This window comes from Macrosteles quadrilineatus, unplaced genomic scaffold (genome assembly GCF_028750875.1).
Source record: "Macrosteles quadrilineatus isolate MER2022 unplaced genomic scaffold, UCM_ALF_1.0 Scaffold_142__1_contigs__length_272657, whole genome shotgun sequence".
Lineage (NCBI taxonomy): Eukaryota > Metazoa > Arthropoda > Insecta > Hemiptera > Cicadellidae > Macrosteles > Macrosteles quadrilineatus.
In genome coordinates this window covers 49,143-272,658 of record NW_026542735.1, presented here as the reverse complement: position 1 = coordinate 272,658, position 223,516 = coordinate 49,143, and the positions used below count along the sequence as shown (strand labels likewise).

The 223,516-nt window shown below is 35.6% G+C and overlaps 8 protein-coding genes and 2 non-coding genes across 11 annotated transcripts; 5 read left to right on the top strand and 5 right to left on the bottom strand.

Annotated features, from left to right (window-relative positions):
• Positions 1 to 19,838: 19,838 nt before the first annotated feature.
• LOC128982159 (bridge-like lipid transfer protein family member 1) lies at positions 19,839 to 105,904 on the top strand. Its single transcript, XM_054401217.1, has 62 exons — positions 19,839 to 20,081; positions 20,993 to 21,169; positions 21,456 to 21,558; positions 23,934 to 24,113; positions 24,350 to 24,470; positions 25,298 to 25,553; positions 29,083 to 29,226; positions 29,817 to 30,015; positions 30,990 to 31,162; positions 32,931 to 33,023; positions 33,375 to 33,537; positions 34,447 to 34,534; positions 34,756 to 34,893; positions 36,871 to 37,051; positions 37,594 to 37,752; positions 38,429 to 38,560; positions 42,397 to 42,550; positions 43,908 to 44,059; positions 44,920 to 45,067; positions 45,934 to 46,178; positions 46,818 to 47,025; positions 50,087 to 50,254; positions 50,840 to 51,054; positions 51,860 to 51,995; positions 53,589 to 53,771; positions 54,616 to 54,766; positions 54,995 to 55,161; positions 55,893 to 56,121; positions 56,996 to 57,179; positions 58,370 to 58,555; positions 58,996 to 59,136; positions 59,470 to 59,584; positions 60,123 to 60,244; positions 60,497 to 60,628; positions 70,271 to 70,517; positions 71,010 to 71,221; positions 71,895 to 72,008; positions 72,727 to 73,006; positions 74,712 to 74,908; positions 75,857 to 76,089; positions 76,311 to 76,433; positions 77,281 to 77,427; positions 77,898 to 78,017; positions 78,446 to 78,628; positions 80,285 to 80,498; positions 81,010 to 81,214; positions 81,466 to 81,700; positions 81,911 to 82,020; positions 82,936 to 83,109; positions 84,354 to 84,531; positions 85,960 to 86,057; positions 86,697 to 86,847; positions 88,104 to 88,261; positions 89,050 to 89,245; positions 90,037 to 90,275; positions 90,830 to 91,117; positions 94,547 to 94,741; positions 95,639 to 95,818; positions 98,122 to 98,252; positions 99,096 to 99,340; positions 100,085 to 100,217; positions 104,398 to 105,904. Exons 1-62 carry the CDS (start codon positions 19,839 to 19,841, stop codon positions 104,479 to 104,481), a joined length of 10,656 nt encoding a protein of 3,551 aa, XP_054257192.1. The 3' UTR covers positions 104,482 to 105,904.
• Positions 97,096 to 97,169, top strand: Trnat-agu (transfer RNA threonine (anticodon AGU)). The gene has a single exon. It is a non-coding gene; the product is annotated as a tRNA-Thr (tRNA).
• A 2,395-nt stretch (positions 105,905 to 108,299) lies between the features above and the next one.
• Positions 108,300 to 128,497, top strand: LOC128982164 (salivary glue protein Sgs-4-like). 2 transcript variants are annotated; one of them, XM_054401223.1, is made up of 5 exons: positions 108,300 to 108,354; positions 116,099 to 116,221; positions 118,885 to 119,025; positions 126,267 to 126,706; positions 127,907 to 127,995. In XM_054401223.1, the coding sequence occupies exons 1-4, from the start codon at positions 108,304 to 108,306 to the stop codon at positions 126,696 to 126,698; spliced, it is 747 nt and encodes a 248-aa protein (XP_054257198.1). In that variant the 5' UTR covers positions 108,300 to 108,303; the 3' UTR covers positions 126,699 to 126,706; positions 127,907 to 127,995. The 2 variants fall into 2 exon arrangements, with proteins under 2 accessions (XP_054257198.1, XP_054257197.1); XM_054401222.1 differs by lacking the exon at positions 126,267 to 126,706 and having other exon boundaries at positions 127,907 to 128,497.
• A 4,418-nt stretch (positions 128,498 to 132,915) lies between these two features.
• Positions 132,916 to 136,774, bottom strand: LOC128982161 (uncharacterized). The gene is made up of 2 exons (XM_054401219.1): positions 136,669 to 136,774; positions 132,916 to 134,044 (listed from the first exon to the last, which is right to left on the bottom strand). The coding sequence occupies exons 1-2, from the start codon at positions 136,720 to 136,722 to the stop codon at positions 133,025 to 133,027; spliced, it is 1,074 nt and encodes a 357-aa protein (XP_054257194.1). The 5' UTR covers positions 136,723 to 136,774; the 3' UTR covers positions 132,916 to 133,024.
• A 3,354-nt stretch (positions 136,775 to 140,128) lies between these two features.
• LOC128982162 (uncharacterized) lies at positions 140,129 to 142,378 on the bottom strand. Its single transcript, XM_054401220.1, has 2 exons — positions 142,287 to 142,378; positions 140,129 to 141,032 (listed from the first exon to the last, which is right to left on the bottom strand). Exons 1-2 carry the CDS (start codon positions 142,332 to 142,334, stop codon positions 140,205 to 140,207), a joined length of 876 nt encoding a protein of 291 aa, XP_054257195.1. The 5' UTR covers positions 142,335 to 142,378; the 3' UTR covers positions 140,129 to 140,204.
• Positions 142,379 to 146,373: 3,995 nt separating this feature from the next.
• On the top strand, positions 146,374 to 148,335 carry LOC128982163 (nuclear pore complex protein Nup58-like). Its single transcript, XM_054401221.1, has 2 exons — positions 146,374 to 146,450; positions 147,272 to 148,335. Exons 1-2 carry the CDS (start codon positions 146,409 to 146,411, stop codon positions 148,217 to 148,219), a joined length of 990 nt encoding a protein of 329 aa, XP_054257196.1. The 5' UTR covers positions 146,374 to 146,408; the 3' UTR covers positions 148,220 to 148,335.
• A 17,184-nt stretch (positions 148,336 to 165,519) lies between these two features.
• On the bottom strand, positions 165,520 to 167,664 carry LOC128982158 (uncharacterized). The gene is made up of 2 exons (XM_054401216.1): positions 167,590 to 167,664; positions 165,520 to 166,596 (listed from the first exon to the last, which is right to left on the bottom strand). The coding sequence occupies exons 1-2, from the start codon at positions 167,632 to 167,634 to the stop codon at positions 165,520 to 165,522; spliced, it is 1,122 nt and encodes a 373-aa protein (XP_054257191.1). The 5' UTR covers positions 167,635 to 167,664.
• A 36,620-nt stretch (positions 167,665 to 204,284) lies between these two features.
• On the top strand, positions 204,285 to 207,714 carry LOC128982157 (sarcoplasmic reticulum histidine-rich calcium-binding protein-like). The gene is made up of 3 exons (XM_054401214.1): positions 204,285 to 205,969; positions 206,014 to 207,007; positions 207,158 to 207,714. The coding sequence occupies exons 1-3, from the start codon at positions 204,833 to 204,835 to the stop codon at positions 207,712 to 207,714; spliced, it is 2,688 nt and encodes an 895-aa protein (XP_054257189.1). The 5' UTR covers positions 204,285 to 204,832.
• Positions 207,715 to 214,051: 6,337 nt separating this feature from the next.
• LOC128982156 (basic salivary proline-rich protein 2-like) lies at positions 214,052 to 216,239 on the bottom strand. The gene is made up of 2 exons (XM_054401213.1): positions 216,123 to 216,239; positions 214,052 to 215,101 (listed from the first exon to the last, which is right to left on the bottom strand). The coding sequence occupies exons 1-2, from the start codon at positions 216,237 to 216,239 to the stop codon at positions 214,052 to 214,054; spliced, it is 1,167 nt and encodes a 388-aa protein (XP_054257188.1).
• On the bottom strand, positions 216,098 to 216,179 carry Trnas-aga (transfer RNA serine (anticodon AGA)). The gene has a single exon. It is a non-coding gene; the product is annotated as a tRNA-Ser (tRNA).
• Positions 216,240 to 223,516: the final 7,277 nt, after the last annotated feature.

Sequence of the window (223,516 nt, the reverse complement as noted above, 5' to 3'; positions counted from 1 at the left end):
ATTGGTAGTTTACTTATGTCAGCTAACAATGAACACTTTCTTGTGACTGTAAATATTCTATATTTTAAAATTTATGTTGACCATTTTGTAATTAGTTGAGAGGTCCAACGGCCTGCATACTATCTGCATTTGGTTAAATTAAATTTTAAACTTTTCGTTGTCATTGGTAGTTTACTTATGTCAGCTAACAATGAAAACTTTCTTGTGACAGTAAATATTCTATATTTAAAATTTAAGTTGACCACTTTGTAATTAGTTGAGAGGTCCAACGGCCTGCATACTATTCTGCATTTGGTTAAATTAAATTTTAAACTTTTCGTTGTCATTGGTAGTTTACTTATGTCAGCTAACAATGAAAACTTTCTTGTGACAGTAAATATTCTATATTTAAAATTTAAGTTGACCACTTTGTAATTAGTTGAGAGGTCCAACGGCCTGTATACTATTCTGCATTTGGTTAAATTAAATTTTAAACTTTTCGTTGTCATTGGTAGTTAACTTATGTCAGCTAACAATGAACACTTTCTTGTGACTGTAAATATTCTATATTTTAAAATTTAAGTTGACCATTTTGTAATTAGTTGAGAGGTCCAATGGCCTGCATACTATTCTGCATTTGGTTAAATTAAATTTAAGCTTTTGTTGTTATACCTAAACACAGACTCTTTCCTCACTACAACAGAAGGAGAGATAGAGCATGTTTGCTCCATCTCTTCTTTTGGTATTATTTTAAATGACCTTGACCTACTTACAGGACTTTGAAAATATCTTGGAAAAAATATAAAAACGGTAGTAATGGATCTTTGAATGAAGCCTTGTATATGTTTGAATCCGACCGGGCACATATTCTAGCTAGGGACCTACTATCGCTAGTTAATTTACATAAGCAGGTGCAGCGTTGTTCTACCCCCACCACTCAACCCGAGCGTATAAAAGGGCTGCGAGCAGACGGATGATTGTCAGTCTTGCACAACCGGTGAAGCTGACCGGATGGGCAAACTGGCTAAAGACGAGACCCTTAGTTTAGAGTTGGTACCACTCTAACCTAAGGTTCTTGTCACTTAGTAGTTATATTAGAAGCATGTTGATTGTAGTATTTGTTGGCTTGTAGTTAGAGGGTGTTTTGCGTATTTGTATCTTTGGTAAGGGTGTTGTATTTCTTAATTATGTGTTGTTCTATTTCAGGTATCAAAATAATAAAGTCCCTATTAGTAATTTTATTTTCAATTTGAGTTGATCATTGTATGTTACAAAGTTCTAAGTGACATTAGTAAGTTGAAAACGTTCACGACAAAACAAAAACATGAAACCAATAGTAAATTCATGACATAGAGTTCTCTTTGACATACACACATTTTTATGGGGACAGTTCGTGACTGCGCTGCTCCGGCTATTGCTAATGAGTCTTTGATCAATACCATGAGGACAGTCCTTTGGCTGCGCTGCCTCTGATCAAAAGACTGATACATTGGTCTTTAGCCAATTCAGACTTACACACAAACATGAAAATAAAACAAACACTAAGTTCCCCCACTACAACAAATGAGATAGATGACATTCACACATTTTTATGGGGACAGTTCGTTGACTGCGCTGCTCCGGCTATTGCTAAGAGTCTTTGATCAATACCATGAGGACAGTCCTTTGGCTGCGCTGCCTCTGATCAAAAAGACTGATACATTGGTCTTTAGCCAATTCAGACTTACACACAAACACGAAAATAAAACAAACACTAAGTTCCCCCACTACAACAAAAGGAGAGATGGAGCTTATTTTTGCTCCATCTCTCCTTTTGGCATTATTTTGAAATGACCTTGACCTACTTACAGACTTAGAAAGCTTCCCTTAAAATACATAACAAACACTAAGTTCCCCTATTACAACAAAAGGAGAGATGGAGCCAATTTTGCTCCATCTCTCCTTTTGGCAATATTTTTAAATGACCTTGACCTACTTACAGGACTTAGAAAGCTTCCTTACAGTACATTATTGGGAACCGAGAACAGTTCTTTTAAGTAACACCAACGGACACAAACATTTCCCCTCCAACCACAAGCTTCCCCCCTCCACCCACAAGCTTCCCCCCTCCACTTGAGTTTTGCTATAAAAGGAGGTTTGCTTCGCAGGCAATCATCATTCAATGGTCTGAAGTAGTCCTAGCTAGCTGAGTCAGCTCCAGTTACTATTCACTGTTTCATTTGCTATCATGGCTTACCTTAGAATTCCCACTAGACCCTCGAAAGTAGTTTCTTCATCTTCAAAGTCTCTTCCTCGATCTATTTTAATTTCATCACATGCGTCAGATCCAAAATCGGTTCTTCGAGAAATACTGCAGTCAGAAGGTGCAAGTCCTGGAGCAGAAGAACAATACACCTTCCGAGCCATTGGTGATCAATCTCCTCCACTGATTGAAATATTGTCTTCATCTTCATCTTCACAATCAAGTTCGTCTTGTTCATCTTCTTCGGAGTTAACCTCATCTGATTCGTCTACAAGCTCTTCCTCGTCCTCTGACTGCACTGTTGCTGATATTCTATCAACACCTACTGCTACTAGAACTGCATCTCCACCTCCAACTTCTACACCATGTATTTCTCCCTCGACAACTCCACCTTTACAATTCACTATTCCACCACCCATCATATCTCCTCTAAAAGACTCCCTACCAGCCACTTCCAAATCCTTTGACCACCTTCACACTTCTCCTTCAGATAAGTGTAAACAATTAATTGCTGACAGGAGAAGAAAATTTGCACACACCCTCTCTAAGTGTCGATATGTTTTTAAAAAGGGTGCTAGTAAGGGGGAACACTGTGAAAAGGTTTGTGTTTTGAATAGTGATATGTGCTCCATTCATTCAAAACACAATAAAACCACAGAGTCTTCCAATAAAATTAAAGAACTTCCCAAGCAATCCGGGTAGAAGGATGAAAAGGTGTACGAAATATTTCTTTGTCAGATGTGTATGGTTTAATAACATCATTATAAAACGTAACGATACAGGAGAGCATTTTTCAATTAGATTACCAAGAGATGTTGTAAACCCTGAACATCCGAAAAGAACTGACTACCTTATCCGGGATGCTAAAGGAAGATTGTCTTGGAAATCTTCAATTTCCAAGATCAAGAAGACACGGTAATTTTTTTCTTTTAACATTTTACATTACCAAAGATAACACAGTAATTCAATTTTTCCAAATTCTTAAAAAAAAAATGTGTGATCAATTTGTTTAATTCTGATACATCATGTGTAAAAACATGCTGAAGAATTAAATGAATTGTTCACACATTTTTTTTATTATCTTGCAATGACCTTGACCCACTTCTTAAACTTATAAATTTCTGCAAAATTTTAAAATAATGATAATATCAATTTCTACCACTACTAAAATTAAGGTGGTTTGTTTAATTCCACCCCCTTTACCCCACCAGTACATAAAGGTATAAAAGACGCTTGATATTGCACATGATTCATTCTTAGATTGGAGCTAGCAGAGGCAAGTTTAACTATGAATTCCCCAGCTACAATAATAATTAAAAGAAACTTAAAAACCTTCAAGAAGCTTTGCATTCAGGGGAAGTTTAGAAAAATATTTAAATCATAGTGTGACATGTCATTTTACTTTGTGGAAGGAAGAGAGAAACATCTGGAACTCAGAAGCAAACGGTTGAAACTAGAATTAACTGATGTACGATTTAATAAATAATTCGAAGGCTAGTGGAAATGTTAGAAAAGGGTATATTGTGACTGCCACTTCTACATAAAACCAGAACCGCAATAACTAAAAACAAAATGGAGTAAAGGTTAAGGGTGGGGGTAAAGGTAAAATGGTGGGGGTTTGTCTATATAACATGTTTGCTGAGGTACAATCAGTTACTTCAGATTTACCACTCTTGTACATTATGTCTCCTGTGGACAATATTTTCCCGACAACTTCTTTTTTAAAAACCTTATTGGAAAACATTGTTTTGAAGCTGGTTCAGAGGAAGAAGACATAGACTTGGAGGAAGAATCTTTATCCGAAGAAGAGTTGAATCGGATGGTGACGAAAATTTGGAAGTATTGACTGATGAAGAGTTAGATGAAGAAGATAGAAGTTTTCTACTTGTTGAAGATTCATCATCTACTGAAGAGATGGTATGCTCGAGAAACTTGTTGAGCTAAGGGAAACACCTACAACAAGTCATATAATGTTTAGTGCAATGTTTAGAAGTAGAAGACGATTGTTTGACTCTGACTCTGACTCCGATAGTGATTAATGTACAAAAAATAAAATAGTGGGAAAATGGGTGGGATGGGGGTTTGTTTTGCAAATCATAAATTTCCACAACAATAACAGTAAATTTTCTATTTCTAAATTTTTAATCTCTGAAATATTTAATTTATTTTAAATCCTGATAATCATAAAATCATAAAATACACAGTAAATCGGCTTTTTCAAAATTTTGAAAAAAATGTCTGAGCAATTTGTTTAATTCTGGTATATCATGTTTAAGAAAACATGTTGCTGGGTTAAATAAATTGTTCACACATTTTTTTATTATTTTACAATGACCTTGACCTACTTAAAGGATTTAAATAAATTCCATGGTTCAACAATAAGGAAAAATGTTACCCATTTCCCCTACTACTATAAAGTAAAGTGGGGAGTGGTCTACCCCCACCACTATATGGAGGTATAAAAGAGATTTGACATCCTGCATTAAACATTCTTATTTCTGGAACTCGCAAACGCAAGTTTAGTCAAGATGGATAAAAAAAAGATTAGACATAATGAAAGAGAAAGAAGGAGGGTGATGAAGCTAAATGAAACATTTGAGGTATTGAGAACCATACTCAAAGCTAAAAAAGGAACGTCTAAACTCCAAATTATAAATTTATCAATTGAAAGAATAAGGTTTTTAGAAAAGGAAGTTGAAGAAGCAAGAATGAGGACTGTGGGAGAAATGAAAGAAGCTAGTGCTATAATTGATAACCACGTTGAAAAATTAAAAGAAGATGATGATGAAAAAATGCTGTCGGACATGATACAATTAATGAATGGTGAAATGGAAGAGCGAATTCTGTCGGAAATGATGGATTTATTGGATAGTGAAATTGATGAAGAGTACTAACAAATAAAAAAATGGGACGTGGGTAGGTTGGGTTTGTCTTGGAAATCTTCAATTTCCAAGACTATAACACAGTAAATTGGGGCTTTTCCAAGTTTTGAACAGTAAATAACTTTTTTCCAAATTTTGAATAAAAAAATGTCTGACCAATTTATTTAGTTCTGGTATAACATGTGTAAAAACGTGTTTCAGAACTAAACGAATTGTTCACACATTTTTTTATTATCCTGCAATGACCTTGACCTACTAAACCAGAATAGTTAGTAAAAAATAAAATACCTTGTTTTTCTATAAATATGTTTGAAAGTTGAAGAATAGCCTGTATTTACGTTAGATTATAAAGCAATTGGGAAATGGGGTGATGTCATTAATTTAATAGTAGTAGTAGAGGGGAGAGAGGGGAGGGAATGGTATAAATAGGGGTGGATGTTCACACCTTTCATCAGTATGTTGCTGCTTCTTGAATAGAGAACATCTACAACATGCTACGCTGCGCCATTTGTCAAGCCGAATTCGAGGATGAAATAGATCTTGTACTACATGAAATAGTCGATCATCCTACAAATGCAGAGGAATTGGAAGGATATCAAGACTTGATTCAAGAATTGTATAAAATAGGACAAAAAGAAGAAGAAGAACCCAAACCATCTACTTCAAGAGATCGAGGAGAAGAAGAACCAAAACCATCTACTTCCATGCTACGCTGCGCCATTTGTCAAGCCACATTCGAGGATGAAATAGATCTTCTACTTCATGAAATAGTCGATCATCCTACAAATGAAGAGGAATTGGAAGGATATCAAGACTTGATTGAAGAATTAAATCAAATAGGACAAGGAGAAGAGGAAGAACCCAAACCATCAACTTCAAGACCAAGTGTTATTCATTATGCACCCAAACGCCCAACTTCACCTTCAACTGATGCATCTCCAACAAACGTGGAACTACACGCTCATGCTCTACCGGGTAAAGTGGTAACACATTTTAAAATTGACAATGCTACATTAAAACTGGAAGAATTTATGTTTAGTGCAAAAGGACTAGTAATTGAAACGCTACAAAATGAATTACAAAGATTAAATTTTATAAAGTTTGGACTATTGCTGGACACTATGTTTACCAACATGCAAAATGAAACATCGCCTAGAGGGTTTTTAACAAAAAACAGAACTATCATGTTTGGCTCAGATATTGAATTAATTGTAGATGAATGTTTTGAAGAACTTTTGACAAAATTGCAAGAACATGAAGGCAGGGGATCAGGATGGACTGTATTGAGCATATCAGGTTTGGATATAAGAGTGCATAAACATGGATATGGAATGAGAGGAAGTAGCTATATTCCTCTACCCAAGAAAATTGCTAATACTCTATCTTGCATAAATGTACAAAATGATGATACAGAATGTTTTAAATATTCAATGTTAGTAAAACATATCAAAAACAATCACCCGGAAAAGGTAGGAAGAGAATATAAAGAAGTGCAGCACAATTATAATTTTCAAGGAATGAGCTACCCTGTAAAAATCAAAGACATCACCAAGTTTGAAAAACAGAACCCAACTGCTTCTGTAAATATATATGGTTTAGATTCATCAAACAATGTATATCCTCTACGTATAAGTGCACACGAACTAAATAATCACACTGACTTGTTATTAATTACGAAAGGTGAAATATCGCACTATGTATATATTAAGAACTTTAACAAACTCGTTACTTCCCAGATTTCAAAGCATGGGGGATGTAAAACAATTTGTAAAAGATGTTTCTGTCATGTGAACAAATCTATGAGAAATGGAGGGTCTGAATGGTTGTTAGAACATAAAAGGTTATGCAATGGAAATGAAGAAGTTAAGATTAACCTACCACCAGCTGATAGAGCATTTGTACAGTTTAATAATGTAGTTCATCAATATAGAATTCCTATTGTCGTGTATGCTGATTTTGAATCTACTCTACTACCATTAGAACATCAAGAGGAGGACACATCAAGAAGAAACAAGTACCAACTACATTCACCCAACAGTTTTTGTCTACTCATCAAGTCAACACTTTCCAAAGAATATTTACAAGATTATGGACTGACAGCTGAACCAAAAGTGTATCGTGGTGAAGATGCAGCTAAACACTTTGTCGACGAGCTGTACAATATAGCTGAAAAAGTAGAGGCAATTTATACACAGGTAAAACCTATGACACCTATGTCACCCGATGAAGTTCAAGAATACGATTTATCAACATCATGTTATTTGTGCAAGAAAACATTTACAGAAGATAATCATAAAGTGCATGACCACGACCATCTGACTGGAAGCTACAGAGGTGCTGCGTGTAACGCTTGCAACTTAAACTATAAAATTCCTAACTATATTCCAATTGTAATGCACAACTTAAGCGGCTATGATGGACATTTTATAATACCTGAATTAGGAAGGGACAATGGTAAAATTGATGTATTAGCCGTAACGATGGAAAGGTTTATTAGTTTTTCAAAAAAGGTTGGTAAAATGAAACTCAGATTTCTTGACTCCTACAGATTTATGCCTTCTAGTCTTATGAAACTATCAGAAAATTTGACAAGAGAAAATTTAATAGAAACAAGTAAAATAGTAGACAACAACAAATTGGATTTAGTTCTTCGAAAAGGAGTCTTCCCCTATGATTACATCGATGGATTGCACAGATTTGACGAGACATCACTTCCTCCACCAGAAGCCTTTACCAACAAGCTGAACAATTCAGAAATATCACCAGAAGATTACCAACATGCATGCAGAGTTTGGAACGAACTTGATATGGAAACATTAGGGGATTATTCAGATTTTTATGTTAAACTCGATGTAACTCTGCTTGGTGATGTGATGGAAGAATTCAGAAACACCTGTTTGGGAGCATACGGATTAGACCCTCTTCATTCTTACACCTCTCCAGGATTAGCTTGGCAGGCGATGTTAAAAGAAACCAATTGCAAACTTCAACTTTTAACAGATATTGATATGGTGCTGATGGTTGAGTCCGGTGTCAGAGGAGGATTGACTCAAAGCGTTGTAAGACATGTTAAAGCCAACAATAAAGATCTGCCAAACTACAACCAGCAAGAGCCATCAGTTTATCTTGGGTATTTTGATGCAAACAATTTGTATGGATGGGCAATGTCCAACCCCCTTCCATACGATAACTTTAAATGGATCGACCCAGAGTCAATTGGAGATATAGTTCAAATTCCAAAACATGGTGACACAGGATATATATTAGACTGCGATTTCGAATACCCAGAACATCTACACGACCTTCACTACGATCTTCCTCTTTTACCAAAAACAGAAATTTCACCAACTGGAAAACATCCTAAATTAATGATGAATTTAAATAACAAGCAAAGATATGTAGCGCACTTTTGGACTGTACAACAAGCACTTGAATTAGGACTTCGTCTAACCAAAGTACACAGAGTTTTGGAATTTTCTCAATCTTGCTGGCTGAAACCCTACATCGATTCCAACACTACAAGAAGAGCAGCAGCAACGACAGCCTTCCAGAAGGACTTTTTTAAATTAATGAACAATGCGATATTCGGTAAAACTCTGGAAAATAAAAGGAAACACAAAAATGTAAAACTTGTAACAGATGCTAGGAAATTGGAGAAACTTGTACAGACACCTAACTTTGGATCATCAGTAATCATTAATGAAAACCTTGTTGCCGTATCAATGAAGAAAACCAGTATAAAAATGGATCGACCTTTGTATATAGGAATGTCAATATTAGATATATCGAAAACGCACATGTATGATTTTCACTACAACAAGATGGTTGCACATTATGGAAGAGAGAACATAGTTATAACTTACATGGATACAGATGCATTTATTTACAAGATAATTACTCAAGATATGTATAAAGATCTTCGCACATTTGTATATAAAGATGAATTTGATTTTTCTGACTATCCTAAAGATCATCCGAACTACGATCAAGACAGAAACAAGAAAGTATTAGGGAAATTTAAAGATGAGGCTAACGGGGTGTTACTTGAAGAAATCGTAGCACTTATATCAAAATTGTATGCTGTGAAACTACATGATGACAACATTATAAAAAAGGCAAAAGGTGTAAAGAATTTGTATTTGAAGAAAAATGTACTTTTTGAAGACTACAAGCAAGTGTTGTATGAAGATAAAGTTATAACTGCACACTTCAACACAATCAGGAGTTATAATCATCAACTGTACAGCGTGACAGAAGTTAAGAAGGCGCTCTCCTGCAACGATGACAAACGACACATCCTACCAGACCGGATCCACACACTTCCATTTGGTCACTATTCCCTTAACCCTATCGACTAATTACCTTTTCATCGTCCTACACCACTTATCCTTTCTCCTTTCCGTAAAATTGGGGGAACACAGCATTGTCCGCTGTGTTCCCCCTTTTTTACACAAGGTTTGAATGACCTTGACCTATATAAGGAGATGCAAGAAAAAATGAAAATCATTACTTTGCCAACATTGACAGTGAAAACAACATAATGGCTTTTAAAGAAAACGTTGTAAATGAGCTACACAAACCTGCAAGAGTAAACTTTCCAAGAAGAAATACAACTGTAAAAGGAATAAATGATTTGTATCAAGCAGATTTGATTGAAATGCGGCCATATAGTAAAATAAATAAAGGACATAATTATATACTTACAGTGATTAACTGTTTTACCAAAGTTGCAGATGCATTACCATTAAAGGATAAAACTGGTAAAAGCGTAACACAAGCCATGGAAATCGCTATAAAGAGAGATAAAAACAAAATGAAACATTTACAAACTGATGATGGCAAAGAATACTTTAATAAAAGTTTTTCAGAGTTAATGGAAAAATACAACATAAACCACTACTCAACCAAATCTGAAAAAAAAGCGGCTATAATTGAAAGATTTAATAGAACGTTAAAAGGAGCGATGTATAAAATGTTTTCAAACAGAGGAACCTACTTATGGATTGATATTTTACCAATGTTAATAAGTGATTACAACAACAGGTTTCACAGAACTATTGGGATGACGCCAAATGAAGTAAACAAGAAAAATGCTAAACTTGTATTAAAAAGAATAAAGCACAATACAAAACCTAAAGTTGAAATAAAGAAGCCTAGAAAATTCAATGTAAATGATAAAGTTCGAATAAGTAAGTATAAAACGATATTTACTAAAAAATATCTACCTAATTGGACAAATGAAGTATTTACCATATACAAAGTGCAACCAACTATACCAGAAACATACATATTAAAGGATAATAAAGGCAATTTGTTACAAGGTGCGTTCTACGGACATGAATTATTGAAATCTACAGTAGGTGATGTATATCTTGTTGAAAAAGTGTTACAAAGGAAAAAAGACCAAGTTAAAGTACGATGGCTAGGTTTTAACAAAACAGAAGATTCTTGGATACCTATAAAAGACCTAATTTAACGGGAACAGCTCATTGTACCATTGGATTTCGAATAAGATGGAGATTGTTCATCATAAAGATCAATTCAACATTAGTAATATTGATGATTACACTGTTGATAACGACACAATCAACACTGGCAAACATGGTAGTTTACTTCCAAACACAGTCAGATGTATTATAAGTGGTCCTTCAAACTGTGGAAAAACTAATGTCGTATTTAATTTGATTACAAATCCTAAAGGATTGAGGTTTAATAACTTATACATATTTTCAAAGTCACTACATCAGCCAAAGTATCAATTGTTGGAGAAAATCATATCGAAGGTGTCAGGTGTTAACTTTTATAAATTTAACGCCAGTGATAAAGTTTTGCAACCAAACCAAGCTAAACCATATTCAGTATTTCTATTTGATGACGTTTCATGTGAAAATCATGATACTATTAGGAACTATTTCGCCATGGGAAGACATAATAATATCGACAGCATATATATAGGACAAACATACAGTAAAATTCCAAAGCAGCTTATCAGAGATAATGCAAATGTTATAATTTTGTTCAAACAAGATGAAACCAACCTGAAACACGTATATAACGATCATGTAAATGCTGATATGTCATTTGATAAGTTTAAACAAATTTGTGGAAAAGCATGGGCAGAAAAGTATGGATTTTTGGTCATTATGAAAGAACAAGCCATAAAAGACGGACGATATAGAATAGGGTTTGATAAATACGTTCTGCTTCACTAAATATCACTATTTCAAATCAACACTTCGTACTGTAAACATGGCAAGTCAAGAAAAGCTCTTAAAAGAAATAAAATCACTTAGTGATTCTATTAGACATAAAAACAGAGCTCTGAAGTTAGGTATAAGCGAAAGAGAAAAGTTTATAGAATCAACGTTTAAACCCGTTACTGATCCTTTAAACAGATTAGTTAAGAATATTGAAAAACCTTTCGAAGGAGATGCTATTCTACCGATTTCTAAGTATGAAAAAGAATCAAGAGATTATGAACAATACAAACAATTTCAATCAACTGAAGAAAGTGGTGAAAGCGAAGAAAGTGAAGAAACAGAAGAAACAGGAGAAACAGAAGAAACTGAAGATTCAAGAGAAAAGGAAGGATTTTCCGCAGGTCAAGAAGAAGGATCTACTAATCCTACAAATTTAAGTACATTAAGCACAAACATAGCATTCAAAGGGAATTTGGGCAGAAAATATTTATTAAACATGTTACATTCAACACAGGCTAATCGAAGATATCACATTTATGGAGCTAGACTAGAAGACAATGGTATTATGATTGGAGACAGTAATTTGGATATTGATGAAAACGATAACATCCTTATTGGTAACCAAAAATATAAAGGTACAACAGGACTGTTTGAACTTATTTTTAAAAACAAACCTGGTAAATATACCAAAAAAGACCTATCAGTGTTTAAAAATATACTAAATGATACAAATGCACATAAAAAGCAGTATTCCAAAGATTTGCCCATTTATCGAAATCGATCAATAAAATACACAAGTGTCATAGCTGATCTTTTTCCAACACAAGTGAAAAAATCTCAACTTAAAAGAAGAGCTATATCTACAGCTGAATTAAATGTGTTACACAAAAGACCAAGAACCAACGAACCTACATCTTCAGGGAAAGGATTATTAAAAAGTCTATACAATACCAACATAATATATTATAATGATGTCAATAAGCTGGTTGATCGAATGAGATTATTACATGAAGCCATGGAAGCCGGTCATACCGGATTGGACAATGAATGGGTAGCTTTAATCGATGAACTACGAAATCGAAGGATTATTGCTTAATCATCGCATATAAAAGGAGGACAAGAATCGAGGGAACTCAGTTGAATCATGAGCGTGGACAAGTTTGGAAGGTATTCCAATTTTGGAGAAAAACCAAAATCCAATGGTAAAAGATATAGTTTACCATTAACAGCTGAAGGAGATTATAACATAAGCAGCAAACGATTGAAGTTTGTAAAAGATCCAGAAGATGATAATGATGCAATAAATTTGAAAACTTTAAAAAGTGAAAAATTGTTGAACCTACAACTTCAAAACGACTCTTATGATGCTAAGTCTCATAGAATAACAAATGTTGGTGAACCAATAGAAAACACCGATTCCGTCACCAAAGATTATTTACTTTCAAAACTGTCAAATACTTTACAAGTTAATAATGAAGTTTACGATGTTAAAAACAGAAGAGTTACAAACTTAGCTGATCCTGTCGATAGTCAAGATTCAGTCAATAAAGGATATTTACATTCTATAATCCCTGAAAGAAAAGAAGATAGATTCTCTTTTTATAACTTTGTTATAAATGATATAGGATACCCTAAAGAAGATTCGGATGCAGTTAACCTCAAATATGTTAAAGATAATTGTATTATTCACGATAATGAACAAATTGATTGCAAAGGTAAAATATTACATAAGGTTAAAGAAGGATTAAAACCAACAGATGCTGCCACTGTAAGTCAAATCATGTTACAAAAGAATGGAAATTGGCATGCTGAGAACAAAAAGATAACTAATGTAAAAGGTGGAGTAAATCCTGAAGATGTGGTAGTTTTTAAACAAGTTCCTGTAATAACCGATGAATATAAACATAATAATATAAAGACTACCACTTTTGATTGTAAAAACTTACCATTAGCAAATGTTCATAATGCAGTTTTACCTCACGAAGCGGTAACTTTGGATCAGATGAAAGATCATATAAAAAGCCAGTGTATAATAAAAGATGAACAAAATGAAGAAATATACACATGTAATAATAAAAGAATTACAAATCTTGAAGATCCGCAACAAATGGATAATGCTGTCAATGTAAACTATCTTGCTAGACTTTTGGGTACTGTAATGTTTGATTTTCACAATATGATACCAGCACATCCAGGACATAACAAAGTGCATCCAGATAATAGAGATCAATGGATTGATAGGGTCATTATGAAGCAATATTTTATGTCTAGCAAAACAAAGATGCTTAGAACTAAACCTGTAGAAAGATTTCACCATTAGAAAAATGTTTACAATGCAGTTTTACCTCACGAAGCGGTGACTTTGGATTAGATGAAAGATAATATAAAAAAGCAAGTGTTAATAAAAGATGAACAAAATGAAGAAGTACACACATGTAATGATACAACATATTCAAAATATAACAAAGAAGATGAAAATACAAAAAATATAATATGGATGGATAAAGGTACATAATAAGAAATCAATTCGTAAATGAAACATTCATTGTCAAACACTTGAGGAGTGAAGCCGATGTGGGTACATTCCCCTATAAATAGAGATGTCAAAGGTTAAGCACATCAGTCGTGATATAGAGAGCTTGAAGAGAGGAAGAGGATTGACATCATCAGCAGTTTCTCTATTATCTAAACCAATTGGAGCAATTGTTAACAAAACAATAGATTTACTACCAGTAGAACTGCATTTGCCTGGAGGATATCAATACTGTGGACCTGGAACAAAATTGAAAAAACGTCTGGAAAGAGGAGATTCTGGAATAAATAAACTAGATCAAGCTTGCAAACAGCACGATATAGCATATTCAAAGTTTGCAGATACAAAAAATAGATCCATAGCGGATAGAGCGCTTGCTGAAAAGGCTTGGCAAAGAGTAAAATCTAGTGACGCAAGTTTTGGTGAAAAAGCAGCAGCTTTGGCAGTAACAGCAGCAATGAAGACAAAAACTACGTTTGGAGGAGGAAAGAGGAGGAAAGGCCGAAAACGAACGGTTAAAAAGCAAGGAGGTAGTATTAAAAAGAAAAGAAGGAATAATCAAAATAAAAAAAACAAGAAACCAACAATATGGTCAATGATAAAAAAAGGAGGAGGATTATACTTAAGACCATACCGTGTGTATTAAACAAGAAAAAACAAATACTAATTCCAAACAAAGAGTTGACAAATAAAGAATTAATTATATACGCTTCTTGTATGAAAATACCATTTTTTAGAGGAGTGTTTATGAAAGATGCATTGCCCGGTAAAATATGGAAAAATGAGACTGGAATAGTTAATTTAGAAAACAGTGAAGGTCCTGGCACTCATTGGATATGTTATAAAAAACTTGATCAAATTATTTATTATTTCGATAGTTACGGTAATATGCCACCACCTAAAGAGCTTCAACGTTACTTTCGCACAGCAAAAGAAGTATTTTACAACTATAACAGAGAACAACCTGACGATACAACAATTTGCGGACACTTATGTTTAGATTTTTTAGCTAGAAGCGTTAGTCAACTTTAAGATGTCTTCCTATACGGTCTCATTGACCGGCACTTCATCAACTCTGCGCAGTATTCTATTTCCAGCTCTACGATTGCAAAAAGGAAGATTATGGGAAGCTGCATTATTGGATTTAACAACATACAATTCTATTCCAAATATTTCTGAAGGAGTCAATAACAAATTACACTATTACAAAAGCAAAAATAATTTGGGAGAATTAACACCAATGAAAGAAATTAGTTTACCGACAGGATCTTACGAAATAGACCATATTAACGAATTTATACAAAAACAAATGAAAAACGAAGAACTTAACGAACTTGTTCAAAAGGAATCAGAAAAAGAATATATAACAATAAGAGGAAATAACAATACCATGAAAGCTGAAATAACTTCTTCCTATTATATTGATTTTACTCAAAAACATTCAATTGGAGGATTATTGGGATTTTCTGAAACAACTCCAATACTAGAACCTAAAAAGACCTATTCTGGTGATAAAACTGTAACAATACTGAAAGTTAATACGATAGACATTACATGTAACATTATACAAGGATCATACAGAGATGGAGAGAATAGTCATATATTGCACACATTCTATCCGACAGTCGCCCCAGGTTTTAAGATTGTGGAAAAGCCACAAAACTTGGTGTACCTTCCCTTAAACACCAGTGTGGTTTCAGACATCGTGTTGAACATACTAGATCAAGACGGAAACCTCATAGACTTCAGAGAAGAACGTATTACGATCAGGATTCACATAAAAGCATCAACCTAAACCATGGGATTGTCATTCAAGAAGAGAGAGTTGTCGGGTAAACACCTAACTAGCTCATCATCTGCAAAAGGATTAACTACTGAAAACATTCGGTTTTTACAGGATATTGGATTAAAACTCATTGAAAATGGAAATACTGGATATAGCACAAGGACCGACATTCGACGAGACTTTATGGGAAAAGGAGTATCACACGCACAACCCCTACGCTTCGTCAAAATTGAATAATAATGATGAAATTAGAATTCCTATACAACAACAGGATATTTACACTCTTCCGTGCGAAAGTTATCTATATATTGAAGGAAGAGTAACAAAAAAAGATGGAACAGCTGGAACCACCGTTCCTTTTATCAATAATCCAATGGCATTTTTATTTGATGAAATTAGATATGAAATATCTGGAGTAACTGTGGATTCTACAAAGAAAGTAGGTTTAACAAGCACATTAAAAGGATTAGCATCTTTGACACAAAACGAGAAGAATTTGTTAAGAATTGGAGGATGGGTTGCACCCGATAACGACACAATCACCCCTGATTCTGCAGGGAACTTTGATTTCTACATACCATTGAAATTATTTCTAGGCTTTGCTGAAGATTACAGAAGAGTAATAATAAATGTGAAACAGGAATTAGTGTTATTAAGATCATCAAATGATAAGGATACTATTTGCGCAGCAACTGGAACCACTGATGCAAATTTAGACTGGAATTTAACTTTGGACAAAATCGTTTGGAGAGTACCACATGTGCGATTAAATGACGAACATAGAATAACACTGTTGAGACAACTGAAATCAGATAGAGATATTGTAATACCATTCAGAAGTTGGGAATTTCATGAATATCCAGTTTTACCTAAAACACAAAGACATACATGGACTGTAAAAACATCTACTCATTTGGAAAAAGCAAGATATGTAATATTTGCACTACAAACAAAAAAAAGGAATAATATACTAGCTAATGCCGGTCATTTCGATCATTGCAAACTAACAAATTGTAAAGTGTTTCTTAATTCACAATTTTTCCCTTACGACAACTTTAATATTTCTTTCACTAAGAAGAGGTACACTGTTTTGTATGATATGTACGCTAGATTCCAAAGTTCATACTACGGGAAAACAAACACCCCGATACTGTCTCCCGAGCAGTACGAATCAAAAGCTCCAATAATTGTAATAGATTGTTCAAAACAAAACGAATCTGTAAAGTCATCAAGTGTGGATATAAAAATAGAAATGGAGTTTGAAGAGAACGTTCCTGATGCAACATCTGCATATTGTTTAATTTTGCATGATAAAATTGTAACGTACACACCATTGACGGGATTAGTCAAAACAGTGTTGTAAATGAGTTTCACCACAACCACCAGTCGGCTATAAAAGGAGGAGCTTCGCACACCACCAATCAGTCTTTGCTCGTTCGTTGAATGGGTAACATCCTACACTACATCATGAGTAAAATGAGTTCTCCATCAGTCGTACAAAAGGATGCAGAGGAAGCAGCATTATTGGATCAAGAAAACCATCAAGAAATCGTCAATGAAATAGAAGAGTTTTTAAAGTTTCGAAAACAAGAAGACAAGGAGGACAAGGAAGAAAAAGAAGAAAAAACTAAAAAAAATGGCACTAAAAGGAAGCGGAAAGATGAAGATACAATCCCAATTAATATTTTGAAAGAAGTTTTCCTACGCATTTACTATCCTATCTCACTATGTTTGGGTAAAAGTGTAACAGCTGGACTAATGAAATCTTCGGAATATACACCTACGGTAATCTTGCAGCATGGTACAAAAATGGTTATATTTTCTGAAACGGCATGGGAATCTTTTCTAAAACATTTAAATCTAATTGAATGTTACTTAAATACTAATGTTTGCGGAAGGAAAACTAATATTCGACTTTTGGATTCTGACAATGAAATTGACATAGTAAAGAATCGTGGAACACTACAAGTACGATTTAGAGATTTAACTCAACATGAAAGTAAAATTTTACTCTCACGTGAAGAATTCTACATTTTAATGCATGCAACGTCTCCTATCTCTAGATATATGAAACAACTTGTATTCTCAAGTTCAATCATCAAAGAGTATTTAATTGATACACTGGAAAAACAACCGGAAAGCACCATATTATACGGACACGTGGATACATCTATTTTTAATAGATTGCCTCATGAAGTTGGTATGTGGAGACAGTTAAGGAACTTCGAATCAATTGATGAAGAAGCGATAGAAGCGATAGAAGCTGTTGAAGAATATGAAACTATAAACCAAGAAGAACCAGCAACCCAAGAAGTGTAATTAAAGAAAAACAGTATAAAAGAGTGACCAAGGCGCGGTGTGAATTCAGTTGAACACTATACGTGGTGGTGTGTAGATAGGGTTAAACATTATGGATATAAAACCCTGTGTAATAGAATTTCAAGCATTTCGTGATAACAAAGATGAATTTGTGATAAAAGAATTAGTGATTTTAGATTTGATTACACATGTCGTATACCCGTTTATATTTGAAGCTCCATTTTCAGTAAACCAATTGAATGACAAAGCAAGAAGAACAAACAAATGGATAACCAAACATTTTCACCATATTCAGTGGAACGAAGGATTGATAAGCTATAAGCACTTGAACAATATCATGTATCATTTTTCTAACAAGTTTTCCCATATTTATACAAGAGGATCGGAAAAAAGACAATGGATACAACAATATACATATCACGATGTTTTCGACATAAGAATGGACAAGGATCATCAAATTAATTATGGACCTATTTGTACTTTAACAGATCACTCTTATCGCACAGTAACACAATGTGCACTACAAAACGCATACCGATTAGCTAATTTTCTAGTTCTTCACTATTGGGACAAAAATAAATTCAAACAGCAACAGTGGAAGTATTACGAAGGAAATAGCAGTGGAGGGGGGAACGTGTGCTATAAATACAGTGGACAGTCTCAGGATCCTCATCAGTATTACTCCAGACATCGCAGAGGCAACATCTCACAGGGTAGTCCTAATCAAGAAAATGGCTTCACAACAGTTTCTCCAGTCTTTGGTGGATCAGTTCAACACCCAGTCCAAATCCAGCATTCTAAGTACTAAGAAATGTCACGAATTGAAGGAACACAAACACTACATCGTTCACGAGCTGAAGAAGACAGAAACTTCACATGGAGACGCAATTTTAGCATCACTGAGCGAGGCACCGTTTTCACCAGGTGATGAACCGAAATTTCAAGTTTATCTTCCAAGACGATTTGTACAGCAACTACAAAACGAAGACCTGCGAGGTATTCAACCAGGATCCCTCTATTTGGTATCACACGGAGTTTGCGGAAACAATTCCACTGAACTATCTCTACACATCACCCATCAATGTTAGTTTTAAGTTTTTTTCTGTAAATAACCATCTATGTACATATGTTTGTTAAATGTTTTTGTCATTAAAAAAAATAAATAAAAAATTAAAAGAGGAAACAACATATCAGCATATAATTAATTCTATATGCTGATATGTTGTTTCTTTTTTTAAAATTCAAACAAATGACCTTGAACTTTTTTACTATAAATAACAGGTCTTACACGCAGTTGCTCTCAGTCTTGTTTTAACAATTCACCGAGCATCATGTCACAGCGTAAATACAATTTACCTTTTGTTTACAAATCCAAATACGATTTGGATAACTATTGTTGTAATTTAAAATGTTTTAGAAAGCCTGAAAGTAAAGTTGATGGAAAAGCTTGTAAAAAATGTGAGTCTGTTGGCTATTGCAAATGTAGGTGTAAAACATATCAAGACAAGCATCAAAATTACATACACGATCTAACACAAATGGTTAACCTACTATGGAAAAATGTAGACTAACTTGTGAGAGCTGCTGACTCTTGCACTATAAATAGAAGCTCACAACACATTGCTTCTCATTCTTGTTTTAGAATTCAGTCGAGCAACATGTCACAGTGTAATTCCAATTCATCTTTTGATCACAAATCGGAATACGATTTAAAATACTATTGTTGTAATCTTAAGTGTTTCAAAACACCTGAATGTCAAGTAGATGGAATGGCTTGTAAAAAATGTGAATCTTTCTCCTATTGTCAATGTAATTGTAAAACGTATCAAGAAAAACTGAAACATCACTCACAAGACAAGGGACGTAGAATCAAAATACTTTTAAAACGGATGGAATGATGCCCTCATGTTGCTCTCCCCCACCTCTACTACTTTCCCCCACCCCTACTGCTTTAGCTCCGCCCACTTCGTCAGGGACCTGCACTTCTTTACTCGCAACAGTCACTTCGCATCCAGCTCTTCACCAGTCAACTCAACCTCTCTCGTTTACTTTGCACAAGATGGCCAACCAACAACAACGACAACAACAACAGTGGAAAAGCGATATTGAAGACTCTGACCTACACCAAGCATGCATCGAGGCAGAAGAGCAGGAGCGAAAACGAAAGGAAGAAAAACTACTTCAACTGCTAGAGGAGGAGAAAGAGATTCGACGCAAATTTGATCGTGTTTGGTGCGCTCAGCCTCGAGACGACATCGAATGGGCCGAGCACAATGCAGACATGGCAAGATGGAAAGAGCTCCATAATACAATAGAGGAGTTGAAGAAGTAAACATCCAAATACACAAGCGTCGCCGAGCTACACAAAACGGCCTTTATAAAGGCCACCAATAAACTCATTCGTTTTACACTTTAGCAGACGCTCACTCTAGATACGTACGTTCGCACATGTTTTCCTTATTAATTGTAATAGTATGTAAGTTATTGTCATTCCTCATGTTTTATACAAATAAACAATAAACAAAACAAGGAAGCTATCCTACACTATAAGTGTTGTAGGGTAGCTTCCTTTTTTAAAACACAAACAAATGACCTTGAACATCATATGATCATCCATCGTGACGTCAGCTCAAATCGAACGCCATTTCCGGATTTTTACGTCATTTCCGCCTTATGCCCTTTAAACTAATTAACTTTGTAACATCTGCTAACATCTGCCCGACAGCTGTTACGCGCGTTTCCACCAGGTCACCACTACTGACCTGGAGACTGGGAATTCTACGTGAGTTTGGTTGACAGTGAATTTGACTTGAATCTGGTACGGGCTGAGAGTTCATTCAATTCCTGTGGCTAACCTCCATTGACAATGTTCCATTGGTTCACTTTTACGTAGTGAATGAAATCTTATCAGTGACGAGTGTCTCCGCAGGCCGTAGGCTGGAGACATCAGCTCTACTCACTTGATTATTCATCATTTAACTTGCTCTACTTATCAACGACCTTGATTACTTCTTTACTCATCACACATCTAAATCTCACTTGTGTTTACAGGAGGCCTCCGCTATGCTACTGGACTCGTCAGACACCCACTCTGTATCCAGCACATCGTTCATATCTGCAGTGTCGTCACAGGAGGATCTTGCTCTAGTCAATCTACACATGCAAGTCAACAAACCCATCGTGGAGTCACCACTGCTGATGTCGAGCTACGTCAATCATCTGTCCCAGGTTAGATCAATAGATAAATAAAAAGTAAAATATTGGTATTTTGAAAAAGAGTGGAGTTCAGTTGAAATTAGAGCCCACAGGTTAATAACACATTAAAAAATCGCAAAAAATTAGGTTAAGTACAACATACAGATAACAAACCAGTTTATTTTGAAGTTTAGACTAGTAATAATTCATTGATTTGTCAAATTTCTTTTAACATTCAAAACACAAAGAAGTACAGAAAAATTAAATATAAAATGCATCAGGCTATACAATAAAATACAACTTTTATAAACTGTTACAGGTCAATTGCACCAACTGGGCTCAGTCCTCCCTACCACAGGGTTCAGATGCGTTCACTGTCCCTCTGTTCCAAAGGACCAATGAAGGAAGACTTGTCTACATTGGTGAGTGGTATTTTGTTTCTAGTTCACCTACCTTGTAAAATATAACATTATTTAACCAGCGATTATTGATTTATTACTAGGGATGGACGGGATTGAATTTTTAGTTCGGGACGGGACGGGACGGGATTTTTATTTCCTTCCCAATTTTCGGGACGGGACGGGACGGGATTTTTTTCTGTGCATAAAAAGAAAGTACTGTATTGCAGTTACCAAAAAAGACATACGAAATCAATTTTTACCATTTGTGGCACTGATCTATAAAAACCAAAAAATGGGTAACAATTTACAGGTACCTATAGTAACTTGTGACTCGCGGGTCACGGGGTGATCGTCTGTATGACTCACGGTCACGGCGAGATCGTCGTCATGACTCGCGATCACGGCGCGATCGTCGGTATGACTCGCGGTCACGACGCGATCGTCGTCATGACTCACGGTCACGGCGCGATCGTCGGTAGGACTCCGCGGTCACGGCGCGATCGTCGGTATGACTCCGCGGTCACGGGGTTATCGTCGGTATGACTCGCGGTCACGGCATGATCGTCGGTATGACTCGCGAACACGGCTCGATCGTCAGCATGACTCCGCGGTCACGGCGCTTTCGTCGCCATGACTCGCGGTCACGGCGCGATCGTCGGTATGACTCGCGGTCACAGCGCTATCGTCGGTATGACTCGCGGTCACGGCGCGAACGTCGGTATGACTCCGCGGTCACGGGGTTATCGTCGGTATGACTCGCGGTCACGGCGCGATCGTCGGTATGACTCGCGATCACGGCTCGATCGTCAGTATGACTCCGCAATCACGGCGCGATCGTCGTCATGACTCGCGGTCACGGCATGATCGTCGGTATGACTTGCGGTCACGGCGCGATCGTCGGTATGACTCGCGATCACGGCTCGATCGTCAGCATGACTCCGCGGTCACGGCGCGATCTCATGACTCGCGGTCACGGCGCGATCGTCGGTATGACTCGCGGTCACGGCGCGATCGTCGGTAGGACTCCGCGGTCACGGCGCGATCGTCGGTATGACTTCGTCTTCTGCGTTCGCGGACCTATCGCTCGCAATAACGGCGTTATCGGCACTCGCGAAGCGAAAAATCGCCGACGATCGGACCAAATCCCGTCCCGAAAAATTCCCGAGTCAAATTTAATCCCGTCCCGATAATCGGGAATATTTTTTTCCCGAAAAATTCCCGAAATTTCGGGACCCGTCCATCCCTATTTATTACCATGCGTTTTTTTATGTACCAATAAATGGCACTGGCTTATGAAACAGCTGGTCTTAGTGAGTAACAAAGCTAAAAAAGGCTTCTCACTTCATTCTACATCATTTGGGTTAAAATACGCACCTAATAATATGGTGTTAATATGGTGGTTAATATGGTGTGTCCATATTAATTGGTAATAAATAAGGATATATTATTTTCAAATAAAAAATTTGCTTCAACTGGTCGGTTATATAGATGGGATATCGACTTCAAAGTTCAAAGGTCAATGGTACTACAGTAGAGTCCCGTTAGTCCGAAATGGTTGGGACCGGACCCATTTTGGATTACTAAATATTTCGGATTAGCCTAAAAGTTTTTTTTGTTAAAAAAAATTTTTTTAAACATGTTTGCAATTTTTTTAGATTTTGCTTTACGCTAGGCACGAGCCCGGGATTGTTTTTCACATTACTTAAGCTAGAGCATTATTGCTTGATAAAATCCATTTGTGATTTGGCGGGATTGGAACCCGGGACGAAAATGAAAAATGTTAATAACAAAAATTGTGAAATATTTACTAAAATACTCTAAAAAAAGTCTATCTCGCCCGGCCGCTACAGAATACTTTGACAAGGTACAGCTAACTGTGTTAAAAGTTTAGTAAAAAAAAATTAAATTTTAGTTTATTAAAAAATTAAAAAAATATATTTTTCGGTTTCGGATTAAGCAGACTTTCGAATTACCAAAGTTCGGATTATCGGGACATTGTACTTTAATTTGTATAAAAAATCAAGATGCATGTCTCTGGCTCCCATAGCCAACTGTTTTGTTAAGATAGAAATGAGTTTTATTTTGCCTCCGTCAAATAGTCTTACAATTTAATAGAGTACTTGATGTTATACATTTTTGTGTGAAAACAAATAACATTTTCAAAGCTTGTAACTTAATTAAAACAGGCACAATACAAACATGAAAACGGTATGTAAATGTAAACTCCAGTGTATTGAGGGTTTGGTAGCAGACTCAAGTTATTAGTAATCACGGTTTTATACATATCTTGAAACAAACTGCAATTTTATTTTATTTTTATTTTGTACCAGAAGACATCTTTCTAAGAGTTTCTATAAAAGAACACAATCCTTAATTTATTCCTCACACTTCTCCAGGGAGCAAGTACACCCCAAGGTTTGAGACGTTGGTGGAAGGTTTCACATCCCTCAAGATGGTTGGGAGAGAGAAAGAAACAGCGTCTCCAGCTCCCCCCTCTACCAAGACACCGACCCACCCTTACAACTGGGAACAGGTCGACCTCATATGCAATGATACCGATGAGGCTCTAGAAGCAGGTGAGTGGCTTTGGGAAATCATGTTGTAGTCATGATTTAAGGTCCAATTGATTGAATGGTAGGATTTAAACTTAAGTCCACCAGCATGGAATTATAATGGAACAGTACTATACCAGCCGCAACTCAAGCTATGCTCTTAACGTTTCATCAATTATTTAAATGGTCTACCTTTTTACAAAGTTTTTTAACTTAAGATACATTTTTGGTTGGTCACTAACATTGCGTTTTTCCACCAGGTGTGCAAGAAGAACTGCTATCCCTGCGCAATGAGAGTGGCACAAGAACTACTCTGGTTGTCAAAATGAAAGGAGACATTGACATCATGGTTAGTCCATTGGTGCTAGAATCTCTTCAGAGGTAGGTTATCTTGTCATCTGGAAGTTTCTTTATGATTTGTTAAACAGGAATACATTTATTTTTTGTTTTGTTTGTAATTTATGAAATTCAGTTACTTATTCTTATGCAGTGAAAACACTTAAATGATTTGAATCCCGACTTAAAAAATGTAATAACATGCATTGCGCTGGTGGTTGGAATCATTGTAAGTTGTACTAAAAGGTGTATTGAGCCTAAAAAGGGGGGACGTCAGATTACTAGTAGGGATGCCAACTGGCCATGGACCTATTAGGAAACACCTTATAACCATAGGGAGGTCACAGACAAACCAATGCAGGTTCTGCGAAAACGAGATGGAAACCTTTGAACACTTATTGCTGGATTGTCCGGCGTTGGTCCAAAAAAAAAGGATGACATCTCTGGGAAGGCTGCAATTGAAACCTACAGAGATGAGGAAACTGGGCGTCTCACAGCTCCTAGGCTATGCAAGAAGCCTAGGGTTGTCAGACTGATTTGAGGGGTGCTACAATAGGTCAGCAGGCCGAAGTAGCTAGGGGTAAATGAATACCCCCCCCCCCCCCCCCCCCCGAAAAAAAAAGATGTACGCAGGGTGTGCAACCAACCTGTAAACTGGAAAAACTGGAAACTGTAAATAAATATTGTTTACTTTGAATATTCGTTTGTCAAATTTGCAGATAATCACTTTTTTTGTCATGTTATGTCAGAAAATTGTGCTTGCAGAAGTCACAAGAAATTGTATAGTAATTGAGTTAGGCTTCTGGGATTGCAAGAAATCTCCTTGGATGTTACCATGATTGTGTGAAATGCTCACCAAATTGACGTTTCAGGTTTGTAGATGTACTGACTTCAACTCTCACGTCCCTACATACACTGAGCGTTTTGAACCATCTCCACCTCAACTGTGTCTCGCGGGTCGAGGCTGCCAACGTGTTGAAGCGTGACCAGTACCTCAGTCAGCTGACTGGTGGAGGTAGTAAACGCAGCACTGCAGAGCGGACGAAGTCTGCGGACGCAGCACAGCCTCTCAACATTTACGAGGAGTGTATAGCTACGCAGGTCCAGGGCACTGTGATACTGCCTAAGGTGAGTTGAGTGTGTATTTTTGTGTATAGATTTTTAAGATTAAGTTCTAAGCCTGGAACTGTTTGACATATTACTTCAGGTTAGGCCTAGAGGGTTTTGGGATTATTACTTCAATAAAATCCATTGGTGATATGGTAGGATTTGAACCCTGTGACCTTCAGACCAAAGTTCCGTGCTTAACCACTAGACCAGCTCGCTACCCTCCAGGGATTTCTGTAACAGTTACTGTGAGGTTCCACTGTGGGAAACAGCTGTTTTGATGGTTTGTCCTGTTTCAGATCAACTTTGCCCTACTACAGGCCAGTGTGGTGGAGGAAGTGATATCATTCTCTGCTCTAGACAATCTGCGAGACTTGACCTGTGTATCTCTACTGGCCGTGTCAGTGGAGGGAGTTACTGCGAGGTTCCACTGAGGCAAACAGCTGTTTTGATGGTTTGTCCTGTTTCAGATCAACTTTGCCCTACTACAGGCCAGTGTGGTGGAGGAAGTGATATCTTTCTCTGCTCTAGACAATCTGCGAGACTTGACCTGTGTATCTCTACTGGCCGTGTCAGTGGAGGGAGTTACTGTGAGGTTCCACTGTGGCAAACAGCTGTTTTGATGGTTTGTCCTGTTTCAGATCAACTTTGCCCTACTACAGGCCAGTGTGGTGGAGGAAGTGATATCATTCTCTGCTCTAGACAATCTGCGAGACTTGACCTGTGTATCTCTACTGGCCGTGTCAGTGGAGGGAGTTACCGCTAGGTTCCACTGTGGTAAACAGCTGTTTTGATGGTTTGTCTTGTTTCAGATCAACTTTGCCCTACTACAGGCCAGTGTGGTGGAGGAAGTGATATCATTCTCTGCTCTAGACAATCTGCGAGACTTGACCTGTGTATCTCTACTGGCCGTGTCAGTGGAGGGAGTTACCGCTAGGTTCCACTGTGGCAAACAGCTGTTTTGATGGTTTGTCTTGTTTCAGATCAACTTTGCCCTACTACAGGCCAGTGTGGTGGAGGAAGTGATATCTTTCTCTGCTCTAGACAATCTGCGAGACTTGACCTGTGTATCTCTACTGGCCGTGTCAGTGGAGGGAGTTACCGCTAGGTTCCACTGTGGCAAACAGCTGTTTTGATGGTTTGTCTTGTTTCAGATCAACTTTGCCCTACTACAGGCCAGTGTGGTGGAGGAAATGATATCTTTCTCTGCTCTAGACAATCTGCGAGACTTGACCTGTGTATCTCTACTGGCCGTGTCAGTGGAGGGAGTTACCGCTAGGTTCCACTGTGGCAAACAGCTGTTTTGATGGTTTGTCCTGTTGCAGATCAACTTTGCCCTACTACAGGCCAGTGTGGTGGAGGAAGTGATATCTTTCTCTGCTCTAGACAATCTGCGAGACTTGACCTGTGTATCTCTACTGGCCGTGTCAGTGGAGGGAGTTACTGCGAGGTTCCACCATGGGAAACAGCTGTTTTGGTGTTTTGTCTTGTTTCAGATCAACTTTGCCCTACTACAGGCCAGTGTGGTGGAGGAAGTGATATCATTCTCTGCTCTAGACAATCTGCGAGACTTGACCTGTGTATCTCTACTGGCCGTGTCAGTGGAGGGAGTTACTGTGAGGTTCCACTGTGGCAAACAGCTGTTTTGATGGTTTGTCCTGTTTCAGATCAACTTTGCCCTACTACAGGCCAGTGTGGTGGAGGAAGTGATATCTTTCTCTGCTCTAGACAATCTGCGAGACTTGACCTGTGTATCTCTACTGGCTATGTCAGTGGAGGGAGTTACTGTGGAGGTTCAACCGTGGCAAACAGCTGTTTTGATGGTTTGTCCTGTTTCAGATCAACTTTGCCCTACTACAGGCCAGTGTGGTGGAGGAAGTGATATCATTCTCTGCTCTAGACAATCTGCGAGACTTGACCTGTGTATCTCTACTGGCCGTGTCTGTGGAGGGAGTTACTGTGAGGTTCCACCGTGGGAAACAGCTGTTTTGATGGTTTGTCCTGTTTCAGATCAACTTTGCCCTACTACAGGCCAGTGTGGTGGAGGAAGTGATATCTTTCTCTGCTCTAGACAATCTGCGAGACTTGACCTGTGTATCTCTACTGGCTGTGTCAGTGGAGGGAGTTACTGCGAGGTTCCACCATGGGAAACAGCTGTTTTGATGTTTTGTCTTGTTTCAGATCAACTTTGCCCTACTACAGGCCAGTGTGGTGGAGGAAGTGATATCATTCTCTGCTCTAGACAATCTGCGAGACTTGACCTGTGTATCTCTACTGGCCGTGTCTGTGGAGGGAGTTACTGTGAGGTTCCACCGTGGGAAACAGCTGTTTTGATGGTTTGTCCTGTTTCAGATCAACTTTGCCCTACTACAGGCCAGTGTGGTGGAGGAAGTGATATCATTCTCTGCTCTAGACAATCTGCGAGACTTGACCTGTGTATCTCTACTGGCCGTGTCAGTGGAGGGAGTTACTGCGAGGTTCCACTGTGGCAAACAGCTGTTTTGATGGTTTGTCTTGTTTCAGATCAACTTTGCCCTACTACAGGCCAGTGTGGTGGAGGAAGTGATATCTTTCTCTGCTCTAGACAATCTGCGAGACTTGACCTGTGTATCTCTACTGGCCGTGTCAGTGGAGGGAGTCACTGTGAGGTTCCACCGTGGGAAACAGCTGTTTTGATGGTTTGTCCTGTTGCAGATCAACTTTGCCCTACTACAGGCCAGTGTGGTGGAGGAAGTGATATCATTCTCTGCTCTAGACAATCTGCGAGACTTGACCTGTGTATCTCTACTGGCTATGTCAGTGGAGGGAGTTACTGTGGAGGTTCAACCGTGGCAAACAGCTGTTTTGATGGTTTGTCCTGTTTCAGATCAACTTTGCCCTACTACAGGCCAGTGTGGTGGAGGAAGTGATATCATTCTCTGCTCTAGACAATCTGCGAGACTTGACTTGTGTATCTCTACTGGCCGTGTCAGTGGAGGGAGTTACTGTGAGGTTCCACTGTGGCAAACAGCTGTTTTGATGGTTTGTCTTGTTTCAGATCAACTTTGCCCTACTACAGGCCAGTGTGGTGGAGGAAGTGATATCATTCTCTGCTCTAGACAATCTGCGAGACTTGACCTGTGTATCTCTACTGGCCGTGTCAGTGGAGGGAGTTACTGCGAGGTTCCACTGTGGCAAACAGCTGTTTTGATGGTTTGTCTTGTTTCAGATCAACTTTGCCCTACTACAGGCCAGTGTGGTGGAGGAAGTGATATCTTTCTCAGCTCTAGACAATCTGCGAGACTTGACCTGTGTATCTCTACTGGCCGTGTCAGTGGAGGGAGTTACTGTGAGGTTCCACTGTGGCAAACAGCTGTTTTGATGGTTTGTCTTGTTTCAGATCAACTTTGCCCTACTACAGGCCAGTGTGGTGGAGGAAGTGATATCATTCTCAGCTCTAGACAATCTGCGAGACTTGACCTGTGTATCTCTACTGGCCGTGTCAGTGGAGGGAGTTACTGTGAGGTTCCACTGTGGCAAACAGCTGTTCTGATGGTTTGTCCTGTTTCAGATCAACTTTGCCCTACTACAGGCCAGTGTGGTGGAGGAAGTGATATCATTCTCAGCTCTAGACAATCTGCGAGACTTGACCTGTGTATCTCTACTGGCTGTGTCTGTGGAGGGAGTTACTGCGAGGTTCCACTGCGGAAAACAGGTTTGTATAGTCGACATTTTACAACTTAGCAGATATTGTTGTTGAGTTAATAATAATGTCAGAGGGTGTGAAACTTGATTGAAGTACAGTCTTCCATTTGTTTGGATCAGTTAGGTTTGAACGGGTTTGAATGACCACCTAAGTATGAATTTTAACTCACTAACACTCACCAAAATTAAACTCTGCATCTCTTATACAGTACTTTAGTTAGAAAGTTTACTGATTTTAGAATAAAAGTGTGGTGTCATTCATATTCATTATCTTTTGTATTGAATGGCGATTAATCACACTTATTTAATCAAGTTATGTGTGGTTATTTTGAGATTTTCCAAATTTGGCTGGGTTTGTGTTCTATTCTTGTTTTCTTTTTAGTTCTTTCTCACCTAAGGGATGAACACTTTTTTAGTTGTAGGGAAAATTACTTGAATAACAAAGTTTTTGAGACGATTTTCTCCCCCAGGAGAGTTTTTCCAGCCTCATAACAGCGCCCTTATACCTGACCTGTTATCGGGGGAAGGAGGAGTGAATATTCTAAAGAAGTTCTCCTGAGCCATACAGATTCACCATTAATACTGAGTGTTTTGTTGTAGGCGAGGGAGGTGGTGCAGACGTTCCATAGACCTACAGTGTTGCCCAGTGGTCAGAAAAAAGGCTTGTTTGCCCGCGGAGGCAAGGCGTTCCTTCTCGGTCATCAGACGGCGGCTGTCACTGATGTGGTTACTGGAGAACCTGTGTACATTGAGACATCCGAGAAACAGCAGGAGGAGAGTGTACTGATGCTGAGAATCAGTGAGTGTTCCGTAACTTATACTCATCGATATTCAGATGAAAATTGTGTTGGTTGTATTTTGATACCAAATATTATACTACTTTTTATTTCAATTGGTAGCTTGATGAATTTGATATCCAAGGAAATGTGGAGTGTCCCAGTGTGGCAACTAAAATCTGTATTTCATCCCTTGCTTTGCTTGGTTTTTATTTAAAGAGGTTTGCATCCTCTTTTAACCTTGCATTTGCATGTCAACATTGGCCTCCGGCCTTTGCATATCAAACAAAGAAGGAGTAAGCTGGTATAGGACAAGAGTTTAAGTGTACTAATAAAATTAAGTGGCAGGTATTGGAATTCGACACCCACAATATTGCTGCCATGGATCTAAAGTCTGTCACGCTACCGACTAAGCCCTTGACTCACCCACCAAATATTATTAAAAAATATTAATTAATAAATATTTATATTATTTTACTTGTAAGTCACGTTATGAAATCTAAGATAGATGTGGGTCTCCGGACCAAACATTTTGATTAACTGATGGGTTTAAAAATCACCTGTCAGAAATGGCTACTTCTGTTAGTGCACTCTTTATTGTACTCTGGTGTAAATGGGTTGCTGAAAAATTATATTGTGGCCTTACTGCTTTCCCAGGTTGACTTTAAGTATAAATGAGACTAAGGTTTGGATGGTTTCAGTGTCAAAATATTGATAAAGTTAGGAAAACAACTTATGATTATAAGAAAATAGGGTACTTTTCTATAATACTGACCACACCAGGTTAGGTTAAGTAACCAATTTTTTTCAATAAAATATTTAGTATTTTTAATGTAGACCTATAACTTAATTTAACCTGGTGGGGTTTGCATAATGGAAAGTACTGATAATAGTGTAATTTATGAGAAATTCTTAAGCATCCTGTTTAAATTCCTAGGGTAAATTTGAAAATATTTATCATTAGTAATAGTTTAATGTAACATCTGTTTGTCCCCAGACAAGATCCACACACAGTTGCGTCGTCTGCGGAACGAGAGCACTATTCTGAAAGACGCAGTGATCACTGCTATCCCGAGTCATTGTTCTCGTGTGATGTTCACAACTTGCACTCAGGTCAACACGCCTCCGCAGTCACGCATCGTTGCTGCGGACAATTCAGACAACAACACGGTCAGTTTACTTAATATCTTACTGTATTTTGTACAGATATATACCACTGACGGGGTAGCGGATTTTTATCCCCCTGGAATTTTACTCCCTGGGCAACGTGACTTCACAAACCAGGGGGTAAAATTCCGGCCGCGAACTTTTGAGTTTTGCGACATCAGCTCGATGGATTAAACACGGAATTAAACATATATTTTCACGGTTGTGAATTTAATCAGAACACATATAATTATAAAAACTTATAGTGTACGGCCCGGATTTTTACCCCCGGAATTTTACCCCCCGGAATTTTACCCCCGGATTTTTACCTCCGGATTTTTACCCCCGGAATTTTACCCCCCAGATTTTTACCCGCGGAATTTTACCCCCGGAATTTTACCCCCTGGCCAGATATATAAATTAGTGAGAATGATTAATTATCTTCATTCTGTTTTAATTTAATAGTAAACATTTCATTATTAAGTAGCCTACTGTATATTAATTTGTTTTTTGTAACATTAACTAATCGAACAAGTTGTTAATTTTAATTTTGAGATTCTAGTATTAGGATTCGATATTTGAAGCCAACAGTTGGTTAATATGGCGTATAAACAATCAACTGAATGATAATTGTTTCAAACATTTCTTTACAAAATAAATAAATAAAGATAGGCTACTAAATAATGAAATGTTTACAATTAATTAAAAACAGAAATAAGAAAATCAATCATTCAATTTCTAAAATCGGCCAGGGGGTAAAATTCCGGGGGGTAAAATTCCGGCGACCCCCACTGACTTGAGGATTCTAGGGGTAGAGATCCCATCTATATGAACACGTGATTTTTATTAATAAAAATATTTGAGTTACTCACCAAAAGGTCGAAATTGCTAAGGTGCTAAGAGTGTGCTAAGGTAAAAATTGTATTTTCTCACTTGGTTTTCCACTCTTGAATAATTTATGTGCTATAAAATATGTAATAGTCTATTGTATTGTATGTTGGCTTTTTCATATTACCTAGTCAAAAGTCTATGTGTACGATAGAATCAGCGATCATACTTGACTGCAGCTTACTTAGTTGGTGGCATTTAAATTTGAAAAAAAGCTACTAATTTTATATAGGAATGGGATGTATACCACTTATTCTCCTTATAATCATCTTTCACTTTTTTAAATTGTTCAAATAGGTCTATTTAATGTAGTTATTGATGTGTTTAGTGGGAACTAAAGTTGTATAATCTTGTAAAAACTTTCTATTGCCAATTATCATAATTTAAGTGTAACAATAGTGTTTATGAATTTTGAATGTTAGCGATGGTGAGGACAGTCTAGTATCCGAAAAAATGTAAACCAAACTCATAGTATTGAATAAAATTATTTTCAGAAAAAACATTGTTGTAACTCGACTGAAAAATTATAAAACTAACTCAAGCTAAAAGTGCAACCCATAAAAGTGCAACCCATAAAAGTGCATTAGCAGTACAAATAATTTATGCTTCAAATTTATGATTTATGGAATAGAATTTCAGCTAAGGTAGTTTTTCTTTGAGGGCCGGTTTTAGAAGGTTCTTGGGCAATATTGCACAATTAATTTTTTTACCTTGATAATTGATACCATTGTACCAGTGTTCCCTAGTTTAACATAAAGCTAAAGCTAACACCTCAAATCCAACTGCAAATGTATTTGTAGCATTTTTGATTAGGTTAATATTTTTTGTTTATGTATTGAAATAAAATTTGAATTTTTGTTTGGTTTGTAATTTGTATGTAACCTAATTTCATTTTCTCCTACAGCACAACAGTGATGAACCTTCCCTAGTCAGCCTTCCCGAAGACAAGTTAGGCTTCATCATGTTCGAGTGTGGTCTTGAAGGTGTTTCATTCAAGGTAAAAACAGTTACTTTTGTAAAGTTTTTGTTTAATTGCTCTGAATTATTAATATATAATTGGAATTTGAATTTAATGAATTTTTGTAACTTTTATTTTAGTGCTAAGCAATACCAATATCTCTTTGTTTATTTTGCAAATAAAGTAACTTTTCCATTTCATTGATTCACCCATGGATTTTTTATTTTTTTCAGTACCCATAATGCAGTGTGTTTTTTCCAGCTGATTAAAAAAAAAAAAAAAATCTAAAATTGATGTAGAGTACAAGAATATTTTTTTGTTTAATTTAAATTTATTTATTTTTACAATTTATATACTAAACATATTGTAAATATTCTTTTTACTCTTCAGGTCGTGAAGAGGTCAAAGTTTGACAAAGAGGAGGATGAAGTGAAACCTCTTCCCGGGGAGAATGAGACAAACTACACTGACTCCGTGAGATCCAAGGAGGAGATAGAAGTGACTGTGGTTAATGAGACTGGCAAGTCTACCTCGGTCAAGGCAGACGACAAAGGTAGGGTTAGGTCATGCAACTTTGTGTAAGTAAATTTTAGTGTCCCAGCTAACACAGACAATACAGTACAGTAACAGGGACAATACAGTAGTGATAATACAGCTGCTGAAATTTATTGTTTGTTTAGTAAACTCAGAGAAGTAAGGTACAGAGGAAACATTCAATGGTACCGTAAATGGTCTAAAACTAGTGCTGGTGTCTAGGGAAAAGTCCACCCCCCTTGCCCTCATGTACTGCAACAATTACTGTGGAGGAAGAACTTGTGCGTTAGAAAATTCCGCACAGTGCTCGCTCACCCAAGCTCTTCCTTGCTCATCACAAGTATATTTCCACATTCTAGCGTACCATACTAAGAGATCCGACCACGGGTTACTTTTCAGAATGATGTATAGATTCCTTTTCTCAGTGGGGGGCTGGTGTAGCGTCAGCTGATGACGTTGTCATAGCAATGAATTATGATTTAGTCTGGTTTTTGTTTTTCTCAGGATTGAACACAAAAATTTAACTCTCTTATTAAACTACTTTTCTTTTACTTATTTGGTCGTAATTCATTTGATATACACAAACAACCACGGAAAGCAGGCGGTTGTTCCATAAGCAAGTTTTCTTTGTGGTACACTTCAGGGAAGGAATTTATTATTTTTTATTCACTTTTATACAAGCTTTTTACATTAATTTGATTGTTAAACTATTTTAAACTTTTTCTTTCTGAAGTTTGTCAAAACAATTCTCATATCATTCTTAAATTACTGCACTCAAGAAATTGTATCTTAGTTCAAATAGTTTTATTCATTCTTAATACTAGTTTACTAGTACAATAGGTAACATTCAAGACTATTAAGAATATATTTTTACAACTTGCATCACCAAAAGCGACTACGGTTTACAATTGTTTGATTATTGTTACAGCCACTTCTCATCAAGACACTCCAAGCAATGCTCCAACCAATGGAACAGACGCCAATCAACCTGAAGCATCTTCAGACCCTGCTGCAAGGTTGGTCTTTGGTATAAAATTAATATTATTTCATATTATAATCAGTTCAAGTAGTTTCACTCGAATAATAGAATAAGGAAGGCCATGTAGGATGATGCACCATTAGTAATACAAGGTCAGAATGAAGAACTCTGAACTGTACAAATTTTGCATGCCACCAAGGTGTGTCTGTATTTAAAATTATTTTTTGTTTTTTTCACATGTTTTAAATTATTTTGCAGCGCTTCCCAGACCAACATTGTTGCTCTCAGGGGGAAAGATGGAAACGCATCTTCTTGTGTTATTGAAGTGAAACAAGTTTGGTTTAACTTTGCTGCCCCTCCTCGAGCACCCATCACCCGAAAAATAGACTACACAAGGTAATTATTAAGGAACAAGGTAAATTTGATTCAATTCTTTATTACAAGGACACACTCTTTGGTACATATTTCAAGATGAAAATGAATTCAGGGCGAATGTGTTATGGAGCAAGATTATCTGTCTAGTTCTGTTACTGATTTAGACCTACTCTTTTGTATCCAGGACCATTTATTAAGAACCCAATGATCTAAAGCAGCTAGGTCCAGTCTTGAACAATCAAAAAGCTGACTTTTCGAAACGGCAACCTTTTGATTACTATGCAAGCACTTTAACCAATCAGAACCCCAGCTATTTAAAATAAATATGGAATGAGCTGTGGTATTGTGTTTTTAGCGAATTTCTCATAAAGGGAATAAGCTATTACCATAGTACTCATGGTAAGACCTGGACCCGGGACCGATTTTTTTTTTCGTTTTGAGGTCCCTAGAGGCCAAAAACACCATCCGTTCAAATTCATATATCTATCTATACTATTATAAAAAAGAGGTGGTGTCTGTGTGTATGGGAAAAGTAAACGCGAAAACTACTGGTCGGATCGGGCTGAAATTCGGCATGATGATAGCTCATATTCCCGATTAACATATAGGCATATTTTTATCCCAAAAATCCTTCCGGGCTCCGCCCCAGTGGCTCTGGAGCAAAGGTTCCCATGTTAACCTTATGAGAAATGGAATTAATGAATCTTAACAGCTGTTTCAATTAAACAAGTTGGTTCTGTTCTATGATTTTCAATAGCATTAAAGTTACAAGGATTACCAACAGGGTGCAGCACTATTATTTCTTTTACATTTATGACAACAGCTAATTTGCAACCAAAAGGTGAGTGAGCGTAGCGAACGAACTTCAACCTGGAGGCGAGTGAGCGTAGCGAACGAGCTAACCTGAAGGCAAGTGAGCGTAGCGAAAGAGCTAACCTGAAGGAAAGTGAGCACAGCGAACGAGCTCCAACCTAAAGGTGAGTGAGCGTAGCGAACGAACTTCAAAAAGAACCGAAATTTCTTAAACCATGTCCTTACTCATAACTGCTATAAGCATTTGATACTTATATGCCAACCCCGTACGAAGGACGGGTACTCTGCTAGTATATATATATATATATATATGTGTCCGTTAGCGCGATAACTCAAGCAAAAATTATCCGATTTTGATGAAATTCGGTACAAACGTGTAAACCTACGTTTATTCGAACGAGTTCGCGAACCAGCATGATCGGACCATGGGAACGGGGGTTTATGAGGGCTTTTATGGGGTAAAAATGGGTTTTTCCCATTTTTGACCCAAAAAACATAAAATTTTGCAATTTCTTTCTAAACTATTTTGTAGAGCTTAAAAAAACAAATAATTTAGTATATTGAAGCGTTATAATGCGCCTAATAGTTACGGAGAAAATTCCAAAAAATTGTAAATTTAAAATTTCCATGTTATTCTTATGGAGAATAAGTCAACTGTTGTAGTTTGCTTGTTTATGAACATATTTTGATAAAATATGGAAAATACATTAATTTCTTACTAAACTACAGTACCTTTTAACATTTTACATTTAAAAAAAAACTTTTACCCTCCCTGTTGCAGCAAACCTAAGTACTCGTTACACTAATTCTATTTAAATAGGGAACAAATGTGGAAATGTGATATTTTTAAGGAGACATTTTAGTGTAAATCCAATCAGGCAAATGGAAATTCGCTAAGTCTGCAGGTTTTCTGCGGCGGGGGTATTTTTTTCATACCTGGGGTGTCGGTACCTCAGCTAGAGACCTAAGTACTGTACAAGAAGAAGATCTGTTTTCGTAGAACTCTCATTGACCACTTTCATCACAATGAAAAAAAAATGTATAGTTGATTTTGTAACTATTCTCGTAATGGTCAATATGTAACTTTTGAACTGGGTTGAATTTTAATGTGGACGTTTATCAATTTTAAAAACATTTTAAAATGAAACTCACTTGCAAATAAAGGCATTTGTTATTTGTTTATAGGCTTGACTGGAACCTTCTGAGTACTGCTTCTCCGGCCATCAACGCATGGATGAACCCCAGCAACAGGTTTGCCATCAGAGTAGTACACATGTTGCGATGTCACTACCGTCGCAGTACTGCCATCGTCACTTGTCTGATGTCCGAGGCACTGGACATACAAGGGATACATATGCCTGTTAAGGTAAATTTGTTGTTAATTTTTTACAAAATGCTTGTTTGAAATGAACTCTTGTCTTTTGAAACACACCGATAGTATTTTCTATCTTCTTACCCAAAAATAGACAGTTGGCACATGCTAATCTGAATCAGAGCAAGATTATTGAAAATGTCTTAACTAGGCCTACCAAACGTTTTCTTAGTATTTATGCCAGTGGCATTTTGATGGTTAAGTCACAAACACATCCAAGGGAAAGCAGTGCAAACTCCAAATTGTTATGGACATGTTGGAGATTGAATCTAGACACTTCCTGAGATGCACTAAGCTAGTAACGTATTGTAGTATTTTTATTGGTTGGTTAGTGAAAATTATAGGGATCAGGCAGTTTTATTACACTCAAAATCAACCAATTGCCTGCAATTTTTCTCAAATGTCATAAACGTTCTTACAAAATGTTATTTGTTTGTTTAAGCAATTAATATAGATACCTTAGCCTCTTAAATTCTTTTTTATAAGAAACTAATACCTTTACAAATTGTATCACCCATTTTGAGATTATTTTGCAGAGTCGCTACGGCAGGTTCACTCCGCTCTCCAAGACGTTACAAGAAGACCCGTCGTGTCAGCTGTGTACAGTGCTACAGAAGTATCTGTTGCAGACGACGTCAAACATTGAGAATAACCTGAGAGAACCTGACCTGCCTCATCTGTCCACACTGAGACAGGCAAGTCAAGACTGTAATCATTGTAAACATAGTGAATGGGGCATCATTGTTAGGTTTAAAAAATTATGTTAAAAGACTCAATTTGTATAGCACTATTTCCTGGTCCGTTTAGTTGAATCTAGACTGATATTTTTCTTCTTATTTTGTTGTTCAGGTATAGTTTTGGCTTATTAATTCATTGTAGCCATTTAAACTTACATTTGCCACATTTAACCTGCTTTATACTTCAAGGAGTGTCGAATTCAGCGCACTTACGGCCCTAGGCCAAACTAACTCTAGCGGTCCCTGGCTAATAGGTGGAACTTACCCATTTTTATGGAAAACCCCTAAACATCTCCCCCAATAACGGACTGGGCCTACATCATTGTCGTAACTTGCAATTGCAGCAAATTGGAATTTACAATAAAAATATATTTTTATTCTTAGATAAATGGTTTTTGTTCAGTATGCTGTGGCTCTAGACCACGGCATAGTCGGCGTAGAGGTAAATCCAGCACTGCTTCAAGGGAAAGCAATTTAATAATTTTTCAAAAGGGATGGAGTTGGGCTAGCTTAGCTGAAAAATTTTTAGTTTCAGTTAAATTTCAAAACTGGACTGGTCTTTAGTTGCCACTGCATAAAATCCCCTTCTCAGCTAGTTTTATGAGGATCTATATTATATTATCTTTTTTTCCAGGGAGTTATTGTCTTAAGTCGTCAATGGAAGAACATTCTCTATACCCCTCTACTGCTAGAACACAACTTCAAGACTAAAAACCTACTTAGGAAACCGATGAATGTCACTTTTGCCATCCCGGATCCGGACGAGGTAAGAACCTTTGCGTCTAAGTTTTTACTTAAATATTGAAATTGAAATGAAACTAAAATAACTCTTAAATACTCAAATAATGAGTCGAAGGAATCAACAGATCAATATATTTGTCTTCAGTACAATTTTTTTTATTTTCAAAATATCCAGTTAAATATGCAATAGCAAAGCATTCACATAGGTTGCTAAATGAAAGAAATTGAATTTTATTGTTTATTTTATTGTTTCATTGCTTTAGGGAATCCAATATTGTATAATATTTTATTTTTCATCCCCATTTCTTTATAATGGTATAGACCATTTTAAGATACATTCCCAGATTTTGAAGTTTAAAAATCTAAAAGTCTTTATTATAAAAGCAAAGCGATATATTTTTGCTCTAATCTGAGAAACATATAAAGCAATATTATTATAATTATCGCAATTTTTATAATTCAATTCTTAGTCTTAGTTCAATTAGTACAACTCTTGGTGCCTTTCTGTGGAATTCAATATTTTTTAGCTCCTATAGTTCCTAGCTTTGAATATCCCTTCAAACCTTCGAACAAATGTTTCTTGGTGATATGTAATCAAATAATTTGTTACACATTGTTGTAAATATTTTAACTTGTTTTCTGCTAATTTTCTAATTGGTAATTTGATCTAACTCCTCAGTAACTTTAATAAATTTCAAAACTGTTTATATTTTGTTGCCACTGTTCCTGTATATCTTTTGTGATAAAGTAAAAACAATTTACAATAAAATGTATAGTTAAGACTAGGATATTCCCTCCCTTTGGTATTCTCAGGCTATATTAACATCCCTTTTTGGGTGCGGTTGACTAAAATAATGTTGTTTTAGAGAATTAAATAATGATTCTTACAATTCCACTCACACAAATGTACCATACACAGAAGTAGTTCTTGGAACACAATTTCTAATTGGTTTCGGTTCCGGATGCATGCTAAAGTGCTTAAAATAGTTGTAATGTCCGTAGTGTCTCAGCTTTTAAAGTATCCGTAGGCATTGAACACTTTAAACTGTATTTTATGAAGCAGCTTGTAACGGTTTAGTATTAATTATTATGCTTTCGGTGTTGATTATAAATTCCCTTGCTTGTTCACCATTCGGTTGTATTTGAAATATTTTATATGTAGTGACACTTAATGTAAAATAATTGTGCTACATTTCGCTTTTATTTTATTTGTCGATGTTTTTACACCAAATGGGTTCTTTTGGCTTTTTCTGCAAATGTTAAATATACAGATTACTATCAGTAACTCAAAGTTATTTTATTATTTTTTTTTTACTTAAAATCTTTCATATGGCAGCGACTTCTAAATCATATTTATATTTAATTTATTGTTACTTGAATTCATGGGTTTTTTCATCTGTATCTTGCTAGTTTATTTTCATTGTAAAAATTAAAAAATTACAAGTTGTTTTCATTAAATTTGTATGAAATGTTTTCCTTAAGCATATTATTTTGTTCAGGGTATATTTTTTATTTTTACCAACTATTAAAATAAATATTATAACTCATTTTATTAATTTTAATGAATGTAAACAATAAAATTTATGAAATTTGATTATCTCATTCAATAAGCTATATAGAGTTTTCTTTCATTGAGTTTTTTATGTTAAAAATAATTATATAGGAATAAATTACAATGGAAATTTTATAAAAAAGAGTACAATATTATTTATTTATTATTTATTAGTCCAAGAGACAATAATTTTTATTTCACTTGTAATGAGTTTTTTTTAAGTAAAAATGTAATTTTTAAATCTTAATTTTTTGATTACTTTAAAAAGCTGAAGCAAAAAATTGATAAGTCCAGTAGTTACAAAATAATGTGGTATGTTAATTAATAGCATGGGTAAACTTGATTTGTGGGATAAAAATGTAGATTACTGCTTGAAGTTTGGTTTTAGAAAGTAGAAGTAAACATAATTGGTTCTAATGATAAAGTTATAAAGTTAAATCATTAATTACTTTTTGAGTTCCTTGTAACTGTTTGCTCATTTAATACAAACTGCATTATGTGAAATTATTCTTGTTTATTTTATTAAAATTTTTACTAAGCCCTAAACTTACATTTTCAATTAGGCCTACTGAATTTTTCAAAAATTTGTTATAGCCAAAGTCCATCAATGTTTTTTAATTATTTTCAGTTCCATGAATCTTGAATAGTCACCTAGTACTTATATTCATTAGTTCTAGTTTTTGGTTCCAATTAAACTTTGGTACAGCGTAAAAGCACGACTGTGTTTTCTGATGAGGACGGACTCACCGTCCAATGTATATGTTGTTGTTGAGCAGGTCAACTATTCCGAGGACCACCTTTCCGCTCGGGATCTGTCAATAAACAGCGAGGATGAGATTTTCAGTAAGCATTTGTTGTCGGAGCTTATCAGGGCTTGGTATGGCTTGGGCTTGGCATTGCGCTTTTCTAACCTAACACACGGTGTGAAGTATCTGGAACTAAGCATGAAACTGCACTGCTGTTAACATTTGTATTTCCGATCAGTCAGGCCATATTGTACATAGTCTTCTTCGACATCATCTAAACATTTAGGTATATTGTTGATGTCATTTACAGGGTAAGAGTTAGGTTATGTTTGTTACAGTAGTTTACATCACAGAGTTAAAATCACCTTAATTTTATAAGTTACCAGTATTTAGGTGCTTATCATTTAAGAATTTGTATACACTTTTCAAACTAAACCTTATACTTTCGCCCACCAGTTACTGATGTGCGTAAAAAAAGCGTAAACCTAAACGGTTCTTTCTTAAAATATCCTTCATATTAGTGTCTTTAGAACACTTTTTTAGGAGAACTTGTACTCATAAATCTATTTAAATTTTCACTAAACTACAGTAATTCCCCTTTTAAATTTATGTCCAACAAAAACTTTATAAACAACAATACAGGCAAACCCGTTTCAAACACAAGTTTCCCTGAATTAATAAGTAAAAAACAACAATGATTAAAAATGTCTTAATTCATGAGGGCTTTTTAGTTAAAAACTGGTTTTAGAACAGTTTGATTCAAAACTTAAACAGAAATTCCTTAAAACTAATATTAAAACTCAAAATGTTAGCTGCTCTTAATAGACAAGTTTTAGTTCAAAGATTATAAAAAAATTGACTTAAAGACCATCGTTCGGATATAATTTAAAACGTCAATATTTCATTATTGTAATAATTTTTATACAAAAGAAACTAAATGGGGGAAAATACCTTTTAAAACTAAAAAAAACCCAATAAATAATAAAAAAATCTTAATAAACTAACAAAATAAAAAAGGTAAAAAAATCCCATAAACAAATAAAAATTATACTTGAAAACCTTCACTTTGGTGGAATGACTATAACCCCTAACTTATCTATTCTTAGCTGCCTAATTAATTCGGCAATTAGCCACAAAGTTATTTTATGTGTTAGTTTGCCTTAATTTAAAGTTGAATTTATTGAATTTAATCCTTTAGAACATAAAGTAACGAAAGTCAATTAATAAACCAATTAAAATTATTAACACAAGTAATTGTCACAATTTAGAACCGTTCAAATTAACTACTGCCCTATAAGCTATACGAAAACAGTCGAGGAGCATGTCTATGTCACTATAGAGTGCGAGACTAACTGCTGTTGGAGCAGTCACCTGTCTCGGTGGATACAGTCTCAGCCGAATTTGGTAGCTAGATAACCCCCTCTAACTGACCCGTGTACGTTGAGTTGGCGCCAAATACACAGCCGTATTCGGCAACCTTCCGCTAGGGAAACCGATTGTACCCCCAGAGACCACCACTTAGCACATGGCAGGTACAGTATGTTGAGCGGTGAGTGTGTGCAGGAGAATGTGCTAACGGACGGTGATGGCGAAGGGGAGGGGGAAGGTAGCGGTGAGGAGTGTGAAGTCACTGATGAGTGCGCCATGCTGCTTAACTCCGATGGAGGTTCCACATTGCACAAAGTCCTCAAAGCCACGGCAGCCGCACACAAACACGGTACACCTCATCTCATTTCATTTCCGTTTTTGTCGTTTTGTGGCTTTTTTTGTTTTTGTGTGTTGCTTTTTCTTAGTTTTTTAGTTTTTTTGTGTTTTTTATAGTTTAGTATTTTCTGAGGTTTGGGAGTGATTTTGGTTTTGTTAGTTTTAGTTTAAAATTTTTTTTTTCTGTGTTATTTATTTTTTAATATTTTACTAGTAAACGCAAAACTTCTTTACTATTTTTGAAAATTTGTTAAATTATTTTTGGCTTATGATTATTTTTGCTCTTGTTAGTTTGTTTCCTGATAAGTTTTTTTTTATTTTGTTATCCATGAATGAGATATTTTATTGACTACTTTTTCTATGTAAAGTTTATGTTCAATTTTAAAATTTTTATTTTTGTTTGTAAAACCGTAGGTTATTCTAAAACATATAAGTAAAGATGTATAAATATTTTTAATTTTTAAGTCTACATTAATAGCATTAATAGCTTGTGTACAGTACATAATAGCTTTATTGGTACCTACCCACGATTATTTTGAAATTACTGCATTTTATTTTATGTAGCTATTAGTAAATTGTAGTTAGTTGGGTTCTTGTTCAACTCTATCTCTTGTTTCTAAACTTTAGATTTTTTGCTATTACCATTTTGGCCATATACTGCTCTCTCGTATAAGACAACACAGTTACTGTCTTCTAAGATTGCAAAATGCTCTCGATTACCTACCACAATTTCGGCAACACCTGTGGTCATCTCCTGCAATTGTGTTTTCTTTCTTCACGATGACCTTAAAAAAGAAACAACGTAATACCGTTGAAAGATTGGATTATAAACTATAGGCTATTTGCATTTTTTCCAAATCTCCCGGTTCCTTAAAACTCTTATTTTTTCCAGTTATCAATACTCATGTTTAATTCCTAGTTTTCTAGTTTGCTGGACATCCTGGTTATTATTCCAGAACACATAGCTTTGACAAAACTTAGATTTTTTTTTAAATTTAAACAACACAACCTTTTTCCAAAAAAGGTGGTTCGGATTAGTCAGATGATTAGATTAGCGGAACTCTAGTGTATTCCCTCCTCAAGCCCCTGGCCGGATAACATTTTGCCAGATAAACCAATTATCAAAACTTTAATTTGATCTAATAACAACTTGTGATTGGTTGAAAGTAGTGTTTACCTGAGTACTGAACCCGCTAAAAATTTATATGAACAGGAAATAGATAAGAATAAGAAACTGGAAATTCCGAGGATGGATATTAGGGGTTCTACTGTAATCTAGTTTGTTATGGAGTTTAATCATGTAATATCCATATGAATGATATTTCAATTTCTACTACCCTTGCTTACATTTGTTTACCGCACTCTTCCAGCTGTGTCCCCAGCTGCCCCCGCCAGGCCTATGCCCCCCGCTGTGATGCCTGGGGCTGCTGTCGGAGGTCCCGCTGCACCTTCCCCCCACCACCTCACACCCATGGACAGCCTGGTGTTCAGCTCTCCAACGTCACCCAACTCTGTACAACAGGTGGGGATATAAGTGATGTTGTGATATCGAGTAGTAGTGAGTAATGTGTCAACACCACCAAAACTTTGGAGAAGTTTTGATTTTGAGATTCAATCGGCCAGTTTTGAGATTTTTAGTATGAAAATAAAACTGCTGACATTTTTGATTGAGCACAAATAGATAATGACCACTAAAGATTTAAATTGATCTCGTATTCAGGTCGTTATGTCAGTGTCAGGAGTATCATTTATTTCATTGGTGTTTGTAAACAGTTATGGTTTTATAGGCTTAAAAGTGAGTTAGAAATGTTGTTCATGGTATGTCAGGTTCAGGGGTGAAATTTCTTTAATTTTTAGATTTTTGTTTATATAATTATTACTTGTATATTTTTTTACCTTAATCAGACAAAATATTTTAATTTTTGAGATTTGTTTTTTAAAATTTCAGCTCTGGTTTTGACCATTATTAGTGACTAACGTGGAGTAATTGTTGGAGGTATAATTTACCTAGTACTATTGACTTTTGGTTGAGGTTGTCTTTCCGTCTGTATGGACCAGGACTAGGTAATTTGTATTAAAAAAGAACATAGTGAAATGAGCCACTCTTAGAACATATTACAGTCTAGATTTAGATATTTTCCTTTATTTACTCTAATAGTTGATGAAGTATTGCCATTGTTTAAAAACATTGTGCTCAGTTTTTGGCAAGGCGAATGAGTTTATAGATCTTTCCGAGGTGATTAAGATCCTTGGGGATAATAGATCTCCGTAAGACGAGAGTCATTTAGTACGGTATGAAAATCTATTTTTTCCGAGTGTAGTTTAGATTGATGAGAAACATTGAACTTATTAAAAAAATGATTGATTGATGTTATTTTTCAGCCGGTGGGTCGTAAGAAGTCTCTGTTACCTTCTCATCCGCCGTCCTCCTCCAGAGCCAGTATAGTGTTTCCGCTGCTGAACAACACAAATCCGTTTCTACCACATCAACATCGGCGTACGGACAGTCACGGGGGCGACAAGAATATGGGTGCGTTAGTTGTGTAACTGTGTAATTGCAGAATAATCCTTCAGAGTAGATTTTTTTGAGTAATTGTGCGGAATTTCATGATGATGTTTTATAGCAGTGATGTTGTATATTGAAGTTGACATCCCAAGTTGAGTGTGCTGCTAGTTATGGTTTATTTTTACTTCCCTCCACTTCTTTCTCTTTTACTTGTTCAAACTGCGATTGATAATGAAGCCATACAAGATGTATTTTTACAAAAAGTTTTTTTTTGTTTGACACAAGATGTTTTAGTTAGTAAAACAATGTTCTACAGCAGTAAACCCCGTTGGTAGTTGGTAGTATGAAAACAAGGCAGGAAAAATGGGTTATTTCTAGCTCTATCACGGAACTGTTCTCACACATGAATTCAGGCTTGACCCAGAGGTCGCAACTATAAAAGCCATTAGTTTTTGGAATGATTTGAACCCACCACAGGTACCGAATTCCTGTACTCTACCACTAAACCAGCTCGCACCCCAGTGATGTGAAGGGGGAAGTGACGTAAGAGATGGGATTGGTGACGTAGTTGAGCTAGGAAAACCTGAGTGGCATAATTAAAAAAATCGGGTTGATGACATAGTTATTTGACATCAATGAGATCAAGATCACTTAAATGTATTTTTAGGAAAAAAACCTATCACACACCAGGATCAACTAATCAGGTTGCTTGAAAGCTCTTTAAAATTTATTTTATTCATTAAAAACTATTTAACTATACAATACTTTCACCTTAATTAATGACGTTATTTCTTCTGTAGATTTTTTACTGACTAAGACCAGTTGTTTCATTAGTCTAAAATTATAGTAATTTTTCGCATTTGAAGTAATAAACCGACAATTTTCTTCAGTTTTCAACACCGGATACTCAGCTCTGAAGGAGGACTACAAGTCTCACTCTTCCCACCCGAGCTTATCCGGCTTGAACATGGGTGCCCCGGACAGTCAACCCTCCAACTCCAGCCTGGACCAGAATCTGTCTCCGGGTGTCCCGAAAGATGGAGAGGATCTCTACACATGGATGGCAAAACATCAGGACTTTGTTGACACTGGTGACAAGATCGAGCCCGGAGTCATCAACAAGGGCGCTTTCTGGGTTGGTACTTTCTGTTATTCTTTACAATGTTTGTAAAAGGAGAAATGGTTAATTGTGGAACTAGTGAGCTAAGTGGCACTTTTTCAAACGAGAGAAACATTTTATAGAGTTTAAAAAAGACACTTAGAATTGTTTGCTCAACAAAGTGTACTTAAAATATTAAGGTTAAAATGTTTTCTGGCTGAGCTGCATAATTTATGAAATGGTATAAGCTATGTCATTGCCAACTTCAAAACTCGGCAAACAAAATATACTCTATGTGTACATACTGTTAATCATCCTCAGAAATTAATAACTCCCTTGTTGTTAAACGAAAACATTGTTTATTATGTTTATTTAATAATTTTTCCATTGGACGTTAATTTAATCTTCACAAGGTGCCATTTCCTTTTGATTATTATTTAATTATAAACGTAGCTTAAATTTTGTACTGCCAAGTTGTCATTTAGAGTAAGGAAAAGTAGTGGGTAAGGGCAAAGTAAAATTTTCAGAAAATCAGCTGTTTTGCATACTAATCTAAGTGAACAAAATGCCACTTATGACAACTTTACACAAAAGTATTTATACACTACTGCAATCAACTTGAGTGTCCAGCTCATCCTTGTGTCATAAAGTGTGTAATATCCATACCACTCGCAGGGTGAGCCCAAGATGGAGAACGGCCGTGTGGGAGTGAGTGTGGCAAACGCCTCGTCCATGGTCAACCCAGACTATCTACTATTGGCCGCAGCAGGCTACAGTCTCTACCCGATGCATGACAACCTGCGGCTGCTCGACGCTCACCTCATCTTTGAACCTCTGTTGTCCAGCCTTGGGGTGATGCCTCAGCAGATGCTCAGCAGCGCCAGTAAGTAGCCTTTCATCTATGTGTCAGTTGTGTTGTGAATGATTGCTCGGAAAATAGTCGCAAGTAAAAAACCCTGTGACGTTTTGTGATCTGGGATCTAACCCCAGGGTGTCTACCAACCGGGAAAACCGGGAATTGTACTTAAATTTTTACTGGCCATGAAATGTACGGGAATTGTCCTTAAATGCCAGACAATGTCCTTAAATTTTTAATGGGCCATAATTTTATTGATCGCTAGTTGGTTAGGAGCACATAAAAGGTTTATCAGATGTTTGTTTACATTTCCATAATTTATTACTAGAGTAATTATGCAATAAAAATCCCATTAACAATCTCAAACCCATTAATATTTTATCACGACAATCAAGTGTCAAGTCAAGTACTTCCAAGAACTGTTGACAGCAGCTAGCTCATAAAAGTTGTATCACTTTTATTCCTTTACAACTTCTTTTTTTATTACTAGGGTAATTATTATTAGATCCCAAACCTATTTTATCGTGAAAATAATAGCTTTATAATGGCTGTTAAATTTCACTTCTTACTTGTACTTTCGGCTTGAATAAGATTCAATTTCCCGCGGCCAGTGCCTAGTGCCATAAAACTGTTTATGGTTTCATATTAAACATGTAAATAATCTACAGTCTTATTTTGTAAGTTAACCCCTTTTTTATGGACATTTTATCTTTCAATTGACAAAACCACTATCATTGTTGTTTGCATTAATGTTTTATCACTATGTAGGCCTGCTTGGTTTCAAATTATGTCATTGCATTTTCTGTATCTTTGTCTTATATTGTTGGCTATTCAGGTTTCAATGTTTTTTGTTTCCCATATATTTTTTTTAGGGATAGACGAGATTGAAATTTTAGTTCGAGACGAGACGAGACGAGATTTTTTATTTCTCATAAAATTTCGAGATGAGATCGAGACGGGATTTCCCTTCTCATACACAACGGGAAATGCACGTTCAAAATTTTTACCTGATTTTGTAACATTGTTAGATGACTGTTTAAATACAAAAATAATGATAATAGGCAAGAATATTTACAATCTTTTATTAAAAAACATCAGCATAACATTTTTTTATTAATCACGCCTAACTTATTAAAAATGCCTACGATTAGGAAACATAGTGATATCAGTTAGGATAGAGTTCAACTTATCCTAAAATAAAATAAATCATAAAATAAAAGCAATATTAATTTTTATAAAATAGTTACTTGTTTTCACTTTTTATAGTACCTAATAAAACATTCCTCACACTGCTTACACTTAACAAAACTTCTCAAATGTTATTAAAGTAATATTATTAAAATAATTAAAGTAATATTTACATTTATAGAATTAATTAAATAAGAACGCCTTCGCAAAGGAAACGCAACTACAACACGCTCCTGTATTGCGGGTATTGCATTGACTTTCTGCAGGCGTTTTTAATTTTTTTTTTTTTTTTTTTTTTTAATTCTCGTCTCGATAAAAATCTCGGCCAAAAAGAAATCTCGTCTCGTGTAACGAGATTTAAAATTTCCCGAAAATTTCCCGAAATTTCGAGACTTGACCATCCCTAATTTTTTTATTGAGTTGTATGCTTTAAGCAATCTAAAGCTTATGAACTAGAATGATGATAGTGACTTTGCTGCTATTATAACCTCATTGTTTGTTACTCAGTTTTTATAGGCCCTCCTAAATAATTAGGTTTAGGCCTGGGTATTTTGATTCTTGAAAGAGCTGTAAAATATATTAAGAAAATGTAATTGAGCCTAAGATAAACAACTAATGATTGCTATGTGTCGATATTAACTTTACAAATGAAAATACAATAATCTTACTCTTTGCTTATTGCTTATTAATAGCCACTTACCATACCTTGATTTTGTACTAATAATTGAGTAACAATATGCAGATTTTTTTTCAAAAGTAGTCGAGAACCTAACGTTGTGCCAGGGCGAATCATGCCAAATTAATCCGCCTGGATCGGATAAGCTATGTTATGAAGTTTACGTGACGGATGTAGATATTTGTCGCTATCGCAGGAGACAATGATTGCGTTTCTCTGTTACACTATAAAAGCTTTACCTAAAGTATAGGTAGGCCTATGTTTGTTTACTTTCAATAAATTTCTATTTTTTAATTTTTAACTCTATTATTATTTACTTTTATCTCTGGTACAACTACAGTGAATTAATACAGTGAGATTAATACAGTTTGACAAATCAGGAAAATTATTCGGTAGGCCTAATGACACCGACAAAGGTTACGGCAAAGTGTCCTTAAATGTACGGGAATTGTCCATGAATTTTTTATCCAGAATGTAGTAGACACCCTGAACCCCATTCTTAGGTCAAAAAATTAATTTATTGATACTAGACATTCCATGTCCATGGTCATGTTGTCAAAAGTTTTATGAATCAATGGATGTAGTTGAATTGAGCCAACAGATTGTGCTGATGTAAATTAGTACTGATTTCTGTTGAATACAGCAAATTTTTATCCAAGTCAAACTGATAAGACCAATTATCATAAGCTATATAGCGTTTTTTTGTCACATCAACTATCCCAGTGACAAACACTAGGGCAGATATATGCATTTTTAGACTTAAGTGCATTCTGTGAGTGGCTCTTTCCACTATGCTCATTTTGAATAGATTGGTCTATTGGTCCATCTAAATGTATGTCTAGTACACAAATGCAGAAAAGTTGGAAAATCAGAAAACACTGATATAGTCAAAAGCGAAACAAAAACAAAACCTCATAAAAGAGAATAATAAACACTAAAAATAGTGGGAAAGAGAACCCTATGGACACTTCTGCACAATTCGGTGGCTCAGACAAGTGTGTATGTTTAAGTTGTGTTTCTGTTATTTCAAAGCTTTGAGACAGTGAGACGCACTTGGATGCTTATTTTAACGTGAATGCATGGTGAGTGTATAATGGAGTGAGATTGTATAGCTTTGTCACTGACTAAGATCAGATGATTCATTAGTCAGGACCATTTATTGCTGTCCCTATGATCAAGGGCAGCTGGAATATCCACTTGAAATATTTTCTCATTCTTTTCCAGTAAGCGGCAACAACTCGCTGGACTCGTGGGGATCAAACCTGTCCCTCGTGGGAGGTATGGAGGCTATGAGGATTGACATTGTGGTCAGTGAGTTTGGCAAACCCCAGGACAAGAGAGGCAGACCCGGGAACAAACCCGGATCAGCTCAGGGCAAGAACAAGCCTCAAGGTATGTTTAATATGTATACATTCTAAAGTTAGAGACAAGGCAATATAAGAGGGTCAAATAAATATCTAAAGTTTCCTTTTAAATTGAACACAAATTAAATAAACTCAGAAAAATTCCTCTACCGATCATGAACAGCAAAGTTTCTCACTGATTATATTCATTCCTCAGGAATTGTTGTTTATCATTTTCATTTCAGCTGAGTGTCTCTGAAAATAAATTTTGTGGTCCTTTTTAACTCTTCTTGTTCATATACTACGGGTATTTTTCCCTGAATCTTAGATTGTTCAAACAAGTTTCACGACTATTCCATTTGACATAGTAGTGCCAATTTTAAAGGGTAAATGTCAGTTATGTATGTGTGCTCAAAGATGATTAACAAGATTCTAAAAAAGTTGTAATTTTTTAAATCCAAAAAAGGTTTCTGAAATGATTCAAGAAATTAATGAGGAAACTAAACCTCTAATAGATTACTTTTAGGAAGAGTGAAATAGGACAGTTTTTAAGGTACTAGTGATTCTTCATGTGGTTAATCTCCAAGTAGTATGCCACATTTAGGTTACGAACTAATGTTTTGACTGTTGACAGACAAGTTCTGGCTGGAGATCCCACCTGAGACTCCAGCTTTCCTGTGCGAGCGAGTAGGGGTTGAACTGGAGCTCTGCAGACTGGCAGACATGACCATCGTAGAGGACCTGAGTAGACAACGCCGCAACATGTTGTATGTGAGCCGTGGACAACTCAAGAAACACTCCAACACTGCGCTCAACGTCAGCGTGTCAGTACGTTACATCTCCCAACAGGTGAGTGAACGGTTGTGAGCGTGTATGGTTGGGTCAAAAATGTAGTCCCTAGGATCTCAAGCCAAAATTGTGGGTTGGGAAAGTATTGATTTACCAAAATATGAGTGATAGTCAAATAATGCATTTTATGCATGTTTATAATATATATGATCTCTTCCATGGCCTTAAATTGTGAACATCTTCCATGATCACAGTAAAATCATGAAAGTTTTTAGCAGTCACTGCATAATCGTGAACATCAACCTTAGACTGGGAGGAAATTGGGATTTTCTTCTGCGGCCATAGTGAAATCATGAACGTCTTTTGCAGATACAGAAAAATCTAGTAGGATTTTCCTTCATCACAGGAAAATCGACAAATCGTGAATGTCTTTTACAGTCTATGGGAATCATAAACACCTTCCGAGGTCACGATGAAATCGCGAACATCTTCTGCAGCCATGGCAAAATCTTCTTCTTGAGTCTCTTCTACAGTCTCAGCGAAATCATGAACATCTTCAATGGTGATGCCAAATTTGTTAAAATGTATTGCTTTTCTTTGGTCAAAGGTAAATCGACGATTCTCCATTTCGAATGACATTGAGTGACATCTCTTTTTCTATCGCGAAAGAAAAATCTCAGCTCGACTTGACACAAGTTAGGCCTGAAAACTATTTTTGGCCCGACCTGACTCTAAAATATCGGGGACCTGCAGACCCTTAACTGATAGTCTACTGTATTTATTTTCAAGAAATTTATATTTAGATACCAGGGTAATTCAAGTACACCCTATGTATAAAACTGTTTTTATTTTACTCTATGTGTAGGTAAACATGCCCCTGCTACGACTGCTGCACCAGATCAGCAACATGTACCAGAATGTGAAAGAGACCCAATCAGAGCTGAGAGAGCAGCAGCCCGACAACAAAGTTGTGGCTAAGACTCCCCCAGCTGTGGTATCTGGTATGTACTTCAGACTGCCTCGCTTTCAACCAAAATTGCTGTAAAATTTGGTAATTTTTATTTTAACTCTCAATGCTGCAACCAATATTTTCTCCAAGTATTTTTGTACACATTTTTTTGGTTCTATACGAACAGGCCGATGATAAGGCAGTTAGACACATGGTAAGTTAGACGACGCCGGGCGGTGCTTATCGTTGGTAATGGTAGAAAGGGGAAGGCTTTGTCGGGAAAGAACGTGTATTGCTCGGAAGTACGTATAATGGCATTGTGTTTCGGATGCAGTGATACCTTTAATTTTTGAATCATACATTTACGTAATTTTGTTATGACAAAATTATAACACTGCATAATGGATTATTACTTTTTACAAATACGATTGACAACAGTATGTTTTATCTATGACTGTACCTATTTGAACAGTGGTCGTTTTCAAATTGTGACTTAAATCTTAAATGTAAACTTAAAAGACTTTCTCTGTATTATTTGATCAGTTGTCATCATTCGATTTTTTCCTTTTTACTGTGTTTTAGGTCGTGGCTTGATTTTAACATATGCTGTGATTCCTTGTTTTGTTTACATTTACGTTGTTATTTTGTAACCATCATGACAACCCATAAGGCCAATGTTAAAATTTAAAAACTTACTTTTAAATTATATAAGCATTATCAAAACTTGAAATTGGTTACGTTTAAACTATCCAAACATTTGACAAAACAACCTTGGTAAGTTTGGCTAAAATGTGTTCAGCTGTTATTGAGTTTTAGTGTTATAAAGATTGCATTAAATAAAGTTGATCCCAAAAAGCTTTGCTTCGCTATTAAAAAAAACCAATTATTATTAGGCCTACCTTATTAAAAATAACTCTTCCACATAGGAAACATGGTGATATCAGTTAGGATACAGTTCAACTTTGAAAAATACCAAATTTATCAGCCTAAAACATCAGTCTTACTAGTTAAGTATCAAGTAACAATTGTTCAGTCTTGTGTTATTTAGAATGATTTTGGAGTGACTTGTTTTGGCTATGTTTACAGTAGTAAAACTTGTCTCACACTGCTTACATTTAACAAAAATTCTCATCATTTGCGATTTCAAAACAAAAAATTATAAAACAATTAAAGCAATATTAACATGTAAAGAATTAGTTAAATAAGAACGCCTTCGCAAAGGAAAACGCGCTCCTGTATTGCGGGTATTGCATTGAGTTTCTGCATGCGTTTTTATCGTTGTTTTTTTCTTAGTTTATTTTATAATCGTATCTCGAAAAAAAAAAACTTGATCTAAATAAAATCTCATCTCATAGAACAAGATTTAAAATTTCCTGAAAATTTCTTGAAATTTCAAGACCCATCCATCCCTACCAGTGTTTAAGGTTGGATGGGTCCAATCAATCAATACCATCAAAAAGTTACTCATTTGAGGATTGAACCGGCGACCTTTTATTTACAGGGTGAGCAATATAATACAGCTACCTGGCTAAATACTCAAGCTGTAGATTCACCTAAGTAAAAAAGAAAGGATCTCTAAGTTTAAGATTATATTTTCAATAAATGCCATACAGTCTTAATACAATATGCTATGGTGTGTTTACAGCCCTAGATGGTCCAGAGATGTCCATACCTCTGATGACCACCGTGCCTGACCTAGACAAAGGTCGTCTGCCGTTCCCCCACTCACCCAGCGAGACCAAACCTATCACGTCACCTGCGTCGTCTGTCAGGTCTCGTCACACGTCGTTTGCTGAACGGCTCCGGTCCACTGGCAGGAGCGTTAGAGGTATGTTGATTGCTTTTTTGAACATTTTCTTCTTTTAGGCTTATGCACATCAATTGTGTATGGAATAGGGTGAATATTTTGGGGGGGGGGGGGGGGGTTGTTTTACAAGAAAAATTAACTAAGTTAAATTCAGTTTACTGTACTTGTATACTGTAACGACTAAGAATATTTCTGCTGTGTATGTCTGAGATATACCTGTACTCATTTATTTATGTGCACTTTATATGTTATAATTTTATTGCTGACATGATTAAGCTTACGGAAAGTAAATAAAGATACGTCTTATAACACTTAAACTTTTAAGTGTTATAAGACGTATCTATATTTACTTTCCGTAAATTTAATAATACATACAATGCTGATCAAGAAGTTATTTATGATTAAGCTTGTCATAGTTTTTTCCTTTCTGGTTCTCTTCCTTTTTTGAGGCGTTTTTTATGACAGAATCCCTTTTAAGTTTTATTGTAAGGAACAACCAATTCCAAACCCTGGTTATATTCCTACCTAAGCTAACTGGACTATCTAGATAATTGAAGTTTTATTTTATTGGTTTCATAGGAAAGTAAGTTTAAGGCAAGTCTATCAAAAAATCTCTTCTCCCCCAGTTCCAGGGTTGAATCGGAATATTCATTTAAGTTTCTCTACATTTTTCCAACTTCCCGTTTCTATCCTTACCTCTCCTTTAATAGGAAAAAGTGTTTGCCGTTTTGTGAACAATACCATTTAATCCATTTTACCACTTCTTGATAACTATCCATTTACCATATCATCATTTTATAAATATAATTGATAATTTTGTTGTCCCAACCATATAACACTCTACTTCAAGAATGTCTTGTTCCAGGATACCTGAACCTGGGGGAGTCTGCCCCACTGGCTGCTCCAGGACTAGCAGTCAACAAGGAGGAAAGTGTCACTCCTAGGTGTTGGAAAACTGTGTACTACCTGCTGGACTTGTACGCCACCATGCCCGAGACCAAGACAATAGCACACAGGTAACTGGAAGTTCACTTTTGGTGCTGGTTAGTTTATGTTGTTTAAAAGACTACTGCGGAATCAAAGTTTTTTTTTATTTTCCCTGTCCTTAGACGCATTCATTCAGCCCTACCTAACCTTCTCTCTACCCCAAGTCATCTGCCCCTAACGTCAATCCTACCTCTTCCAAGTTCCAATCCATGGGTCCACCTTAAGTGTCCACGACTACAGTACAGTTTATTTTCCAGTCGGTTCTCCGTCGGAGGTGATGTGTCCGAAGGCTACAAAGGCAACAGGAAGTACGACATTCTGCCGGAGATCAAGTCCAATGATGACGTGGAAAGGGGGGAACATCCAGTAGCTTCTACACCGATCCCTCCACCCAACATCAACAACAGCAACCAGCGAGAGATCAGTAAGTTGTTGTTGTGTAGTACTTTGTAATTTAGTATGTTAGTATCTCATTTTCGTCGTCATCGCCAGTGACGTAACAATAAGGTGGAGCTTTGATAAGTCGGACTATTGGCTTTTGGATACCGAAGTAGACATTTCATATGGACCTGGCGTACCCAAGTTTTATATTAAATTCAAATTGAACATTCTCGAAAGAGCCACTCACCAAGGCTAAAAAAATATATTTTCCACCGAGGTTATTGGTTGGGAGGAGCGACCTGGTCTAGTGGTTAGAGTGCGGGACTTCGGTTCATGAGGTCCCGGGTTCAAATCCTGCCAAATCACAAATGGATGCTATCCAGTAATTTATTATTAAATTATTATAAGTGATAATACCGCATATATAAGTACATTACAACTTTAGTATAATATAAGTAGAAACAAAAAGTATAATACAATGCATATTATAAGTGACAACCCCTTTGTCTAGCCTGAAGTAATGTGAAAAACAATCCCTGGCTCGTGCCTAGCATCTTATGGGAAAAAAACCCTAGGTTTTTGGTACTACAATACTTGATGTACAGTGTACAATAAATTGTTTTTCCAGTTTGGTTAGGTAGTTTTTGTTTTTGTATATTACGCTGACATCTGTAGCTCAATTCACCTATGTCAGTTTCTATTCTAAATCTTGCTTAAGCTATAATAACATGAAAATGGGATTAACTTACTTTTATTATCTTTAATGTGTTGTAGGCCTGGCAGGTGAGCGGACACGTCTGGTTGTGCTGGCCGTAGCTAAGATACATCGCACCAGACTGTTGGCGACACTGAGTGGACTCAAGCTGGAAGCTGAGATCACCAATCTACACTCCTCACTCACTGTACGCAAGAAGACTCGTCCAGCCAGTCTGGAGTGTTCGCTGACAGGGCATGTAGGGAGGACCATGGTAGTGCTGCTGGAGGGAGTCGCACCTAACCAACAGTTAGTACATGATCGCTTCACAGTCATAACTTTGTTTTGGTGTGTTGCTAGTGGCTAGTGGTTAGCGTCTTTGGTTCAAGAGAGAAAGGTTTGATTTTTTATTTCCAAATATTTGGGTGTTTGAACAGTTTTTTTTTTAAATTGCAACTGGTGTTGATATTACCAAAAAGATGCTGGGTCTTGGTAGATCTATAAGAGAGAATACTCTATAAGCTCCAAAGAGACTGGGACGGTGATGTCGACCTGTAATCCAGCTACTAGGAAGTCACAAATTGTGGATATTTATAGGCATGCACTGTGGATGCGATACTCCCTGGTGTGGATTAAAATCTGCACTAGTGAGTACCCCCAGTGCTATCCTGATAAATAGACCAATTTGTTAATTACAAGGCAAAAATGTGGTTCGGATTCCAATATTATAGGTCCCTTAGTTGCCCTTAGGCTGTATGGGCTGTTAATTAATGTCGGCATTAGTCACTAACAAGACTACAAGATCGCGCCACTCATTCCTCACTCATATTTGTGTTAAAATACACACCTAGTGGCGTTCCCATCCTTAATAATTGATATAATTGATTGAAGAGCCATATCCTTAATGCTCAACCTATCAAACAGTTATTTTAAACTGTTAACATACTTGGCTAAGATTTTAAAGAAGGCTATTAGAGGCTTTGTAAAAAAATTACTTGGGCCTACAGTGAAAATTACTTGCACAGCTTACTATTCAATCTTTCGAGCTATCATTAGTGCTTTAAACTTTAACTTGTTTTGTTACATAAAGAACCGTGTCTTAAGCATTTTACTTAACACTTTTAATTTCTTCACATTCACTTCCAATCCAATACAAACTAACCTTGTGTTGGGGTCTGCCTAGGACGGTAGTGAAGGTGACGGTGGGCAAGTCTCAAGCACTCTACTCCAGTGTGACTCGCCGAGGTAGAGACAAGAACTCCGGTCTGTTGACCATCGGAGCCGTGGCCGTGGACATCCCTCAACACCCAGTGGCTCTGCATGGCATGATGACCAGAGGCAGCAAACAGCTGTCTTCCACACTACAGGTGGGATTTTATTTTTTCTCACCTTCCTAACTTTGGACGCTAGGCTCTTGCCAGGAATTGTTTACACATTTCTACAAGCTAGCCCTAGAGGCTTGCGGTTATGTCACTTTGACATTACCCATTGGTGATTGGCGGGATTTGAACTGGGGACTTTGGGGACCGAGGCCCTGCGCACTACCACTAGAACAGCTTGCTTCCCACAGGTGGGTTGGAGGCAAAACTGGTGCTGGTTCTAGGATGTTGCTGAAGAGTAAACCAGACAGTCTAAATTCACCCCCAGAATAGAAAAATGAACTTGCTATATCAGGGTGTCTACAGCTCCCAAAATTTATAATCCTAAAAAAGTCCCTGTTATATCAGCTTAGTCCCAGATGTCTCATAAACCGACAGAATTTTTCAATGTATCTCAAATTTGTATAACTGATGGTAAATGGTTGTTGAAATAATGAAGTAATAAACTGTCTAAAGCACGTGCAATAATACATTAGAGCAATGACATGGGTCTGCTTCAGGTGCTGCCACTAATATTTATCCGTAAGACTTTTTTTTCCAACGCCAGTGGCATTTAGCAAGAGATTCACAAGAGAATAAATGTTTGTGGATGTGCCGGGGATGGAACCCATCTCTCCCGCACCGAAGTCCGAGACACTAACCACTAGGCTAGCAACACAACCCTAGCCTACGATTTTGTTCCAAGGATCATCCTTGCTTTGCTTCTCATGTTCCAATCACAGGAGGTCACAGAATAAAGACCTAACCTAGAGCTCTCACTCAGCAAATAAAGGTTGTACTTAATTCTGCTAGTGTCTACACCAGAATCTATGAACGCTGTTGTCACTGGCTGGTGGTAGGAGAGAGAACTGACATCACTACACTGTTGCTATCAGCTGATCATCTATCCAAGTGAAATTTATACTTTAAAAAATCACATCGACATCAGCGCCACTGTATTGAGGTGTAGACACTAGCAGATCCAAATGCAATGTTTTTATTGGCACAGTGAGAGTTCTAGGTTAAGTCTTTATTCTGTGCCTGGACCCCTGTGGTTGGGCAAAAGCATAGATAAAAAAAGGTTGCCAATCTTTTCAAAGTTTTGGAAACTGTCTGAACTTAAGAATTGTTTACTAAAAACGAATAACGAGTAGACAAAATGTTTGACGTCATGGTTGAACTGTGAACTTGTTCTGTAGGAGCTGCGTGTGACGAGAGCGTCTAGCCGGATGTCCAGAGGTACGACGGTGGACGAGGTTGATTCTGCCCCACAACATTCTCCAGGGCATTCTCACACTGTGATGCCAGAGACTCACAGACATCACCTGACAGAGCCCAACATGCTGTTACAGCCGTTGGTCATGCAGTTCAGCGTCGTACTGCAGGTAAACCAATCTGTCTGCCCTTCTCTTGTTAAAAGCCCTTTAGGTCTAGTTTCGATGTATCAAAAAGCAACAGACTTTTCTCAGGATCAAATTAAGAAACTTTCTGATAACTAGGCAAGCTCTTAAAACCAAGCTATGCGTGGATATAAAGAGTTAATTTTTTAGATGTAGTATTAGGATCAGTTGCTGAGGGTCTATAAATCCTGCAACCTCCAAAACAGTAACAGTGGATAAGTTTTCTTCATTGACTGTACTTTTATATCCTCCGGTATTTAGACCTTTTTCTACTGCATGTTTAAACCCTCAGCAACAAGTCCAAAATGCAAATTGTATGCTGAAGCTCTAATCTAATTAGACCTTCTGGTATTTAGACTTTCAGCAACACTCCCTAATATATTGCAATTACAATATTACATCCTACTCATCTGTTGTTGTTGCAGAGTCTAAGCATCACTGCTGCTCTACTGCCATCACTACAAGCGCAGTACAAGATGGACCAAGTCACCAGTACAGGTGTCACTGGTAGCAAGGCCAAGTTTATCATAGATCTGCCGCATCACTCTCTGTCGTTCTCTACTAAAGTACAGGTAAATAACACAGTAGACAAATCAGTCAAAGCTGGTATCTTTCCAATTTTTTGTAGAGAAAGTTCTCTTCAGGACTACTAGGTAGCAACAGTAGGCCTGGAAACAACTTTATCTTCGTCTCGTGCCTTCCTTAGTTAAAAATACTGTCAGTGACAATGAACAAATATTGTCAAGTTTTGTGTCTCTTGTGCCAGATTCGACTGTTTCCCATTCAGTTAACCCTGCTATCCTCACAAAATGTCCAAGGAATTGAATTGACCAAGTATTACAATCTGGATGTAGTGTTAAGTTAAGATTGTTTTTCTCTACAACTACTCCATTACACAGGTGACAGAAGCCAATCTACCCTCAGAAGCCAGTATAGAATTGCCCAAGGTCCATGTTTCAGCGGAGTACGTACTGGACGGAGTACAACCTGCAGAAGGGCCGTTCTTTGGACAAGGTAATGTAACATTTGGATTAAGGTAATGTAATATTATTTTAACTTGTTAACTTTGTTTAGGAAAGGCTCTAGGCCAGGATTTTTTCTACAATTTAACTTGTTAACTGTAAGGGATTTGTGCTTTGCTGTCAGCCATCTAAATGCAATAGTCGCAGGGACTTCTGATTTGTACATCTATATAAAGTTTAGATTAATAGTTAAAATTATTTTTGTATTACAAAGCATAAAATGCCGTGCTTTAGTTAAGAAAATCCTACTTGTTTTATATTTATTCTTCTTACAAATATATGGATGTTGTATATTTATGTAGGGATGGACAGTATTTTATTTTTAGTTAGGGACAGTATTTTTAAAGTTAGTAAAAAGTACTTTATATCATACATACTTACACAATATATACGCATAAAACATTTTTAGTGCTCATTTTGTACCATATCTTTCCTAATATAAACATTGAGGCTTACAAATTTGTATTCTGTAGGTGAAAAATGATAATCATTGTGGCTTTTTCCTCCAACACAATAATTGGCTGTTTCAGATGGTGTAGTGTTAAGACATGGTAACTACATCAGCGCAGTGGCCGACATTGGAACTTTTGAACATTCTTTGACCACGGATCTGCTCAACCATCTGGTATTTGTGCAGAAAGTCTTCATGAAGGTTAGGATCAGTATTGCATTTTCTAGTTCACCAAATTATGTAGTTCTAACAGTAAGGAGATCTCTCCTATTCAAGGGGCTAAGCCATCCATTACCAGCTTGCCCAGTAGGGCAATAATAATCATACCGTTGGCCTTAATGCAGTGTCTACTGCATGTTCAAAGGGTTTATTCCACCCCCTGATTATAGAAGAGGTTCCAGACAGCTGTTTCGAATAAAATTATTGTTTTCCAATGGATTTTAACTTGTGCAGGAAGTGAACGAGGTGGTACAGAAGGTGTATGGAGGGGAGAAACCAGTTCCGTTGTGGTTTGAAGATTCGGACGATTCCTCCAACTCATCTACGGTGAAACAGATACTGTTTACGTTAGTCATCAGGATTAAGGTATGTAATGCTGTAATGAGTGGATAAAAGAATTTGTATGAGGAATTGATAGACAATGCGATGCAGCGTACACAAATTAAATTTAAGCAATCTATGATCAAGAGATTAGTGTGTGTAGGTGAGTTGTGATATTTGATATTGGCTCAAACCAAATAGAGGCTAAATTTTACCCAAAGTCATAATCTAAAGCCAAATGAAATTATCATTGGTATTGAAGCGTCTGTTCAAACCATTAACAATTTAAGATAATGCATTATTTGTTTGTTTATGTTTGTTTTAACAAGGTAGCAATTTATAGAGAGAATTCTAAACACTTTTGAGATAAATTGGTCCAAACCCCAAAATCTTTGTGAATACACTACGGATGAAACCTGCCCTCTCTCACTGAAGTCAGCTCTAGTAACAGACCCTTAACCTGGTTTTTTGTCTTGAAGATACAATATAATATAATAATATGACTAGGGGTGTGCGATGCAGCATATTTTTTTCGATTCGATGCATCGATGCGATTCAAAGAATTTCGATTCGAATCGATGCGATTCGATTCGATGCAGCACGGCATGATTTTCTTCAAAAATTAAATACAACATGTGTTTCTGTAATGGATCCTTTACCTTAAAAAAAGTTAAAGTAAAAAATGTACTAAATAAAATTATGAACAAGAGGATAGTTGCTGACCTAACCTCATTAATGGACACTGCTAATTTTATGGTTGGCCTAAGGAAATTCACCCTTCACTAACAATTAGAATAAGCCTATATATCAATAAAGCAATCGTTAAGTTTATTATTATTGACCTGTATTAAATAAAATAGAGTTTATTTTATGACGTACGGTAGTATTGTTACTTAGTTTTCACATTTATATTTGTTGGCTTTCAATACTTCTGGTTCATTCTTAAATCAGCACGAACCAAAAAAGTTGATTATCATTGTTTACTGTCTATTTTAGTGATGGTCGGATCCGGATATCGGACTACCGGATCCGCCGGATCTGAGCTAGAACCGACGCCCGATCGTATCCACAAAAAATCGGATCTTGGGCTGGATCCGGTTTTAATGGATCCAACTTTATTTATACTATTAACACAAAATGGACGAGTATTCGAGATTTTAAGTTTGAGTAAAGTACATTATAGAAATAAGCACGAGGTAGTTGTCCTAACCTATTTTTATAGCTGTCACGACAGAATAGGTCAAATCAAAGCAGTCGCCGGCGACTGACTGGCAATGGCAATGGTATACTGACTTGACACAGAATAGAATGACATGACCGGTAGTGATTTTGTTTTAAAGTAGGCCTACTGTTTCACAATAGAAAATTTCACTACTGAACTACGTAAGCAATAAATTTATGTTTATAAAAGTCAGAATAGAAACACTATAAAGGCAAAACAATAGACGGGATGCAGGCGTTGTGCAATGACCTTGAAATGAGCGGAATAGTAACATTGAGTAGGGGAAGGGAAGGGTGAGACCTTTGAGCTATATTTAGACTAGACTCTTGTAATGGTTAAAATATTACGAGATCAGAAAGCGAGCGTTCAGACGATTTCAAATGTCCCGCGCAAGGTCATTAGTTCTCCGAGCGGCCACGTACTGCGCTAGCGTCGCGACCCCTATAAAAGCCGCGCAGGACAGGGGACAGTCGGACTTGAGTGCTGGGCGAATAGCTAGCAACATCTCCCTTAGGTCGAGGGCGGAATAGCCCGGTAATAACCAGTGGTGGAATAACCCTGGAAGCGTCGAATACTAGGGTTAGGCTGAGGGCGGAATAGCTCTCGGACCGCGAGACGATAGGTCGAGGGCGGAATAGCCCGGTAAATACACCAGTGGTGAAATAACCCTGGTAGCGTCGAAACCTAGGTGTTAGGCCGAGGGCGGAATAGCTCTCGGATCCGCGCATATCCGTCGCGAAGCCGTAGGTCGAGGCCAGTGGTGAAATAACTCTGGTGTCGTCGAATAGTAGGTGTTAGGCTGAGGGCGACAATCGAATCGGTTAAATTGTAAGTATAATTGGTTTTAATTCTAAGAGTGAAACACGGTAAATCCATTAATTAGAAGTTTTTATTTTATTTTCGAAGTTAATATTTTTAGTTTATTTACGACCAGTGTTTCACTCACGGAATTAACGCCTAATTATTAATTTTGTTTAAATTAGGGCCTAACCCGGGCAGTAATGAATGTGTCATTCACTGAAAGCTGATGCTTTAACGACCATATCTGAGCCCATATTTTAAAACTTAACTATTATTATTACTACTAACCCTGGACTAACTCAATTAGTTTAGCTATCCGAGGCCGACAGTACAATTTTGTCCCAGGACGAAATTGCACCGTCACAAATGGCGCTGCGAACAGGGACTTGGTAATTATATAGTTATCGATCGTTAATTTTTGCCATTTTTGGCTGGCGCCCGAACGGTTTGTTTTTCAGTGAGTAAGAACGGTAAAAATCGAAAATGCGAGTTTTACAATTGTTCTTAAATATTTGGTCTTATCTTCTCTGGCCCGTATACTACGTAGTTACTCCGAGTAAAACTATTGCGGAAAAAACTCTCAGGACTACGTCGAGCACCGTGAGTAGTGCTACAAGTACGGGTGCGATATCGAAAACGACCAAATCGATCGAAACGACTAGTACTTCAACGATTACTACTACCACGAGTACTGGGGCGATATCGAAACCGACCAAACCGATTGAAACTACTACTGCGACAGACGCAATGTTAGCTTTGCCGATAACGACACAAGCTGTAGAATTAAGTTCGAAAACTCCGCCGGAAGAAGATCCTAGGACAAGTTGGATAAGGTCGTTAAATAAAGACGAGCTTAAGCGAGAGATGGATAGGTATGGGTTAGATTCGTCGGGAACAATGGACGAATTAAGACGCCGATTCTCGAAGTTTTGGAAAGAGGGAATTCCCCGAGGAAACCAGCAAACTCCAACTTATGATTCGGAAGGAGAGGCGATTTCTGTAGCGGGAAATCAGTTGTATGTTAGGCCTAGCTCGATTGATGTGCCTAGTAAAATACCAGGTCACGTGACCACGAGCGAGGTTAATAAAATTAAAGAAATTTTAGGAATGCCAGAATATGTACCGTTCGAGGAATTGTGTAAATCAATTGCAAATTTAACACGACGATCGACTACTTACGATACTAACTATCCAACACAACCAATGCAAGGCACGGGCGGAGTAACTTACAGCTCGGTGCCTATTATGAGTACGCAAACAGTTACGTCAAATATGCCTACTGTTAGCAAAATGCGACATTTGCCGGACGAATATAATACTACGCCATCAGTTTGTAGTATTGTTAGAAAATGGAATGTGAAGTTTGACGGACATAAAGATCCCATATCATTCCTCGAACGACTTGACGAGTTAATCGAAGCATACGGGATTAATGATGACGAGATACTTAAAGCACTTCCCGAATTGCTTACCGGTACTGCACTTTTGTGGTACAGAAATGGGAAAGATTTCTGGCCAACATTCGCGACGTTTAGAGACAGTTTCGCGCTACAATTTCTGCCACAGGGTTATCAGCGAAACCTTGATGAAGAGATAAGGCGGCGAACACAGGGCGAAAAGGAGCCTTTTAGGGACTTTGTAGTTGCGATAACGACGTTAATGAGAAGGAAAGGCGGGCTTTCGTTACAACAAAAGCTGGACATTATTTTTACCAATATGCGACCGGACTACAAGTTAACGATGAGGAGAGGAGAAATATTCTCTCTTGAGGAGATGATTACACAGGCGACGCATGTTGAAAGTTATATGCGTGAAAAGTCGTTATATCGTCCGCCACCGCCGCCGTCGATGGCACTGGTACCGGAAACAGCTTATCAGCCACGAAAGCAAATGGAAAAACATTTTGCCCAATCCGTCATTAATGTATCAGAAATAAATACACACGAACGCGAGAATGAAGGAATGCGGGACGAAGTAAATAAATCATTGCATCATCGAAAATACAATTTTAACCAGCGGTGGAATAACCGCATGGTTAATCAAAATAGCGATAACTACAATACACGTAGGCCGAATGCCGCGCATACCGCAAATATCGCGAGTATAGGAGAATGTAGGCAGGGGAAACAAACTGCACGACGACCGATCACATGCTGGAATTGCGATAAAATAGGGCATTTATACAGAGATTGCCGACGTCCAAAAGTTTTAAAATGTTTTAACTGTAAAACTGTGGGTATTAAAACAGTCAATTGTAGGTGCAATCTGGGAAACAAAACTCGGACTCTGGTGGTAGGAGCTCATACCCAGGTTACACAAAAACCCTCTAGTTGGAATGATTGGTTGGAGCGTATTAAAATATTTCCGACGGGTTTTGGGTCAGTCAAAGATCCCACGGACAATCGGCCGTACGTTGCGATTTCTATTTATGGAAAAAGCTATTTGGCTCTTTTGGATTCTGGGGCAGCTATGAGCCTGATTAGTTCCAAAGTGGCGAAACACTTGGTAAGTTGTGAAATTAGGCCTAAGCCAGTTTCTATTGAGACTCGATTTGCGGACGGTACTACAGCGAAACAAACTGAGCTTTTCGAGTTTGAGGCTACGATTGACGATAGGAAAAACGTTTTAAATGCAGTCCTTCTACCTTCGCTGACTAGCGATGCTGTTTTGGGAGTAGATACGCTACATAAACTAGGCTTGATCACGTACAACGTTATAACTTGTCATTTGAAACAAGATGACGAATTTCAGGTCACGAATCGTAAAGAGACTGATAACAGAGTTGCCGATGCGTTGTCACAAAACCCCGTTAAGCAGCCACCGGCTGAAGATGTACGAGTCACAATCTGTCCCATAGTCGCGCATTTCAAGCCATCGCTACAAACCTCAAAGGTTACCGAGCAACCAAACCCAGATCGTGGGTATCATACTTCGTTTGCGAAAGTAAGCAAATGTCCGTCTTCATACGACAAATATACTTCGGAATTAGGAGAACCAGAGCGTGAGGTTAAACATGCCAAACGGATACGGCGTTGTACGAAATTGTACGATGACACCCAAAAAGAACCTCCGAACTGCTTTTAGACAGGCTAACCTACGGAGAAGGGATGTGTGGTACAATGTTAGTCGGTCCGTTCTAAAGCAAACTCACGTGCTCTCGTCGAAAACCGAAGCTATTACGAGTCGATTGGTGCCGAAATATGAAGGACCCTGTTATTGTCATAGGTCGGTACAAAGTAAACCCCCCGAATGGAAATAGAAAAAAAAAGTTTTAACAACAAAAGAATATTGTTTTATTTTATACGAGAGTTTTCCTTTCAGTTATGCGAAACGATGGCACCCATTGTTGATTTCTCTGAAGTGAGAGAATTTTTTTTTCGTGCATTTTTTTTCTCACCCCGAACTAAAGAGGGGGTGTAATGGTTAAAATATTACGAGATCAGAAAGCGAGCGTTCAGACGATTTCAAATGTCCCGCGCAAGGTCATTAGTTCTCCGAGCGGCCACGTACTGCGCTAGCGTCGCGACCCCTATAAAAGCCGCGCAGGACAGGGGACAGTCGGACTTGAGTGCTGGGCGAATAGCTAGCAACATCTCCCTTAGGTCGAGGGCGGAATAGCCCGGTAATAACCAGTGGTGGAATAACCCTGGAAGCGTCGAATACTAGGGTTAGGCTGAGGGCGGAATAGCTCTCGGACCGCGAGACGATAGGTCGAGGGCGGAATAGCCCGGTAAATACACCAGTGGTGAAATAACCCTGGTAGCGTCGAAACCTAGGTGTTAGGCCGAGGGCGGAATAGCTCTCGGATCCGCGCATATCCGTCGCGAAGCCGTAGGTCGAGGCCAGTGGTGAAATAACTCTGGTGTCGTCGAATAGTAGGTGTTAGGCTGAGGGCGACAATCGAATCGGTTAAATTGTAAGTATAATTGGTTTTAATTCTAAGAGTGAAACACGGTAAATCCATTAATTAGAAGTTTTTATTTTATTTTCGAAGTTAATATTTTTAGTTTATTTACGACCAGTGTTTCACTCACGGAATTAACGCCTAATTATTAATTTTGTTTAAATTAGGGCCTAACCCGGGCAGTAATGAATGTGTCATTCACTGAAAGCTGATGCTTTAACGACCATATCTGAGCCCATATTTTAAAACTTAACTATTATTATTACTACTAACCCTGGACTAACTCAATTAGTTTAGCTATCCGAGGCCGACAGTACAATTTTGTCCCAGGACGAAATTGCACCGTCACACTCTCACCACTTCCCAAATGGCTGGGTACGGGGATTACAATAGCAGGTTTTTTCCTTGCCTGGTTTGACTTTTGTCTTTTTGTGTAGGAGATTTGAATAATCAAAAAATATAATTTGAATTGACCACAATTATTTAGCATTGATAATACAATTTGCAAGGGACCAGGAGGAAATAGAACAAAACACTAAAATTAATAGAATAACAAACAAAGTAAACAACAAATTAAATACAGAACACGGTGATTTAACACTGTCACTGTCACTCAATTTTGTTGTCTAGAAGGGTCGGTGAACTAATCAATAAATAGCCAAAACCAGTTTCCTCCCCCTCTAACCACCACCCCTCCCCCCTAAGCCGGGAGGCCCAACACTTTGTCCTTGAAACACCCTAGCCTCTGAAACAATAAACCCTTAGGTGGGCCTCTTCACACTGGGCCACCATGGTGGCGACACCGGTGGTGACACTGGTGGCCGGTCAAAATGCGCATGGACCACCAGCTCAGCCACCAGTGCAGCTGCAGCCAGCTCACAGTTGGACGTCGAAGAGGCAGGTGCTTAGCGTATATATTTTTTGAAATTGTGAAAACATAAGAAAAAAACGTATTTTTGTTCATCCGTTTTTATGAGATATAAGTACCAAAGAGACTTTTTTCATTCACTACCAAGACCTTAGAAATAACCCTGACACGTTTCACAATTACTACTTACTCAAGAATGAGTGTTTTAAGTTTTGATGAGCTTCTGGGGCGTCTGAAAAATAAAATATCTCCAGAAGAGAAACTGCTACTAACGTTGTGGAAAATTAAATAAAAACATATTTAATATACCATGTATTAATAACACTGTAATACCTTGACTCAATGTATACATTGCAATGACGAAAAGATGTAAATGAAATAGAGTACCTATACATTTTGTTATATCAATAAAATCGTTTCCCCATATTTATTACCTTAACAACTTCAAAAGATTAGTAAACTAGTATACTGAGTAATGCTCGCTGGTAGTGACTGGTGGCGCTGCCAGTCGCTCCAATGTGAATAGTCCGATAAGAAACCATGGTACGACGTGGTGGCGCCACCAGACTGGTGTCTCTGAAAATCGCAACCCCGAGCCACCGCATTTCTGGTCGCGCGGCCAGACGCGCCACCAAAGCTCAGTGTGAAGATGTCCCATTTAAATCAATGCTAATGTAACGTAGCCACCATGGTGTCGCCACTGGTGTCACCACCATGGTGGCCCAGTGTGAAGGGGGCCTTCACCTGCGTTGCTGTTTTGACAACAGGTTTATGAATGCGTTCACTATTTTTCATTTTCCAGAATTAACTATCAATTATTATTATTTGCAAGTTACAAATAGGAAACTACATGACATTATGGTACCTATTCAATGACCCATGTATAATCAAAAATTTATAATTGATTACTTATTTTGATAATAAAAAGCATTCATTACAGCACACAGCACTTATTGATATATATATACTGTATATATAATCATCAAAGTATCTGTTACTTTATACAAAATAAAATAGGTACAAAATTGTGTGGCCAGTCAAAATTTATAAACAAACATTTTATTCTATAAAATACAGATGGTAAATAGGGGTTGGTTTAAAGGAAATAAAATACAAAACAGATTAATTAATTATTTTGATAAACGATAGAAAGGTTATGGGATTGATTGAACTAAAATAACCACAGGGAATCTTAAGTAGAAAAGTCGTCAACCACAATCTGTTTAATCAGTACATCGTTAGAGAGAGAGGGGGGGGGGGGAGAGAGAGATAGCAGATAGGGGCGTTTGATAGGGAATCTGAAAAAGTAAACCAACAAGGAACAACGACGCGACAATACTCGTTTATAACCTTATTGTCAAATCTAGGTCTTTGTAAGACAAAAGAAAATCACACCGTTTTAAACTTTAACCTAATTTTATACTCTTTACAAACAAACACGTCCTACATAACGGTTCTTGATATTTATCAATGTATCTTAGCAATCGTCACTTGCTCCATTGAAACACGAACGTCGATTGGCTGACATGACAGTGCAGCGTGTCCTCTCGACCAATGAGAACTCTTGTTACATACTTTGATTTATCTTAGATGGTCAACATTTACCATTCAATATAATATTACAAAATCGACATGGACTATGCGTATGGTGTTTTTCAATCAAAACTTATGTTATAGTAGCACTTAAAACTTCACTTAAACTCTTAAACTAGGTAGATAGTACAGATATAATATGGATCTACTTTTTGGTGCAATAGGCAAGTGCAAGCCTAACCCTCTGACTTCGATGTTGTAATTGAATCGAATTTTTCTAATGATGCGTAATGCAGGGATGAAACTGAACATTTAGACAAGTTTAGGTTATTTATTTTGTTCTAAAAATAAAAATAATACATTTAAAGATCTGACTTATTGATACAGACATTTTTTAGTATAATTTCGTGTTGAGGACACTCGCGCGCCGGTTGTCTGAGACTGAATTCTGACTGTCTGACATCTTGAAATGTAGATTGTATTGTGTTGTGCAATATCATCTGCCTGCAGAGAGAACAGCTGAAAATAAACTTTAGCTGTTTTGAACTAAATAGTGTGCTAAGTTGGTTACTAAAGTTGTTAGCGTGATTACAAAACTAATAGATATCAAATAAATAAATGTTAAAATAAAATATCCATCCCTGTCGGCTGTCGGTATCGGCGGAATCGGGCGAAATCAATGTTTGGCAATCGATTCTTGATACCGATATTCCTAGTATCGGCAATGTCCGAGTATCGGTGGTAGCGATAATTGACACTTCCCTATCTAAAACTCATTTTGGAGTCCTGAATTAGTTTTAAATATGCATCGGGACGTAATCGTTGCATCGGTCTTTTCCGATGCATCGAGGCCAAATCGATGCATCGTGATTTTGATGCATGCTGAATCGAATCACGATTTGATGCATCGAATCGAATCGAAATTTCGATGCATTTTCAATGCATCGCACACCCCTAAATATGACTAATCTAGGCTAATTAGCCTTGCCTTATGAATTGTTTAACGTGATTAGTCACAGTGTTTTGACACTACTGTATCATCTTCAAGTAACGCAATACAATAACATAATTTTTTTTACTTAAATTGGAGGTGTCAATGTATCTGATAAATAAATTATATTTTTGTATTGTCTATACATGGTGATGTTTGCACCTAGTATGGTGATCCATTTTGTGATTAATGTCACTGAGGAATTATTGAAATGAGGTTAACAGCCTATATTAGTCAAACAATTCAATCAGGGGCTATACAGATACTTCATACCTTGGATTTCAAGGATTAAAATTGCCTACTACATCTTAAACAAAGTTATTTATGTGTCGTAAATCGCTTTGTATACACAATTTCATAACTTACAGAGGATTCAGCTGACTGCTACGACACCGACCAACTGCGCCGTCCGACTAGAGACTGGCGCAGTCGACTTCCAACTGTCCAACAGAGTACAGAATGTGTCCGGCGCAGCGCAGCCCAACGCTGCACTGAAGATATTCGGCAAAGCTCAGGTCGATGTGAACCTGAGTTTGGGTCAGCTGATCAAGAATGTTCTCTTTGAGGAGGCCGAACCTGAGTTTCAACAGTTTGCCTTCTTCAAGACTAGAATCGGTGAGTTTCTTGTGTATGTATGTTGGAATATTGGCCTACTGTGTGGTTACTTTCATTGGATGTTTTGTAGTTAAATTGTTTTATTGGTAAAAAAAATTTATTACTGTAACAAAATTTTTGTTGTGGATGTAATCCCTATTTTTTTATTTATGCTATCATTACCTCCCCATGGTTGTCCACGAGGCTTAAATTGGTCCAGTTTAAATTCTGTTTGTATCAATTAGCAAGTAAAGAGTAGCAATTCATTACAAATTAGCTTTCTTACAATTTAATCAGTCAAATCTCAACTCAACCTTTATTGAATTTTCTTCCCTCGCTGTGTGTTTATTCCCTCTACGTCTCAGTTATATCAACACAGGATTAACGTTAACTGCTTGGCTCTTTTACATTTTTTAAAGTCATGTTACCCTTAAAAAAAAATTTCAATAGTGTCCATCTTAAAAAAAAAAAAATTAAACAGACACAACATGTTGCAACATCTGTGGGTTTCAGGCCTTCGTAATGCGTTCCAAGGGGAGATGGTGGGTCCAGGCAGTGATGATAAAGAGGTCGTACTGATCACACTCAAGCGGCCGCTGATCTACATACAACCGATGGCTGTGGACAAGGCGATCCTGGTGTGGCTCAACTATAAGAACGCCTACGAGTACTGGGCCGAACAGAGGTCTAGTTTGAACAAAGAAGTGCTCACTGCCACCCAGCAGGTAACTTGCATCAAATGGTTAAGTCGTAGTTTACAGTGATGTCTTTATGTGCACACTGACAATTTGTGTCCAGATTATGAGAGTGTTTGGTGTTTTTGGAGGTAAAATTGCATTTGAAATACAAGATACAAGAATTGTGCAGGCTTAAATTTGTTTACAGAATCCTTGGAGCCTAGCCGTTCTATCTCATCTAACGATTACAAAACTACAAAGAAAATTTCTTATCACATAGTGTCCTAGATATTTGAATTGCAATCATTTTGGGGTTAGAAAAAATATTTTGAGATTGTAAATAGCCCTTCAGCGGCTGTTTGAAATTAACATTGCTTTTAAGGCAGGTAAATCCAAGATGACCGTTAGCCTACAAGGACTCCCTTGAAAAACCATAACAAGATTACAATGAAAATTTCTAATTACTTTGGTATTCTAACTAATTTTTGGGATGATAAATGACTCTTCAGCAGCTGTTTGAAATTAATCCAAGATGGCCACTAGCCTCCAAGAACTCATAATCTAAATCTCAGTACACTATAACCTTTTATTTATATTTGTAACACTTCTAAAGAATGCTTTTGGAAAGAGAAATTATTGTAGTCTAGTAGATTGTGTCAGATGAGTGTAGTGTGACGATTTTCTGTTTGCAGGTGTTTGAAAATATGCCTTTTGTTTACAGGTGTTTGAAAAGATGCCATTTGAGAAACTGAGCACTCCCCATCTGGGGACTTTGTTTCTTCAACTCACCGTAGAAGACATGGGAATCTGTGTTCCTCTCAACCCGTTGCCACCGGTTAGTTTTGTTTTTATTCTCTTACTCACCTTGATAATGTTATACCAATTACATAATCTTGCCTGAACTTAATTTTCTATCTATGGACCAAGTCTAATGGATGGAGTCTAAATTTTAGGATTGGTTTTGTTCTGAAGAAATATTGTTAGTCTTATGAATATAACATGTGTTAGGATTGAGTTATGAGAACAAGGCTACTAACAAAACATCTTATTTGTGCAAAATAAACAGGTGAAAATATTGTATTTCAACTATTGCCGAAAACTCATCTTGCTCTAAAATAGCTTCTAGGCATGACCTGTTATCTGCTTGTAGCAGTAACATTATATTCAAAAAATTATTAGTATCATTATCATAAACTAATGTGTATGTAGTGTATTTAAATTTTAAGATCTTCATAAAACCATCCAAACTTTATAAATAATCTTACTGGCTTATTATTAGGCCTAAAGAAAACTATCTCTTTTTCAACCACACACCTTCCTTGAAAATGCTGTCAGCGACAGTGTAATATTCTAAAGTTTTGTGTTTATTATACCAGTTTTCACACTTCTCCGTTCAGATAAATCTGTTATCCTCACTAAAAACCCTGAAACCCTAAGCTCTTGTGCTCCTTACATCCAAACAACTATCATACTAACAACTAAACAAATTTATTGTTTAGTGCTTACCAAATAATTTTGTCACTGTCACTATCAAATCCAACACTTGTCTGTAGCCCACGTGGGGTGTCGGTCGTCAGCTGTTCATGGAGAACGAGTCTTGTGCTGCTGTAGTGGTAACACTGGAGTCCACCAGTATCTCGGCCTGCAGCTCCGGCTCGCTGGTCAGCAAGGGCAGGTTCGTAGGATTGTGTCTGCGGTTCGCCGACGACTTTGAGACGTCCCTGGACGACTGGAAGCCCAACACCTCCGAGGCCGCAATGAACCTGTGTGTGGTGTCGGAGGGAACATACGAGGTGTGCAGCAGGACCATAGCGGCTCAGAAGATGGATATTGGTGAGTACGGGTAGTTTTAGCGTACTCTGATGAGTTTTAGATGTATTTTGTAGGTCTTAATATGATTTTTGACAGTTATATATAATGGCCAATAATTCAATTCGAAACATCTTTATTCGTACTTGCACAACATATGGTAGAATAAATGACATCAACATTGTATATCTAACTATCACCCAATCTCAAACATCTCACAAAAACCTTTGACGATAAAAATATACAACTTTATAAAAATAAAGTGCGTAATTTGCCTTTCATAATATTATTTATTTTTCACCTATTACTTCCTTGTTAAGAACTTTTAAGCCGGGTCAAGTTATATACGTATTAGCAGTTCAGACGATGGTACATAAATAACCATCTTACCACTATCAGTAGTTTATTACCAAGTTACTATATTATTTTGTGATGCTCGGTGTTAATATGAGACAGTTATTTTATATGATCGTTTAAAAATACCCAGAGTTCAGATAATGTAAATAATAGTATATTCTCAGTAATCTATTACCCAGGGTAATAGGTGAATTAACTAATAACATTTAACTATCCCATTGTTGATCCCATTACGTAAATAACGCCAACCTCTATAATATATATATAGATTTAAAAATTATTATAAAGTTAAAAAAACATTAGTTAGTTGTTAAAAACAACTACTTTTATTAGTTTCAGGTATGAACGGAACTCTTGAATTCAAAAAGAAAACCCTATTTCTGTATAGCTCCTACATCAATAATGATACCTGTTGGGCACAGTAAAGAGTTACGGTTGCGTCTGAATCTTTGAAGGCGTTTGAAATTAACTCTGTATTTTAATCATTAATTTAGTTTTTCCCCTCCAAAAATCAGGTACGGATAATTCTGATTTGGATAAACCAGACATTGCTGTAACTATATGTTTCTAGACTTTATGACAAAGTTGGTCAAAGTTATGAGACACATATTGTTACTATAAGGTTTTCTGTATTTTATTATTTCATAGACCATTTCATAGTTGTTAGAAAAACGTAGCGGCTTTGGTTATTTTCTTGCCAACATCTAGTGCAGAGTTTTCCTAAGTGGGGTCCGCAGCCCCCTAGGGCAAGCAATTTTTTGGGGGACCGCAAAAAAATTTTAATGACATTTATTTTTAATCACTCACACCAAAAGTGCCTATTTCTGAAAATAACAGTTTTGATTTGTTTGGTTGTTTGTTTGTTGGTTATTTATTTTGTTTACCTATTCCTTGGCCTATTATAAATAAGTCATCTTTTAAAATTATCAATTCAAAATAAAAATTAAGGGGTCATGGGGGTGGTTAATAGGGGCTGGGGGTAATTGTAGGGGGTCCGCATTACATACATAATTAATGGGGGTCCTTGAGTAGGTGAAGTTTGAAAACCCCTGATATAGTGCATCTGTGTAATTTTTTTTGTTTTATGATTATACTACACAGGTCTAGTTTTCTTCATGTTTTAAAGGGGGTTGGTCTTTAGTTGATTGGGCTTTTAATAAATTATCCTGTCTATTGAAGCAGCTGGTCTCAGTCAGTAACAAAAGTTACTAAAATACATTTCACTCAATTGAATTCTAAACTCATCCTTAACTCACAGGATGGTTGTTTCCCACTATCATTACCTTTACCAGGTTAACATATTTTCTTTGACTTATATTTAACAATCCTCACCAAAAAAACATCCATGTAAAAAAATCTGTTTTCGTTACAGAGAACGCCAAGTGGTTTCTGAACGTCCAGTGGGCTATGGAAGGAGTAGATATCCATCTTGACGTCAACATTGGCAAGCAGTTGTCAGCCCTGGGCCATACTCTGACTACACTCACCTCCGTGCAGGAGGACGATGCTGCCAACCCGAGCTACGACAGCGACGACGCAGACACTAACGACAATGCCGACAACAGTCAGGTGTGAAAACAAGACAGATATTTATTTGGTTTTTGATTCAACAGAATGTATTTTTCCTTTTAAAATTTCTATTATATTGTTTACGTCAGTGGCATTTCGTATTAAAGAAGCTCAAACATTGTTAAGGAAAACCAATCCTAACACTTCAAATGTTTTTTGATATGCCACTAAACTAGCTTATTAAACTTATCGAAATTATCACCACCATTTTTTCTTGTGCTCTGGGTTAGCTACATACTCTTTAAAGTGATGGTTCTTTTCAACTAATTTTGTATTAAAATGGCTCACAATTAATTACTGTGTGCTATTCGTACACCCAAAAGCTTTATTAGATGATCAGTCCTAGATTAACATTACAATTTTATATTTTACTTCTGGTTTATTATCAGTAATTACTTCTAGTCTCCTCCAACTATCTCTTGATGTACTTTTGATCTCCCCACAGGTTTTTTGCAAAGGGATACCCCTTTGCAAATACCCTAACAGATACCCTTTTCACTATTGGTTTTACTTATTGTTCAACTTATTGTTTTGTTTAATATCTGATTTGTTTACACTTTGTAAGTCATTTTTGTATGGTCTTATTAACATTTATCTTGCCAAGTGATTTGGAGTAGCCGAGTGATTATGCTTACATTTAGATCCAAAGGTTCGTGGTCCAACCCTGAGCAACATTATTTTTGGATCCAGATTTAATGTGTCTTTGGGCTAACAATATAATTCTATATGGTATAATAAAAGACCAGTATTAGATATTAGATTGATATAGTTCGGCCGCTTAGAAGACGACCTGCGCGCTAATGCTAAACCAATGCTGGAGGAGGTCGTTTTCTAAGCGGCCGACCTATAACAAGGTCCTTTGGATTGTAACATGATTTTGATAATTTCCTTGCAAAAATCATAAAAATGCTATCCAACAATGTTTTCTCATTCTGTCTTATGTTGCAGGAAAGCATTCTTTTGCGAAGAGGTAAGCACTTCACATGCGACAGTCTCCCAGCGTTTGCCTTGGATCCTTCGCTGGACTCTAAGAGCCGATCCAAACTGATTGAAAAGGAAATGTACGAACAAGCGAAAATCATCAACGACTTACGAGCCCTCGGTGCTTCACACGGCACCATTGAATCCGAAATGAAACGATTACGTGAACTGGAGGCTATGGTTTTCAAGGATTTCAGGAGGTATGATTTGTGTAACTTTTCCTCAATAAATATATTTTTTTTCAAAAAGATTTGGGTTTATTGAAAAAAATTGACAATGTCTATACATTTTTTATATCTATTACCAACTTGGTTCTTGCACAGTGCTTTATAACAATTGTGAATATTATCATAGGACAACTATTACATCATTTATATCAAAATACCAAACGTATGATACCTAACAATTTAATCTTTTTCAGGGACATGATTCAAAAGCTTCGAAGACAAAGTGTGAAATCTTCAAACAAAAACAAAACAACATTCAGGTCGCGATCGTTCATTGTGCCGTCGCCTACATTGGAACATCATATTGAGATTGACAGGTACTGCCTTGACATTGCTAATCTCCATTACAATCAGAGATAGTGTTGTTCTTTTTAGAAATGGACAATTAGTGATTTTTAAATTTATTTTAGTAGTGTAGCTGAAATTAAGCCTGTGTCACACTACGCTACTTTACTAGCAGCTAGCGAAATAGCAGCTACTAAGTAGCCAATGTGACATAGGCAGTAGCAGCTACTAAGAGTAGCACGCTAGTGAAATTTTACTAGCATGGAAAGTTGAACATGTCCAACTTTCCGTGCTACTAAACTGCGCTAGTGAGTCACGTGACCAACTAGCAGCTATCAAGTAGCGACTGTAGCCCAGTGTGACAGCTTCGATAGCAGACTAGCGGCTACTTGCACCACGTGCTGTCTGCCTGATTTGTTTATACTAGTTCATTTTGAATAATTTCTGAAGTAATCATGAGTGATCCGAAGTGGGGTGGGGGAGATGTGATTAATTTTTTGAACCTGTATAGAAAATATCCGTGTCTTTGGGACATAACCTCTCTTGAGCTAAACTAGTAGTAGCAGCTAGTGAATAGACGCTACCAAAATAAGTGTGACAGGAAAAGTAGCTGCTATTTCAGTAGCTGCTACTAGGTAGCTGCTAGTAAGTAGCCAAGTGTGACACAGGCTTTTACTTAAAAATTGAGTCAAGATGAGTGGTTGTGCTTAACAACTTGGTAGTGAAAACTTTGATTTTTGATGGTCTTTGAAGATGTGTACTTATGTGTTAAAACTGAATGTCAATATTCAAAAGCACCGAAAAGTAGAAAAGTTAAATACGTGAGGACAAATAAATATATTATATAAGTTGATTGTTGACATGTTATCGTGTTGATAGCCCTGATGAGACGGCTGCGGCAAGTGTTACGTCAGGCAGTTTTGACAGTTCGCCTCACTCAGGGCCGTCCAGGTCTGCGTCACTGCGGGCCTCGCGTGGTCTGGGCGCTCCCAGGGTAACATTTAGCGATGCCCACAACATCACCAGGTACTTGTATATGAATGTAAATCTTAGCATTTTTTTTGGTACGGTACAAATTTTGTTTAATTGAATAGATTTTGCTGCAACAGCAGTTATTTGGTAATTTAAGTTCGATGACTCTTTCAATAACGCTTGCTTAAATATTCTAATTAAAAAAAAAATCTTGCCTTAGCAATATTGTACTTTTGATTCTTAAACACCCTGAAATATCTTCCTCAACCCACGTATATATCTTGAATACAGTGTCTGAATGTGGGGCGCAAACTGGTCTTATAATAGAGTGCAGGACTTCAGTCCCTAAGGTTAATTAATTGATTATTTATTAACCAGACTCAAATCTTTCTAATGGCTAACGAATTGTTTATCATAGGACCCCAAATGCCTGAAACAATCTGTATACAGTTCTAAGCTAGGTTATAGAGTCCTAAGATGATAATGTAGGATGTAAAATTGTTTGATCTGTATGTGTTATTTAGACAAGCCTCGTTCCCCAGTGCGAGCTCGGAGCTGAGTCTACCCGTGGATGATTGGCCGTCAGACGGACTGAGGTCGTCTTTGTCAGCTCACAAGGGTAGTTACGACTCCACAGACGGCAGGTAAGGCTACTTACAACTTTCAACACCTTTGGAAAAAAAAATAGTATATTTCATTACAAGTACCGAAAGTGAACACGGGAGTACCAAACTTACAGTAACTAATAGGTTATAGCAAGAGCAAGACTATCTTAACTCCGTCTGAAGTTCAAAATTTGTATCAAATGATGCACATCAAAATAAATACACCTAATCACCTATATAAAACATAAAACGGAGCAAAAAAAACTATAGTGCTATTGCTATTATGATTAATTAATTGGTCTTGACGACAGCAGTAGACTCATATAGACCTTTCATTTTAGTATGCGGCGGTTGAAAGTTGTCAGGTTAGGGTTTTCTCAAAAGTGTGTGTTCCTCATGAACGTTTTATAGATTTTAAAAGTGTATACATTTCACGTCATCACTGAGTTCACCCGTGTGTTGTGCAGCACCCTGCTACTGGTAGAGCCAGAGAAGGAGCAGACGACGCAGAGTCTGTTGTTCTCTGCGCCTAGCTGTCAGAAGCCGCTGGAGCCCAACATTGACTTTGAACTGGACGTGAAGGTGTTGATAAACAGCGGCAAGTGTGTGCTGCACACCAAAGACTCGACTAGGGAGGACGAACTCAAGATGTGAGTGTTACAATGATGATTACCTGTGCGGAAAAAATTATATTCTTCAGTTTTAGATATATTTAAATTATATCAGTTTTAGGCATTTGAACCATTGACTATAATCTTACCTGAAAGCAGGCTATACAAGAACAAAAAAGTATGGCATGATTTTGAAGAATTCATAATTATCTTTGCAGCAACAGTCTTAAAATTTTGAGGACTCATGCTCTTCAGAGTAAAAGTATTCTGATTTTGAAACATCAATCAATAAACACACAGAGGAGAAGTGTCGGTGAAATTAGTTTGCGACACGAGGGTCGGTATTGGCATTGGATACTCTACTCATTGACACTTTGCGGCATTCATCACATTTAATTTGTTCATGGATTAATACTACATCTAAATCAATCTTTTTCTCTCAAAAGTGTAGTGTTTTCTCTCACATGGTCTAGTTATAAATTGTTGAGATGGGGACACCTCCTAGGTGTGTATTTTACGGGATTTCCCTTCTCATACACAACGGGAAATGCACGTTCAAAATTTTTACCTGATTTTGTAACATTGTTAGATGACTGTTTAAATACAACAATAATGAAAATAGGCAAGAATATTTACAATCTTTTATTAAAAAACATCAGCATAACATTTTTTTATTAATCACGCCTAACTTATTAAAAATGCCTACGATTAAGAAACATAGTGATATCAGTTAGGATAGAGTTCAACTTATCCCAAAATAAAATAAATCATAAAATGAAAGCAATATTAATTTTTATAAAATAGTTACTTGTTTTGACTTTTTATAGTAATAAAACATTCCTCACACTGCTTACACTTAACAAAACTTCTCAAATGTTATTAAAGTAATGTTATTAAAATAATTAAAGTAATATTTACATTTATAGAATTAATTAAATAAGAACGCCTTCGCAAAGGAAACGCAACTACAACACGCTCCTGTATTGCTGCATTGACTTTCTGCAGGCGTTTTTAATTTTTTTTTTTTTTTTTTTTTTAATTCTCGTCTCGATAAAAATCTCGGTCAAAAAGAAATCTCGTCTCGTGTAACAAGATTTAAAATTTCCCGAAATTTCGAGACTTGACCATCCCTAATTTTAATCCAAATATGAGTGAAGGATGTGTGTAGGATTTTGTGAGATGATCTGTGTAGCTTTGTTACTGACTAAGATCTGCTGTTCATCAGTTAGGATCATTTATTTAAATCCCACTGATAGAGGACAGCTGGGTTCAGTTTCAAAGCTATTAGCTTTTGTCAACATCAAACATTTGGATTACTAGGTTACCACTGTTAACAATTCAGCTACCCAGTTTATGTAGTATGATAGTGCCCACATAGTAGTAGTAGGGTCCAGAAAAAACATTCAATGTTACACTTAAGTAGTGTCTAGCACTAGTCGCTGGTGTGTCCACTACGGCAAAGCTCCCCTCGCTCTTGTGTACTACAACGTTCATGGTGGAGGAAGACCCTGTGCCCTGTGCGATAGGAATTTCTGCACAGTGCTTTCCACACAGGTTCTTCCTTGCTTGTCAGAATAATATTTCCGTCACAACATACCGGAGCTGAAAACGCACGGTCGTTCTATAAGCAAGTTTTCTCTGTACCTTACTTATCTGTGTAGTACCTATAGTCATGCTATCCTTGGACTGTTGCAGGATGAGCCGGATGAAGAAGGAGAGGAGTTGCTCTGGAGGGATGTTTGAGTTCCCAGCAGACGTGAGGGGAAGTCCCAACATGAGTCGGAGGTCGCAGAAGGAGGGTCGTCACCACACCAGTGCCAAACTGAGACATCTCGCACCAGCCAACATGAGCAGTCTGGCACAGCTGGTGGACCTCACCATCTTCCATATACCTGGGCTTGATGTTAAGGTGGGGAATAGCTTGCGTATCTGAAACAGTCAACTGTGCAACTAGTCAGCTTAGTAACACTTAAAAAAAATATATTTTGTCTATATTAAAAAAGGCATTTTGATCAAAAGTTGCAAATTTTGTTAAGGAGCCAAGTTATAAAGCGACACATTCTAAAGCCAAGTTCTAAAGCCATACATCCTATATTGCCAAGTTGTTTTTTTTCCTCTTAGAAAGCATTTAGATTTTCATTTTAGAAATGTTATGAATATAAATTATACAGAAAGTGTAGCAGTTGGTGATGGTTTGGAAAATGAGTATCTAAGTGATGGCCAAATCATGCCAAATGTTGTCAAAGGGTACAAAATATGAGTAATTTTACCTTTATCCTTATAATTGATGATACCTAACAGAATTCATAATATTTTGATTTGTAAATTATTGTTTTTCATAGGTTAGTTTATCTGGCCGAATAAATATCCACCCAGTCCGGTATTATGAATCAGGGTTGATTATTGAACACTTGTGGCAGGTTCACTATGAGTCCAAGACTCTGGTGGAGGACGAGGAGTGTGGAGGCCGCAGAGCTGCGGCTGGCACCAAAAAAGCAAGTTTGTTTGCCTGGACTACTCTCCAGAGTATCCCGGAAGAGACAATCATCTCACCCCACATCCTGGAGTTCCTGGAGCAGACTCTGGAACCAATCCCAGAGACCAAGAGTCCCTTCACATCTCCTGGTGAGTGTTGTGTCAAATCTTTGAGCTGTATTGATATATTGCCTTTTAGCGAATTTCCCATATGGGGAATAGGCTGTTACAGTAGGTCTCAGGATAAGACGTAACCCCGGGACTGACTTACATTTTCGTTTTAGGTCCCCAGAGGCCAAAAACACCATCCGTTCAAATTCATATACGTATCTGTTAGCACAATAACTTGAGAAACAAATTCTCTGATGTTAATGTGAAGTTAATTTATCTATGTTTGCCAGGCCCAGTCAACATGTTCAACATGAGGGATGACTCGGGGCCAGGGGCTTGGGTAAATGCTGCAGGTAATCAGTACGCTTACGCCTCGTTCCCCGTCGACGTCATCGTGTATTTCCACATGCAGCCGTCGACTTTCCGCTTCTCCTGCTTGCCCGTGTCCCGTGTAGAGTGTATGCTGCAACTGCCGTCGCTGGATATCGTCTTTTCCTCAAAACGAGCGGAAACTGACTCTTCAGGGTGAGTAGTTTTTTGCCAAATCTGGTTTTTACGTACCATAAGTATACCCTAATTAAATTATAATGAACTTGATGGATTTTTTATAAATTGTCTATGAAATAAAAGAGGTCTTACTGCTCTACTACCGTTTTGGAATGTGTCTTTCACCTTCTAAATCCAATGCAACCAAATGCAATGCGGATCAACATGTTATTCTTGTGTTGTTTGCAGGTTTGGGGCTGGGTCGGCCGCTCAGTCTGCCATTGGAGGACTTAGCGTGACTGGTTGTTTGGCAGACTTCTCCGTCTACATATTCCATCCTTACGGTGGAAAGAAGTCAGGTGAGTCGGGCGTAGACAGATGGTGACAGAACAAGTTATTCTGTGTATTTTTATAAATGTTTCATTTCCATTAGTGTTATCTTGCAAACTAAGCATTGTTATGGCTGTAGAAAAAAAGTCAGTAGTTATAGGCCTAAATGAGGTTGTAAATACAACGAAATCAATCTACGATGACGGCAGTGTTCTCATATTAGCACCAACTGGTTGTGTTGCTTCTAATGTTAATGGCCAAACAACTAATTCACTCGGCATTCAGATTGGATATATGAAATTTTAATGAACTACAGGGGGAAAACTAAATCTTCAAATTTTGTTTGGAAATTTATGTGTCGTAGTTTTTGTTAAAAAAGTATCTATGTGTGAACATTAAAGCTACTAGCAAGGAATATTCGTCAAACGATTACGTCAAGCCAAACCTGACAACCAAGATGAAGTGTTTGGTAGTCTTATTGTAGGCCTATATTTGTTGGGTCATATTGCAGTTACTACCGGTTCAAGATGGACACTTCACGGGGGTGTCACCCAAATGGACATTTTCACGGCCATTTTTAACTACCTAGCCTATATCTGCACTTACCCTCTATAATTGCATTAGGGGCAAACCCTCAGTCATCTGGCGATGAATATTGACATCAGATATGTTTCTTGTGGTCAAAAAACGTATCGCTGATATTATCTCTCATGCGGGGGGGATTCAATAATTTTAAAACACACAGCAAAGTGTACATGTCAGCTACAAAGCTAAAATGGTGTCATTCTTTTCACTGATAAAGACAATAAGCGGCGAGCCTCCTCATTGCGGCATATACGCGAACTACGGAGCCATACGCAAAAATGAACCTTGTAAGTTAGGCTTTATTTTTTTGACAAAAATACGTACATTTTACAGTAATATACTATTGTTTTTGTTTTCAGGTCTAAAAGAGGCGCAGTGGTCTCCCCTGGCTGACAGTGAGCGGAAAGACTCGCTCAGTGTCAACGTAGAGTTCGTCAAGTTCCATTTGTCTCGTAGTCGCAAGCTGAACATTGACAACAAGAGCTCCAAGTCTCCCGGACCAGACCAGAGCCAGGCCATCATCAGGTTCTCAAGTGAGTTCAGCTTGAAACTAATAAAATTGATAATTTGTCAAGGGTGTTGTCAGATGATGTTAATTAACGTTTGCTATTGCTGTGAACTTGGATCTTCGGTAATTAGGCTAATACTAAGTCCAGACTATGAAACAATTGGGTTGGACATAAATGGAATGCATTTCCCTGGTTGGGTCGGGTAAAATATTTTGGGCCTGAGGCTAAAATTGGGTTGCTTTGGAAAGAATTGATTTAAATTAAAATTAATTGTACAAGGGGTTTTATAGGTACATTACTCTACGTAATATTGCAGTGAAATCGTGAGCATATTGCGGCAAAATCTAGAACATCTGCGGTCACGGCGATATCATTGAGGTCTTCTGCGGACACAGCAAAATCGGGAACATCCCCTGCCCTCAAGGCAATCATTAACATCTCCCGTGGTCATGGCAAAATCTAAAACATCTTCCTCCACGGTCACGGCAATGTCGTTTACTTGTTCAGCAAACATGGCAAAACTGTGACAAGGTCTGCTGGTCCCTGATCATGGCAAAATCAAGATCTGAAACCCGCAGACCCCTACCCCTAACCTGCATCCTAGACACCGACCTAGGACTTATTTCACCCAGCCACTGAAAATGCTAAAACAAGGCAAGGGAAAACATCCAGCATTTAAGTTCATCTGAAATGTGGTTGACAATGACGACAAAAAAATTTTTGGATTGACACACCGGCTGCAAAAGCCAATTTATGAAGATAAAAAAATTTAGTTCTACTAAAATGTGTAATACAATTTTACATGTTATTATCTATATTTAAGGTAGCTTTTCGGCAAGGTTTGGGTCCTACAATATTTTTTTAGCAGGATATTTGTCTTTTAGAAAGTCAATTTCATTCCTATGGAGTGAAATTTCAGGCATTCAAAAAATACAATAGTCAGATCATAAATCCTGGATCAAACTTTAAAATAGTCATAACAATCATTAAATAATATTAGTCTATTATCTAAGCCACCTGACTGCTTTGGTCCCTCCGAAAACCAGAAAAACCCGCTTTTTATCTTTATCAAAATATTTACTGTAGTCACTGTAATGTACTAACGTAATCATAAAATTAATCTTACACACTCTATTGGAATGAAAATCTGTTTTATTTACAACCAAATAATCTTTCCAATTTGTATACAGTAAAACATCCAAGTCCTACAGTAAAATTATAAATTGTCATACCTCTTGCAACTAAAAGATTAACGTGAATGTTTACAGCTATCATAGACATCGGCTCGGCCTCCTTCAAGTACGACATGCGCAGGTTGACAGAGATCCTGGCGTTCCCCAAGGCTTGGTACAGACGCAGTATCGTGCGAAGACTGTTCCTGGGAGACTTCACCACCACTGCTGTGTACAGCGAAGAGGACAGCTCTCCTGATCAGGACATTGATGTGTGAGTTATATTTAGACATTTTATATACTCAAAACGTTCTTTTTTAATGTACATACAATACATTAGGACTGGGGTTTTGTCATTGTTTACATTATAGAAAAAATATTTGACTAAAATAGTACAGTAAAATGTATGTATTATAGCAATACAAATTTTTGTAAATTATAGGTTTGAATATTGTCTGAGTGAGTTAGCTTTACCTACCGATTTAAATTAAATATGGTTTTCAAGACAAACTACGTATCAAAAATTTTTTCGGTAAAAGGATGGTTAGTTATACAATGTCAGTCCCATATATTGTGGGCAGAGTAATTAAAATGTTGTAGTTTGCTTGTTTATGGATATATTTTCGTTGATTCATTTTTTTAAATTTCATACCTAACAATTACAATTTTACTTAAAACACATGTAGTATTACCTTCCTTGTTTTAGCAAACCTAATAGCGTGTTTAACCTAATGCTATTTGAATAGGGAATAAATCTGACATTTTTAAGGGAATTTAAGTAAAATTCCAATCAGGCAAATGGAAATTCGCTTAGTCTGCTGGTTTGCTGATACAGGGGTATTTTATTTATCAGACAGCAGATTTGAGCTAATTCCTTTAGACTTACTAATTATTTTATTAAGAATTTCACAATATTCTCTATCTTAATGCATCTTCATAGATGAATTAGTAAACGATCACAAAACTCTAAACAATAACGATAGCACTTATCAATCAAAGTGATTTACAATGACGCAATATTAGCATTGTTGCGGTGGACAAGACTATACGCACTGAGGTGGAAGATAGCTTTGTCGACAGCATAGCATTGTTTTAGCCTATTGCAAAGTACTGTAGTTGGTAAGTTTGCCATATCCCAGCTGACTTTACCGTACCCCAGCTGACTTTACCGTACCCCAGGTGACTTTACCGTACTCAGGTGACTTCACCGTACTCAGGTGACTTCACCGTACCCCAGGTGACTTTACCGTACCCCAGGTGACTTTACCGTACCCCAGGTGACTTTACCGTACTCAGGTGACTTCACCGTACCCCAGGTGACAGACTTAAACATCACGAAACAACATCTTTACCGTACCCCAGCTGACTTTACTGTACTCCAGGTGACTTTGCCGCACTCCAGCTGACTTTGCCGTACCCCAGCTGATTTTACTGTACCCCAGGTGACTTTACCGTACTCCAGCTGACTTTACCATACCCCAGCTGACCTAATTATAACCCAGGTGACTTTACAGTTACCCCAGCTGACTTTACTGTACCCCGGCTGTTAGTACCATACTCCAGGTGACTTTACCGCTTTCCTGGTGACTTTGCTGGTCCCTTTCTGTTAACGACTTTCTGATCTAAAAATAGAACAAAAAGAAGCTGCTTACTAAAGCCATTTTACTGTGGCGAAAATGTAATTACATTAATGCTGTTTCAGTGAGATCAGTGAGAGCAGTCCCATGCTTGGTCCCAACAGAGAAAAACTACGACTCAACCTGGAGTCAGACCTGGCAAGACATGCTCGCCTTAGATCTGGTAAATGTTTAATTACTTTCTTTATTACCTGGTGATTCAGAAGTTAAGTATGGTATTTAGTTGACATTATATGGGATTGCTTAAAATGTTTTGCCAGTCTGGTTGGTATTCAAAGTGCTTTTTGATTTAGATTAGGCAGTAAAAAGAAATAAGATGGTTGTCCGGAAATCAAGGTCTCAAACTAGCTCCAATCGCAGCCAAATGAGCTTGTTCAAATTTTACATCAGCCTTGTGTGCTTTACTTACTCTCACTACTATTCTAGCCAGACCGGGGAGAGCGAGCTAGTCTAGTAGTAGAGTGCGGGACTTTGGTTCCTGAGATCCCGGGTTCAAATCCTACCAATCACCATAGGAGTTTATCTAATTGATAATGCCGCAATCCTCTTGGTTTATTCTGATGTAATGTGTTATGGACAAAAAAAATTACTAAACATTTTTTAAACGTCCAAATGAGAGTAATTTGACTTTTTTAATACAATTTATTAATACAGGGTGTCCACACAAAAATTAGTACAACGTCGTGCATTACCCATACTGTCACTTCTGCTACTACTGTTAGCTTAGGTATAACATTGTACTTATCTCTTGTGGACACCCTGTATATTTGAAAATCTGTTCCTAATGATGTTCCACGTTCAGATCACAACAAGAGAGGGTCCAGTTCAGGCAGTCCGAGCCCTACAGAGACTAAGACCAGCACTTCTACCTGGGAAACTTTGGTGTTGTTTGCGGTCAACTTCAAGAGGCTCAACGTGCACATGAACATGGGCAACGTTATGGGGAATGTCATGTGAGTGTCGTAGCAATGTCAGGCAGTAAAGTATGTCGGTAAAGTAGTCATCTGGAATTCATATTGTCTAAGCTCAAACTTCTTTTAGGATTTTTAAAAAAGTGAGTTCAGCTAGCATAACTTAGAAAATTGTATTAATACAAGAAATTAGTGCAGCTAATAATAGTTTTAGTAGGCTAAACCTAACACAAAATGGGTTAGACAGTGTCAGTGTAAACATATTTACCCACAACTGTTTCTAAACTAGCCTTTTGAATTCAATTTTTTTAAATAGAAAAGGTTCACTTTACCGCATTACTTTACACTTTACAGCAGTAGTATGGTAAAATAATTGACCAATGGAGTTCAATGGTTCAAAGAAAAGGAGTATCGAATGCCAACTTATCAGCTGGTAATTACCTATACAATGGTTGATCTACCGACTTCTGCCATAAATTCACACATTCTTTGGTTAACACGCTCAGCACGGCAGGCATTCCAACAGGCGCTTGCCAATGGCGGCGAGGCCTAGGCGAAGCCTCGGCGCCACTACATCAATTGATATAGTCCAATAGGAGCGCTCGTGGCATGACTACATCAATTGATGTAGTCAGCACTGAACGTGTTAACTAAATGATTTGCTAACTAACCTGAAAAGTAATTGAAAGAGTATAGGTAATGAAGTTGTACAAACTATTGAAAAACGGTCGTAGGTAGTAGTATAAGCAACTTGCGTAATTAGCCTTTACGATACTCGTTGAAGTTTTTAAGGCACTTGCCAAAGCTTGTGGCTTAAATTTCCGTGTTGTAATGACTATCTTTACATGATGATCGTTGTGTAAACTACTATTAAGTATTAACAAGTTACCATTAAGTGTCTTTTAGTAAGTTTAGAAGCTGTGTTGCATAGATTTTTAATAATTACACCTTTTCACTGCATAGAAGAAGTCGCTGTTCCTGATTTAAACATTGCATTCACAAAATGATTTATATTTTGTATTCATCGTTATATTTCTATTCACTGTGACATGTGACTTGTTAACAATTCTAACAATCACGCTAGGTTACTATAGATTTGATTAGATATTTTTATATCTGTTGTTTTTAATGTGGTCTAACATGAATATAACTGCTCAGTGTCTTGTAATCTTGAAGTCTACTGTATTCTTATGAAACTTGAAACTTGGTTTGTTGTATAACAATTGAGTAAATTCTTTCAGCGTATAGTTTGTGATAGTGACACATTGATTATTACCTTTTACCTTTTTTACATGTAGGTGGCTGACTAAGAACTTCAGGTCAGAAGGGCGGCTGTCCATCGGTAGCACAGGACATAAGAACATGTTCATTGGTCTGGGTCTGGGCGGCTCAAGTCTGGAGGCCAAGGGTGGCATTGTGGGCGGCACCATTGAGCTCAGCAAAATAGATACATTCAGTGAGTGTTAACAGACATAGTCCTGGCAGTGATTTTTAATAATAAGATTTAAATTAAATAAAATATGTAGTCTGCTCTTTGAATAATTATGGTATGGTTACTCGATTTGCACTTTTACGTTACCACTGAAGGAAGATGAACTATTTTGAAATTTAAGAGTACAAAAATGGTTGGTTAAAAGATTGGACGAACCCTTAAATCGATTTTTTGCAATTTAATACTTGCTTGTTAGACCTCAGTCCTATCTTTGACTAATTTTTCTCAAGGAAAGGCTCTAGGCCAGAATTTTGAATAGTATAATATATAGTCAAAGATAATATGAAGGATAGCAGCTAGCTTACCTTGAAGAAGTACAGGTAGGCCATAGACCATACACTGAACACACAATATTTTGTTCCCTGAGGGACTTTGTCAAGTTTAGCAGGGGGGAAGAGAGTTTACAAAAAGTCATATTTGTAAACGGACAAAATATTGTGTGTTTAATCTCTCTTATGTATTTTTTTTGGCCTACCTGTACTTCTTCAAGGTAAGATAGCTGCTATCCTTATCCTACAACTCGAAATTGTGCCTTTTATAACGTTATTTTTACACTGAAACTGGCTCTAGCTTGTAATGAATAGGATGTCTGCTTCTACAGTCTAAGTTAGTTGAAAAGTCTCTCTCTGTGATAGGAGTTTTCTCGGAACATGTGATATTCCATTAATCTACTGTAACATTTTGTAGTTAACATTTAAACTATGTGACAATATGAGGTTATGGTTGTTTCATGAATTTCACCTCGGTTACAGTTTTGATCAAGGAGGACCCTGGCACAGAGCCTGACCACACTGTGGGACTGAACCTGTTTGCTCTGGAGCTGCGGCTGGACTACATGGGTACCGGAGTGTTGATGTGTAGAGTCAGTTCACTGGTAGTGTCACTACGGGACGAGTGGAAGATGACGAGTCGCAAGTCCAGCATCGATGCCTTCAATCCAACCCGCAGGTATGTGAAGTGATATTGGAATCATTAGAGTTAGGGATGAATGGGAGTTTTGGGAAAATATATTCCCAAACTTTTGGCTGGGATTAAATTACTTAATGATGACTCTGTGATAGTGAGAGGTGTTTATGATGGCACCGTGATAGCAGAAGATGATGATGTCTGCAAGATCACAGGAAATGTTCGAATTGGCATCACAAATGTTCACATTAGAGTTAGAATGAAGACAAGAGTTGGGTGATCGCGAAAAATGTTCATGATGGCGCTGCGAACACAGGGGGCAACAATAATGTCTCTTGTGGCAGCAGGAGATGTTTACCATTTAGTCATGATCAGGGAAGATGTTTACGATTTTGCAGTGACCGGGGAAGGTGTTAATGATTTGTACGTGATGAAAGAACTATTTTCCATAAATCAAATCAAATTAAGTTGCTATTATGCTGTTAAAGTTCTTATAAAGTGTTAAGTATAGAATTATTGTGACAAGATTTATCCAGATAATTAAACATAGTGATATTAGAATCAATTAGATGTTTTAGACAGGTACTTAAATAGTTTAGATCAAATCCGAATAGTTTTTTGGGTCAGTAGTGAAGTAGCTCTGTGTTTTAGATTGGCTAAGTTAATTTTTACGACTCAGTTATCTAGAGATGTCATATAACCTGCATCTGGTTTGGTAATAAAGTGAAAAGTCATATTAAGTCTATCAAGGTACCAAGGTTAAGTTTTTTCTCAAGTTATCTGGAAAAACTCCTCTAAGCGTATTATTAACCAACCGTACATACCTTCGGCAGGCCAGCAATGATCTTCATGCACGGAGACATGGGTTGGGACCAGCTGCAACTGATGATCTCGAAATCCACAACTGTGGACCTGCTCAAGATGTACTACAAACTAGACGAGTTCTTTTCTCAACAGTTCAAGAGCAGCAAACGAGTGTTCTCCGCGCTCGGCAGCTCAGCGTCCGGCAACAACGGCAGCTTCCGCAAACGGCTGCATTCGAGGAGCAAGAAGAACGGTGAGAGACTGCCAGGTATGTGGCTGAAACAAGTGTAAATTAGTTTAACCTCAATGCTTGTTACTGTAGATCATCTTGTCTCTTAAAAGGTCTCTTAAGGTCTTGTGCATTTAAAGGTAGTTAAGTATCTATGTAGTGTTAGTCAAAGTAATGGTAAACACAGTGATGTGGTCTTGAACAAAGTCTGTTTTATCAGCTGAACATGCTATCATTGAGCTATTGTGTTTAGTTTTGCAGTGCTTTAATATATGTGTGACTTATAGTTTTCTGCGCTTTCCAAGGGCTATGAACACAGGATAGTTAAGAGGTTCTTTAGAATTTACTGAAAAAGTAATAGAATTACCATTACCAGTAGAACTTTTGGAGGTAGGCTACTATAGAAAAACAGTTCATGGTATCACTTTTGATTGAAGGAAATTATGTTGTTAACTGGAGCTCTATGAAAATAACTACACCCATTAACACTAACCCACATTATCCTGTTTTGTTTCTATTGAACTTTTAAGTGTGTAGAATTTGTAAGTGTGACTACAATCTTCACTATGTTTTACCAACCCCATATGTTCTAGAGAGTATGAGCGGCGCAGGCAGTGCGTGGGCTCCGCAGGACGCTCGACATCACCGGCACTGGCAGCGTGTGTTGGCGCAAGTGGCTGGTCTGCACCTGTCTACCGTGCGGCAGCCGCTGCCTCCGTCTGGCACCGTGCTGGGCGGCACCATGGAGCTGCACGGACACAACATCTCTCTGGCGTGCTTCCACGGAATAAACTTTAGGTCCAAGTCCTGGGCGTTGTTTTCACTCAAAGAGCCGTGCATCTCGTTCGCCACTGAGGCCCAGGAAGTCTACACCAATGAGAGTAAGACATCAGCTAAAGTTAAAGAAATATTAGAGGTTAAAAATTTGTATTTAATAAGTATTTGTATACCTTATACCTTTGTAGGTTCATTTTTTTGGAACCTTGATGTTGGGTCTTCTATGAGAATGTAAACTTGGTAAAACAGGGAATGAGTTGGTCTACTGGTAGAACGAGAGACATTAGTCCGCCAAGTCCCGGGTTCAAATCCTTCCAATCAGTAATGGATTTTTTTCTAAATAATGATGCCGTAACCCTCTAGGCCTAGCTTAGCTGAAGTGATGTGGAAAACAGTTAGAGCCAAGCATCCTAGGATATAAAGGGGGACATAAAAAAAAGTATATACCTAGGTAAAATATGAAAGAAAAGCTTTTTGGTGAGATGGTTTGAGTTTTGTTAATTGTGTGTATTCTAGAATTTTTCTCTTACAACTCGGGTTAGGCCTACAATTCTAGTTTACGTTTTATTTTTTGAAAACCAGTGTTACTATTAGTAAAAAATTACAAAAAATATTTAATTTCCATCTCTTTTTATTTTTAACAATATTCATAGTTTATAAAATACATCATGAAAGTATGAAAAAAATTTATTTTTCTTTTAAACAGTTGACACGTCAAAAAGTGTAAAGTTTTGTAATGAAATGCATCTTTGTTGCTTTTTAAAAGTATCTTTTTCTTTTAAGAACACTCCCCTTTTAAAATAAGTAAATACAAATTTTGTAGTTTAATAATTCATCCCAAACTGCAGTACTAAAAATTTACAGGTAAATATTATTTTAATTTCAGATATAAATTCACCATTGTTATTGTAATTTTCAATGAGTTGTAATACTAATTTCAAAACACTTATTAACCTCATTTAAATCAATGTTATATTTTTTGTAAGTAAATATTGGCCCAATTTTACATTTTCTTAACAAAGTACACCAAATAAGATTTGACTAAAAATTTAGTTCTGATTGTAAACCGTGAATGCTAAACAATCAATAGTGAATTCAATTTGTTTTCTCTTTAAAAGTAACTACAAATTCTGACCTTGGGTATTGCTGAACTTCTAATCAAACAGCTGGTCACAGTGCTGAGTGTAGGTCTCAGTTACTCAGCAGCTGACCCGGTCTAAACTGGGTCAGCAATCCCACAACAATGTGTGTAAACAGCTGATGTTTGCCACATCGGCTTCTGAGTAGCGGAAATTGTTGTAACATAGTTGTATGCTTTATCTAAATTTCATTGATAGAAATTGAGGTCGCTTCAGAGTTAGGTTTTATGTGAAAGGCAGTTGTGAATGTTTGTTGATGAATAAGTTGATGGGTGTAATTGAGGAGTAGTGTGATGAATAAAATAAATAATGCTAGCTAATATTGATACATTATAGATAGTATTCTACCTTGAAGAATCTATCCCATTGCTGTGATACACATTTATTTTGTTGATTAAAAAATAACAAAAGAGGTTAAATTGAGCAAATGACTAACTACCGGTACCTTATAAAACTTTATCAGGTGAACTTTTAGTTTACCAAAATAAACTTTATCAGCAAAATGACACATATTTTCTCCCATTAGCTCATTAACAACCCTTATACTGTAATGAGTAAGCAGCAGGAGTATTAATGGGGAAAATCAATAAATCATAAAAGTTTCAATCACTTTTGAACAGTAATGTTAACAGCATTGGGTGTTTACCATTTCTTTTAGTGTTAAAAAGACCTTAATGTACAAATTTTCATGTAATCCGACTGTTCTGTTATTTTATGTGTACCAAATTTACCAGAGTTCCAAATTTCATCACAACCAGAGTAGTTTTGTGTGAGTTATTGAGCTAATGGAGATATATATATATATATTGGAATTTGAATGGTTGGTGTTTTTAGCCTCCTCTGGGGACATCAAAACAATAAAGGAACAATAGTAACAAATACTAATCAGTCTCGGATCATGGTCTTAAAAAAAAAAAACCTACGATAATAGCTTATTAAGATATGGGAAATTCGCCAAAATAAAATGAAGGTCTGATAGTATCCAGTTTGTAAATTGCTAAATTTAACTTGTTGTTCAAAAGTAAAAAAAAATGTTGGTTACTGGTTACTCCATAAAGATGGGTTATCTAGAGCTGTCTAACTGTAGTCTGCAGTATCCAAAGTTTTGCAAACTTGGGTTCCACTAAACATGTACATAGTTTTAACTTTTAACCACAGAACCCTCATGCCATTGTTATTTATTTATACCTCTGTGAGTGGCCCAGGTGGCAAAATACAACCACAAACCTTGTAGCTTTAATTGTTACATCGTACGTTGCCGTTGTCATTTGAACTACTTGCAGATATTAAGACAGGGATATGGGATGTGGGTCCCGCATGATAATCAGAGTACTAGAGTTGTTGTAGTAATTTTAGAATTTTTAAATTTACAAATAAAAAGAAAATGTACTTTGTTAAATTTTAGTTTTAACTTTTGGCTCTTTTTCTCAATAACCAAGAGTTTCTCAAACTCGACACCCTCCCCGATCCATTTTGCTGAGTCTAGGACTATAGTAATATACTTGTTGTAAATATTTCACTAATTTTATCCTTAACGTTGACAGATTAAATCACAAAAATAGATACTTAAAATGGTTTAAAATACCTGCATATAGTAATCCTTTGTTGCTGATTTAGGCAACTAGTTTCGGTTCTTGTTTAGAACCATCTTCAGGCCTCAAGGTGTCAAGTGATCACTTCATTCGAAGGTCGTTAACAGAGTTCAATAAATAAAACATATACAAAACACGATACACGGAACGGACACACATTACAAAAAACACGAAAAACACGATCGTGACCCGGTCACGATCGTTTGTCAATGTCCCTTCGTGTTTTTCGTGTTTTTTGTAATGTGTGTCCGTTCCGTGTATCGTGTTTTGTATATGTTTTATTTATTGAACTCTGTTAACGACCTTCGAATGAAGTGATCACTTGACACCTTGAGGCCTGAAGATGGTTCTAAACAAGAACCGAAACTAGTTGCCTAAATCAGCAACAAAGGATTACTATATGCAGGTATTTTAAACCATTTTAAGTATAATACAGTAATCCGGAGGCTAAACAACTATTTTTAAAACAAAAATAGAGATTACTTTTCTCCTAAATTGATTTTTTTTAAAGTACCAAACTAATACTCAGTTGTTTATGAAGGGTCTTAGGTCAGGATTTTGACTTGTAGAATAAAGATGATAGTAGCCAGCTTACCTTGAAGGAGTATAGTGAGGCCATAGAAGATAGAAAAGAGACACTGAACACACAATATTTTGTTGTTGATTATTGTGTGCACAGTGTATATTCTGTATGTTATCTGGCCTACCTGTACTTCTTCTAGGTAAGCTAGCTGCTATCCTCCTTATTCTATAAATCAAACTAGTACTCAGACATACTTATTAAATTTACTGTTTGTTGCAGAAACCGAGGCACTAGACGTACACATTGTACAGACGCTGACGTTCAGCCTAGGTCTGACCGGGGAACAGCCTCATGCTCCAGAACACCACAGTATGGCTACGGTGTGTAAAGTGTCCCGCAACATGCTGTTCCCACCGCAGTTCCGCACACTGCAGGAGTGGTTCCATTACGCGTTCTCCTGCAGCGAGATTGACGGTAATTGCCTTCTGCGGTTGCCTCACAGCTGCTTGAAACATGTGCAGACGTTTTTTTCCTTGTGGTTGATATCCTGAAAAATTATGACTACAAGGAAAGTAGTTTTATATCAGAGGTTGGTGGCCTCTTTTAACCTTGCATATGTACGTCATAGGTACCAAGTGTTCCTGTGTAACGTAGCTGGCAAAGCAAGGGAGGTTGTAGGGTGATTCGGTACAATAAAAGAGTGAACTGTACTGATAAAATTTAGTGGCATGTGCTGGACCTGAACCGACAGCATCACTGCTATGAATCCGTAGTCACTGACTCACCAAAACTGTAGCTTAAAGTGTAGAATAGTCAATTGCACATTGCTGTCAGTTATTTTTTTAGGTAGAAGAAAGAAAGAGATGTAATTTCTTGCTTAAACACAAGGTTAAGCAAACACAGATAGTGATTTAAAAATTTAAGTTTAAATTATTCAAAAGGGGGCAAAAAGCTCTAAATATTATTTATTTTTTCAAATGAGTGTCCCAAAAGGTAAAGGTTCTAACAATTTTGATTGAATGTTTGATTATTTTGTTACAGTCATTTTTCACTTTGAAATAGCTGTAAGATAAGAATACAATTAAATAGTTATAAAAATTTATCTTGATTTTTTTTTTCTCTGTAAAACCCCATAAGTTACCTCTTTCGGTAAATCACTGTAATTGCTTTAATTATTTCTTTTTATAAAATTCGTATGCATGTATCCATTTTTGTTTAGTTAATAAATTAATGATTGCATGATTGAATGATTGATAGGGTGTTCAATTTTAATGTCAAGCTAATGGGAGATAGTCTTTGTAATCTTGTTGATACCCTTAATGTAGTTCATGTTGATTGCTTTATGTTTATTTTTATATCGTTGTGTTACAGAGATAGACAGGTTCCCCAGTGTGGAGCGTGAGAGAGCCGAGAGCGAGGGAGGTACAGTCCGCTCTAGAACACCCAAGCAGGACAATAACCACACCAGGGAGGTCATCTTTGCACTTCCTTCACTGCAGCTGCACCTCAAGACGGAGCATTGGCAGGCGGCTCTCACGCCAGAGCCTTCCGGTGAGAAAGGCCATATTGTCATTAAGACATTAGGGTCTACAGGATTGATATTTTTGGATCGGGTTGGGCCAACAGTTGATCTGAGGAGTGGGTTTAGACTGGGAATAATTTTCGCCAAGCTCAGGTTTGGGTCGAGCCAGGGCGAGCTTTAATTTTCGCGATTGCAGAAAGGGCCTGCGAAGATGCACAGTTCAAAATTGACAATTTCTTCAAGATCTTGCGTGATCAATTGCCGTGATTGTAGGCAATGATGATGATGTCGTGACCAAGAAAGACGAATATGATTTTATTGTGACCAAGGAAGATGTTGACGATTTTGGCGTGATCATGGAGAATTTTTCACGTCACTTATAAGTCTTGCCTGGAGACCCTTATTAGTAGGTCTTTTTGCACATAAAGTCTTTCTGTGGTACTGCAGAAACTGCTCTTTTGAGGGGCTTAAGTTGTTTATTATCCTCAGGGGGAAAATATTCAGCTGCATAGAAACTGTGCATATTTCTAAATAGATTAATTCCTTTTTCTCTTCTTTTGCAAAAGGAAAAAAAAGGTAAAAAATAATTATTCTTGAAAGAATTTTGTGGAAATAAATTAATAGAAGTAAAGTATATATACTGGAAGAGAGAATTGGAAAATGCCAAGTGCTTGTTGCCTTCTAAAATGTCAATACTGTACAAAGTTTATATTTCTTGGTTTGGTTATATTCTGTGAAATTAAGAAATAAATTGCTCCAAAAGGTTTTTTTATAATTAAAAATTGTTATTAGATACATAATTTGCTAATGTGAAACATAAATTTCACAAATTATACACAGTTTAGTATATTTTGATAGAAATTTGACTTCAGTTATTATATTATCAGGAAATACTAATTATTTCACTAACTAACTTCTTAAATAAATTAAACCATAATTTAATATAAAAATCATAATAATCAATGTGTGTAATAATTTAGCAGCATAAAAAAATTATCCTTTGTCATTTTTTTATGTTATAACCAGAGTAGTAAACACATTTTTGTAATTTTTAAACCCAAAATAAACCTGTTACAGTTTTATATACATAGTAGACGTATATTGTTGAATTATAATTAATTATTTGATAATAATATAAATATACCACATTATATACTTTTTGTTACACTAGCAAACATACATTTCATTTTTCAAAAGCTCTCAAATGTTTAAACCCATTAGACTACTGAATGTGGTTAAATCTGTATTGATAAGATAAGAAGCTCAACATCTGCCAGATATTGTTTGGCACTAGTCACTGGATGTCGGCGCCGTGGCTTAGTTGGTTAAAGCGCCTGTCTAGTAAACAGGAGATCGTGAGTTCGAATCTCGCCGGTGCCTGACTTTTTTTATCACTTCACTCAATCAATGTTATTGTTTGTGTGCATTTAGTTGATTTAATTAAGGTCGATGTAATCTCTACATGTAGTAATTGAATAAATTACTGGACAAGGTATAAATTTAAAACCTACTAGGCTTACTGGAAAGTAATATTTATTGTTATTCGGTATGGAAATATTTTTATAATGTTTAAATATTTTTTTGCTTAAATGTTTTTAGAGTGAAAGTGGTTATGCTTGACTTAATACAAAGTGTTGATGTCTTCAACTGTTAATTTCTTCCAAAAATAGGTTACTTTAGATTTGTTGGAAAGCTGTGAATGTTTAGTTTATTTACTACTTATGTTTAGTTTGTTGTATTGATTAAAAAGTCCAGCCGGAAAAAATCTATTTAATTTCATATCTTATTTAATTGTTACAAGGAGGATGTGTCAAATAATCAATTCCACCAAGGCATGTTAACGAGAGTTAGTCAAGTTGAACTACACTCTTAGTAGGCAGACATAATTATGTTTAATTGTTTTAATTCACGGCTGGTCTGATTAGAGCCTGGTACCTTTGGCTTGAAGGTCTGTGGTTCAAATCCTGCCAATCACCAATGTATTTTAGCAATGTTAATGCCAAGTGTTAAGTCCACCTTAAGATGTAGTTTTATCTATTTAAATAAATTATAGGTTTCATAAGCAAAATTAAAAATGTTGTGTAAGTTATTACAGAACATATTTGGTAAATAAGTAACATAATTTTAATGAAATTAATTAAATGAAATGAAATGAATGTAATGAAATCGAGAGGTTGGAACTGGGAGCTTAAAGTATTTTGTTTTTCTTGAAATCTAACAATAAGAAATTAACTTATACATCAGGTTTGCAGCGAGGTTGAAGGCATTTTGAGCTGCATATTATTAATCTTACCATTGATTGATACAGTTCAAATTTATATGTTTGTTGCAGACGATAAACCAATGGTGGAATGCAGTTTCGTGACAGAGTTTGAGGACCACATTTTCGTCACTGTTGATGCCGAAGCATTCTTCTTCCTACATGATCTCATAACTTCGTACATCAGAGAAAAAGACAGAGTGGTTAGTGCTAGAATGTTAAGAGTACTTTGAATAGAAATGTTGACATTTACGGTGGGGCAAGATCAGGTCATGGGAACAAGGTATGGAGTTTTGAAATTTCTAAACATTGGTTTTTCCAAATGTTTACCCTTGAAATGTGGGAATACTCAATTTGCATTGCAACCATCGTGTAGAGCTCAAAAAAACAAATATTGAAGTGTTGTTGTACATAAAGGTAACGGAGAAGATTCTAAAACACTGTTCATTTAAAATTCCTAGGTTTGCTTGTTTATGGAAATATTTCGATACAATTTTGCATAAATATTTATTTCATTGTATACTATTAACATTTGTAAAAAAAATTTTCTATTATTTTCTCCGTAGCAGCAAACCTAAGTTTTAATTCAATTAAATGTTATATAAATGGGGAATGAATAATGTCTTGTTTATGAAAATATTTTAGTTTCCAACCAGACAGATTGAAATTGGCTTAGTCTGCAGGTTTTCTGCGGCGGCGTTATTTTGTTAGACAGCATCATAAATTTTTAGCCCAGTGGCAAATAGTCTAAGTCTAGATCCAATAATGATCTTACTTAGAATGAAAACAGTGATTTTCAGATTTGAAGGCTATCACTATAACCACTTTGCTTCCCAGACAATTAAATCTTCTTATTTTTATGTTTAACATATCATGTGTTTTTATGTTATGTTTATGTCACGAATTATGTTATTTATGTGTGTATAAATATGTTTCCCATTGAGAAGGCTTAGCCGTAAGCCTACTTTTCTTAAAAAACACAATATTAAACCTATTCTGGCTTAAAGCCCATTTTTGAGAATACCTAATTGCTGTTATATTCACAGCAGATGGGATACCCTGGTGCTCGTGCTCAGAGTCCTGAGTTGGCCGAGAGACAGTCGAGACGCAGTGAGAGCCGAGAGGTAGGGACGAGCGAAGGAGCAGCCGGAGACGGACGCGCTACACCTACACCTGGCCCCTCCGACGAGGAGAAGAAGCAGAAGAGTTTTGAACACGCGGAAGTCACAGGGTACACCAAGGACTGGCGCGATTACCACTGCAAGACCTGGCATCTGGAACCTACTGTCAGGTAGTCTGAGGATGAAGTAAATCCATACAATCAAATTTTGGTATTTGCAAGACTGCGTCGTTGGATTAGCGAAAATATCAATGTTTTTGGAGGGCTTCGCAATACTACATCTTTGGGGTTAGAATTTGCTATTGTTCACCAAGATTGTTGCAAAGCATTCAAAACAACGACTATTTTTTTTTAATTCAACCACGTCATCTTTCTACGACCAAGAGTGTTTCTTCCCATCTAGTGTCATCAACAAAATAACCAATTTCATATAAAACTTTGTTAAATTGTTGAATATGGGCGAATACAGTTGAAAAACTAGAATTAATGGACATACAAGTTAAATTAGCTGGTTGCCAGTCTTAAGATCTATTTTTTTTTAATTTTCATTTATTAAAAAACTGTGGTGTGATACCGTGGTACATCATTTGTATATTTTTGATTCTTTTTAAGGAAACTATCCAAACACTAATCTTGTTCCTTTCTTTGGTAAACCTTTTGTTAGATAGTATCATTTAACCCAAACAAAAAAATGACCCGATGAAAAGTTATATCTTGGCCCAGAATCCGCTCTGAATCCAACCGGCAATAGTTACAGTTGATTCGATACAATTGTCTTCTAACTGTTTCAGGCAGTTACTGGTTTCCAGCAAATCTCTTTGCTGTCTTTTAGACTTGTGATCGACATTGTCAATGGTTCTTATAACTAACATTAAAGTATGGTTCAAATTATTTGATTTGATTCGATTGGTACAGATTGCTGTCATGGGGTGGCAAGAGTATAGAGCCGTACGGAGTAGACTACATTCTGCAGAAGCTGGGATTCTCTCACGCTCGCACCACCATACCTAAGTGGATGCAACGAGGGTTTATGGATCCCCTTGATAAGGTAACTCATGTAATGTTACCAGTGCGTTGTCCTGCTACTGGAAATGTCACATAGAAGTGTTGTTTTGCGTTTGCATTGCACACCATCGAGCAAATTTATTTATAATTGTTTACTTAATTCTTTTAGCAACAAGTTAGATATGGATTTACACTGCCTGAACAAAAGTGCCAATTAAAATTTTACTAAGCTGTTAATGTATATTAGTTGAATGATGTTAGTTTGGGTGAGTTGGTGGCTTGAGGGTAGCGCTAGGGACTTTGGGTCCAAGGCAGAGATGAAGTTCGGATCCTGGTACCGCTACTATTCATCAGTACAGTTCACCCCTGTACTGTACTTTAGCAGTGTATTTCATCCGGGAAGACGTAAAATAAATCAATGGGACTGGACCCTTATTTCTATCACCCATTTGGAAAGAGGTAAAACTTGTTTCACACTTAAAAAGTCCATCTTTTAATGAAACAGTTTAGTCAGTTAGTAGTCTGACTTATAATCCATTGACAATGGTGTACAGGAAAAGCCCGGGAGCTTTGGCAACTGGCGATTAGACCAGTATTGGTCTAAAGGTCTGGAAAAAATAGAGCACAAAAACACTAATAACTACGTGGAACCTGTTGTACGTGGCTTGTTGGCGTACTATATCCTATCCTCTCAAAAATTAGCAGTATTTGCAATAACGATTGATATTACGAGACATTCAGTAATCCAGTATCACCATGTCCTGAATGTGCCACGTGTGGATTTGCTACTGCATTTGTATGACAGTGATGTTTATGGGCCTGATACCTGCCACTAAGTTGTATCAGTACACTCTTGCACTGTACCGATTCACCCTATCGCTGTTTACCACTGGTCTCATGCTCAACCATGTGGTCATGTGTATGTGGATGGGCCAACCTCTTTCTAACTAAAATTATTTTCACACCAAATTTATATTAACGTGCAACTACCAACAAAGTCAAAGTCAAAAGTCAAAGTATTTATTTGCACATAACATTTATGGGTTACAGCAGGTAACATCAAACTGGTGCATCGTCATTAGATTTCTAAAAAGAAACAATACAACTAACTATGACACAAATAAACGTCTAAATATTTAACAAATTCTTCAACACTATATACACTTAATTCTAGGAGGAGTCGCTTCAAATAAGACTTATATCTAATTAAATCTAGCTGCTTTACATGGTTCGGTAATTTATTGTACATTCTTTTACCCAGCTCAAAAGTTGAATTAATTGTCCTTTGATAGTTACATTGGTCAGTTCTTAAATAATTGTTTTGCCTAGTAAAGTAGTTATGAACAGAGCTATTAGTTTGAAACTGTTTTAAATTAGTTCTAATGTACATTAAGCAATCCAATATAAACAAAGAGGGAACAGTCATTACTTTAAGTTTCTTAAAAAGTGGTTTGCAATGGGTCCTACGATTAACATTGAACATGATTCTTAAGGCTCTCTTCTGAAGCCGCAATAATTTTATTGTATTACTGTCATAACCCCATGACACTATACCATATGACAGGTGGCTTTGTATATGTGCAAAATACACAGCAGCCAAAACATCAATATTAACAATTAACTTAAGTCTTCTAATCATAAAGATTGCTTTAGCTACCTTATTGCACAAAGATTTAATGTGTTCATCCCACTTAACATTAGTCTGTAAAGTAATACCTAAAAACTTAACACTTGACATTTCATCAGAGGAATTTCCAAAACTGAAATTTAGGCTTTGTGTCTTCTCTTTGTTTAAGCATAAAATGTTGGCTGCAGCCCAGTCTTCAATTAAATTATTAGACTTGAGTAGTAACTGATCATTTAAGAGACCACTATTACTATTACAGCTGATTTGTATGGCCAGGTCGTCTGCATACATATAAGGTATCACATATTCATTGGAAATGGCAGCAGGTAGGTCATTAACATAAATTATAAAAATAGTAGGACCTAATATCGAGCCCTGAGGCACACCTGTAGACACTGGCAAATATGGTGAAAAACAGCCATTAAATAAGACAGACTGGTACCTCTGTGACAAATAAGACTTAATCAGATTCAACGAGACTGTGTCAAACCCATAAAAACCAAGCTTTTGCATAAGTACTGTGTGATCTACAGTGTCAAATGCTTTTGACATATCGTAAAAACTACTACATACCTTTTTTCTAGCATCTAATGCCGATAAACAATCTCTAGTGAAGTTGACAATTGCTGTACTTGTTCCCCTATTAGACCTAAAGCCACACTGACTATCAGAAAACAGTAATTTATTTTCAAAAAATATTTTAATTTGATTATTTAACAAAATTTCAAAAACTTTAGACAAAACTGGAATTATTGATATAGGACGGTAGCTTTCATATTTTACTTTTGAGCCTTTTTTAAAAATAGGAATAACTTTCACTAATTTTAAACAATGTGGAACAACACCCTCATCAATACAAAGATTAAACAGGTATGAAAGTATTTCAGCAATGTATGGTGCCGCTAATTTCATGATCTGAGAATTAATAAAATATACATCCAAGCTTAAGCTATCGCTTAAAGAATAGATTGCTCTGAACACTTGTTCAACGGACACATTATTGAATGTAAAAGACTTGTGTACGTTGTTGAAAGGACTCAGTTTATTTAAATAATGTTGAACACTTTCATTGGCCTTTGGAACTCTTTGAACAATTGATTTTACATTATCAACAAAGCAGTTATTGAACATGGTGCAATTTAAGCTTAGTGATTCCTTATCAACAGAAGGCCTCTCATTTTTGTTCAGACCCTCGTTTACAATAGACCAGATGGCCCTAGGTTTATTATTGGCATTTTTTACCCTACTACAGTTATAGGCTAGTTTAGCTTGTTTCACTGCTTTTTTGTATTCAGATTTTAGCCTGTTATACTGAACATTGTACATTGCACACCCAGTATTCTTAAATTTACTGTGCATAGACAGACACTCTTCTTTAAGTAAATGCAGACTAGCATTATACCATTTAAACTTTTTAGGCCTGTTCTTGTCTGTTTTTTTATGCTGAAGCGGAAAAGCAACTTCAACCGTACTCATAAATACTTCCATAAAGAATTCAAACTTATGCTCAATACCATCTAATCTGTACAAAGATAACCAATTAACTTTACTCAATAAGCATGTAAAATAAGCCACATTTAAATCATATACTGGTCTGGTTATTTTGATATTTCTGTTATCATGTCGTTTTGTTTTACTACTTGCAGAGACTTCAAATTTACTACCAAAAATTAAAGCATGATGGTCAGAAACAACCATCGGTACCACCAAGGCTAAATTGATCCTTTCAGAAAGCACAGATACTGATATATTATCAATACATGTGCCATCCTTACCACCACGAGTACTAGGCCTGGTGACCTCAAATATTGTATTTTTTAAATTGAAACTTAACAATAAATTCTCGACAACATATTTTTTGACACTACCCAACAAAGTATTAACATTGTAGTCAGAGCATAAAATTATTGAGGCATTAGTCTTATTTCTACCACTTAAAAGATTAAATACATTATACATACATTCTATAAAAAGTTCAAAATTTTTGTTATCAGGTACTCTATAAATTTCTAAACATATAACATTAACATCTTTGATGAAAACTGCAGCAACCTCACAGACATTTTTGATTGATAAATCCACGAGAAAGGTTAGTTCTTCACACTTAAAGTGTGATTTGACAAATATTGCTGTGCCACCCCTCTCCTCTGATTGTCTTACATAAGCACTTTTTAATACAAATCCAGGGATAGTCATATCTGATAAATGATTGTGACTTCCAACCCAATGTTCACAAATACACAGGGCACTTAAATCAAAACTGTCATCTAAGCTTATGATTTCATCAACTTTACCAATGCCTGTGAGGCCTTGCACGTTCCAGTGAGCTACATTAAATACTATAACATCCTCATTTTTATTTACAATAGAAGGATTAATAAAACTAGGCTTACTTGACACATCTAGTGATTCTGACAGACAAATATCTATGGGTTCATCTGCGCTCGTAGATGGTGATGGACTTGATTGGGTTGTTCCAGACGGGTCGAGTTTTCCGACAGATACTCAGTTCCTGGAGGAGGCGGTTGCTCTTCCACTCCCTGCAGGCATCCTCTACATTTAACATTGTGATTTTTTAATACGTTGTATGTTTCAGGTGTTGGCTATTCTAGTCCTGAGGATGGTGCAGATTGTCAGGGAAGATCCCAAGATTGCGGAACACATGAGGCAACGCAGATAATCAGTTTATACTAAACATTCCTTTGTGCAGGTGTCGTTACCTTTAGTCCATTAGTAACTGAGTACACTTCAGGTTGGTTTGAGAGTTTTAAAGTGATCACTATATATTCAGTCACAGTTTTAGTTTTTGAATTGAGTTAGTATATTGCCAAAAAGGTTTTAACAGTTTTATTAAGTTTTCTATTTTCAAATTTCAAAATTTACGTGTTGTATGTTTAAGAATTTTAATTTTTAAGTGTACCTGAATTACATGCATCACGTTAGGTTAAATTTAAATTGTGAATAGAAAGTTTAATTAAAATTTAATTTTGAGTTCTTTTAGATTGGAAAATAAATATGACTGAAATTAGGCCATTTGGATTAGCTCAAGTAATTGAGACTTTTAGTTAAGAGTTTGGAATGTTAGGACGTGATAAGTTAGACATCATATTTTCAGAGTCGCTGAACCCCTGATTTTAGTGATTTAGTAATACACCCTCCGATATTGATACTGTACAGCCCTTAATATAGGAATTAGACGTGTCTAAACATTAAGACCTTTGTATTTATTTTATTTATTGCCATTTTAACCATATGCCTTTTGATTTAGTCATCCTTATAGTATGAGCTTTTGTATGGTTCTAAATGGTCTGCTTGTTGGCTAATTTAAAAAAAAACATGGTTTTTGGATCAATAGTAGAAAAACATTCTGTGATTTAAGAGGCAGTCTATAAAAACTTTATTTAGTGAAGTCAAACAAGAATTTTCTAATAAGTTATTGCATAGTAGGAAAAAGTTAGGTGAGGATACAATAAAGTCAGATTTTGTACATATCTTTAACAAAAATCTATTTAAAAATTAATTTGAAATGTTTGATTTGATTCACAAAAATCTTAATATATGAAACTACTTTATCCATAACAGTTTAGTTTTGAATTTAGTTTTGAAGTAAGAAAGAGAAAAGACATTGTGATAGGTTTGAAGGTTTGACGTAAAAAAATCAATTAAAAAAAAACAGCAGCTGTGGGAGGGTTGATTTAATTTGTAACTTTAAAATTATCGACTTCTGGACCCTTTCCAAGCATTTATGACTGTTGAGTTTTTATATGTCTTTATGAAATTAGTTTGACATAGTTGTTGTTCCATATTGTTTAGTTTTGTGGGCTACATATTTGGTTAGAGCCAATAACAATTGAATGCTAAACATTTAAGGCCAGCTTTGAATGTCTATTACAAGTATTATTGTTACTGCTCAAATTTAATATTGTTTAATATGTTGATGTGTATATTTTACCCAAAATGCTTGTATACTCTAGTCAGCATGCTATATTTTGTTAACATGGGCTCATGTTTTATTGCTATACTTTTAAAGCTAAATGATTGTTTATAATTTAATTGTTTATATCGATTCTAAGTAATAAATCTATTTATTTTAAATAAAGGAAGTGACTCGTTTGAATAATTCCAAAACCTTTCTGGTCTATAACTAGTTTTAGTAACTCGGAAACGTTATCTTTTACGAGAAGTTTTTTTTAAAGGAATTTGAATTGCTGTCATTTTAGATATCAACTATACTCCGTTCACTAAATTTTTTTGGTTTGAGGGGAAGCAATTCCATCCCCTCCACTTTATCTGAACTATTAAACAACAACCAACAGCTGATCAACTGATGTATACATTAAGCTAAAAAGGTGGGGGGGAACCTAGGAAACCTTCCCTTTAAACCACCTAAATTTTGTGAACAAACTTTAGACATCAATGAGATTTAAGTACCGTAATCTTAACAAAAGGGTTAAACTAACAATTTTAGTAATCTACAGCGATTAAAGAATATACTACCTTTGTTTAGTGTTCCCTGACCTTTTTCACTGGCGAACCACTTCACAAGACAAATATATTTTTTGTACCAATTGGTAATGTAGATTTAATCATTAGGAACGGACGGTTCCAAAAAAGAGGAAATATATGCTCCTAGCCTTCAGGAGGGTTTAAATTAAGTTTAAGATTTTAATGGGACTGAATTTGTTTGAACTGACAGCAGTTTTGTCCTGATTACAAGACGTGACGATAATTAATGTATGTCCCTGACACCTTTGGAGACGTGCACGATTATGCCGCTATTGCAGGAATAGATTGTTGTTGCAAAATCATAGCAACAATGTCTTCAGTTCATCTGGTGCAATGACAAGGGCCTCCAATGACAAGATTACCTGGTGACAAACTGTTCTGGTGTCAAAGTGATCCTTTTCCCCCTTCCACTTATTGGCTGGTCCTTTATCCCTGGATGACCTGGCCACGTTATACCCTGTGGTGCCACAAAAAGTGTGTCAGTACGGTTGATTCTTGTGCTGCAACAGCTCACACCTTCCTTTGCTTACTACATTTCAGATACAAGCCTATGTTGATATGCTATAATGGATCATGGAATTTAGCAAGATTTGACAAATCCATCCTTACTTATTGTAGTTAAGTTAAATGATCCTGACTAATCAAACAGCTGATCTTTAACAAAGCTAGATCATCTCACTCCATTCTACCTTTTCCTACAGTGACCCCACAAATTGGGCTTCCTTGCACTGATTATAGTACAGAAAGCTGCTAATTGCTGCACTTACTTTGCCGCACACTTTTTACTTTTTGGCACACCAGTATTCCAACCAAACAACACAAAACAGCGTGCTTTTATTGGGCACGTAATATGTGTACGCTTGAAAATAAGTTGGCAACACTTAAAGATATTACTTACTACGATCAGCTGGTGCAGATTTTCCCAATTTGTTCAATGTTTGGATTTAACCTAACCTAAAAACGTGTTGTACAGTGTTTGAAAGGCTAACTTTTTATTTGCTTTAAAGTAACTGTAGGAAAAATATAATGAGTAACACGAGTGCAAACTGCCTTTGTTGCACTTGAGAAACTTGCCACACTCGCCTACATTGCGTAAACATTTCTCTCGTGTGCATCAAAGTGCCACTTCACCCACTAGTTACACAAATAACTATTGACTAGTGATGGAACCATCCGTATGCCAATGCTGTCGCCAGTTTTTAAGTCAAAATGGACGAAGTCAGCCACCGACAGATTGTACTGATGTAAATTACTAATTTCTAGGGAATATTTAGGCTTATTAACCAAGGAAAACAGATAGTACAACTCATAAATCTAACCTAAAGCATCTTTTATGTCTTGCCAACGTTCTCAGTAACAAAAATTAGGAATTTTAGACTGTGTGGCTCACAGAACTAAGTAAGCTCTTTTTAATAAGAAAGTGGCTACAGCTGGTTTATATAGATAGGATGTCTACTTCAGAATCCAAAAGTCACTGATTCTACACTCACCTTGCATTCATATTCGCTTAAAAAAACCTACCTAAAGTGTGTGTCACTGTCTCAAATAACTCCTAATTAATTGATTATTTATCATTGAACCTGCAAAACTAAGGTTTTTTCAGCTATATCATTATATTAGAACATAGAAAAACTACTTGTATCAAACTCAACAACCTTTTAATCCACAATGAGTTTTGTTACATATACATTACCTTCGTCCTTTGACTCTACTGCGACCTTTTAAATACTGTTACTTCACAGCTTATCTTCCTGTTTTGAGCTATTTTAGAAACAATGTATGAGATAAGCATCTGCAATTATCAACACTGTTATCACTGGAGGTTCGTCCTTGCAATGTTGTCGAGTACTTAGTGTCAGTTACATATTGTTTTGATAACACACATTCATTGTATGATCCAAGTGATAAATTATCTAGGCGCCCATGATATTTTGAAGGTATGCGTAGGTTACTTTAACGCTCAACATGAACATTTCCTAGAGACCCCTGGGACGCCATGAGGTCCATGCTGTTTCTTCTCTTGACGTCAACGTTGGTCGGAACTTTGGTATGTTGATTCTGAGATTACGTGTATTCGTAGTTAAGTGAATGTTTGGTTTGTTAGTAGAATTTTTGTGATTTTTTCTGTCGTTGAAATTGAGTGTATTTTTTGTTAGTGGTTATCTTATTTGTTGATTGACTGTGTGTTATGTACCAACAATGATGTTATAGCCAATTTACATTAACCAGCTGATATGTTTATTTTTTTTTATATTATGATCTTCAACTAAAGATTTATGTTGCATTTACACCGCAGCTTTCGACAGATCAACATATGTTCAAAGCATCTTACAACAAACAAATGTTGTCAACAAAAATGTTAAACTTTTTTCGCTAACTATAAACGTGATTATGTTAAAAATTATGTATACAACTGCCAACATTTCTGTTACAAACACTAAAACAAACTATTTCTTGTATATCCTATGCCTGAGTTTTTACACTTTTTGTAAGGGAACAGAACTCTAGTCTCGTTGCTATCAAACTTCGACCTTTTGTTAGATAGCATCATTAATTCATAGCCCAATGACAAATGACAATTTGGAAACACTTTGACAAAACTAACCTTATTGGTATTGTAAACTTTTATTCAAACACATATTGTAAACTCTAGTGTATATGCGGCAAGAGTGAGCATAATACACAAAAAGTGTAAGAAAAGTCCATGTAGCCCTAACTTGGCTTGTCTAAATAATTAATAAATAAGTTTTTTTTTTTCATTTCATAAGTTTTTTAAATGATACATATTAACAATGAAAATATTTTTTTTCACTTTGAAGGAAAATCTAACAGTTTATCCATTGACTAACAGCTTTGACTAGACACTAGCACATTCTGTGACTGGCTCACACAACTACGTTCTTTTTTATTTTAAAAAAAAATGGCTACAGCTGGTATATATAGATCGGAAGTCTACTTCAGTATCCAATAGTCAATGCTAACAGTCAAAGGTTTAACTAACTCAAGATCAGTTGCAATATCAATGATTATTGGGCCTTTAATAAATTGTTCTGAATATATAAACAGCAAGTAAGAGAGCTACACATTAAGGTCATCTTACCACAATCTATACTAAGATTATTGGAGTATGTCACTCTCTTAATAGGTGAATGAGTAATTGATTTTTCGTAGTGAACAAATTAAACTCCATTTCATCAACAAGGGATCTTTCAATTCACAAAAGTGAGCAATGGTGGTAGATTGTATTCCAGCACATAAAGACTTGTCCCTAAGGAGTTAGAGCTTCAATTTAGAACTAAATTTAAGATCCAAACATCATTTACAAAAAATTCTTTTACTAATAAATGTTGGTAGGTCTTTTAAACTTATGGAGATGGTAGGCTTAGTGACCATCTACTGATTTCAGAGATTACAAAAATTTGAACTATACAGTTAGCATAACAGTTATTTTCAACCATTGAGATGGGCACACCACCTATGTGCATATTTAAACCCAAATGTGAGCGAAGGAGAGTGTAGAATGGAGTTTGAAGATCTGTGTAGCTTTGTTACTGACTAAGATCAGCTGTTTCATTAGCCAGGATCATTAATTTAAAACCCAATGATCAGGAACAGATATTTTCAAATGATTAACTATAAGTAAACAAATATGAAATCAATACTAATGGAAAGGTTTCCCTTGCATAGCTACAAACAATTACATTTACAATTTACAAATATAACATTTGTATAATGATGTTGTAAGTCACTATGTTCTCCAATTAAGAACTTGTATCTATTAATGACCCTTTTATTTATATCAAAACATTTGTTTCCATTACAGTGTTATATATATATTTATAAATCACTCAATACTTTTTAAGATATGCTAACAGTTCTAAGGTTTTGACAAATGTGCCTTTTTCAAAACTGTTTACTCGTTTTTGATGTTAAAAATATTTGTCATTGACTATTAAATACAGTAAATTCAATCAAAAGGTTCATAATCCGATAGATACAAGCCATCTTTATTTCTTCGAGTCAAATTCCTTTCAGTTTTAAACCAGTTCCTGACTTTTCCTGTTAGATCCTTCAGAGATAAAGCGCTAAGTTCATAACCCATTGTTCTGTACGACTTCCTAAGTAAACTCATAAACAGAACGTGACTAACCAACTTTTGTTAGGTAACATGATATTCTACAGATTAAATTACCACAAGCTGCATGTCAAAGTAGATGGATAGAGATAGAGATAGTAGTTGTAATACTCTCAGTTTAGTTAGCTAAAATCTACTTTGTCAAAATGGAAAATGTTTGGCTTAATGTGTGTTGTTTGGGTGCCGTTACAAAAATGTTAATGTAATTTTTGTAAGCACTTGGAACAGGAAGTATACACATAGATAGGGAATGGGGGAAGGTAGGATTTAGGAGGAAGGAATGGATATTTTAGGTAAGTTAGTCATGTATCCATTTCTTCCTCGTTCCATCCTTCTTAATTTACAATGTGTATTTTCTTTAATTGACCATTATAATATTCTAGTTGGTAACACAATCAGTGGCTAGTGTAGATTCCAGAGATTAAAAAAGATATGTATCATTTATTCCTATTTTGTTTTATACAAGTATAATTTTAAGCTTATGCAAATTGAATCTTTTCTACAAATGGTCTGGAAGTGCTAAGATGAAAACATGTAGAACCTTTGTTTTCAAACACTTAATTTTGAAATTGATTTGGTCACATGAATTGTTGTTTCTTTATTAATTTTTATTTGATTCCTTATCCATTCTATACTAGCTGTACCCGCGGGCTTTGCCCCGTTTAACTTCATAAGTATTCGCATGGCTCATTCACGTCCTGGTTGAAGTTCGTTCGCTACGCTCACTCACCTTTAGGTTGGAGCTCGTTCGCTGTGCTCACTTGCCTTCAGGTTAGCTCGTTTGCTACGCTAACTCGCCTCCAGGTTGAAGTTCGTTCGCTACGCTCACTCACCTGTTGGTTGGAAATTAGCTGTTGTCATAAATAAAAAAAAAAAAAATAATAGTGCTGCACCCTGTAGGTAATCCTTGTAACTTTTATGCTATTGAACATCATAGAACAGAACCAACTTGTTTAATTGAAACAGCTGTTAAGATTCATTAATTCCTTTTAAATATGAAAAACCATAAGGTTAACATGGGGAACTATAGAGCCACTGGGCCGGAGCCCGATAAAGGATTTTTGGGATAATAATATGCTTTAATGTTAATCGGGAATGTGAGCTATCATCATGCCAAATTTCAGCCCAATCAGTCCAGTAGTTTATGCGTGATTGAGCAACACACACACAAACACACACACAAACTCACAAACTTTCAGATTTATAATATTAGTAAGATCTATTGTTTGGAAATTGTATCTATTAGAATATATTATAACTTCTCCAACATTTTATTAACAGTTTCAATTATTACATTTTACCGTCTGCTATAAAGTTGTACAATTATTTTAACTCTTCTATGAAATTTAATATACTGGTACATTGCCTTTTCCTATTTATAGGAACTGGTTAGAAAAAATTGAATCTAAATCATGAATGTGACCTGTTAATACAAGTATTTTACCCAGTTAACGTAAACTCTTAAGTAATTTATCGCCTCAAAAATATCAAAGGTAACATGGAGCTTTAATCCAAACATACGCAAGCAGAAACAACAAAGATAAACATGAATATGATTTTAATTAAGTACAATTTCAAAGAACAAAACCTCTTTCTATAACAAAACAATTATAATTTTAGGAAATCATTTGTAATTGGAGAACTAGTTATTGAATTTCTCAATTATTTTTTATTTCGTCAAGAGTAATCCAAAAGAGAATTTTCAAATCTTATTTGAAAGCGAACTCAGACAGTAAGTTCCGCTGTTGTTGTTTAATCATTGTTGTACTTCCGTCTGAAGAATGTGCTACTGCAGCACAATAAAGAATGTTAACTAGAACACTGGAACTACACTGTTGCCATGTTGAGAATCTGGTTTCAAAACATTCTGATTGAACAAGCTTTATCTCACACTTAAAAATAATATTACATTTTTTTAGTATATTTGGGGAAATGATTCTTAATTTGATAATCAATGTTAACATATAGATGCAATTATATGTAAGATGCGCTGTGTGTTAAAAAAAATTGCTATTTATCATGATTTTATCATTAGATAAATTATTTATCTAAAAAATTTTACGTTAAATCAATGAAAGTAGAGTACTTTTATTTCATAGTAAACAAACATGGTTATAGATAAATAAATCTTTATTGTCACATTACGTTTACATAGCAGTGCTATAAATCAGGTACAATTTTAAATATACAAATACCTTAAAACTAAGGATTTATGAAAGAATAAGATAACCAAAAACAGTAAAAATAAAAAAACAAATTCATTATTACACATCCTGATCAGTTAAGAACTCGTCCATACCATAATGGGGGTTTCTTAAAAGAAAATTAGCAAAGCTGCTTTTGAAGTGCTTAAAAGACTGTATGTTTTAGAATTCTTGAGACAGTTTGTTAACAGTTTTTGCCCATGTATGTCGGAGGTTTTTCCACTAATGAAGGATGATGTGGCGAATATCGAAAATTAAACCCAGTGAGATGAATAAAATCATCTTCATCGACTAAATTTATTCCCAGTTAGTATAAAATAAATACTACAGTACCACTTGTAAGATAGCATTCAATGTAAGATAGTGGTCAATGAAGTCAATATAAACAAAAACATTTTGACATACTGTACTGATGAAAAAGTAAATGAACAACCAAACCTGTGCATTCTGAGACATTCTAAGATTCAGTTAAAAAGTTAAACGTTTTGCAACATGATATGGAGTTTAGTACTTTTTATGTCCCCCCTTCACATCTTAGATTCTACCCTGAAACCGTTTTCACACTACTTCAGACTAGATCTAAGAGTGTCACATTATTATCTCTTACATCAAATCCATTCGATTGTCAGGATTTTAACCCAAGACCATGGGGATCAAAGTCCTATACCCTACCATTAGACCAGCTTGATCCTCCATTAGGAATGTAGCATTAATCGCTAGTTAATGGCAAGATGACTAAGTTATCTGTTGTAGCTTTTTTACTGACAACACTAGCTATTTCCTTATTCAATCTGTTATCATGTTAAGTTTTGTGGAGGAAGCCTTTTTATACAAACACAGCTAACATGGCCCAAGAGACACATATTTTGAGTGAATTTCCCATATAGGGAATAAGCTATTACCTAGACCCGGGACCTATTTGATTGAACCAGCCTGATCGGACTATGAGAACAGGGTTTTTGGGGGTTTCATGAGGTAAAATTTTGCTTTCCCATTTTTGACCCTCTAAACATAAAATTTTGCAATTTATTTCAAAACCATTGGTGTAGAGCTTGAAGATAAATTATTTAGCAAACAGAAGCATTGTACAATCAATGGTTGAAGGAAACCAAGGTTTTTACTATTACAGAAGTAGGAAAACGAATCATGACTGACTCAACATAATGAAAGGAAAACACAAAAGTTAAGTCAAGAAAGGTCTTGGACAAGCATTTTATAGATTTAAATTCAATGCAGCTACGAGTTAAAATTAATGAGTATTACCTTGTTCAGTGGATAAATTAAAAAAAACTCAAAGCCACACTATGGGAATCTCTTAGCCTATAGTGTATGTAGGTAAAGTTTAACAGCTGATCTGAGCTATTAGCAAGTTCACCTAGTAATCTGCAGTTCGTCTACTTAATCCTAAGAAATGTTAAGTACAGTATACTCTTTCATAGAATTAAACTATCTTCAACTGTCTTTGAGCATTGCACTTAATCATTAAATCAGATCTCATAATCATAAACAAAGCTTTTGTGTAATTCACTCCATCAATCTTCATTATAAACTAAGCACCCTGCTGTGTCTTACCAAATATAGTAATAAGAAGAATAGGAAATATTTATTTCCATTGATCTTTATAAAAGAAATAGGACATATTATTTGTTGTACATAGTTACAAGGTTATTCAGTGTTTACAGTACAATACATCTAAAATTTAAATAACCACTTACATGAAAATAAAAGCTTTATTTCTACTTATTCTTCAAAATCTAATATTTATTTCACAACTTAAATAATCATCAATTTTGTAAAAGGGATTTTAACAATCCAGTCATACAGTTTATTTTTTTTAATAATGTAAGATTTTGCTTCTTCAGTCAGCTTATTAAAAAACTTTATACTATTTTATGTGAATGTTTGTTTTGTGCTAATCTGAGCTGCAATACATCTATTTTATCCTACCTCTTATAAAGTGGTTGTGTATGTCTTTTCTGAAAGAAAATTGATCTAAGTTTGACTTTGTATATTTATTATGGTTGGTATCCTGAAATTGATGAAAATAGGTTTACAGTGTGTAACTGAGCATTCCCCAGCAATGCTTCGAACCGCCTTTTTTTGGAGTAAAAGGATGTCATTAATATGTGGAGAGTGGCTCCACAAAATAAGACCATATAGTATGACCATAAAACCATAAAACATTAAAAAACATGTATTATGCTAATGTCCATTCGCATTTATCCTATGGTTTGTGCCTTTATGGTTGAACTACAATAGCAAATTTGGATAGGATACTTAAACTTCAAAAAATAGCAATAAGAATAATTTTGAAATTAGAACACAACGAAACAACCAAAAACAAATTCAAAGAACTGAAAATTTTAACGGTATATGGCCAATTCATTTACGACACAATTATTCTAGCAAAAAACTGCTTGAGCACCTCTGAGACAAATTATCACCCATACAACACTCGGCATAAAAAATTCCTTATTTCAAGTAAACACAAATTAAAATTCTATGAAAAAAAACCATTCTATATAGGATTAAAATTTTTCAAGCATCTTCCTAATGAAATCAGAAATGAACAAAGCAGGAAGAATTTCATGAGAAAACTGAAACTTTATTTAGTAGAGAAAGTGTTCTATTCCCTGGAAGAGTATTTTTCCACCTCCCCTCTTAGCGTTAGTAATTAATTCAGTTTTGATTATTTTCATTTCCTGGTTCTTGGTTTTTAATGTACATAATGATCCAAGATATGCAAATTTGTAAATTATTAATTTAAGATAGATTTAAGTTAGTTGACGCCATTCAATGTACAAAACTGTACTTTATGAATAAAGCATATTTGATTTGATTTGACGTACCAAAGGGGTTGATTTGATTTGGTGTACATATTCAGTTTGATTATGTGTGATTGGAAGAGTCCGAAATACGCTAATCTTAAATATTTTTGACTAACAAAATCTTTAAGTTTCCACAGCAAGTACCTCACTCTTTAAATTTTGTTACAAACAGATTGTATGTGTGATGACCAATTTAATTTTGAATCCAAATTAAATCCTAAGAGTTTAACTGATTAAAATTTTACCTCTGCTTTGAGATTTATTTTAATTGTGATTTATCAGAATTACAAGATAGTCTGTTTGCAGAAAACCAATCATATGCTCTCAGTTCAGCCTCTTGACTAGTTTTATTCGCTTTTCAAACATTAGGTATCAGCCACTTTTTTCATTAAACCAATTTATTACTTATAAGTATCAATAATGATGATTCTCGGTTTATGCTTTGGAGTTAAGCTTTATGAAAACAAAATTCCCCAGAAACAAATTTGCATACCATATAACTTTATGTGTATTAGGTTTATACTCAATGGTATTACTGTTATTATGGTAAACCTTTGCCTGAGATGTAGCAATAAAACAAAACTTTTCAAGGTTTTTTGTAATTAATTTACATTATTTTTTCAGTTGGCTCAGTACCCGTATCAGTATGGAATGTCCAGACAAGTCACATTTCCTGCGTCTTACGCAATGCCATCCTGCCAGACACCTTGCCAGACACCCTGCCAATGTTGTCCAACCTCTCGTGTGGTAGGTATTAACAGTTTGACAACAACAAATTATATATTGTTGGATAAAAGTTTTAAATTCAAATTTATTGTTCCTTCTTTTTGTGCTTGTAAAAATGGTTGGATACTAAGTTTTGCTTATTCTGCTTAAGGATTTGTGGTTTAAATTAGTGATGTGTCAAAACCAAATCTCAGATCACAAAAGCATCAAAACCTTGGAAAAGTTTCACTTTCAAGATTCAATCAGAGAGTTTCAAGATTCAAAGTTTCGAAATTGAAGATTTTGGCAGTGTTGTTTTTAACTGATGACATTTTTGGGCATCATTGTTGTTGTTTATAACACCGTCTACACACAAGCTGCTAGCAATAGAGCAAACAGATAACCATTCTGAATTGCAAAAGATATCTTGACTAATTCTGGAACAACATACAAGTGCAATACGGATTCTTGAAGTTTATCATTAACATTACATCAGAGTCGGGAGTCAATTTTTTTCTGTTTTGATTGCATAGTAAAAATTTTATTATTACCTGTATTTTTTTACTTTGATCAGGTAATTAAAGGTTTTACATAAGTGTTTAAAGGTCCGAGTTTTGGGATTTGATTTGCTAGGTTTATGTTTCTGTTTTGAGATTCAAAATTTCTGATTTTGACCATCAATAGTTTAAATGTTAATGTTCTTATGAATAATAAGAATAATTTATTGTCAGTAGACACAATAATGTGTAGTGTACATATTCAAAACTAAAATAAGATGTCTCGATGAGTAAATAGGATAACAGTTAAACAAATGTTAGTCAGCTTTATATGGCAAGTACATTTTTGTAAGAGTTTTGTGTAAAGGTTTATCACACAGGTTGACAATTTAGTTTCTGCTTAAGTGTTTAGGTTGTTTTTTCTCAATATGTTTTCCTTTACACAAGAGGTAAATATATTCACAACAGATTAATTATACACCTATGTAGATTTATGGAACAATTTTTATAAAGATTTTAAGGTATTTTTCTGTCACATTCCAGACTGTTTGCTTATCCGTTAGTTTTATTTCTAAATGGTAAAGCAACGATGGTAAAATTGAGCATAAAAGACAAAATATTTAGTAAACATATGTGTTCTTGTGTGACTGAAATAGACTTCAGATTTCACTACAAGATGAGAAGTAAACTACTTGAACTACACAAAGTCAACTACGTTATAGTTCGGCCGCTTAGAAAGCGACCTCCTCCAGCATTGGTTTAGCATTAGCGCGCAGGTCGTTTTCTAAGCGGCCGAACTATAGTCAGCTGTTGCATAAAGAAATAAGAAGCCACAGACAAGTATGGCACTACTTCTCTTGTTACTGAAATTGCAATCAGTGAAAAGAAGGGATTTATATGGATAGGAGAAATACATTGGAACAGAACTCTATTGTACCCATGAAGAAATGTATCAAATTTTTCTGTATTTATTCATTGTTGGGAAGCCATTGAATATTGAATATTGGGGCCAGCAAATTGAAAGACAGTTTTGGAGATACCAACCATCCTAAAACATCACAAACCACTAAACTTTACTGTTTTACTCCTTCCTTATCCATATCAGGTATTCAATGTAACTACAGTATATCAAAGTAATAAGAAAACATGTATAGAAATAAGGAAATGTTTTTATCAACTTCACAAGGATTTCTAGGACAGTCTATACACAACCTTCATGAAAATAAACATGATGCTTCCAATTCCCTTTATGTTGATAACAACTATATCCAATAACACTTGGACGTAGATTTAGTATAATTTTCAGCTTACACAGTGTCCTGTTACCAATGACTCAAAAGTTTGAGAAACCATCATTTCTCCCCTATCCCGTTAGATAGAGATTTTTTCATACTTTGCACTTCAATCACTTTGCAACCTCACAATTCAATCACTGTCTCAAGAAAAGTTATGAACAAGCTGCCAGCCCCGTCGTGCAATAATGTGTACCACCTTCTGCAAACTCATGCATACACATGTCAACTATACTCCGTTCACAAAATTTAGACAATTTTAAGGGAAAAATGCTATCACCTAAACTTGATTCTACCTTTAAAATAATAGCTCTAAAGCTGAGACGTCAATCAGCCGCAAAATATATATTAAGCAAATAAGTAGTGGGGGATCTTTCCTCAAATCGCCTAAATTTTTTGAACCGACTATAGCAACAGTAGTCGATAGGGATTGACCCACTTCCTACAGAATCTTAGTAATAGAAAAATGTTATCTTAGCGGGAGCGTTTATTTCTTATAAGACGTTTTCAAATCCTATGTAGAGACTAATCGCCCCATAAAAGTGTGTAGCTAAAGGGTGCGGCAGAAAGAACTCCCCTATTAGGAAAGCTAATAAAAACAAAACCAAGTAAGATATGACATTTTTATTGCTATTAACCAAAAACACACATTATGCCATTTAAAAAAATATAAAATTATAGTGCTTTAAATAAAATGTCGTTTTAATAATCGACAATTTAAAATTATAGAATAGTAGTTTGTAGAATAGTAGCGAATGAAGTAAGGCACAACGTATTAGACTTGAAAAAGCTAGATTGGCTGGCACAGTATCTAATGGAGACCTTAATTCCCGGAACAACCCTTGTATGATTTCTCATAGCATTCGTACAGATCCAAATTTTCCTCCAAATGATTCAGTGTACTAATCTGTTCCAGAGCGTAGTTCCCTACAACTACTGTCCCCCGCACTACTTGCAGCAGAACATCGTGCCACCGCCATGCCCCGTCTACCAGCCAACCCCCATCTACGTGCCGATACCACCCCCGCCGAAGGACTGCTCGTGTGCCCACACCACGGTAAGAATAACCTCAATTCTATTTTGCAAAATTTTTTTACAGCTGCCCTAAACCCTCTTCAAAATGTACGATTGATGGATATGGAGACTTATTACTTCAAGGTGTGTATATTATTACATAATTTAGTGATTAAAGTATTTAAGGCTGTATAGTCTTAACCGATTTCAAACATTAACTTGTATTTTTTTATTACAAACATTTTGATCAGTAGAACCTAATCTTTTCAATGTTATGACAATATTATTGATGAGTACAACAGCTGGTCAAATCACTACATTTTCTCAATCATGTGGTTTGTGTGGATGACATATTTTCACTGACTTAAGTTATTCTGATAGACATAAATGCATTATATTGGAGGAACATCGAAGTAACTTGTATAGAATAAGAGAACTGAAATTATATACTCATACACTTATGGTCGTTGATTGTTAAGTGTTTTTGAATATGATGTGACAATATTAGTTTTATTCTTAGCCATAATGGTGCCTTTTTCCTAGAGATACCAGTTTCTTCTTGAAAGGGATTTTTAAAAGTTGTCTTGACCTTTCCATTAAATGAGGTGTAAATGAACAAAGAAACAACAAAAGTGAACACATGTAATGATCAGTCTTGACAATTTAATGATAGACAACAACAAACCGTTGTATGAAACAACTACAGCCATTGATTCCTTGCATATACCAATTGGGATATCGAAGTTAATGTGAATTTTTGTATAGTTAGATTAACACCTAACATCCTACTTTCGGTCGCATACTACTGGTAGTCTTCCAATGACTTCTTGAAAATGTAAAATCAAATAGTTTATCGATGAAAGATTTGTAGTGATGAATATTTTACTGAATATTTATAGTAAAAGATTTTAAGGAAACAAATCACTAGGTTAAAATCATTGAGCAGAGTAGACTTCCCATCCAATGTACAAATTAGAAGCCAAGAAAATAGATTAAGTTCAGGACCATCTTACCAGAGAGTATTTCATTGGGTTGAATCATTGACTATTGGATACTGAAGTAGACATCCCACCTATATGAACCAACTGTCGCCAAATCTTTACTAAAAAAGAGTTAGTTGTGTGAGCCAGTCACAGAATGTGCTAGTGTCTAAAATAAAATGTTCTACCTTATTTTTTGTTGCTGACCAAGGATGGCTCATAAAATTTGCTACAGCTTACAATAAGTAATTCTATTAGTTTGTATAGGTAAAAAGGTTTATGTATCGAGATAAGCACAATCTGTCGGTGGCTCACATCGACTACGACGATTTTGATAAAAAATCTTATGACAAATTTAACATGGGGATGGAATGTCTATAGTTCGGCCGCTTAGAAAGCGACCTCCTCCAGCATTGGTTTAGCATTAGCGCGCAGGTTGTTTTCTAAGCGGCTAACTATAGTTGTTGCATTAGTCAAAGGTTGAATATTAATTTTAAAAATCCATGCCAACAGCTGATTGATTTATCACTTGACACTAGTTATTTGTGCAACTAGTGAGAAAAGTGAGCAATTGACTCACTCGAGAGAAATCCTTACTCACGAGCCGTAGGCGAGTGAGGAATGTTTTCTCGAGTGAGGCAATTGTACTTTGAACTCGAGTTGCACATTATACTTTTCCTACAGTTACCATAAAACAAATAAATTTGTGAAGAAACATAACCTATTTTTACACAGAAGTGAACTTTTAATATAACATTTAATGTGAAGTGACAAATACAACAGTACAACAGCTGACCAGGTGATTTACAGCCAGTGCTGCCAACGTATTTCGCGCGCATACGACGTTGCCTGCATGTTACGCGCTCACTATTTCGTGCCTTCACGCTGCAAATCTGGAGTGAGACAAAGTAATTAGAGTGAGACAATGTTAACATTGTCTCACTGATGAACGAATTGGCCACTTTGCTTTCTCAAATCAGTGAGAGAACATGTACATTGTTAGGTAACTGTAGGAAAAGAATATTGTCATTAGTTGATAGACCATCTCAATAGATTGCACCACATTTTTTGCTTCAAATGTTCACATTGGCTGTTAAGCCAACTCTGTGTATAGTCAATGGTTAAATACACCAATAGATCTGATTAAACGTTGGGTATAAGTACAATACTTATCACCTAAGGCATCATCAAAAATATTTATCTTTAACACTTCTTTAGGTTATAAGAAACAACAAAGCTAAAAAACAAACTATTTCAAGGGGTTTGAGGGTGATTTAAAATTTGTGAACATCAAAGAACAATTTTCTATTTAAATGTAGCTTGTTGATTTTCTCGTAACCTTGACCTATTTTTTTCAACACTTATCAGATTCTGATATCTTGTTCATGTAGGAGAGAATTGAAGGTTTCAATATTAATTTAAGTACAGTAGACTCCCTCTTATCCGGACACCTTTTAACCGGACATCGGTTTAACCGGACTACACTCGGGGGAAATGACATCTCTTTAACCGGAAAATTTTTATCATCACATTGGTTTAACCAGACTAGAAGTGGGCAGTACTGAAACGACTGTTCTCGTGGGAAAGATTTGAGATTAGTGATCACGTGTCTTAATACAATGCTCTCCTAAATTTAAGTCAAATATCACAGTAAACGAGTTCAAATATCAAAGTTTAACGAGTTTTTGGGGACGTCGGCTTAACCGGAAAACCCGTTATCCGGGACTGGCCTCGGTCCCGAGGAGTCCGGATAAGAGGGAGTCTACTGTACCATATATAATGAAATTTACCCTCCATGTCCACTGTAGATGTTCTCTTTTTGCTTTAACATAAATAAATAATGTATTTTTTTAGTTTTATGCAGATTTTTTGTTTCTGTTTAATTATTGCTGAACGAGTTTCCAATGATTGTTGTAGTCATGATTAAACTTAAACAATACATAGAGCTGTATTTTTTAGAATGCTTCATACACTGTACTTATATAGTTCAGCCACCTAAGTCTAAAAAGCAGCCTCCTCTAGCATTGGTTAGCATTAGCCACTTTCTAAGCGGCGAACTGTAGTAATTGTGTTTTCTTTCAGTTTTGATAGAACTTTGATGACATTTTCAAAGTAAAGTATCTTTAGTTTTAGTTTTAATTTTTAAAATAATTTAAATACAGTGATACTGTATATAATATGATAAATTGATAAAATTCAATTTAAATGATAAATCTGGTTACAATGTTGAAATTATAATAGATTGTTTACTTCTGATAGTGTATTTAAAGTCAAAGCTTAGATACTAGTAAACAACTTTAGATTCTAGCAGTGTATTTAGTTAACCTTTTTATAATAAAGTTAGGCTTTGGGTTTCATAAGACATAAAAATAAATAGTATGCATATGGCAATAAGCTAAACATCATTAGTCAAATTAGTTGATGTACTGTAAGGTTATCAACATGTTTATCTTAGAGTTTATGGTAAAGGAGTAAGTCCCTTTGATCAAAATGATTATAAATGGTACTCCAATGTTAATTAAGTACATGAAAACTGTGTGTTATTGTCTTTGAATACTTAAAAGCCTTGAATAAACTTTCTTTTTATCCCAGAATATATTTAAATACTATCCAATAAACTTTCTTTTTATCTCAGAAAATATTTAAATATTACTCCTGCGCTGATAATATTGATCCACTGGTAATGACTTCATTAAACCTCTTAAAATTGTTGACAATGTATTTAGAAAGAATTGCCACATACATACATAGAAAGTTGTTATTTGCAGTGGTTTCGGATCGGATGCAGGTGAAAAATAATTTTAATATTCTATTACATATTATTGTTTATTTTTTGTAATTTAAAATTGTGATCGATTAAAGGCTAATATGTGGTTATCTAACTTGTTTATTTTTCATATTTTATATAAGTTACTTGAATTAAATACTTTTGAAGATCTATTCAAATACTGTAAATGGATTTTTAATGGTAATCCTCATTAATTTCCTTTTGAATTATTACGGCATTTTCAAAGAAGTTATCCTTTTGATTACTTTGAAAATACAATGTGATAAAACAATTGTTCTCATAAAATATGTTTTTCATGCAGGTCTTAATTTAAATCAACCTTAAAATCAGGCAGCAAGTTCACATTAATAACAAAAAACCTAGTAAGTTTTACATTTGTTAAAAGTGAACCTGTTGAAATAAAACTGTTTTCTTACATATTTTTCTAATATCACTTGAATTAATAGATTACAATAGACCTTTGAAAACAAAAGAAGGTAGACTTAACCTAGTTGTAAATCGTTGATGCTAACGCTAACACAATAGCAAACTCTCTTGACCTAGTTAAAACAGACTGAATACAAAGTGTACAAAACAAACTGCAAATTATGACAGCTAAACAGTTTGTTGATCTCAAACGCCACACTGTTCACTACGCTATAACCTTAAGTCTATTTCTACCAGAATTCTAGTTTGTTTTTCAAATTATTTTGGATCTAGATTCATAATTTTACTGCTATAACTTTGAGTGATGGTTGAATTTCAAACTACAACCCCATCGTAATGTATTATACTGTTATACTGTTAACCAGAAAGTGCTTTATGTAAACATTTCTGAATGTTATGAAATGATTACAGCATTCTTGTTTCTATACTCAATTCTACGTTTATAAGTAGTCCGATAAGCCATGTATTTCAAACGGCAGTTTCAACAACTCTAGCTGTCCTAAAAACTCTACATTAAAATTTAATTTTGTTTCACAATATGTTTTAAATATTTAAATGTTGACTACATTAGATTAAAAATCCAAACCATAAGTCAAAACACCAATGTATGAAATGTACAAGGTTACTAATTACTGTATAATAATTTTAATTGCACCACTATTTCCCATAAGACATGTACTGCAGGGTGAATATGGAATTGAGTTTAGAAAGCATTAACAACAAACAATGACCAATCGATTGTAGGCCTACCATTCTCGAATAATGTATGATTAAAGTTTCCTGTCTCTCTAGTCTTTAATTTTAAGGATGTAAACTAAAATCACAAGGTAATCTACGATTTTGGGAGCAAGCTAGTCTATAATCAAATAGTAGAGCGCAGGAGGCCCCAGGTCCAAACCCCGCCAAAATTACACATGAGTTTTAATTTTATCTAAGTGATAATGCCGCAACCCCTAGGTCTAGCCTGAAGTAATGTGAAAAACGATCTCAAGCCAGAGCCTAGGATCTTAGGACATTAGGACACGTTCCTAAGTTCCTAACGGACATAGTGATAGTATTGTAATTTTTTTCTTTAAAGAGTCCTTTCAAAAAGTGCTTCATGAAACATGATAGATAAGCTACTGTGTCTTATTGTTTTTAAAAGAAGTAAAATGGATGTGCTTAGAAACTATCAATAGCACAGTTGAATTTTCATAAAACATTTCAATGAAAGTGTTTTGAGCTGTTTTACTACAAATGTTACTTAGTGCCAATAATTTTAATTCTAACATTGTCAAACACTGTGTTTTCTTTCCATGATCAAGATAGATTTTATATAAAACTATATGAAAGTACAAATTTAAAAAAATTGCCATTAAGTGTTTTTGCTTTGGATCAAATTGTAATCACGGTTACTTAGGATAGAATAACTGTACGTGACATAAGTAGCTCTGCTAACTTCATAGATTGGACCGAAATGGAGTGTTTTGATTGGCTGTTGTACTCATCATTTTAGAGACTTTAGTATAAATCAACTGGAGCGCAAAAGACAAATGCTCATTTTGATCTTGTATATATCACCATTTATTCTAGGTGGCCGTGAATCGATATTTAACCTTTGATAGCTTGTAGCTTGTTCAGTTTTAGATTGAAAATGAATGTAGTATATTTGATTCACCGACAAAGTGTGCTATCACTTATATCTGTTGTATACACCAATTTTTTAACCAAATAAAAGCAAAAGTACAACTTACTTTAAATCATGCCATCTATGTCAATTTGAATGTACCCATAGACTAACAAAGATAATATAATTTTGAGATAGGCAGATTTTGTGCTTCTTGAACAATCACCTGTTTTATATACCAGTAGTTCATTGTGTAACTATTTTTGGCGTAATATACAGGGTATTTCAGTAAAGCTAGCGGGCTATGCAGATGCAGAGTCTACATGCAAAAATTAGTCTAAAATGCTGAATAACTTTTTTTCGGCTTAGTTTAGCCGTAATCTGCCATTTTGTATTTTTTGGAAAATTATTAATATCTCAAAACCCAATGGAGATATATTTATGAAACTTGGTATAAACTTTGTCTAAAGGTATAAACATTCTCCAAAAATATCTTTGATCAGGCTTATCAAATTCCAGAATGGCGACCATTTAAAATGTTTAAAGTAAAGTACCATGAAAACCAGCCGTAAAAACAAAATTTTAAATGGCCGCCATTTCAAAACTTGATGAGCCTGATCAAAGATATGTTTGGAGAAGGTTTATATTTGTAGACTTGAAGTTTATACCAAGTTACATAAAAATATCCCCAAGGGTTTTTGAGTAATTAATTATTATAAAAAAAAACACAAAATTTTGTATTACGGCTAAACTAAGCCGAAATAAAGAAAAGTTATTCTACATTTTCAACTTATTTTTGCATGTAGAATCTGATTCTGCATAGCCCGCTACGCTTTACTGAAACACCCTGTATAACTGTGATGGGTTTTTCAATTTTTTTTCTAAATTTTCCATATTTTCTATTTTAATAACAATTAGTGACAGCTGGTCTATATAGATGAGATGTCTACTTCGGTATTCAATATTCTATCTATATTGTTATCATTAACCAAATATTTTGTTGCTATACAAAGAGGAAATACCCCCACAACTTTTTTTGTGTGCCATAGTTCACATTGAAGACATAAAAAAATGACACAAAATATTTCCTCTCTTGAAGAACATTGTCCAGGACAACCCTCTTTTTTTATAAATAACTATCTTTAACTGTCTACATTTAAAAAAATTTCTCCAGGGGATAAAATATTGTGTTTTTGTGTCTTTTTGTCTTTAACGTGTACCGTCTGGACTTTTTCTCTAGTAAGTTAGCTGCTATCCCCTTTCTTCTAAAAATTAGAGTCCTGAAAAGTGTGAGCTTACATTCTTGTTTATTCTTTGCTCGGAACAAAATATAGGCCTACTCTATGTGCTAAAACTTCTCCCTAAAATTACCATAAAAAATACTTTGATATTTACTTCGAAAATTATCATAAAACTGCCATACAATCTAACAACTTTGTGTACCAAATATGTCTTGTGTTTGATACAAAGTTGTTGTTGTGAAGGTAACGACACCAACGACGTCCAACGCAACTCACCCGCCATCCGGACACCCGCCCATCTGTGTACAAACTGTATACGTCGCCAAGAACGACGACGATGACAAGAAAGAAGAGAAAAAGAAGTGCAGTTGTAAAAAGAAAAATTGCGAGCATGAACATGATCACGATCACGATCACGAGTGGGAAGATCGAAGGTTGGAAGAACGAAGGTTGGAAGCCAGAAGGAGAGCTTATATTAGAGAGCAACAGAGGAGGGCTTTGATTAGATACCTTCTCGACCCGTCCACCCGAGAGATTGACCCAGGGTTTGGATTTGGATTTGACCCGAGCTTTGGAGGTGGAACTTCAGGCAGGCTGTCAAGTTTAGGCTGCGCTGGATGTCCCAATAATAGGCCTAGTCCAAAAACGATAATCATCCGACAAGGGGATTTGTGAGCTTGAATGTAATTATTAAAGTATTAGTGGATAAGTGATTGAATTGATTTACTCAAGTAGGTTAAAATATAGTTTTGTTCTCACTGAAATCAAATTGTCAATTTTACTGTTTATGAACATGTACATGGATTTAGAAGCTTGTCAGAACATTATGATAGTAACTAATTTAAGTTCAATTTTTTTTATATGATTCTCTTAGTTTATATCTAAACGTTTGAAGAAAAAATCTTAGTTAACAACCAGTCTTTACATTGATTTTTATTTAAATATTCTCATTGCTGGTATTTTTAAAGTCCCCTGGAACCAAATTATTTTTGCCCATTGACAAAACATTTCAAACTATGTTAACAATTTAAGATTGATTTAGTGTCAAGTGTTGTAAATACGATCCGTGTGTTTCCACATGAAAATGGTTTTTAAAATGTACTGATCATAAAATGTTAAAATGTGTCACATTAAGAACTTTTTCTAGTTGCTATCTTTCAAAACCCAAAAATCTTCCCACGAATTTTTCCACAGAAGAATTCCACATGATATTAAACTTGAGAAATGGTACTGAGAAAAAATTCCTAAATAAAGTGTTTTTGTCATACCGTAATTAATGTATCGTAATTAGTTAATGAGAGGAAACTAATCAAGACTTTTGTTTCAATGAATGGACACAGACAAATGTCTCCTCCCTTATTTACAAATCTAAACAAAGCTCCTTTTGCTACTTATCAATTATATCACCTAATGAAGTCTTTATTTTATGAACGATGCTAATGAATAGTAAATCCATTCATCCACTTACCCCGTTTTTATTTCTAAAAAACTACTTTATACATAAAAGGATTTGTTATCACAAGTGAGCTATGGTGTACCATACAATTTTATTTGAGAAAAAATGTTATATACTAAGATATAGGCTATGTTTGGAAAATTTTATTTGTAAGCATTACAAAATAATTAAACTGGGAAATAATTTTCCAAAGCCCTGTTAAAACCAGTAAAAAAATGTTCACCACATTATTTACTGATTAAATATATTCAGCATGAATTAAAGAAATAGGGTTGTCCATTTCAATACCAACTACTCGTTTGAAGAAGAAATAAAACATGAAAAACAAACATCCTCTCTTTGCCCTAATGTTTTCCACTTACAGTTACATCTACAATTATCAAATTTATATTGTTACTATTTTGTAAAAGTTGTTGTTGTTGCGAAGGGACATCAGCAGTATCCTGAACCAGGACATCACCCAACAACCCGACCTCACCCGAACCACCCGTCTATACCCGGACTCAGCGATGCAGAGAGTAAAAAGTTACTCCCCCACTTGGCTAACCCCGGAAACCACCCGTGTGTCGTCCAGTCGGTCATCGTCGGGGGGAAGAAGGATCAGGAAAACGAGAAGGAGAAGGGGGAGAAAGACAAAGGCAAGGAATGCAAGAAGAAGAAAGAATGGAAGAAGAAGTGTTCCGAAGAAGTAGAAGATGACGACCATGAAGACTGTTATAGAAAGAGAAGACATAGACGTATGAGGAAGAATCGTCGCCGGTCCTACTCAGAATACGATCCGTTGGAGTATGAGGATTATTACGATTATGTACGTCGTTGTAGCCAGTGCAACGGCGGCGGGGGAGCTGATGTTATCATAACGAGTGGAGACCCTCTCAACCGCTTTCTTTAAAAATTAGGCCTAATTTACTCGGGGAAAATGTTTTAGAAGAAGACTGCTCTCAAAAATGCAATATAATATAATCTCTTAGTCTTGTAACCAAATCAAATGTTTAACTGATTGGTACATGCTGTCTAAATGTCCTAAGTACTTAATAACTTTTGTAGTTTTAAAACTTTGAGTTTTATTGTACACATGTAGAAATAAAAATGTGTGGATTTTGTATGACTTTGTGTTTTTCATTGAGAACCATTTCATTTTTACTATATAAATTGGTGCTGAGTATTATTAATTACTTATCTAGCAGAAGGATTTTGACTAAATTTTGGAATAAGGGACTTCTAGCCCTAAAAACCTGATTGGCGACAGGCACTACATGAAAATTTTTATTTCACTACACAACTCAATTGAAAATTTAAAACTTTAACATTGGCCTTATGGGTTGCTAAGTTATTATCTTGGTTGAACAAAATAACAAGGAAAAAGTAAACAAAATACTTGTGTTGTAACATGTGTTTATAACAACACATCCACAGTAATACTAAACTACAAAATAGAGTACAAAGGTAAAAATATCAGTTGTACTATTGAGCAAAAGGTTACATTTTTTACATAGAATATTAATCAATAGGGGAAAATAGAGCAGGTGTGGATGAGTGTTCCGTTCCGTGTTGGTGACGTTTAAGTTCACAGGTGTCATAGAGCATAGAATAACAACTTTTATTCTCTACTCTGTGACTGGCGTCAACTCGTTTCACTCTTATTTAAAGGTAGATTTTACAATGCTCCCTTTTTTATAGTTTATATAATTTAGACAGCTGTATTTAGGAAAATTTCCATCATGACCATTGAAATTTCACCAAAACTTAAATAATAAAAGCCAAAATTAGTTGTACATAAATCGAGAATTTCCTTTATATTGGTTTTACAATCCAAATAACTATACCAAGTCATAGCTTGGTCCCCAGGTGCTTAAAGATTGATAATGCACACTTGTGGGGGAAAAAGTAGCTATCATAATTTATTTTACGTTTGTATAGCCTTAGTTGATTTATTAGATACTGGAATCTCACCAGAAAACTTAATTGCATACTGTACAGGGTATGTATTCATTATTGGTAATTATTCTACAATACAAACTCTTTGAGCTTGTGAAAACCCATGTTGAGTCTTATACACAGTAAATTCCCAATATAAATAAACTCAAACTGTGTAGAAAACAATGCTAAAACAGCTGATCAAAAATGATATAAGAGAAGCAGGGCTTTAATACTTTTTAATACTTTTTCAATGAAAAGGAGCATATGATCTTGTTTTGTCCCTAAACACTGAAACTCTGTAGTTGTATTTTTGGTTGCATGAAAAATACCCTATATTATTCTTCAACCCAATATATTGTCAGCAGAGCCCATAGAGATCATAAATCCAAAAATTGTTGGCATAACTAGTACCATTGACTACACCTCTAGTCAATGCTAATACTTAGAATCAAATTTCAATGTCAATGGAAGTTCATTTTTCAGCAATGCCATTTTATGAAGCACTTATCTATTGATACAGCTTGGTTACTGAATAGATTTCCCTTATATTTATAAATGTCTTTAATTGAAATTCTATCAACAAATCTATCAAAGCTTTAACATTAGAAATTATGAGTTAGGACAGAAATTACAGTTAGTTGTGGTAGCCCCCTTGTATCAGTCACCCTTGTACTGTAACTCACTCACTCCTTGCTCTGCTCTGCTGGTTACAATCTACAAACAGCTATGTATGATGTGGACAGGCTGGTAAAAGAAGACACCACACTCATAAAAATTACCTGTCAATGCATTAACACTCAATACCATTGCCATTGGATACTGTATTAGACCCTCCCTCTACGTATGGACCAGCTAGACCAGAATATGCAGACTTTTTAACCAAGTTAAACTGGTAGGATATTTTATGTCACGTTAACCAGCCAAAATATAGAAAATAGAATTTTATACACTAGCAATCTGTGACTGGTTCACATAACTATGTTCTTTCTTAAAAAAAAGTTGGCAACAGCTAATCATAGTGGTGTAGTCGTAAAATTTCGAGTGTGGTAACACTCACCATCATCCAAGAACTGACTAAATTTTAGGATTTTTATACTTATAGGATTATTGAAAAAAGCAGGGTGGGACTTCCATTCCTGCATTCCCAATCGACTAAACCTGCAGCTAGTCGATGGAGTGATGTCTACTTCGGAATACAAAAGTCAATGAAACTATACAGTAATGATTATGTACAATAGTGGAGAACTAGAGTACCCGTGTGGCTCAATGAGCCGCATAGTATGAAACATAACTCCGAGGAAAACGTTATGCTTAAATTCGAGTAATTCTAGTTACATCTTAGAGTAAAATTTTGAGAAATCAGCTGTTTTGTAAGCTAGTTGAACAATTCAAGTGTTAAAAAAAATTGTTATGCAACTGACTGAAGACCAAAAACTACAAATAGCTTGTAACTTGTGCTGGTGTTAAACATCAATTTCTTTATTATACTAGGATTGCTTTCACAACATCAGTGAAAGCCAGTTGAGCAGAGCAATCATGTTTAATGGTTTTAAATAAAGCAATAAGTGAAAAAAATGTTTTTAGATATAATACAAAATACACATGTTGCCACACTCTGCACTGCTAGCCTTAATTACTACTACCTTCACCACTTCCTACGTCATGGACCTGTTTCCCTCCCTTCCCATCGCATTTTAGGATTGCAGATACATTAATCTAACTGCCACAAACGGTTCCCACACTCGGCACCTTTAGCCTTTACTACTTCCTTCACCCCTTCCTAGAGCATTTTAAGATTGCAGATACATTAATCTAACTGCCACAGATGGTTCCCACACACCACACTGCCAGCCTTTACTCCCTTCTACACCACTTCCAACGTTGTGGACCTGTTTCCCTCCCTTCCCATCGCATTTTAGGATTGCAGATATATTAATCTAACTGCCACAGACAGGTCTCACACTCCGGACTGTTCACCTTTACTACTTCCTTCACCACTTCCTACATACATATATCCTTCCTACACCATTTTAGGATTGCAGGTACATTAATGAAACTTCCACAGACGGTTCCCACACTCAGCACTTCTTGCCTTTACTACTTCCTTCACCACTTCCTACTTCTTGGACCTGTTTCCCCTCCCTTCCCATAACATTTTAGTAGTGCAGATTCATTAATGTATAACTGCCACAAACGTTTCCCACACTCCGCACTTCTCGCCCTTACTACTTCCTTCACAAATCGTCGTTGACCTTTTTAAGTTTGCCATTTATGAGATGGATCCATGAATGTGATTCACAGAAGAATTGTTTAAGATAAAATGTTGTTTGTTATAACCTTATTTAGCTACGTAAATCAAATCTGTTAAATACTGTACATAAGAAAGTATGCTTTATCCATGACTGTACCTATACGATCACGTTTCCAAATTGCGACTTAAACGTAAACCTAAGACATTCTCTGTATTCATGGTGGAAGGAATATACATAATCGTGCTACTCCCGTCATATGCTGACGTCACTCAGATTGCAAACACCATTTTACTATTTAGAAAAATTATGAAAACAATAACAATCAAATCAAAACAAATATATACTTATATGGCAATACAATCAGCTGATTTTTTGATTGCAATCTGGGTGACGTCAGCATATCATGGGAATAGCACACCTATGTATTTTCCGTCCACCATGCTCTGAACTATTTGATCAGTTATCATCATCCAGATTTTTTTTCCTTTGTACTGTGTTTAGGCCGTGGCTTGACTTTAACATATGCTATAATTCTTTATTTTGTTTAAATTTACGTCGTTATTTTGTAACCATCATGGCAACCCATAATGCCAATGTTAAAATTTAAAATCTTTGAGTTACTTTAAAATAATATAATCATTATCAAAAATTTAAATTGTTTATGTAAAAACCATCCATACATTTAACAAAACAACCTTGGTAAGTTTGGCTAAAATATGTTCAGCCGTTATTGAGATTAAGTTATATAAAGATTGCATTGAAGTTGATCCCAAAGAGCTTCGCTTCGCTCCGCTCAATTATACTGTAGTATTTTTATTTTATAGTAGTATGGATCATGCTTACCGGAAACTAAAAAGTTGACTTATTATAAAATATAAATATAGTATCTTTTATGTTCCTATCGACTACTACAATTTGAAAACTAATGTAGACAATAGAATTTCAATAATAGCTCACTTGTTAGTATGCTTTCTTTAATCAATTTAAGTAAAAAAATTAAAACTGTGCATTTGACTGATTTAAGGAATTAATAGTGGATGCTATTTCTAGCTATCACATTATTAACATGCCATTTCTATTAAAGTGAGCCGTTAATTTTCAAAACCTACTTCTAAGTACTGTGTTGAAATTATAATCTTTTCAAACTGGTTGTAAGTTATTTCTTCTTCAAGATTGTATTTGTATTAAACTGGTTGTATTTGATTATTTTGTTAATTTAAGGTGGGTGGATGATAAAGCTAGGAGAGTGAAAAGAGGATAACAGTTTTGAGAGAGGAACACGTAATATTTATTGTGACCAAGAGTGATTCTTTTGTTACAATGAAATATCAAATTTCATTTTCATCGTGTGATCGTGTTGCAACTGTTTTGACTTAGTGTCCGCAGCAACCGGTGTATCCACCACAGGCGGGGGCACCGTAGTAACCACCGTCAACGTAGGCGGGGGCAGCAGCGTAGCCAGCGTAGGCGGGGGCAGCAGCGTAGCCAGCGTAGGCGGGGGCAGCAGCGTAGGCGGGGGCAGCGGCGTAGACATCAGCGTAGTCACCAGCATAGGCACCGTAGGCGGGGGCAGCAGCGTAAGCAGCGTAGTCACCGTAGGCGGGGGCAGCAGCAGCGTAGGCACCGTAGGCGGGGGCAGAGTAGCCAGTAGCCTTCAGGCACTTGTAGGGAGGAAGCTGAACGCAGGACTTCTTGATCTCAGGCTGGATCACGGTCTTGGCTCCGGTCTTGGTGATGGATCCCTGGTAGTCCTGGCAGACGGTGCTGGTCAAGGGGGTCTCGATGACCTTGTTCTGGGTGCACACCTTCTTGGCGCAGGCAGTCTTCTGGGCGACGGTGGTCAACAGGTTGCTTTGGGCCTTGACGGTCTTCTTGCACAGAGGAGCGCTGGTGCAGGTGGTCTCGACGATGGGGATCTGGATGATGTACTCGCTGGTGGTGCAGGTCTTCTTGCACAGAGGGGTCTGCTGGGTAACGATGTCGGTGGTGGGGACCTTGACGGTGGTGATCTGGTCAGCGCACTGCTGGGAGACGGAGGTGGCGGGGATCACCTTACGGTCGACGGCGACGGAGTTGTAGCACTTCTTGGAGTAGGTGGGGACGGAGTATTGGTAGGGGACGGTGACGGCCTTGTTGACAACGGTGTTCTTCTCGACGACGGGTCCAGCGCAACATCCCTCCGCGTAGGCAGGGTAGGCAGCACCGTAACCGGCAGCACCGTAGCCAGCATCGTAACCGGCAAGACCGGCAAGACCGTAGCCAGCACCGTAGACAGCACCGTAGTTGGCACCGTAACCGGCAAGACCGTAGGCGGCATCACCGTAGTAGCCATCGTAGGCAGCAGGGCCTCCAATGATGCCACCGTCGTAGCAACCGCAGGAAGCGGAGGACACCTGCAAAAGAGTTTCACGTTAATTTGATTTCATTATTACAGACAATAAATCACAACTACACAAATGTGGTTGATATTATTTCCCCCAAAAGCTTTACCCGAAAACCAAGAGTGTCAATGTGGAAAGGAATGTTTCAACATGCTACTGTAGAATGATGTTCCCTTAATGGATATAACATTGACCCAAGATGTTTTATTATTTATTTTATAACTGCAAAAAGGTTCTTGGCCCAACACAACTCAAGTGTATTATCAAAATTTTGTCTACATAATTTTTGTATTGTATGTATATTCTTTTCATAATCTATAAGTATAAAAGAGGATGTTTGTGTACTTGTTTGGCAGTGATAAACTCAGACACCGCTGAACCGATTGCCACGAAACTTGGTACATACGTGTAGAATTTCATGGAATAGGTTTATACACCATCAATTTCGTGATCCGTCCAATCGGCTCCGCCCCAGTGGCTCTGGAGTTTCCCATGATAACCTTATGAGAAATGGAATTAATGAATCTTAACAGCTGTTTCAATTAAACAAGTTGGTTCTGTTCTATGATGTTCAATACCATTAAAGTTACAAGGATTACTAACAGGGTGCAGCACTATTATTTCTTTTACATTTATGACAACAGCTAATTTGCAACTAAAAGGTGAGTGAGCGTAGCGAACGAACTTCAAACTGGAGGCGAGTTAGCGTAGCAAACAAGCTAACCTGAAGGCAAGTGAGCGTAGCGAACGAGCTAACCTGAAGGCAAGTGAGCGCAGCGAACGAGCTCCAACCTAAAGGTGAGTGAGCGTAGCGAACGAGCTCCAACCTAAAGGTGAGTGAGCTTAGCGAACAAATTTCAACCAGGACGTGATTGAGCCATGCGAACAAGATCATCTTGAAATTTAAACGTAACGTTACTTAAATTATAAATAGTCAAAGCCAAGACAACGTCTGCCGGGTTCAGCTAGTACCTTTTAAAAGTATACATGTCAGATAACAGTATTTAGTATTTTTAACTGCAAACTCTTAACCAATACTTATTGCAATTAGATTCACCATAACCACCACCACCATGTGTTCACCATGTGTTTGTTATCATGATCATCATTTGAGATGGGGACGCCACCTATGTGCGTCCCAAATATGAGTCAATGTTTAGTGTAGAATGGATGCCTTGTAGCTTTGTTAAGCTGACTAAGACCAACTGTGCCATTAGTAAGGATCATTTATTAAAAACCAGATGATCAAGAACAGCTGTTAGTTTGTTGCAAAGTAATTTGTGCAGTTTTGTATAATCAGGTACCCTGATACCTAAGTGGAAGACATTGTCTGTGGTATTCTACTAATCAATTTAACAATTAACTACTATATGTAGTCAATGCTACTAAAAGATAATGGTTTGGATCAAATAGGTCATAACTAACATTGAGGTTCCAGGCACTACAACAGTTTACTACAACTTGACACATTTTACAAACATCAGCAAGGAGTTATTGGAATAAGCATCAAACAATCAATTGTAGTTGTCAAAACATTTGGAATCTCACTGAATGGTCATCAGTTGAATTGCTACAATGTCCGTTTATTGATAAACTATATTATAGGTTGAATTATAAATTTAAATGTTAAAATAGGAGATATATAAAAATTAAGGGATTTGTTTGAAGTCAAATTGTTCTCATGCACTAACAATAATTTGAAGCTACATTCCCGTAAGTGTACCAAATATATTTTATATTTGAGCAATATTTTTTTTATATTTATTCATAGATTAATGTCCAACAAAAATTGACTTTTTCATATTGTTTAATATATGTGAATTCAGAGGACCACCACAACCAGGGTTTGAAGACTTTCTCATTATAAAACAAAATTTACTTTATGAATCACATTCTGGTTATAAAAAAAAAAAAAAAAATAGGGGTTGTCATTCAAATTAAAAACTGGACCATTTATTTTATACTGCTTAAAATTGTTACTACCGTAATAGCCCAGCCTGAAGAGTTTTACGCGTGGTTAGCTATTTTTACGATATTTTTAATTATTGGAACAAGAATATTTTCATTTATTCACATAAAAAATTATATTCAAAAAGTAAATTATTGTATCACTTTTTTAATACCAAGCATTTCATATTTTGTTAAGTGTGAAAAAGTGTATACTGTACACTAGTACATACTTTTCAATACAAAAATAACATCATAGCAGTGTAATTTAAAAGCACAGTTTGCATTTTCATACATATGTTTATACTCATTGCTCTACGTTCATACTCTATGTAAACATCTTTAACCTACCCAAAAAAAATTACCTGGGCAAAGGCGAGGGCCACTATGATCAATCGGATATTGCAGCCAGTGGCAGTGTTATATGTTTATACTATATGAAATACATCTTCCTCTATGGCCTAACCTAAAAGTATTTACCCAGGCAAAGGCGAGGGTCACTTCTTTCTATCAATCGGATGTTGTAGCCAGTGGCAGTGCTATATGTTTATACTATATGAAATACATCTTCCTCTATGGCCTAACCTAAAATATTTACCCGGACAAAGGCGAGGGCCAGCGTTCAATCAGATAATGTTTATACTATATGAAATACATCTTCCTCTATGGCCTAACCTAAAAGTATTTACCTGGGCGAAGGCGATGGCCACAGCGACCACAGCGATAGAACGGATGAGGGCCATGTTGAGTGAGGTTGGCAGATGATACAAGGGATGAGCATGGAGAGTATATATACCCGCGCAATCAAATGTTGATTGCTGTCCGGCTGATAGGGCAGGTACCGTCAAGGATGTTCGCACCGATCAAACGGCGATAGGCCGATAACTCATCTCGCAATCACTAGCGCAACTAAGTAGTAGCAAATCATTTACCGATTATTGATACGTATCGATTATTGGGGTTGTTTTGATTAGATCAGTGTTAAAAAAAATGTTAAAACCACTTTTCCTTGTACATGAAATAAACCGTTGGTTATATTGGACGTATAAAATATCTTTGACAAAATACCGAGTTAGTATTCACCTTTAAGATTGAAGGTCGTTGGTTCAAATCCAGTCAGAGACCATTTCTCATAGGTCAATAAATTGATGATGCTTTCTAACAAAAATGACTGTTTCCTTTGAAGAAAAAATACTGATGTCGTATATAAATTACAAATGAACAAACACCTACAACATACATACATCCAATTCTACGCTCCAATCATCATCATGTCTAATATAGGGCCATGCTAATTAATGGGTATTTAATCCACAATCAATATGTGTTGGCTTTGAAATTATGGGTCCAGCCAAATATGTTAAAAATAATTTGACTTCTTTGGTGCTTTGAGACTAAATTAAAGGTGGGTAAATTAAAGGAATTAACCCTTGGTGTAGGGGCCTACTTAATTTACATCTACGCTTGACAAATATACGATATTGTTCATAGTTTAAATAAATGACAGAATGTAACTCGTCGATTTCTTCTATGCACTCGAATTAATTCTACTTAATATTACGAATGGGATATTTGTTTCCCTTTTGTAATCTTGTCCCTTTTAGTTGAGACGTTTTAATAATTCAATAAGTTTACTTACAATTATACATTGAAATGTTGAAAAAGTTACTTTACATAACACTTACTGTAGTCTCGTCTTGCTCTGATTTTAAACATGCCACATTTAATGTCTTTGTAGACGAATTTTGTTTCGGGATCATAACACAAAGTGAGCAATTTCTAATTTCAACTCAATGTAAATTGAATAATCAGTCCTAGCACGATACTAGTGTAGTACCTAGAAACTGTTTAGTTTTAAAAGTGTGTACAGTATAAAAAATTGCCAAATAACTAATACAGTAGTGTAATTACAATTAAATAGCCATGTTATATTGACAAATCTATTCAAGAAAACGTCCCTCAACGAATATTAATTTAGTTTTTGTTGTTACTCGTTTTTCATTTAGTTCCTACGTTCAAAAAAAAGGTTATTGATTTGTGTGATAAGTTATATGTACATATCAATAACATTAAAAATTCATTACAAACATTCAAAATATTGTCAAATTCTTTTGTGAGAATCTACTAGTTAAAGAATGGATTGTTCACCAAGTGTTATATAAAACATAGTTATCTAGTAAAACTAATTTTGTATTCGATTAAATATTTGGGTATCAGTTACCAGACATCAGCTACTAAATCAGTATACAATTTCCATTGACGTAGCTTAATATTTCCTAACCAGATAATTTTTTCACTTAAATTGTATTCTTGAACGCATAACATGTCTTTTCGATTTTCAGTCCAGGATTAAAAATTTAAGACTGTTAATACTACTTAGAGAAGATTACAGTACCTTTTTATAAACTTAAGGACAGTAAAATAGATTGCAATTAGCAATCTATAGTTTTGTCTACTAGGTCTCATTATGGGGAGACCTCGAATATTGGGAAAGACCAAATTATTCTATATCGACTCCAATCAACAATTTACGAGTGAATTATGAGAAAAATTTATTTGGATATTCGTAGCATCTTTATAACGAGTAACAAAATTATCTATTAGTTAACACTGGGGTTATATTTTTAACTATATATAGTAGAAACACGTATAATAAGTTCATTCATGAACAGTGTTCAAGAAAAAAACTCTAAGTAAATTTGAGCATAGGATATTTTCGTGTGACTGGCATAGAGGACTTAGATTTGCTTGATTATGAATATTTCATGCTGTCGTTCCAATACGATGACCTTATTTACTAAATATTGGTTGAAAATGTAAACCCATATTGTGGAAATGTTATTGATTTTACACTAACTTTTCCAGAATATTTTTAAACCATATCATAAATAACACGACCGTAGACAGTACTTGGTTACTAACGCGAATCTAGTAAAGTACATTACTATTTAAGTATAAGTAGTTTTTACTCATCCTACTTGAGCAGATTCAATGTCAAAACATAAAATCGATAAATATATCATTAATATATAGCATAAATGTACGTTAGTTGCGTTGAAGTCGATATAAAATATTGAATAACATACAATATTTATTTATGTTATTCATTTTTGCAGTGAGTACTTCACTTGATAAAAAATAAAATCGGTTACTTTAATGTATTGCACTAAGCAAATGTTATCTGAATTTCAACTCTTTAACTCACACAGATAAAACAAATAATCTTCTGTTAATTAATGTCGTTTAATTTAAAGAGAAATTATTCTACTTTAAAATTCTTTAGACTCTATGTTCTTTGAACAAAAACTATTCCACAAGCAATATGACTGAGTTAGTCTTTTGTTTGAAATTATCAGATAACTAGATTATGTACTCGGTTTTGTCATAACAATCTAGTCTAACTCGAGCTATCTTTGTTAGACTGTCTGGAATTTAAAAATAGTCACCAAGTCGCTTTGTGAGCGAACGTAGCGAGAGATTAAAATTGTTAGGTTGATTCAAATGCCGGTTTTCCTTATGGTGAGAGGGGCACGGTTTTTGTTTAAGAGTTTGTAAAAGTGTTTGTAAGAGCATGAGCGTTGACAAAGCAAGAGTTTTCATTTTATAGTTCGTACAAAAAAAGGCGAAGATGAATTTCATTTTAGCTTTAGTTTGGCGTAAACATATGGATACAGGACGAAGAGAAATTAAATTTTGTAATTCTTTTGTTGTTATTTTTCTTTTTTTATCCTAGTTTCTACTGTACATTGATTGAGTCATGTTCCCTAATGTTACTTACAATTCAGAAAAATCCAAGTATTCGATAGTTGATAGTTAAATAAGCCTCTTAACATTGCCAGAGTGTTATTGCTTACCACGTGAAATCAATGTAACAGTTATGGAGCTTAAAACAATTATAAATAAGTCTTGTTTCTGTTATACATGATCAATTTCAAGATGGATAAGTCACTAAGACCATAATATGATTGGATGGTGTATAATAAGGTAAGACACCTTGGGTGGCTTTGTTACTTTTTAACAATAATCAGCTGTAATCAGCTGACAATTGTTAGAATAGCTGATAATTGTAATCAGCTGTTTCATTAGACAGGATTTAAAGCCATAAGACTAAATTAGGAGACACAAGGAAACTGTAAAGTAAAAGAGGTGTTTACATCAACAATTAATTTATATTTTTCAAAAATAATTCCCAAAATTTGGTTCAGTCTTGTGAAATGATTGTTACTTAGCAGCCGCAACCGCAGGGAGCAGCAGCGGGGTAGACAGCGTCGGCGTAGGCACCGTCGTAGGCACCGGAGTAGTAGGAAGCGCCGGGGTAGTAAGAGTCGGCGGCGTAAGAGGCACCGGGGTAGTAAGAATCGGCGGGGTAAGAAGCGCCGGGGTAGTAAGAAGCAGCGGGGTAGGCGGCGTCAGCGTAGGCACCGTAGGCGGGGGCAGAGTAGCCAGTGGGCTTCAGGCACTTGTAGGGAGGAAGCTGAACGCAGGACTTCTTGATCTCAGGCTGGATAACGGTCTTGCAACCAGTCTTGCAGATAGATCCCTGGTAGTCCTGGCAGACAGTGCTGGTCAAGGGGGTCTCGATGACCTTGTTCTGGGTGCAAACCTGCTTGGCGCAGGAAGTCTTTCTGGCGCAAGTGGTCAAAAGGTTGTCCTGGGTCTTGACGGTCTTCTTGCACAGAGGAGTGCTGGTGCAGGTGGTCTCGACGATGGGGATCTGGATGATGTACTCGCTGGTGGTGCAGGTCTTCTTGCACAGAGGGGTCTGCTGGACCTCGATGTCAGTAGTGGGGACCTTGACGATAGTTTGGGAGGTCTCGCAGACGGGGCAAGTCTCGTAGGTGGAAGGGATGACTTTCTTGTCGACACCGGCGGGCTGCTGGTAGCACTTCTTGGAGTAGGTGGGGACCTGGTAGGTGTAGGGGACGTTGACGGCCTTGTTGACGACGGTGTTCTTCTCGACGACGGGGCCGGGGCAGCAGCCCACGGTGTAGGCGGGTTCGCAGCTGGGGACGGGGTCGCAGCCACAGCCGTCGTAGTAGTGAGCGGCGGCGGCCTGCAAAAACAATACTTCGTCAAAACAAAGATCATTGAAATTTTAAAGAATTCAACTACATCACGGGTTTTCTGTTCACGTTACGAACTAATACTAGAACTGTGCTGCTTCGGTCTCAACTTACAGCTCCATTTAAAATCACATTTTCCTATTGTTACTGAGTCAAGTATTGTACCAGTAGCCAAGTCGTTTTATGTTACAAATAAACTCTTCTTTATGCTGAATGTAGTGATATTTTCGCTTCTCCATCTCATCGGCGAGTAATAACTCAAGGAAACGTAGTAGTTGTGAATTGACGCTTATTTAATATTTTAATCAATTTATTCAGTTTTACATTGCTAACTCTAATAAGTTGCTTTATTTCCAACATACCTAATAGTTTCCAGAATAGAAGGCTAATGACCTAAGCTGGTAACTCATAAACTCCGAAACACTTCTCCAAGTCGTAATTCAATGGGGTTTTAATAGTTTAATTATTTTATGACGTTTTAATTTGAAACATGGTTTGTTTCCAACCCTTTTTATCCATTGGAGATCAAAAATATATTTTATTCAAAAATACTAATTTTGGGGCGTTCTTATACATCATAATACAAATCTTGGTCTCATTTTGGGTATCTAAGAGTTATATTTGTGTATAAAAAATCAGCTTCACTGTTTGAAAATTTCAAAAAGTAATGAATAATCAAATTACAGTATCCTACATAATTCAAACCAAAGCCATTGTGTTTAAGGGGGTTTTCAATTCAAGAAATATGCATTCAAAGATCAAAACATGGATTAACTACTTATTTAAATAATTTAATGAAAATTACTCTTTACGTTGGTATATTTTAACAATAATGTCACGAATTTCCGTCTCAGTATTGTCCAAGCATAATTGTGTGTCTAACCCGGATGAGGCAACAGTTCGGCGTAGTGGCAATATTTGCTGTTTCTGCTCAATTCAAGGTTATAGGGTCACCAATATGCTTGCCAAGCAGGAAACCGATATATGAACGAAGATCAAAATCGTCTCGACTAAACATAACTTTTACTTTAATGTTGATATTTTCAACGAAACCAAAAAGTACTCGTCAAAAATTTAAATACAGTTATGTTCCCTAAAGGGGATGAACGATTTGGAATTTTGAACTTTGAAATGTTTTAAGTTAAAAATGGATAGCGAAATAAAATGTTGAAACGTCAAATGAGTGTGAAAACTTTAAACATCTGTAATATTTCAAACTTTCCCGAACTCAAAATGGCGCTTACCTGGATGGCGACGGCGACGAAGAGGGCGACGAATCCGTTGGAGACCATTTTGGACTGTTGGGAGTGAATGTGATTTTCCCGGCAAAAAGTGAGTATTTATAAGGGAATGAATGAACCCGCGGCCTCCCTGATGCCAGTGATAGAGCAGACCCAAGGTCGGAATCCGCCTTGCGGGCGTTCATCTTTGCTACAATTGTCTTCGTGACTTTTTTTAAATAAATTCCCTCTCCTTATTTTCCGTATAGAAATTTCCCCAAAGGATTTTATCGGGGATAGTTTTTTCCCATTGGAAAATTTCCATCTCATCCCACCATCGTTGTAATTTTTGCTTTTTTGAATTTTATTTTTTAACAATTTATTTTATTTTTTTATCAATTTTTGGGCGTTGACCTGCCCCAATGCTTGGTACAGAGTGTATGAACCCTAGAATGTCGGTATCGAAGCTGAGGTTGAGCGTGACCGATAGCCGATCTTCCCTATCTGAAGGTGAACAGGTGGGTGACATTGATGTGCGATTTTGATTGCAAACGTACGATTATGTAATTGGACGATGGACGTGTAAACGGTCAAGAATAGTACGAAGAGTAAATTTGTGGTTAAGCCAATGGAGTTTTGGATTTTTAACCAAAATTATTTCGTCTTAGTAATTTTTTGAGTTATCGATAAATTTATGGGTGAAATTTAGATTTCTAAGAATTATTTAAAATAGCTATGATTCATTTAGATTCGAAAATGGAATCTTTACATTTTTGTAGAGGGCAATCCAAACACGTATTCAATAAAATCGACCTTGACTAAAAGTAGCATGAATAGCCGAAATCACTTCGACTTTTATCATTTCAGGATTGAACTAGCCACCTTGTAATCTGAAATGTTCATAGTTCAATAATGTATGGATGGAGATTGAACGCATACGATCACGAAATGAACACAAGAGCATCGTACGTTCAAACGACAATACCTATGATAAAGAAGTAGAATTTATTAAAATACATTGTTCTACCAATTCACAACGTCAGATTAAATAGCAAAACGAATCGTGAAGTGAAAGAAGTAAAGTGGGCATGAAAATTCATATTTAATAATTTTAAATATCAATATTATTTTGAATGCATTTGAGAAATCAATTAACTGTAATCTATAACTCACCTGAGTTAAAAAAATAAACTAGTCTACGAAATACTATCATTTAGAGAATAGAAGAGTAATTTCACAGAGTTTTGCTGTATTTTGGTTTGAATTATCATAAAACTATAATTATAGTACTTATTAAATCCCTCGCGTGATTAAAATCGACTTAATACAGTCTAGAAGAAAAGTGTTTGAGGGATTCTTCGAGGAAGGCAACTTGGTAGACTTCGTTCTTTTCACGTAGACTCACACCTAACTCATGGGTCTAAAATGTAAAGCAATTCTATATACTTAATACAATAAGGATTTTCTCTGTAACATCCTTTTCCAACCGTCCTTCTTAACTGATTTTTACGTATGAAGGGTTATTTAAAAAAATATTATCTAGCGGATGGACAAATGGTAACAAAAGAGGTAGGCCTAATTTAATTTTGTTTTTCGCTAACCTAGCGTTTGATTTATTTCTTGAATTCGCTTTCAAATATTCAGGGATGCTGATAAACTTCCTTTATAACTGGTTGTATATTCATTTTATGAACAGAAAGTGATCTATTTTATCCCTTATACTGTATTAGTGTGATTTAATTTATAAAGAACTTTAAAAGAGAAGACCAACTTACTTTCAAAACCCTACATAAAGTTGAAGTCAATAGATCCAAAATAATCTAACAACATACCGTAGTGTAGCAATAAAATGAATCACTTGATAGTGATATTTCGTAATATAAAGATGTTTTATGCTAATTCTTCAATTTCAGCCAATCATCTTTACCTATAACCTACTTAAATTCCAAAGTAGATCATGAGCAAAGATCTACCAAGAATCTTACTACTTATCTTAAACTAAACATAGCCTTCTTACTAAATAACTCAATGTACACGATGTAAATAAAGAACAATTACCCCTTTCAAGTAAAATAAACCAACAGATATTAATTGTATTGAGCAGCTGTTTCATACAATTATTTAAACTAGAGGTCGTCCAGTGGTCGAAAACTCGACCAAAATATGTAATGTACAGTCTTCTTCATTTTCACCACACACTGTAAATAAATAAAACATGTGATTGGAATTTCTTCCATTTGATTTGATTTTATATTATATTTATATTTCATTGTTATTTCATCGCCAGCATAGCAACCCATAAGGCCCATGTTTTTTTTTTTAATTTAAATGATTTTGTGTGCTTATTTTAATTTATAAATGGATTCTGCACATCTACAGGAAAATAGCTTTCTAACAATATGCGTAGATTTTTCCTGCGATGTACATGAGCTGAGAAAAAAGGTTTTAAACAAAAATGCTTGCCTTAATATATAGATTGTATAAACTTCGAAAGCATGTAAGGCGCATACCTTTGGAAATCGGCCTTTGGGGCAGGCCCTTTAAGAAATTTGTTCATACCAATACTTTTCTGGAAATCCCCTCACTCTGAACTTCATTTTGATGTGCCATAATCCTGTATTTTTATTTGGTTGATGGCCTTAAATAATTGCTGCAAATTTTGACTTTATCACACTAATAATATTATAGAGTATTAGGATCATATATTTATATGTAAGTCGTGGCTGTATTTGTATGCTATTAGCATACTATTCAACATACTCCCTTTAACATGTGCTACCCCATTAAACTAGCTGAGAACAATTAACGTATGTTTGCTTGCTCTTTTATACTATAAAGAGCAATATGGTGTTATTCACATAAGAGAAAAACATTTAATCAACAAAAGCACACTTCAACTTGAAACTACCAAGGACACGAAAATACGAAAAAATAGGGTTTCGATTTTCCAATAGGATGAAAATATCCTTTGGAGTTGGTATTGATATTTAATTGGTAAAAACAATTCAATGCAAAAATCGTAACAGACTAATTAATATTGACTAGGGCCAGGTTAATGTACAAAATTCGAGTGATATTGCCCAAGAACATTATTTTGCAAAAATTTAAATATTTAGAAAATTAACCTTGTTCAGTTTAACAGTAATCTTATAAACCTTTTTACATTTAAATAGAAATCATCTCTTTACAATATTCGTAAGATTTGTGATTTTAACAAAAAACTAATAACACAACAGTTTGGCCATGACCATTAGTGTTTTTGTGAACTGCCATATTTAAAGCTATCTTTCTTTGGAACATTGCTTTAACTCAATATAATAGGTATAAGCAGTGAACATACTTTACTACGATACATTCGAAAAAGATTTCCTGGGATCTTTGCAGTGGACATAATTTAATAAGATACATTGGAGAAAGATTTCCTGGTATCTTTCCAGTGAACATAATTTAATAAGATACATTGGAGAAAGATTTCCTGGGATCTTTCCAGCTACATAAAATATCTATATGCTTATAGTTTCAATTATGTACAGATCAAAATAAAATCCTTCAGTCTCACTCTGCACAGTAATTAAAAGTATTTTTACATGTTATGTCTTAAAAATACGCTATCCATAAAAGGTATAAAGGGAAAATACGGCAACACTATATATGGCTAAGGGCATGTTTCAGCATAATTTTTCTCATAATTATTCAAATAGTTTTTTCACCTTTTAAAGGATTATTATTTTTGTTGTGATTGTGCACAAGAAAACCCATATAAATCCCGTAAACCTTTCCTATCTAGGTATTTTTACACCGCCGAAAATTATATACTAAATTTTTTCACACTTTATTCGTGATCCAAAAACAAATCGGGACCAAAATCAATAATTTTTTGCAAGGTATATTGATCACAGGTAACTTATAACGTTTTACTAAGATTCAAGTGATATTTTTTCACGATCTCGTACACGGACACGGCACGGAGGCATGTTTATCCCAGTATCAGGTGTGTTTGGACAACACGGCATACAATGTTCTGCTATCAGCTGGATCGACCTAGACGTGAGATGTGCTCGAATTCGAGCGATAGAGGAGATAAGAGCCGGTATATAGTGTCCGGCGAAGGGTTGAGGGACACATTGATCCCCAGTCCAACACAAGATGGCTTTTGTCGCTGCTCTCGCTTTGGCTCTCCTCGTCCAGGTAAATTGAAAATATCTATTATGTTCAATACATGATTTCTACTTAACCTTTAAGCAAAGGAAATCAATTGGTAGGGTTGTTTGTTTGAATAGGTCATGATTTGTCTAAGAATTGGGGGTTGTGTAAATGGGGAGGGGGGGGGGTTTGTTGTTCATTGTAAGAAGTTATATTGTGTTAGTCGTGCATTTTTGTTATTTTCCCTAAATTACACTTGTAGTTTAGTTAATTCCTATTACTGAAGTTAATTCAATAGGCGAAACATAAAATAATGTACCAATTATAGTTCCAGCATATAAAGTCGTTAGTAAACACCAAAAGTCGATAGTGTTCAGATATATTGGTGTTTGGTAAAATCTTGTTTGGTCTTGTAATATAATTTTTCATACGATAATATTTTATACATTAACTTTTTCTGTATGTATAGAAAATGAGGAAAAGTATAGCTAAATATTATTTAGGTGATTGTTTTCATCCAACGTATAATCGAGGTTGGTCATTGATTGGTTTTGAATACGCAATTTTTAATTTAATAGTGCATATTTTTTCTAATAGACTTTAACGAATTAATCTATGGATTCATTAGTAAAGTAAACTATGACATAACTTCGAATCTGATCCGAGTGCTTATTAAACTTTATTTTACTTGCTAACTCCACCATCGTGCTCTACAAATTGTCTTCGTAGCAATAGTTTTCTCCAAAGTATAGTTCAATGGTTCGTACTATTTCCTCTACTGTATTACTTGTGCCAAATTTTTCACGTAAGTAGACCAGCTCCTGTAAGGGTTTGTTGAGATGACTAACGTATGTGTTGAATTGCAGGCCGCTGTTGCCGCCCCCAGCTGCGGCTGCGGACCCTACCCCGCTGCCTACGCCGCCGCCCCCGCCGTCTATGACGCCCCCGCCGTCTACGACGCCCCCGCTCTGGTTGGAGCTTACCCCGCTGGACTCGACTGCGGATGCGCTGGTGCTGGCTACTACGGTAACTACGCCCCCGACGCTGCCCTCTACGCTGGAGCCACCTACCCCACCTACGCTGGTTACGCCGGTGCCTACCCCGCCCCCGCCCTCGCCGGTGCCTACGGTGCTGACTACGTCGCCCCCGCCGTCGCTGCCCCCGCCGTCCCCGTGAACGCCCCCACCGTTGTCGGTACCTCTGCTGGTCCCTCCACCGCCTACACCACCGGCCCCGTCTGCCAGACTTCCACCTTCGCCACCCCCGTCAAGTCCTCCACCAGCGCCGTCTCCGGTCCCGTCTCTCAGTCTACCTCCATTGTCGAGGGCTACTGTAGCACTGCCTGCGCCGCTACCCGCGCCAAGTGCGGTGGTACCACCAAGAACGTCTCCTTCAAGACCCCCAAGATCATCAACAAGGGATCCAGCACCAAGTCTGTTGTCACTATTGCCGGTAAGACCATCACCCTCCGTGACACCAAGGCTGGTCAGCCCATCGTCAGCTCCCAGACCGTCCCCGCTCCCGCTTCCTACGCCGCCGCCCCCGCTGTGTCCTACGCCGCCGCCCCCGCTGTGTCCTACGCCGCTGCCCCCGCTCTGTCCTACGCCGCCGCCCCCGCCTACGCTCCTTCCGCTATCTACGGCGCTGCCCCCGCTTACTACGGTGCCGCTGCCTACGACGGTGTCTACGGTGACTACACTGGTGCCTACGCTCCTGGCTGCGGTGCCTACGGTGGTTACGTCGCTGACGCTTCCGTCTACCCCGCCTACCCCGCCACCCCCGTCATCGGTGGTGCCTGCGGTTGCGCTTGCTAAGTGCTGAAGAATCAAAGTGCAATGTCAAAAAAATCACAATTTTGTACAACTCCAAGAGTCATCTTGAAAGAAGTCAAAGATTTCAGAAATAAAATGCCAAATTTTACTGCCAGAAATATGATTTATTAATTATAACCAACCCTACAACTCCAAACATAATTGCCATTTCAGTTGTCAAAATGAAATTAAGATTCTAACAGATAAGTATCCACATAAGTTGTTTCATAACCAGTGCTGTATCTGGAAGTTAAACTGTATTTGAGAACAATTTTTTTTTTCAAGGAAAAAAGTGTGATTACCTGTGATTGATGAATATAGTCTCAAAAGTAACACTTAATGTGCAAAAATATTTAAAATTCAATTTTCTAAAGAGTTTTAGAATCAAACTAACAGCTATTTAAACAAATAAAAGTCTAAGGGAAAATTCAACAATTAATCACATGGTAACACTAATAGAAAAATTACAAAAATGTGAAGGATTTAAATTTGATAAAAGAGTTAAAATCTATAACGCACACTTACAAAAGAGTCAAAATAAGAAAACAAGAGATTCAATATTATATCTGATATCTCAGAACCTGTTAGAAAGGTGTCGATAATCATACCTCGTTTTTTTAGTAACAGTAATTTTAATAAATGGTACTGTACATACAATTGTATACAACAAGAAAACATTATTGCATTTGCAATGTGTTATATGTGCTACAACAGTAGTAGAGTTTTTTTTAATCTACTCAACAGAACAAATTTAAATTTATTAACCTAAATTCATTGCAAAGTATTGACAAAATGTGACTTATCATTTTTAACCCTAGTACTGTATCAGTTTTGTGGGGTGTCTTGGATTATTTCGTTTAAAATTCTTATATATATTTATAAGTTAAAATTTCTCTTAGCATATAAATAAGGGACCATTCTATCGTTAGGCTAACCATCGCGAATTTAACTTGGTTAAAGTACACAGCTTTTGTCTATTGACTGAAGTTAAACTGTTCGGTTTAGTATCCGTAAATCAATTTATAGCTTGTTACTTTTTTCAACTTTTACGTTAACACAATGTCAGTATGTTTTCTTGTCTGAAATCGGTAAATAGTATGTTTCGCAAGCTAAATCAGTATTGGCGAACTCTAGTTAATGATTAACATTTCTTCTCTTGAAATTAAGGGCATAGCTTTGTATGAGTAACTATCTTCTATCTATATAGAGTTTATTTTTTTTAACTAGAAGTGGATTATTGTTGACAATGAACTCTAGTGTGATTATGTTCCCTGTAGCAGCAAACCTAGGTACTCGATAAACTTGTTATTTAAATAGATGTATAGGAAAATCAAAGCAGGAAAATGGAAATTCGCTTGGTCTGATGGTTAGCAGTGGTGGAAGTATTTAATTATTTATAAGAGTTTTCTATTGGTAAATGTGTTACACTTCAGGTATCGGAGTGCGGATGACAACAGTGAAATAATTGACCAAAAGGAAGCAAAAATATTTCATCACTAGGGCGTAAAGTGACTCTTTTCGGCCTTTTTTCACAACCGGGGGAAAGCCAAGGTTAGAAAATGAGCTAGGGTTGAAATGGTACATTTCACTACTATAGTCATTTTTCTTCGCTATTTTTATATAATTTCATATATTATGATGATTGTGTTAGTGTACATTATATTATCGAAATGACGAACTATTGACAAGAATGCGGGAACCGGAGTTTTGCCAACGGGTGTCAGGTAGATGGGGGGATGCCTTCGGCCACCTCTTGGAGCGGAGATTTGCCAACGGTGGTGGGAGAAAGAGTGTGAGGGAGGGAGGGAGAGCGATTGTCAGGGTTGTCTACGCTTGGCAGTTATGCGCTTGTCGCAGTGGGTTAGGTTAGGTTAGGTTAGGTTAGGTTAGGTTAGGTTAGGTTAGGTTAGGTTAGGTTAGGTTAGGTTAGGTTAGGTTAGGTTAGGTTAGGTTAAAAATTCAATACATTTCCTTTCACAGTCAGAGGTGCATAACTCCATTACTTTGAATACAGTCAGCATCCTGCCTGGTTTGTCCACCCCTAGTGGAAGCCACTCTCACGGTCACGTGTAATCGCTCTCGCTCAACCCACAACCGTTGGCAAAACTCCGCAGTATGTGGAATTCATGGAGGGGGACCCTTTCTACCTGATACCCGTTGGCAAAACTCCTACACTCCAAGAATGCAATAAGCCACAATTAATTGATTAAATCAATGTATACAATAAAATGTTAAATTAAATGTTAAATCAATATAAAATCAATGTGATTTTATACTTGCGATTGCTTAAAATCGAAGTTTACAACAGCTGACTTTTACTCCCTAAAGGGACCTGGAAATCATGTATTAAAACGGCTGTTTTGCTGCAGTATGACGAAAAATTAGTTTTAAACAATTTAAAAATCCAAGTGGTATGAAAATTACCTACTAATATTATAGATGAGAAAGTTTGGATGCATGTATGTATGGATGTTTATGACAAGTAAACGCGAAAAATACTGGTCGCATTGGTCTGAAATTTCGTGTGATGATAGCTCACATTCCCGATTAACATATAGGCATAATGTTACCTCAAAACCCCTTTCAGGCTCCGCCCCAGTGGCTCTGGAGTTTCCGATGTTAACCGTACAGGTATTCACATTTTAAAGGAATTTAAAATTTTTGTCAGCTGATTCGGCCAAACAAGTTTGTTCCATGTCATTTAATAGCATTAAAACGTTATAAGGTTTACCAACAGGGTGCAGCACTATTATATTTGTTGAAACTATGATAACAGCTAATTTGAAGTAAGCAGCATCAAAAAGCTGTGATACACAATGAGAACTGTCAAAGTAGGATTGTTTACCGTAATGATTCTGTTCTGGCTATGGTAGAAGTGTAGTACTATACTGTATATACTATACTATACCTGCATACCGTAAATATAAAGAACCAAATTCTCTCAAGCCTTATTCCTCTCCCCTTATTATCCTCTCCCCATTGCAAACGCAAATCTAGAGTATAACTGCAATAAGCATTTTATACTTATACGCCAACCCCGTACGAAGAACGGGTACTCTGCTAGTCTGAGATAAATTAGCCATGAGTCTCAAGTAGAATTAAGATATGATACTTAAGATCCCATGAAACCTAAGGTTTAACATCTCATCTGACATAACAAAACATCTGATCTCTTATAACATTATTTAACCCACTTAGTCTAGATCGCGGTCTTGTAGTGTCAATAGCCTGTATATTTTGCTGAAGCGGAGGATAAACTGTTTACACATTCAGCGATGTTGCCTAACAACATTTTGACAACAATATTCATCCTGGACCAATAATCCGTTTGTGACAAGTCTGGTGACGTCAGAGATTATGTCGACTATAAAAATGTATTTTACCATACAACATATTCTACAGTGTGTATTTACAATAAATTTTCCATCCACGTCACTCAGCCAAATTTGAGAATAGTTCTGACTGTGCATGGGTGCTTTGTTAAAAGTTTTTTCCTTATTTTTAAGCTGCCTAAAATATTTCAACTGAATATAACTTTGATATAACAATTTTGTACAAATAGTGCTTGTCTTCTGGTGTTGCACAGGGTGTAAATAAATTCCCGCACAGGTTACTTTCTGAACGATAACAGATAAATCAATAAGGTTTTGGTTCATTAACATAAAACCTAAAAATCTCCTTTGAAGGAACTATCAGTTTTCTGTAATACTGAGACGTTCCGCAAGGAGTCAGAAGGTATTTTAGAAGGTATATCAAATTAAAGGTATTTTACTAGCAGAATACAATGCCTCAAATTTGAACTCAAAGGACAACCGAGTCGAAAATGGCAGCCATTCAAAGATTTCTTGAATCTGCTATTTCGAATCTTTTGAACGTCTTTAATTTTTTACACAGTTGTTCTTTTGAGCACGAATTCGTAGCATTGTAATCTACAAATAAAGACCTTTAATTTGGTGTACATGATGACCTATGATTACGTTTACGATTTTCTTCCGATTCCTAGTGGCTGCCCCCTGAGGAGGTAGCGTATAATAGCATTGCAAATTCAATTCATCTTTAATCCACTGTAATTTTTTGACTCGGTTGTCCGGTTGAGTTCAAATTTGCGGCGTTGTATTCTGTTAGCAAATGCCTTTAATTTATTCAGCATTGCCTCCAGGACTGATTTAAGACAGTATAAAATAGGTTTACGTACCTTACGTCGTCAATCCTTGAATAGTCTTACAAGCGACTAGTTTCGAAACTGGCGTTTCATTTTCAAGCTTTGTCGTCTAACATAAAATTATTGGAACATGATTTTGACGACATCGTGTGGAACATTTTGACGACGGCATCATGTTCCAATAATTTTATGTTAGACGACAAAACTTGGAAATGCTTGGAAACTTGGAACTTGGGAAGCTTGGAATCTAGTCGCTTGTAAGACTATTCAAGAATTGACGACGTAAAAAAAAAAACTAAAACTAAAAAACTAAAAACTAAAAAAAAACTAACTAGGTTGAAAACCTATTTTATACTGCCTTTAATTTGATGTCCATATCATGCTATGCCCCTACTTAAGGTTTCCTTCTGACTCCTTGTGGGGTGTTCCCATGAACATACAGTAATTACTGAACTAGCAACTAAATGGTGTGAGATGATCTGTGTAGCTTTGTTACTGACTAAGATCAGCTGTTTCATTAGCCAGGATCATTTATTTAAAGCCCTGGCTAATGAAACAGCTGATCTTAGTCAGTAACAAAGCTACACAGATCATCTCACACCATTCTACACTCATCCTTCACTCATATTTGGGTTAAAATACACACCTAAGTGGCGTCCCCATCTTAAAGATTGATAATTGACAATTGATAATTGATAAATGAGTGACGACTAGAGTGTTAATTGTGCAAATAATAAATAATCCATTATTAGTGCTTACATTAACAAAGCAACCAAAGATCAAATTTTAGACTTACCAAGCAATTCCCTTTTGTGTATGCCTGACCAGAGAAGTAATGAAGAACAGAGTTGTATTTTAATGAACTATCATCAATCAATTGAGATGAGTGTATATATTTACCCTAATATGAGTGAAGGATGAGTGTAGAATGTTGGGAGATGATTTTTGTAGCTTTGTTACTGACTAAGATCAGCTGATCCATTAGTTAGGACAATTTCTTTAAAACCATTGAATCAGGGACAGCTGATTACTGGGTTGCTGATTACCAGGCTCAGCACTATTGTATATACAAATGGTCTATACTTAGCCAGTACCGAGAGCATTTGCTCGATAAAAACTTTTTTTAGTCATTCATCCATATATAAATCCCAAAGTACCCATGAACTTTAGAGAAAACTACAAGTCATAACCCAATAAACCATATACTTAAAATGTTCGTCATGATGAGAAACCTTGCGCTAAACTATCCTTATTTCATAAATTGCCCTTTTAATTCCTTTCTAAAGGGAACTTTCCATATAACTAATGTTAAAAAGACTTCAGCTGTACTTATTTGTATGTTATTCTTTCATTTTATTACCCTATTGAAATCAGGTGATTATTTGTCTGTATGTTACTGTATTCTGCTTTGTTTAATTCAGCTCAATTATAACATTAAAATAAAATGTAGCAATAAAATATTTACCGTAGGTGTATACTTCGACCGAAAGTTAAATTGGAAATTTCATATTAATAACAAATTAAATTTGGCTTATGGCAGATTATCAAAATTGTTTCCTTGAATCAACACAAAATCATGTATGTCTATTAAGAATGGAGCTCTTCTATACAAAACACTTCTACGTCCACTATTGTTGTACGCCTGCCCAGTATGGGGAACTGCTTCATCAAGCTCGATTCGTAAACTGCAAACATTTCAAGATAAAGTTTTAAGGATAATTCTAAAATGTCCCTGGTATGTTCGAACCCGTAAAATACATTTAGAACTGGGAATTGCAGTATAATTCGATATCATAGTTAGAAGCTGTATATAATACACAATTTGTAATCTCACACTTCTCTTGATATTTTACATCAGTTAAGAAGTTCTGACCTGCAGCTAGAAGTTTCCATACTTCAAATAAAGGCTCTGTTAATTTTATTTCATCCATAAAACAAGCATTAGAATGTACTAATGAAGAGAAATTGAAGGATGAATTTTCATTTATTCCTGTCAACCGGGTATAATTGAAATGACAACTTATTAAGCTTTCAATGATCATGCTTTTACCAGTAGACGGTGGTCCTTTAAAAAATAAATTATTTTTCTTACCAGATTTTTTGTGAAAATGGTCATAGGTTATGTTAGCGAATTCATGAACATCAATAGAATTCATTTCTAACCATTTTGTTAATTTGGCCATTTGCTCTGAAAAATTAATGTCATTGGATATTTTTTCGTAATATTGCTTGGCTCTTTGTAACCTCTGGAATGATGTTTCCCCAAATGATATCATCTTACTGGTTTGAATAGCGATTTTGATTCTATCATTTGAAAACTTTTTAAACAAAAATTCTTGTCCATTAGGTTCGGCAGTTAACAAAATCTTTGCTGTTGATTCGGTAAAGCATTTATTTTTCAAAAACAACTCAATCAAGTAAGCATTAGTGATGACAATTCCATTGTTTGTTGATCCTTCAAAATCACTATCACATTCATCAAAATCTTCAAAACTAAATTGATTATTTTTATTATGCTTACTACAACAAACTAATGATTTATCTTTTTCTGTTAGAAAATCTGTAACGACTTCTCTACCATTTCCACTATGAAGGTAGTTTTGTAAACATTGAATACAACCAACATTCTTTATTTTATGTTGTACATGTGAAATATCAATACCTAATTTGGAATTGGTCTTAAACTTTCAAAGTGAAGCTATATATAAAAATGCCAATGATCATTTGTAGTACCTTTATGTAGGACAACTATCTTCCATGGTGTATAGAAGTCCTTTTCACTGGAATCCATTTCATCCTGTTGTGATGTTGATGAAGTATCATTTGTTGATGATGTAGATTGGGTTGGTGTATAGATGTCTTCTTTCTTGAAGTAGCAGTCAATCCTCATTTTCTTGGATTTCTTGGATGTTTCTTCCAAAGCGGAAGTTTTCTCAGACGATGTTTTTAGTGAAAAACCACATCCTAAACGCATACCATCAACAGTATCACTGTAACCCGGAATAACACTACGATCGTAATCTCTTGGTAACAATGCCATTATATGTAAACAATGTACGGATTTGTGAAGTGACATTATTATGTTAGGAAAACCAAAACCTATTCACTAAAGAAATTTTAGTTAAAATCTAATTAAACTTGGCTAGCCATAGCAGACCTCTACCTATGTTAATATAATTAATAATGTTATTTTTTCTTTCTTATATTATACCTAACCTGTATAGCAATGTAATGCTGATCGGTTAATAAAATTGTTATAAAAAAAATTCAGCTCAACTTAACCAATCAATAGTTTTATTAATACTTATTAAGTCAAACGGGGTGAAGCCCGAGGGTAACAGCTAGTTGAGTGTTACTTTTTACCAACCGAGTATGACTTCCGTAGTCATAGCCGGGTGATTAAAAGCTATTTTTCATCCCCATGTTGACAATACTACTATGTTGAAAGTACCTATCGTTACTAAATACACAGGGTGCCCACAAAAGACTAGTACTATTTCAAATAATATATCTACTGTTACTTTACAATGTATATTTTCTACGTTGGTTGTACCAGCCTATCAGCCACATTCTTAAGTTTACTTTCACCCATAAGTATTGTCGAGATTGTTCATTCCAATTGATATTGTGACCTAATTTTTACTTTAAAATACAGTGAACTAGTTGTTGGCTAATATTCTGACTCCCTCATTTTTCTAACATCCCACACTTGTATTTATTATTATAAAGTAGATAAAAGACATCATCTACCAAACAAAAACATCTCAGTTTCCATTTGATAAACATAGAAGTAAAATTGTGTAAGTACTTATTGATCATTTACTACTTTCATTTAAACTGTATTTGCAATTTCGTTGGAATCCTAGATAAAGGCTTCCCTAATTATTGTCTTACTGTCAGCTGAGGGTTCTTTTCTCTTAGAAAATGGCTTTCATTTACCATATAGTAGGAAATCATAAGAGACATTGTTAAAAAAACAAGGAAGCCATTATGTTGCCAACACATTGTTTTATGTTACTGGTTAACAATTAATTTAAATTTAAGGTCCATATTCAGATGAACGAACTTGGAATCAACTTTCAGTAATAAAACTAAACTTAAGAATGTGGCTCATTCTACAAACCCTGAGAACATCGTACGGTAAAAAGTAACAACGTGGCTTAAGTATGCAATTGTACCAATATTTTGTGGACACCATGTATAACTATATTTTTTCACTAAAGCAAAACAGCCGTTTTTAATGTTTTGTGGATCTAAATTAGCTATTTTATTCCCTAGGATGTAAATAGTCTTTAGGCATTAGAGAGTAAAAGTAAGCAGATGTAAACTCAGCTGTAAACTTAGATTTCAAGCAATCGTATGAATCGATTGATTTCTTCTGAATGCTTATTGGTGCATCCTTCTCAATGGTTCGACATATCGATGGTATGATGGTATAATGTACACTAACACAATCGTAATAGACGAAATGATTGAACCACTTACTAAACAGCTGATTGTTTGCATTTGCAAAACTGAAAATTGGCAGTCCTTTTGATAGGTTATGTTTACATGTTTTCTTTTCGTTTTCAAAATAAGGTTTGTCAAATAATTTTGCAATATGACGAAATATTTAGTTCATGACACAAGCAAAAAGTGTTTCGCATTATAAATAACTGTAACATAAAACCATACAAAAACGCCGTAGCAATTAAGAAAATAAATAAATAAATACCAAAACCATTAAAGGTGTTGGAACTTGCAAAGTTCAGTAAACATTTCCTAATAACTAGACAATTGTCTTTAGAATACAGAGATCGTAAGCTCCTACTGTATGACTCAAGCTAACCTCAACACACAGCTGTTAAACGTTTAAAAGTAGTGAACATACAGGTGTTATACGGGGTATCGATGGAGTTAAAACGTTTAAAATTGAGATTATTTGTGTGTACAAAGAGATATAATTTTTGAAATGTCTTATTACTTATTCTCTACAATAGGGTAAACCTTCAACTATTTCCCCCAATTCAGCGAAGTTTCTATGTAGGGAATGAGGTTTTATGGTAGATACCTAAGGATGTAGGTCTCAATATTTATTGTATTGTATGTATTGTGGATATTTATGGGCATGCACTGTGGATGCGTTACCTGGTGTGGATTAACGTCCGCACTAGTGAGTACTACGAATATCCGCAGTACTATCCTGGTAATTAGACCAATCTGTGAATACCAAGGCAAATATGTGGTTCGGATTCCACTATAAACTGTAGTTCCCTTAGTTGCCATTAGCTGTATGGGCTATTAATTAACAGTTGTGTCTAAGGAGTATGTCGGCCTTAGTCACTAACAAGACTACAAGATCGCGCCACTCATCCACACTCATCCTTCACTCATTTTGGGTTAAAATACCGACATAGTGGCGTCCTCATCTTAAAAAATTGATTGAATGATTGATTGGTAAGACCTAGACCCAGACCCAATTTTTATGTTTTGATTTCTCTGGAGGCCAAACACACCATCCATTTAAATTCATATTTTTAATTATAGTATATTGGTCAGTTAGCATAGTTTCAGTAAAAGTCATCCTAATGTTGATGAAATGTTTTACTACATTTTAAACCTATGTTCAAATGCGTGTGTGTGTTTTTTAATCTGTTTAAATGTGAAAAAGCTTGCGAATCAGCATGATCAGACTATGGAAATGGGGTTGCATGGTGTTTTTCTATTTTGACCCTCAGAACATAGATCGTCCCAATTTATTTCCAAACAACTTTGTAGAGCTAAAAAAATCACATTTTGAAGTGTTCTTGTATAGGACCTTTTCGGGGAAAATTCAATAAGGCGGTCGGTTCAAAAATTTATGTTTTCTTATGGATAAAAAGTAAACTTTTGCGATTTGCTTGTTTATGGATATATTTCCATGAAATTTGACAAGCTATTAACATTTCACTAAAACAGACTGTATTATTTTCCTGTAGAAGTAAGTCTAAGTACCCATAAAACAAAATGCTGTTTTTAAGTAGGGAAAATCTGATATTTTAAAGGAAATACTTGAGGGAATCAGGCAAATGGGAATTAGCTTAGTCTACAGGTTTGCGGCGGTGGTGTTTTATACTTAATACTTTTCATTAAATTGGCGACCATATTATTAGTTATTCTTAAAGGTTTTAAAAATGGAAGAGTGTGTGTCTACGTTAATCGGAAGGGTAGGCATGTTCAGATACAAAAGCTATTATAGTGTATGTTTGTACAAAGTTCATGGATGTAAAATGTTACATGGCTGACAATATCACAATTTGATTCACAATAATATTCTAAATAAAAAAACTATACGGTAAATCTCTAAGACACTTTTTAAATTACTGTAGATCAACAATTCAATCATGCAATATTCTTTATGCATTAATCCTATATTCTTATATGAGCAGTGTTTGCTTGTATGTATGCTTAACGGCTTCGACGATATCCTTCAAATGTTGTAATAATTTAAATCCGAACTAAAAACATGTTTACTACAGTTAGAACTGCCAGCAAAAATCTAATTACGTAAGAAAATGAAATTGAAAGTCAAAATTGTTAACATTAGCCTTATGGGTTGCCAAGTAACCATGTTGGTTGAACAAAATAACAAGGAAAAGTAAACAAAGACTTGTAACATTGTGTTTATACCAAGCCAACCACAGTCTACTAACAAATTACAAAATACAGTACAAAGGGGAAAAAACATCAGTTGTTACTATTGAACAAAGATTACACTGAAGATTACTCGATAGGTGAAAATAGCACCAATCAAATACTGATTATTTTTCTTGGCTCTCTCCTACCAAAACTTAATCCCCGAAGTACTGAGGAAATTTTTAGCAAACATTGGTTTTAACAGTGAAATAAATATATATTAATATAATTTTTAGTTGAAATGGATTTGAATTTAAATAAAACTTTTCACTTAGCTGTTTCAATTTAAACAAACAGTCAAAACAATGTTTATGCAAGTATAGGCTATTAATCTTTCTAAATATATAAAAGGCAAAAGCCCTCACTGACTGACTCACTCACTCACTCATCACTAATTCTCCCACTTCCCATTTACCTAGGAGGCTGAAATTTGGTACACCGATTCATTAGGCATTAAATAGGAAAACTAAGTTGTTTTTATTCTGATCGGACTCTCGGGCTCCGCCCCAGTGGCACTGGAGTTTCCCATGTTAACCCTATGATTTTTCATATCTAAAAGGAATTAATGAATCTTATCAGCTGTTTCAATTAAACAAGTTGGTTTTGTTCTATGATGTTCAATAGCATTAAAGTTACAAGGATTACCAACAGGGTGCAGCACTATTTTTTTTAAATTTGTGACAGCAGCTAATTTGCAACCAAAAGGTGAGTTAGCGTAGCGAACGAACTTCAACCTGGAGGCGAGTTAGCGTAGCGAACGAGCTAACCTGAAGGCAAGTGAGCGCAGCGAAGGAGCTCCAACCTAAAGGTGAGTGAGCGTAGTGAACGAACTTCAACCAGGACGTGATTGAGCCATGCGAACGAGCTCATCTTGAAAATTAAGAAGTTAAACGGGGCAAAGCCCGCGGGTACAGCTAGTCTAAATATATAAAAGGCAAAGCCCTCACTGACTGACTGACTCACTCACTCACTCATTCACTCATCACTAATTCTCTTACTTCCCATTTACCTAGGAGGCTGAAATTTGGTACACTGATTCTTTAGGCATTAAATAGGAAAACTAAGCTGTTTTTATTCTGATCGGACTCTCGGGCTCCACCCCAGTGGCTCTGGAGTTTCCCATGTTAACCTTATGAGTACTCATATTTAAATGGAATTAATGAATCTTAACAGCTGTTTCAATTAAACAAGTTGGTTCTGTTCTATGATGTTCAATAGCATTAAAGTTACAAGGATTACCAACAGGGTGCAGCACTATTATTTCTTTTACATTTATGACAACAGCTAATTTGCAACCAAAAGGTGAGTGAGCGTAGCGAACGAACTTCAACCTGGAGGCGAGTTAGCGTAGCGAACGAGCTAACCTGAAGGCAAGTGAGCCCAGCGAACGAGCTCCAACGTAAAAGTGAGTGAGCGTAGCGAACGAACTTCAACCAGGACGTGATTAAACCATGCGAACGAGCTCACTTATGAAGTTAAACGGGTCAAAGCCCGCGGGTACAGCTAGTGCTATTATAAACAGGTGATTTTTACCATCAACTGTAAACTAAATTTATTGTGTTGTAAATTGCTAAGTTAAAATACCCATCATAATAAATTTAAATTCCACTGAAACTTAAATAATAAAAGCCAAAATTAGTTGTAAATAAGACGTGAGTTTCCTTTATATTGCTTTTAAATGAAAAATAAACTACACCAAGCCATGTCTTGGTCCCTAGGGCCCCCCCCCCCCAATATTATACACTCAATATTTTTTCACGCGACGCCCCTGTCCCCAGGTACTATTTGATAATACTGTAAACGTTACTTTATGAGTCTGTAATACGATGAAACTGATATAATACTGAATTATGGTTGTACGACGCCACCTCACCAGGCTGAGTATTTTAAGACGAACTCTCTAAACGATCAGTTGTGGTGTTTGAAGCCCTGAAGTTACCTTCCATGTCGACCTATTCAAATTAAATATAGTTGTACTAGCTAAATTCACTTGAAGATCTCCCAGTGTTCTTTCCTTCAATTCAATTTCAGGTTCAAATATTTTATAGGGCTCTTTGAACGATTCATATCATTGGACATCCCCTCTATATGGACCAGCTGTCACCAATTTTTTACTAAATGTAGTTGTGTGATCCAGTCACAGATTGCTCTAGTGTCTGAAACTCTATTTTGTACCTTTTTTTGTTACTGACATAGTTACTGGGTCATAACAGTTGCTATAGCTCATAATAAGTCATTCCATCAGTTTGACTTGGTAAAAACCATCGTGTAATCGGCAGAAATCAGTAATTTATATCAGTGCAATCTGTGGGTGGCTCACATCAACTAAGACAAACATGGGGATGGAATGTCTAGTTTCCATATGTACTTCTTATTAGAACGATATTTACCATGACGGGCCTAAATCAACAATGAACACCAGTCAGCTGATCGATTTTTTTTTCTAACTCAACAACATAAGAGTTCACAAATAAAACTATCAGTTTATAGTCCAGTCAATGAATGATCCAAAAGTAGGTGTAGAGTGCGTGAGCAGGTAACTAAGCGATTCCTTCAGAAACTTGTTCAGGGGGCTTAGGGTGTTAACATACCAAAAGTCCTGACTCCTAGATGGTGAGCCAGGGGGTGGAGGGGGGAAAAAGGGGGTAGAAAGGTACGCATTTTGGGTTTATTGATTATATCTCAAAAACTATCAACTTTTTGTATACTATAGTAAATTATAAAATTGAAGAAGATTAAATTTTTTACAAGAAAAGTATATAATGTGTTTATTTTGGTTCAACAGATTACGAGTTATAACTTATTTAATTAATATCTTATCAAAATAATCCTTCCATAAGAAATACATGTAAATTAGTATGCGAAATGGAGCGAATCCTATCCGCCCAAAGGAAATATAACTGATATTCTGGAAATCTTGACAAAATTTCCAGTAATTTGACACTTTAATCATGAAACTTTGTCAAAAATCAAAGCGAGGGTGAGCGTTTAAAAACGGGATGATTTGAGGGTTTTTTTATATTTCCAATAAAAAAACACCAAAACTCGACATTTTGTTACCTCGCCCTCGCCTTAATTTTGGATCAATTTTAATGATTAAAGTGACAAATTACTGGAAATTTTGTCAAAAGATTTCCAGAATATCAGTTATATTTCCTTTGGGCGGATAGGATTCGCCCCATTTCACATACTAATTTACATGTATTTCTTATGGAAGGAGTATTTTGATAAGATATTAATTAAATAAGTTATAACTCGTAATCTGTTGAACCAAAATAAACACATTATGTACTTTTCTTGTATAATATTTAATCTTCTTCAATTTTATAATTTACTATAGTATACAAAAAGTTGATAGTTTTCGAGATATAATCCAAAAACCCAAAATGCGTACCTTTCTCCCCCCCCTTTTTCCCCCTCCACCCACTGGCTCACCACCTAGGAGTCAGGACTTTTGGTATGTTAACACCCTAAGCCCCCTGAACAAGTTTCTGAAGGAATCGCTTAGTTACCTGCTCACGCACTCTACACCTCATTCCTTGACTGGACTATTATAGATGTGTATAGTTTTATTTTACTTTTTTTGAATCACCCTGTATTATGATAGGGCTGCAACTGGGAATACATTAACCAAAATATGAAGGATGAGTGTAAATTGAGTTAATGCCTTGTGTAGCTTTGTTACTGTTGTAAACTTTTCTCTTATTTCAGGGTGAATTTCACGTGTATCCTATTTTACACTTTACTGTAGTTCCAAAGGACAGACTAAGTATCACAGATTAATATACGAGGAAACCCGTGCGCAAATTGTACAGATTAGGGTTCAAAACCTTTATCCGAGGCAAAATGAATCCAATGGAATACCCATTTTAAAGTTATTGTTAGTGTGTAAAACCTAAGGGAGTATGTTTTATCTATGGTAAAACTGTGTTTTCAATATGTTTTTGATTTTATATATTTACTATAAAGAGTATTTTATCTACCTAAATTAGTTAACAATTAATTGTAAAAAAATTAGCCTATTTAAAATATATTTTCACATCCTGTTCCGTCTCTTGTTTACAATTTGAGTAGTAGTCCAGTCAATGAATGATCCAAAAGTAGGTGTAGAGTGCGTGAGCAGGTAACTAAGCGATTCCTTCAGAAACTTGTTCAGGGGGCTTAGGGTGTTAACATACCAAAAGTCCTGACTCCTAGGTGGTGAGCCAGGGGGTGGAGGGGGGAAAAAGGGGGGGGGAGAAAGGTACGCATTTTGGGGTTTTTGATTATATCTTGAAAACTATCAACTTTTTGTATACTATAGTAAATTATAAAATTGAAGAAGATTAAATTGTCTACAAGAAAAGTATATAATGTGTTTATTTTGGTTCAACAGATTACGAGTTATAACTTATTTAATTGATATCTTATTAAAACCTCCTTCCATAAGAAATACATGTAAATTAGTATGCGAAATGGGGCGAATCCTATCCGCCCAAAGGAAATATAAATGATATTCTGGAAATCTTGACAAAATTTCCAGTAATTTGACACTTTAATCATGAAATTTTGTCAAAAATTAAAGCGAGGGTGAGCGTTTAAAAATGGGATGATTTAAGGTTTTTTTATATTTCCAATAAAAAAACACCAAAACTCGACATTTTGTTACCTCGCCCTCGCCTTAATTTTGGATCAATTTTAATGATTAAAGTGTCAAATTACTGGAAATTTTGTCAAGATTTCCAGAATATCATTTATATTTCCTTTGGGCGGATAGGATTCGCCCCATTTCGCATACTAATTTACATGTATTTCTTATGGAAGGAGGTTTTAATAAGATATCAATTAAATAAGTTATAACTCGTAATCTGTTGAACCAAAATAAACACATTATATACTTTTCTTGTAGAAAATTTAATCTTCTTCAATTTTATAATTTACTATAGTATACAAAAAGTTGATAGTTTTCAAGATATAATCAAAAACCCCAAAATGCGTACCTTTCTCCCCCCCCCCTTTTTCCCCGCTCCACCCCCTGGCTCACCACCTAGGAGTCAGGACTTTTGGTATGTTAACACCCTAAGCCCCCTGAACAAGTTTCTGAAGGAATCGCTTAGTTACCTGCTCACGCACTCTACACCTCATTCCTTGACTGGACTATAGGGCATTCAGCTTAAGGAACAGCTGTTAAATTACAAATTTACATTTTAAATATTATAAAGAAAGCTGGACAACATCGTTGAACAGTAAATGAGCTCTGGATATAAATTAAACGCAATAGGGATGAACCCCTAAAAGGGAATAACCTTTTCCGTTACTATTCATTACTCCGCTTTATTATAAGCTTCAAAATCATACAACAATCGTAAAAATCCGTTAAGTAGGACGGCTGGTAAAGGGATGTAACAGGGATTCCCCCATATTGTATTAAGTATATAGATTCAGTTAAAATAGATTTGAGGTAGGTTAAACATCAAGAAATACACTCTTTCAACAATAAAACTCACAATGTAACATATTCGGGACTATTCTTCCAATTATATTTGGATGAGTAATATAAATGAAAAATCATCGTAAAACACACACTGTACAATATGTTGTTTGGTAAAACAAATATTTATTGTCGATATCAACGCTCAAACGCCACCAGACTTGTCACAAACGGATTATTTGTCTAGGATGAATATTGTTGTCAAAAGTTTGTTAGGCAACATCGCTGAGTGTGTAAACAGTTTATCCTCCGCTTCAGCAAAATATACAGGCTATTGACACTACAAGACCGCGATCTAGACTAAGTGGGCTAAATAATGTTATATGAGATCAGATGTTTTGTTATATCAGATGAGATGTTAAAATTTAATGTCCTATGGATTATTAAATGTCAACTCTTAATTCTTCTAGCGACTCCTTCTGATTTTCACTCAACTTGCGTTATAAAACAAGTTTAAGAGGTTTATTGATTCCTTTTTGTCAATTATTTCACAGGAATTATCACCAACACTCCCATTTCTGTGTAACATGTAACACATTTATGTCTACTACATTTTTCAGTGTGTTTATGTTTTCGTTGGCTTCTAGATGATGTAAGAAATAAGTTCCAATCATCTATTCGGTCCAACAATTTATGTTGGTCGTTTATACGTGTTTCTATGTAAATCTGAAAATGTGTCTTCTGAAACACTGACACGATCTGTGTGGTAAAAAAGTTCAAGCATCCAAAATAACCTGTTTTTAAATCGTCAAACATAGTTTATATTGTTGTTATATTTTCTAAATGCACAGTCGAATTTCAGGCAAAACTGACAAGCGGTAATATTTTATTTCAAATTTTGTTACAAATTTTTATTAACTTTGTTGACTTGTTTTATCTCGGTCCAAGGACCAAAAACAGGGGTTTGGAGACTAAACAATATTTAAAATGTGTTAACCTACAAATAAACATCCCCATTATGTTTTTAATTTTTTTATTTGTATAAAAGTTACAAAACGCTTAACCTAAGTGATGGATTTACAGAATGTTCGGAGGAATGGGCATCGAGCAATCGCTGCTAGGCGCATCCGCTTGAAGACTTGGACTTGGAGTTGTCGGGCGATTCTTGGAGGCAGCGGCGCTCAACAGCTTGAAGGGAAGAAGAGGATCCCGTTTCTCCGGGGTTGTTGTCACGTTGAAACATGTACCGCCTGGGATGGAGGAAGAGAAACCGGCAAACGTCTTTTCTCCACCCTTAGGACCTGTTGTGGTGGGGATTTTCTGTGGTGGAGGTGGATTGACATTAGGAGGATAAGGACGGGCAGGACACGTGAATGGAGGGTACACAGGGAAGGCTGGAGCAGGATAGAACACCGCAGGACATGAAGTGAGCAGAGGTGGAGGACGAGCGTAGAAGACAGGACGAGGTTGTAGAGCAGGAGGACGAGGATAAACTGAATTTGACTCTGGAGGGTTGACAGTTATAGTGATTGAAGAATCTGATCTTCTGGGTATCTTCATGATGGGAGACGGCTTGTCGATGCAATCTGGAGATGGTCGAGCTGGAGGACTGGCAGGAAATGATGGTCCGTAGTTTGGAGCGTACAGTGGCTGTGGTCCAGGTTGAGGAGGTCCATAAAGTTGAGGAGGTCCAGAATACTTAGGAGGTCCAGAATATTGAGGAGGTCCAGAATATTGAGGAGGTCCACTAAGTTGAGGAGGTCCACTAAGTTGAGGAGGTCCACTAAGTTGAGGAGGTCCCACCCTCTGGAAACCTACGGGGCTTTGGCATCCACATGAGCACGATGGTGGATGGTTGAGGAAGACCTGTCCAACATCGGGACTGTTCAACGAGCTGACAAATGTTTGGCCAGGATCTTCACTGTTCAACGAGCTGACAAATATTTGGCCAGGATCTTCACTGTTCAGCGAGCTGACGAATGTTTGGCCAGCATCGGGACTGTTCAAAAAGCTGTTGAATGTTTGGACATCTTGGCGGTATTTCCCAGGGCACGGGGGTCCCACCTGGTTGTATTGTGGCCCAGGGTTGTATTTCTCACTGTACGACAAAGGCCCTTCCTTCACCACTAGCCCACCTTGGTATGAGATTTCAGCCTGAAAGAGAAATAATGCTTATTTTGCTGTAGAATATAAGACACTAAAAAACAACTCAATTGCATATAGGATATTAAAGGAGTAGGAACACCTTCCCGATTGGCTTAAGCTCTCTTCACGAATATTTTTAAATATTAAAGTGATTAATTATAAATTACATCAGTTGTTGATGAACATCGCCAACTTCAGAAAATGAACATCGCCAGTTTTGCTGATTAATTTATCTTTGCTTCGACTAAAATTCTGCTAGATTTGTTAGTTCACTGCGTATACTGGATTATTTTAAGGTTAATGGTTAGAGCACCACGATTTCTATTCAAAGGACTCGAACTTTAGTCCCCCCAATCACAAATAGCTAGCTTCTAACTATATGTTGATGGCGAAACACGAATATGGCTGTTAGTTGAGAACTGCCTCTGCACGGGAGATCTCTCTACCCTAAACGTCTAGAATCTAGACTAGAAGCAGTATTCAATAAATCTTTGCACATTGATAACGAAGAACTAGACGAACCTATGGCTGGATCATAGTATATAACTGTTCACTGGCTCTAAAAATAGTACGACCATTAAATCATTAAACAATTCGTACTTAAATCTAACTTTGAAATTTTGTACAGCAAAAACATAAAACTGACAAAACATTTTGAGGAAATCGTTAAACAGTGATATGAAGCTGGTACTTTATTTTTATTTCAGCATATTTATTAGAATAAGTCAGCACAATTATAAAAGAACATCATGCACAGGAATACATACAGTAATAATAATTTTCAAATCCAAAAATGAGGTTTTATAGGAGAACGAAAACTTTGGATAATCAAACATTGGAGGTAAATTTGTTTCAACTAATACTAAATCAGTTAGAACATATGTCTACTCGTATTGGGAAGTTAGCTTTTAGATTAGTGACTTGCAAATAATATGTTATTTTATATAGTATCTTCAATAACCATAAAAGTTGCACTTTTCTTTACTTATATCTAAAGCTTACCCTTGCCGCGGCAACCGTCGCGAAGACGGCCAGAACTATTCTCATTCTCGATCCCGTTGTGTTCTGTTCTCCCCTCGTACCAGGAGTTCTTATACACCCTGTAGCACGCCCGACCTTTATCAAACCCTACATTGGGCGGGTGACGGGTTCGAGCACGAGCAGCTGTCAAAACATTCCGTTTATAGTCAAAACACAGCGCACCTGGCATTGAACGGACGTCATGTTAGCACGTGCCGTAGTGATGTGATGTGTTAAGTGGTAAAAATCTCTTCCATTGTTACACCTGGTGCTATGCTTAAAACCGTCAGATTGGTTGGATTTGAACTTGGAACCTTTGGGTCGAAACCCTGTGCTCTACTAGTACTAGTGCTTTACCTGTAAAAATATGAAAAAAACCCTTTGATATATTTATCAGTGAATCTTTGTAGACTTTTGTCTGGAGCACATCACCTAGTATAATTATTATAATTTCATGACTGTCGAATGGTTTTCATAGAAGGAAATCTACTATTGCAGATTCCCTACTGCAACCACACACACTTACTTAGGCTACTTAGTCTTACTTAGTCTTTACGACACAAGCAGACAATTTAAGCCTTTAAAACTTTTACGAGTGTGGTAAATGCTAATTACGTTGCGTACACTACTTTGCCTACGACAGTTTTTTAATCTATCTATCTATCTATATATTAATAGGCAAGCATGTTTCTTTAAAACCTTTTTTCTCAGCTTGTGGGCATCGCAGGAAAAATCTTCGCATACTGTTAGAAAGATATTTTTCTGTAGGTGTGCAGAATCCCTTTAAAAATTAAAATAGGCTCAGAAATAAGCACAAGAAATAAATTTGAAATTTGAAAAAAATTAACATGGGCTTTATGGGTTTCCATGCTGGTGACGAAATAACAACGAAATATAAACAGAAAATCAAAACAAATTAAAGAAACGCCAATCACATGTGTTATTTACAGTGTGGGGTGAAAAGAGAGAAGTCTGTACATTACAAATTTTTGGTCGAGTTTCGACCACTGGACGACCTCTAGTACTTATTTAATACGCAAGCAGGATTTTTGTGACAATTACTCCTCCGAAACTACTGAACCGATTGACAAGTTTTTGGTGTCATTGGAAAGAGCATAACGTGAAGTTGTGCAGGAAACTTTCTTTTTAGGGAAATAATTAGAGAGTGAGGCCCTGGGGCCCTTTAAAGTTTTGTATTTCTCCATAAGATTAACATGGGAAACAAACATTGTTTTGAAACTCCAGCTGTTGTCAGAAATTAAATATTAATAATTGGTCTCCATGGGAGCATGAGAAAATTCACAATGTTTACATTTGCTTTGACATTTAAATGTAAACAACGAGAACTGTCAAATGCCTATTTCACAATTTCAGACAGCTGATTAAAAAAAATATACAACTATGTGGTAGGTTAATTTAATCTTAAACTTTATGATGGATTATTTATTGTAAATCTATTTCAATGATCATGAAACTTTTCCCGTTGCAAAGCAAAAATTAATAGTGGGAAAAAGAACATGTTAATTGTAAACCGTCAATGTGTAAATTATCTATGTTGTATTAAAAATGTTTATAGTTTTGGATATTGGTTTGTGTTTAATGATATAAGTTATTAGTTATTGAATTTTTATTTTAAGGACTTGGCATATGAGTAAGTCTATGATAAATAACACCATTTTCGAATTCTGCCAGTTTTTGCCTAACTGTGTCCTGTAGAGTTTAAAGTAGCCTACACCTTATTGTCTACAAACTGGCTAAATAACTTAGGTATGGTACTTTATAAAAGCTGACAGCCTTTTTACGTTCACTTAAATTGTAAGCTTACCTTTTCCCGTCCATGGGCAGTTTGATTGTTAATAGTTAACCCTTTAAACTGGAATAGGACTGTTATGTAAATTGTGAGTATTTCCATTAGTTAATAATCTTTTAGTTGACTCTTTGATAATCATCGGAATTATGACTGTTATTAGTTTTTAAACAAGTTATTTGTTTACAAATAACTCCTATACTTCTTTACAATTGCTCGATTTCGAGCAACATGTACACTAGTTGTTTCATTAAATAGCAAATTTAAAGCAGTTTTATACACTAACTGCAAAAAATTATTAGACAAATTTCAGTAATTAAAAACATTTGTTATAAAAAGTCTGTAAAAATCCCCTAGGGTGTAATTTATGTTTTCTTCTCAATGATTTGTGTTGTGGCATAATCAGCTGGCCAACAATGGACACTACCAGCTGTGTATGATATTTGATGAATCAAACAATAATCTGACCTCAGTATCAAAATGACTAGTGTGCAAGAAAAAGTTAAGTGTGTTCTTTGGTTTCATGAAAGCAGATCTGTATGGTTCAGAGCAGGCTTTGTTTCGAGTATGGACGTAATCCTCCAAGTAGCAATTCTATAAAATGTTCCATAAAAATTCTATAGTCTAAAGGTCCTCATATCAGATCAAATATAACTTATAATAAATAATTACTATGTTTCTAAGGCTAGGATTATACTAGGACGCTGGCGTCCGAGAGGCCAGCGTCCGGGACGCTAGCGGGGCATTAAATCAAATGGGGGCGATTATACTATGGATGCTAGCGTCGGATGCTAAAAACAAGCCACCGAAAGCTCGAAGTTTTTACCGTAGGTGGCATGGTAAGACCTAGGCCGGGGACCGATTTACTTTTTCATTTTGATGTCCCCAGAGGTCAAAAACACCATCCGTTCGTATAGATTTAAATATTATATATATGTCTGTTAACGCGATAACTGGAGTAATTTTTGTTCTATTTTGAAGAAATTTGGTTTTAAGGCTAGGATTATACTAGGACGCTAGCGTCCGAGAGGCCAGCGTCCGGGACGCAAGCGGGGCATTAAATCAAATGGGGGCGATTATACTATGGATGCTAGCGTCGGATGCTAAAAAAAGCCACCGGACGCTTGAAGCTATTACCGTAGGTGGTATGGTAAGACCTAGGCCAGGGACCGATTTACTTTTTCATTTTGATGTCCCCAGAGGCCAAAAACACCATCCGTTCGTATAGATTTAAATATTATATATATGTCTGTAAATGCGATAACTGGAGTATTTTTGTTCTATTTTGAAGAAATTCTGTTTTAAGGTGAGGGGTGGGATAAACTTGAATGAGTTCGCGAACCAGCATGAACAGACCTTGGGAACGGGGTTTTATGTGCTAAAAAAGGGGGTTTGTCATTTTTGACCCATAAAACTGAAAAATTACCAATTTCTCTCCAGACAATTTTAATGAGCTTAAAAACAAATAATTTAGTATATTTAAGTGTTTTTGTACTGTAATTAGTTATGGAGGAAATTAAAAAAAGAGTATATTAAAAATTGCCATGTTATTCTTATAGAAAATGTTGTTAAGTGTTGGAATTTGCTTGTGTATGGATATATTTTGATTATACTTGGCCAATTTGTTTTATACTAAGCTAATAATACAGTATTTTATTAAAAATACACTTTATTAGCTCCCCTTAAAACATCAAACCTTGGTACTCGTTAAACATGATGTTATTTAAATAGATCTAAACAAAAAGTGACTAAACCTTGAAATAAAATGGCATTCCGAGAGGCTAGCATCCCAACACAAATCGCGTCATTTTTCGGCTCGAGGTGGGACGCTAGCCTCTCGGACGCCAGCATCCCGGACGCCAGCGTCCTAGTATAATCCTAGCCTAAGGTGAAGGGTGGGTTAAATTTGAATGAGTTCGCGAACCAGCATGAACATACCTTGGGAACGGGGTTTTATGTACTAAAAAAAGGGGTTTTGTCATTTTTTACTAATAAAACTAAAAAATTCACAATTTCTCTGTAGACAGTTTTAATGAGCTGAAAAACAAATAATTTAGTATATTTAAGTGTTTTTGTACTGTTAGGGCCTATTAGTTATGGACAAAATTTAAAAAAGAGTATATTAAAAATTGCCATGTTATTCTTATAGAAAATGTTGAAAAAACTTGGCTAGGATTATACTAGGACGCTGGCGTCCGGGATGCTGGCATCCGAGAGGCTAGCGTCCCACCTCGAGCCGAAAAATGGTGTGATTTGTGTTGAGATGCTAGCCTCTCGGAATGCCATTTTATTTCAATGTTTAGTCACTTTTTGTTTATATCTATTTAAATAACATTAGGTTTAACGAGTACCAAGGTTTGATGCTTTAAGGGGGCTAATAAAGTGTGTTTTTTAGTAAAATACTGTATTATTAGCTTAGTATAAAACAAATTGGCCAAGTTTAATCAAAATCTATTCATACACAAGCAAATTCCAACACTTAACAAAATTTTCCATAAGAATAACATGGAAATTTTTAATATACTCTTTTTTTAATTTTCTCCATAACTAATAACAGTACAAAAACACTCAAATATACTAAATTATTTGTTTTTAAGCTCAATAAAATTGTCTAGGGAGAAATTGTGATTTTTTTTAGTTTTACAGGTCAAAAATTACAAACCCCCTTTTTTTAGCACATAAAACCCCGTTCCCAAGGTATGTTCATGCTGGTTCGCGAACTCATTCAAATTTATCCCACCCTTCACCTTAAAACCAAATTTCTTCAAAATAGAACAAAAGTTACTCCAGTTATCGCGTTTACAGACATACATATATAATATTTAAATCTATACGAACGGATGGTGTTTTTGGCCTCTGGGGACATCAAAATGAAAAAGTAAATCGGTCCCGGGCCTAGGTCTTACCATGCCACCTACGGTAATAACTTCGAGCTTTCGGTGGCTTTTTTTAGCATCCGACGCTAGCATCCATAGTATAATCGCCCCCATTTGATTTAATGCCCCGCTAGCGTCCCGGACGCTGGCCTCTCGGACGCCAGCGTCCTAGTATAATCCTAGCCTAAGCTGCTGGGTTATTTATTTATTTAATCTTAAAGTGTGTCCAATACTTTATGACCATCCTGTATATTGAAATACTGTACGTCAAATTTGTATTTATGTCAAAAAAAATAATCGCCTATGTTATTGTAGCGTAAATCACAACGTAACATGACAATAAACATATAACCATGTAGCTTATAATGTTTTTAACAAAAATAGTATTTTTTACAATAATATGTTTATCATTCAAGACTATTTTCTTCAAACTAAATCAGTTGACAATTGATTACAGCTGTAAAAATGTACAGCTGATAAACTTGACTCCATTTGTTTCTTAATATAAGGGGGAAAGAGATATATAACACTCACAATGTATTAACTCAAATCAGCTGTTTTTGATGCAGTATGACGAAAAAACCTATTACAATTTCGAAAGATGTAACTTTATAGGAAATAATTTCATTGTGAATGTAAAGCGTAGAATCACAATAACTCGATTAAAGCTATTCAAAATGTATACTTTAATGAATTTGAATCAGTTCAACAATAGTATATTACGTTACTAGTCCTGAAAATAAGTGTTTTCATTACTCTACACACGAAAGTACACTTTCTAAACGTAAAATGAGATAAGAAAATAGGTAATTCCCGCTACTGCACGGAAAAGTTACATAACGTTAACTTTCCGTGCGTATGTACTGCACGGAAAGTAACCGCTATGGGATTTTGCGGTGCAGTCAGATCAGCTGATTGTATTGTTGTTGAAAACACATTCCTCGCTTATATATTGACATTGTCAGTTAGGTTATGTTTGTTGAGATAGATTCTTTGAACTATGTGTACTAATATGGATAATATTCCTGAAACTTTGATGAACAGAGCGGTAAGTGTAACAAACGAATTATTGCCTGATGTGTCGCGTTTAAGATACGAAAATGAATACGATAAGCTTTGTACTTGGTGTCAAAAAGAAAACATTAAACCTAGCCAGGTTAATGATGACATACTTCTAGTCTATATGTCAGAACTGTCGAAAACTATGAAACCTAGCACCTTGTGGAGCAAGTATTCAATGGTTAAAAATGTCTTAAAAGTAAAAGAAAATCTTGGAAATTTAAAATTTCCAAAAACAGTTGCATTTTTAAAGAAAAAGTCTGTTGGTTTCAAACCTAAAAAAGCGAATGTTTTTACATCTGATCAAATTTCTCAGTTCATGATCAACGCTCCCGACAAAGAATGGTTGTTAAGTAAAGTAATTTTGACGTTTGGCATTTTTGGAGCCCTTAGGCGAGATGATCTATTACGCCTTAGCATAAATGACGTAAAAGATTATGGCAGTTTCATTAAGGTTACATTGAGAGATGGTAAAACACATGCTAGCAGAAGTTTCATCATTACAGACGATGAATGTACGTATCAACCCTGCCAGCTAGTACGTAAATATTTGTCTTTACGCCCATCAAAAATGACGAGCCCTAGACTTTTTGTTGGCTTCAGGCAAGGCAAGTGCGTAGCACAACATGTCGGGAGTCATACGATTTCGGATGTTCCCAAAAAGGTCGCCCAGTACCTTAAGCTAGAACAGCCTGAATCCTACACAGGTCATGCTATTCGACGCACATCCGCGTCAATGCTGGTGGAAGGGGGAGCGGATTTACTCACACTCAAGAGGCACGGAGGCTGGAAAAGTGCAACCGTTGCTGAAGGTTACATTGAGGAGTCCATAAATAGAAAAATTGATGTGTCTAAAAAACTTTTTTCAAAACCAAGTACTTCAATCTCAAATCAAAACAATTCCTCTTTGAATTTACTTCCAATCAGAGACATTACTAATTCAATTTCAAATTACAACAATTCCTCTTTGGATTCACTGCCACTCAATAACATTTCTAACAATGATGAAGAGGTGAATCTGGTTTCAAAACAATATTTTACAATCGACGATGTAATTTCATCAGAAGAAGATACTGTGCAAAATCGCAATTTCATTCAAGAAAATAATAAAGTTGATGGAACACACTCGGAAGTCAATGTTGCAGAAATGAGAAAAAACCTAAAGCTACCACAAAAAATGTTAAACATAAGTGAAAATCAAAACTGCGACTTTAACATACATTTTCATTTTCATTAATAAAGATTTATCAGCGTGTTGATCCTATGTAATCATCAAAGGTCTCTTTCTTTATTTGTTTATTCATCAGCTTGTTCTGTAGTTAATTTAATAAAGATACTTTTTTTTACCCAAAATAGTCTGTTTTTCCTCAAACTATTGGCCATGCAATTATTAATAAGTGCACGGAAAAAACTCATAACGTTAAGTTTCCGTGCTTATGTCGAGGTACATACACACGGAAAGTTAGCGTTATGAGTTTTTTCCGTGCACTTATTAATAATTCAGAGTTGAGTTTTTTTTCATTAGTTCGGTTTTTTCTCTTAATACTAAGTTAAATAAACGAAAATTTTCATGTTTTTATAAGTTTTCGGTATCGTAATGAAAAATAATGTTCAATACTCGCCTCGAAAGTGTCATTGCGGGGCACGATGGCGTTTCCAGCGCTCGGCTTCGCCTCGCGCGAAAATGCCATCTCTCCCCGCAATGAGTCACTTTCCAGTCTAGTAATGAAAACTACTATTACCGACGATTGTGGTCGTTCCCGTGCGAGACGAAGTCGAACCAACTAATGGACTAAAAATCAATAGTTTATGACTCTAAGCTCTAAGACAGGTTATGTTTTTTTATAACCACTCATTGCCACCCATATACAGTATAATCAGCTGATTGGTGTCCGGTAATAGTATATTACGTTACTAGTCCTGAAAATAAGTGTTTGCCAGACGAGTGTGGTCGTTCCCGTGCGAGACGAAGTCGAGTACGGGATTACCATACGAGTTCGGTAAAAACATTTTGAACGAGTGACGTACGATAGTTTACGCTATACTACTAAATCTGTACAAATCCTTATATATACCAACTAAAGGACTAAAAATCACTAGTCATAACCTTTGAGAGAGGTTATGTTTTTGTTTATAACCACTCATTACCACCCAAATACAGTATAATCAGCTGATTGGTGTCCGGTAAAACTCATCACAGTACGCAATGAAACCCCATTTGATTAAGCTGACGGCAAACAGCTGTTTTCTGGACTAAATCGTTGCGTGGGAAGTTCGTCAAAATAGAGTAGTGTGGCGTAGGATAATTCAATTAATATCGTAGAATAGGAAAATATACAAATATCAAGAAATACTTCGCAGATTAAAAATATTTTGAGACAACAATTTATTTATGAAAGGTACATAAAAACGTCGAATAACACTCTTGAAAAATGAAAACAGCTTTGGATATTTCCTTCAAATGTTGTAAATAATTTTTTTCTGGCCTAAAAGCGTGTTAAATTTAGTTAAAGCTGAAAAAATCTGATTGCGTAAAAAAAGATAAATTGAAAGTCAAACTCTTTTTACATTGCCCTTAAGGGTTGCCAATTAACCATATTGGTTTACCTAAATAACAAGGAAAAAGTAAACAAAAGACTCGTAACATGTTTGTTTATAACAAGCCATCCACAGTATACCAGGAAATTACAAAATACAGTACAAGGGGAAAAACATAAGCTCTTACTATTGAACAAAGATTACACTGAATATTACTCGATATAGGGGTACAAGGGAAATAAATTACCGAGCCATGGCTTAGTCCCCAGGTACTGCATATAAAAGAGGTGGTCAATTTCGTCTGGACACTCCAATAACCACCAGATCCCCCTAATTCATCAAGAGGGCAAACAATAAAATAGCTGATAGGCGGAGAAGACAAATTTGGATTGCCAAGTTATGTACAAGGACTGTGCGATTTCGTTTCCGTATGAAAGTTGTCGTACCTTTAATTAGCATTGATTTCTTTGTGTTTAAAGTTGAGTTAAATTTTACAAGAAATTTTGTTAACGATTTTGTATTTAGTTGAATCCTATAATATTTCAAATAAATTCCAGTATCCAAAAAAATTACATTTTATGAACTAGTACTTCTTTATATGTAAGCTAATGCAATTAATGGTTTGGCTAAACTAATAGTTATCTAAGTATTTAAATATGTGTCTTCTCCTTCTTGTAAATAATCATTTACAGACCCAAAATATTTGTCTAGTTAGACTATGATCCATAAAATAGTCAACAGTAAGAATTTTTTTCCAGTTATTATAGTAATAATCCCCAATCAGGCAATTGGTTTATCGTTCATATGAATGAACCCAAAATAATGAACCTGGGTTATAAATGACAGGCTATATCACTTTATTCACAGTTTTTAAAATCTCATCATCTTGGTTTTCTTCAAACTCAACTTCAAACTATGAAAATAGGTTTTAATTCAATCTCTTATTACTGTACTTTCTTTTTAAAAAATAGCTCAAGTCCTCATTTCAAACGGTTGTGATCGTATTTTAAAGGTGGGTTTGATTCAATGGTTTTCTCGTTCTAAAATATTTTCCACTTTCATATTTGTATATGTGTCTTCTCTAAGCTTGCTATATTCATCAGCTGTTTAATATCCTAGGTCTTGTTTAATGTTTTAGGTTCCTGGGATGCTCCCTACCTGAAGACAAGATTAGATTTCAGAACCCGAAACGTCGTATAATATTCGATTTAGCCTACTAGATGTTCACAATAATCCTTTGAACAATTTAGTTGGTATTGCTGATATCCTTTCTTAAGAAAAATGCCCCCGCCACAGCAAACCTGCAGGCTAACCGAATTTCCATTTACATGGCTGGATTTCTACTAAAATATTCCCTAAAAATTGTCAGATTTATTTCTTATTTAAAAAACATTAGTTTTAGTGAATACTTAGGTTTGCTGCACCGGGTAAGATAACGAGGTGTGTTTTTTATTGCAGTGTTGATAGCTTAGTATGAAATAAACAAAATTTCCAAATTTTGTTTAAATACATTCATAAACAAGGAAACTACAACAGTTTATATTATTCCATAAGAATAACATGGGAATTTTAAATATACAATTGTTTAAAGTACCTCTGTAACCATTGGGCAAACAATAACACTTCAATATACGAAATTATTTCTTTTTTTAAGCTTTACAAAATGGTTTGGAGAGAAATTTTGTTTGGAGGAGGCAGCTGGTTAAAATTAAGAAGAGCAAAAGTAGTATCCAAAGTATTAACTTTGGTGTTACCCAAGGATCAGTCCTTGGTCCTAATTTATTTTTAATTTTTGTCAACGACTTCTGCAGTGGTCTTTTGAATGGACGCCTTACATCATTTGCTGATGATACAGCATTGTCATATTGTGCCAGAACTTTAGATGAGCTTAATGTTAACATAATGCAGGATAACATACTACATAAAATATCACTTTGCTTCAGTTGCAACAAACTTTGTCTAAATGTTCCTAAAAAAATCTTTATTAATTTTTCTTTATCCCAGCCAAATGTTTTCAATGCACCTTTAATTTCCCATAAAATAGATTGTAATAAAATTAGTTGCTTATGAGATTCTATAAAACAATGTAATGTTACCAAATATCTAGGTGTACTTTTGAATAAAAATCTATCATGGAAGATGCATGTAAATAATTTAAAGAATTCATTACGTTACTCACTTAGATATTTTTCCACCTCAAATTTTGCTGTCCTCTCCCCATCTTAAAACAGGTTTACTACTCATTAATCAATTATAAGCTTGAATATGGAATTTCTTTGTATGGCGAAGGATGAGAAATCTACTTAGGGAGTATGTTTTATCTATGCATAAAATTGTCGTAGCAGCATAGTATTGGTAATAGTGAAATAACACCATTAGGCCTACTGATGATTGCAGACCTTCAAAAATCGTATTTGAACAGTACCTTCTTCAGTAATATTCATTTGTGGTGAAAATAATAGCATATTTGGATTCAGGAAATAACACACTATAAATCAGACACCTATAAACCACAATCTTTGAAAGGTGAAAGGAGTATTGCATTGTTAGTTTTTCTTTCGAAACAAGTTTTAGCTCTAAAAAAATGTGCAATATTTGCACACAGGTCTTCTCGTTATACTTATTTATATTACTTAATGTTTTATCTATTCAATTTAATTTTCATGATTTTTTCCACTGTTAAACATGTTATTTCATCTATGCTTACTGTAAACTTTCCAGGATGGCATATTTTCAGTTAAAAGGGTTCACTTTGGAATTAAGAATATACGAATATACTGAGTCTATGACTAAGATGATTATTGATCACGTTTAAAATTATCACTACAAATAATAATCACCCAATAGTTTAATTTTATCCAAATTCTTTTCATTTAATGTGCACAAAGGTATCATCTGAATGGAAGCTAACAATCAACCCAATTGTTCTAGAACGAAGATGAACAGAGTAAGAAGTAGGTCGCTTAGTGCATCACTCAACAATGTACAGTTCAGCATAGTTGTGTACTCTATGTTGACATGTTGACAGTGGTTGAGCGAACTGTGTCACCGAGCCGATGCCGGGTCTTGCACCCCATAACTGGGTCAACAACTGGGTCAACTGGGTCACCTGGGTCATATCTGGGTCATACTGGGTCAAACAGGGTCAAACAGTTATGGTTCTGAGGTGAAACGGTAAACTATCACCTTGACCTACTCAAATTGTTTTACAACAAGCGATTGGGGTTATGACTTCTCATTCTGTAAAATCTGAAAAGCATGTCCAGTTTGTACCGTAATGTTCAGATACCCCTGATAGAATTGAAATTTAAAAATTGTTTTCCTATTTTTGGGGTACATTTTGCATTATGTACTGACTCTTGAAATAATAATACTTGAGGGAAAACAGTTTGCAAATTAATCGTTTTATGGTTTTGTATTTTGTTAACCACAAATGGATAAATAGGCCAAAAACTCACTTAAGGATTGCCGGACAAAAATATAAGTAATATCTTCAGCTCATCCTTTAAGGGTGATAAATCTATAAAATAAGAGGGAAATATCTATAATAGTCCATGGTAAATAGTAATGATCATTTCTGTATGGTTACCCAATCATTATCCAACATTTAAAGATAAAGTTCCACAAGAAATACTTGTGCTGGATTTTAAACAAATTTATACATTTGTATAGAGAATATCACACTTGCACCTACGAATCCTAAAACCAAATTCAAATGTTTGTCAGTAATTCAATATTTTATCGGGAATCGTGTAACTTATTTTTACTTACATTAAACGTCAATTTAACAACCCGTGAACATGTATGAGATCAATGGGATTTGTTTGTAGCGTAATAACCATCAACATTAGAATTGCAACTAACTTGTATTAAACCGGAAAAATCAGATTTTCTCAAAAATGGTCCAAACGAGTTTGATAAAAATTTAGTATGTTGTACCCTTTAAATTCTGAACAAAATTGTACAAATCCCATTTCTGTAAAAAAAAAACGGTTCAAAAGTTTTGGTAAATTGTGTTATTTTCCCATAAACACACAAAAAATAACGAAAAATAGGATTTTAGAAAAAATTCCGGTTTTGATTTAACATATTATGCTATGGTCCTTACAGTTTTGATAGTTTTTTTCATTTTTTAGAATTTTTTATTTTTAATGGGGATTTTCCCATAAAACCCCATAAAATAACGGAAAAATAGGATTTTCCCAAAAATGGCCCGAACAATTTTGATAAAGATTTAGTATGTTATAGTCCTTTATATTCTGAACAGAATGGTACAAATCCCATTTCTGTAAAAATTACGGTTCAAAAGTTATTGTAAATTATGTTATTTTCCCATAAAAGCCCCATAAAATAATGGAAACATCTGATTTTCCCAAAAATGGCCCGAGCGATTTTGATAAAAACTTAGTATTTTATAGTCCTTTAAATTATGAACAAAATTGCACAAATTCCATTTCCGTATATTTACTCTCACCGCTTACACATGATACAGGTTGTTGACAAACTTATGGGAGAAAGTATGTGTCAGAATGCTGATACCGTTTATTAAAATGTATGTCTAGTACTAACTTGTTGAGCAAACCATCATGAATTGTTTACGCTTTACGTTGTTTATGTATCAATAGTTCGTGGCCTGTGTATTGTAAATTACCAATCTAAATCGTCTTTAGTACTTCATTTCATATAGTAACCGTCATTTCGACAGCATCTTGGGTCATCTTCGGACTAATATAAGTTGTTATGATAAAACTTGATGACAATAACAAAGATTTCAAATACTAATTTTATATGTACTTTGCTATGGTTAAAGCATAGAATTTCAATAATTAAATTCTGTATTTTTATGTGTATGTCTGTTGGTAACGCATTAATGTCCATACTAGTGTACGTGTTGCTCGAATTCGAGCAATTGCTAAGTATTATAGAAGTTATTTCAAAACGAATAACAGTCATATTTACAATGAATTTAAAAGAGTCAACTCAAAGATTACCAGTGTGTAACTCATGGAGATACTCACGATGTACATAACAGTAATCAACATTTGCCTGTAAATATTTTATCAAATTTCATAACCTAGTATTGCTTTTTAATGTTTTATACAAACATTTCCTCACTAATAGCAATAGCCGCATAAAGTTGTCCATGTTTGTCTTCGTTATTGATAAACCTATGCATGGTACCACCCTTGTGATCAGCAGTAAGTTTACAAATTTCAGTGATACTTGTAATAAAGATTAATAAAGATAAACACTTTTTTCATCCCCTTAAGGACTTCCTGTTGTCTGTCACAATTTTATTTGTTCAATTGGCGTACTTTTGTTTAGTTGCAATAACGTTAATCATCTCTTACCTGAGAAAATGCAGTGTTAAAGACCTGATGTTGTTCAGTTGGTTTTTTGTTTCCCTTAGCTATATATGAATAATAATTAAATGCTTTCAATAAAAATATTAGCAATTGGGTTTCTTGGATATTTTCAGAGGCTGTTATTTTAAAATTCCTTGGCTTTTATGGAAACATAGATGAATGTCATTGACGTAGCAGATTTATTTGGCCTTAGAGGGTTTTCCTCTGCAATGATCACAAAGTCAAGTCCATGTTTCCTACTAACAATTGTAGCACTTCGGCTAACATCCTCGTTCATCGTTTGTAAGAATATGAATCTTGTAGGTGTTCTTCATTTGTTTAGGCTACTAACGATAATAAATTCTTTAAAAAATACTATCTCTATTTGTTCTAGTCGGTGGCGTTCTCTGACTTTTTATGTTTAGATAATTTGCAAATGGGTTAATTTTGGTAAGCACATTTCTTTGAATTGCAGCTTAAATATTAACAGCAATTAAATATCCAGCTAATCATAATGTAAACAAAAATGTTCTTCATGAGGATAACATGGGAACTTTAAAAGTCACTGGGGCAGAGTCCAAGGGAGTTTTTCAAAAAAAGTAACGTCAGTTTGTAAATCTACGCGACACGCTCTTTCCAATGAGACGTCAATGGATAAAATCGGTTAAGAAATGGCGGAGGAGTTCAACCGACAAATTTCGTTGTCTCGTATTAATTATATAGATTTTCAGTGTTTCACGGAAAGGACAAGAGCACCTTTGATAATGAAAATGTCAACCTGAATAAAGAGTTTAATGGTGGGGTGCAGGTAGTATTTTAACTACTTTTAACCATAGTGGAAAGTAACTTTCAATTATATACCTATCTTAGGGCTATGCTTCATAGATCTATAACTTTTTTTTATTATTGGGTATAACATATGGACCAACAAGATCCGGGTGACATTTAATTGTGAAGCATTTGTTTTGGCTTCAACTGTCAGATACTGTATTTGCAAAGGTGTATATGTAATAGTTTTGCCAGCATATCTGAAAATATGCAAACCAACTGTTTTTCTTAATATAAGAATGTTTCAACTGACTACTATAAGATCCCCGTGCGTAGAACGGGTACACAGCTAGTTATATAAAATAACGTAATCCCCATAGATATGCAGTTTCATGTGAAAAGTATTAGATAACACTTTGATAAACAAAAGCATATATTATTTTATACATGACTAGCTGTACCCGCGGGCTTTGCCCCGTTTAACTTCATATGTGAGCTCGTTCGCATGGCTCAATCACGTCCTGGTTGAAGTTCGTTCGCTACGCTCACTCACCTTTAGGTTGGAGCTCGTTCGCTGCGCTCACACGTCCTGGTTGAAGTTCGTTCGCTACGCTCACTCACCTTTAGGTTGGAGCTCGTTCGCTGCGCTCACACGTCCTGGTTGAAGTTCATTCGCTACGCTCACTCACCTTTAGGTTGGAGCTCGTTCGCTGCGCTCACTTGCCTTCAGGTTAGCTCGTTCGCTACGCTAACTCGCCTCCGGGTTGAAGTTCGTTCGCTGCGCTCACTCACCTTTTGGTTGCAAATTAGCTGTTGTCATAAATGTAAAATAAATAATAGTGCTGCACCCTGTTGGTAATCCTTGTAACTTTAATGCTATTGAACATCACAGAACAGAACCAACTTGTTTAATTGAAACAGCTGTTAAGATTCATTAATTCCATTTCTCATAAGGTTAACATGGGAAACTCCAGAGCCACTAGGGCGGAGCCGATTGGACGGATCACGAAATTGATGGTGCATAAACCTATTCGATGACATTCTACACGTATGTACCAAGTTTCGTGGCAATCGGTTCAGCGGTGTCTGAGTTTATCACTGCCAAACAAACAAACAAACAAATATATATACAAACATCCTCTTTTATACTTATAGATTCCAACCCCGTACGAAGGACGGGTACTCTGCTAGTATTACATGATTCACAGTACAGATTATTTTACAAACTAGTTAAGCAAAATATGAAAATAATTCAATCGAAATTTAAATTAAATTAGTCTAATTAAATTAAATTTAAATAAATAAATAAATACATCCTTGATACATGTTGAGCTTGTCATGAATTTTTCATCATAATTCCATTATTATTAAGGATACAACTGTTAGTTAATTTTATTCTTCAAGAAATAAGGGAGCACGCGGAAGAACATAGTTCATTTAATTAAAATAGAATAGACTTTATTTCCAAAAATGCTACAGATAATTACAGTTTTTATTTACAACAGTTAAAAATGTACAACTAATACAAAGAGTATAATTAACATTATATTATAATACTAGCATCCTGGAAATAAAGGACCTCTGAAGGAAAGCCTGTAATAGAGGTTCCATCATTTAAAATTATCATCGTAATAACGAGTCAGAGCGAAAGTCTAACATAATAATAAACATGAAACACAGTACCGATAATATTTCTAAATAGAACGCCACAACATAATAACACTTTTTCAATAACAACATTTCTGTCCATATTATAATTATATAAAAAAATAAAATATCATGCTTGGATTTTTAAAAGAAAATCAATATTTTCATTGAATAAAAGCTATATCTATACTATTATATAAAAATCTAGTGGTGTCTGTCTGTATGTGTGTTACTAATAGGCACATAAACTACTGAACTGACTGGGCTTAAATTTTACAAAAGTATAGCTACCATACCAAGGACCATTATAGGACTATTCACACTTTGATACTGACCGTGGGCTTTGCCCCTTTGGCTTTAAAAGTTCTGAGGTGAGGATTTTAAAAGTAAATATTGATTGGTCTCCATGGCTGCCATTAAAACACACACAATGTTTACAATTTTCTATCCCACCCAAATGTAAATAAGCTGAACTGTCAAACCACAGTTCCACTGCCGGTTTATGAATAGGCATATAATATTCTCTACAATCATGTGACATGTTTATTTATTCTTATATTTGATGGTTCATTGATTATTGGTTTCATGAAATAAGTGAGATTGTATATCTGGTGTTGTATCTAACCCTAATTAATTATTTAAAATTTTGCTAATGTGAATGATTGTATTGAAAGATTTTGGTGTAAAAAATAGTAAAATTATAAAGTCACATTTACTTGAATCATTTTAACATTTTTGAACACTTAAATTGTGTTTAGAGTAGGGCACACACACCTTAAAAATTGAAATAACTTTTTTCTCAATGAGATAATTAATTGTACATTTTTTCAATTTTGAGAGAAATATTGTTCACACCATTTGCCTTTTCACACATTTTTAAATAATAATTTCATATTCCTAATTACTACCTATAGTTGTGATGTTTTCTAATCCAGTGGTAGCTACTGGTATAACTTTTGACACATCCTGTAGATTTCACATTCTATTCTCATAATGAATAACTTTTTACGAGCGTTCCATGGTCATTACATGTAAATTTTCAACCAAGTTCCTCTTAACTTAACCGACCCTTGATATAAACATTGTTTGAATGACATTAAATTTCCTAATTCTAAGCTATATACAAATATTTCAATTTAAAAAGAACAATAAAAAAACTAAGTTTTATATGCACTTGCCTTTGGTACATGAACAGTAGGAGTTATAAATAATAGGGCTAAGTATGTTTCTGTACTGTTTTAGTAGTAAGAGAGTTAATGTTTTTGTTTGCTCACATAGTATATAATGCGATATTTTTATAATCAATGCTTAGTGAGCAATGCTTTTTAGAAACAAGATCACATGTTTAATTTAGGCTAATTCAACCCGTAAAATTAACCAGATGTTGTAAATTATTGTTTGTCTATGATTGATTTTATCATTTAAAAGTAAGTAAACGCTTTGAGTTTTTTTTATTTGTTTTATTGTTTGAAAATGTTTTTTTATGTAATTAGTAAGTTAATAGTTTTTGATAGGTACATTTATTGGAATTTAATCTTATTTTACTCTTTTTTTCATGTCAGATTTCAAAAAGCACCTAAACATACATCAACCCCGGACGAAGGACGGGTCCTCTGCTAGTTTTCAATAGTTTAGAAAACAAACTTAGACTTTTACATTGTGTTAATACTTCAGGAATAACATTAAACATTTTTGGACCTAAGAACTTGTAACAATTTGTAAAGAATACTGAATTAGGTTTGGGTACTACTACCTTTTGCTTACCTCTTAATTTGTCCTTGAACAAGCTATGTATTATAGGTTCAGTACCCCTTATAACATAGAAAATTCCTAACACCTTAAAAACAAACATATATTTAAGAGGAAGGATTTTTAAATTAACAAATAATGGACGAGATGGTTCCATCTTGCCCTTACTTTTAATCACTCTGACAAAATGTTTTTGCAGTTTGAACACAGATTTAAAGTTGGTTTCATACGCCCCTCCCCAGCAGAACAAACCATAGTCAATTCTGCTATGTACCAGAGAGAAATATAGCATTCTTAAAACATTTTCTGGACATAAATTTCTCAAAGAAAATAAAAATATCTTAAATAGCTATTTAATTTATTCTTTAACTGCTCTATGTGACATTTCCAATTTAATTCTTGATCCAAGATTAAACCCAAATATTTGATCTTTTTTGTTTGTTCTACCTTGGCACACACATAACACTGTGAATTATTACAAAGACAATCAACACATTTGTAACAAATAGAACTTAAAAATCTCTTTTCAAATTGTAAACTAAAATTTATAAATTTTGTTTTTTCAGGGCTTAACAGCATTTGGTTTTTAGTAAACCACCATTTTAGGGCATTCAAATCCGAATTTATTGCTTCTTCTACATCGCTCCAATTGTCCTTTAAGTAACACAATGCAGTGTCGTCAGCGAAGGATGTTAGTTTACCTTTCAAATTAGCATTACAAAGATCATTGATATAAATTAAAAATAATATTGGACCCAATACAGAGCCCTGGGGTACACCATATTCAATATAACATTTTTTCACTTAAAGTGTATTATTAATTTTAACAAACTGTGTTCGCTGTGTTAAATAACTTTCGAACCACGAATAGGCTACCCCTCTTTACCACAATTAAACAGTTTTTCCAAAAGAATTTTGTGATTAACTGTGTCAAAAGCCTTTTTGATGTCAAGAAACATCCCAGTGACTTTTTGGCCTGCATTTATCCCATTGTAAACACAATCCATAAAACTCTTTAACGCTGATTCTGTATTCAAACCTTCCCTGAAACCAAATTGATTCTGGCTAAAAAATTTTGTCATATCAAAAAATTTTATGATTTTTTTCTTTATTAGGCTACCTTTTCAAAAATATTGGATCTAAAAGGACACAACTTTTGTGTTGGAGAACAATACAGCCAAACAGAACTCACATGTCAACATAAACATAAATTTAACAACAAAGGGAACATTAACAGACCAGGTGTAAATTAAAATAGTCATATGTTACATATGTTGGCTGATGTAATATATAATTTTAACAAAACGAATATTTACTGAATAAAATACCAAAATATCACTGAATTAAACAAATTTCGGGACGAAAAACAACTTGCTCTGTGATGATTCCATGCTCTGACTACTTAGAAATTACTAGATTTTTTAAAATAAATATTGGTAATCTATATATATATACTTATTTAATACGCAAGCAGGATTTTTGTGACAATTACTCCTCCGAAACTACTGAACCGATTGACATGTTTTTGGTGTAATTGGAAAAAGCGTAACGTGAAGTTGTGCAGGAAACTTTATTTTTAGGGAAATAATTAAAGAGTGAAGCCCTGGGGCCCTTTAAAAGTTTCGTACTTCTCCATAAAATTAACATGGGAAACAAAAATTGTTATGAAACTACAGCTGTTGTCAGAAATGAAAAGTGAGAAGAAGAACATATGTCAATTATTGTAAACAGTCAAAAAGTTTACTAATTTTAAAAGTTTGCAACAAACATTTACTGACTTGGTTGAAATGTTACGAGTTTATACCATAACACTTGGTCGAGTTTATAGATTAGTTTACTATTTTTATTTGGGTTGGCGTAAATATTCCAATGGAAAAAAGCGAGAGAGCCTGGACATTTGTGATATACTAAAAAGAAAACTGAATTAACACTGTGCTGGATTACTTAGTAATCATAGAAAGAGCCGATTTGCAAACTATGGATACATAGGGAAGTCATAGAACACCACCAAGGAGAAGAAATATAAATGTTTTATTTTAGAATTTACAATCATTATTATGGACCACCTAATGCGGCTATGATTAAGGCTATTTGTAGAAAACACTAAAAAACAAGATCAGCTTTTGAAAAATAATTAGAAATTTACAAAGAAATAATTGTGATTATATCGATCTGTTATGTACCTATATCATGAGTATTTCCAAAATCTTTGAGTGGGATCTTTTTAAGTCATCATAAATTATGACTGTTATTTGTTGTAAAATAACGCATGTAATACTTAGCAATTGCTCGAATTCGAGCAAAATGGATACTAGTTCTTATAAACTTGACGAAACTATAGTTGATACAAGTCAAAAATTGGTATGGCAACGCTAACTTAACGTATGTAAATAAGTTAAACAATTAAAAGCTAAACAAAGTTGCCAAGGTTTCTTATTGTCAAATTGCTAAGCAACTTTCTAGATCGACTTCCACTCGCTGAGTAAGAACACGAACTCAGAAAAACATTATTTTTTCTCTCCCCCGTGATGTGAAGTTATATTTTTTTGGCAGGATTTACGTTCACTAAATAACTTTAAAACAAACTTTAAATCAATGCCTAACAATTCTTACACCAAGCTTTGGCTTTTGATGGTGCTGCTCTAGCAATACGAATGACCAATGTTCATGACACTAGCCAAAATCATTGGAATTTCCTATTCCGGTCACCAATATAACTAAAGCTGGAGTATTACTTGATGTGATGTGCTTCTTGTCAATTCAAATTATCTTTGAATAATTAAAGTTTTTGTGTGGTCAGATGGTAAACCGAACACAACTAATTTTTGTTTGCGATTAATCAAAGTTTTAGAAGTTGATTGACTGTAATCTTAAACTCTGCTTCAAGTTATAAAATCAAATATTCGAAGGATTCCATGCGATTGACGATCAAAATCGTATTTATTCTGTTTCAGATTATAAATTCGAGTAATTAATATTTCTTGGGTTTACCATCAGCTCTGTTTTACTTTGGGTTGAATTTGAAGATGGTCCATCAACCTACATGCATGAAGCTATTTACAGTAGCCTTCTGAATATGATGGAATCGACATAGGAATCAGCCTTTTACCAAGGCTTAAAGAAGACATAGTCCTAAAACAGCCTAAGTAGGTTTTCAGTCCATTGAAACTTCACGACACTATACTGCATATAGGAATCTAGAAAAGTGCACTAGAGAAAACTTATAGTTTCAGCAAAATTATGAACTGATGACAAGCCTTACTCTAAATCTAACTCGTGATGTCATTCATCCATTCATCAAGAAATTCTATAATCAAAAATTACAGAAGAAAAATAGAAAAATAAGAGTAAATAAATATAGAACAGATATGTACATAAAGAACAATTTTTATTTTATACTCTTAAGTGTTTCTTTAAAAAATTATCGATGTAATACTATGTCTATTCTTTAATATATGTATATATTACTGTATGCTATTTTCTTTATTGATAGAAAATCTTATATACTTAATTATAAGTTAACTCTGTGACATCCCTTTTTTAGTCGTCCTACTTAAACAATTTTTGAAATTTAGGTGTCATTTTAAAGTTTATGATCCTTTGGAGTGACGAATAGTAATCGGCAATTTCTTTTAGGGCTTCTTCCCCTTGCTTTTTATACAGTTCTCTTTCAAATATTTAGTGATGCTGTTTTTTTTTCGGTTCGAATGTGACTCGTACTTTAACAGCTGATTCTTCTTGAATGTTTACCTTAGTCAGATTTTAAACAATAAACGAAATATTTTATGAAAATGTATCTAGATTATTATTTTGCTTTGTTCACTAAAAAATGCATTAATAAACATAATATTGAAAAGGTAAAAGCACATTGCATTGAGCTTGATTTCTCTCGGAAGTTTTGAAACCCTGTCAAATGCGCAATATGCACTCGGGTACTCTCATTTAGTTCTATTCTACTTCGAATATTTTCGAGTTATATAAGTCTTTTTAGGATGATTTGGTAACCTAATTTGAATAATATTCTACTTTTGGGTACTTTGGTATTATACCAACCAAACCGATAAAACGACTTCTAAATGAGATTTTAATTAGTTTAAATAACAATCTTCTTTACCTTACCTAACCTAACCACCCTTAGGTTAAGTTAGGTTAATTTATAATTACTTTACCTTTTACTTTAATACTTTTCAATGAAATGGCGACCTTACAAAGTAGGTATTTTAAGCCAAGTATGAATGGAGATGAGTGAGTAGGATGAGTGACGCGATCTTGTAGTCTTGTTAGTGACTAAGGCCAACTTCTTCCTTAGACACAGTTGTTAATTAATAGCCCATACAGTTAATGGTAGTTAAGGGACCTACAGTTTATAGTGGAATCCGAACCACATTTTTGCCTAGGTATGTACGAATTGGTCTAATTTTCAGGATAGTACTGTGGATAGTCGTAGTACTCACTCGAGCGGACGTTAATCCACACCAGGGAGTATCGCATCTACAGTGCATGCCTTAATTGCCTATAAATATCCACGATTCGTAATCTCCTAGTAGCTGGATTACAGGATGACTCCACCCGTCTCAGTTATATTATTGAGCGGAGCGAAGCGAAGCGAGCGAAGCTCTTATACTACACTTCTGCTTTTGTTTTACAAATACTCCTCCTGAACGACTGAAGCGATCTGCACCAAATTTAGCACAATCATAGTAACCGACCATGGGAAGGTATAAATCTGAAATGGTACAAATTGGACCAAAGGACTTTTCTGATCGTGGATTCAAAGTTTTGGAAATTTAACATGGGCCTTATGGGTTAATTGGTTGCCATGACATTATTTGCGAGAAAACAATAAAAAGGTAAACAAGAGTTGCAACATATGTTAGTCAACGAATCTTCTAAATAGCACATTACAAATACCGTACAGAGAAAAAGGGAAGAACAATCGGATTAATTAATGCCATTGAGTATAATTTACTACAAAATGAAAAACCAATAATTATGGTCGCCGGAATAAGGCTGATGTACCATTGGTTTTAAATAATCCAAATAGTCATTCCAGTTATGTGAACCAAATCTGTACTAGGCCTACACATACGAATGAGTTTGGATACTGACTTCCCATTGACGTGAATCAGGCGTACCATTGACTTTGGATCCTGCAAGTAGACAATTCATTTACGTGAACCAATAAATGTACCATTGAGTTTGGATACTGAAAGCAAAAAAGAGTTGAAAGTTGAACAATGATTTGGTTTGATTTGAGTAAACAATTCGATTCCGTGAACCCGACGTATCATTGACTTTAGATACTGCAAATAAGCACTCCATTTATATGAATCAAATGAACCATTGCTTTGTTCCTGCAAGTAGACAATTCATTTACGTGAACCAGACTTATAATTGACTTAGAATACTGCAAATAGACATTCCATTTAAGTGAACCACATATAACATTGACATTGGATACTGCAAGTATTTAACCTCATCTACGAGGAACAGATGTAGCATTGACTTTAGAACAGTATTGGATTAATATGCTAGCTACGCTCAATATTGCAAGCAGACAACTGCGTTGTACACCTAGTTATTAGGTATGGTCAGTATAATACCAAAATACCTACTTCCGATGTGACATCCGTACAATCAAAGTTCCTCAGATAACCGGGCATCAACACGTCCCACTTCAGATAAAAATAATCTTTTTTCTTTTGACGAGAGTGAAAACTCAGATAAGAACAGAGTAATCAAAACGTTGAGGTGGTCATGACTCACTTCAGATAAGACTCGACTTTTTTCTGCTAACAATCACCGTATCAAATTTTCACAATTTTTACATAAAAATTCTAATCAAACGCGTGCAAGAACAAAGCTAAGATAAGAACATTATGATTGCGGAAAACAAACTTGCATATTTACCTACTATTTGTCGCTATCAATTGTCCTTGAGCGAGATAACTGGACAACCTGCCCGGGATTACCATTGTGTTCGATTGTTTATAAGATGCGACGAGATTGCAGCATTCTCGTCTTTTTCACAGATTTTACCAAGGGCGGTCCGTGATCGTCAGCCAAACATTTCCTCAGTGTGCTGCCGAATATCGGAGCAACTGCCCGGATATGGAGCCGATATGGATATTTTTACTCATTTTCAACGTAAGTAGAAAAACATTTGTGAAACCTAACATATACAGAGATATAGTGGATGTTTATAGCTTTATTGAAGGGTGTACAACAGTAATTGTTTGTTTTACAAACAACGTGGACAACAATGAAACAACAGCAGGTTTGTTTGGATATCTGAGAGGTTGTTTAGAAAGCAGCGCTATTAAGGCCTTGTTAAAGTGATACGTGATACGCTAAGGCGCGTCAAACGTGGCGCTATGAAATTAATTGATTTTTAATTTGATTGATGTATTTGGGTTTACGCTTAATGTATTTGCCGTATTTTCTTATTCTGTAATTAATGAACTAATGGGATTAACGATATGGCTTCTAATTAAAATATTGATTTTTTCAAATGTATCATGATATGAAGAAGACTTCAAGAAATTTGGGTGGGGACACCAGTGATTGAAAGTTTAAGCTTGAGTTTCCACTTCTATCAGTAATTAGAGGATATGGTATTGAACTACAGTGTAAAGAATAGTTTAAACGTCTTGTCTCTCCTGTACTTCTTAGATAAAACTTAACGTAATGGTATTATGTTTGAACAGAGTGATGTAAAATACAATTTATCGCACAAATATTACCAGTGAATAAACCCAATTATATAACATTAAAATTGTATCAACTAATCTGATTTTTCAACAAATAAGTTCAATATTCTCAAGTTGAAGCTGGGACACCATGTACATAAAGCAACGTTTACAGTATTATTGACATGTATTCGAACGACCATTGAGGACGACTTTTCATCTAGTAAATTACCACTAATCCGCAGCCAAATTCAGGCTATAGTGTCTCCACTCGATTTCTGATTAGGTTAAATATTGTTTCCTAACAAGCACTTAATCCATCAGAAAACAACGTTTCCAAAACAAATATCATTAATTAATATATAGATAGCGCCGGAAACAATCATTCACTGGTTGCCCAAATTTGTGATCCAGCGAATGACCGACTGAAACTGTTTAGCAAATGTTGGTCAGGACTTTGTCTTAAAATTAGTACAGGCTTGTACCTTATCATGTTTGCTGTGAACATATTGAACCCTAAGCCCGAGTATACCGGCAACCTCCGTATATACAGGGTGTCCATAAAAAACGTTTCAGGACTTTGGGAAATGAATCCCCATACTAAAAGGAAGAAAAAAGTTTATGGGAAGGTATGTCCGAAAATGCATATTAACCCAGATATCCGCCATTTTGTTTTTTATACAAAAATATTTTTATCTGTGAAGTTTTTTATTCGACGATTATGAAATTTGGTATACATGTTAATATACACAAGACCTATAATAGAAAAAATAATAAAGTTGTTCCGATTGTAAATTTCAAAATGGCGGCCGTTTGAGTTTTTCTAACTTAAATAACTCAAAAACGGCTAATTCTATGAAAAAATGTCAAGAATACTTTTTTTAGCATTTTTAATTTTCTATCAAACGATACCAAGATCAAAAAGATCAGACAAAATATAACTGAAATATAACGTTTTTTGTGTAAAAATAAGGCAAAGTTAGTAGAGGAACCCTTAATTTTTGCCTTATTTTTACACAAAAAACTTTATATTTCAGTTATCTTTTGTCTGATCTTTTTGATCTTGGTATCGTTTGATAGGAAATTAAAAATGCTAAAACAAAGTATTCTTGACATTTTTTCATAGAATTAGCTGTTTTTGAGTTATTTAAGTTAGAAAAACTCAAACGGCCGCCATTTTGAAATTTACAATCGGAACAACTTTATTATTTTTTCTATTATAGGTCTTGTGTATATTAACATGTATACCAAATTTCATAATCGTCGAATAAAAAACTTCACAGATAACAATATTTTTGTATAAAAACAAAATGGCGGATATCTGGGTTAATATGCATTTTCGGACATACCTTCCCATAAACTTTTTTCTTCCTTTTAGTATGGGGATTCATTTCCCAAAGTCCTGAAACGTTTTTTATGGACACCCTGTATATCGGTATACATACAATATATCGGACATCAATATTTCGTCATTTGTTTGCTTTTAAAAGTTTGCTCCATTTTTTATTAGTTTTTTTATTGAAGCGAATTTCCCTATAGGAAAGTAGTTATTACCGTAGGTGTCATGGTAAGACTTGAACCCGGGACCGATTCGCTTTTTCATTTTAATGTCCCGAGGATTTTGATTATATTTATTTGTTTATTTTTTATTTATTTATTGATTTATTTTTTATTTATTTATTTATTTATTTTGTATTTATTTATTTTTATTTGTTTATTTATTTATTTTTTATTTATTTATTTTTATTTATTTATTTATTCTAACGAAAAGATCACCAATTTACAATGTGGATTCAAGAAGCCTATGTGGTAACAACATACATTTTAACAGAAAACTTAACAACTAACTTAAATCTATGGCAGGAGCAGAGCAACATTGGTGACAGGAAATATAAACTTGACTAGGAAAGCAATAATTTAAATTTTAAATTTTGTTTAAAGGTGTAAGGCGGGATAAACTTGAATGAGTTTGTGAACCAGCATGATCGGACCATGGGAACGTGGTTTTACGGGGGGAGGGGGGGTTATGGGGTAAAAATGGGTTTTCTAATTTTACCGTCAAAAAACAAAATTTTCCAATTTCTCTAGACAATTTTAAAGAGCTTAAAAGACAAATAAATTAGTATATTGAAGTATTTTTGAGTTGTTATTAGTTACGGAGAATATTCAAAAAATTGTAAATTTAAAATTCCCATGTTTTTCATATGGAGAATATTGTAAGGTGTTGTAGTTTGCTTGTTTATGGATATATTTTGATCAAACTTGGCAAATTTATTTATTCAATACTAAGCTATTAATATTTTAATAAAAACACACTTGATTAGCCTTCCTGTAGCAGCAAACCTAAGTACTTGCCTAACCTAATGTTATTTAAATACATTTGATTAAAAATCCAATAATGAATATGGAAATTCGCTTAGTCTGCAGGTTTGCTGCGGAGAGGGTATTTATTATACAGGCTACTTAGTATTAATGCAAAAGGTTATTCCCTGGTTATCTCATAGTTTGCCTACTTAAATGTGCATCGTGACCTGAGGAATACCAAAAGGTGTCTTATTGTTCTGAGTGAAATATAATAAATTGTAATGCTTCATAGTCAGGAGAATATTTCTGTAATCTCCTGGGTGGAAATAAAGAGATTTTTCCATTTATATCCAACAATACCAAGCAAGGACAATAAATAGGCAGCAACTGTGGCAATGTTTGTAAAAGTAAAGTAATATAGAAATTGACTTTCACAATATTCTCTACTACGGATTAGAAGTACTAGTAAAATAAAAAAGTGAAAGTCAAGAGAATCAACCAAATATTAAGCCCAAATCGTAAAATGTCGAGTAAAAGTGGGTCAGTCATATTCTCGACCATACTTAAAGTGAAAAATGTGGTATCGAAGTAATGACTCACTTATTCTTTATTGTTTCGAAATATACAAGTTGATTCTCAGTATACAGTAGACGATTAAATTACGATGAAGTTATTAGTTTGATTATGGCACACAGTTTAATGCCAAATACAGTAACAGTACACAAGAGATTTTCATTAACATTCCCTAAGCAGTAAGACTGAGATTTGCCTGTATAATTTACATCGTTAGTGAGTGTAGCCATATACAAAATAGACTGCCAAAGGAAGGTTCTGGCGCCCACCGCTAGGAGTGCCGTGTAGTTACGGCGTACACCTACAAGTGAGGAGCGCAGGAACCGTATGCTACCAGCAGACGCTGCGCCGTAACTACACACACAGCACCCCTAGCGGTGGGCGCCGAAACGTGCTAACCGCAGCACTGCTGACGGTCTATATTTTATTCTAAATGTCTATGGTGTTGTAAAGCAGGCCCGCTTTTATAAACGGGCAAACCGGGGCGCCCCCTAACTACTACCCGTCCGTACTAGGAAAAAAGGGTGCTGGTCTTGGGTTTGCCCAAGGATCCACTGACCCTAAAACGTGGCCCTGGTTTAAAGTGGATGTGGATTTAAACCCCCACTTTATTCCCTTGGCTATTCTTCCCTATTAAGGACATGGGCCAACTTGTGTGTCTAACAAATTCAAACTCGTCAATTTGTTTAATTATAAGCCAATCATCGGTCTCAGGTAAGAGACACGACTCTCGGCTTTGTAAAGAATACGTGATTTTTAACGTATATATTTAACGTGAACAGGTGCGGCCATGTGGGGTGGTCTTATACTAGGCGCCACGCAAAAGTCACTGCGAGAATCAACGGATAGAAAGGTTTATTTTATAGTTGCCACAACTTTAAAATCTAAATGTGCGTTTTTATTTAAATGTATAGCCTTATTGTCTACCTTTCTACTTCAAGCGAATTTTGTTTATAATCTTTTAATAAGTCTAAACTATTAAAAAATGAATAAACAACGTAGGATTAAATAGTTCGATTTCAGTGACACCTAGCGGTGACTAGGCGAACGTTTACAGACCTGGAAGCTACGGTAGACACCTAGCGCTGTTTTGCGTAACTAACTTCTCAGTGGTTTACCAAAATGTAATCTATATTTATAAAAGAGGAAGTTTGTGTATATATATATATATATATATATATATATATATATATATATATATATATATATATATATATATATATATATACACTAGCAGAGCACCCGTCCTTCGTACGGGATTGGCATATAAGTGTAAAATACTCAAGCTTTGCGTTTGCAATGGGGGAGGACACAGTTTGATAAAATTTGCTTCTTTAAATGTTCGGAATACTATAGTATTAGACATCTACCATAGCCATAATGTTCTACCACTTCACCCAAACAATAGAAAAAATAAATTAAAGATTCACAAAAAATCACAAATTATTCGTGATATTAAAAACATAAACACAATCCGTCCAGTAATTAATGCGTGATTGAATTTCAAACAAACTAACAAACAAACAGACACACAAACTTTCACATTTATAATATTAGTAAGATATATATTTGAACGTTATGGACTCCGAAACCGCTCGACAGATTGTAATGAAACTTTCAGGCATTATTAAGGATTATTCAAGGATGATTTGTGTGAAGTTTGGTCACAGAAAACGTACTATTATAGTAGTACGTTTTCTGTGGTTTGGTGCAGATCCGTCAAAAGGGCTCCAGCCCAGTGGCTCTGGAGTTTCCCATGTTAACCTTATGAGTACTTTTATTTAAATGGAATTAAAGAATCTAAATAGCTGTCTTATCTTAAAAATTTAATTCTGCGATGATCAATATCATTAAAAGGTTAAAAAATGTAGGGTGCCAACAGGGTGCAGCACTATTAATTGTCTAAATTTGTGACAACAGTTGTTAATTTCAACCAAGCAGCTGTGATACAAAATTAGAACTGTCAAAGTAAGACTGTTTACAGTTATGGTTATGTCTTTAATTTAATAAATAATTTTTGATAGTGTGAGACTAAGAACTTTTAATTTTTAAGTGCGTAATTCATTAACTTATTGACTTATATTTGCAGTTGTGTTCTTTCCTTTATTAATCTTCCAAGTTTAACAATCTGGATAGTATTTTATTTTTTTGACAAAATTAGTTTTAATCGAGACCTAGACGTGTACATTTACAACAGCAACCCTTTGAATACCATTTAATAAAACATTAAAATTCACTACATACAAAAAGTATGATGATATGTAGCTTTTGTTCACTACTTCTCTTTAACCAATAAAGGTACCAAAAACATTAAATGCAAAAATTGTAGCTAATTTAAATGGCTACAATGTAATGTGGTTTGTAATGAAACCCATGTTGTAATTTGAAATTGTTGAGATAACAGCTTTTGAAACTACAAAATGTTTGAAAATGCGTAACATACAGTAAGTAAAAAGTTGGTACTGCGTCTTTTAAAAGCCCATTTAGCAATTAAAGTGATATCAAAATTTGAACCCTCCACAAAATTCCACCTCTTTGCAGTGAAAAGTAGTTAAGGGGAGTCGCTACTGAAACTAGTGATTTTTAATCAAATCCTTTTTAAAATTATTATATATACTTTTTTAAGTTCATTTAGTCTTAGAAAAAGATTTACTGCTGTTAAAGTAAAAAAAAAATTACATACTTTTTGGAGTTTTTTAAGTTTTTTGGCGGGAAAAAATGGGGTTTTTAAATCTCTTATAACTATTTAACTACTGAACCAATTTTATTGTTCGATATCTTATTTTAAAGAGCAAAGAAAGCACATACTTTCTGTGCATAATCATGTTATTTTCTCAATTAGTTTATAAGTTATGGCTTCAAAAATAAGTTTTAGAAAAATTTATAGGTTATAAATTTTTATAAATTTTTTTTCATGTACTTTTATTTACCCAATTACAATATCCATGCACAGAATGTTGATTTATAGTATAAACAATGTGTGGTAAAAATTTCATTCATATAGCTGTAATAGTTAAAAAGTTATAAGAACTTATATATATAAAAAAAAAAAAATTTTAAAGTCGCGGAAAACAGCGGTTGAAGTTTATACTAGGCCTAGTTGATGCCCCAAAAGAGGTGTGCACGCTTCACTTCAAATATTTTTTCACAGTGATAAAAATATATATTATACCAAATTATATGTTTTTCTGAAACCTTACAATCCATAGAACAAGATAAAACAATAATAAAAAAAATCAAGTTTTTTACAAAATTGGTAGTTTTTCAGTCCTTAAAATGTCTATTTTTTGTACGTTTTTGAACACCCTGTAAATAGGGATGGAAATAATTTAAAACCTTTTCCATTAAAATACTCAGGACTCAAAATACCTTTAGATTTAAACACAACCCCCTTTAAATTCAAAAATTTCCTAAAAACCAACCCCACCCCCCAAAAATCTGCCATTTAGTGTGCTTTTTTGGATTAAAAAATAATTTTGCTGAATTCCTTGGGGTCAAAATAAGGCGTTGCAGTTGCAATTAGGTTTCCATTTGCTTTCGTATTGGAGCTATAGAAGCCGGCCGGGTGGTCTGGGACACCCTGCGTATGCATACGAGTATGTTACGCTCAAACTCCGAATTCTGACAATGTCCGAAATTGTTACCCGTTTCGCGATGTGGACGAATGGCCTGTATAAACTACCGCAAAAAATCTACATGAAATCCACAATCAATAGGTAAAATAACATAAAATTTACCTAATAGGAAATAGTATAGTACGTTACTAGCCCGGTAAGTGGTGTTTTACCGTGCGAGTGACGTACGATACTTTACATCATACTAGACAGAAAAATTAGTACATTTTAAACTCATTATACAATTTATTTAGGTCATAGCATAAATTAAAATATTTTAATGTTTCAGAAAATAAAATAGGCCGTTATTATTAGCTGTTTATTTCATCAGCTGACTAAGTGCACGGTAAAAAGCTTTTTCGTTACATGTTTATCACCTGCGAAAATTCATCATTACATTGTGTACTACGGCAAGAGAATGTTTAGTATGCGAAAGTAATGTTTAATATATTTGTTGGATTTTGCCAACGTAAACAAATAGTTATTTGTGTAACTAGTGGGCAAAGTGGCACTTAGCTGCACACGAGCAGAGAAAACATACTACTATATAGTATGTTTTCTGTGACACGAGAGCAGAATGATCTCGAGTGCAGCAAAGGCCTTTTGCACTCGTGTTACACATTATATTTTTCCTACAGTCACTATAAAGCATGTAAATAATTAGTCTTTCAAACACTATACAACACGTTTTTAGGTTCAGCTGGCAACACAAATAGGTGCCCTAGAGAAAGTAGTGCCCGGTCCGTATCACTCCGCTATTTTTCCTCGGCAAGCAATGTGCTCCGAGACTTGAGAACATAGTTCAGTATGTTTTTGTAGTTTGAAGTGGTTTCCGTGCCTAAAAAAATGCTTTAACGGTATTTTATTGTTTATTAACATCGTAGGAATGTTTTAAAAACGTTTAAAGGAAAGTCCAGAAAATACAGAAATACCGAAACTATAAACACGAAATGACAGGTTAAATCGTAGTTATAATAGTCAATCAGCTGCTCATAGTATTATTATCTTTAAGTGTTGCCAACCTATTTCCAAGCGTACACGGATTACGTGCATAATAGAACCACGCTGTTTTGTGTTGTTTCGTTGGAATCCTGATGTGCGGCAAAGTATAAACCGTACGACAAAGTATAAACCGTACGGCAAAGTATAAATATGCAGCAATTAGCAGCTTTCTGTACTATAAACAGTACAAGGAAGCAAACTTTGTCGGGTGACTGTAGGTAAAAAAGATTTGATTTTGTTTTGTCAACTGTCCAAAAACAATCAACTCTTCAAACAAGGTCTCAAATATGTAATGACTCAGTAAGATGACTTATAACTCTTGTTATGAAATATACTATTACCGTGCAAAATCATTAATTTACTCTGAAAGAAGTTTAGTATTGCAGATACATTAATCCACTTTCAAACTCCGTACTGCTCACCCTTACTCGTTGAATAAGTTACATAAACACTAATTCCTTCACTTATGTTTTGTCTAATATTGAAACTTATACTTTTAATAGCAAATGAGTTTTTGGAACTTCTTATTTTTTACTTGAAATGTCTGGGATGTGTTGGTGAATTCAGTCAAACCAGGCCTCTCATTTACTACTCTCCTCATACGCATAAAATATCATATTACTAATTGTCTCATCCTCCCGTTTTCAATATTTCTTCTTTGAACATAAGGCATTTTCTGTTCTTCCAACAACATTTTTTAACTGTTTTACCTATAGTGGGGAGGCGAATGGCCAAAATTCCAAAGTTGGCTCACCCCGAAAGGTAACCGGTGAACACTATGCTATATGATATTATATAGTAGTAGAGATGATATTTTGACCGGTGTTCACTCTGTATGAGTGGGACTCTCTTTTCTGGACGCCATTTTCCAAAATGGCGGATGTCACTGTTTGATCTTTGTATAACTCGAGCAAAAATAATCCGATTTTGATGAAATTTGGTATAAAAGTTTAAACTTACATTTATTCAAATGAGTTCGCGAGTCAGCATGATCGGACCATGGGAGTGGGGGTTTATGGGGAGTTTTATGGGGTAAAAATGGGATTTTCTTTTTTTTTTTTGTCCTCAAAGCACGGAATTTTCCAATTTCTCTCTAAACCATTTTAAAGAACTTAAAAAAACAAATAATTTAGTATGTTAAAGTTTTTATGTACCATTATTGGTTACGGAGAAAATTCAAAAAAAAATAATTTAAAATTCCCATGTTATTCTTACGGAGGATATTGTCAACCCTTGTAGTTTGATTGTTTATGGATATATTTTGATCAAACTTGGTAAACTTATTTATTTATACTAAGCTATTAATATTCTACTAACATTCACACTTTATTAGCCTCCCTGTAGCAGCAAACCTAGGTACTCTTTAAACCTAATGCTATTTCAATTCAACTAATTTAAAAACAAATCAGGCAAATGGAAATTCGCTTAGTCTGCAGGTTTGCTGTGATGGGGGTATTTTATTCTTGACATTTCTTCCTAAACCTACTGGTTCAGGAGATTTAAAAAGCAGTTAGTTAAAGTTAGGATTTCCTCGATGATAAATACATTGATCCGTTTTAACTGTCACCCTAATGTATCCCGTTGGGCTGTCGCACTTTTCTATATATACAATTTATCTTCTATTTTAAAAATAATGGACCCCAATACAATCAGACATTAAATTAACTTTTTTTTAATTATTGTCAGTTATTACAACAATATTTCTTTTAACATAAATAATTATATTTCTTCCCATTAAACATGAAAACACTAGTAAAAGGTTCTTTGTGCAGGGTCTAACTCACCTTTTAGTATACATAAAAAAATATATATTCAAGAGTTATACTATTTCCTCCTCATTGTCCTGATTTGAATATATATTCTTACATTTCTCTAGAGAACATTCACACACTTTGAGACATGGTAGCTTGTTTATTGTACACACACACTTAGATCGAGAACAATCTGTAGTACATCCGCACTGAATGAGGTGTTTGTATGTCTCAAAGTGTGTGGATGTTCTCTAGAGAAATGTAAGAATATATATTCAAATCAGGACAATGAGGAGGAAATAGTATAACTCCATTATTTTTAAAAATAGAAGATAAATTGTATATATAGAAAAGTGCGACGGCCCAACGGGATACATTAGGGTGACAGTTAAAACGGATCAATGTATTTATCGTTGAGGAAATCCTAACTTTAACTAACTGCTTTTTAAATCTCCTGAACCAGTAGGTTTAGGAAGAAATGTCAAGAATAAAATACCCCCATCACAGCAAACCTGCAGACTAAGCGAATTTCCATTTGCCTGATTTGTTTTTAAATTAGTTGAATTGAAATAGCATTAGGTTTAAAGAGTACCTAGGTTTGCTGCTACAGGGAGGCTAATAAAGTGTGAATGTTAGTAGAATATTAATAGCTTAGTATAAATAAATAAGTTTACCAAGCTTGATCAAAATATATCCATAAACAAGCAAACTACAAGGGTTGACAATATCCTCCGTAAGAATAACATGGGAATTTTAAATTATTTTTTTTTTTTTTTTTTTCTCCGTAACCTATAATGGTACATAAAAACTTTAACATACTAAATTATTTGTTTTTTTAAGTTCTTTAAAATGGTTTAGAGAGTATTTGGAAAATTCCGTGCTTTGGGGACAAAAAATAAGAAAATCCCATTTTTACCCCATAAAACTCCCCATAAACCCCCACTCCCATGGTCCGATCATGCTGATTCGCGAACTCATTTGAATAGATGTAAGTTTAAACGTTTATACCAAATTTCATCAAAATCGGATCATTTTTGCTCGAGTTATACAAAGATCAAACAGTGACATCCGCCATTTTGGAAAATGGCGTCCAGAAAAGAGAGTCCCACTCATACAGAGTGAACACTGGTCAAAATATCATCTCTACTACTATATAATATCATCTAGCATAGTGTTCACCGGTTACCTTTCGGGGTGAGCCAACTTTGTTATTTTACATATTTTACTATATTTGCCTCCCCACTACTACTGAATATTACAAACATTAATATTTACTCCCAAAAAGCTAATAAGTTACTTTTTATAAACAGCTGTTTTTTGTTTTTAAAATTGTTCTATGCATTTCTTATGTAGAAAACCCGACCTTTGAGAGAGCCCTACGCCCTTAGGAGTAGGAATTTAAAAATTATAAAACCTTATTGCAAAACTACATATTGAGACGAATCTTTTGACACCTTAAACGTTGAAATTGGTCCACTAATAAGGGAGGAGTTGCGTTAACAAAAACGGCTTCACGTATTATATATATAGATTCAAAGATATTTACATTACTAAAAGATATAGTCTGTTTACCTAATCTAACCTAACCTAACCTAACTTAACCTAACCTAACCTAACCCAACCAAACACAACACTATTTAAAACACTACAATATATACACACAATTTATAGTCAGCGTCCTCCTCCTCAGGTACCTGTGGAGACCCGGGCTCTTTCCATGCTTAAGATTAGTGAACCTTTTTGGGGATTAAAATTTCGGGCTCTTTTCATGTGCTCCGGCTACCCTTACTACTTCCTTCACCATTTCCTACATCATGGGCCTGTTTTCCTCCCTTCCTATAGCATATTAGGATTGCATATACCCTAATCTAATCGTCATTAACGGTTCCCACACTCCGTACTGCTTGCCTTTACTACTTCCTTCACCACTTCCTACGTCGTGGACCTGTTTCCCTCCCTTCCCATAGCATTTTTGGATTGTAGATACCTTAATCTAATCGTCGTTAACAGTTCACACACTCCAGACAGCTCGCCTTGACTACTTCCTTCACAACTTCCTACGTCGCGGACCTGTTTCCCTCCCTTCCCATAGCATATTAGGATTGCAGATACCCTAATCTAATCGTCATTAACAGTTAACACACTCCGGACTACTCACCTTTACTACTTCCATTACCCCTTCCTACGTCGCGGACCCGTTACCCTACTCTAATCGTCATTAACAGTTCTCACACTCTGGACTGCTTGCCTTTACTATTTCCATAACCCCTCCCTACGTCGCGGACCCGTTTCCCTCCCTTCCCCCGCAATTTTAGGATTGCAGATACCTTAGTCTAATCGTCATTAAGAGTTCCCACACTCCGGACTACCGTACTTGAATTTACTACTTCCTTCACCGTCATGGACCTGTTTTCCTCCCTTCTCATGGCATTTTAGGATTGTGGTTACCTTAATCTAATCCCCATTAACAGTTCCTACACTCCAGACTGTTTACCTTTACTACTTCCTTCACCACTTCCTACGTCGCGGACTTGTTTCCCTCCCTTCCCATAGCATTTTAGGATTGCATATACCTTACTCTAATTGTTATAAACAGTTACCTCACTCCGGACAGCTCGCCTTGACTACTTCTTTCACAACTTGCAATATACCATTTTAGAATTGCAGATACATAAATGCCACAGACAGTTCCCACACTCTGCACTGATACCCTTACTACTTCCTTTACCATTTCCAAGTCGCGTGTGTTATGTGTGAGGTTGTTCCACCAAAGACATATATTTTAGTAAAAAAGATTAACATAGTGATCTAATTGACAAATGAATTGCTTGGAACGATTGTATCGGACTAATGCAATGAAATGTTAATGACAGTTTTTCGTTTTCAGGGATGCCTTGCGGCCGTCATCAGGCCAGATCAACCCAAGGAGGAGGCTCGCCAGTGTGTCGTGTTCAACGTGCCTCACATCTTATGTGCTCCTGACGTCACCAAAGTCTCAGTGACGCCATACTACGAGTACCTTACACGTCCACACTTCACCAACCTACTGGGTCAAGAACGCTCTTTTCCTCTTCATGAAATATATGGCGCAGGAGTACCATGCAGAGTAGAATGTTGCCGTCCCTCTTCCGAAAGTCACCATCACTCAGAGCATTCGAAACATATCTCGAAAGAGAATTCGAAAGAAGGAATAACACATGTTCAACATGATAAGACGAAAGAGATTTCTCGGAGTGAGAAGCAAATTGGAGAGAAAACGAAACTAAATCAAAATGTCGTTTCGGGAAACGATCAGGTAAAGAAAACCCATGAACATTCTCGGAGTGGTCATGATTCGTACCGAATTCCTCATAAAGAAGAAGGCTACTGTTGTGATCATGGCGACTACTTTTACTCTACTCATGGGAATTGTTCCAATTGGTGTTATGATTATAATTCAGGATATCCCTATGATTCTGGGATAGACCATCGCCATCATCAACACGACCACGACAACATGCAGCATGGACAGCACGACCATCAGCATAGACACCACGATCATTGGCAAAGACAAAAAGGACATCAACATGGACACCATGGTCAAAATGAAAATTACAGTCATGAGCATGAACACAACGTCCATGAGTATAAACATCACGGTCCACATGGACACCACGGCCATGAGCATAAACACCACGGTCCAAATAGACATCACGGTCCAAATAGACACCACGGTCCGAATAGACACCACGGTCCAAATAGACACCACGGTCCAAATAGACACCACGGTCCAAATAGATACCACGGTCAACAGGGAAATCACAGTCATGACTATGAACACAACGACCATGAGTATAAACACCACAGTCATCATGGACACCACGGCCATGAGCATAAACACCACGGTCAAAAGCCTGGTCACCACGAACAACATGGACACCACGGTCAACATGGAAATCACAGTCATGAGCATGAAGACAACGACCATGAGTATAAACACCACGGTCAACATGGACACCAGGGCCATGAGCATAAGCACCACAGTCAACATGGTCACCACGGCCATGAACATAAACACCCCGGACAACAAGGACACAACGGTCATGAGCATAAACACCACGGTCAACATGGACGTCAACATGGACGTCAACATGGACACCACGGTCAACATGGATACCACGGTCAACATGGACACCGCGGTCAACATGGACGTCACGGTCAACATGGATACCACGGTCAACCTGGACACCAAGTTCAACATGAACACCACGGTCAACATGGACACCACGGTCAGCATGGAAATCACGGTCAACATGGACACCACGGTCAACATGGACACTACGGTCAACATGGAAATCACGGTCAACATGGAAATCACGGACAACATGAACACCACGGCCATGAGCATGGACAACATGGTCAACATGGACACCACGGTCAATATGGACACCACGGTCAACATGGACACCACGGTCAACATAGACACCACGGCCATGAGCATGAACACCACGGCCATGAGCATGGACAACATGGTCAACATGGACACCACGGTCAATATGGACAACACGGTCAACATGGACACCGCGGTCAACATGGACACCACGGTCAACATGGACACCACGGTCAAAATGGAAATCATGGCCATGAGCATGAACACCACAGTCATGCGCATGAACAACATGGTCAACCTCGACACCACGGTCAGCATGGAAATCACGGTCAACACGGACACCACGGTCAACAAGGACACCATGGTCAACAAGGACACCATGGTCATGAGCATAAACACCACGGTCAACCTCGACACCACATTCAACATGGAAATCACGGTCAAGATGAACACTACGATGAACAAGGACACCACAGTCAACATGGACACTACGTTCAACATGAATACCACGGCCATGAGCATGAACACCACAGTCATGCGCATAAACAACATGGACACCACGATCACGAATATAGCTGTGAACACAACGATGAGTCCTGTCAACCTACTTCTATTGATACCGATTATGAATATAGCCATCACCAGTTGAAAAAGTCTAATCACAGATCAAATTATCCGAGGTATGTAAATTTGGATTGTGATGACACATCAGATGTGTCAGATTCTATACATCCGACCAAAGATTTTGACATTGATTTTATGGACAAGTACTACAGAAAACAACTGCATCGTTGCAATAAACACCAATCTAAATCACGAGGTTACGGAGAGCACCACAACGGACACCATGGCGAGCCTAGACACCACAACGAACCCCATGACAAGCCTGGACACCACAAAAAACATAATGGCAAGCCTGGACACAACAACGACGAGCACCATGGCAAGCCTGGACACCACTACGGACACCATGGCAAGCCTAGACACCACTACGGACACCACGGCAAGCCTAGACACCACAAAGAACATAATGGCAAGCCTGGACACCATGGCAAGACTGAACACCATGACAGGCCTGAACACCATGGCAAGCCTGAACACCATGGCAAGCCTGAACACCATGGCAAGCCTGAACACCATGGCAAGCCTGAACACCATGGTAAGCCAGAACACCATGGCAAGCCTGAACACCATGGTAAGCCTGAACACCATGGTGGATACGGACACCATGGCAATTCTGGACACCACGGCGGACACCAGCCAGAACACCATGACGGCCACCAGCCTGGACACCCCGACGGACACAAGCCTGGACACCATGGCAAGCCTGAACACCATGGCAAGCCTGAACACCATGGTGGACACGGACACCATGGCAAGCCTGGACACCCCGATGGACACAAGCTTGAACACCATGGCAAGCCTGAACAGCATGGCGGACACGGACACCAAGGCAAGCCTGAACACCATGGCAAGCCTGGACACCACGACGGATACGGACATCATGGCAATCCTGGACACCACGGCGGACACCAAGGCAAGCCTGAACACCATGGCAATCCTGAACACCATGGCAAGCCTGGACACCACGACGGATACGGACATCATGGTAATCCTGGACACCACGGCGGACACCAGCCAGAACACCATGAAGGTCACCAGCCTGGACACCCCGACGGACATAAGCCTGGACACCACGACAATCACCATGTCAAGCCTGGACACCACGACAATCACCATGTCAAGCCTGGACACCACGACAATCACCATGTCAAGCCTGGACACCACGACAATCACCATGTCAAGCCTGGACACCACGACAATCACCATGTCAAGCCTGGACACCACGACAATCACCATGTCAAGCCTGGACACCACGACGAACCCCATGGCCACATCAATCCCCATGTGGACACTGTTCACAATACTGATAGTCATAGCCATGACCATGTTAAAACTACAGACGAAGTCGTCCATCATGAAAACTCAAAAGAGAACGATAAGAAAATTGTTTGAGAAATAAAATAAAACCACGTTGACTATACACATTTGGGGTGTATATTGAACAATAGTCTGTCTTCTCTGGGACTATTTTAATGTCGTTTGATGAATTGAAAATTTACATTATCAAGTTAATTAAATAACCGTAGTTAATGCATCAATGGAATAGGCGTAGCTGTACTGCATAGTTGCTAAAAATAATCATCATGCAAATTTTGATAAAACATTTTTTGTGAGCTGTTGGATATTTAATTTTGACGATTCGTTTTATCTTAAATTTTATCTTTTCCTACCATTAGCCAGCAATACTTATCTAATAAAAAAATATCTAAGATTTTAAATTATTTAGACACAGATAATTAGTTAACGCATGCCTTTTTATTTTCAAAATTATCGTTGGTACAGAGCTATATTGTTACCATGATCTGGTACAGGCTACTTCAAAGTAGAATATCCCATGTGGGATAATTTAGGCCTTTACATTCTGTACATTTAGCCATTTAATCGATGAAGTATTGCCCAATTTGGTTTGGTAGATTGGGCACGCAAAACAATGTTATTAATTAGATACATTGCTTACAACAATATTGGTTTTGATTAAAACTGCTTTGTATTTGATATTCAATGTTACAGGTTAAGTGTAAGAAATGGTCCTAACTTCCCTTACTATATAAATAAACAATTTTGCCTCAATTGCTGTCTATTTCTTTTCCTTTTGAACAAAAACTTTAAGTTTGTCGCGATTTATTTCACAAAGATGCATTTCTCATAATGTTTTAGATTTACATAATTTTTGTTTCGATTCTCATTTTCAAAATTGGAAAACCTGTTATAGCACATCTTCCATCCTATATTATAATACGAGCTATGTCTGTTTGTCTGTCTGTCTGTCTGTAATATACATCTCGAAATCCAGCGGAAGGATTTCAACTTAATTTTGGAATTAGAGACATCTAGCCCTAAAAACATGATTGGTGACAGCCACTACCTCAAGAAAATTCGTATTTCACTACACGACTAATTTGAAAATTTAAAACTTTAACATTGGCCTTATGGGTTACAGAGTAACTAATGTTGGTTGAAAAAAATAACAAGAAAAAAGTAAACAAAAGACTTGTTAAAAATGTGTTTATATCAAGCCATCCACAGTACTAGCAAACTACATAATACAGTAAAGTACAAAGGTAAAAATATCATTTGTCCTATTGAGCAAAGATTACACAGAAGATTGCTTGATACAGGGGGAAATAGAGTAAGTGTTGATGAGTGTTTAGTGTTGGTGATTACTTTAAAAGATACAACAGGAAATCTAAATTTCCAAGAGGGCGGAAGTTTTTTCAAGATGGCGGCCGTTCCCCAACTGGGATTTCTTGGGACTATGTGTGGGCCACTCAGGACATTGTTTTAAACATTTCCACCAATATTCAGCCTGTTATAAATGTTGTCCGGGTCATAACCTAATTGCACTGGACTATGCAAGTTTTTTTTATAAACCCTCTCCTAAAGGCACATACCCCAAGGGTTATTTTTATCACACATTTAAAATATTGGACAGAAGTCAGCTGACAAAGAAAGAGATCTTCCCTTCCCCAATAAGGTCAACATTTGAAGCCAAGAAAATATATGAAGTTCAGGGCCATCTCAACAGAAGGTACTAGTGTATTGGGTTAAATATTAATTAAAATCAATGCAGTGTCATAGCAAACAGCTGATTGATTTAGCAATTGACACAGAATATTGTCATTAGTTGGTAAACCATCTCAAAAGTTTGCACCACGTTTTTTGGGTGCAAATTTTTACATTGATGGGAAGTCTATTCTGTGTATATTCAATATTTTCTGTGCTCTCACTCTGTTTTCAAGCACTGGCAGACCAACTAGTTTCGACAAAACTAAAACTTGTGTTAATTTCCTGGGTAAAATAAGAGAAAACACATATATTTGTGTATACAGGCCAACAATGTGCAAATCAAACATCTGCAATGTCGTCTGCTGTAGTCAGCATGCTATCAGTGCAGCACCATCAGCTGTTTGAATCAGCTGTAAAACCCATTGTTGAAGTCTTGGGTTTACTGCAACTTCGCATTCTGTTGACTCAGTTGACAACAGCGTTGTTAAAACAGTGCAGGTTCTGGAAACAGGTGTGAAAACTGTCATTTCTATATAAAGCTTACAACAAGTATCACGATCTTTTTAGTAAACCGTAAGCCAGTTATCAGTTTTTCGATAAAACCTCTTAGTCAGAGAAATATAGGATATGACCTTAAAAAATTTCAAGAAAACGTTTTATGGTTTTATTTTGTAGTGTTGGGTTTGCAGAACGACATACTAAAATTTGCCAAAAATCGGTGCACGAGAAAACCACTAAAATCACAATTTAAAATGGCAGCTTTCCCCAACATTGGAAGATTTTTGAAAAAAGATAGGCTACTACATGCATTTTGTATGAACATTTTTTGAGAAACTGACTTGGGACCACCACCGATATTTATTGGGTCGTTAGCACTTCATTTTCATAGGAAACGCGTTTTTGGGCGCCATCTTGGATCCGCCATATTGGACATAGATATATTTTTTTTTAATTGATGATATGGTTCTGACACATAATTTTAAACTACATTTTTACACTGATTTCAATGCCGAAATCCGTTTTTAAATATCTTTTTCCTACAGTTACCTAACAATGTGCATGTTCTCTCACTGATTTGAGAAAGCAAAGTGGCCAATTCTCTCATCAGTGAGACAATCTTAACATTGTCTCACTCTAAATTACTTTGTCTCACTCACTTCAGATTTGCAACGTGAAGGCACGAAATAGTGAGCGCGTAACATGCAGACAAGGTCGTATGCGCGCGAAATACGTTTGGTAGCACTGGTTGTAAATCAGCTGTTGTACTGTTGTATCATTAAATGTAAGTTAATATTAATATTAAAAGTTCACTTCTGTTTAAAAATATGTCACGTTTCTTTGCCAATTTATTTGTTTTATCGTAACTCTAGGAAAAATATAATGTGCAACTCGAGTGCAAAGTGCAATTGCTCCCTTAGTTGCACAAATAACTATTTTCGTTTAAAAGATATGTTCAAACGAAAACTCTCCCCCATACATTTCTTATAGACGTTTCGTAGTTTGATAATTTTTTTAAATTATTTTTCTTATACCTCCACTATCTCCAGTTCTTATTAACGGTTGCAGTTCGTTCGAGCCTTAAAATATTCAGTATTGTAAGAGCTTCCATTTGATCCCTTGAGCATTAAAATCAGACGAGTTAAAGACCAGCTACGAACCTTAGAACAATATCAATTTTAACTTTTTAGAAATATAGTTTTATTCAAAGACTTATAACTCGGGTTGTTAATACGTCACCAAGTTCTTTCTGGTCTTAAATTACTCTGTAAATGTTTTTCTTTAATTTTATTAATCACTAAATAAAATCTGAAAAATGTAAAATGAGTCATGAATTTCCAATTAACAGTAAAATATTTCTTTTTACTTCGCTTTAAATACCTACATTCGTATGGTCACCATTTCAGTAAAAAGTATTATTAAAGTATCAATGGTAAAAAGTATACTGGTTATGATGAAGGGTATAAATATTATGATTTTTGTGTTTTAAACTTCTAAATGGATGACTAAAAAATGTACATAGTAAAATTTTTAGTAAAACTAATACATACCACCTTTGCCGTCAATTATGGTCCTTGAAGGTTGGAAGATGGTGCAAAGGGTACAATTTAAAAATACATATTTCGGAAGACAAATTTATATTTGGCAAAGGTTTTAGTTTTAACAAACATTCTTAAAATTAGAGTATAAACAAGAATTAGAAACGTAGATTTGTGAATACTATTGCTTTACAATTTTAACAAACCAATTGGAATGAAAATATGCATAATAAACGATGAAATAGTTTGTAGCTTAGTGTTTCGTTGAACTACAGTACTTATTAAATTACTAACTACTTTAAATATTTTTAACTAATCAATCACGTATACTTTACAAATTTGAGTATGTCCAAGACTTAATTTAAAATCAACATTAAATTAGAACGGTGATATTTATTTAAAACGTTACAAATGAATAAATTATTTAACGAAGATAATTATCCACGCACGTAGAAGTTGCTTAAATGTAATACAATAATTTATCGTTACAATAACTTATACGTTATATGTTTGTAAATTTTAAATTTATTTTAAATGTTTGTGTAACGAATTATTGGATTAGTTGTACAGTAAATAGCCAATAGTAATTATTATAAAAATAATAACACCTAAAAAGAATTTAAATTTAGTGTAAAAGTTTTTTTTATTATTCTCTTAAGCCATTTTTTAATTTTACATAAAACATTCAAAGATATTCCGATCTTTGTGTTCTGAAGTTTGTGTTTAGTTAGCTTTGGTTGGTACTTCTAAATTAATTGATTGATCATATTATTCTATCTTATGGATCATTTGGTCAATATTATTATTTACAATCGTCTATTTACTGTGGAAATAGTTTCAATTGTAAATAATACAAGTGGATTATTATTTTAAAATTTATTCTAAATATTGATGAGTTAATAGTTTATAATTCAAGGAATTATGATAACAGTTTCGAATCCCAGTATTTATTATCAAAACTATCGAAAATGCTCTTGATTAATACAAATATTGTATTGGATGTAAATTTCAATGTTAATTAATTGATTATGATTCAAGTAATGATATATGTATATTCATTTATACATCGCAAGTACTATCCTTAACTATTTAAAATTTTGTTTTAATTTAAATCAGAGTAAATTTTATTTTTTTTTTATGTTATTTTGTTTAGTTTTTATTTTTATTCCTGCTCCAGAGGTGACACAGCAGTTTTAATGTAGTATTTTTTTATGACCATCATTGTGTATTTTTTTATTTTGTTCTAATTATTAACGATGAGATTGAATATTTTAGAGGTTTTAAAAACAGGATTTGTTTTTTTGTATTTTTTCTCATTTTATCATATACGTTTTTTAACTGTTCAATTTTCATTTTTTTTACGTTCAACATGGTATTAATATTTAAGAGTCTGGTTTTAAAAATTGTGTCCTTTTAAAAAAATTAATATTCAAATGTTTGGTTCAAAATAATGTATGATTCAAAATACCAAATTTTGTTCAGCTTTTAGAGTAATGTGTAATTTGGTTCAACATTCTTAAGCTTAATTATTCAGCACACTATTTCAATACAAAAGCAACTTTGACTTTTATTTTAAATTTTACTTTTTGAGTCAGTATAATTTTTTGGCATGTAAGAATTTTACCTTTAGTGTTCGTTAAATTTATCATAATTTGAGTTAAAAAATAAGTTTGTGTGTTTGGATACAAACAGAGTGATAAATCAATAAAGGGCTTATGATTGAGTCTTTGTTAATTAATTGATTATGATTCAAGTAATGATACATAATTTACATGATACATAGTACATGATTACCTTATTATATAATTAGTAGTTTCCCACTGATCAATATTTGAAACTATTATTTTTATAAAAATTCGTGTTCAGAAAAAATTATTCTGTTGCCATTTTAACTAATCGGTAGTATTTTAACCGAAAATTAAACTCCGTCATACCATAAAACGATCGTTTAATCCCGTGTTTCTCGCTTGATGATAACATTGTAAGTTTTAATTAATATACGATAATTCCTCCATTATTTTATTACCATTTGATATGATTTTCGCGTTAGAAAAAAACCATAGTAAACGCAAGCCCGGAATGGTCTTAACTATTTTACGCGCTTGCCATTTTACAATTTATGATATTTGCGTTTTAGGTCATCACTAGTTTAGAATGTGTACCTTTAAATCTAATGTTCGTGTAAAACTTTTGTTTAACCTTTTTTCAAACAAAGTGTTTTAACATAACATTTTTGTCCATGAGATCTAATTGAATATGTTAAATTTAGATAATTAGGAATATATACCAGCTTCTTCGGGTTAGGTTGAATTTGACATAAATTAGTTCAGTTATGTAAACTATGCATACAAGAATGATACAAATGATTATGATTTAAAATTAAATTAATTATCTTTCTACTAAAACCGTACTTTTTGGTACAGTAAATTGTTTGTTTTGGTGATGTTTTTTGTTTTATACATTGCATTAGCTAATTGCATAATTTTATCCAGCCCAAAAGTTTTTCTTGAATCTAGAATTCTCAGTATTCTTGACTACGTCAATTTAAAAATATCCTGTTATAAATTATAGCTGTGAAGTAAGTTTTTTTACGTTAACTATATTCAACTACAAAGCAAAACTAATCTAACTGTTAGTATGTAGAATTTTTCTGAATCTGTATACATATCATTACAAAGTTTTCAGACTTATTGATGAGAAGGACGGACTATTCTCATTGGTCCTGTCTTTAAAGTCCTGGAGACTTTCTGTGGTTCTTCTGATTCTTCCTGCTGAGGTTGAGGATGAAACCTATGACGGAATGAAACTTCTTCATCTTCCTGACGTATTTGCTGATGACGCTGAATCTGCTGGTTTTGCTGATGCATTTGCTGACGATACTGTGTCAGATGTTCTTCGTTTGGGTGTCCATGTCCTTGGGGAGGGGTAGGTCTTTGAGGCGATTGTGGGGGTAACTGTGGGTGTTGTGGATGCATTCGTGGAGGACCTTGTGGTTGATTGGGGTGCATTGGTGGGGGGCCTTGTGGATGCATTTGTGGAGGACTTTGTGGATGCATTTGTGGAGGACCTTGTGGTTTATTGGGGTGCATTGGTGGGGGACCTTGTGTATGCATTGGTGGGGGACCTTGTGGATGCATTGGTGGGGGACCTTGTGGATGCATTTTTGGAGGACCTTGTGGTTGATTGGGGTGCATTGGTGGGGGACCTTGTGGATGCATTTGTGGAGGACCTTGTGGTTGATTGTGGTGCATTTGTGGAGGATGACGAGGAGGACCTTGTGGTTGATTGGGGTGCATTTGTGGAGGATGACGAGGAGGACCTTGTGGGTTATTGGGATGCATTTGTGAAGGATGTTGAGGAGGAACTTGTGGTGGTTGATGACGCATCTGTGGAGGACCTTGTGGTTGATTAGTATGTATTTGTGGAGGACCTTGAGGTGGTTGTTGAGGACGTTGAGGAGGCAATTGTGGATGCTGTTGTGGATGCACATGTTGTCTCTGAGGTAAACCATAATCTTGTTCACTTTCTTCTATATCGTAACCATGTTGGTTTGGTGGACTTGGTCTGTTATACTGAGGAGGGAGTTGCTGTTGGTAAATCTCTTGGGGTTGTTCATCGCCCTGTATTGTTTCCCCGCCATTTTGGCTCTTCATTCCATAAGCCTTTATAAGTGCGTTGATTATATTTGGGCTTAATTCCATTCCGCCGGGTTGAGCGTGTGCTATGCTGAATGAAGCCTGAAAAAGAAAAATCGTAGTAAGGAGTAGCTTGGTTTAATCTTATATTATGGCTTCACTTTTATTTTATACTTAATTGTATTGAGAATGATGAAGGTGGTGTATGGCAAAAATATGTCACTTCAATTAGCTCACTGGTATAAAATTTAGTATAGAAGGAGTATGTTAGTCTTTATTGGGACGATAAAACAACTAGTTGACACAAATAATCAAAATAGCTTTCAAGGGATAGGAAGGCATATTTTCTAAGAACATTCTGGTTGGTGTTTATCCAATTACAAAATCATGATCACGAATGAAAATAATTATAGCAAGTTTCTTATTTATTGAAATCAAAATTCCAGGGAATTCTGTAACGAAATGTCAACCATAAGCTGTGCCAGTGTCCCCGCGTTTAAGATGATTTTTTTTAAGTAATTTCCCCGAAAACATGTAAAATGAAATACACAAAATACCTTATTAGGTAGTTTGAAAAACTTTTGTTTTAATCACTGAAGCATTCCTCTAGCAATGTTTTGGTGCGGTACCAATGGTTATTGACATTGTTTAAAAAATGAAGATTTAGGACTAATTAATCAATCAATTGTGCCTGTATAGTGTTTTCTAACGTGTAAGACAATTAATGATTAATCTTAACAGAAATAAGTAAAATATAATATATTTCACTAAATTGTACTCGATACAGGTTCCTATATGATATAGGCACTGCCTGCTTTAAACACTTTTACTTATATCATTGACTCATTTATCTTACAATGGTTTTGTCTGATATAGATTATCGGCAAAATTACGAAAATAAAGAACACCAAAGTTAGGACTTTTAATCTAACGGATGCACTGAGATTACACAGGTACTAAATAAAACAACAGTCAAATTCTAATATTTTTAACAATCTCACAATTTAATTTACGTTCATATTCATTTATTTTTGTGGCTTTGATAATGTAACTTCATGGAAACCGATTTTATTGACTGATTATTTAGTAAAATGTTTTCGCAGTCGGTAGGACTCGAACCTACGCTCCCAGAGGGAATCTGATTTCTAGTCAGACGCCTTAACCACTCGGCCACGACTGCTGCTGATGATAACGGTGTAAGAACACGAACTTCGACGTTATCGCTTGCTAGGTCCAACATCTTAAATTGCTTTTGGACGATATCAGCATTTTGCAATTTGCTTTATGCTAGCAAATACCTACTCTGCTAGACAACGCAACATAAATATAAGTCTCGGATAACCCAGCAAGTTTTGTAGTCAAACAAATGTAATTACTAACCTAACAAACGACATAATACTGAAGTAATCTCAAATTTGTCACTATACAACTATAATACTACTTAACTGAACTTTTAATTAATATATTTCTCCAAAATAAAATATTACAGGAATATTTACGAATGAAATATGAAAAACAAATATTAGTTTAGCCTTTTCGTGTATGAATGCTATACGTTTCCCAAAAACAAATCCCTGTATGATATTACCTTCATTACTAACAGTTTGTTTTATTTTGATGAGTTTATTTTTACCAAATGACGTATGTGGCCAACTTTATATTGCAATTCTATAAATTATTTGCGACTTGCCAATTCATACAACAGGTAGCCAGCCATCTGTGTGTGTGTGTGTGTGTGTGTTTTCTTTTGTGTGTTTTAAATTTGTAATGGTACTTTTCCTGCTTTACTTAATTTTTGTTGCTATCACGAATACTAGGAAAGACCTGGTATGGATCATATACATAAACAAATGACGTTTTTGGCCCGAAAATAAACAAAACCCCCTATACTAATAGCATTAATTAACTATGGTTTTGTTTAATTTCGGGCCAAAAACGTCATTTGTTTATGTTTATGATCCATACCGGTATTTTTCTAGTATTCGTGGTTGCTATGGTAACCAATTGTTTCTATGGTAACGAACGAATTATTTCTACCAATAAAGTACAGTGGCACGGTGCAGCCTCAACAGCCAAAGTGAAACCTAACTTTTGACTCCCAACTGTTCAATAGTCCTCTTTTTGTATGCTAAAAAATTAACACCATTTTAGCGTCGAGTTTGGGGAAGAGTGGCAAAACTTTTGAAAATTTGCAGTTTTTTTTGTATGATTAATTTTAAAAACATGTTATTTGCAAAGATAATCCAAGACAAATTTCAAACAAGACTGGTTCGTTTTATAATCTTGCTAATTAAAACGTTTACAAAATTACAAATCGTTAAAAGTAGTCATTCTTCAAACATGTATTATGCTTTGAAATATACAACAACTTGATTCCTATAGAAAGAATTTTATCTATACTGTATGATGCTATATTGTGTTTTTAAAAGGCGAATGGTGATTTTAGTTGGGCTGTGAATCTAAAAGTTGTTAATAGTTAGTGACAAGCCTTTGAAGAAATTACAACGCATCGCCTGTCCCTTTTCTTTTCAATGGTCATCCATGTGCATCCCTGAAGAGGAAATGAATCCATTTATATAAATTAATATCAAGAAATGTATAAAAACCTGACGACCACGTCGCTGATGCGATACCAGTGGGAATTCTCCAAGTATCCAAGTAAAGGACGCTACATTTTAATGAGAAAGAAGCTTTATTCCAAAGGCAAACTAGCATTTTCCTTTGAACGAATGGCAATGAATAATTCTCAAAGAGTTATTTTAAAACGTTTTTATTAGCTCGCTTTCTTGTCCGGTAGAAATTTTGCAATCAATTTTATACTAACTTCCCGATGAGCTAGAGACTTGAAACTCGTTGACTTAGAACACTGCAAATAGACATTCCATGAACCAGAATTAAGCCTACCATTGACTTTTTATACTGCAAATATGCATCTTTTTGTATGAACCAAATGTACCATTGACTTTGGATATCTACTGCAAATAGGCATTGGCGAATATCAATGCGAACCAATCATGACATTGGACACTGAAATAGTTCGTCTATTCTCCGCCAGGTGTCACTGACATGAAGGTCCGCAACAGTTCGTCTAATCTCCGCTAGGTGTCACTAGCCTCAACATCTACTAAATCCATCGTAGTTTCTATATTTATTTATATTATAAAGTAAGTAAGCCACAATAAACAAATTTAACTTAGACAAAAAAACCCAGTTAAAACCCAAACAAAAGGACAGTTCTACGATTTGAAGCCGCGCTAGTTTTCAAAGAAAGCTGTGTATCCTGTCATACATTCTCGCAGCGATTTTAGCGTAGCTAGAACATGACTACCCCGTTTGGCCCGTCTGTGATGTTAATAACCGACCCCGGCCGACGATTTTTCCTCAATTTAATTTAACACATTATTTAAAAAGCCGAAAGTCGTGTTCTTAACCTAGGACCGATGATTGGCTTATAAACGAACCAAAATAATCTTCTCGATCATATTATTACTCGGCATCGTACTCGTAAGTAAATTTTGAATGAATGGAATAATCGGGGCCAATTAATAGTCCAATATAAAGTGTTTCTTGACTTTAAATTATCATAAAAGACATCTATATGTTAATAACGTAAGCCGATTCTTTGCGTCAAAATTGTGGGCGACTGGGAAGTCGTAGAATGACGGGAGAGGGCTCAAATTAAATGTCTCGATCCCGTGACGGCGGGAAAAATAGTGAAATTTCCAAAATGTTAACACAAGATTAGATATAACGTGAAATGTTCTCCATATGAATAGCATTAGAAGCCATTTACTGCTGATTTGTGTTTACTTCAATACTGGTCGTGATTTATCATCAAGCCAGTAAGCAATAAAGCTTTGCCTGTATAAATAAATGATTTTTCATTTCATTTCAATATTACATGACATTATGATTACTTATTTGCCGGTCAATTCTGTAATATTATACGTACGTTATTATCGTACTATATAAAATAAGGGATAACGTTACCCTGTAAATAAAACTTTTTAGTTACGTCTTAGAATGTTGAAATCAATTAGTTTACCGTACAGTTTTCAAACTTGTGTAATTTTAAGTAAAATAGTGAAGCGTACGATAAGTAGTAGAATCAGAATCATTCATAGGAGACGAGAGACGGCTCAATTCGAAGGAATTGAACTTGGCTGAAAAAATGAAGTTGAAAGAATGTTTAACCTGAAATAACCACATTGACTAAATAATAAACTATTTAAGATTCAAGATTAAATGTAAAACTTCTGCTTTGTTTTGATCTCAACCCGTATGTTAAGGATTTCTTTTTTTTATATTTACTAACATTTATAATTTGAGATTTATTGTAATCAATATTTTCTATGGAGTGGAATAACCTCAACGGCCACTCTTAGAGAATAAAGATGAAATATGTTAGTGCATGTACATGCAATATATTTGTTCATTACGTAAGTATGTACTATGCTTTCCAATGGGCGGAAAACAAAATTTGTTTAGAGGAGATTTTAACCAGGTACTGCCTATTCATTCGTCTTAATCAACCCCATTCAGAATAAAAACCCTCATAGGCCTACCATCTGTTTCAGTAATAACTTTGGTAATATTTCACTACGTAAAACCTTGACTTTGGATACACATAAGCAGGGTCGATCATGCCGTGACCAGCTGTCGAAATTTTTAATTCATAAATAACTTAGTTCTGTGAGCCAGTCATAGATTGCACTCTTGTCTAAAATTCTATTTTCGTCCTTATACTTTACTAGCTGTAGCCTACCCGCGGGCTTTGCCCCGTTTAACTTTATAAGTGAGCTCGTTCGCATGGCTCAATCACGTCCTGGTTGAAGTTCGTTCGCTACGCTCACTACCTTTTAGTTGCAAATTAGCTGTTGTCATAAATGTAAAAGAAATAATAGTGCTGCACCTAAGCAACACAAGTAGACTCCTTATCCCATTGTAAATTTTGAGCTTGTTTTTTGCGTCTAGTTCATGTACGTCCAAACTGATCGCTAGTGTAGACAACATTTTGTTTCTATTATTTTAGGGTTATTTTAACGATTTGTGCTTTAATATTTGGTTATATAACTAGGAGACCAGTTATTGTTTATGATTATATCGTTTTATTAGGTTAAACAAGGTTTTAAATTACTGCAAGAACAAGAAACAAATTGTAAACAAAACATAACCTCTATAGTTGGACGTACAGAACTAACAATAAAATTGGCTTCAGCTGTTCCATTAGGATGATTAATCTACTAAGGGAGTATGTTTTATCTATGGCTGCACCCTGTTGGTAATCATTGTAAATTTAAAGCTATTGAACATCATAGAACATAACCAACTTGTTTAATTGAAACAGCTGTTAAGATTCATTAATTCCATTTAAATATGAGTAGGCCTACACATAAGGTTAACATGGGAGGGAAACTCCAGAGCCACTGGGGTGGAGCCCGAGAGTCCGATCAGAATAAAAACAGCTTAGTTTTCCTATAGAATCAGTGTACCAAATTTCAGCCTCCTAGGTAAATGGGAAGTAAGATAATTAGTGATGAGTGAGTGAGTGAGTGAGGGCCTTTTATATATATATAGATTACCGAGATATTGCATGGGCATAACATATACTGTTTGACTTGCTTGAAAAATCCTATTCAGAAATCAGTGGTTTACATCAGCGCAACCTGTCGGTGGCTCACGTCAACTACATCCATTTTGGAGACATATTTAACATGGAATGCAATCTTAAACTAAAGTGATGAATAGTTTTACCTTTATTAACAGAAAGAGCAGAAGATAAAGTTGCATGATTGTGGTGTGGGTTGGCGTTGAAGTTGACGGTTGACGGTTCTACTGCTGAATGATGTGACGTTCGTCCTTCATGGGCTCCTTGTTTGTTTTACATCTAAGGTCTCGCCGCCACGACCGTGCTAATCTCACGTATTGTGACGTGAAAAGATCAATTACACGCAAAACGTCATCTCAAACGTAAATATTTTGTGAACTCTCCGCTAGGAACTTTTCATGGCAGTGTGTAGGCATATCATTGTTTTTGTTGCACAACTAAAACATGATTATTTGTAGAAAACATTGGGGTTGGTGACTTTTGTTAGATTGTTACATGGATTAAACCATAGATAAAACATCAAGGGAATCCATCCTTATGGATCACCTAAAGACAATTTTATTGTTAGTCCTGCCCGGTGCACTAGAGGTCGTGTTTTGTTTACAATTAATTTCTTGTTATTTTAGTCATTCAAAACCTCGTTTAACCGAATTCCCCGTCGCAGCAAACCTGCAGACTAAGCTAGCTTACCATCTGCCTGATTTAATTTTCAATTAAGCCCATTTCAATAACATCACGTTTCACGTTTAACGATTACCTAGGTTTGCTGCTACAGGGAGGGTAAGTGTTGAATCAAAATATAAATAAATAAATAAGGTCTTTATTTCCAAGCGTTCATCAAAGTACAAACTCTGTTTTTCATGACAACTTTGGTCCAATTAAGTAAATAAAACAATACAATAGTCTATTCATAAAATAAAAAATAAAATTATCTATACAGTTTAGGTAAACATTTCCTTTACACATTTCTTAAACCTATTACAACTGTACTCTTTTAAAGTGGGTGGCAAAGCATTGTACTTTTTTGGGCCAAAGAAACTAAACCCCTTCTTCCCCGTTTCCAGTTTTGTCTTTGGCAAGTGCAACAGGCTGTCCTGTCGAGTACTGTGTTCACTTATTTCATGTCTAAATACCAACTTTTTCCTAAGGTATTCAGGTTTTCCCGTCTGAAGAACTTTGTGGACCAGATTAACAGTTTGTATGTCGGAGTACCCCATGATTGACAACACCTTGGCACTCAATCTGTGCTCACTAATGTGATCAAATTTTTTCAGATTGTAGACAAATCTAAGCACTCTGTTCTGCAGCCGGGTAAGGATCATCAGATTTTCCTGAGTAAGGCAACAGGAAAAAGCAGGAAGAGCATAGTATATAACAGGAAAAATGGTTGAGCGGACAATTTCCAACTTAGAAAGTTCTGCCAAAATTGAGCTTAGTCTGCGAAGAGTTTTCAAACGTATTGTTACTGTTTTACAGATAGCTTTGACATGGTGAGAAAAATCAAGTTGTGAATCAAGAGTGACACCGAGAATCTTAAGAATATTACTTGAAATCAGTGGTTTTCCATCAACAAAGATACACTGTTCAACACAACTATTCACTGAGTGGGCACTAGAAGATGGCCTATCTACAAGCAAGACAGAACACTTACTGGAGTTCAATAGCAAACCATGGTCATTCGACCATCTATTTACACTCTCTAAATCATTGTTGATACAACGAATATAACCTTAAACAAGCAAACTACAACAGTTTAATCTTATTATCCATAAGAATAACATGGGAATTTTTAATTTACATTTTTTATTTTTCTCTGTGACCAATAACTAAACGTACAAAACCACTTCATGATACTAATTTTTTTTAAGCTCTTTAAAACGGTTTGGAGAGATATTGGAAACTTTGATGCTTTTAAAAAAAAAATGAGAAAAACCAATTCTTTACCCCATAAAGCCCCGTTCCTATGGTCTGATAATGCTGGTTTGCGAACTTGTTACTGTTAGACAAAATGTAGGTTTACACATGTGTACCAAATTTAATTGAAATCAGATTATTTTTGCTCAAGTTATGAATTTGAACTGATGGTGTTTTGGCCTCTAGGGACATCAAAACGAAAAATAAATCGGCCCTGGGTCCAGGTCTTACTGAGAGACCTACGGAAATAGCTTAACTACTCACTCCTGCATTTGTTTTAAAAAATACACCTCCCCTCCTGAACGGCTAATCCGCATGGAATTTAGCACAGTTATAGTAACCAACTATGGGAAGGTATAAATCTGAAATGGCAAAAATCGGACTACAGGGGTTTCTCAACGTGAATTAACATTCTTAGAAATTATTTAACATGGCCCTTATGGGTTTATTGGTCGCCATATTTGCAAGATAGCAATACATAGGTAAACAAAAGAGTCGTAACAAGTAGTCAAATACAGATCAAAAGAGAAGATCAATCGAATAATATCGTTGAGCATAATTTACTACAAAATTGATAATTAATTGGGTTCAACAGTTAGGATAATGCACCATTGATTTCAGATACTCCAAACAGCCATTCCTTTTTGGAACCAATCTCATTTATGTGAACCAAATAATCCACTGACTTCAGATATACTGCAAGTAGGCATTCCATTTACGTGAACCAGACACAATACAATTGGACGCAACTTTGGAATAGACATCAGAACAATTTCAAAACTAGCTTGTCTTAGTTCCTAACAACTTAGGAAAATACAAAAAGTGACATTTTCTAATTTTAACCCCCAATAACATACTAATTTTTTGAGAAAAAAATTATTTTAAAATGGCTATAGCTAAAAAACTAAATATTAAAGAATTTTCACAGTCAGAAATTAAATGTTGTAGAAAACGCTCTTAGGCGTTTCCAAAAATTGCCCCCTTCACCCCCAATT

Bases quoted from the DNA above. Each gene is read 5' to 3' on its own strand.
- LOC128982159 (XM_054401217.1), top strand. From the start codon at position 19,839: ATGCCCTCATGTTGCTCTCCCCCACCTCTACTACTTTCCCCCACCCCT. The intron at 20,082-20,992 runs GCAGAAGAGCAG...TTGTGTTTACAG, and splicing joins TACACCAAGCATGCATCGAG to GAGGCCTCCGCTATGCTACT. The intron at 59,137-59,469 runs GTACAGGTAAAT...TCCATTACACAG, and splicing joins CTCTGTCGTTCTCTACTAAA to GTGACAGAAGCCAATCTACC.
- LOC128982164 (XM_054401222.1), top strand. From the start codon at position 108,304: ATGAGGTCCATGCTGTTTCTTCTCTTGACGTCAACGTTGGTCGGAACT. The intron at 108,355-116,098 runs GTATGTTGATTC...TTATTTTTTCAG, and splicing joins CAACGTTGGTCGGAACTTTG to TTGGCTCAGTACCCGTATCA. The intron at 119,026-127,906 runs GTAAGAATAACC...GTTGTTGCGAAG, and splicing joins GCTCGTGTGCCCACACCACG to GGACATCAGCAGTATCCTGA.
- LOC128982161 (XM_054401219.1), bottom strand. From the start codon at position 136,722: ATGGCCCTCATCCGTTCTATCGCTGTGGTCGCTGTGGCCATCGCCTTC. The intron at 134,045-136,668 runs GTAAATACTTTT...ACTCTTTTGCAG, and splicing joins TGGCCATCGCCTTCGCCCAG to GTGTCCTCCGCTTCCTGCGG.
- LOC128982162 (XM_054401220.1), bottom strand. From the start codon at position 142,334: ATGGTCTCCAACGGATTCGTCGCCCTCTTCGTCGCCGTCGCCATCCAG. The intron at 141,033-142,286 runs GTAAGCGCCATT...TTGTTTTTGCAG, and splicing joins TCGTCGCCGTCGCCATCCAG to GCCGCCGCCGCTCACTACTA.
- LOC128982163 (XM_054401221.1), top strand. From the start codon at position 146,409: ATGGCTTTTGTCGCTGCTCTCGCTTTGGCTCTCCTCGTCCAG. The intron at 146,451-147,271 runs GTAAATTGAAAA...GTTGAATTGCAG, and splicing joins CTTTGGCTCTCCTCGTCCAG to GCCGCTGTTGCCGCCCCCAG.
- LOC128982158 (XM_054401216.1), bottom strand. From the start codon at position 167,634: ATGAGAATAGTTCTGGCCGTCTTCGCGACGGTTGCCGCGGCAAGG. The intron at 166,597-167,589 runs GTAAGCTTTAGA...TTTCTCTTTCAG, and splicing joins CGACGGTTGCCGCGGCAAGG to GCTGAAATCTCATACCAAGG.
- LOC128982157 (XM_054401214.1), top strand. From the start codon at position 204,833: ATGGACAGCACGACCATCAGCATAGACACCACGATCATTGGCAAAGAC. The intron at 205,970-206,013 runs GTCATGCGCATG...CACCACGGTCAG, and splicing joins CCATGAGCATGAACACCACA to CATGGAAATCACGGTCAACA. The intron at 207,008-207,157 runs CTGGACACCATG...ACCAAGGCAAGC, and splicing joins ACACCCCGACGGACACAAGC to CTGAACACCATGGCAAGCCT.
- LOC128982156 (XM_054401213.1), bottom strand. From the start codon at position 216,239: ATGTTGGACCTAGCAAGCGATAACGTCGAAGTTCGTGTTCTTACACCG. The intron at 215,102-216,122 runs GTAGGTTCGAGT...TTTCTTTTTCAG, and splicing joins ATCAGATTCCCTCTGGGAGC to GCTTCATTCAGCATAGCACA.